The sequence below is a fragment of the Microtus oregoni genome, unplaced genomic scaffold (assembly GCF_018167655.1).
Source record: "Microtus oregoni isolate MIOR12 unplaced genomic scaffold, Mior012 000015F_ref0000493, whole genome shotgun sequence".
Classification (NCBI taxonomy): Eukaryota; Metazoa; Chordata; class Mammalia; order Rodentia; family Cricetidae; genus Microtus; species Microtus oregoni.
In genome coordinates, this window is record NW_024543074.1 from 8,982,928 (window position 1) to 9,271,285 (window position 288,358).

Consider the following 288,358-nt stretch of genomic DNA (forward strand, 5'->3'; position numbering starts at 1 on the left):
AAGAATGGATCTTTCATTACCAGTAGAGTTGAACAAGACAGTTGACGATTGACAGTTTTCCTGAGAGACAACTTACAAGATGACTGAGGTCTGGAAACAAATAATCATACACCAACCCTAAAAACACGGACATCAGAACCCAGTGGGCTCATGGGTACAGTCATCTTTTGCCTTGAGCTGTCTCACCAGAAGGAAAATCACACAGCTAAGGCAGGGCTTCTGACAGATGCCTGACGTAGTCTTGAAGGTAAAGGATCTGTGGAGTGTGACTTTCTCTTTAGAACTTTGGAAGGAACAGGCTCCATTTCGTCCAGCTAAAGCAGTGGGACCTTGACTAGGAACATTTTTAATAGAGCCCTGCATTTTTCTCCTTTAGTGAGCTGCTTCAATTAAACCCTTGTTGACATCCTTCCACGTTCTTTATACCATGCTAGTGAGAATGGGCAAAGCAAGGAAAGACTGACCTCTGACTTCAAGGAGCTTAAAAAAGTCTTATACAGGGAAATAAAAATTTCAATTCTAACATACTACACTTAGAGATAGAGATAAAAATTATGTAGCATCCATTTTCCTAACTATGATCCTGTCGTTTCCACTTGCCAAGCAGAAGGAAGTTGAATCCCACAGAGAGTGAGATAAAGGGGAGAATGGAAGAAAAAAATGTGCAAGCTGGGCACTAGCCCCCCCTTTTGTCTTTCCTTCTCTCTCTCTCCATGTGACCTTTTAAAGCTATATTCTTTAAATAAAATTGAAATAGGAACTGTCAACATTGAAATTTGGAATTTCATGTTCAGTGTTTTGACCCAGGAAATGTAGAGGCACAGGCTCCCTAGCATTTCTCCAAATGGCCATTTATTTTTATAGTTTGTAAATTGACAGCACAAAGGCAGCTCTTGACTTGACGGCCAGGAGTGGAATAGCACACCTGGCACCGATGCCCGTATGCTATTCTTGCCTCAGCATATTCTGTCCCTTTGCTCCCAGAGCAAATGCATTTGGAGACCTTTGCCGCAGCAACACTGAGGAAAAGATAGCATTGCACTGGCAAGAAAGGAGCAGGAATTCGGCTCTGTTTGGAGGCAACTATTGCCGTTCTTTAGAGCTGACATAACATGCTTGAACAAATATTCATATGACACTGTGTGGAAAATGACATAGTTAGAGTAAACCAACTTGTAAATTTAGACTACTCACCTATGTTTTCAGGGCCCCAGTTGCTGTCTCTATAAATTGAAAGGCAAAAGCACTGCTTTCCAAGGTTTCCTGCAGATTAGAATGACCAGAAGAGCTTTTAGACATCCTGGTGCCAGGTCGTGTGCCAGACCAATGAAATCACAGCATCTCATGGTGAGAGCCACATGTATGCTGCTTAAAAATCTCCTGGTGCATCTCATGTACCATACAGTCAGCAAACTACTACTAAAAACTTCAACAGGTGCACGTCTTTCTCGGCTCTAGTTCTCTAACCTCAGTGGCTCCCTGAGCTAACCCTTCTATAAGGCTCAAGTGATTGGCAATCAGCAGATAGCTTCAATCAAAACACACAAAAATTATTTTGTGTGTTAGCTTTGCTGGAATGGAGATGCCCACATGGATAGTAAAATCTGGTAGCTGTATGTGCCTGTGAGTGTGTTTCTAAGGAAATGAGCATTGGAATCAATAGATTCAACAGGAGCCATGCTCACCAGTGTGGGTGGTGGGTAAGAGGGCACCATCTAGTAAGCCTGTGGAGAGACCAGATGACAGGACCAAAAGCCAGAGGAAAAGCCAACTCACTATCTCCTTCAACTGGGATATCCATCTTCTTCTGCCTGTTGTCTGTTTGTTTGTTTTAGAATTTGTGTTTGTGCATGATGTGTGCGCAGGAGCATGTATGCGTAGAAGGTGCGTGCATGTACGTAGGCTGGTAAACAACTTCAGATGTCATCCTCAGGAACACCATCCCCCTCCCTTGGGACAGGGTCTCTCATAGTCCTTGAGCTTATTAATTGTACTATATTGACTGGCTGGTGAGCCCCGAGGATTCCCCTGCTACAGATTCCCCAAACATGTGCCCCTGTGCCCAGCATTTTTATATGTGTTCTGGACATTGAACTTGGGTCCTTAAACTTGCAAGGAAAGTACTTTACTGACCCAACTGTCCCTGGCTCCAAATTTCTGATTTCTCAGCCTTACATTTTGAGGAATTAGAGGAGCAAGCTTTCGTCCCCACCCTTTCCCCAGGTTTTAGGAATATCTCCAAACCCATGACTTTAGTCTCTAACTGCATGAGAATTGAGAAATCCCTGCTCTTCAGCGTGTGTGTGTGTGTGTGTGTGTGTATGTGTGTGTGTAAGAGAGAGAGACTTATACTTTGATATATATGAGAGAGAGACTTATACTTTGATATATATATATATATATATATATATATATGACAGAGACAGAGACTTATACTTTGATATATACAACACATGTAAACCTATAGGGTACAGCAGTGGACTTAAGTGTTCTCAATTCCATTCCTAAAATACTAAAAAGTATCATAAAATTTCCAATCATAACTCACCCATTTTAAGTTGTCTTTAAAAATATGAGTTTAAAAAAATCCCACAAAATTGTTCCACTGCCTTCTCTTTTCATAACACAGTCAACCTTCTTAGTCTAGACAGTAACTAACCAAGCCTAATGATTTCCAATTTACACTGATTGACTGCCTCCTGATCTAGCAGAATACCCTAGCATAAGAAAGCCCTGCTCAGAATAGAATGTGAGAGAAGCCACTCCAGTTCAAGCAGGGCTCCTTGGGGACAGTGGTTTCTTTGTGAAATTACGTGGGACACATGTCTGTTTACTGAGTCATTTTGTTAAACGTGTTTCTTAATATAAGTCAGAGTTGGTCAAGTAATCCTAAATGCCCTGCCGACATGATAACACAAGATGTCTACTCACTGACAGAGAGGAGAAAATCCCAATCCGACAGAAGATCAAGGGTCTGGGGGAGTTGATGTATATATCAGAAGGAAGTCCAAAAACAAATAGAAAATTCTTTGCCTGTCCTAGAGAGGCATCCTCAATCAAATCACCGAATGTGGGCTGAATGGAATGGGCAGGGAAGCTTCCTCAGTTGCCTAGAAAAGGAATGAATGCCACACTGGTCAGCACGAACCCAAATTACCTGGAAGGAACAATGCAGTATAAGAAACACAAGATTATTTTTGTGACTATAGAAACGCCACACTATGGTTTGATAGAAAGGAGTCTTTGAGGGCCTCAGCAAGTCCTCACATGAAGAACCCACAGCTACGATGGCATCATAATCTGTCCCTGTCGCAAAATTTTAGCTGGCCCACGCTGATGTCATTTAGGGAGACAGAGGGTTGTGTTTGGAGACTGTGTGTGATCTTCTCCTGGCTGACTAAGCTTCATTCTGTAAAAGTACAAAGAAAGGCCTGGGGAGGCTAGGAAGGCCTTTCCTGGATCTACTGGGCTGGAGGTGGAACTTTCTACTATTTGGACCTCTAATACCCCAACCCAGAGGTACCCCAAAACCGTATCCTCCCTTCTTCCAGACTGTACATAACCCTTTTTTAATTTAAAAGGTTTATTTTTATTTATGTGTACATGTGTGCATGTTTGTGTGAGTGTATGCCACATGTGGGTGAGTGCTGGTGGCAGCCAGAGAGGGCATTGCATCTCTTGGATCTAGAGTTCCCGGCAGGTGTTAGCCACCTGAGGTGTGTGCTGGGAATAGATCTTAGGTCATCCGATAGTACTGTTCCTCTCCGTTCCTTTGTTGTGGTCCATTAAACCCTCATCACTGGAGTTAACCTACTCTGTTGTGCCAGTCAATCCTAGTTTGCCCAGGATAGCCCCATATCAGCTGTGATCTCACAGTAACTGTTTTAGCAACAGCCCATCACCTTTAAGAAGAGTAAGAACCACCGCAGTGTAGAGAGACATGTTGTCTGAATGTCAGTATCAGCATCAGCATGCTCATCATCACTTTGACTTAGCAGCACTGGGATGGAATCCAGGTCTTACACACCCTCAGCAAGCACTGCACCCTGGAGCTACATCCTCTGCTACTCTTATCATCATCTTAAATGTTGAAATGGAAACTTTTTGCAGCAGGGTAACTCTTAGACAGAGCATGATGTAACTTTGGAGTCAGTAAGGCTGTTTTAATGTCCCTCCACATTGGATATCTACTATGGCACAAGGAAGCACCCCAAACTTAGTGAGCTAAAACAACGATAATCAGGAATTAACCTTCAGAGTCTCTGTTCTCCATAGCTTGTATCAGAGAGCCTGGGGACAAGTTGTCTCTAGTCCTTGATGTCTGGGGTCTTGTTACACCTGTTGCTTGGATTAATTTATGACCTCAGCCCTATTACTACACTGGGGGCTTCTTCATAACATTGTAGCAGGGTTTCTAGGGCAAATACCATGAGCCAGATTGGTGCTGCAGCCTCACTATGGTGAAGGCTTACATAGTGGTCAAGTCATACAACCTCATTCCTACTGTACTGCAAACTGAGGAAGCTGCAAGCCACCAACAAGATTCAAGTGAAGTATCTCTATCTCCTGGACATATATATAATATATGGGCTATAGTCGACCACCCCTTCCCATAGGCAAGTAGCACCATCTTTCTTGCTTCCTTCTGTCCAGCTTTTCTTAGGATATGTCCCTTGATATTGTGACACACATGGCATGTTCTCTGACTAGGACTGCTTCTGTAATCTCTCGTCACAAAGCCTGTTACAGTGCCAATGAATTTTGTCCTTGATCTTCAAGACTCTTTGAGGCACACAAGGGAAGTCTCTTCATTTCACTCAGAAGAAAGGAAGCACAGGCAGACAAGGAACGTAGAAATAGCCAGGTCAGAACAGCCAGTCCCAGGAGAGCCAGACTGCTTTCAACTACCAACTCCCCTGGCTAAGAAAAATGCAGCATGAGTTGGGGGCAGGGCAGGCACTGAGCAGGCAGGCTGAGGACAAGATGAGCCTAGCCTAGAGTCCTGCTTTGATAGTTCAATAGCTTTGGATAAAGGACCTAACTTTCCTGGGCTTCGTTTTCTTATCCTCAGAGTGACGGCAATACATTCCACTTCATGTGTGGAGTTCCTGCCATGGGATTAAGTGATAGTTGTACCAAGTAAATTTATGAGCACATCTTTGGCACTAAACAGTAAACAAGAAATCCGTTTTTAATATTGATATGCCGGTTACCGGCTCACATGATGTATTTAATAGGTTTCCTTAGGAAGCCCTGTGAGTGACTGGGAAGATGGCTCAGTCAATGAAGTACTTTGCTTGAGTACTAAGGAATTGAGTTTGGATCTCCAAAACCTATATGAAAAATCTGGGCAAGGCACTGTTCCCCTATAACCCCTACGCCAAGTAGGGAGAGACTGGAGAATTTCTGAAGATCATGGGCCAGGCAATCCAGCCCCGTTGGTGAGCTCCAACTTCAATACAAGAGCTGCTCTCAGAAATAAGGTGGAGAGCAATTGAGGAAGACTCCTGACTCTGACTCCTGCCTGCTGCATGGGCACACACATAGGCATACACGCACACATACATGCACACAGACATACACACTTAGGAAGTAGAAGCTGATCTAGCTGTACCAACCAGAAGGAAACATTTCACCTGCCTTGGGCTGAAGACCAGTCCTCAAATTACAGGCAGGCTGTCTTTTCTCATAGCAAAGTACCATTTCATTCTGTTGAGACTTGGACAATGAATTCTAAAATCCCTCTAAGTAAACACGGTCTGATGGGATACAGGCTCATAAGTCTGGCTGAGCTGGCTACACGGGCAATTCCTGGAGACAGGGAGGTTTGCTTTGTCACCCAGAGGACAGGTTGTACAAATGACCTTTCAGGTCATTTGTAATTGCCAAGCTTTCACCAAACTGCCCTTGAATGTCACTTAAATGTACCTATATTGTTTCTATTTCTGTGAGGAGAGATCTGAAAAGCCCCATGTCTTGTTCTCATTGCCTTTAAGGGAATGGTGTTCCATTGGCCATGACCGCTGGGTGTTTGTCCTGAAGGAAAAGCAAGTGAAGCATCTAAGATTGTTGAGAACCAAGTCACAAGAGAGTCTTGGGTTCAGAGTTCTAGAGGCCACCTTGTGGATCCTGAGGAAAAGCCATTTTGAAGATGTCACAAATAGTTATTCTATTTTATCTGTTATACCATTAGGACTAGCCTCTGTGCTACCCAATTCTACTTCAGGGGTCAACAGGATAGCAAAGCATCTCCACTTGTAAGGAAATCAAGAAAGGCTTAAGATATTAGGCATTCCAAGTCAATTCTTCCTCTGCTTGTCTGGTAGCAAATCCAGCTCATCCTGTGGCCGCTCCATGTGTTGATAGCTTGGCAGCCAGAGGCAGCGTGGCAAGTCCATCTCTGCTGGCACCTGAAGCCCAGCTCCAGGGCAGCTGGCCCTGCCTTCTCTTTTTCCCTTTGGATAGTTTTTCCCTTGTATGTTGGTGCATAAAGCTCGAATTGGCCCACAGTGGTATGTGTCTCTCTTCACTAAGCAGTGACAGAGTAAGTGACCCTTTGAGGTCTCCAAAGCCCAGATCCCTGGCATGAAGCAGCTGATCCTTTGGTAATCACAGCAGTGCTGCTGCTACTGAGTTGAACAGCATCCTCCTGCATCCCTCAGCCACTCATCCCTGTCTCCTGTAGTCTGTCAACCCCTGTGAAGCCTATAGGGTGAGCGAGGCTGACCCCACTCTGCAGATGAGAAGACAGACAGGGACAGCTTGATTACACCACTAATTAGCCATAGGATGGGGCCCAATCTCCTCTGTCCTCATACCTTCCTCTTGTGAAGCTGAGGTAGTATTGATTTTCTCTTTCCTCTTTCTGCCCTTGATTTCTGTTTCCCCCTTCCTTTCCATTACAGCCCATCTCTTCCTCTATCCCTCTTGCTTGCCCCCTGCCCCTCTTTTCCTCCCCTCCCAACCCCTTCCTCTTATTCTTTTCTTCCAACAAGACTACCAGGCAAGGTCAGGGGTGAACCTTCTAGAATTAGCACCAACTTCGCCATTCATCCAGCCATGTAAACAGGAGCTTAACCCATTCTCAAAGGAAATCCCTTCCCCATTCTGCAATCCATTATCTCTAGCTATTAAAAATAAAAAAGAGGGGGGGGGGTGCCGTGTTTAACATTCTGAGATAGCAGCTGAAAGAATTCCTTAAAGCCCAAGAAAACACAGGCCCAGCCACGGAAACCTGCTCCATAGCTACGTAGCCTAGCTCTTCAGAGAACGTACATGGGTCAAGTTTTACTTTCACTCTTTAGCGTTTGAGAGCACTAAACCGGCACACTGGAGTTGTGGCCAAACCCACAGCTTTCTCTTCACATTCCCTCCTCTCTAAACTAAATACTCCAAAGATCCAGAGAGACCCAGCAAGCACTGGCTCTGTCTGGCACTGTAAATATGGAGGCCTCGCTGATTCAAAGCAGTGGTATGACATTGGTATTCACAGGGCAGCTTAGGGAGATGGCAGCCGGCCTCATTAGTCACTCACCAGTGCTTCCTAATGACCCTTCTCGCCTCAATTTCTATCGATTTGCTGATGTGTCGATGAATAACTGATAGCAGAATTACTCTCGGAACGGTGTCGGGTCTCATTTCCTCCCCTCCTGTGAAAATTAATGATATGAAGGCAATCTTTCACAAGTGTCTGTCTCTAGGCCCAGACTGGGTGGGGCAACTCTCATGCTTGGAGAACATTAGCTTAATATGTGTGGCTTCAAATACCTCCAGATTTTTATTGACAGACTACAACTCCAACCCTGGCCTTTTGCTCATAGGCATCATTTCCACTGTGCAATAGGAGCCTGGATCCTTGCAGCTCCATAGAAGGTCATTGGATTATCTCAAGTATCTGAATGTCTTTGGTTTGCAGTCATGCCCCCCTCAGACGCTTCTCTAGACCCTCTTAACAAAGAAAGGTTCCTGGATGGTGAGAATAATTGATTGAACACAGGGAATGCTCTATTTTTATTATATATAGCCTTATACTATCAGAAGAAAGTCATATGATTGGTAAATGGTTGCCTAAAGTGACCAGTAATATCCAAGGAGGGCAGGTCAATGAAGGTCAAAGTAATTCATGACAATACATGTTCCCTATCCCCCCACGTACAGGACTCACATTCTGGTCCTCAGGTGTGTGGTCATCACATATTTAGATACTGAAGCATGTCATTCCTGATTCATCTATCTGAGCTGACCATGCGCCTTGCTCAGTGCCTGTCACAGTGACCTTGGGTAGCCTTTGCCTCTTACTCAGCTTGACCTAAAGTCCTTGGAACTAACTAGCAGAGCCAACAGATGGCCTGGCCACCCAGTATGTCACTGGCTCTTCCCAAAAGGCCATGCAGAACTCTTCAGGGGTCCTTCTGCAGCTCAGGAGGAAGACGACTGTTCATACTCTGTCCAGAGGCGCATCTTGAACCTTCTTAACTTGTTCATCCGTGCCTCTAAAGTGTCTTTTCATGGCCAAATACTTGCTTTGGAAATTAATTGGCCAAAGACCCCAGTGTAACAAAGAACCAAGAGCTAATTGACTTAAGAGAAGGGCATTTGATTCATTAGCCTCCAGATGCAAGTCTCCCTACCTTTGTAGAAATTCCTTGCAGTCCTTAGAGCCGCTGCCAGGCTTTGGTTCTCATTTCAGTTGAGTATGGGAACCAATCAGGTGGCATCTCAGAAGGGGTATGCTGGTGAAAACCCCAAAGTAATGGGCGTGGTTTGTGCCTCCCTGGTGTTCCATCTCATTGCTGGCATGGGGTTCTCAGTGCCTTCCAAAGCGACCCAGTCTGAGTCAGATTCCTGCTAGGACAAAGTCACATTTGGTTTCCTGGGGAATGCAGCCAAGCTGACTCAGAGGTTGAAGATTTAACAATAGCAAGAGAAAAAACAAACCAGACTTCAGCTCTCTTGATCCTGTACCATCTTAAGGCTGCCTCCCAGGGGCCAAGAGTGATGCAATCAGATGAGAAATGTGGTCTCGTCTTCCGAGTGTGGCTCCGAGATGCCCCAAGCCATGCCTGAGGCAAACAGACTTGTTCTGTTGAGCGTGTGCCAGACCCAAGAAGAAACTGCTCAGGAGAAATGGCTGTCCCCTCTGCCTGTGGGCATGATGGACTTCCAAGTGGTCTTCTGAGGACCAGCCTACCAGCGTCAGTATGTGTTGTTGATTTGTTCCAGAACTTTCTCTCTGTTACCAAGCCCGCTCTCCTGTTAGCATCTGCTACCATTTCTGGTTAACATCCATGTTCCCTGAAGCAACTGGAAATCAAACCAAACAAAGCACTGAGTTTGGTTTTATGAAGGAGACAACTCTGCCATCTCACCTAGCTAACCCGGGAGTGTTAGAAGAGACCACAGGATGAAGGCACACTGCCGGGCTGCTGAGTCAACAGTAGGAAAGAGCTACTCATGGACAGAGAGCAACCATACTCCCTCGCTTCCCGTAGTGATCACGAGGCCTCACTAGTTGAAGGGGGGAATAATTGAGTTCAGTGGAGCTTCTCTCCTTAGTTTGCCCAGGCATTCATTCACCTGCCTGTTCTCTCATTTGTTCATTCTCTTGCTCAGATAGCAAACGCTTACTTAGCACCCATTTACAGGACAATGGTCTTCACCTATCCATCTCTTCACTTAGAAATCACATAGTCCACAATTCCTATGTATGGGCCATGTGCTATCTTAAATGCATGGTACACAAAGTTATGAAAGGCAAAGCTCATTAAAACTTTAAACCCAGTCATTCATAGGAATTCATTCATTGAGTCATTCTTTTATTCCTGAAAGACCTTTTATATGGCAGGCATCCTTTAGGCAGAGGACAAACATTTTCATCCTAATCTTCTTTCCCATCTTCTTTTTAATTCATTGGGTCACCCCTGCCACACACACACACACACAAACATACACACACACACACACACACACACACACACACCACATATATAATCAGCACTGTCAAGCATAGGTACAAAGCCAATCCGTGTGTGTGTGTGTGTGTGTGTGTGTGTGTCTGTGTGTGTCTGTGTGTGTCTGTGTGTGTATATGTTTATGCTCAGAAGCACGGGTGTGAGAGCACATGCACAAATTTGGTATAAAGGTCATACGACAACCTCAGGTATGATTCTTCAGTACTATCCACTGTTTTTGTTGTTGCCATTTGTTTTGTTTTGCTTTGAGCTAGGGTCTTTCTTTGATCTAGAAATCACCAAATAGCCTAGGCCAGCTGCCAGTGAGCCCCAAGGATTCACCTGTTACTCTCTCTCCCCAGCACCAGAATAGCAGTACACGCCTGGTATTGTTTAAACACAAAACAAAACAAACCCTGGGTTCTAGGGCTCAAACTCGATCCTCAGAGGTGCACAGCCAGGGCTTTCCTTGCTGAGCTGGTTCCCCAAACAGCTTTCTGGACGTGTGGATGTGCAAGTGGGCATGTGCACAATCAATACAGAAAGAGACTCTGAGCAGCGCTCACTTTGGGGCAACTGGGTGACCGTCTCTGGGTTCTGAGCGGGAACGGAAGTCACCAAGGATAGCAAGCTCTACACAGGAGACTTGTGACCTATTGTTTTCTTTTGCTCTGGAAGCTGCTAACCAAAACAAACTCCCTGGCACATATAAAGAATTCAGTAAGTACTTACCGGTGAAATTGAAAGAAATATCAAATAATTTTTTGGCCTATGAGCTTCTCTGGAGTACAAAGCTAGGCCTTAGTCAATCTCACATAGTCTCACAGCTTCTAGGGGCCCGTCTGAAGGTTCCCCTCACCTTCTTACTATGACAGGCATGAAACCGCTTATCCACATGACACTTTCCTTCGACCCTCTCTAAGCATATTAGTTACCTTTTTATTCAATTCTAGGCTTTATTTTCTGCCCTGACTAACAAACTCTCAGGCACCTTCCCTACCACAAGGTCTTATATACTCAAGAAACAAACATTACTTTTGCTATAAGTTACAGGGACAAAATGGCTACAGAAGAAAACCAATCATGTCTTTCCCAACCCAAACACTGGCATGGCTTCTGGGTCAGCTCTCTTTGGTCCTACAATTCTCTAGAAGCAGATAATCAAGAAGAAAATTCATCATGGCCACAGGAAACCAAACATCAGGTCCCCAGTACTGTGTGCCAAACACCATAGCCTGAGTAAGATAGAGACAGGACAACCAGAAAGCAGCCCAGATTCCTGGGCCATGGGCCATTCCAGAATTCAGGTCATTGCACTCTGCCAAAAAAAGTTTATCAAAGCAGGGAACAGACATTTTCTGAGTCTGGTTCTCTCCTGGAATGTTAGTGTTGGGAATTCGGTTGGCTTCTGTCCTCCTGGGCAGAAATGATGGAAGTCTGGGAATGTGATGGTTTGGTGGTGGAGAGTGCGTGGCCCAAGCACGGCATTTTATATGTTGTTTCTCACTCAAGATGAGAAGTTGAAGCTGAAGTAGAGGCCTGATCTACTTATTTATGACTGTGTCATTTGGGGACAGCCCACGTCTGGCAGAAACACCACAATCTGTCTGCCACAGAATTCAGCCCGTTAAATTGGATGGAAATATTCCTGATTCCTAACTCCCAAGACCCTGATATTCTAAAGAACTTTCAGAAACTGTGTACAGACCTGAGGGACTCTTCAGGAACACTTTTATGGGCAAATGTGAGAAAATAGTGTCAGTGTAATAATAGGACAGCAGGATCTTCTGGAGCCAGGAAGAGAAACCTAGTCCATGATACTGCTACAGAAAATGGCTGGACTTTTGTCTGTGACCAAATCCAACATGACCTTAAAGAAGCCAATATCTTGTCCCAATGCTGATGAAGAGGAGACAGTGTCAAGAAAGCCTGTGGAAAAACACTGGTGCCTTCTGACTTTGATTTGTTAATGAATGCCCCCAGAAGCTGCAGGGCCACAGCCATGAGACTCTATGTTATGGTGGAGGAGACACAGTTGGAAGTGAGCTTGCGACACTTTTCCATGTTCACATTAATGAGTAAAGGCAGTGTGACATGGAAGAAAGAAATTTTTCTATAAAGCGTGGTGGCTAAGATTGCTTGTTCCGAGGGTCTCCTCTGGCCTGTCCATTCTCTATGCTGCCTTTTCTCAAAGTCAGACCAGCACTGTTGTGATGAGGCCACTTGCTGGTCCCCGGCTGCGCAACCCCAAAATAATCACACAGAAACTTGTTTTTACTCTATTTACCTTTACTCCTTTAATCTATGACTGTCTGTACTCTGCCTCTTTAAAGACTTTGTTTTATTTTTTAAAACAATTTATTTCTGTCTATATTTTTTTCTTTTCTCTCCCAAGCCTACACACATTTATCCAACACTGTGACCCGTTTAGAGGTCTATATGTATCTGAATCTGTCTTTATTGTGTATATGAAATTCTTTACTGTCCAGGAGCATTTCTTAAAATGCTAAGCACTCTGTTGCTAGGGGAAATATGGCACTTCCTGCTTGCCCACCCATGGTGGAGCTGCTTGCTGCCTCCAAGAGTCTTGTACATTGCCCCATCTCTAGGCACACAGCCAGTCCATGTTGCCACCAAACAAGCCATAGCACATTGCTCACAAACCCCATTCAAATGCTCCATAGCTAGACCTCCAGAAAGAGTGAGAGTTTGCATTGGCAGCACGGCCCAGAAAGCCAGCATTTCAAAACTTCAGCTTTTTTTCTACTACTGCTGAATCAGGAAAACCTCTCTTAAAGGAGCCATGGCTCTGCTTGCTTCTAGAACCAACCTGAGAAAATGTTTCTACCAAACCATGCTTAACTCTGTTCTTTTGTGTCTAGGATTCCTTTTTAAGCTTTTTCAGGTTTTACATGGATTTAGTCTACCACATTGTCATGCCAATCTGTTGTAATGAGGCCTCTGAAATAATCACACAGAAACTATATTAATTAAATCACTGTTTGGCCCATTAGCTCTAGCTTCTTATTGGCTAACTCTTACACATTAATTTAACCCATTTCTATTAATCTGTATATTGCCATGTGGCTGTGGCTTACTGGCTAAAGTTCTCCCATTGGGCTACATGGCTTCTCTCTGACTGCTTGTCTCCCAGCATTCAGTTCAGTCATCCTGTCTGTGTCCTGCCATGCCCCCCAGCTCTTTTCCCTGCACAGGCCCAAGACAGTTTCTTTATTAACCAATTGTATTCACAGCATACAGGGGGAATCCCACATCACATCACCATTAGCATAACCAAATACTCCCATAAATTCCATAGATTCTCTGAGACTCTCTGAGGCAGGCCTCATGATTTGTGTTTGAATTAAGTCTTCCAGATCATTCCACTACAAACCATGACTTTACTTTCCAATAAGAGAAAAGAAACCTGGGCCCCATCAACACCTGTGTATGTTTCCACAGTTCCAGAGGCTGGTGGAAACTATGGACTTGTTGCTATATGGCTCTGTGGCATCACATAGAGAAGGGGCAAAGGGGAGGGGAGGAGAGGGAGGAAGGATGGCAGTGAGGGATGAAAGGGGGAATGGGAAGCCATGAGACCTTCTTTTTTTTTTTTTTTTTTTGGTTTGTCGAGACAGGGTTTCTCTGTAGCTTTTGGTTCCTGTCCTGGAACTAGCTCTTGTAGACCCGGCTGGCCTCAAACTCCCAGAGATCTGCCTGCCTCTGCCTCCTGAGTGCTGGTATTAAAGGCGTGCACCACCACCGCCCGGTTTCCATAGGACCTTCTTATGATGAACCAAATCCCAAGTGAATGGCATTGCTTCCTTCATGAACATGTGTCCCCCACTTCTTAGCCACCTTTTAAAGGGCCCACCTCTTACTATTGCACTAAGTGTTACATTTCCAGCATGTTAACCATGGTGTGTGTGTGGGGGGGATGTTCATCCAAATCATAGTGGTGGGTGGGAGGGAGGGTGTGAAATTTTGTGATAAACCTGTTCTCTGTGGCATGAGTACCAATGTAGTGAGCTAGTAATCAGAAAATCGGGGTTTAAAATCTAATCATGCAGAACCTCCTCACTGAACATTTAAAAGAAGAAAAGAAAGTGTAATATTTGCCCTTTTTTGGCATTAAGGTGAGTCAGATAATAATATGAAAATTGCTAGCCTTTCCCCCCTCTTTGAGATAGCCTCTCAGGTAGCTCAAGTTACTCTCAAACTCGCTATATGGTCAAGGATGACCTTGAACTTTTGGTCCTACCGCTTGCACCCAGTGGTGGTATTGCACTCATTTGCCACTGCACATAGTCTGTCACCACCACAGTGATCAGATTCAAGGCTGTGTGCATGCTAGGCAAGCACCCTACCAACACGGCCTATCCCCAGCCTGCACCTAGATAGTCTTTTCAAAGAAGCTGATTTAGAGTGGCAGTGACAGGTCTGCTCTCTGAAGTTAGATGGTTGAAATTGTGTCCATTTCCATCACGTGTTAACCAAGTGCCTGAGCAGGTGGCTAGCCTCTCTGCCCCACCCTCAGCCCCGTTTCTTCCTTGGTAAATTAGAGTAGCTGCGCTGAGCTCTATGGCCTGAGGTAGGGTTGGACGTGGGCAATGCACACAGCAGGCTTATGGATGCTGCTGTCTAGGCAGGACTTGGGCTGGTTTTGCCCCTATTGAACTCAGTTGACTTGCAGTGAACAGTGCCCACATCCAGACATTCCTCTCTGTGAACTTCAACCTCCATGGGCATCTTTAGAATTGTTCTTTGTGTAAGAAGTGACCAAGAAACAGATCCCTAGAGCACAGGATAAGGTGAAGGTGGAAGGTATTTATCATCACTGGCCTTTGAAGCTCTGTAGTGCGTGTGGTAATCCTCATTCCTCATTCTTAGGGCGGTATCAGGCAAATGGTGCTTCCAGACAGACCTTTGAGACTGTATATGCTAAGTCTACAAGGCTGGCAGTCACTCAGGGAGGTGACTGTTATTTGGGAGCCCTTGACAGTTAACTGTTTCTGTTGCTCACTTCTGAACCTGACCAAAAGAGAGGCCTAGAACATCCTTCAGCTTCACTCTGCTTCTTAGGAGATTTATACTCTCCGTAACCATGAGCAGAATGGTCCAAACTGGTCACACGTTAGAAAAGCCATCTCCAGGACTCTGGTTTTCCTTGTGGGTTTTTAAATCATCCCCTGGTCTCTTAGAGGAGTCACTGTTATCAGGAGAGACTCTACCCCACCCCCAGGCTCATGAGGGCTCTGTTGCATACCTCCAGGATCACTTGTGACCCTTCCTACTGGGGGGGTGAGGGCTTTGGGGTTTTATACCTCAGACCGATGAGAGTCTCTGTTTCATTTCACATACCCAGTGTGCTTCACACAGGTATCATGTCCAGCTTTATATGGGTCTCGGCATTGGGTAAGGGGCCCTTTACATGCTGCACCAGCTCCCCAGCCCGAGCTTTCAAACTTCTAAGTTTAAAACTCGTTGACAGAGGAGCCGTGGAAGGACATGAAACACACAAGCAGGAGTAGTTCTGTGAGTGGCCAGATCGTGAGGGAATTCTGCGGCTTCTGTGGCGCGGGCTAACTCTTCTAAAATGGGCACGTTTTGTTTTCACACTGAAACGAGTTGAAGCATAGCTCTGTTTCTACCACACACTATTATGTCTCTCGACTATTTATACACCCTCAAAGATCTTCAATCTCCTTTTCCTGCTTCAATAGAAGACCTTTGATGAATCAGTCCTCTTAGCGCCTCCACTTAGCTACTGACTGTGCCACGCTCTTGTCGTCAGGACCCTGCTTTATTTATAAACAGTGCTTAAAAACTGCGGCAAGCCCATAGCTGGCTCTTTGTAAGGCACAGTATTTCCTTGTGTGTGCAGTTAGAGGTCAGCACATGTTCACACGTTAGGGACAGTTTTGGCATCTGCATATAGCTTCATGAACAGTTTACATCTTGTTTGGGTAGATTCTTGTTTTCTTTACTACATCCACTTGGAGTATTTTTAACAAGCTGACCCCTCTCCCTTCCGGGATTCATTTACAAAGTAAGCAGATGGAGTGGCTTTGCCTTTCGACAAGAAGTTAGCTTCTAAAATCGGGCAGCTATCACATGGAGCCCAAATTACTCCATCTCTGCAACAACAGCGGAGACCGTCGGTTCTCCAGCCCTGGGATGGACGTTACCAGAGAGATAGCTGTTGCACACAGAGAATGTGTTGGTTGGAAATTTACACCCTTCAAACTCCAGAATCTCTTGGCATTTCACGATGCTCATGGTGCAGGAGGCTCCCACTGGAAGCCCACGTGAGAACTGTGTGTGTGGCTGGCGGGGGAAGGCAGAGGTCAACTTCCTCATTCTACCTTATCTCTTTAGACAGGGTCTCTCACTAAACCCGAGGATGGCCAGTTGGTTAGACCAGCAGGTTTGAAGCGTCTGTCTTTCTCTATTTCTCCGAGGGTAGAGTTAGACTGTGAGTCTTACTCAGGGTTCTAGTGCTGGGATGAAACACCATGACCAAAAAGCAAGTTCAGGAGGGAAGGGTTTATTCGGCTTACACTTCCACAGCACTGTTCATCACTGAAGGAAGTTAGGACAGGAACTCAAACAAGGCAGAAATCTGGAGGCAGGAGCTGATGCAGAGGCCATGGAGAGAGCTGCTTACTAGTTTGCTCCTCTGCCTTGCTCAGTCTACTGTCTTATAGAACCTCCCACAGTGAACTGGACCCATCCCATTGATCACTCATTGTGTGCTGAACAGTTGGCACAGTATCTGACTCAGAGTGATAATGCACACACACACACACACACACACACACACACACACACACACACACAAACACACACACACACACACAGGCCACACACAAGCACCAGCTAGCTGCTCACACATGCCAGCTTACTCTCTCATCTCCTTTGTTGTGAATGAACAGAGCCTCTCCACAAGCATTTGCTTATTGAATGAGCAAGGGGATAAATACAGATCTCACAGAGGCCCTTGTGGACATACCGTGAGGAGCTGGCACCAACCGCCTACAAATTCATTACAAAACATAAACCAACGGGTTCAGTCATTCTCGCAGCAAGCATGGGATGCTTATCTGTCGATGTTTTCTGTCTTGAGAAAGCTTCCACGGACCCTCCCGGTTGGACAGCACCGCACACTGCCATGTTTTCACCTGTAACATTTGAATTCTGACACTGATCTGTGAATTTTTTTTTTTTTTTTTGCCTCACCACAAGAAAACCAAGGTGGATGGGGGCCTTTAGGGAGAGATTTTATAAATAGAAAATGTTTAAGGTAATTTAACAATCAGAGCAGGAGTTTTTAAGTTAGCGCATTTTAGTCACAGGGGTTCTAATTGCTTAGGACTCTAAATGTCACCTGAGGGGGGCACAGGGCAAACCCAGCTGCTTTTTTGGGTTTGTCAAGCATCTCAAGCTATTCCTCAGGAGTTGGGGTTTGGCAAAACCCAAAACCCACCTTGCCAAGTCCTTCTTCCCCCCCTGAATGTTTAAGCCCATGTGTATTTTAAGGAAATTTAACCCGTATGTTTCTGTATCCTTTGCGCTTAACTCATAAAAATGGTTTCTCGGAGCAATTTGATGTCCCCCAAGTCTTTGGAGCCTTTATAATGATATTTTTTAACCTTTCTCCCTTCCTGGAGACACAGGAAATTGCATTTTTTAAAAAAAGAAAATGAATCAAACTGAAAGTCTCGAGGTCAGTACGCATGGGTCAGACACACAGGTTCAAGGAGCAAAGCGTCTCAGAGAACGGCACGTTCCTCTCTGCAGCACAGAAGACAGAGTCCTCAAAACACCAGCAGCAGCAGCAGCAGCGGCAATGCTCCGCAATAAACCCCTCAGACGGTCGCTGCCCCTCCTTTTGTCCTTTCATATTGAGAAGCTGGCTCCAGGTGTCTTAGAATTTAGAGTCCCTTGCCCAGCTTCAGAAATCCACGCACATGGGTGATATAACATGACTGTGGCCACCAATTTCAAAGCATAGTCATTATTTTCTCTTTAAAAAATTGGGTATGTTCAGTGAGGGGGAGGTGCATGTGGTTTCCTCAGGAGGCATCCCCCTTGCCTTTTGAGACACAGTCTTCCTTTAGCCTGGCACTCTCCAGTTTGGCTCGGCTCCCTAGTCAGCAAGCCCTGGGCATCCCCCTGTCTCTACATGCCCAGGGCTAGGGTTAGAAGCATGTGCCACCATACCTAGGTATTGTAGCTTGGGTTCCCAGGATCGATCTCCACTTCTCATGGTTAGACAGCAAGCACCTTACCACCCTAGCTCCAGAGTTGCTGTCTTGTCTAGTTTTCTGTATCCTCCCAGGAACAAGACCACAAGAACTGGCACACCCATCTTGAAAGCCACAGGGAATGCTCTCATGGAGCTCTGTAAAGATACTGTTCTTCCAAAGGGAGTCTTGTTTCTAGACAGATTTACATAATACTCTGCATATCAACACTGCAGGGAGAACTGTCCCAAGAGATGGTGCGACCTCTCAGATATACAAGAGGATGTCTGGAGTTGTATGGCCTATGTCGGATCCATACTGTTAGCCTTGTCACCTTGCCTGGTTCCTCTGGGGTTCCACTCTGGTCCATTTCATTTCTGGCAGCTTGCTCACCAACAGACCGGGTACTATAGGTATCAGCTCTCACAGTGATGACATACAATAGCATAGTACCCGTCAGTCATAATGGCTAGATTTAATCCGAAATGCTCTAAAACCGTTTGACCGGCTCATCCCATCCCATATTAACTACACAGCATCAGCAAACTGTAACAGAATGAACGGCCTGAGCTGTGACTTTCTCCTCCACAGGGACCAAAAAATCCATTTGGATATTCATCTCTCAAAGTAAGCTTTAGATCAGAGATCTAACCAAAGGACACCCTAGTGCCCCTGCTATAATTGTTTTAAGCTGGGGTCCTTGGTCCATGAGGATGCAGGGCTCTGTAGGGCTTCTTTATCACTGAGGGCATCTCATAGCACAGATGAAACAGCAAAACTCAGCCCCGTGTAGTTTAATGTAGAATAAGAGGTGAGCCTGTCAACTCAACACAAACCCAAACCAGGGTCCCAGGGCTGCAAAGATCTTGGATGACTGTCACGAAGGAGTGAATCTGGAAAATTCAATGAGTCCACAGGGATATCACATTGATAAGTCACAGGTGGGCTGGTGGTATGGTTCAGAGTTACAGCATTTGCCTTTAGGATGTACGGGCCCTCAGCGTTAGTATTCAGGCATTTGTATTGGCCTGCCCTTGAGGTTCTGACGGGCTAAGTATGTCCTCAGCTGTAGCCACTAAGAACACCTCCTGTGCACATTTACTGTGTTGCCTTTTAAAAGGGCCCTGTCCATTTTCCATCTCTGTCTCTCTGTCTCTCTGTCTCTCTGTCTCTCTGTCTCTCTCTCTCTCTCTCTCTCCTTTTCTGCTGCTTCTTTCCCCAGAGGTCAGTCTCCCCCCCTCCCCTTCCCTCTTTTACATTCCCTTTTCCCTAATAAAACCCCTCCACATGAACTCTATTGCATAGCATCTTTATCTAGCACCCCACTTTTTTTTTTAAATTACAACACTCAGCACCACCAAAACAATCAATCCTTAAGACAGACAAATTGAATAGTTTAGTATCTGCCACTGTCTAGTGCTCTTGGTACTGCTATGTGGAGAATCACTATGTGGAGTCTGGCCCTGTATAATATGTTATCTAAACGAATTCCCGGAGATTTACTACACATCATCCCTTGCCACATCAGGAAACTGTCCCTAAAATTGTTTACTGAAATGATCCATATAGACATCTCTGAGTCGGGCAGTGGTGGCACATGCCTTTAATCCTGGCACTGGGGAGACAGACGTAGCTGGACCTCTGTGAGTTCGAGGCCAGCCTGGTATACAGAGTTAAGTTACAGAATAGCCAGTATTGTTACATAGAGAAACCCTGTCTCAGAAAACCAAAAACTAAATAAAAAAAAATCTCTACTTATTACAATAATGCAGTAGTAACTAAGACTGATAAGAACCTATTCAGACAGGCATAGAATTACAGTCCCACAAACTTACCCTCTCCCAAGGCAACCATGTTGTTAGCATAGAGACAGTATTTCTATGGTCTTGCCTATATTATCAAATCTTGAAACATCCAGACTTTTCTGACACAAACATGAGAACTGTCTTTGGAGCTGGTTTTTTGAACTTGCCTGGAGTATCCTTCTGTGTCAATCATGTGTAACCACCAGCCCCTCCTCCTTTCTTCTGAGGCAGGGCTTCTTCATGCAGCCCAGTCTGACCTCAGGCTCCAGATCTTTCTGCCACATAGACTGCCAAGTGCTGGGATTCCTGGCGTGTGCTATCAAACCTGGCACAGACAGGCCCCTTTTGTTTTCTCTTTTAAAACACACTAACATGCGTGAACTGTACAAAACAAGGTGTCTCATTATGGCGTTTTCATGCATGTATATAATATACTTTGAAACCATGTGGTGGTGGGATTAAAGGCGTGTGTGCACTCAGGAAGTAGAGGTGAATCTATGTGAGTTCAAGGCCAGCGTGGTCTACAGAATGAGTTCAGGACAGGCTCCAAAGCTACACAGAGAAACCCTGTCCCCAAAAAAGAACAAACAAAACAAATTAATATACTTTGATGACTTCTCTTTCCCCACCTGATGATCCACTGCTTCTCTCAGCTCACTCCCCCCTCTATTCATGTCATGCTCATGTAGATTAGACAGGCAGAGGGGTAGGTAGCATCCAAACATGAAAGAAAATCTGTTGTATTTGTCTGTCTTTGTCTGGCTCACTTCACCACGTGATGGTCTCCAGCTCTTTTAAATAGCTGCCTAGTATTTTATTATACAGGCTGTTGTTTATTTCAATCTAATAAGTAATTCAGTTGATTCCAACTTTCTATAACTGGGGATGCAATTACAATAAAGCATGTCTTGCTTATCCATAAGTTGCTACACACTTATTAACTTATTAACAAGTAACTATAATTTCCCAGCAATAGATTTATTAGGCTTTACTCACAAATAATAGTCATATGTAATCCATGCTGTGACACACACCCCCCCTCCCAGAGTCCCTTTCTTCCTGGCATCTTCTGCAGATTGTTGTTGATTTTAGAGTAAATCGCAGGCCAAATTTCCAGGCAAGTAATGCTATCTTCCCCATTGGACTTAATCACTAGAGAATCTCTGCGAGCCAATGATTCCATTAGTCTCGATGTTCAATCATTATTGTCCAACTCAGAAGCAGTTTTGTTGGCCAAGTTTTAAGAGTGAGCATGTATGCAATATTACGTTCAACAAACTCTGTGTGTGTGTGTGTGTGCGTGTGCGTGTGCATGTGCGTGTGCATGTGCGTGTGCGTGTGCGTGTGTGTGTGTATGTGTGTGGTTGCCCTGTTTACACAGCAGCAAACCCAGGAAGCTTTCCCACCAGTCAATGACTTGAATGGCTTATCTACCTGCCATGCAGCATGATGGTGACTATCTGGGTTGACATAGTCTTGCTGTCCCCAGAGTACTCTGTGATAAGCAACCTCTCGCTTTGTGTCCTTTGGTTACTTCTTACTGCGGTGTTTAGTTTTTCACTACTGCACATTCTACCCACTTGTTTTCAGTGAGACACAGGATTTAAAAATCTCCCCATATGCTGCAGTTGGCTCCCACCCCCCTCTTTAGGGAGTCTGTCGGCAAAGCAGAAGGCCATCTTTGCAAAGAAGTTCGTCAACATTCCTTATAGATGTGAAGTGACACTAAGTCCCTGAGCTCTGTCAACTGGGACATCCAGAGATCTGTTTGTTTCTATTTTGTGTGGTGTGTGTCTGTGTGTCTGTGTGTGTGTGCGCACAAGCACATATGCATGAAGATCAAAAGTCAGTATTAGGTATCTTCCTTTACCACTCTCCACCTTACTCTCTGAGACAGGGTCTCTCATTGAACTTGGAGCTCATGGATTTGGCTACACTTGCTGGCCAGCAAGCCCCTGGCAATCTACCCATTTCTGCCTTTCCAGTGCTGGCAGGATTATAAGCAAACACTGTCAAACACAGCTTTCACTCTGTTTTTGTTTTGTTGGGTTTTTATTTGTTTTTTTTGGGGGGGGGCGGTTGAGACAGGCTCTCTCTATATAGTTCAGGCTATCACTATGTAGACTAGGCTGGCCTTGAACTCACAGGTATCCTCCTGCTTCTGCCTTCCAAGTGCTGGGATTAAAGCCATACACCACCACGCCTGGCTATACCCAGCTTTCTCTGAGGGTTCTTGAGGTTGAATTCGGGGTTTCACGCTTATGGGGCAGACACCTTATCTTCCTGAGCTCTCTGCCCACTACTCCTTTTTTTTTTTTTTTTTGGCTTCTGGCTATCTACCCATAACCACACCACCTGAAATGCTGTCTTTCCTCCAGTACATAACTTTTCCACCCGTGACACAATTCAAGCACATTTGTGTGGATTAATTCCTGGATTCTCTATCCTGCTTCCTCAATCTCTGTGTCTATCTTTGTCAATACCACAGTCTTAATTGGTTAGAGGGGCAGGACCATTTCCTGGGTATAGGTCCTGGATATGTAAGGGTAGAAAAATCAAACTAAATGTTAAACATGCATGCATTTTTTGTTGGGGTTTCTGTCCTGCCTGGTTCCCACAATTGTTAAGTCCCAAAGAAATCACACAGAGGTCTACATTAGTTTTAAACTGATTGGCCCATTAGCTCAGGCTTCTTATTAACTCTTATAACTTATATTAGCCCATTATTCTTGTCTATGCTAGCCACGTGGCTCAGTTTCTTTTGTGGCTGGGTCATGACTATGGACTAGGACTTCCTTCTTCCCAGAATTCTCCTGTTCTCATTGATCCGCCTCTACTTCCTGCCTGGCTACTGGCCAATCAGCATATATTTAAAATATAATTGACAGAATATAGACCATTGTCCCACACCATACATTAATTCTCTCTTTGTTCTTGACTGTGTCCATGACTACCTGCTTCAAGATCCTGCCCTGGCTTCCCCACATTGATGAACTATAACCTGGAATTGCAAGCCTAATAAACCTTTTTTTTCCCCTTAAGATTGCTTTGTTGTAGTATTTTATCTCAGCAACAGAAACAAGACTAAAACATATGCTAACTCTTGAACTTGAGTAGCCTGATCCCTACCACTTTAGTTCCCTTCTTTGGAGTTGTCTAGCTATTTTGTTCGCCTTTTTGCATTATACAAAACTCTTCTATATTAAACAACAAAAACAAAACCTACTGGGATATTTATAGGAATTACAGCAAACCTATGTGCAAACTTGACTGGAATAGAATTTGATTGTGTTTCCTTGGGCTCCTTGGCTTAGCACCCTGGCACTCTGATGAATACCGTGAGGAGACACAACCCCTAAGAGATTCTTGACCATAGGGGAGTGCCTTCAGCCTTCTCACACTGGCAAGTCTGTCAGCTGGAAGCTTTGGTTCATGGGCTTTATCAGCCTGAAGGCCGGCCCTTTGCTAGCCTTCTCGGAACCATTCTTTTGAATGACGTAGTAAATGTTGAATTCATCCAACCGTTTCTAGGCATCAACTGATATGACCATGTGAATTTTTTCTTGCATCTGTTCACACAAATAATATTGCTTTTCAGCAACAAGCCAGCCTTGTATCCTTTAACTACCTACCATTGACTTGGTGTGGAATTCTTTCTATAAGTTGGTGAATTCCCTTTGCTAATCTTTTTAATAAATATTTAATATTCATAATGTAGAATATTTGCATTTGGATCCAAACAACCCTCATCCCCCCCCCCAGTTATTTTCATAGCCTCCCACCCGTGTTCCCACTCAACATCATGTTCTCTTTCTCTCTGTCTCTTTATCACTGTCTCTGTCTCCCTCTCTCAATTGAATGCCGATTGAGTCCACTTAGGGTTGCCTTAAGTGCATGGGAATGAGACCATCTATTGGAGCAAAGGTAGCCTTTCATGTTCAGAGTTTTATTTATAGGTGTGCAGTATTGTATGTGCGTGCATGTGTGCATGCAGACGCCCATGTTTCTGTGAACAAATGCAGAAGCCAGAGGTCAACGTTAAGCGTCTTCCTCTATTTTTCTCTGCCTTTCTTTTCTTTTTAGTTATTTACTTTTGAAACAAGGTTTCACTATGTAGCACTATATAATTCTAGGTGGCCTGTTAATAAGTATGTCATACTGGTCTTGAACTCACAGAGCTCTACCTGCCTCTGCTTCTGGAGCACTGTAATTAAAGGCAGGCACTAGCAAGCTTCACTTTATATTTCAAGAGAGGGTCTTTCACTGAAGTTGAGGCTCACCTAGTGGCTAGACTAGCTGGCCAGAGAGAACCCCCAGGATCTTCCCATTTCTACCTTCTCAGCATCGGGGTTACAGGTGTGTGCTGCCTTGTCGGGCTTTTACATGGGCTCTGGGACCTGAACTCAGGTCCTTATGTTTGTGCAGCAAACACTTCACCCACTGAATCATCTCCCCAGCCTGTCTTGGATGTGCACATACAAGACAAAAGGGAAGCCACTCCTAACACAACATATCCATCTCCTTGCCCAGTTGCTCTTTCTGTATCTGTTGTGCGCATTCAAGACCCACTTTCTTGGCAAATCAAGTAAGCAATGCAGTGTTGTTCACTGCCATCCCCATGCTTTGCAAAGCATGCAGGGAACCATTCACTCTTCATTACGTCATTACTGAAACCAGGACCATTTGGCTAGTAGCTCTCCACTCTCCCCCACCCCCAGGTCCCTCTTACCCAGTCTCCAACTCAGAGCTCTGCCTGCCTCTGCCTCTCTGCTTCCATAAGGTCATCATTTTCAGATTCCACTCTAAGATCACGCAGTGTTTGTCTTTTCATGCCTGGCTCACTTCACTCTGCATTATGTCCTGTAGGTTTATCTGTGTTGCCATAAATTATAGGCTTCCTTCCTCTTTAAGGCTAACTAATATTTGCTTGTGGACACTGTCTTCTTTATACGTTCATCTGTCAGCGGACATATATTCCCTATTGTGAAAAAATACTGAAATAAACATGAGAATGTAGACATCTCTTTACCGTATCAGTTTTGGCATCTTTGGATATACAGCAAATTTGTATGATTGTTCTAATTTTAATTTATCAAGGAGCCTCAATGTTGTTTTCAATAACTTATAATCTCACTAATACTGGACAGGGTTCCCTTGCTATAAGGTTCCAACCTTATAATTTGTCTTTTCATAATCGATGGACTATAAGGTAATTTTAATTTTATTTTGTGTGTATGGGTACTTTGCCTGCATGGAGGTCTGTATACCACTTACATACCTAATGCCTTCATAGGCCAGAAGGGGATTTTAGATTGGCTGAAACTGGAGCTACAGACAGCTATGAGCTGTCATGTGGGTGCTGGGAACCAAACCCGGGTCCTCTGAAGGAGCAGTCAGTGCTCTTAGCTGGGGAGCCTTCACTCCGGCCCCCAGTGGTGGTTTCCAAGACATTCCATTAGTATTGTAGGTGTGAGTGTACGTGACACACATGTGGCCATCAGAGGGCAACTCTCAGGAGGCAGATCTCTCCTGCTGTGGTCCCAGGGACTGAACTCTGGTTAGCAGGCTTGCCACGGCAAGCTCTTTTCCCACCCGAGTCATTGCTTCAGCCCCATATGGCAGCTTCTACTCACATTTCCCAATGACTGGGGATGTTGAACATTGCTTTCATAACCCTGATATCAATTTGAAGGTCTTATTATAAGAAATGTTTATTCAGGCCCTTTGCCAAATTTAAAATCTGGTTTGCTTGCTCTTGTGTGGCTGGGGTTCCTATTTTGGAGACTGACCTGTTTTCAGGAGTAGGGTTAGGAATGATTTCTTCCTACTCTGTAGATTGTCTGATTGTCTCCTCATACTCTTGGTTGTTTCTTCTACTGTACAAAAGATATTTTTTTAAGCTTACTATGACCCTTTTTGTCATTACTGTTGACTTGCTTTGGGGATCAGGTTTTAAAGTAAATTGTTAAATCCGTTTTTAGAAGGTTCTTCCTAAGTTTTATGGTCGTCATTTTACAAGGTACAGCCTTTTACTTAGAACACCTGTTATAATATGATACTTGAACTTAGGCACACGTTCACTTTCACTGTCCTGCCTGTGGGTGTGTGGATTTCCCAACAAGATGACTGAAGAGAAGCCACTACCTTGTGCTCTTGGCTCCATGGCTAAAGATCTATTGGCTGTGGATAGGTGGATTTATTTCTGGGCTCTGCATTCAGTTCCATTAACCTATATATCTGCTTTTTTTTTTAAATGTCGGTACCATATTGTTTTGATTACTATAGCTTTGAAGTATGTTTTGAAATCAGATGGTGTGATATCAGCAGCTTTGATCTTTCCTCACAAGATTGCTATGACTGTTGTGGTTTTATGTGACTCCATTTAAATTTTAGTGTTGTTTGTCCTATCTATAAAAATAGGTCATTGTTATTTTGGCAGAGATTGCACTGAACCGATAGACCCTTAGGCTAGAAAACATGCTTTAAGAATGTTAATACTTGAGCTGAGAAGATGGCTCTGTTGGTAAATACATTGAAAGCCTGAGGACCTGAGTTCAATTCCCAGAACCCACATAAAAATATAAAGTGTGAGTTGGGTAGTGGTGGTGCACACCTTTAATTCTAGCACTTGGGAAACAGAGGCAGGTTGATCTCTGTGAGTTCAAGGCCAGTTTAGTCTACAAGAGCTAGTTTCAGGATATGCTCCAAAGCTACAGAGAAACCCTGCCTTGAAAAACCAAAATAAATAAATAAATAATAAATTGTGGTGGTTTGTGGCTTGTAATCCCAGAACCACAGAAGCTTACTGGATATTCAGCCTAATCCAGTTGACTAACCCAAGGCCAATGAGAGGCCCCATCTCAAAACAATCATGGATAAACTGAGGAATGACATCTAAACTTGTTCCCTGGCTCCAAATGCACAGCCACAACTATGTGTACACAGACACACATTTGCACCCACAGGAACACCCCACACAAAAATATTAATTCCTCAAATCCATAAATATGGGGCTTCTTTCCACTTCTTCGTGTTGTTCCTTTTTGGTTAAATTTGTCCCTTAGAATTTTAACTTTTGTTGTTAATAAGTGTGGGTAGAGGCAAGGAACCTAACAGGGGCCAGGAAGTAGGAAAGAAGGTTTTGAGGGAGGGAATAATGGAGCAATAGAACACATGTGACTGAAAGTGTAAGGGGTACTGGGGTGAGAGAGTGCAATGGAAGAACAGGAAAACTAGGAAGAAAAGCAGGGGTGGAAACCAGCCAAAACTAAGTATATATGAAAGTGATACAAAAATTAATTTGTTTTAAATTAAGAAGGAAAAATATTTTTAACCTGCTTTCTAGTATCTTAACTTTTGCTTGGTTTTGCTTTTTTTCTTCTGTCTCTAAGTATATATTAAATTTAAAGATAATTGTACTCAAAAGGTAGAGACATTATTTTTATATGAACTTTAAAATGAATCAGCTATTAACAAGAAAAAAAATCTTTTTCAAGTTATTCTCTGTATAGTTAAAGATACAATGACAGACTATGGAAATGTTCTTTTTAGAAAATCATGGTGTGTGTATCTGTGTGTCCCTGTGTGTGCCTGTCTCCCTATGTAATGGGTGATGTGTGTATGTGTTCATGTGTGTGTGATGTGTGTACATGGTCAGGTGTATGCATGTTCAGATGTGTGGTGTGTGTGTGCACTTGTTCATACATGTTTATGATGTGTGTTCACATATGTGAGTGCAGGTATATTGAGTGCCATGGCATATATGTGGAGGTCAGAGAATAACCTTGAGTATTGAACCTCACCTCTTACCTTATTTTGTTGTAATTGGAGCAGCGGGGTTGCGTCCCCAGCACCCCGGCCATGTGGCTAGCTTATGCCCCGAAATAACAACACACAAATTGTATTCTTTTAAACACTGCTTGGCCCATTATATCTAGCCTCTTCTCGGCTAACTCTTGCACCGGGACTAGCCCATTTCTAATAAAGTGTGTAGCACTGAGGTGCGCTTACCGGGAACATTCTAGCCTACATCCATCCTGGGCCAGAGCTTGATCGCATCTGCCTCAGAGAGCAGAGCTATAGCGTCTGCCCGGGAGAGGGGAGCATGGCGTCTCTGAGCTCACTTACTCTTCCTCCCAGCATTCTGTTCTGTTTACTCCACCCACCTATGTTCTAACCTATCAGGGCAAGCAGTTTCTTTATTTAATTAACCAATGACCTTCCTCCATCATTATTTGAAACGAGCTCTTGCTTGTTGCTGTGTATACTGGCTGGTCTTTAATGTACTGGGAAGTCTCCTGTCTCCCTCCCATCAGTGTAGGAAGACTGGGATTGTAGATGTGCTACTCTGGACGGCTTTATAGGCAGGGGTTCACATTCAGGACCTTCTACTTGTCAGTACAGGCTTTACCACAGAGCCATTTCTTTAGCCCTATAACAGGCATCTTTAGGGATAAGCATATGTGGCTGTGCTCAGTTTCTTAAGCCTCTCCAGGTTCTAGAGAATATCAGAGGAAACACAGGCAGGACACTGTGCACATTTGTATGGAAGGCTAATTCAGATTCCACAAGATCCATTCATGTAGAATGAAATCTTTTGGAAAACTTTCTCTGTGAAAATCACCAGTGTGGATATATTACAATTTTTATTTCTAAGTGATTTATCCAAATATTATTGTGGATTATGAAATTCTCTCAACAGCTCCAGTTGTTCTGTGCCAGCAGAAAACCCTGGCAATTAAAAATTACCCAGAATTAATCACAATATTGCATTTGTCAAGATCAACTGAATAACTTATGCTGTTTTCAATTATATAAATTAAAAATCACGTTACTAAAATTATATGTTGAGAACATAAAACATGAATTTCCTGAAAATTCAAGTCAGAAAAAGATATTATGATCAATCAAGATCACATTAATAAAATCTTAATATTTATGACACTCGACTTGACACTCCCATACTCGGAGAGGCTGAGGTAGGACTGTGTGAGTTCTGGGCCAGCCTGGGCCACATAGTGAGCCTGAAGCCAGTCTGTGCTCAAAATGAGACCCTGTCCAAGTAAAATTAACACTAAGATATTATAACTTTTTAGAATTTTCCATTGTTACTCTTCTACCACACCCTATCACACTATAGAAGTGATGTCATATTTTTAAAGAATTTATCGTTTAGCAATGTTTTCTACTTTTTGAACAAGCTCCATAGCTCCATATGTTTGATTAACACTGACTTCCAAAAAAAGTGTATGGATAGCTAGTCCCTTAAGTGGTAGCCAAGGCTGATTCCCATTGGCCCGAGTCACATGATCATCCCTGAGCCAATTACTACAGTGATTGATGCTCTTCCTGGTCGAGGGTTAAACTCACTCAAGCCCCATTCAGGCTGTCCTATCTCACCATCCCTGGAATGTTTTGAAGGGCAGCAGCACTGGGAGAAATAGATCGTGAATGGAGCTGCTCCCATCCCCTCTGCTCTCATGTGAACGTATGTGAGCAAGAGGCTCAGTTGGTGCTGTGCTAGCAAGCTGTTTTATGGAATTTCAACATGGTTTTACTTTTACCCCAGGATCATTCTTCAGCATGCAGTCATGTCCAGTTAGCTAACGGGACTGGAAGCGGTCCTCTTAAGAGCCATCACTCACTGGTTGAGTGGAGGTGGTGGTGGTGGTGGTGTGTGCGTGCATGCATGTGTGCATGTGTGTATGTGCACATGGGAGTCCCACTACATGGACTCTGAGGCCAGAGGGCACCCTCAAGTCTTTGGACCTTCCTTTCACCTTGTTTGAAACAAGGTCGTTGGATTTGTTTGGGCTTTGTTTTGTTGGTTTGGTTTTGCTATGTACTCTGAGTGGTTAGGCCTATAATTTCCCAAGAATTTTCCTGTCTACCTCCCATCTCACCACAGGACGCAGAGATTAAAGACACTCTCTATCCCATCTCTGGATTTCCATAAATTCTAGGAATTTGAATTTAGATGATTGTGTTTTTCTGACAAACACGTTATCACTGAACCATCTACCCATCTGAGTCAATCCTACAAGCCGATTGCTATTAATTCCCTCTAAGAAATAAGAACATGGTGCATCAGATCAAGTAACTTGACAAAGATTTACATGTAGTAACAAGCAACCTAGAATCCTTACTCTCCCCAGTTTTAAATGATATTTCTATTCTGATAGCCTGCCCTTTCATAGAGAGATAGCCAGGTTAGGCAGCCCACCTCCTTAGTGTTCCCCAGCATCCTGAACCTGAAGGGCTCCTAACCATGCAATAGAGGGAACTATAGATTCATAGGAAAGAAGAAAGAGGTGATTTTAGGTTAACTAAAAGCCATAGGTTGTTTACTTTTTCACACAGACCCTGAAACTGTAACTCTGGGGTCCTTGTGTGATGTCTGATGCAGTCTGACTGAACTTCGAAATTTCCAGCACTCAGGGCTTCCAAGCTCAAAAATGAGCTCTTCTTATTCAAGTGCAAATGTGTTTCACTGGGAGACATGCAGCTCTCTTTGACCTATTTGAGTTTATTTCAGTTAGTTAAGACTGCTATGATTGGCTCTGCCCATATGCCATGTTGCAGTGAACTCCATAGTTGGCTGATGAGACAACACTGCTCCTGGATGCTTGATTATAGACAGAAGTTTCTCTCCTGCCAAGTCCCACAGCCATTCAATTTCAACAAAACACACGGATGCTTGTATTAATTATAAACTAGTTGGCCTATTAGCTCAGGCTTATTATTAACTAGCTCTTACAGTTTAAACTAACCCATAATTCTTATCTATATTAGCTATGTGGCTTGGTACCTTTTATCAGTGAGGCATTCTCATCTTGCTTCCTCTGCATCAGGTTGGTGACTGCAGACTAAGCCTTTCATCTTCCCAGAATTCTCCTAGTCTGGTTGTCCCACCTATACTTCCTGCATGACTACTTGCCAGTCAGCATTTTATTAAACCATTATGAGTAACAAATCTTTACAGTGTACAAGAGCAATATCCCACAGTACTTCCCCTTGTCTTCTTTTCAAAATAAGAATTCTGAATCTAATCTTATTTGTTTAGTTTTTTCCTGACCCCCATTATCCATACAGCTTGTAACCCACACTCTAGACAAAGACAAACATCCACAATCCATTTTGGGAGGTGGTTCAGTCTGATGACATGAAGCCTCTAAAAGCAAAGCAGCCAGCCACTGGCTCTTACCTTGATCTCATTCTGAAATGGAGATCTTGCCTCCAGGAATCTCTCAGAATGAGACTGTGTCTGAGAGCTGCCTCCTCCCTCTAGGGTTGGGATTAAAGTCATGCACCACCTGGTTCCTATGGCAACTAATGTGGCTACTGGGATTAAAAGTGTATGTCATTGCTGGTTGGTCTGTAAGACTAGCCAGTGGGGCTGTTTTACTTTCCTGATCCCCAGGCAAGCTTTATTTATTAAAATACAAGTGAAATGCCACCCTACTTGATCCTCTCACGCACATATCTAGAGAAATAGAGAACATGTCCTGGGGGTTTTGTTAACTGCTCTGAGAAGTAAATGTTCTCTGGACTTGCAAGGGGCATAGTCAAGTCCTAGTCTTCCTTGTCACTGCAGTGAATGAGCAATGGGAATGGGTGGCTCTGTTCATGTGGGACAGAGTGAGCACTGAGGACCCGAGGGCTAGGAGTGTCTGCAGTTGGGATGTCAGTGCAGGGGGAGGCCTTACCACCATCATCTCCAGCATCTATCAGTAAAATTGTGATGTTTCTCTCTGGACGATGAATGGAATGAAGACCACCAACCTCCAATTCTATCCACCATTTTGCTTTTGGGTAAAGAGCATCCTACAGGGCTGGAGATACTAAGGAAGGAATGCATCAAGTAGAGACGACACATAATACTCTGCTTCTTGCTGCAGAGTAGTCTAAGGCCAAAGATTACTCTTGTGTCCACCATTAGGGAAGTTCAGAGTCACATCAGTGTAGGAAGGGTCTTGGCAAGGGAACTTGAAAATGAGACCCAGACTTGTAGTCCAAGGGAAAACCCAGTGTCCTTGGGAACAAGCCATAAATAACAGAGAGGCCAAAATGACCTTCCTAAATGCATACTTACAACTTTTCCCCTTTGTTTTATTTGATTTTTCTCTCCCTTAAGTTCATCATATACCTCTTTGTCACTGTGTGATTTAAGCTGGTGTCCCTGATAATCGATGATCTACCTGGCATTCTTATAAAAATAGAGAAGTTTTTTTTTTTTATTTTCAGCTCAGAAGGATTATAACACGGACCATGGCATTTACAGAGGGTATTGACCATAAAGGGTGGACTGCCTTTATAATCATCAGGTTCCATCTAAGGCCAAGGACTCCACTCCTGTGTCTGTGAACACGCAACCATCTTCCTTGCTCCTCCTCCTTCACCTTAGTACACTGAATTCCCACTGTAATAAAGGTTTCATGGGATTCTGCCTCCAGTGCCAAGAACTGATGCAAAGTAGCCGTAAGGATCAGCCGAGGAGGTGTTCCCATTTGTCAAACAGATGAAACATTCCTCGTGACGGTTAGAAGGTGAGCGATTTGGCAGAAGGGGGTTCACAGACCAGTCACTCAAATATTAGCTCAGGAGCACCCAGGCTGTGCAGTGAATGAGAAGGGGGGGGGGGGGGCTGGGAAAGGGTGCGAAGGCTCTTTTGAAATGTATTTACTTAGCAGCTCACTGAGGGATGAAGGAGCCTTTCTCAGATTCCATCTTGGGACCCTGGACTCAAACACCAAACAGAACTATTCCTGGGAGACTGTAAAAGCTATTTTGATTGGCACGTTTTGGGTGGGCAGCTGAAGTAAGGCATCAGAGGAGGAAGAGTGTTCTTTACAAACAGACTGGCCATCACCACTACCCAGATTCCCCTCCCCAAAGGGGCTCAACAACATCACTACAGGCTGGGACACTCCAGTGTTAATAGGTACCAATCTCATCAACAGAAACATAAGCTTATCAAAGACAACATGAATAGAGATGGCATCCTAATAACATGTCAACAATCCTCGGTTTATTTATTTTTAAGCAAACATTAATGACCCAGATGAGGAACTATTGCAAGCATCTTTAAGTGCCCTCTAGGGGCTCACGTGGTCATTTAGATTGACTCAGAAGCCTCAGAGCTCAGCAATCCAAACCAGGAATACTTGGAGAAAAATACAGCATCTCGGCAAAGATGCCCTTCTCTTGTCCATGCTCCATCAGCCTCTGGGTTTCACAGTTGTCTGAGCACTGCAAATGGACCTTCAGGGAGCATTGCTTGGTCCCCTCTCTCAGTAGGGAAGAAGGCTGATCATGTGAAAAGAACAAGAGGCTCTTTCAGAAGACTTGTCACTGTCAAGAGATGCTGCAAGTTGACCTGCTAGATTCTTCTGCAGAATAGCTCTGCTGTCCTCTCCTTTGAGGTCTTGGTTGGCATGACTCCTACCGTGTTGTTCCAGTTTGCTTGGTTGTTTTGAGGTTAGGGAAGGCTGGGAAGCCTGTTGAGAAGTGCTTACATGGAGGATCAGAGCCTAGACTACCATTCCATATCATGGCCACTTTTTTGTTTGTTTGTTTGTTTGTTTTATTTTTATGTCAGATTGGAGTAGCAGGAGGAAAGAGACTACAGCAGGAGTTAGAGACCACCCAAAGAGGAAGCCCTTTTCTCGTGGTTTCTTGTTATAGTCATTGTCCTGGGGGGCTGATCACATCAGGTTTATCACCGTGGCTGTGGATGAAGCTGGAAGCAGGGTAAAAACAAGTAGGAATGGCCAGTCTATCCAACACCCCATTAGACCACCTGCAGTTGGGCCATTGATACTGAAAGCATCATTATGCCCATGACATCCAGCCCAAGTAACTCTTCTCCTGAGCACGCAGGTATCTTCTGATATGCCTAATGGGTAGGTTGTAGTTTGGTGAGCTTTTGAAGAAAGATGCTTCCTCTTGTGCTTTGCTTTGCCTTAATATGGCAAACAGTGATCACGGCCAGGAAGAAACAGCTCTGCCGTGTTGGGCTTTTGAGTTTGGATTGTGTCTGCAAACCACACAAGGCAGGAAATATCAGTGATTGGAATGATAGGCACCACAGGGTCATTGCATGTCCTTGGAGCAACCTTTGTGTCAGCAAACCTCTGCCTTTACCCTTTGCATGACTGGGACATTCTATAAATAACACTAAATTAGTTAATTATTGGTTCTAGTGGGTAGGGGTTGGGTGGGTTTAGACAAGAGAGGGCCAAGGTCACAAAGGCTACCCAAAGTGGAAAAATCACATGAAAAATCAGAACTATGACCCATGTGTTGTATCCAACAGCCAAGCTGCATTTTTTTTCCTTTGAAAAATAGACAAAGTAGAATATGTGCCTTGGAGTTCTCTTTAATTCCATTCAACGAAACACATATGTATTAAAAAATCATCTTCCTTGCACAATATAGTGGGGGGTGTCAAAAGTTAACAAGTGCTGAGTCTTGCCTTCAGGGAGGTTCTAATCTAGGATGTAAAGTAGGTAGACCCCAAGTATTTCTTATAGAAGTAGCCACAAACTGAGAATGCTATCAGAGGCACAGATACCTCAGCTAGAGAGTGAAAGTCACTTGGTCCATAAAAGAGAAATGAACTAGAGTCCCATGCCTAGTAGGTAGAACACCTTCCAGAGAACATCGGCCAATCAGAGGTCGTCTACGTGAGTGAGTCTGGTCTACTGAGACTCTGATTTGAGTCAAGGACTTGCTTCCACCAAAGAGGATCCCTCTGATGGCTGTTTCTTGATCATCATAGGACATGATCAGTTCCAAGCATCCCAGCTGAAAATGGAGAAGCCACTGCAGGGATGCACTAAGAATTTTTCACTCTTTTCTCCTACCCTTTCATCTGCCATGGCACCTGTGTTGGAGGAGGCTGCTTGTTCTTTCCGGCCGCCCAGCTAGCTTACACCTGAAATAATCACATGGATACTGTATTAATTAAATTACGGCTTGGCCCATTAGCTCTAACTTCTTATTGCCAACTCTTACATATTAATTTAACCCATTGCTATCAATCTGTATATCACCACGAGGTTGTGGCCTACCAACAAAATTTGGGCACATCTATCTCCTGCAGCGGTTCCATGGCATCTTGTCTCCGCCTTCTTCCAGCATTCAGTCCAGTTTTCCCCGCCTGCCTATGTTCTGCCCTATCAATAGGCCAAGGCAGTTTCTTTGTTCATTAATGGTGATTACAGCACACAGAGGGGACTCCCACTTCACACCTGTCCTCTTGACTTTGGAACACTACATTCTGCTTTGAGAAGGCTCCTGGTGCCAGTGAGAAGATAAAAATGGACTCAGGACTAACACTTTGAACTGCACCTATTTTAGGCATTAACATTTACTTTATTAAGAAAGTCGGGGGGCAGGGAGAACACAGAAAGAGGAGGAAGTCTGCCGAAAATTCAGCTAGGTTTCTTGTCTGTGTGCATCATGATGATTGCCCGCAACCATTTTTACCTGTGTGTTTGCATGCTTGCCTTTGGGCTGCTTTTCATGCCTGTTCACGCTCACGTGATTTGATGGGCATGTATGTGTATATACAAGGTTTTGGAGAAGTTAGAACCAGACAATCTGTTCATTGCTTTCCTATCTTCATCTGAGCAAGCACTCCCCCACCCCACCCTCCCCCCTGCTTATGAACCATCAGATCCTAGGGCATTCACCATTTTCTTCTTAATTTCTTTGAGAATCCTGTACAACATGTTTAAAGTAGGTAAAGACACAGAAATCATCTCTGGGCTTGAATTGCCAGTAAAAGCGAGTAGCCCAAAGGGAGAGGGATTCTCATACCTCTATAGGAACCACAGTACCCTACCATCACCCCACCAATGTCCCAATCTCATAGTGTAGTGGCATGCTTGAGACCCATTAGCACCAAGTTTGTTGCACACCGTATTCATTATGACCAAATCTGGTATAACAGAACATAGATGGCCTTGGGGATGGTGTTAGGCCAAGCAACCTGGGCAGACTCCTCTTGGAAAGATTTAGGTGAATACTGCCACCTATTGGCAGGTGACATATATGCTTCTGGTTCCAAATTTGCCCTTACCCTGTGCTCATGCTCATCAAAGCCAAACTCATTACTCAGCTGGCCAAAAGGCAGTAAGAGCCCGGCATCCACAATTCTTGATACATCTGGGATGAAGATGGAGTCAGCTTGCTCATAGAGTGTATCGGTGGTAGGAAGCCACGAAGTGAGGCAGCGATGCCAGGAGCCTTGCAGTGGGAGGCCTGGGTTTGAGTCTGAGCTCAGCCCTTACGTGCATATAAACAAGCTAGTCCATCTCTCTGCACCTTGGTTTCCCCATCAAGGAGTGGCTAATCCTATTTTGCAGAGTAGGAGACTCGGGCACTGTTTCTGGGTGGCACACAGAATGCAGGAGAGGGATAACACTGACTTCTTATGTTTGCGCCAAGCCAGAAATGGCAACTCTTTTGCCACGCAGTGATTGGTGCTACGACAAACCTAATGTCTTTTGGGGGCTCTGGTGAGCTCCTCCATGGGGGTCAGTTCTCCTTGGGCAATGCTCCTTGTCTACCAGACTATCTTTGACATCCAAAATTAAGACAGTGTGAACATAAATATCGGAATTTTAAGTGTGCCAATTGAGAAAATGAGGATAAATAGGCTTCATTACCAAACGTCTCTCGACTACCCTGGAGGATATATGGGGTTGAGTCGATAAAGAGTTATGATAAAAACTTAGGAGCTGCGTATAAATGGGGCTTTGTGACCTGCTGGATAAGGTTGTACTGAGAGCCAGACCTAGGAGGCTCGCATTCCTGCCTAAGCATGGTGTGGGGATCCTGGGCTCCTGCAGACAATAGGGGATTCATAGCTGGAGAATTCTAACGACGACTGAGAGGGTGGCAGGCAGAACAAGAAGACTTTTCAGGAGTTCAGGGGCTCTGATTATCACGTCGTCGGAGCTGCCGTGAGCCGGGAGGCTGCCGGAGAGGCGCACAGAGCCGTTCTTGGAATGCTGTCACTGAAGGGTTTGTAACCTCCCTAAGAGAATCGCGCTTCTCAAAATCCTCAGTCTGGAAAACCTCCCATGACCAGTCCAGATCAACACTGTGCAGTGGCTACACGGGGGTGGGGGGGGGGGGAGTATGCGGGCCACCTCTGCCTGAAGAATTTTTCTGAATGTCGTATGTCTAGGCTCCTAAGACCCAGGGACAAATTCCACAAGTGGGTTCCCCAGCATATAAGGAAGCTGTTGCTTTTGTTCTGAAGGGTTATCTGGGGCTTAAAACAAAATCATCAAGAAATAGCCTGCCTGTGAATAAGTCTGCACGTTCTGACAGGGTCTGCCTGGGACTGAATAGCCAGCGCCCTTTCTTTCTCCTTTTGGGCTTAGCAGTGTGTGTATGGGGGGGGGGGGGGATGAAGGGGAGGGGGAGCATGGCACTCATTACTGACAACTTCACACATAATAAGCATGTTCCAATCCTCCCTGGGTTGTTCATTTTCCTTTCTTTTTTTATGTCCCCTTTTTAGGTGTTTTTGATAAATGGTATGTTTTATTTGGGGGTAGAAAAAAAACACAGACCCCCTACTAACCAGCCGCACCCTAGGGCCCTAAGGAAGGTGAAGAGAGTACAGAACGGAAGTGGGCTGGGCAGCCTCGCTGCTGACCACAGGGAAGGACTGGGCACCTTCTTCTCATAATTTAATTTTGAGAGTCTGATGAAAAGGCACTCCTAACATTGAAAGAGGTGAACAGGGAAAAAAAGAGTGAAAATTATTCAAATGGTCATCAAAGAGTAATCAATTTAAATTTATGTCTTGCAAACAAACCGCATGTTACTAACCCCAGGGTAGACAGACGTTAGCAGCAATGATATATATGGGAAGGATTTTTCATAGGAACGGACATTACAGGCTTGTGATAAGGGTAGACTTGGGCCTAACTTCTCCAGCACTCCTAACTTCCAGATGATATGTAGCCAAGCAGATGACAGGACAAAGAAGAGTCTTTCGGTTGACCAGGCCCACCTTATTTATTTTATTAAGACAAGAGGGAAAAACTAAAGCCCAGTAATAAGAATTCCCTTGTCAGAGTCACAAGAGGAACAGGTCTGGGGTGCAAGCACAGACTCCCATTCCCAAACCCTAGTTCTTTTCCCGGAACTAAACGGTTGGGGAAGAGGGCAAGCTGTGGCAATGGATGAGGAAGTTCTGTTTCCAGGACAACCATTATCCCTAACAAAGGAGGAAAAACATCAGCAAAAGCACCAGGGTGCTGCTCCAAGTAGCTCACTGTCTTAATCAGATCTTTATTAGACCCGGATTCTTTATCAGACACTAACTGCTTTGCAAAATGGCCTAACTGAGTTGCTGTGGTTCTTTGGCCCTGTACTTTCTCTACCTTAAAACATGTACACAGGCTGAATCATGAATGCTATGGTTGTGCCCTGCAATAATTAATATTGTCATCATTTGCCAATACGTAGGTTAAACCTTGTATATTGTTCTCTTTTCATTATGGCAGATTACTCAGACATATGAAAAGGGTTCAGTGTGGTGTTTCCATGTATATAATAGGGTGTTTCCATATACACACACACACACACACACACACACACACACACACACTCCATTCACAGATCCGCAGATTCAAGGCAAATTTCATCAAATCCCAATGCCATTACCAAAGAACTATAAGGAAAAAAATCCAAAAAATATATATATAGAAGCATAGGAAACCCCTAAGACACATCACATTTGTCAAAAAGACAAATTGTGATGGAGGGCATCACAATTTTAAATCTCAAAGCGTGCTACAGAGCCATAGTAACCAAAACAGTATGATGGTGGCATAAGAACAGATCCATAAACCCATTGAACTGAATGCTTATCCCAGAAATGAACCTATGTAGATTAAAACTTTGAAAACCACCTTTGGCTTCTTTCTGTCAACAAAACCATTTCTGCCTCCAAAGTGCATCCCGCTCCCATCTCTTCATTTGCTTGTCTTGAGCCCTGAGCATCAGCATCTCCCTACTTCTGAGTTCTCACTGCTCTCCTTGATTATCTTCCCTGTCTAGGTCAGAGAGCTCTTGCTCAGCTACACCAATGTTTTGCAGGTATCCTTGTCACTACCAATAGGAAGTCCAGATTCAACACAGCATCAAGCCTTCCTCGGGCTACTCAGGTCTGCTTTGTGAGACAAGTCCTAATGAGCGCACCTGAGACTCTACTTCAGCCCATTCCCAGGGACTACTCATCTCTCCCACAGCCCAAGGGCTCCATGCCTTGACCTCCTCCCCTTGTTTCTTGCCAACCTGCAGGAGCCATTTTTCCTCCACAACCAATTACAGTACAACCTTCTCTAGCTCCTCCCTCCACATTCCAGAAGGAAGTGGCCAGGCACTCTCTGTGTACACGGCTCAGGTCCTCTGAAGGGTCCTTCTCCGTCCCCGCTTGTACTATTGTCAGTTGCATCTCTGTCACTGAGCACGTCTCTTTCATCTCTGAAAAGCTAGCCCACTCTCCTTCATGCCCTTCCAAGCACACAGCTTCACTAAAGTCTCTCTTTCTTAGAGTTCACTGAGCAGTTATTATCTGCAAGGCATTAGGCCAAGAACTGCTAGGACTGGAAGAGACAGAAAAAAAAGAGAACGCAACCCCTTTTTTCAAAGGACTTTTTAATAGAATCAGTGAGGCATGATGACAACCTAAGCACGGAAGATGGCTGTGGGGGTGGATCTGGGTGGAGGGACGTTCTGCGAGTGGAAGGAACATTCTCAGTGTTCCCAGTGAGGGCACTGGTGTTAGCCCAGGAGGGAGGGAGACGGGAAAGCACAGAAATCTGCTTTGAAATCCCCAGTCTGCGCTGTAGTCATTAGTAAACTCCCCCATCAGTCTGGCCCATCTAAGCCATCCATCCCCCACACACCTGAGTCATCTTCCGGCAAGAGTGATCGCGAAACTCCCCATTTGAGGGCCTGCTGTTCAGTGAATCAAGCGTCAGCTAATTGCAGGCTTATGCTAGGAGTTATGGAGAATACCGGCTTGTAGACATGACACAAACCCCAGGAAACATCTGGGGAACAAAACAGCAAGAACATGCTGTGAAAGTGCTAGGGAGAGGGAGACAGATGAGGGTGTGATCAGGATGGGCTGCGATTCACTGAAAAGGATTAGTCAGAGGAGGCCAGGAGAGTCTTCCGTGCACGCGCTCGGTGAAAAGGCAGACAGGACATACCAAGAGAACTTCAAGAGCTTCAAATCCTGAGGCCACTTCCCACTGGCCTTCAAGCTACCCATTCTCAGTTACCCATCCATTTACCCAATAGGCCCATGCTAAGCACTTTGAGAAAACACTATGTATTTCCTGAACGTTTTCTAGACACTGGAATCCACCATTGAACAAGACACCTTAAGTCACCCAAGCTCTACCATGCAATGGAGATGAGTGAAGCTGAGCGAGTGCCCCAAAGGGTGATGGGAGAGTCCTGGGTGCTACACCTCAGATCTCAAAGCAAGGATTGATGAGCCCAAAGCCTCAGAAAACACCACTAAGAGATGAAGTCTAAGCTAGAACTTCAAGGCTATCAAGGAGTTAACCAGTAAAAAGGGACTCACCCTCTAGCCAGAACATGGTGTGCAAAGGCCTGGTGTTAAAGAGAACATCCGGAATATCCAAGGAACCAAAACATATTCAAGATGACAGTGGCTGAGAGCAAGTAGGGAGGATGAAGAAATTAGGGAGCTAAGTAAGCCCGGAAAAGGAATTCTTTTCCCAGGAGCTCACACCTGTGGGTAACAGGCAAGTGTGTGACGCAATCTATTTAACTTGCTAAGGACATGACAAACAGCTGCTGAAGAATAGATTAGTGGGTGGTTAGAGGAGTCCTGAGCTAACTTTGCCAAGGACTTGGACCGTGTGAGTCCACACTGAGCATAGATTATGTGTCCTTTACTCCAAATGCTTACGACTGAATATCTGGCAGATTTGGGCTTTTAAAACAGTCCTATACATAGAATGAAGCATCTTAGGATTCCAAACCAAGTCTAAATACAAGTTCATTTGTTTCTCATATACCTTACCCTTGTAACCTAAAGGAGTTTTTATATAACATTTTTAATAATAATGTATTATATAATAATATATTATATAATAATTATTATTGTTAATAATTTTGGTCATGAAACATGGTTTCTTGGTATGGGCTTCTCCACTTGTTGGTGTTGCATAATGTTGCAGGTATCAGAGCATTTTGGACTTTGGGTTTTAGATTAGGATGTTCAACATGCTTCTGTTCCCAGATGTTGTGTTACTCTGACATAAGGTGTTATCCCCTCAGAGTTGCACTGAGGTGGAACTTTGGACCCACACTCCAATCCCACCCCCCACCCCTGCCCCCAGAAGTCTCTGATCTTGATAGACTTACTCAGAGTCACATGACTTTGCCTAACAAATGGAATAAAAGTAAATCTGCATTAAAGTCTGAGTCAAAGGTTCTCTAGGTGTCCTGGTAAACCTTTTTGCCTGGGAGTCACTGGGCTTAGGCTGCAAAAGAACAACCTGAATGTCTCTTAATCCCAGATGGAAAATAAACAGCCTTCTGATCCACGTGGACAGGCATATTCCCAAATTAAATTATTTATAACAAGGCTCCATTGATAGAGACAGCCTAGGAGAAAAAGGGAGGGGAAGACCTGCAAGGTAGCTCAGCCTCCAAGCTGAAGGTCTGTCCCCAAGTCTGAAGATCTGAGTTCAGTCCTCAGGACTCCTGTGCTGGAACAAGAGAATCAGTTCCTGAAAGTTGTCTGCATGCACTAGAGTGCAATGCACACATGCGCGCGCGCGCGCACACACACACACACACACACACACACACACCTTCACCTCTACCTCATCAACTAAACCTTTTTTAATAAGGCAAAAGTTCTGGAGAGAGAGAGCTCTAAATTCTCTATAAGTTCACTTTTTCTTTTTCTTTTCTTTCTTTCTTTTTTCCTTCCTTAAAGCTTGGTTTCCTTGTATAGCCCTGGCTCTCCTGGAACTCACTCTATAGACCAGTCTGGCTTTGGACTCAGAGACCCACCTGCCTCTGCCTCCAATGTGCCATCTGACTCAGTGGTTAAGAACACTGGCTGCTTTTCCATAGGACTGGGCTCAGTTCCTAGCACCGACATGGCAGCTCACAACTGTCTATAATTTCAGTTCCAGGGGATCCGACACCCTCACACAAATATACAGGCCAACGAAGTACAAAGGTACATAAAATAAGAATAAGTAAATCAATTTTAATTTTTTTTTAAAAAGAATAGAAAAGTAAGACAACTGTAGAAAACCATGCTGAGCTCTTCCTTCAGGCAGCCAGGTTGTCGGGTTTTCTGCATCACTTTTGCCCTTCTAGACAGCACCTTGTGTGTCCCAGGATGGCTTCTAACTCCGTACACAAACTTGAACTTCTGATCCTCTTGTCTTCACCTCCCAAGTGCTGGGATTACAGGCGTGTACTACCATGTCCAGCCGATGGGGTGCTGGAGACGGAGCTGCCTGTTAGGCGAGCCTCCCACCAATGGAGCTACCTCCCCAGCCCCTTCTGGGTCATTTTCTTACCTCAAAGGCCAGCTCCCCACCTCTGGAGCAGCCACCTGCCATTTGTCAGAGTGAGCCGGGGGGGGGGGGGGGGGGGCGCCAGGATGTCTCCAGAAAGGGGGCGAATGTTCAGGAACACAAGATGCTCTGCCCATTACCTCAGGACGTGACCAGCCCCCAGTGAACAATTTCCCTCCCTGGTTATGAAGAGACGATCTCCCGATTCCCTGCAGACTCACACTCAAGATTCCGAGGTCGGTTTGTCTCCAGGCATAAATGACAGAGCAGATACAGCGTCTAATCAAAGAGTTCAAAATTATATCTGAAGTCTTTATCGCAGCTACGCATTCATCTGGCAGACAGGGTATCTGAATAGAGCTTTACAGAGATCCTTAATGCTGTTGCTAGGTTAGGGCTCTGTGTGTGTGTGTGTGTGTGTGTGTGTGTGTGTGTGTGTGTGTGTATGCGCGCGCGTGCACAGGGGAATGTTTTATATATGTGCTCATCAGTGACAAATCCTCCCTAGCACAGCCAACATGTACAAAGGTCATTGTTTCAGAGGGAGACATAAGTGAAGCCTTCTTGTATGGCTTTCGAGGAAATCTGTTTCGTGTGTTGCGTTAGTGTTGTGAAGTACAGCACTGGGGAGAGAGCCAGGTATACCCATATGTGGCTGGCACAGAAACAGCATTAGAATCTTCTTCGTGAGGCTAAGCCTCATGGGGTCCTCAACCCGCTGTTCACGGACTGCTTTTTCACTCCTGAAAACCCATGCCTAGGCTAGGCAGCCCCGGGATTTGTAAGGGCCCCCCATCACGCCTACTAAAGATCTAGAGGAGGGAGGGGATGTAGCTGCCACCTGTGTGCTTCTGGATTCAGGCAGCTGTGGGAGCATGTCACTTGAAGGGGCTCTCGAGTCACAGGTGATAATTCTCCCGCTCCACTAATGTGGTGCAGAACTAACTGGCTGCTTTACGGTCCCTTTGTGGACCCTTGAGTGACAGTTGGTTCTGATTCAGTATTGTGTGCTGAGTGATCCCTGCAGATACAATAGGCTAAACACACACTGAAGTCATGACACCCTTTTACTACACACACACACACACACACACACACGCTTCAGAAAGCCAGCCTTCCCCCGCTGCAGTCCCGAGAATGTACCTCGATTCTAAGCCAAGCTGTTTCCCTCGTCCTCCTCGCCCCATGCATCATTCACGCTTTTATTTTGCATTAGGAGCAGCTTAGTGATCATGGACTTCGGCTCTTGCCTGGAGTGATCCTGTTCGCATTTTATTCTTTGCACAGAATAGGAAGGAGGTTTGCTTGCTTTGCGCAGAAGCTGAGCTACAGGAGAAAGCAGAGCCAATGTGATTTATTGAATGAAAGCACCGGACCCTTCCCAGCAACTTGTTCCTCTGCTGCCTCGAACAGCTTAAGCTGGTAAGTCAAATGTATTGTCGTCTTTCTCCGTGTATAAAGGTGGGTCTTTCTCAGTCGTGGGTGATTTTTTAAATGTGTCTGTGTTAGTGTGGTTTAAATGATATATTTAGAATATGTTTAAATTATATATAGATATTTAAATATATATATACATATTTTTAAATATCTGCATCTTCCAAAGTTTGCTGCAGGTGGTCCATGGGGAATACAACCAAGCGTGCACACAGTGGTCTGCTGTGGTACATACACTGCCGTGTGGAGCAGCAAGGATGGAGGTGGGGGTGGCCCATGTCTGACAACTGGGCAGTTTCTTTGCAGCCAGCTTAGTCACATGAATTGCTTGCATAACTGATTGCAATTAGCTATTAGAAAAGAATAAATGCCTGTCAGGTGGTAGAAAGCATTTTTCGCTCGGGCTCCTGGATACCTTAGAAAATACCTGTTGGATCAGGTAAAGGTGAGCCCTATCATACTGATGATCCAAACTCAGGCACGCTGTTGCCTTTGAGCTAGTTTGCAGGGTAGGTAGGCATGCAGAATGTGAGCGCAGAGATCTGTCCATCGTGGGTCAGCCTGTCCATCAATCACATGAAGACTGTGATAGTGAAGATCCCTGCCAGAGTAGCAGGGTGGACGTTCGAAGTCTTGCGTGACCCCCTGTGGCCTCCATATTCACTGCTATCCTGTAGGTAGGGAGGATTTGAAGTGCGGCATTGTAAGCGCCCTGTTGTCTATGCCGGATGTTGGTATGTCTGTGGTCACAAGTAGTTCCCTACCCTGCTGGCCTCTGAAAACCCTGGTATCCATTTGCCTTCTCTGTTTCCTAAGTAAGCTATAAGTGGACTTCTGCAGAAGGGAAAAGGGAATGGAGAAAGCTATCACTTTCCCTACTGTCTCTTAGCTGGTTTCCTCAGTCTTGTTTGCTTGGATACCCCAAGGCTTTATGGCAGCCTCAATCCATCTCTGGTGAGTTCAGAGTCCATATAAATGTCATACATGGGGAGTTTAATGCCTTCGGTGCGCTCCCTCTGCTGTAGATCACTGGCCACTCAGCTGAAGCTGTGGCCTCGGGTGCTGACAAAGATGGATGACGTTAGAACAGTAAGCAGCAGGATTCTCCAAATACAAACTGGAGTCGGGAGGTCTGAGAGATGGGTGAGGTTCCTCCTCATTGAAAAGATCCCCAAGCCACTCCATCGCGGAAAAAAAAAGTCATTCTCCCGTGTGACTGTCCCTGTGTCCCAGATGATATCACTGGAGATTGAAGACGACAGAATTGCCTACTGGTTAGACAGCTGGTAAGATGGCAAGAGAGTAGAATGTGTTTACTAGATCAAACACTTTAGGCAGTTCCCTTGGGATCCCTGGCTCTCCATATCTCCCCCATTCCCGGCTGTTTCATAGCAGCACAGTCATGAGACACTGCTTTCGGCTCTGTCCACAGTGCCCTTGTCCATACACTTCAACCATCAGAGACCCACAGAGCGTGCACAGGAGGACTAAGGGCTCTGTGTCCTTTCCCCCGGAGGGATAGAGAGAGTCTGATAAGAAGCATGACTGTGTTTGGTGTAAGAGGAGAGAGAGCCGAAAAGTTACATTTGAAGAATACAAATAAATAGAGCTTATCTTCAAAAACTATTTTTTTTTCAATTAGCAGCAACTGGTGTTCTGTACACATAATTCCCAAAATCTGAAGTCTAAAGTGTTTTAAAGGAAATATGCGGGTGTTGTAATGAGGGAGGGAAGGTGTGGATCGAACCATGCATAGAACTCAGAGCAACTTCCAGTTGTTTGGGTACCCAGAGTTAGCAGTGATACATATACCATAATGTGAGGAGTTCTAGAAAGCTATTTTGCCACCTCCCCTCCCCCCCCATAAACTGCCTCACCTCTCATATTAAGATATGTGAAGTTATTTCCTGGAGATTTGATATTTCTGGGTATTTCTGTCTTTTATATTCTCAGGAGTAACTCATGAGCCAATGATCCCTTCTCATGTATCATTTTAACCTCAAGGACACCCAGGTGATAGACGATTGTGCTATCAATTGTTCTGCTTCCTGTTTACCTCAGTCCAACCTCCGTGAAGCGCTTTTGTAGTTGCCCCACTCTTGATGAGAAAAGCAGGCAATCTTTCAATCGTGCTCTTGCCTTCTTTTTCTATGGAATACCTGACAATACCATCTAGAACAGTGGTCCTCCACCTTCCTAATGCTGCAACCCTTGTATACAGTTCCTCGCGTTATGGTGAGTCCCCAACCATGACGTTAGTTTTGTTGCTACTTCATAACTGTCATTTTGCTACTGTTCTGAATCGGAATGTAAATATCTGATATGCAGGATATCTGATACGCAACCCCCAAAGGGGTCACGACCCACAGATTGAGAACTGCTGATCTAGATTCTTTATAGAGATTTAAGAGTCAAACGGGGAAGACCAGAATACCATCCACTCTGTGAAACTCACATTTTTGGCATAGGTGGGGGATTAATGTTTAATAGGGACACACTGTGTTTATCAGAGCATTCTAAAGTCGGATGGTAGAGATGACTGTGCAACCCTGCAAAGCCACTTCATGTCGCAGAAATGGCTTACGTCAATTTTATGCCATTGTGGCAAATATATCTTGCCACAATAAAGGACTCATCACGAAATAGCCCACGGTGTTTTCTCTTAGATTTCTTGTGTGTACGTGTGTGTGCGCTCACATATTTATTCCTCATTATTTTCACGTATTTGTCTGTGGCCCCCTAAATTTAATTAGGGTTGCCTGGGTGTGCATGGGTGGAAGTTGTATTTAATTGAGCAACAGCAACTTACCTGTGTCTACACCACTGAGGAGTATGACTCCACTCCCCCCAAACAAGCATTAGCCAATATGAATCCTCGGGGAAAGGTGAGGGCTTAGAAACCTCTACTGTCTTCATGATGGGATGTTGATGAACCACCTAGGGTGGGTAGCCGCTGCTACTGTGAGTCCCTAAGCTCAACAGCAGGTCATGTACAGAATGCTTTTGCTACCACTCCTTCCAGTCCCCTGGATCTTATAGCGCTACTCATCCGTAATGCAGCCTGGGCCTTGGAGAAAGCAAATGTCCTGGGTAGGGCTGAGAACGTCACAGCTACTCATTCTCAGCACTTCCGTCAATTAAGAGTCTCTAGATTAATCACCACCCACATCAAGCAGGAGGTTTTCTGACCAAGTCTGAGAGCTAGACTCGTCCATGTGAATATACAAGCATTTAGAAGGCAGTTTGACACCGTGTCTGCATAGCAAAGGAGCATTAACAGGTTGCTTGCTATGTTTTGGGACCTCCATGGCTATGGGCTTTTGAACAGATTTACAGCCCCAGGCATGCATTCTTCCTGGGTAGTTGCTTTAAAAATTCAATCAGAAAGCAGTTGGTGATCCCTCCAGTCACCAGCTCTAGGATTTTTTCAAGACGTCCATATTTGGTTGTCTGTTCCTAACATTCTCACACTTCTTCCTTTTCAATTAACCCTCTGACCACTATCAAATTCTCCGAAAATGCAAATCTCAACTTTCTAAGAATGTGTGCTTTTACTAATTGTACGTGTGTATTGAATACAGTGTGAAATCCTTGTGTGCATGATCGGGATAATTGATACATCTATCACATAAGGGTTTCTGGTACTCCCTGCTGTATATAGCTTAATGTATTTGTTCCTTATCATGTGTGCAAGACCCTGGATGTCTTGGCCCTGCTGCCTATCCAGGCCTCTTTCCTAAGGTCCATGTACAGTATAGCTGATGGAGTGCACCATTGCATACAACAGAGCCCAGAGGCTTTCCATTCCTCGATTCCAGAATGTTCCACCAGCCCATTTCTATATCCTTTCCTGTCTTTACATCCTAACCTGGGCTCATAGACCTGGAGAACCATTTCTGTTCTTGCTAATTATTCTCATTCACCATTCAAAATCATTTTCATGAGTCACTTCGTCTGACCCTCTCTTTTCTCCCAGGGTCACTTCCCGTCACTCTCTTTCGCCATTCGGCTCGCTGTGATATTTCTCTGTCTCGGGCTTTTTCAGGGACACGTTTAGAGGTGAAGAGCTCAGATACAGATCCACATTGCTTGCATTTGAATTGTAGATCTGCCCTTAACAGAGCCTCGGTGTATTGCTACTTAAACAAGGATAACAGTTCTGCCTTCAAATGGCTATTAAGAGACCCAATAAGTTTGTATTGTGAAAGTACAGCAATGGGCTAAATGCTTATGTCCCTTTAAAATTCAGACAGTGAGATCCTAACCATCCAGCTAACAGTTGTCTTAGTTAGGGTTTCTATTGCTCTGAAGAGACGCCATGACTGTGGCAACTCTTAAAAAAGGAAGACATTTCATTGGTGCCAACTTACACTTTCAAATGTTTAGTCCATTATTATGGCAGGACATGGCAGTGTACAGGCAGACAGGTGATGGAGAAGGAGCTCAGAGCTCTACATCCACAGGGAGCAGGGGTCTGTCTTCCACACTGGTTGTAGCTTGAGCACAGACAACCTCAAAGCCTACCCTCCCAGTGGCACAGTTCCTCCAACAAGGCTATACCTACCCCAACAAAGCCACACCTCCTAATAGTGCCATTCCCTATGGGGGCCATTGTCTTTCAAACTACCAAGACAATAAGAAGACCAGGAAGGCAGAGCTCTCCTAGCTGGCATTAGTGTTTCTCAAAGAGACCCAAGAAAGCTGGCTAGACCCTGCCACTGCAAGGACACAGAAAGAAGGCTGTGTCTATGAACCAAGGAACAGGGACCCTGAATCTGCAGGCATCTTGATCTTGGCTTGCTTCCCCAGCCTCTAGAACTGTGGGAAATAAGTTCCTGTTGTTCATAAGTTACCCAGCCGGTTCATTTGTTATAGCAGCATGGATGAACTGAGACAAGCTTGATCCTAAATACGCCCAACTCGTGGAAACTTCCATTGAGTATATACTGCCATTCACACACCACGATATTTCCCAGCTGTGTGTTTGTCTCACTGTCTTTCCTTCTAACCTATGAGGACTCCAGGAACACCTAAAATGACTACTTTAACTTGCATAGGACTTTCCCTTTGTTTGCCCTGAAAGTCTTAGAAACTGGGCTCCTGCAATCCCAGGAAGGCTGACATTCATAACTGTGAGAGCTTGTATCTACTTTTTTATGAGGTCCTAGGATCACACACCAGATACCTAGATTACCAGTTAGGTCAGGAACAACAAGATGGGTCAGTGGGTGAGGGGACCTGCCACCAGTCATGACTATCTGAATTATACCCCCAGGTCCCACATAGTGGAAGGTGAGAACCAACATCCAAAAGTTTTCTTCTAACTTCCACATGTATGCTGTGGCATGCGCAAGTGTGCAGTTCACGTAGACACGCGCGTGCACAAACACACACACACAAGTTTAATTTTAAAAATATTTGTCAAAACTTTAAAAATCAGTGTTCCTCCTGAGTCACAGCTGAGATTTCAAATACACACACACACACACACACACACACACACACACACATATATATAATTTCAAAGGGCACAGAAACTAGAAAGGCAGCTTCCACTGTTACATGTCAGAACTGTAATAGAGTAGGCCACCCCTTAGCAATCAAAGACACACCTGTCATGTTAGCAGCGGGTGGAGAATGGATGGGGTCAAACTTTCTCTTCGTCTAGTGACAGGCAGGTTGAAGTCGGAAGGTCCCCAGTTCACATCACAGCCTAAAGAACACCATTTCCTGAGTCAAATATGTTCCCGTCGCTGAGTGTGTCTGTCCACCCAGCTGTCAGGAATGATGAGAGCTCCACTTTCTGATGTGCTGTGCCTTGAGACGCCTTGTCATCCAAATGGCTCAGACTGCTTCGAAAGTACAAGGACACTGGAAACTTTCCACAACCAAGCTCCGGTGAAATGTGGATTCATAACCAGGATGAGAAATCGTGACTTTGGAATCAAGGTCAAGCATGGAAAAGCTGCCAGGCAGCTAGACTAAGTCACCTTAGCAATAATAACAAGAGCAGAACTGTTGGAAGCATGGGGTTTTAGAGTTGGAGTTCACATCTCGCTACTCTGTTCCCTGGTTGTAAGTTCCTGGATACATTACCTAACCTCTCTGGGACTCAGTTTCCTTGTTTATAAAGTAAAGATAAATCACTGTGTTTCCGTCTTTTGACTAAGCTCAAGCATATAATGAAGATGACGTGGTGGTACTTGCATCTCTACAGGGTTGTTGCCACATTTTTCTTCAGTCTGTAAAATCACAGCTTGGTCACAATTGTTCCATTGTGTACTGGGAGATAAAAGTTCATGTCATCAAAGCCAAAGGCAAAAGGGAAACATACCAGAAATGAAAAAAATAAATAGAGCTGGGATTGTGCTTAACATACTCATAGCTTCATGGGAAGAAACCTCATTTGGGGACTTAGAAAGATTGCTCCGAGGTTAAGAGCACAGGCTTGCTCTTTTAGAGGGCTCATGTTCCATGTTCCATTCCCAGCACCCACTTGGTAGCTCATACTAGCTGTAATTTCAGTTTCAGGGTTTCTGATGCCCTCTTCTGGTCTCTGTGGGCATCAGGCATGCACGTGGTGCATATATGCAAGAAAAACACTCTTATTCAAACACAAGAACCTAGTGGGGGGCTGCCCTCCTTCCAACCAGCACATCATGGCCCACAGGAAGTCCCCAGGGCAGTTGGTGAAAGGAAAGAAAGATGAACTATCTATCTGCTGAGGAGTGCCTGTCTCATTTCTCATTGGTCTAATTTTCTCAGTTCTAGACAGTATCCATGAATCAGGACTGACGCAACAAAGAGCAAGCATGGTGAGCACCGCCACCTTAGGAAGGGTGTTAGGTAGAAGAGCCACAGATGTGTAAAGTAGTAGCAGACCAGGGGGCGGGGGGCAGGTAGCTTGGGAGTCTGAGGAGGCTCCTCTCTGCTACTCTCATTGTAAGATCTTCACTCTTGTTAGACTCCTCAGGTCTACGAGTACTCACTTCTCTTCCAGAGGTCTCCAAAATGGAGAAAGATGACGCTGTAGTACTAAAATCTTACAACGGCAGTTTTCGATGAGCCCAACTTGTGGATCATTTCGTGACATCCACTTTTAGTGTCTCCTCTAAGAAACAGTATTCTGTCCAAACTCACAAAATCATCTGGGTTTTCATCTAGAATACGTATGGTCTTAGCCACCTACATTGGGATCTCTGGTTTATCAGGGGCTGGGAAGCTGGATCAGCTGGTACAGCCCTTGCTCTAGAAGCATAAGGAACAAAGTTTAGCGGCCAAGAATCCATGTGAATATGAGGTGAGCTTGGTGACCCACCTGTAGTCCCAGCACAGGGAAAGCGGTAATGGGAAAACCCCTGGAGCCAACTGGTTAACTAGACTAGCCAGAACCTCAAGTTCTGGTTTCAAGTAGGAATTCCTGCTCTACCCAATAGTGATAGAGAAAAACTCCGCAATCGGCCTCAGGCCTGCACAAACACACATGAACCCACACACATGTAAACACACATACACACCAACCCCACACAGAGGCGCCTACAATCAAAAGATCTATGATTTATTTCCAGATAGCTTTTGTACATGGTGTGAAGTAGGGGTTGGAGTTCCTTTCGGTTCTTACGAATGGTTCTTTCGGGTTTATAGCCCTGGTAAGAGACTGGGTTCCCAACTAATTACTACAGTGCATTTTCCAAAAGCAATTAACCCTGTGTGTTCAGATCATTTGTGGGGCCTCAGTTCTACTTTATTCATGATGCTCTCCTTACTCTATTGTCGTTATCTACGTGGCTGTTCTAAAACTGACCCTGCATGCCTTCACCTCTGTGGTGTTATAGTGAGTGTAAAGACCAGGGTATAGAAGCCCTCCAGTTTTCCTTTGTCAGGATTGCTTTGGCCTCTTTAGAATCCTGGCTTCTCTCTAAAAGTGTGGCGAAATTGCCCTTCAGCTGGTATTTTGATCGGGCCTGCATTTGGTCACTAAGTGTGATGTTGAACCTAGTTTTGTATTCATTACTCTGACCACAGGACCTGACTGAACTGAGAAGCAGAATTGTAGGCTCATAGGTCCCGAGGGCCTCAGTCTGTCACTATGGGAAAGTCCATGGTAGCAGGAGTGTGTGGCAGAAGTTTTTTTCTCACAGCAGGCCTCACAACAGAGAGACAGGACAGGCTTGATGTAACCGTCACACTTCCACCGGCTAGGCCCCACAACCTTTCAAAATAGTCCCACTGACTGGGGAACACATGTCCAAAACATGCTCCTGTGCAGACATTTCAAAAGCAAAATTTAACCTAGTTTTTATTCATTCTCTCAGGTTGAAGAAATTCCCTTATATTCCTGCAAATTCTCTTCAACCTCCGATTGTTTCTGCATATTATTAAATCTGCGGTTTTCTTGCATTGATCAAGGTGACCATGTAGTGCCTCTTCTCCTTAAGCTGAGTTGATTTCTTTTGAAACATTGTTTCTGTTTCTGTCCAAACAATTATGCCGTTGGCCACTCCAGTGAGTTTTTATTTCGTTTGTTAGACTTTCCAATTGCAGAACTACTTCACAGTGTCTCTTTATTAATGTTCTTCCTTAGTGAGATCTCACTTTCAGTTGACTCTTTAGTCCTGATTTCCCTTAGCTCTTCAAACACACTTAGGACAGTTGAAGGTATTGTACAATGATGGCAACATTTGCCTGCCTCAAGGGCAATTTTGATTGACCCGTTTATTTTCTTGGCTGTGATCTGAGTTCTGTCTCGCAATTTTCTTTTGAAAGGCAGCTGTTTTGATAACAATATAACAACTAGGAAAACCAGATTTTCCCTTCTCCCCAGCGTTTGTTGTTATTTGGTGATGTTTTAGACCTTCAGTTTGTGATAGCGGTATTTCTGAACTATACAGCCACTGACATTCCTGCTTGACTCACCAAGTGACAATGGCTCAACAGAGGTATCTTTAAATGCCTAGAATTAGTGAGCCTCCATCCCGTGAAGGGGCTCTGGGTATGTTAGGGCACGCGACCAACATTCCACTAGGTAGTGGCAACTCAACCTTAGCCTTCATTTCCTTCTTGCACAGAGCCTCCCATTCCTAGGCATGAACATGATCTGCTAGACTCAGTATTATGTCAGAGCTTTTCAAGGCCCTTCATTTCCAAACCATCTCATTCCCGAAGTTCAGAGCAATTTAAAAGACTTGTTTGAAAATGCTGATGTCTGCTAAACAAGCACCACAAAAACAAATACTCTAGAGGAAGAGGCTGATTGCTCTTGGGGGGCTGCAGTCAAGCAAAAATGACAAACATTCCAAGAGGCTCTCCTAGGGAACTAGTAGGAAGATCAAATAATACTTTAAAGGGTAGAAATGGAATGGGAGAGAAGCACCAACCTTCTGGGCCCTCTCCAGTGGCTGGCGCTCTACATGCTCTTCTGTTTTAATGAGTGTTGATTCTCAAGGCTACCAGAAGCTAGGAAAGAGGAGATTGGGGAAAAAGAAATGAGAACAAAACTTGATATGTGTACTGAATTCAGCTGTCCATCTTAAATAAGCAATCCTGTTTTGCCAAATTTTTCAGCGCTTTTAGATTTATCTTTATTCTACCTTCCCTTCTAAGAGCTGAACATCCTACCTTCCATTTCTACTTTACCATAAGTTACTATGAAAATCCAAAATGAAATAGCTATATTTGCATTTTTCTATTAAAATAAAAAAACAAAGTACATAAAATTAGTCCATGTTTAAAGCCTGTAAGAAAGGTGAATGATGATGCTGTATCCTGGTGTCCAGTTTTGCATAAAGACTTAGGGTAACTTCATACTTGCTGCTATTTATTGCCAGGTTAGAGTAAACCAAAAGAGATGACAAGGGCCATTTCTTCATCAATTTAATCTTCATAACTTTTAACCCGATATTATATTGTCTATTTACATATGATAAATAAGATTATAGAATTTAAATAAGGCACCCAAAGCCACATACGCTTATAAATAGCAATATCAGGAGTCCAACATGAGTCTATCCAGTTCCAACGCTTGCCCCTTTCCATAAGAGTGAAATGCCAAGAGCATGGTGAGTTGGTGGAGATATTCATGTTTATACGGACAGACAACAGAAAATTGCCTTTCTCATTCTCTCTCATCTGAGCAAATTTAAAGCATGAGGGAAAAAGAAAACATAAAGATAGATGAACGCTAGAAGAGGGAAAGCACGGTGATGAATAGCCTGGAAGAGAGGGACAGCTGGGGAGCACGGGGAGGAAGTCAGAGAGGCAGAGAAAGTCAACCTCCTTTGACAGAAGGGGACAGATGGGAGATACGCAAGGACAAAGGGGGCCTTGCGGGTAGGTGTCATCAGTTAGAGGCCAAGTAGATGGAATTCGATCAAACGACAAGAATTTATTTACAGGACTCCTGGGCCTTGTGGGAGCTACAAAAGAATGTAGAGTTAATTTGGGGAAGGAGGATGGTGCAGTCAAGACAGATGGCTTGAACTGGGGTGTCAATGATGAAGGAAAAGTCTAGAGACAGAAGGCAGAAATAAAGAGGTTAGGGCAATCCCCAAGTGATAGCCTAGAATCTGGAACTTTGTGGAAAGAAGTGTTAAAGAAAACCCTGTAATTGCTATTGAGTCAAAGATAAAGAATCCGTAAATTTTGTTTGGTCTGGTCTGGTCTGGTTTGGTTTGGTTTTTAGAGACAGGGTTTCTCTGTATAACAGCCCTGACTGTCATAGTACTTACTCTATAGCCTAGTCTCAAACTCACAGAGATCTACCTGCCTCTGCCTCCTGCCTCCTGCCTGCTGGGCTTAAGGGCGTGCACCACCACTTCCTGCCACACTTATCCATTCAATAGAGGTCAGCATCTAGAAGGAGGGAAGTTAAAAAAATAGTCTCGATTATATATACCCAAGATTACACATATCCCCTAGATACAGCACTGAGATACTTTCCTAACTGAGTAAAAGTCCACGGTTTTTAAGTGTTCATGTGTAAACGGATATTTCATATAATAAATGGGACTGCCATTTCATTCCTGCCACCAGTCAGCTCTGGGGCCCTAGAGAAGCAGCTTCCTTCCCCTGGATTTTCATTTTTCTCCTCCACAGCAAGAAGAAGCTGGGGTTGGTGATCTCTGCGGGCCTTCCCAGCCAGAATATCACATTTGGATCTGAGATTTCCAGATGGTTCCTGGAGGTGATAGAATTCTTTGTTGTGTGTAATTGCATTGTGTGTAATCATCATGCATGCTGTTTTCCTCTGCTTAGGAACTGCCGCTCGAAAATGACCCAACAAATGCAGAGTTTACATCTTTCTCAGTCAAAGAAACACAGCGCTCCGTCATCTCCCAATGCTGCCAAGCGCCTGTACAGGAACCTCTCGGAGAAGCTGAAGGGCAGCCACTCATCCTTTGATGAGGCCTATTTTAAAACCAGAACGGATCGGCTGAGTCTCAGAAAGACCTCAGTGGTAATGGAACTCTTCCTATTCCCATGTCAATTCATCGTTCCACAATTTAATGAATGCTTCCGTTTTAACCTAAGTCCATCAAGACAGGAACTATATATACATATGTATGATGTTACATTAAGTTTGGATGAATGAAAGACATCCCCCCCCTTTTCCTTAATTTCTTTCCCTAATTATTCTTCACTACCAGATCAAAATAAGCAGCTTGAGGGGATAGAGGTGTGGACTTGGGGATAGATTGCTTGCCTAGAATGTATAAGGTCCTGGGTTCAATCCTCAGGCCCCCAGCAACACACACACACACACAGTTTGGCAAATACCAAATGTTTTAGATTAAATATACTTCCTGGAAGTACCAGTGCTCATTTAAATAATAGAATTAAAATCATTTATAGGTTTCTGATATACATTCATATGTATATATTATATATATATTTCACATACATTTCAAAGGCATTCAAAATAGAATCCAGGAATAGAATTCTATTTATTACATAATGGAAAGAAGACAGAAAAAGCCAGCAAAAGAAAATAGATGGATAAACAAACATATATACCAAAACTTTAGGCAAACATACTCCATGAAATATAGCATTACGTTCACCTTTGAGTCCCCAGGCAGTCAAAGCGGGAAAGACAATCGGGTGTGACCTCCCATTAGTTGATAACTAAAAGTGTATCAGTCCATCAGGAAAAATGAACATCTTCCTGTTGCTATACTGTGTGGCCTGTATAGCTGTCATGGCAATTAGGCTATAGCCAGCGGTAGACCGAGTATATTACAGATGTTCTCAGTAGTCTTCGGCACTGACTGTGGGTCAAACAGCAGCCACATATTCACATGATCAACGAGAGCACTTCTGCGGGGAGGTAAGAGCTCTATTTGAGATTAAGGCAGAAGTAAGTCCTGGCCTTCCCAGATAGAAGCAAAGTTAGAGTTCGAAGGAGGAAATAACTTAGATATTTATTAATCTAAATACTAAGAGATAGTAAATATGGTGGGTAAGAAACTAGAGACACTAATAATCATAAGCTAATGCACACTGGAGATAAGGCAAGGTTTTGGTTTTTAATTCATTTGTTTTCTAATACGGTTTCCTATTTCACACCCAGCTTCCGGGAGGGCTTAGCTGGGGTTAGGTTAAGACCTAAGCATCAGATGCCCTTCAGTTTGGCAGACTGCAGAACAGCCACTTCTCTATTCAGTACAGTGTCTTCCTGCAGGAGAGCGGCAAACCAAAATAGCCTTCTCCTCTGGGTCCCTATTGTCAAAACAAGCATTTACATAATCGCCTGCTATTGTCCCCAGGTTCCTATGCTGGGGTCTGCGCTCAGCCTAAGCTGACTGGCAAGCCTTGGAGAGGGAAAATCAGTTTTTGAGGAGACTAAAAATAAAATCTTCCTGCCTATACATTTGATCACCAAAGACCTTCTACAAATTAATCAGTTCCCAGCACTAGGTCAAGGCCAACAGCGTCCCACTACCTCTAAAATCAAAGCAATCCTTAGACAACATAGAGATAGGCTATGCCTTTATCTCTCCTGTCACAGTCTTTGTGAGAAGTCCTACATATGAAACTTTCCCCCAAAGAGTTATATTATCTATGCTATTTGTTTTCTAGAGATGATTTGCATTTTATAAATATTCAGCTGCTGGCCCTCTTAATTATCCGTTTAGCACTGTAGCCCTCCTGGGCAAACCACTTCAACCTCTCCCTTCAGCTCAAAAGTGCTACGTGTGTAATGGTTGGAGGGTCTGGGCTAAGAAACTGTGGGATCATAGTGGCCAGGATATTAGTAAGTTTTATTGTGCCTGTGACAAAACTCCTGCCAGCCTAAGGGAGTAAGGGTTTTTCCAGGGTTATGGATTAAAGTCCATGACCGCTTGGCCTCATGCACTTGGCAGAGCTTCAGGATAGGAATGTATGGAAGTTCTTCTTCAGTCTTTCCTGGACGGAAGTAGAAAGAAGAGGTGTACTGGAAGAGACCTAGGCAAGACAAATGCCCGGTGGCATGCCCCCAGTGACCTAACTCCTCCAACGTGGTCCCTTTTCCTTTTCACTGCCTCTCAGTAACGCTTCCACATTATGTATCCATCAATGACTGCATCACAATTCTTGAGATCAAACTGGAGCACATCCTCAACAACACACCGAGGTCTTGTCAAATAATCATCTGAGCATTTCTTAGCTCAGTGAGACCCATGGTAATAATTAACCTTAAATAAAGTAGACTGGAGGTTATGGGCATCAGCTATGGGAGGGGGTAGCGGCAGGGTAGCATCTGGGCTGGTGGCACCTAGACTAGCAGTCAAGAGGACGGGCAATAACACCTAAGAGTGGAGAAGGAAGGAAGGAGTCGAGAGAAATACAGAACATGCGCTATCTATACAGAGTAGTCATAATTAAAACCACTCGTCCCCACACTATCGATGCTAGCATTCACCTGGCTGCATTCTGCAGAACCTTACCCCAAAGGTAAACTGAAATACAATAATATTTTATTTTAAATCACATATTAACGCCATGAAAGGCCCTGAGAGGTGCCACAGAAAACGAAGGAGTACAGACTTAATCCAGCACTTAAGAACGTCTTTTAATAGCCTAGCAAACAGTATCCCTTCAGCAGCGGACTGGCTGCAGGGAGTTGATTTTTCTCACTGCCCTAGACGGGGTCACACAGCAGAGTACTGTATTATCCCATCCATCTAAATGTATCTGCTCAATACCTATTAGGAAACATGGAGGGACAGGCCAATAGAGCGCTGACTTTGAGGATCACATGATAAAGGATAGCTCTGTAATCACCCACTTGTAAGTGTTCCAGTGACCCCCTAGGACAATCTCTAAAGTTCTGAGATATTGGCATTGTACCAACCTGCTCTTCTTCTTCTCCAGAATTTCCAGGGCAATGAAGCTATGTTTGAGGCTGTGGAGCAGCAGGACCTAGATGCTGTGCAGCTCCTCCTCTACCAGTATACCCCGGAAGAACTAGATCTGAATACACCAAACAGCGAGGGACTGACACCCCTGGACATTGCCATCATGACCAACAACGTACCCATTGCTAAGATTCTTCTGCGGGCAGGGGCCCGAGAAAGTCCGCACTGTAAGTAAACCTAACCACAACGGCCCATGTCATCCATCAGACCTTTGCTCTATGTCACCAAAATAACCACACAGGAATGGTTGATCCTAAAATTCTTTGCGTGCTTCCAAAGACTTTCGTGCACAGATCAACTAGTGGTTATCAGTCTAAGCACTTGATTGCTCGCTCGTGAAAACACAATAGATGTTACTGAAAGAAAGCCTCTCCAAATGACTTTTCCTAAGAGTTTAATTCGGGCTTTCTGGCATATGACATCTTCAAACGATAGGATACAGATTTAGGGAGCATTTGTAGGAAATGGATAAGCAAGGGTTTGTGTCTCTTCATCCACTGTCAATGCGGGGACTTCACTCAGACACTTACAACACTCAAAAACACTGAGTGAAGACTGTCCCAGTCTAGGAAAGCAGTGACAAACTAGATAAACTCCTTGGTCTCACAGAGCACTTGCACCCTAGTGGAAGAGACTTCCCATGAGCAAATGAATTGGTAAACTACAACATAAATTCAAATAGTGGTAAATGCTATTAAAAATGAGTAGCAAGCCAGGCGGTGGTGGCGCACGCCTTTAATCCCAGCACTCCGGAGGCAGAGGCAGGCGGGATCTCTGTGAGTTTGAGACCAGCCTGGTCTACAGAGCTAGTTCCAGGACAGGCTCCAAAGCCACAGAGAAACCCTGTCTCGAAAAACCAAATATATATATATATATATATATATATATATATATATATATATGAGTAGCAAGTGGTTGACAAAGGAAGGGTCAATTTTAAATAGGGTTGGGCAAGAGAACTTTAGCTGATATGGTATGGAATAACTAAGTCCCCAATGATATAAAGCCACTACCATTAGGTGTGGGGTCTAATCTAGGAAGAATTAACAGTAAGCAGAAGTCTTGAGATGGTCTGAAAGGAAGCTGAAGTGTTGAAATAGAGCAAATGAAAAGTGGTGACTGTGATTGAAGCCACCAGGATCGAATGGCACAGGTCCTGGTAGTCAGGTGAAGATGTTTTCCTCCTAAGACTGAGTGTGATAGGGAGGCAATGGCATGGGCTTGGATTCCATGGTCTGTTTTACTTTGGAGGGTCACTACGATGCTCTGTGACTGATGAACGGAGGAGAAGCAGTTGTAGAGTTGGGTCAACCGGTCAAGGGACCACTTCAATGTATGGTCCATGGAACAGGTGCCAGTTGATGGACTAGCATGACAGTAATGGTGACCAGAGACAGATAGAAGACAGTTGATAGATAGTGTAGATAGACAGTAGATAGGTAAAGAAAGACAGACAGGATAGATGATTGACAGATAATAGATAATAGTCATGATATATGATTGATGAATAATAGAGATATGTTATAGAGATGATAGGTTATTGACAGATTGAAAGAGAAAAAAATAGAATAAACAGAGAATTCACACACCACAAAACTCACTCATTAAAAAAAGTGATGTTCTTTAGTAATGCAGAACCAGAAAACCATCACCATAATCATTTAAGTACTTTTTTATGCCCCTATAAAAATCCAACACCCTTCACTTCTTACTCTTTGATCTCCTCACCACCCCCAGCCCTAGGAGAAATCAATAGTCATTTTGTGTTGTTGCTGTTTTCACCTATTTGCCTCTTCCAGACTTTTCATACAATGGAATCATATGTAATATGATTAGTTAGGTGCCATTCTGAGTACTTTATAGATACTGACACCTTCAGTCCTCACAGCATCCTGAAGTCAGAGTTCACAACCGCCTTGGTCCAAACTCTCTGATCCAACGACGGCAGTGGCTCAGCGCCACCATTTTCTCTCCTCTCTAGAGATTCACCCAACTGCTGTTCCACTCACATTGACTGACGTATTTCCAAGTGGTGGCCCCAGAAGACTGAAAGATCAGAGGAAACTCGTACATGATTAGAAGTCACATCTCAGCTGCCAGATTTCATAAACCACTGCCACCCAAAGACTAGGGACAGAAACAGACATTCGGATCACAACACTACCTTTGGAAAATCTAAGCTTCCCAAGCCTGGGTCAAAGATCATGAGAAATAGTTGGGGGTAGGGGCTCTTCTGCCTGGTCAGAGGGGGCAGCTCCTTCTTAGCAAAATTTAAATATTCAGATGGAAAGTTTAAAAAAATGGAAGAATAAGCTGAGAGAGATCTCTACTACCTTCTGATTCATTTGCAATAATGTCTGTCCTCAAGATTCAGAAAGGAGGGGAGTGGAGAAAGAATTAGAGGGTTTGGACACAGTGTGCAGACTGAGCCCCATTCTGTAAGAACAAGGAGACTATTCATGCAGATGTTACCACTCCTTGTGCCCTGAATGGGACGAAACATTAGTCCTCCTCACTTGAGCCTTTGCAAAGCATGTGTTTCCTCTGTGAACTGTAAGACTCCCAATGTGCCCAAGCCCTTGTGTTTATAGTTAAGCCTCCGTAGAAGTGTTCAAGTACTGGGCTGGGGATATGGTTCAGTTAGCAGAGGACCTATGTAGCATGCGCGAAGACCTGGCTTCAATCCTCAGCACCCACTAGATCAACTGAGTGTGGTAGTATATGCCTGTAATCCCGGCACTTGAGAAGTGGGGCGGCAGGGATAAGAAGTGCAAGGTCATCCTTGGCAAAAAAGCAAGTTCAAGGTAACCTGAGCCTTAAGAGTCAGTACTCAACTACTATCTGGTAAACCAAAACCAAATATGTTCAGGATTCTGGAGTTTTCTTGCTTCTACTGGGGTGATGACCATATTGTTATCACAATGTTGCAAACAGAGGAACAATAAGTTAAAATGGCTAGGTCTCAGGCCCTAGGGAATAGGACACTTAAGTTACCTTGACCACGCAAGAAATCAAAGTGGCATCTACAGACTCAAACATATGCAAAACAACAAAGAAATATTGGCTGAGTATCCGTGAGGCTCCCGCATGCTATACTTCTGAGTTTTAACAATCTTTTTGCATGTTGTTAATTCAGTTTTCAAGATGGATTACTTATGATTATGAAAAGGTAAGTGATTGTCTTATTTAGGTTTTCTACTGCCGTGATAAAAAGCCATGGCCAAAAGCAACTTGGGGAAGAAAGAGTTTGTTTCAACTTACAGTTCCACTTCTTAGTCCATTGTTGAGGCAGAAACCTTGAGTTTCTTGAGCAGGAAGCTAGAGGCAGGAACTGGAGCAGAAGCCATGGAGGAGTGCTACTTCCTGGCTTGCTCCTCATGGCTTACTTAGCCTGCTTTCTTACATATAGCAGCCAGGACCACAAGCCCAGGCATGGTACCACCCACAGTGAGCTGGGTCCTCCCAAATCAACCATCAGTCAGGAAAACGTTCCACAGTCTTGCTCACAGGCCAGTCTGGTGGGAACATTTCTCAGTTGAGGTTCCCTCTTCCCAAATGACTCTAACCTGTATCGAGTTGACATCAAACTAATCAGCACATTGGCCTAAGATCACAGTTCGCAAACAGATATCAGTGACCCAAGCCCATGTCTATTGGATGCTAATCCTGAAGATCCTTCTATACGGTAGTCTTTCTGAATAACCAACATGGAGGGCTGTGGCCAGCAGCTCCTGTATCTTTCCTTCCCAGCTATTTGCTGAAATCCTGTCAACTCTTTGTTCTGTTCTGAGCACTAGGGAGCCATTTGTGTTGGATAAAGGCAGGATAGAAGAACACAGTGTTTGCAGAAATTTTAAATTCACTTTCTAAATCAAGTACAAAAGAAACAGGATTGCTTCTGTCCAGGAGCACGAGCTACCCCGGGAGAAAAGCGGCAGCCTGCTGTCTATATAACCCGAGGCAAACACCTGCTCCAAACTACTCCCAAGCTGAAAAGGCATGACTTAAGAGGAGAAAAATCCCAACAACGTCTTAAAATTCTTCGAATGCTTTGCATATACAAAAATGTTGTTGCTGGCTGAAGGGACAGCACATTCAGTAAAATGTATGGAGGCCTGAATTTAATTCCAAGAACCCACAAAACGAGGCCAGGAACAACACTGCAGCCATGTAGCCTCAGCAGTGGGAGGAGGTGCAGACAGACAGGTCCCTGGGGTTCACCGGCAACCAGGCTAGACTTACGTGATGAGCTCCAGGTCAATGAAACAGAATTTCTCAAAACATAAGGTACAAAACACTCAATGAAACCCAAAGTTGACCTCTGCCCCCCCTCCCACATGTACCAACTACACACTAACTTCACCCACATACACCCTCACACACACACGAACAGGCACTTATTCAAACACATGCACTCACATAGAATAAAATCATGCGTTTCTCGACATCACCTCACTTGATCCTTACAACTGATTTGTCAGGTAGGAGGTATTTTTCTCATTTTTTTCTGTGAAGAAACTAGAAAGGGGGAAAGTCAAACCATTTACCTAGCGTGCCCAAGCTAATGAGGGAGAGCCAGGATCTGAACCCAGGTGTAACGTTCACGGTCCCTCACCATCACACAGTAGATGCTCGACTCTTCCCCTCCCTCGCTCTACATCTGCCTCTCTAGTGACTGCCCATTACTTTACAGCAAACTGTACAGCCTCCAATAGAGCTCATTTCCTTCTTCCTCCCCCCCCCCCGGTCCTTTTCTGCTCAAAACTAGCCCCATGCTCTTTGAGCTTTGCCAACCAAGGAGCCCAACATGATTCAGAAGAAAGACTTGTATAAGTTGCCCTATTTCTTATCAGAAATTATAACTTGGTTGCCTTCGGTATGTATTTATTTCTAAAGCCGTGGACCCTGAGTTGCAGAGCTAAGAGCGTGTTTGTTATGAGCATGAGCAGGGACTGACACGCAACCATGTATTTTTCCCCAAGCACAGGGCATGTCCCAGAGGCTGCCAGTCAAAATGTCAGAGTCCCTGGCCTAATCAGGAGATGAATCCACTATCTATTCAGCAATACTTTTCTGTTCCTCCCGCTTTTCAGCAAGTGCCACAAGGTAGAAGAGTTCTATTACCTAATGTGTTTCAAGACCCCAGTGGATGCCAAGAGCGATGGCTAGAGTCGCTTACCTGTGTGTGGCTATCACTCTATTTAACTTTATGTATAATCACACACAATGTTTCCCCTGTACATATACAGTGAGAGATCAATGATGACACTAGTAATGAAATGTAACAAGTTAATATTATTACTCTTACACTTTGGGGAGCACTATTTAAGTAAAATAAATATTATTTTTGAACCCAAGGACTGCAATGTCATGAAAGTCACTCTGATTCTTGGAAATGATGACTTTGATGACTAACGGGCGGGTACCATGGGAAAAGGGATGGCCCACATTCCAGGTGGTACGGAGGAGGACAGTGCTAGATTTGACCGTGCTACCCAGAACAGAGTGCCATTGAAGCCTTAGGAAATGTTTGCTTTGGGGAATTTTCATTGACTATGTTTGGCCCACAGTTGGCTGTGAGTAACTGAAGCTATGGAAAGCGAAACTCAGTTATTCTCAGGGGAAGCTGCTGTAACATTCGCTCCTACTGAGGAAAACATTGGCTGTTGCTGAAGGGACATGGCACATGTTTCCCCGCAGCCTGGAAGAGGCTAAGATACAGGCGAGAGCCCGGAAGGACTGCCACTGGGGACCACCCTAAGCGCAGGAACCATAGGACTTTTGCTCTGGGCATTGATGGCTTTCCAATAGCTAAGACTCACACTCCATGGAGCAGCTGCTATCTGAGGAAGCCTTGCTATCCTTGTATATAAAATCCCCAGCCAAGCTCTCTACCTAAGTTACCATATCTCTACTAATCACATCCCAACAGTCATGGAGGCAGGGTTATTGAATCATCAGCGAGAGTCTACCCAATTGGAGGCTGCCATTAAGTTGGTACCATGAATGCCTGCCAACACCAGTCCTAAAAGCACCAGCTCCTTTGGAGTCCCGCCACGTTCAGATCTGGTTACACTCATGGATCTTTGCCTCATCTTTTAGTCCCAATATCATAATAGATAATCAGAAAGCTTCAGTAGAAACTTTAGTCTTCTGACACCTCCATCTATACGAGAAAAAGATATAAATTTCTCAGGAACTTATACTTTGGGGCATTTGGGGGTGGGAGGTACTTCCTGTGATTTTCTAGGCACAATTGCAAAGTTTGATCATCAGTGTACCTGGCTCCTGTTCATTTCTCACTGTCTAATGTTGTGGGCCAGCAAAACTGTGGGATGCTCCTCAGTGTGGATTTTTCTTCCCCTTCCCTTGCCTGGCATCTTCCTGTCTCTCTAGAACCCTCCCAACGGCTGCACAGCGAGCCCCTCCCACACCTCTCTGCCTGTGCCGAGCAGAATCTTTCTATTCAAAGACTTTGCACAATACCAGCACAGAGCCGCTGTCACTTGCAGACAGTCCAGCCCCCTGTGCTGCCACCCCGGCACACAGGCTGTGCCTCTCCTGTCTGCTGTAGTCAGGAGTCTGTGCTGAGAACGGGGCAGGCTGTGTCTGAGAGGTGTGACTATAAACTAATGAGGTCGGCTTTGTGTAAACAGCCGCAGCAGAAAGTCTGCAAGCCAAGCCAATGTTAGTCTTTACCAGGGCCCTCCTGGGAGACCCCGCGCTAACGCCAGCAGCACTGCCACCGCTCCAAACACTTTTGGGATTGTCCTCGGAGTCTGTGCATGAGAAAACCAGACTTGTTGATTAGTCACACCTGATTTGTGTTCCAAACCAGCGTTGCCCAGCGTCATCCTTCTCCACCATCCCCGGACTGGGCCACTCTCAAAGGACAAAGGTTTGCTGCCATAAAGAATATGGGGAAATGAGCCATGCACGGATCTCATGAGTGAGATACATACTCTTATCTGCCTCGTTAAAAGAGGGGTGTAAATCCTCACCCCGACTTACAAGTCTGCTCTTCAAAGCTTGCCTCCTCCAGTATGTCCCCTTCTGTCCCTTGTGCATGCCACACTATCTTGCCACAAGGACTTTGCTTTGTCCACTCTACTTGAGGTGCTTGAAGACTTTGAATCTTGATCACTACATGTTCAACATCTGAATATCCATATTTCCATATGAAGACAAAGATTTCTACCAAGTATGAAGTGGCTTGACCCTATTTTATGTTTCTAAATAATGACTATCAGGTGGCTTGGGTCTCAGTTTCAATCACCCACTCTTCAACAATGACTGCTTCTTTCTCTTAATTTCCAAATAGCTGATTGACAGGCAAAATGTGATTATCTTCAAAAGCAGAAGAGTTGGATATTTGTATGCACTGAGGAATAATTACCATAATCAAATTAATTATCACACTCAACATCTTCATGTTGTACGTGAGATCCCCAGAGCTTGTTAAGCTTCTAACTGAAAGTTAACAGCCTTCGATCCACCTCTCCCAGTCTCCGGTGCCTGGCGACCCACCTTCTATTCTCTGGTTCCATGATTTGGACATTCAAAGGCTCACATATACATGGAATCATGTACTTGGTCTTTCTGTGTTCTGGCTTCTCTAGGCTCATCCACATTATTGCAGATGGCAGGATTTCCTTCCCTTGAGAGTCAGCTTTTGTTTTGAGTTTTTGATGTACCCCACATAGAATAAGCTCTTTCTGGCAAAACCTAAAGCATTACAGATAACATTTAACAATGTCTTTGACTGCCGTTAACAATGCCTTTGTGTACATAGGCTCCTATCTGGAATTTCCAACATTCCCACCGCTATCACTCCAGAAGGAATTCATACTTCTCCCCCATTCCACACACACCATCACACAGTGAAAGATAACTACTGGAGATGGTACTTTTAAGTCAAATCTTCAGCACAAACTAAAAATCAAATTTGTGGACTAAAGGAGTCCCGGTTTCAAATTCCACATCTGAAACTTTGTAAGAAAAATCTTTAGCCTCTTTATGCCTCAGTTTCTTTATCTGTAAGATGGATATAATCTTGTGTTAGCTATTATCTATATCACTAGGTATTAAATCACCCCAAACTTAGCAAACAATGACATTTATCTAAGTATCTATGGGTTAGACATGTGGGGCTGGATTTATCTGAAATGGACGTTCAGGGCATCCCTCCAACGGCTATCACCTTGCAGTTGAATGGAGTTACATTCTCATTGCTCACTCAGGGCCACAGCTGGCACGAGCTCTGCATCCCTGGCTACATGGGCCTCTCCATGTGACAAGATGATGATGTTGCAGTAGATGTCCCTAAGTGATAAGGTTCTAGAAGGTGAGAGAAATCAAGCAAGGCAGAAACAAGTGTCCTTTGCCACCTAATCTCAGCTGCGACATGATATCGTGACCACCCCTGCATAGCATGTGTGTGGAGGGACGTCTGGAGAGGACAGAGGTAGACGGATGCTCCTGGAAGACTGGCTGCCATACTGTCAATCTAGGAAAGTGGCACAGTTATGAATGCGGTGGACTAGTACCTTTCAAGTCCTTCGCTTGTACCCTGGCATGCTATAAACACCCCCTGACCTCCCAATACTGTCATTCAATATAATTCTAAGAAAAAAAAATCCAGGAACTGTCATTCAATATAATTCTAAGAAAAAAATCCAGGAGCTTCTGGAAAAGAATTTAAATGTTTAGCATCCACTACATGGGTTCTGTGGTAAACTAGACAGAACCAGCACTGAAGATTGTGTGTGCTGGCACCCCTAATACCACACACTTTTTGAAGACTGTAGAACTGTGCTACGAACTACCCTGTGCAACACAGAAACTATTAGCCATGTGTCACTCACAGTCTCTTAAAATATGGACCAGAATGGAGATCTCCACAATGAGCCCACACTCTACAGCCTGCTGACTGCTAACAAGGATGCCAAGAATATATCTACAAGGGAAAAAGAGTGACCTCCCTAGCAGGTGGCGTTGGATACCCCCAAAGTGAAAATGAAATCAGGCCCCTACTCCACACCACATATAGATCAGCACAAAAATGCATTAAAGTCCTAAGTATGAGACTAAACTACAAAGTTGCAAATAAAAACAAAGGGAGAAAACTCCATGATGCTGGTCTGGACAATGACTTTTTGGATTTGACCCCAAAAGCACGAGTAAGAACAAAAATCAGTAACATCAAACTAAAAAGCCAATGGATACTAATGAAACTTGGAGAAGAAACAAGCAGAGATGGAAGATATCTATAAACATGCATCTAACGAGGGAGTCAATGCCCAAAATACAGAAGGAAATCAAATGAAAACTCAGCTAAGAAATGGGCAAGACTCCTGAGCAGACAGACTCAAAAGAAGATGCCCAATGACCAACAGCACTGTGGAGAAGTACTCAACACCACCAGCCTTAGAGAGATGCAAGTCAAAAGCAGCAGCAAGATATAATTTTACACTTGTCAGAACCGCTTTTCTGAAAAGACAAAACATAAGTGTCGGTGAAGATGTGAGAAGGGAACCTTTTATGCTGTTTGGTGCGGATGGAAACTGGTCAAAACAATTTGGAAAATATATGGCATTTCCTCTAACAACTATAAATAGGTCTAAGGATGTGGCCCACTGGCAGAGCACATGCTTAGCATATGTGATGTCCTGGGTTTGTTACTAAAGCACTAAAAATAGTATTATCATATGATCCAACAACCCCGCTTCTGGGTGTTTACCCCAAAGATCTGGAATGTTTGTCAAACAGACGTCCACGCTCCCATAGCCACTGTAGCGCCGTTTGCAGCAGCCAAATTATGGAAGGAACCTGGGTGTCCTTCAGCAGCTAGGCTGATGAGGGAAATGTGGGATGGACACACAACGAAATGACACTTTGCCTCGATGAGAAAGGAAATTCTGCCCTTTGTGACCACATGGAGGCAATTGGAGAGCCTTATCCTAAGTCAGGCACGGAAAAGACAAATCCCATCTGATCTGATTTGTGCAGGGAACCCCAAAACACAGACTCACAGAAACAGAGAAGAAAAATGGGGGTTGCAGAGGCTGGATGGAAGGGCATGGGGAGATAATAGCCAGAGGCCAGAAGATCTCAGTTCAAGAGAAGACTGTACTTTCAATCCATCTCCCATATAGTTAATGATACTGTGCACTTATATTTTCCTAAGCCAGTACATTTTAAATGTCATCATCACCGAAAGTAAAGCTCTCAAGTGAAGTGTATGCTTTAATGAGATTAATCTCATGATTTTACATTGTATTAATAAATTACAGACCCACCTCATACCCTATTCATGCAAACATTTAAAGTTTCCAGTTTACAATAAAACAAAATTTATTATTAAAAATATATGTATCCCAAAATCAAAAAGCATGAGAAAGGTGAAATCCATACTGGTTTTCAAAGGTCTAGTACAAAAACATTTAGTATAAAATGCCTAGTCTTCCACAGGTTGCGCGTAGGAACAATAACAGTTTAGACATGTTGAGTTAGCTACACTACATTTTTAAACTCCCCTCATTTGTTTTTAATGTTAATGAGAGGAGATTTTCCTGACATGGCTTGGACTCTACAGCTGTAGACAGAGTGAAGAGCATCCTCAGAAGATGTGGTCATCCCACTCAAACCTGATCTGAATTCCCTAAGCAAAGTGGCAAAAACGTGGAGCGTTTGCTTTCTCCCCTTGAATTGAGTGCGCTCTGGCCTCTCCCTCATGAAAGATGCCTCCTTAAGGCTTCACCAGCTACCTGGCTTGTGTAACAGGGGCTCTGTAGAGCCCCTGCCCAGGTGTGATGGCCCTAGGAGAAGAAAGCCCTGCCGCAGTTAAAACGAGACATCTCTGGGTCTCTGCAACCTTTGCAACTGGAGTCTTAGAGACGTCACAGCTGGAGACCCAAAAGAAGCCAAAGTGGACTTTGAGTTCTGGATTTCAACAAGCCAAGCAGATTGGACCTGAATGCCAAGTGTCTTGACGGTAAGGGTTTCTTTAATGTCATATGTTTAATCACTAAAATGCCTGTGCCTTACACCTCTTGGCATCACTACCTTAAACCAAGTTCACTGCAGAATTGTTGGATGGTTGTCACTTATGATCAACAGAGATAAATCTTATGAACTGCTTTTCTTCGTTGCCCAGAGGATATTGGCTCTCAGTGCAAGGTTTATATCAAAGTGACCCCGCTTTCTCCTCTGAAATCACAGATAGCATGCACTTTGACATCATTTATGAGTGTGTTATGTTTCTAAAAAGTAGCTGGAATAGACATTTTTTTTTAAAAAGATCTGGAACAAGAGATTATTTTTTTTTTTGGCGGAAAAAGACCAAGCTATTACATAAGACCAAATTTGGGTTTATTTTTTTTTGTGTGTGTGTGCTTCTAAAAATCAATAGGAGTAATATTAATAAAAACCTGTGTGGAGATTATCACTAACTTAGCATGGTTTGTGAGGTGAGCACCATTGTTGTTCCAGTTTTCAGGTAAGAGCCTGTGTTCAACATGGCGGAGTGACTGGCTAAAACTATGCACCTTTTTTTGAAAAAAAATAAAAAACAACTAAAAGTACATTTGACTTGATAAACAGTTTCAGGTATATACACAGTGAGACAAAATACAAAACTATTTCAGAAGACAATTTGTTTGATGTGCTAAGCACATCAGACAAATCAAAGAATTCAGAAGCCAAGATGTGTGTTGACCTTTTTTTCTACTGAGGGTGCAGCCCCCCAACATCTGGCTTCTGATCATCAGCCACAGCAGTAAGCACACAGCCAGAGCTAAGGCAGAGGAACCAAATTTACTGGCATTAACTAAGGCCACCATGTAGGTAAAAAAGGTGACCTGTGCATATTTGTGGTGGCTGAGATCTAGGAATGTAATTAGAAGATGTGGGACCGTGTCAGTTGCAAGAGAGGCAGTCAAATGTGGAATGGGGGAGCAGCAGTGATGTGTGGGCCAGTGCTCATGTGACTGTCCATCATGTTTTGTTTGAAAATGTGCAGTATGTCAAAATGTCCCACAACCAAAAAGAAAATGGACATCTAAACAGTGGAGTATTATTCAGCTGTTACAAAAAAAAAAAATGACTGGAACGAGGAAGAAAAAAATCATCCTGAGTGAGGTAACTCAGACCCAGGAAAACAAACATGGCATGGACTCACTTCTAGGTGGATATTAGCTGTAAAGTAAAGATAATCATGCTACAACCCTCAGGCTCAGAAAGGCTAAGAAACAAGGACACACGGATCTCTCTGGGACCGTACATCTTTTAAGGATACCGCATGATGTCTAGGTACCCCCAAGGTACCTTCGAAGGTTACCTCCATTCTTGGAAACAACCATTTACAAAGCATATTTCTGCCGAAGACAAGGGCACTGCTTCCAATTCCACTGCTTGAGGATAAATGAAGTTCTCTTTGCAAGCAATGGCTTTGCAAGGCAAAGATGGCTCAGAGTTTGGGGTGCAGACAAGCTGGGATAAGGATCCTTCCTATCACTGAGATGAAGTGATTGTCTGGAGCCTTATTTATCTCATCAATAAGAAAGAGGAAAATGGCAACAATAAAAAAAATGTGTTGTAAATTGCAAAAAAAATCCATTATCACCATTAAAAGCAAATGTACTCATTTTTCGCAAGAAAATGAAATAAATTATTCCCTCAAAACCTCAAGTAAATTAAAATGAGGGGCTTGCACGATGGCTCTATGGAGAAAAGTAAATGAGGCCCTAAGCTGAGTTCCTAGTGCCAACATTGAGTGCCTCACATCAGCCTTTATCTCCAACTCCAAGGCATCCTGCGCCTACAGAGACAACATGACTAAAAATAAAACTTTAAATATTTTTAAAAAAATTTCAAATTACCCTGCATGCTGCCCTCATTCATATTTTCAAACTTTTTTGCAACCAGGTCCCCTTCAGCAGTTGTGGTGGAAGAGTGAAAGAATGAAATGGCTAAGGATCTGCAGTTCCTAAGCTAGAATCCAGCACTAGACAAAGTCCATTCAGCCCCATCACTATTTATCTCAAGATTTAAACAGTAACCCTAATTGTGTTCTTTGAACACGAAGTTCCTGCCCCACCTCCCACCCCCCATCCCATAGTTAATTAGCTGGGCAGGTCTTGTAACAAATTCCCACTCTGAAGCACTGGGTGGTAGAAATACTGTTGATAATTAAACACCACAATAGCAGGAGCCTGTCTCAGGAGCCGTGAAGTGGTCTTGCCCCTGCCGGACGACTTGCCACACACCCACAGACCCTCTATTGTACTGCCTATGGCTGCTCAGAGGGACAGTCGCTGGGCTGCAGAAGGGACCAACTGCTAGGAAAAAGAAAAAGCTAATACTTGCAGAGGTCAGGACACAAGAAAACAGCCTGCAGGCAGAAATGAAAGTGGAATGGAGACCCAAGGCAGGGAGCAGAGGATGGCCAGGAAAAATCAACCAGAAAACAGGCATGACCCCTGCCCCCATTTCCGATCAAACAGCCAAAACAAGGGTGCCAATTATAAGCTGAATATAAACTGCAATATGTAAATCATAAGTTGATTTACATTCCCTTTGATTTGGAGAGGAGTTCTCTGAGTTCTTGAAGGTGTTTAAGAAGACTGACTAAATCATCCTGCTTGCCTGGATTCCCGCTTCTTCGTCTTTAAAATAGAGAGAGTAAAAAGGCTCCCACCCTCAAGTCAAACAACAAACAAAAGAAGGTCCCCAGAACAATTTTAAAGGTACCAAAACCTACCCCATCACACATCCACTCATGATCAAATTACCCAGCTTGATACAATCATCATATTCGCTTGCTTTTGCCTAAATAAATCTACCCAGTTAAGTCGATTATCTCATTGGACAGATGCTACTATTGGCAGTTAAATGGGTCATTAATAATAGGCAGAAACATGGCTGTTTTATAAGTCAGCTGGTTTGGTGGCAAAAAAAAAAACAGTCTTTCAAAGGGGTGTTTTATTAAGCTATTAAAAAAAATCCATAGGAAAAAAATATAAAGATTTGCCTGGTGAGATGGTTGGAGAACACAGGTTCAGCCTTTGAGATTGGTCCACACAATTGCCTGTAACAACAGAGGCCAGTGAGTACAGTCTCAGGGACACCTGGGGCTGAATCTGGAAAGAAAAAAGATTTCAAAATACTTTCTCTTTTTCAAAAATGTAAATCTTCAGGTTTTTAGGATTTTATTCGCCTCCAGAATCAACACATCTGTCATTTCTAAACAATATGTTCTCACTCAGTTCTGCAAGGAGAATCCAGTGTTCTAAAAGAACAGCGACACTGAAGGATAGTGGTTCCTGAGATGCCCTCCAGTCCCTGTCCCATCCACCAGCACCACTGCACCCTGCAGTGGCAGAACCATGCCATTTTGCACAGCACTGGGTTGTAGCCCCTTTGGACCGGGCACCTGACTGTAGAAGCTGAAGGTGCCCTCCTGGTAGACTCAGAGAGGGCGAATCTGCCTTATGGTGAGGAAAAGGACTGAAGCCCTGGAGGAGCAGAGCGGGCAGAAGTAAACCATGTTGTCAGGGAAAGCAGGAAAAAGTGTCAGGGGCAGGGAAGGGGAGCCACGCACAGACCTCGAGAGAGAAACTGTCCATCTGAAATGCCACCTGGAACGCCAACCCATAATAACTGTTGTGGATATAAAAATTAATAGGGGGGGATTTCGCAGTATTAGAAAAATTTATTTTTATAAATCATGTGCCTATCACCCAAGTGTTGACGCATGCGTGCAATTCAAACACCAGGTTTACAATAAAAGGCCCAGTGAGTAACTTAACAAGGGCAATTCCTCCATTTTCTCTCTAATTTAGAGTGGGAGGAGGAGGGGGCAGCGGGGAGAGGGTGCAGTTACTGGGTCAATTAATCAACCTGAAAAGTGTGACACAGCTCTGACGCCTAACCTATGTCTAAAAATACACAAATGTATACGAATTTGTTTTAAACTGTCAATGCCTATATTTAGGGCCTTCCCAGCAAGCCTATAATGAGACTGTGTTTGAGGGCTTCAGTCGGAGCAGACCCTACCATTAATCTGAAGTTAGTTAAATTAACAGCATTTAGTACTGCCTTGTCAGTCTTAACAGCTCCAGGAAATTGCACCTTGAGGCTACTAATATTGCCAATTTTTCCACTGGAGCGTGTGCGCATGGAGATGTGTGTGTGTGTGCGTGCATTTTTTCCTCCCGGACCTCCCTATTCATGGACCGTCATGGCCTCACTACATCCCCAGCACTTAGATTATCATTTATTCTGGCCTCTGTTAGCCTCCCTGGGGGATTCTGCACAGCGTAGCTGCTCAGTCAAAGAGTTTTTTTTTTTTAACTTTCTATTTATTTGTTTATTTTTCTGTCATGGCTCATGACTGAGGCTTTAAAACAAGAAGTGTGACAGCATTTCGAGTACATGATTGACTGCTGCGACAACATTCATTAGCCGTGCCAAACCTGCAGCAGAACACAGTCCCGGGTGTTCCGAGCAGCAGCTCGAAGAAGAAAGAAGAAAAGAAAAAGAAGAAGAAAAAAAAAAAGAGAGACTCAACTAATTTTTCATTGACCTCATCTGTAAATAAATTTAGACTGATGGTGCTCAGGGGCCATAATAAATTAGTATTCATTTCCTGTAATTAACGCAGACATGCTTATGAACACAGAGTATCTGAATAGACAACCACCTAATTTCCATTTCAAAATACGCCTAACACATTTTCACTTGAGTTATCTTCATCATATTTCCCATTAATTATAAAGAATGAAATGGGTGGGTTTTGCTTCCCACTCATCAGAAAGAAATATTGTTTTGGTCACAGGGAGCGTCAAACACATTCTCACAGGGGGTGGCGAGCACATTCCAATAACACATCTGCAGACCTTGCCGCTGGCTTATGTCCCTGTTCCTGTGGTCCTCAGCCACCTTTCCAGAGGGAGGCTGTCTCCTGTCTTGCCACCAGTTGGGAGGGGCTCCTCAGAAGTGACAGGTGACCACCTAAGCAGACCCTCCCATGCAGAAGACCACAGGATGCAGTCCACAGGCCAGCCCAAGAATGGACAATTTCTACCCCTGCTATACGTCTGACCACACAGGGAAGACTGAGTTAACAACATGATGGAAGCCAAGTGGAGCTTAAGATGCACTGGTACAATCCAAAGGCAAAGCTGTAGTAAGTCTGGCTCTCTGGGGCATGGATATTTCTGGAGAAGGTACATTCCTGGAGCCAGACCACAGTCGAAGATCAGTGTAGGGTCCAGCCATTGAAACTCCCTAGCTCAACTGTGGCACCAGCTTGAGATGCTTCATTAGCAATGTAGAAATTGGTAAATACTAAAAGAATCCTAAGACATGCATGCAAAGTTTTCTCTAGGCTGATAAGAATGTGACAAGGGCAGAAAATTTAAGCTAGATCCTACCAAATATTTTCTCTTTAAAAATCAACTTTGGTAGAATGTTATTTGTTCCATCTTGACCTGATGGGGCCTCTGCTCCCGTGTGTGTGTGTGTGTGTGTGTGTCCCTCCCTCCAAATGTTATCAACACAATCATAATTGGTTATGCCGAAGGAGTTCCCTGGGAAGCATGTGACAAAATGGCCGAAGAGCTTTGGGAATGTCTTCATTTGCTGAATTGACCACTAAACAGTGAATGTCAGTGTTAGGCCTTATCGTAAGATAGTTGATAAGAAACACAGAGCCCACGTTCTCCAGAGTTTTTCAAAGGCAGAGATACGCAGACAGCCTAAAGCAACCACGATTCCTAAGGACTGTCATATTGTCTCTTTCTTCCCAGTCGTCAGCCGAGAAAGCCGAGCCATGCACCTCAACACACTAGTCCAGGAGGCCCAGGACAGAGTGAGTGAGCTGTCTGCCCAGGTGGAGAATGAAGGCTTTACTCTGGACAACACCGAGAAGGAGAAGCAGCTGAAGGCTTGGGAGTGGAGGTCCCGGCTCTACCGACGCATGAAGACCGGCTTCGAGCACGCCAGTGAGTATGCGCGCAGAGGATGGAGGCACGTGACAAGGCTGAGCTTTGGTTAGAGACAGCCAGGCCTTTTACCCATTTCTCAACTCTCCAGTCGTAGATGGCTGCTGTCAGCCTCTTTGGGGCAAGAACTCTGGGAGGCTGTAAAAGGGCTTTTGTCTTGCTTAATTTTCTGGCTCCCAATTGGTTCCCTGGCCACAGCCCTGAGCCCTGGGTGCTTCTGGCCTCCCTCCACCACATCTCGGCTCATCTAGCACTTCCCACCAGCTACGCCCTAGTGCCTAATGGCCCGATGGTCTGATGTGGCTATATTTTGGGATATGGAGCTGGAAAAATATTTATTTGCCTATTTGTCCAGCTTCTGCTTCAACTTCAAGCTTAAAGTGTTTTCAACTCTCTACTGTATTTTTTTTTTTTAGAGAGAGCTATAAACTGAACTTAATACAACAGAGAAAGATGGTCAGCTGGCCCATGAATTATGCTTTTGTCTGCCTTTCCATTCTTTCTTCCAGTTCTTTTGGCTTGGTTAAGACAGTCCAGGTTAGTGCTTACTGGCAGTGCAAAATTTGCTGCTGAGTGAAGCCCCTGATGTGAGAACATATCCAGCCCAGATGTTTGTGAACCACTAAACTCTCATTCTATAAGAATTTTTTTTTTATTCTGGAAGATTTCATTAGGACGAAAATGTCCAACTCAAATACTTGCTAAGCCCTTCTCTCATTCTAAAGGATTTTATTTAAACAACTAAAAGAATCGGAGTTGAAATTCCAAATACAAAGAAAAAAGTCAGTTCTATCATTTAAAAGCCCCTGCCTCGGAGAATGTCCAAGCAAATGAGCCGACTCTGGAAGATGATTAAATGCCAAATACAGGGGTTGTGATGACGGCTCCATGGGTGAGAGCGTTCGTTGTGCAAGCAAAAAGACCTGAGTTTGAACCCCTGGCACTCATGAAATACTCCAGGCATGACCACACCACAAGTCCAGCACTGTGTTGAGAGTGGAGGGCAGGAGGATCACTGGGCTTGCTGGCTGCCAGTCTAGCTCCATATTCAATGACAGACCCTGTCTCAAGGGAATAAAGTGGAGGGTGCTCTAGCAAGATACACTACATCCTCCTCTGGGTCATGCCGATGCACACACACTTGCGCATGCATGCATGCATGCACGCACTGAGCCTTTTAAGGAAAATGTTCACAAGGAAAGGCAAGTGGGCTGTGCAAACCAGCATCTGCAAAGTGTCTGCTCCCACCGTCCCATGAAGAGGCAGGAGTGTGTTTGGAAAGGATCTGAGAAGCTAAGACTCTGATGATTTTCCTTCTCTGTCAGGAGCCCCTGAGGTGCCAGCCAATGTCTGTCTCCTGGTAACCAGCAGCACATCCCTCACCGTCAGCTTCCAGGAGCCCCTCAGTGTCAATGCAGCTGTAGTGACCAGGTACAAAGGTACTGCATTCCCTGTCTTCTCTCCCTGCGCCTTCCTGGAAAGGGATCTGGGGCGTGGGGATGGATGGTGCGCTTTGTGTGTCTGGTTCCGCACTAGTGAGGTTGTTTTTATCCCCTTTGCTTTTGAAGTCAACATAGAGCCCTGCACATCATTGTAAAGGTTCAGGGAGGTGACTGAGAATGAGTCACAGGTATATTGAACAGGACCGGGTGGCCATTCCCTCACTGAACGTCTCGTTCATGTCTGCAGCACACCTGTTCTACAGAGCATAGGGCGGTGATAATGGTCATAAGAAAAACAGCTGATCTGAGGAGCAAAAAGGCTGAACTGTGGGGGGTCAATAGCGGGGAGCAGGAAACATTGGAACGGACCTCTATGTCCCCACTGACATTCACGGGGACAAGAAAAGATGATGATGGGAGCATGGTCAGGAAAACCCCCAAGATGGAGGTAGCCTTCAGACCCAGCTTTGAAGGACAGATAGAGGCTGAAGGGAGATATTGGGCACAACCTAATTTCTACATGGAAAGAACAATGAATACAGCTGTCAGTGCAAAGGAGTACTGGAACAATTAGAGGAGGAAAACCACAGTGGGAGTAGCAAATAATAGCTTGGTTCCTCTGGAGCAGGAGAACGTGGAGAGGAATTGAAATAGAAGCAGAAGCCAGGGAGTTAAAACTCCATGTGATAAACTGTGGAGAACTATTGGATACAATAGGGACAAGCTCACAAGTCGATTCTGAAGTGCTGATCGTGTGTACGATGGGCTGGGGGAGACAGAGAGGGAGTCTGAATTTAAAAAAGAAAAATACAAGAGCTGTTCAAAGGCAAGGGCATGACAGCCTGAGCCAGCTCCAGCAGCAGCACTGGTGAAGGACAGGAGGGGACCAGGGAGGAGGATGTGACAGGATATCATGAAGCCAGTTAGCTCCACGCACAGCACCCGCTATGAGTTAAGTACTGTCGGAGCCTCTGTCTCGGCTTGCTCATCACAGCTGTGTCACGAAGCATATTTATCCTCACACACACCAGGAATGACAGATTATAGAGTTTTCTTAGGGGCTCACGAAAGAGCCTGAGTCACTGCATTCTGCCCACTCTAGACTGTAGGAAAGGAAAGGTAGTCAATCAATTTTCTGATTCACGTGAACATGGGGACCGGCCCTGATAAAGCTCTCTATACCTTCTCCAGGGTGCTGATTCACAGGAAATGGTGAGTCTCTACCATGCCCTCTACCTGTGAAACTGCTAACCTCGGTTACATGCCTCCCTTTCTTCTTCTCAAGAGCATTCTGTACAGCTCTGTAGACGTGGTAGCTTTCTGGGTGCTTGGAACTGTCCCGGGTCTGTTCACTCCATTTGTAATATCTGAGGTGAGAGATTACAATGGATGGACTTGGTGAACTGGGTTTTCTGTGTCAGAGAGAAGGCAATCTTAGACCACCAGAAACTGTGCATAGATGAAGCCCCTCGGGATGGCTTCCTGGTGCTACTCCTTTGAAATAGTCCATGCTTCTCTTTGCCTTCCCTTTCGTCATCTCACCTGCCCAGACTGACCTTCAGAGCCAGGGTTGGCAGACAGGGTTAGACATGGGCAACGCCTACTTCTTACCGCTACCTCTCTTGAGTATGGGATTTTGATGGAATGTTTCATCAATGCTGCCCAACTTGACATGTCCTTCTCAGGTACGATTAGTGAGCTATCAGGAGCTAATTTACCCAGCTCTTTCCTACTTCACCAAAACCCCACCAAATTCTGCCAGTGCTCACATCTTTAACTCTTCTCTTGGGAAGCCTTTGGGTGAGGAGGAAAAGAAAGTTTGCAAGTGAGTGCTCAGAGTAACTGGAACGGATTAATTAAGTATTATAAACAGAATTGTCTGCTGCATGGGGAAGCTGGCTTCCTTATGCTAATTTCTGGGGACACAAATGGAGCCCTTAACCCGACCGCTCTGAAGGGTTATTTAAAGCAGCTGGCAGTCCACTGTGTCCACAGAGACAGATGGGCATGTTTTAATGCAGGGGTTGAAGTAATTATTTAATTGTGGAAATAATAGGAAAATTACCCTGAGACAAAGATAATTATTTTGTTTGCTTTTAAAAAAAGAAGAAGAAGAAGGCGGCGGCAAGACAATTGAGAAATCCACAGAATGAAACGGCAATTATCTAATGGCTTATGGGGGAAAGCTTAACCCTGCAGTATTTGGGGTTTGGCAAAAAGGCCTCATTCACCCTACACTCTAGAAACCTCAGGCATATCTTGACAGCTAAACGTCCCCCCCCCCCATGCTTAAGCCAATGTATATTGGGGGTGGGGAGGCAGGCTCTGGCTCTTTCTGTTGCCCATCTGTTTACATTCATCAGCATGGTTTTGAGGAATCTTATGTCTATGCAGAAGTCTTCTGTAGAGCAATTCTTTGGGGGGTCTTTTTTTAAGACTGCAGAGTCATGCACCAGGCCAATTGCCATCTCAATGTGGGAGATTAAAGGTGTCCATTACAGCTTAGAAGGCAGGAAAATGGTTCTCAGGGAAAGCCTCTGGTTTCCACTGTCTGCATTCTCCCCAGCTACAGTTAACTGGGGCTGATTCTGGGTGTTTCTTCCTCCGATGCAGTCTTTGCATCTTTCTGTCTCATCTTAACAATCTCCGTGGTTTTACAAAGAGCAGCTAGAGTGGTCTCAGGTGCGCTGATGCGTTGGACCATTGCCAGAACACTGTTCCACATCTTCCTCCTCATATCCTTGGATAACCTGCCTGAAATCCTTGTCTGGAGATTGCATGTTGTTTTTCTGCAGGCCCAAACAGAATGCGTTTTCAAAATGATTTTGCTGCTCCTTGCCTGGCTGGGATGAGGGAACTGAGCCATATAGATGAGAGACTATATCATGTAACAGGTGCAGTACAACCTCTGTCCTCTGTCCTCCCTCCCTCCCTCCCTCCCTCCCTCCCTCCCTCTCTCTCTCTCTCTGATTCTTTCTCGACTAGAAGCAGTGAGTGACACCTTGTGGCTTGGTAATTACAAGATGCTGCATTAGGCTCTCCAATGTGTAAGCACCACTGTACTTCTAAAGCTATGTTCTTCCCTGCCCCTCTTCTCATCCTCTGTCCTGACAAACTCAAAACCACAGCCCTAGGCTGATACACTCCTGTAATCCTAGCACTCAGGGGATAAAGGCAGGAGCATCCAGCTTTCAAAACCAGCCTGGGCTGCACAGTGAGTTCAAGGCCAGTCTTCGGTGTACAGTGAGACCTTGTCTCAAAAAAAAAAAAAAAAAAAAAAAAAACAAGGGGCGTGGCTACAGCTCAGTGGAGCATGCTTGCCTGGGATGCACAAGGTTCTGAGTTCAGTCTTTAGCACAAGGGAAAAAAAATCCTAATGTCTGATTCTCATCATTGAATTGCTTGGCTGCTCTTCATTGAGTCACATTGCTTTGACAAAGCAAGTGTTTCCTCTCACCCCCTAAAGGGTCCATCCACTCCTAAATTTCCATCACCCTTTCCCCTGCAATGCTGCTTTCATCTCCTAGCGGCTCCACCACTTCCCACTAGCACCACGGGCTGGTGATCAGTTATTTAGAACATGAACCCTGGGGGGTCTTTAAGATCCAAACCATAACTCGCCATTTACCTGAGCCTACAACTAGATGCTTCATCCGACTTAGTGATAATCTTTCAGTTCTCACTGAAAATACTATATTTCTTCCTAGGCTGATGTAGTTGGGTCTTCTTCATTTGTGTAACAGTTGGATAGTACTTTTAGGCCATAGATAGGAGTGTAGCTTTTCTCCTACTGATGGACATAGGTTGTTGAGGTTTCTTTTAAACCTATATTTATTTTTTCCCAGGGGTCATACTTAGGTTGTGAGGCTCAGTAGCAAAAGTCTTTACATGCTGATACAGTCCCATGGGTTGTTTTTGTAAACTTTTTATAGTATGCCAGGTTACAGTCTTAGTATTCATATATGCCTCTATCTTACCTATCTCAGCTATTTTTTCTAGAATGGCTAACTAGAAGGAGACTCTGTCTATTTATAGACACTACCATTGGTCTGTTTTATCTACTACCACCACGTAACTTTATAGCTTATTTTAATAGGGAAAGTCCCCCCCCCCGGAAATAAATTTCAAAAAGCCTTTGTTGTTATATACATTTTCTCTTCCAAATGAATTTTAGAATTGGCTTGTCAAATTCAGTTTTTAAAACTCTTTCCGGGCTTACATTGTATTCCTAATATGGAGAGACGTCTTACCTATGAGCCTGTTCTCTTAATTAGGTTGGGTTAGCGTGTGTTCAGGATAGCATAGCCTTTTTCTTTCCATGGGTCTTCTATGCACCCTGCTGGATTCCATGCCCAGTATGTTTCAGAATGTTTGTGACTATTATGAGTCAACTTTATTTTTCAAGAGTTTCTTAGCCAAGTGGTGGCGCACGCCTTTAATCCCAGCACTCGGGAGGCAGAGGCAGGCAGATCTTGTGAGTTTGAGGCTTGCCTGGTCTACAGAGTAAGTTCCAGGCCAGGCACCAAAGCTACACAGAGAAACACTGTCTCAAAAATAAATAAATAAGTAAATAAGTTAGTAAGTAAATAAATAAATTAAACTAAATTAAAAGATTTTTCTCTAAGTGGTTATCAGTAATGCCAATGTTTAAAACTTTTATTGAGCAGCATTTCTAGAATCTCTATCAGCTTCTCTTTTTCAGTACCTTGCCTGACATCTCATAAGATTTTTCCCTATAAAAATCTTCCAGAATTATAATTTTGTCTCTTCCTTCCTAGTGTTTTCCTTTTTGGTTTTTAATCTCCCATGATTGAGGAGCATCAATTCTAGTTCCCTACATACTAGATAGGGAGCACTGATTATTTTTCTCTTGTCTCTGCTTTGGACAAATCATAGCTAATAGTTTACCATTCAGCATGCTACCAACTGAGAGGTTTCTGGTAGTCTCTCTTGATCAAATTAACAAAGTTTTAATTCACTTCCAGTTTGCATAAGAAAGAGATGCTAATTATGCTTTAGTTTTCCTATTCGTTTCCTAAATCACTGACTTCATCTGGAGTAAAAGCAGTGACACAGAGTTCCACAAATACAATTGTGTTATTTTAAGCTTCTGTTGTTTTAGACACTTTATTTTTCAAAGAGTATGTGTTTCCAGTGCCAGAGAGATGGCTTAGTGGTTAAGAGCACAAGCTGCTCTTCAAGAGGACACAGGTTCATTCCCAGCATCACGTGACGGCTCACAACCATCTGTAACTCCAGACCCAAGGTATCTGACACCCTCTTCTTGTCTATGCACACTGCACTCATGTGGCGCATAGATACACATGCAGGCAAAACATCCATGCACATAAAATAAACAATTTTTAAGTAGATGCACTCTTGCCTTTTCTCTTAGAAAAATTGAATTTGGCTGTTTTATTTGTTGTTTGTTGGTTGATTGGTTTCTTAAGCCATAACATTGAGGTTTTGTTATTTTCTATTTTATTAGCATATTTTTAAATTATAACTTTTATTAGAAAAGTTTTGATTATGAAAACTGATCAATGCTTGCTCTGGGCTACAATATGATCATGCTAATTTTCCTGATGCTTGCACAACCGAGAGACAATAGTCACTCCTGTTTGTGGAATATGTCTCTTCATCATAAATCAAGGCCCACAAGTTTTCATGTCATTGAGTTTTGTATGCTTTCTCTAGAGGGAGAGATGCCAAAGATGATGGCCACACTCCCAGGGTCAGATGCACTTGACTTGGAAATCCAAGAACTACTTACTAGTCAAGTTTGACCTTTGGCACAATACTTAAAACCTGTTTCTCATTTTTAAGACTGTATTTATTATTACATGCATATGTATGTGTGCGTGTTCATCCGTGTGTGCACCACACGTGTTGGGTTTCCTCAGAGACTAGAAGCGAGCATTGAGTCCCCATGCAGTGGAGTTACCCCCATGCAGTTGTGAACTACTGGGTGTGTGTGCCGAGAATTAAACCTGGGTCCTCAGCAAGAGTAGCAATTATTCTTCACTGCGGAGCCGTCTCTCTAGCCCGTTTTCTCATTTTATAGATGAGAAAATTTAATGTTCACATCTTCCTTCTTTTCTTGTATGTGTGTGTGATGTGCAAGTATATATGCGTGTCCACATGGATGTGTTGTGGAGGGACATGTGTAGGAGGCCAGAGGCTGAGTCAAGTGTTTTTCTTGATTGCTCGCCATTTTATTTTACTGCTCAGGGTCTCTTGCTGAGCCTGGAGCTCTGTAGTCAGCTAGTCCAGCAAGTCAGCTTGCCCTTGGAGTTCCCTAGCTCAACTTTCTAGGGCTGGGACCACATCAACCTGCCTTTAATGTGGGCTCTAGGAATCTCAACTCTGCTCCTCAGGGTTATGTAGCAAGTCCTTTATCCACTGAGCCATCTCTGCAGCCCTATTTTTCTGTTTTTAGTTTTATTATTAGATTAGTTTTTTTCTTAATTTGAAAACTTAATTTACTTGCTTTTGATTTTATTAAGATTTTTTTTAATGCCTGCATTATTGGGGTCTTGTTTAGAAAGTCCTTTCCTGTGCCAGTGAGTTCAAGCCTATTCCCCACTTTCTCTGCTATCAGATTCAGGGTATCTGGTCTTACGTTGAGGTCCTTGATCCATTTGGAGTTGAGTTTTTTACAGGGTAATAAATGTGGATCTATTTTCACTCTTCTACAATGCAGAGCTCCAATTTGATCAGCACCATTTGTTAAGAAAGCTGTGCTTTCTCCAGTGTGTACTTTTGGCTTTTTGTCACAACCCAGGTATCTGGAGAATTATGTCTGTATCTATTGATCAATGTGTGGTTTTGCACCAATGCCAATTGATCTCATTACTGTAGCTCTATAAGACAACTTAAAATCTGGGCTTGTGATACTTTTCCAAGAGTTCTTTGATATTCCAGATTATTTTAATTATTGTAAGATTTTGTGTTTCCATATGATATTAAAGAATTTTATTGTAATTTATAAAGAACTATGTTGGAATTCTAGAGGGGTTTGCACTGAATCTGTAGATTGCTTTTCATAAAATGGCCATTTTCACAATATTAATCCTATCAACCGAAAAGCATGAGTGATCTTTTCATCTTCTGATGTCTCTTCAATTTCTTTCTTCAGTCTCTTAAAGATTTTATTATACAAGTCTTTCACTTGCTCGGCTAGATTATTCTAAGCTACTTTTATTTTTCTTAAGTCTACTTTGCCAAGTGTTGTTTTCCTGGATTCTTTCTTAGTAAGTTTGTCATTTGTATGCAGGAAGGCTCGTGATTTCTGTGTGTTAATTTTAGCCTGATATTTTTTTCTGGAAGTATTTATCAACTGTGGAAGTTTTCTGATTGAGTCTTTGGGGTCTTTTATATATAAAGTCCTGTCACCTACAAATAAGGGTCCTCATGAAGCCGAAAAGCTTCTGTACAGCAAAGGACACCATCATCTGAGCAGAAAGGCAGCCTACAGAATGGGGGAATTGCTACCTATTATCCATAGGACAGAGGGTTAGTATCTAGAATATGCAAAGAACTCAAAAAAGCTGAACAACAAGAAAACAAATAACCCAATTAAAATTGGGGTGGAGAACTAAACACAGTCTCAAAAGACAAAATACAAATGACTGAGAAACACTTTAGAATATTCTACATCCTTAGCTATCAAGGATATGCAAATTAAAACTACTTTCAGATTTCACTTTACTCCAGTCAGAATGGCCAAGATGAATCAAATGATCCTGGAGAGGGGAGAAGGGAACATTTACTCAGTGCTGGTGGGAATGCAATCTGGTACAGACACTGTGGAAATCAGTTTAAAGGTACCCCCCCAAAAGGCTGAAAACAGATCTACCCTAAGATCCAGCTATACCACTCTTGGCGATACACCCAAAGGACTCTACATCCTACTACAGAGATACTTTGCTAGCCGCGTTCACTGCTATTCTATTCATAAGCGTCAGGAATTGGAAGCAACCTAGATGCCCATGGACTGAGAAATGGACAATGAAAACCCAGTATATTTACATAATGGAATATTATTCATCTATTAATAAATACTGAATTATGAAATCTTGAAGGTAAATGGATGAATCTAGCAACAATCATCCTGGGTGGGGTAACCCAAGCCAGAAAAATAAACATTGCATTTGCTTTTGCATGTGGCTGTTATCTTTCAAGCTTTAATATGTGAATTCCGTTTAAAATATCCACAGAGGTTAGATAGCCAGAACAGGACCGGGGTGAGGGATGGAAGTGGAGGAAGGGATCTTCTAAGGAAGGAGAAATAGACTATGGATAAAACGAAAGTCAGAATAGGATAATTGAGTGGAGAAGAAGAAGGGGGAACAGGGTAAAAGAGGGAATATGAAGAGGGATAACTAATACTGAAAAGCCTTTGAGAAGTCATATGAAAGCCTACTACATATAAAAAAGGGAATTTGAATGGAATTACCATATAATGGAGAAGACAATGCCTCAACTAGACATCTTATACTACAATCAAGGAAAACCCACGAATGGATTATACCTTGTTGAGCCACGGGTGAAAGGGGTCCCATAGACCACTCCCCCAAACATCATAGGCTACTGCCAATTCTATTATTACCCTCCATAGCCTGGCAATTAAGCTTCTATTGTTAAAGAAATCACATGCTTACGTCATAAAACATGAAGAAACTGAGCAGGTACTCAACTAGAAATTTCTTCCCTACTGACTAGCATTCATACTGCTGGAAGATCTTATCCTTACTACTAGAAAAGAAGTGTAAATAGCAATCTCACCCAGTTATGAACCTTGTGAGCTACCATTGCAACCTGCTCTCAAGCTATAGTCATTGGTGCAATCACAGCACAAATACTATGAGAGTGACAACCTTTTTTTAGCACTCAGAAAACACTGGCGTTGTTTTTATTTTTTATTTTTTTATTTATTCATTTATTTATTAAAGATTTCTGCCTCCACCGCCTCCCATAACCCTCCCCCTCCCCCAATCAAGTCTCCCTCCCTCATCAGCCCAAAGAGCAGACCAGGTTCCCTGCCCTGTGGGAAGTCCAAGGACCACCCACCTCCTTCCAGGTCTAGTAAGGTGAGCATCCAAACAGCCTAGGCTCCCACAAAGCCAGTACGTGCAGTAGGATCAAAACCCAGTGTCCTTGTTCTTGACTTCTCAGCAGTCCTCATTCATTGTCCACTATGTTCAGTGCGTCCGGTTTTATCCCATGCTTTTTCAGACCCAGGCCAGCTGGCCTTGGTGAATTCCTGATAGAACATCCCCAATGTCTCAGTATGTGGGTGCACCCCTCGCAGTTCTGAGTTCCTTGCTCGTGCTCTCTCTCCTTCTGCTCCTGATTTGGACCTTAGGATTTCAGTCTGGTGTTCCAATTTGGGTCTCTGTCTCTGTCTCCTTTCATCGCCCGATGAAGGTTAATATTCAGGAGGGTGCCTATATGTTTTTCTTTGGGTTCACCTTCTTATTTAGTTTCTCTAGGATCACGAATTATAGGCTCAATGTCCTTTATTTATGGCTAGAAACCAAATATGAGTGAGTACATCCCATGTTCCTCTTTTTGGGTCTGGCTTACCTCACTCAGGATAGTGTTTTCTATTTCCTCCATTTGCATGCAAAATTCAAGAAGTCATTGTTTTTTACTGCTGAGTAGTACTCTAATATGTATATGTTCCATACTTTCTTCATCCATTCTTCCACTGAAGGGCATCTAGGTTGTTTCCAGGTTCTGGCTATTACAAACAATGCTGCTATGAACATAGTTGAGCATATACTTTTGTTGTATGATAGGGCATCTCTTGGGTATATTCCCAAGAGTGGTATTGTTTTTAACTAGAGTTAAGCCTGCTTCATGAGATGGAATCCATATCTGATCCTGTTCATAGGCTAGGTTGTGGGCCTCAGGGAATAAAGTACTTATTATTCTGATAACTGAGCAGAGCAATAATATTATTCCTGAAGACATAGTGCTATACACATAGATTAATACATCACTTAAACCTCATGAGAAAACTTCTTACAGTAGGTAGTCATTAGCACAGAAGCCTACAACGGGACAATGCACAGAGAGTGAGGGACTTCGGAGCACTCAGCGTTAAACAGGATGTCTTTATCACACCCCTTGCCTTAAGACTCAGAGATCTATATTGGAAAGGAAGCAGAAAGACTTCTAAGAGCTAGAAAAGATAGACAGCTCTAAGGGGGGGGGAGCGGTTTTCAGACACAATGAGGCAGATGCACATACAAAGACTGTGGTCCCATGCACAAGACCCATACAAGTACAAGCCAGACCAAGCTCCAGCACAGAGAAGAGGACAAAGTCCCACCCCTAACCAAGAAGCTATTTGAAACTCCAGGTCAAACCTCATGCTCATGAGTAGTTGGCCAATGCAAAGCAGTCTCCATGTTTCTGAAGTGTTTTTTTTGTGTGTTTTAGTTCTTTTAAAGAGAGGAAAAAAATAAAGTTAGTGGGTAGAGAGTGGGAAAGGATCAAGGAGGAGTTGAGGTAGGGCAAAGAATATGATCAAAATATACAATATTAAATTTTTAAAAAATAAAAAAAGATGTTTAAATCGTAGACTGTTCTAACATTTGGGGAATCTTAAAATTCTCACAGGTGGCTAACAAGTTCTATGCATGTCATTCATGATGTCTGAAAACAGTGCACCAACTCAGCCGAGGATGAGGAAAGAACTTTCTCACCTCTGATCTCGGAAAGAAGTTACTCTGTCTCACTTCACACCATGGCCTCAGTTTCCACTTGGTAGTAAAGGGTGCTTTCTGCATCTCTTCTCAGCCACTTTCCCCTCCTCTCAGTGACAAGTGAACTACATTAGTCTCTTGCAAAACGTTCATTCTTAAGTCTGAGAGTCTCTTACTTTGTGTGTGTGAGGGGTGTTTGTGGGTGTGGGTGTTGGTGGGCATGCGCAAGAATGCTGTGCTGTGTGTGTACTGTGCTATGTATGTGGAGGGCAGAGAACAACTTGCAGGAGACAGTTCTCCCTGTCCACTGTGTGGTTACTGGGAATCATCAAACGTAGGTCATCAGGCTTGGCAGACTACCCCCAAAGCCATCCCATCAGCCCCTTTATCTCTTTCTATATATCCTTTCAAATTCCCTCCTTGGAGATGCTATGACAATGGAATTTCAATGTTTATCAAATGTATAGGATACTTTCCAGAAGAAGTTGTTTCATTTATCTTCCCCATCGTTTCCCCAGCAGCAGCTGCTCTTTAACTTGCACAGCTGTGGGAGTTACCTCTCTGGTCACGTGCTTCTACATCTGTTTCCGGATTCGTTATCTGCCCTTGTTTACCCAATTAGAACTGGGACAAAAGAATTGGACTCACCCATAAGAACCACACTCACCAGAATGCCCCTATTCTCCCAATCAGTTACATTTCTGTTTTTAATGGCAGCAAAGGCCTGCACCACTCTGGACACAGACATTGTTGACCTTGCAAAGTCACATGAAACTCTTTACTTTGCCTCTAAATTCTCTCCAAACCCCTGACCTTTCTGTTGCATTTCTTACGGTCCTCCCCATTGTATTCTCAATTCCTTTCAGATAATCCTTTTGGACTAGTGCCCCCTTTCCCACAAGCAGTATTTATTTCTCTCTCCCAGCATACTCTCTGCTTCTGTTGTAATATGTACCAAATGAAAACCACAGCAGATCAGCACACACCTATCACAGTGTTAAAAACCTCTGCAGTCATGATGCCAAATGCTTAAGAGGAAGAAATGCATTTGGAGAAAATGGCACCTTCAAACACTTCTAGTGGGGATGCAAAGTGGTAGTACCACTCTGGGAAGCAGCGAGATCACGTCTTTGAAAGTTAAACACGTAACTCCCAAAGAGCCTGGTGCTTGTACTACTGAACGCTTATTCCAGTAAAACAAGAGCTTCTACCCCTATAAAAATCCTTCCCAAAATGTTTATAGCAGTTTTATAAATGAGAGCCAAGACCTGGAAATAAACCAGTTGTACTTCAATAGTGATAGCTGAACAAACCGTGGCCCATTCTTGCCATGAGCATGACCTCGGGAAGGAAAGTCAAGGTATTTGTAAAAGCAACAAACTGGATGAGCCTTCAGAATGTCGTGCTGAGCAGAAAAGGCAACCCTAAAGGACCCGCACATGTCACCATTTCATCTATGTAACACTTGAGATAGAAAACACACTGCAGTTGCCAGGAGGTCATGTCATGAGGCGGGGGAGTGTGTGGCTCTGCTGCCTGTCTTCCAGCCAACAGAGTTGGTTTAAGGTGCCGTGTTTGCCTTTTAATGGATCTGGAGAGCAAAAGAGTAGTGAGGCATGGATGCGTGCACAGCGTCTTGATCCCAGTCTCCTGGTTGCTTGTATGTAACCCAGTCTCAATGCTCAGAAATCATGAGCTCATGCTAACCCAAGCCCAGCCAATCCTGGACAAAGCACATCTGCCACTTAAACTGGGTCACCTAGAGGCACACACGACACTGGGTCTTTTGTATCCGTTGGTGAAGGATTATTCCCAACACTAACTTCTTCTTCTTCCTGGTATATTTGGAAAATCATCGACTTAGAATGTAATAGGAAAATTCTGGACCATATGAGCTTTTCCTGAAGGTATGAGTTCCTGGAAGGCAGGAATCTTTTTCACTTTGTGGGGGAGGGAGTTATTTTGGTTTGGTTTGGTTTTTATCCTTACCTGCTGCATTTAAGCAACTCTTTCTGTTCTTTAGTCGGCTCCTCCTTCCACAGGACCTTTGCTCAAGATTCTCCCATACCTGAAGCGCCATCCCCTCCCACCCACTCACCTGCCATCTAATAGTTCAAGTTGCTATAAAAATGCTTTTCAGCAGAGACACATTCTTCCACATAACCACTTTAAATCAGATGCTATAGCTTATGATGTTCAAATTATAAACATTTTTCATAGATTATGATAAATTCACAGATTTACAAATAGTTCTATTATTCACCCCCTTCACCTTCCTCAAAATAATGTTTACAACTTGTAAACATCTATTTACTTTTGTTCAATACTTTTATGCTAAATATATTTCAATATTATAGACTTTCTTAGAGTGTTTCATATCTAATGTATATTTGGGCATTGCTGAACATTTCATGGAGAAAAGGTTTCATGAAACCCAGAGAATATTTAGGAAAGGAATTCCAAAATTAAGGGGTACATTATACAAACACACCCTGAGATCCATGCCATGCCAGAATATCTTTCAAATCCACCCACCCAGTAGAGTCTTTATTGATTATGGTTTTTGAGAGCAGTTAGATGGTTTTGACAGGCAAGGATGGCGAGAGTATATATGGTCATGTACTCACGATTACCCCTCCCACTGACTGTAAGCTTCATGTGAGCAGACTTTGTGCTCATAGATTTGTCATGGAGCCCAAAATATACAGTCATACTTAATTAACTTATTTCACACCAAAAAAAATGTAGCACTACCTATTATGTGATGGGCTGAGCTCTAGGCAGTGCACATAGCCGTAAATAAATTTTTAAAACAGTCTGCGTCTAAAAAACTTCCATTTCCTGAAGAAATAGTAACACAGACCAAGGGACTAGAGAAGATATTCTGTGCATTGACCCTCTTCCTCTGACCTCAAACTTACAGGTGACATTATCTCTCCGTTATGGTTGAGAAAACTGAAGTGCAGGAAGGTTAAGAAATTTGTTCCTGGTCACATGATACAGAGGTGGCTGGGATGGTCTCAACTTGATGGAATTTAGAATCACCTAGGAAGCTAACGTCTGGGGTGTCTGTGAGGGAGCTTCTGGAGAGGTTTTCCTGAGGCAGGAAGACTCATTCCTAACGAGTGGCATCAGCTCATGGCCAAGGGTCCTGGGACAGATACAGAGAAGGGAATGGACCACCCGTCCATCTCTCTCCTCCTTGACTGGGGGTGCAGTGTGACCATCTGCCTCTTGCCGGTGTCACATGCCTTTCCACTCATCAAACCCTTCTTTCTTAGGTGGCTTTTTCAATAACCTTGTCACAGCAGGAGAAAGGTAACTAAAACAGTGACAGACAGGGAACTGGTCTGGTCCTAGGGCAAATACTGTTTATAGACCCAGGCTCTCATCACTGTGGAATCCCAGCTTAGGAAATGATACTGGGTAAAGGGACAAGCCAGTCCCTAAATTCCCCCCCAGAACTTTGGGGAGCAGCCAGCACCCAAGGCAGGACTTTTATCTTCTACTCTACCTCCTCGCGTCCTCTAGAGGGTCTACCAGAGTCGGAACTGCTCTGTATACAGAGACACATTTCTCTGGAGGGCAGCCTTCTTCTTGTGTGTGTGTGGGGGGGGGGGGGGGACTTCTTATCCTTCTAGCTCATGTGATTCATTTAAAATCAGGCTGACCGAGTCGAGGGTAAAATAAACGCATTGTGGACACAGAGAACACATCATAAGACTCCTAGTCACCCCCAAGCATTCAATACAGGGTGGAAAAACTTAATAACCAAGCAAAGTAAACAAACAACTGTTCAGATGATTTACAGTCTGGCCATGAAACTGACTCGGGGTCTGTCCTGCTTTCTCCATCTTAAGACACTCTCCCAATTCTCCTGGGGCAGGGCATGAATCCAGGCTTCATGTCAGACGTCAAAGGAAGCATATTTCATGTTTTCTGATTGTCTGGTGTATGCCCAGAAATGTGTCTGGTCCTTTTCCATGTTAAAAACTTTCTTATTGCCTTTTTTTTCCTTGCAAGCGCCTAGATAGCAGTTCGTCAAATATCTGAAGAGTGCTAGCCCAGCCCTCCTTCCCCTTCCCTTTGATCATGTTGTTTGAGGTTGCATGTACTTCTGTGCCTTTCAAGTGTCTGAGATCAGCCCTCATCATGGACTGCCCTCACACGGCCCCTTTCTAGAGTATGCCTGTCCCCCAGGTGTGGGGCCCTCAGAGCTGAGGAAGCCAACAGGACAGGGTCATGGATGCTTCTCACAGCCCCTTCTGAGGAACACACTGGAGATCTTCCCTGACTGCCAGGAAGGGTCTCCCGGAAAACTCAGACATTAACCTAGACTGGCTCTCACAGAGCCCAAGCCTCCTTCACTGCCCAGCGGACCTGTAGACATCCTTAAAAGCTTCTCACAGGGAGCCACCTCTTCAGGAGGCGCCACCTCTGTGTCCATTTTCCTTGGTTACACTAGACGGCACTGCCTCCATCCACATTCCTGACGATGGAGGAGACCTGAGTGCCAAAGGAAATGGTGTCTTGGGTTGAGGAGATAGCTCAGTGGGTATAGAACTTGGCGTGCAAGTGTGAGGACTTGCGTTCAGAGACCCAGAACCCGCAGAAAGACAGGCAGGGTAGCATAGAACCCCAGCACTCCTACAGCAAGATGGGAGCCAGACAGAAAAATCCCTGGTTGTCTACAACCAGTCAGCCTGGAAGGCACAGCAGTGAAGAGCATGAGAATCTATTTCAAACAAGGTGCAAGGTAAGGACCAACCAACATCGGAGGAGACAGTAACAAGCTTGCACACGTACTCATGCATAAACACACACACACACACAGAAATGGTATCTGACAAACCTCTGTATCTTCATAACCTATGGCCTGGCTATTGAACTGGTCTATTGACTACAACCTGGCTACTGAACTGCTCTAAGCTCTAGAGGAGAAGGAACTGGGAAATCAGAAGCTCTGTAAAGGCAAGAGGAAGTTGTGAGATGACCATTATCGTGTTACTATTAATTAGATGGCCTTCAGCTAGATACTGGGGGCACAATGAAGATCCTTCTCACTGGTTGCCTCCTTGTGGAAGTCTATGGTTATTCAATCATTCATGCATCAGTCACCCACTTCATGCCACACCCTTTCCTTGTCACCATGGACACAGCAATAAATAAGACCAATGTAGTTCCTGCCCAAGGAAGCTTCTATCAGTGACTTACAACATATTCAACCTTTACCGTCCCTTCCTTCCCCAGGTGATAGAAGCACGCACTCTTTCAGGTGCTCGAAGTGTTGGGTCTGCGATAGTGAGGGACACACTATGTTTGTCTATGGAACTTTCAGTTTATGGAGAACCAGCTTCGCGGTAGAAGAGTTTGTTTTGCAACATAAAGAAAATGAAGCTTACAACTGATCCGATGCTGAAATGCAATTTCAAAGTGACGTTGTCAGAACTGGCTTTGAATGAGCCTTCTGTCATTCTGCCCCCTTTCTCCTGTAAGTCCCCCAAACCTCTTCCCAGATCCTCAGCCCTCATCTGCAGCTTCATCCTACCTGCCTCCAGCTCCCCCAAGTCCCCTGTTTCCAATGAAGTCTCTGCAAAAGTGGCCACCCCACCAACAGGCACAGCAGTTGAGACTCCTTCCCTCCTCTCCTCCCACACCCCTGAACAAATGCAGAGCCAAGAAGCTTCTTGGCACAGAGGGAGGCCCGCCAGACAGCTCTTCACTGTCATACAACCGTGAGAGTCCTCCCTACACTTCCTTGTAGGGCAAAGTCCTCCTGCCAATGGGGACTTAACTGGGCACGGTGATGTGCCAAGCCTCCCTACCCCCAACCAGTTCATCACCCCCTCTTACAGCATCCTCACCCCTAGACTGAGCAGACTTCAGTCCTTACCCCCAGGAGTCTGGCAGTTGCTGAGCCCAGACACCCGGGGGGTGGGGAGGACGACAGGCTGGTGAGTTTCCAGTGGCCACCGCCACAGGTCTCCACTCCAGGCAGACACTGGCTGAAGCCTGGCTCTGTCCATGACTGCTTGCCTGGACACCCAGCTGGTAATATAGACCCAGGGCCACCGTCTAGGCCTCCTTCTCCCGACAGACACTTTCCCCTTGAGTACTTTTTTTTGGCTAGATCCCTTTGCAGCATTATAGTTTGTCAATAGCCCGAAACTGCTTTCTAGAATTTCTCTCCAGGAGAAAAGTGTGTTTTTCTAAGAAATAGGTGTTCTAGCCTGAAGCCTAATTTCATATGAGGGTTCAAAATTGAAACAAAAATAATCGCTCTCAAGTCTAGGAGCCGAGGGGCCTCTCCACACCCTAAAGAGTGCTTCCTCTTGGGAGGTGGGAGGCCGAGGTGGTCCTTTGTGTTATTTTAATGAAAATTTTCCAATTATAAAAATAACGTAGGCTCCTTAGATCAGCCAGAGTCCAGGGAGAAAACAGAAACCACACTCAGCTTGAATTCTGAATAAATTTTAAGGAAAAAAAAAACCTCACAGGTTGTTGAGCAAGGTTTGTGAGTGGACAAGAGACACAGTGGCTCGTGGGACTGGCTCCACTCAGGAGCAGGAACTGTAGGGTCGTAAGGGGGTCCTGCTTGAGCTACCTCGATGTTTAGGATGTCTGAGGATGCAGTTACCCAGAGGTGGGGGTGTGACAGTTCTTCAGACTGGTCCAGTCTCCATGGTCAAAACAGAACTTCAGCTGGAGTCTGTCAGGTGCCCTGCGAGTTTCTCTCACTGTGCCCTTCCCAAGGGCATCTCACTACTATCCACACACGCAATCCGCACACGCTATCCACACATGCTATCTGCACACGCTATCTGCAGTTTTCCTCTCTAAATCTAGTCTCAGTAAAGACCAGGACTGTGCCTGTGTAGTTGATTATATTATTATTATTATTATTATTATTATTATTATTATTATTGAGTGGGAACTGGAGAGCTGGCTCAGCAGTTAAGAGTGGTTGCTGCTCTTGCAGAAGACCAGAATTCGGTTCCCAACACCCATGTGGGAGCAGTTCACAACCACCTGTAACACCAGTTCTGGGGGATCCAATGCCTACTTCTGTCTTCTGCTGGTACCCACACTCATGTGGATATACCCACACATATATATCTAAATTAAAATTAAATGTTTGAAAAACAACAAAACCAATATGCAGTAATAATACCTGCCACGTGATTATTTGTTGAATGAATGAACGAGCTTAATTTTTTTTTCTGTCTCTGGAGGTGTTTCTTAACATAGAAATGATTCAGTTCCGTAAAATATACCCAACATTTCCTTCTCTTCTTTACCAAACCACAGGGTAGGACCTGTATTTGAGTTTGGAGTCAGCCCTGCCATCCTAGTAGCTCAATAATCCTGGTGATGCAAGTCACAAGTTCTCTTAATTTTTGTTCCCTTCTCTGACAGGCAGAAAGTTTATCCTGTGGTCTCTTGGGTCTGCTGCCCTCTCTTTCTAGGATTCCATAGTTCAGGACCTTTCCCAAGCCTTTCTCAAACCAAAGCCAATGGTCTTGCAAGGGCTTAGACCTCTAGCATTAGTTCATCTCCGTGCTATAGCAATGAGCTCCCAGATAAAGAGAGGCATCTTGAGAAAACAAGGTAGTCTGATCAATCCAACCACAAACTGCCAAAGACCAGACACAGGCAAGCCATCACTCTGCCATCTTCTGGCCTTGCAGACTTGCTTAGCACCTCTGCATGCCTGAGCCTCAGTTTCTTTATCTATAAAGCAAGGACACCTGTTTCAGCCACCCTATATTCTAAAGATCAAAACACGTGAGATAAGGTATGCCAAATGGTTTACCCAGCACAGCGTACCATGTAAGTTGAAGATGATGCCATCATGGCTGTTAATCTAACACAAACTGACACATTATAAAGTCAAAACAAGTAAGCAATGCAACCCTAGTCTATAACAGACTAAGGCATTACCAGGGGAGTAGTTCCAGACACAGGACGGTAGAACAAGATAAAAGTGCTATCAGTTATGAGCAGAGAAAATGTGCAGGCTCAGTAAGAAAACTAGCGGAAAACCATCAAAAAGCAAAATGAAATTAGATTCGTGCCTTCAAGCTTGTTACATGGGAAATTAAAAGGAGACCAGATATTTAAATATATAAAAAATCATACACATTCTAGAAGAAAATATTAGCAAAATCCTTTATAACCAGAGTAGGCGGCTTCCATTTCTGAGCTGTTGTGAACAGAGCGGTGATAGGCATGACAGAGCAAGTATCTGTGGAGTAGGAGATCAAGTCCACTGGGCAGATGCCAGGAGCCATTCAGCTGGTTCATGGGCTACATCTATTTATAACTTTTTGGAAGTTCTCCACACTGACACCCAAAATGTCTGTGCCAGTCTGAAATCCCACCAACGGTGAAAGCAGGTTCTCTTTTCCCCAAATCCTCCTGAAAATTTGTAGACAGTTGTCTTGTTGATCTTAACTATTCGGACTGGGTAATAAGAAATTTTAAAGGTGTTTTGATTTTTCTTCCCCTAATTGTCAAGGACAAGCAAGATTTTTTTTTGTTTGTCTTAGGCCTTTTTATTTTTTTTCTATTGTGAATTTTCTGCTCAGATCTATAGACTATATTTTAAATGGGTCATATGTTTGTAGACTCTACTTTTTTTTTTAGTTCTTTATATATTCTGAATGGTAATCCTCTGTCAAATGCTGGGGAAAAGGTAGCTGACAAATCATTTTTGAAACAACAATTCAAAATATAAAATAAGTACCACTTGAATAAAAAACCTTCAGCAAAATAAGCTATATTTTTTTAATTTTATGCAATAGACAGAGGCTCATTTTTCTCAACTATATGTGTTTGTATAAATATGTATTGTGTGTATATAGACACAAGTGCACACACACTCACATCTCCTGAAATCTATATTTTAAAAACAATGAATGGGTAGCTCAATCACAGACAAGAATGGATATAAAAAGTTGCTGAAGCTTGGCATGTGGAGGGCATGATAGTCCCAGATACTGCAGAAGCTGAGACAGAAGCATTACTTGAACCCAATAGTTCAGGGCCAGCCTGGGAACAACTGGGAGAATTTATCTTAAAATAAAAACAAAACAAAAAAAAAAAAAGAAACGAGAAAAAGAGATGCAGTTTAAGCTCATCTAAGAAGCCACTTCTCACCACTCAAGATATCAAAGAACTGAAAAGTTTGGGCTGGGAAAATAATCCAGTCAGTAAACTGCTCGCCATGAAGGCATGAAGAGCTGGGCTCGATACCCAGAACCTACCTAATAAAACTCAGGTGTGGTCTAGAGTGTTTGTAGAGCACCCATATTGGGGAGGTGGCAGGGGGCTCCTGGGGCTTGCTTGCCAACCAGCCTAACCTTATTTAGCAAGTTCCAGGCCAGCGAGAGACCTTGTCTCAAAAACAAGATGGACTGCACCTAGGTAGTGACACCTGGAGTTGATCTCTGACCTCCATATGTCCACAAACATACATGCACATAAATGTACAAGTTGGCATACATACACACACTTCAAATGTTTAGTACATACTCCATGAATTAGCCTCTAAAAGGCAGCTAGTTCCATATAATGCTGGCAGAAGTGTGTAGTTTTATGACCTTACACATAGTACTTTGACAATATGTTTACAATTAAAAATGCAAAGTAATTTTGACATAATAATTCTAATTTGGGAATTTATTTTATAAACATACTTAACAATGTATAAAATGACAGATCCATGAGACTCGTTTGTAGAAATAAAAATTATCATGTGTGGTTTCTGAATAAAATGGAGAACATATTTTCACTTAGAACTATTTAGCCATTTCTATTGAGACATGGCAGCTATTTAAGAGGCCGTGGGATTGCATTGGGTACCAATTTGGAGGGCTCATCTTATTGTTCAGATCTTGACTGACCCCAAAGGCTCAGAGGCTAAAGGTTTGGTTTCCACCTACGGCACTACTGAGATGGCCATTTGGAGATAGACCTATTAAAACGGATTAAAGTTTAGGGGATGTGCCCTCAGGGAAATATCAGTACCCTGGCCTCTTCCCTCTTCCTTTCCTTTTCCAGCAACCATAAGATGGCCAGCCCAGTCCACCATATGCTTCCTACTAGGATATACCCACCACCATGGCCCCAAAGCAGCTGGTTCAAAAAAATCATGGACTGAAAATTCTGCAATCATGAATCCAAACCAGTTCTTTCTTTTTATAAGTCATTCACCTCAGGCATTCTGTCACTATAATGCCACGCTGACTAATAGGCCTCCAAGAAACATTGTTTAAAACAAACCAGAAAAGTTTCGAAGGGCTGGACATGGTAGGTAAGCCTAGAGTCTCGGCACTTGGGAGAAGAAGATCAGAAGAGCATACAGAAGGCAAGAAGATCAAGAGTTCAAGTTTATCTTTTGATAGGCATTGAATCTAAGGTCAGTCTGAGCTATGTGACACCATATCTAAAAAAAAAATAAAAAGAAAAGAAAAACGAAAAAAAGTTTTGTTTCTATATGCATTTATTTGTGCAGAATTGGGGAGGACAGGATCTATGCTCCCATCTTACTATTACCCTGAAAAAGCACATCGAATATTAGCAACAGTGAATGCTCATGGCGCTTGGGCAAGTGTGAAAACCGGGACAATGATCAACAGGAAGTCGAGGAAGACTGTCTAATTTTCACTTTTGGCTGCTAAAGCACATTCAAAACACTCCATTTAATTTTTTAAAAATCTAAATAGAAATCAGGTTCATCGGAACCAGAAGAAACCCAGTGAGGGCAGAAAGGGAAGGGCATCAGAGAAAGAAAGCCACAGCAGAAAGGGGTCAGCTGGAGAGGAACAGTCCGTAGGGATCTAGGGCAGCCCAGGAGGCGAGAGTTCTCGGCCAGTGCCTGGAAGGGGAGAGAAAGATAAGATCTCTGCAGTTGTGCAGTGTTGCTTCTGTTTAGACAAAACAGAAGAGAACAATAGCGAAGACCAGCTTGGACAAGTTAGTTCACAGCTTTGGGGAGAAAGAAAGAAAAATGTCTTTCTATCGTTTTTTCTTTGAGCGTAGGGGGCGAATTTCACGGGGCAGGATCCCATACTAGATGAAATAATAAATTTCTCCAAAGGAGTCTTTTCTAGTGCTTATTTAAGCTATCAGCGAAATAGAGCGTCTTAAATGACAAGAGTGTTTACGCATTTAATTTTTGTGAAACGTTAGAACCGTAAAGCCGCTCCCTTTAAGATGGGGGATACATGACACATGCAGTTAATTTCCACATTAAATTATTGAATGAAAAATACACACATTACCCATTGCGACTCCGGGATTAGGTCAGGTCAAATTTTATTGCTTTTGGCCAAGGGCTTTTGTAAGACTTACAAGGCTAAGAGCGGGTACAGTGTGATCTTTGCTGTAAGTTAGCGTTAGTGTGAGGTTCTGAGTGGGAAAATACTTAGCATTTCAGAGGTAATTTTGTGAAAGTCGTCATGAGACCAGCACAACACAGTGTTGATGTAACGGGAGCTTTATAAGATCGCTTTAGCTCTGGTCTCTGACACTGCCAAGGCTCCCACAGCCACCAAGACGTAATAAACCTTTTGCTGCATTGATCTGGAATGGATACTAATTTGAATTTGCCCCCAAGAAGTTACTGGCATGGAACCAGATTAATATTGCAAACAAAAGTAGAGATAAAAATGTGGGTGATTCTGTAACTTGGGGGGTCCCCCAAAGTAAATATTTCATGGGCTAAGGTGCCTTAGAGAATCTGTCTTCAACCCTGGACATAAACATGAAACCCAGAAAGGGTTTGGTTTTTCTAACAAAATAAATAAAAATCAATGTGCCTGGTAAAACCAGCCTGCAAACAGGATATTTGGAACACAGTGCTGTTTCGTAGATAGGTTTACGACAGAAATGAAGGTGCAGAGGAAATGATCACAGGAATTATCTGCTGGGCCCTTGCCACATACCAAGAGAAGTGTCTCAGCAGGATTAGCTAAGGTGGCCCTCTCAACAAGCTTACGCAGCATGATGATCGTGTCTCATCTTCATTTTTTTTCAGCTGAGGCAACTGAAGCTTGGGGAAATCCTGAAGTTTCCCAAGTCTAACAGCTGGTATGTGACGAGCATCAATTTCAGAGAGCAGGCTTGTGGTGTGACGTTACAGACCCATCAGTGAGACATAGCTCTTTTATATTGAATAGAGCTCACCAATCAGAATCCATCTTTAGTGGTTGATGATGGAATCTTGATCCTAGGCTAGGGGCTGGGAAGATAGTTCAACTCTTAGAGCTCTTGCTGCCCAAGCCTCTAGGAGAATTGGGGTTTGGATCCTCAGGGCCTACATAAATATTCAGCCGGCATGGTGGCCCACCTGGAATTCCCATCTCAGAGGGCTGAGACAAGGGTCCCCCCCCAAAGCCAGCTCGCCAGCAAGACTAGCTTCAGGTTCGGTTGAGAGACTCTTCCTCAGAGAACACGATAGAAGAGCAATGGAAAAATATTCCCATCATTAACGTTGGGCCCACACACACACACACACACACACACACACACACAATGTGCCTACACACGTGTAACATGAACACATGCATTTATAGACATTACACACTCATACACATGAAAAAAAAGGAAAAGGAAAAACAAAAGAAAAACTGAGGCTTGAAGAAGTCTGGAACATCCAATCACCCCCAATTGAGAATTTCAGAGTATCAGAATACTACAAATAAAACAGAAAATGGTCTTTATGTTTTCTTAGAATGAAGAATTTTCAGCTATATTAGCTATAGATTAGTCCATCTGGGCATATCTACATCAGAAACTGATGTAACTGAACTAATCTTAGAACCAGGTTTCTGCTGGCTATCAAGAAGTTTGCTTCATAGACTAAAATCACTGCAACTTTTCTCAGTATTAACTTTCTAGAAGAATCTTTTATGAAATACAAACAACTAAGTGTTGTAGTAGGGCCGCTTGTTTCATTCCCAACTGCTCAGCCTGAAAATAATCACACAGAAATTGTATTATTTAAAACACTGCTTGGCCCATTAGCTCTAGCTTCTTATTCGCTAACTCTTATATCTTAATTTAACCCATTTCTAGTAATCTGTGTATCGCCATGTGGCAGTGGTTTACCAAGTAAAGTTCCCAGCATCTGTCTCTGGCCGGGTTACATGGCTTCTCTTTGGCACCGCCTCCTTTCTCCCAGCATTCAGTTTGGTATTCCCTGCCTACCTCTATTCCTTGCACAGGCTTAAGACAGTTTCTTTCTTAACCAATGGTATTCACAGCATACAGAGGGGAATCCCATATCAACTAAGTATTTCATTGCTCTACCGGTTGGCCCATCATTTCCTGAGCATGTTCTTAGACCATTCAAGGTGTTCAAGGTCTTCCATCTGTTTCAGCACTTTATCACTTTTCTTTTAGACACCCTTCATTGATTAAACCCAGGATTCAGCTATATATCAATAGTTCTAAATTGTTCCTTGTGGGTGAGGTTAATGATACCTGTGAAAAGAGAAGCATCTTTTATGTGGAACCAACAAAGGTGTTACCCTCTGGTCTTAGCAATGGAGGAAGGAAGCAGCCAGCATCTTTATATTTTATAAGCTATATGTAGCTGAGAGAGAGAGAGAGAGAGAGAGAGAGAGAGAGAGAGAGAGAGAGAGAGAGACAGAGACAGAGAGAGAGACAGAGAGAGAGGAGGAGGAGAGGAGAGGAGAGGAGAGGAGAGGAGAGGAGAGAATGAGAATGAGAATGAGAATGAGAATGAGAATGAGAATGAGAATGAGAATGAGAATGAGAATGAGAATGAATCAGAGTGCCTGCACCTAGGCTATCCAACCCAAAGTTTTCACTCAGTTTCCTTCTTCAGAACCTTCCTGGAAGATACAGAACATAGATTGGTGTTGTGCTATGGGAAATCGGCATCCTTCCTGGTTACAAAGTAACCAGCTCCCAGAAAAACCAGTCAGCCTGTTCTATGCAGATGGAGAAATTGATACAAAAACACAAGTCTCTCCCTGCCAGTTAGACTAGGTTTGACTACAGGAATTAAAAATGACTAATAGCTGGGAGTTAGGCAGAAGTCATGAGATCATGTTACTTAGAAACACAAAATGCTTTTAAGATTTTTTTTAAAGCCTAAATCTTAGACTTTATTTCTCCATCTCATGAGATTCCAAGGAAGCAGCTGGACTGTAATAATCTTGAGATCTCCTGCAAGGACAATGTGCACTTACAGGAAGATGAGGTAGACGTACTCGTACTCTTCCCTATTCCTACTGCTAAATACAAATGAAAACAGGGGACATTTTATGTCTATGAAAAAATGAAAGACATTGAAAGACTCTGAAAGGTGAAAGGGGGCAGCTGAGCAGCAAGGGACGGCGGGACCTAAAAGCAAGAGAGATGAGACTTCCCAGCCTAGACACAGAAGAGGTTTCGTACTGCTCTTCACTGAGAAACCCATTGTGGTATAACTACATCAATGCTGTGTGCTTGTCAATGAGGAGACCGCTCTTACAGACATCAATCAACAGGGCTTGCAGTGAGATTCCTGTGGCCCTTGCTCCTCAGTAAGCCTCAGACAGCTAGATCATGATCAAAATGATCTCATTATGCCTAATTTTGTTTCTAAACCATGAGGTGAAGGAAACACAGGGGCTGTCTCTTTTCATGCAGACAATCCCAATTCCTTTCCTCGTCTATGTGGCTCACTTCCTAACTCCTCTACCCAGAAGCTGCAAGATTCTGAGCAGCCCGCTTACTCCCTGCAGCCTCAGTTTCCTTCTAACAATAAGAAGACAGTGTTTTTTGCTGTCTTCAAATTTAAAAATGTGCGTTCACGTTAATTTAACTAATATAGAATTCTTAAGAAATAGCTGAAAGTACCATAGCCACTACGTAGGAAAAAGGCTGATGATACAAAGAGCTGAAACTGCCACCACAGATTTTCCATTTTCTTTGCTGTCTCAAACTTGAGAGCTTACTGGAATTCTCCAGAGTCCGTGTTCTTTTCAGTCTTCAAAGAATTAGGTCTTAAGATAGATAGTGTTTGTGCACGTGGAAGGCAGAGCGCTTCCTGGAGGCTTCGTCTTTCCCACGTCACTGGTTCCTTCAATAGGAATCTCTTCTGCTTTTTTAGGCAAGGACACTGATTTCTTGCCAACTCTGTGTGAGCAATTTTCAATTGGTAAGTTCTGATCACGCAACAGAAATTGCCAGTTGTTTTTCCTGTGATTGCCAGCACACTTGTTTTTTCTCAATTATTCACTGATTTCTAGAGATTCCCTTTTAAATGATAGTCCGTCCCTCGGCTTTCTACTAGTATTAACCCTCCACCTTTAAACAGCCCAGCATACTTGACGGTGTGGTGGCGAATTCTTTGCTGTTTGCTGAGGAATTAACAACGGGAAGGAATGTGTTTGTGCTGGTTCGGTGTTCCTCTTCAGATCAGAAGGCAGAGGTTTGGCCTAGCCATGCTCTGCTCAGTGCGTCTGGGCTAATTCCGGAAAAGTCCAAACCCAGTAACAAAAGAATCAGAACAGCGAAGGTGATCTTAATAGATGAAACCTGGCATTTAATCAGCAAGACTTATCAGAGTAATAAAAGGAAAAAGGCCTAAGTGCAAACCAGCTTTTAGAAAGTGTTTGATTTAAGGTGTGATGAAATATTAAAGAGCATACATAAAAATCATAAAATACAGAGAGAGAGAGAGAGAGAGAGAGAGAGAGAGAGAGAAGAGAGGAGAGAGGAGAGAGACCGAGAGAGACCGAGAGAGACCGAGAGAGACCGAGAGAGACCGAGAGAGACCGAGAGAGACCGAGAGAGACCCTAGGCTCCTGGAACAGGAGAAATACAACTATGACCCAGCCTTCTCTATATCTTAGAAACTAAACTCAAAGTCACAACATTATTTGACAGAGCTGAGACAAAATCTTGAGACTGCAGACTACTAACTCACTGTTATTTTCCAAATAAAACTCAACAGAAACCATAAGGAATGAGGTCAGAGGTCAGGCACCAAAACTAGGAATTTGAGGGGCTACTGCACCTTGCCCATAATCTGAAAAGTTTATAGACTGAGGTGAGATTTCTTGAGTTTGCAGACCTTGAGAGTTTTCAACAAGAGAAGCTTGGCTCTACTCTGATCTCCAGGGGGTTAGAGTAACAAGCCCATGTGAAGAGTGTCTTAGGCCCTTGCTACCTCTACTGGTTTCAGAGGTTCACAGCTCAGCCCACAATTCCCTGCATTTTTCACTGGGTAGACCCTGGGAACCAACCCACCAGATCAAAATTTCCAGGCTGCTGGCCAGCCCCCAATCAGTGGAGGAGGGTCACCCACTGGCCCTCTGTTATAGCCACGGCCCTGGCCAGAATGCTAAGTAACGACGTTAAGAACCGGACTTTACACTTTGTAGAGATTATAACTCACTCCACGTGTAGAGATTATAACTCACTCCACATGTCAACCACTGGGTCTATGCGCCTCAGTACATAGGCAGTCCTTCAATACCCAGGCTATAACACAGCCTTCCAGTTTCATCTGCCACCACTAAGCATCCTCTGTTTTGTGCCTAAAACCCCAGAGCAGTTTGCCTAGCCTCGGTGACTTCATTGTATAATCTCATGCCTTTGTGTCCTTCTGTATGCTGTTTCCTCCACATGGAAAGTCTTTTCACCTCTCCCCTTCCCGCCCCCGACGCTCAGATTGAATAAATAAATGGCTGCACGGGTGGATGGATGGATGAAAAATGAATGAGGCAACGAATAAATAAAATTTGAGTAGCACTGGGAAAAACTGCTATCTTAAAGCAGTCTCAGGTCCCACTCGAAAAATAAAGCTAAAACACAGCTGTTTAGTTTTAGCATCCTTGTGGTCCACATCCATCTTGTGATTATCGGCTATGAGATGCATAGAAAATAGCTTGAATGATCGTTATGATTCTGAGACCGCAGAAATGAAGCAGACTATTTCCTTTGTGTTTGATATTATGAGAAAGTTAATGTAATTCGGACAACATTACTCTCATCCAGTTGCCTCCTTTGAGTGCAAAAGGGGTGACATTATACCCGGGGTGCAGGTGATTGTGTATAACTCTAAATACACTGATGGAATTCAGTAGATATAGGGACCAATGATTCACCAAGTAAGCAGCAGAGAGAACAGGTTTGGCTCGGGAAATGTTAGCAATATCATACTGCTGCGTCTGACTCCTTTATAATAGTACTCATTAAAAATACATCATCTCAGGGCATGTCTCTCTGCCATCATCATCACAGATATTTTGACATAACCTATCAATGGATTCTGTAACATTAGAAGTTTCTATATCCTTGTCATAACTAGACTCAACGTTGTGATAAAGGGAGAAGCCAGAGGTGCTTGGGGAAGAGACGACAATGCTGCAGTAGTCCAGGCTCTGAGGAATGGCATGCCTCTGGAAGAAATAAGTAGGTACTGTGTGAACTGTCTGTGGACGCTGGGTGAAGCCAGGTGGATTGAAGGAAAAGAAGGAAATGGAGATGGAGAGAGAGCTATTAACTGCTCCACAACATTCTGTCCTTCAATCCTTTGATACTCATTCAGTGAACATGGCACTGTCCCAAGAAGACAGCACTTAGCTTTCTTGGCTGATTTGAAACCACTTTGGTATCAGTTGCCCTTTGAGATGGTAATGGTCACAATGGCTCTGCCTGCCAAATAAAAATACAAAACAATACAAATTGTCTATTGGGTCTCCAATATTATGTCTGTAGTAGATACAACAATAACCACAACAACAATGATAATAATAAAATAGCTTTAGATTCTAGATTTTCGCCTTATAAGCACTCAGTTAAAGACTCTGTGTTGTTAAGACAGACCCTTCCTATGGATGTGAAGTCCTCTTTTTGTCTTTCTGTCCTTTAATATTCAATTGGGTACCGTCTTGCTTAATCCCAAAACCACATACCATCATCATCGAGATTTATCAGAAGACATCTCTCTTCTTCTGTACATGGAAAAGGAATCTAAAGAAAGTCAAACCAACATGATGTCTCTGGAAACCAGCAAAGTAGGTGCCTTTTATAGAGGCACCAATTGCTCCATGAATGACGTCATGTTTTCTTTAAGGAAAAGTATCTGATTTGCTAATTTCCTACCTGTATTTTCATCCCCCTCAGTTGGTGAAATGAGAAAAATAAATTCTTCCAAATGTCTTCCAACAATAAAACCTTCTTTTCTACAAACCCATTTATAATCCTAAAACCACTTCTCTAATATTAAAAAATTAATGGACAGACTGCTCGCTTTAGGAGTAAACTTTTTTTTCAGCAAGACCACAGCAAACTTTACTAATGCATAGCACTTGTATTTGGAATGTTCTATGTGGTCACTCATTGCAGATTGTTCTGCAATAGTTTTCCTGGGCCATAAAGTTTTATCTCAGATTTTTTGATATAGTACATACTCATACTAAAATAAACGTTCTCCTCTTCATTTTACAATTTCAGGCAGCACCCAGCCACACACCCCACCTCACATGTTAAACTATATCTTCTTTGTGTATGCCACTACAATTTTTAAAAAACTGAGTAATTGGTATCAAGTGTCTGAAATGCTTTTGGAAAAGCAAGACTAGCAGTCCGCTTATATTAATTTTTATTCCAAAGCTTAAAAAAATAAAAATGGCAAGAACATTCATAAAAAGGCAAGGAAGTGAACGTCTTTTTGCTTTGTTTCATGGAAGGTCTCATGGAGTCATAGGTGGCCTGGAACGCACACTCTTCCTGTCTCTATTTCTAAAATTCTGAGGACTTAACGGGTGTGTGCTAAGGATGATGATCATCTTGATACAACAATTTACCATTCCAAATTCTTTAAAATAATCTATTGAAGGGTAGTCATATAAGATACTTGAAATCTCAACTTCTGCCTTAACACATCAATGAATGGGCTTTTAGATTTCTGCTTCAAATAGGGTACTCTGTTGTTTTTTTTTTTTTTTTAAAGTGAATGACCAGAGCAGCACAGTCCCCTGCAACCTCTGTCTGGATTCTGGCTCTCACCTCACCTCCTACCGGAGCTCACTAGCAGGTGTGCCAAGGCCAAACTTCACATGGTGTCCTCCACCAGTTTACCAAAGGGAGGAGGCCATATGTTAGTCCTAGAACTGTAGTTGTTCTGTGCAGAGGATGTCTAGCGGTAGCTATCTGTTCAGCCGCAGGACAACCAGACCAAGGGTGGCACCACCCAGAATGAGCTGGGTCCTCCCACATCAATTACTAATTAAGAAAATGCACTACACACTTAATGGCAGGCCAGTCTTATGGAGGCATTTTCTCAACTGAGAACCCCTCTTCCCAAATGACTCTCTAGCCTGTGTCAAGTTGACATGTAAGGTATCATACCAACCATCAAAATAAAACATGAATTGGCCATGCCATTCATTTTTTCTGTTCACAAATTTTCTAGGGGTCCCATGACATAAGCACCAGTCCCCTCAGGATAGTAGGCAATCATCCAACCATCCCCACATCTTGCTTTTTTTTTCTGCACAACATCCCTCTCATAGCTGATCATGTTCATCTCTTTCAACAAGTTGCCCTGCCTAGAATGCCCTTCTGTGAGCTGAAATTTCCATTTTTGCTACCCTAATCCCACCCCAATCCCAACTTTGTTGGCCTTTGAACTTCAACAGTACTTTACCCACAAGACTAATATAGTCTGTGTCTCCTTCTTTTGTAGTTGTTGGTCTTTATCTGCTCTCAGGAGCTATGAGTCCTTCAAGGGTAAAGAGAACCACCTCTTTTGTGTTCACATCACTTGGCAAGGGGCCTTGAGTCTGCAGATACTTAGAAAGGTAGAGACGTGAATGTCTTCACCCTGGAAAGTATCATTGAGATGTGCTACACCCTCTCAGTGTCCACAGGGATTGGATTTTCCCCGAATCTGGATGCTCAGATTCAATCCATACAATAGTCAAGTACTTGAATATAACCCAAGCCCACTCTTTAGTAAGCTTTAAATCACTTCTAGAATACTTACAACACTCTCTTAGTTATGGTGTCTATTCCTACAAAGAGACACCATGACCACCACAAATCTTATAAAGGAAAACATTTAATTGGGGCTGGCTTACAGGTTCGGGGGTTTAGTCTATTATCATCGTGGTAGGAAGCGTGGCAGCACACGGGCAGACATGGTGCTGGAGAGGTAGCTGAGAGCTCTACATCTGGAGCACCAGAGAGAGAGAGAGAGAGAGAGAGAGAGAGAGAGAGAGAGAGAGAGAGAGAGAGAGAGATATTAGATCTAGCTTGAGCATTTGAAACTCCAAAGCCCACTCCCAGGGACACACTTCTTCCAACAGGGCCACATCTACTCCAACAAGGTCACACCTCCTAGCGCCACTCTCTAATGACCAAGTATTCAAATATATAAGCCTATGGGGGCCATTTCTATTCAAATCACAACAAATACTTAATGAAACAACAACACTAAAAAATCTGTGTAGTTCACTGTGAGATGGCGCTGTAGAGCTGTCCCTTCGGAGCTTCTCAATATCAATACTTTCAAACCCCTAGGCAATTGTTTTCTTCTCAATGTGAGTATTTACTGATTTCATTATTTTCTGAGTGAAAGAGGCATTGCATCTCAATTCTAGGCCCTTCCATTCCTTCCCACAGTGGGCATGGACAGTGTGCTCGGGCTAATGAAGTCAAGAGCTTCTCCTTTAAAAGAAGAAATAATATATAAAGGGTTGTTGTGAACTTGAATTAAAAAAAAAAAAAACGGAAGAAGGCAATGCAAACCAAATTTGCTGTAACACTGCTGGACGGACCTCTTGACGGGAGGGTTAGGTAGCCAGTTACCAGCCCCAGGCCTGCCTTCTTGGCCACATCCTCCCCTGTTTTCTCACCAGTAGACCACAGCTCCCCTGCAGGGAACTATGTCCATCTGCCTGGACTAGAGTGCACTTTGCCCTCGGGTGAGTCTGCTCTGATCCCCAGTAAGGGCGATCCAGTTTCTTCCCTGCAAGAGAAAAGTTCTAGAGGCAGGAGGGACAGCCAAAGCAGCCCCCATGGTGACTAAGTGTTTCTTTGATCTCCTGCCGCTATCTGAGTGTTGTTTTGAATGTTATTTATGGATGAAAGCATCCCCCCTCCCTGCAAAAGGACCTGCTGTCAGAAGGGATTTCAGCTCACCTCGTATCCAACCAACGCTGAGGTTTTGAGATGGCGACAGCTACATAAATATTAAATGGGCAATGGGATGCCAATATTTTTATTGCTGTTTGCCACTGGACTCTGGGCAGAATGGATACCAGTTACATCCACCTGGAGAGAGCTCATAGTTTTTGATACGACCATATTTGATTTGGAAAGTTTCATGTACACAGGGTTGCTAATGGTTCTTGGTTTTAAGGAGTGGGGATGGAGTTCAGCTTTTGCCATGCCCGTGAGAGACCATGGTGCCAAACATTTGGGTTTACACAAAAATTCCACTCGCAGGTGCCTGAGGAGAAAGCAACAGCTGACGTGGGTGTAAGAGGAAGTGGGGGCAGCTTGTTCCTCCTCCCACCACCAAGGTGCAACTCTCACAGCCCCTGTGTCCCAGCGGGAAAGCTGCGCTAGGCCTCCCAGCCTGGACAGCCTTGAGCCCTCTTCAGTTTGCATCCACACACTAGAACTGTGGGCTTCCTAAAAGAGCTTTTCAGTCACTCACAAACACCTTTAAGTAACATTGACCCATCTTAGCATGACACAGAACCTGCTCCCGGTTCCATCTCATCCGGTCCCAGCTCTCCCTTCTTATCCTACTTCTATTTCCAACAATCGCCTGGCGGTCTCTTGGCCAGTCCATGACTCTGTGCTTCTACTCACACTGCAGCCTTCCCTAATCTCCCTCAACAGACCTTCAGGGCCTCCAGGGTTCTGTCAGGAGCCAGCCCCATCCCCCTGGATCTCTACTTTGGCCCCAGCTTTTAAGATTGGCTCCACTGAGCCCACCTCTTTCATAAGAGTTTGGATTTGTTGCATTCTTTTGTCAGCCTCTCCCAGTGAACTTGAGTCTTGAGAGGGAAAGTCAGACATTTTCCAGTGTCTGGTCCCTAGTGGAGTCTCAGTGAAAGATCCTATAAATTAATCAGTCAGTCACCATTTGATTTAAAGTTAGATTTGATTTTCCCTCAGATGTGCCAACAATTAGCTTGGTGTGATATACAGAATTTAATAAATTCAGTTCTCTTTATTTATATACACCTATTATGGACACTCCTGCCAGGAGGGCCACAGAATTTTCTCTTCACCATGCATGGATCAGGCACCCTCCTCCCAAGACGTAATTATTGCCAATGACTTTCTCGTCTCACCTTGGCTGTCTTAGAACAATAAAAGACGAAAGACTTTATAAGACCTGAAGAGAACTTTTCTCCACTGTGCTAACAGTGGTGACCTCTCTTGAATATTTACAAAACACTAATTTTGTTCTTCCTTTTCAAGTGTAATCCTGACAGACTCCTTTACTAAATGCAGTCTCTCCTTTCAAAGAGCTTTCTTGGGCACCTAAGACACTGTAGTCATGGTCCAAGAAAAAGAGTGTGTATTGGTCAATCTACATCTAAAACAGATACACTTACAAAGGCTCAATATTGTATGGTTTAGTTAGGTCCAAAGCACCAGTTCCAATGAACTTTGTGAACAGTGTAAAAGACCCTACATATGAGTACAAATGCAGACACCAAAGGCAGAGAGATACAGGAGAGATAATGCCAGGAAGGTGACTGGGCTCTTCCCGATGACCCTGCTGTACCTTTTGATGCTTTGATGGCTCACCCTTTGGGGATCTGGGGGAAACACAGACCTATTGCTTTCAACGTGAAGTTTTCTTTGATGCCCTAAAGCCTATGTGAGACGCCCCAAGGCCAGAGCTCCTGTGTAGACATGTAGCTGGGTGCCTTAACATCACCCAGGCTGAACCTCCCCACAGAAGAGCAGAGCGGGCTGAGCCTGGGAATAGAAAATGTGCTGCTTTGTTTATCCAGGAAGCCGTGGTACACATTTTCTTGCCTTGATGGGAAAAATCTAAAGATTGGATTTTTTTCAGGATCAATAAGGTTCCTTGCCGAGTAATTTACAGTAGAATGTAAAAACAAACAGCACATTCCCCTGGGTGAGACAGAGAGGAGACCTCCGCCGGCAGCTCCTGCGGTGGCCCCTTTCTCCTCCTTATTTACTTACTACGTTTTGTTCTCTCTCAAATTCCTTTAGACCCTTAGTCACAGCTTGGGAATTCGTTTGTTCCCATGTCCGTCCTCCTATCGCATACTTAAGTTTGCCTGTCCCCAGCCAGGGAAGAGGGAAACAGGTGGAACACAAGAGAAGCTTTGTTGGGAACCGGGCATGCTCAGGAGGCTACTAAGAGGGCGGTGGGGAGGATGGCAGACGGCTGCAGAGTCTGAAACAGACTCAAATTGTGGGCCAGCAATTTCTCCAAGCCTTCGGTGACTGTTACATTGCTTCTTCCTGCTTGCCTCTCTCTCTCTCTCTCTCTCTCTCTCTCTCTCTCTCTCTCTCTGTCTCTCTAATCAGTACTTATCGTGGCTCCCATTCCTACATGTAGAATACAAAATATACATTCACAAGACTCACAGTCCCCTGTTCTGTTTGGGGCTCCTACCACCAGTCATGGCTCCCTCTTGATATCATAACAAGGCAATCACAGTATTGAAGACAGCCCTCTTGGCCATAGGAAAGGGGACAGAGTTATCACCCAGGAGTCCCTGCTTGGAGTGACAGAGCAGAAGTCCAATACTGCAAGCTGTTTGGCGGGACTTCCTTAAACACAAAAGACCCGAAAATGCCATATACAGGTAGATATCGCTGAGCACACGAAGACGGAGCTGTCTGGCTTGGAGAACAGTCCTGCTCACCACATATACACGAGACAGCTCATCTTTTGCTCTCTTTGGGTGCTATTCCTCAGAAATGGGAGATACCTTGCCATGGAGTTCTTCCTGAAACAGTAAGGGCTTCACCCTACTCAAAACAAAACACAAATCTCCTATTCAGGAGGTTGATCCAGAAGAAGGGCTCTCACTCACCCCAGGGAAGAGGTATACCTCGCCTGGCGATCTCTAACTGCCACAAATTCTGAGCCCCTGTGATTGCTCATTACAGTCTTCATAAAGCAATTGCTTCCTTAATGAACAAAAATTATCCCGTTTCTCTCTCAAAAAAAAAAAAGAATCTAAACAAGCGACAATCTAGTTGGACATCTTACAACTCCACACTATGGCGATGTTCCAAAGAAGAAGAAACAGTGGAGTTTATCTGGATTAGTGAACTATGAATCTATTTTCATAGCATCCTAAAACTGCCTGTTCAAGAAGCCCAGATAACCACGGAGTAAAATATAATAGCAATGTATGATAATGAAATATTCATATAAATAACAACAAGACATAATACTAATGATGAAGTCCAGACAGTACACTTAAGCATGGAACATTCTGGTGCCATTGGAAGACCTGGACTGGTAATTCTTGTCGTGCAAATACTCAGCATCCAGGTTTGCCTGTCAGCCCTGATGTCAGAACTGATGTGGCTAAGATGGATACTCTGCTGCCACTGCTCCAGCCTTTTAGGCAGCAAGTACTGGGTAACTGACCTTCTGACCCTTACCGTGTCACTCATACCTGGGGGGGGGAGGCAGTGGTTTCAAAATGTTACCTGATTTATGCCAGAAAACTCTCCACCCATCAGACACTATATCCAGGTGGTTAGTGACTCTACTGGAACAATCTCACAGCATTTATCCACTACACAACAGCAAACGCTTAACTTGTTCCTTGGGGGGTGGGGGTGGGGCGGGTATGGGGGAAATGTGTGTTGATGGGCACATGCATGCATTTACACAAATGAATCTAGTACAAATTTTACTGCCAAAAAGGACAGGATGTGGTTTATAATACCAATAAAATATGTAATCGTCTTTATTTTAAAGTCCTTATAATCCAATAACTTTCCCCCAGATGCATTTCCTTACTTATTTGAACCCCTGAATCTATAGCCAACAGTCATAATTAATATGTAAGTACAATTTGGATGTTAATATTGGCTATTTTCATTCACCTAACTATAGCAAGACAAAAAATAAAGCAATGACGTCCTCTTAGGAACCTGACTTGCTTACCAATGATGTAGGCACCAGCCTTATTAAATCAAATCACAGTTTTAAAATATTAGAGAAGTGTTTTCTCAATTCTCTGGGTGATTTACTACGCAACTGCCACAGAAAATTTTCACTTAAAGTTGTATATTTACTTATTTAAGTACGTGTGTGCATGCATGCACACACTTGTGCAAGCGCATGCTATGACTTGGGGGAAAGGTTTTGGGGAACAACCTGCAGCAGTCAGCTCCCTCCTTCTGTCAAGTGGGTTAGGGGAGTCAGACTCAGGTCCTCAAGTCTGGCAGCAAGTGCCTTTGCCTGATCTTACTGGTCCTGAATATTTTCGCTTTAACCTGCATTATTGGTATCTTCTCCATTACTTTCTTAAATCTAGACCATGGATCAGTAAACACCCTCTCCAAAGGACCAGAGAATAAATAAATTGATCTTTGTGAGCCACATATGGTCTCTGTCACATATCTTTATGTGTATGTTTTGTTTTTACAATCCTTTAAAAACACTCAAAAAAACTAAAACTAGCCTTTGCTTGCGAGCCACACAAAAGCAGTCTTGGGTCAGATCTGGAATGACAGTTTGCTGATACTTGGTCTAGACAGCTCACAAAACAATAAAACACACTGTGATTTCTAGCATCTGCTGATTCTATGGTGTAAATATCCCCTCCGTGGACAGTTCCAAGATCACGTGACTTCACTGGACAGGTGCTGAGAAGATGCGGCAGGGAAACATTACCCAGTGTGCAGCCGTAGACACAGGAGAGGGTAATCGCAAGAGCAAAACATGGAGGGCAGAGTCTGAGTATTTGCTGTTTCTTGATGTTATTTATTTAACTTTTCATTGATATATATATATATATATATATATATATATATATATATATATATATTTGGTAATACTTGTGTTGACCAAGTTTCTATCAATTTAGTGATTTCTGTAAGTTAACTGCAGCCCGGGACATCAAACGTCCTGTGTGGCTCCTGGAATCAGCTCTGACTCCCTCCATCTCCCTATCTAGGCCCCCTAAAAAGTCACACTGTTATACTGCATGGTCCCAAATGTAACATAAGTAGATTTTGACCCCTGTACCTTGTCATCTGCCTGAGACCTTCCCAACACTTCATTTAACAGCCTTAGAAAGCAAGTAGATAAATCAACTCAGGAGATTCTTAGGGTTTGAGGATTATTGGGTTCCCATTTCCTTGGCTGGGGCAAATTCCTTTGACTTTGTCATCCTGCCTGCAGAAACCACTGAAGTAAAATTCATTTAAAGGCACCCCGCCTCCATCCTTATGGGTCAGGACAGCATCTGAGAGGAAGAGGTCCTATGTATATTATGGGAGACATTTAGCTGGGGGCAGCTGAACTTCTGAAGAACTGAAGTATTCAAAACACATTTCATACTGAGCATGGCAAGAAGGTAGGTAGTAAGAACAATAAGAAATAATATCTCCCTTATAGACATGTAAAAGGATCAAGAAAAAGAATTAATTTATACGAAGCCACAGCGGTATAACTGTTAGGGAGTTCAGAAGACAAAGACAATGTAGCAGACCTTTTGGGGTGCCTTGTAGCGCTTGCTCACAACTTTAAAAAATCTGGACATTCACACATTTTTGCTCCCTGGCTGTATCTCAGAGTAGTGCTGGCAATAGGATGAGCCAAACCCAAGAGCACAGAGAATACATGCAGGTAAATTAGCTCAAGCTACTTTTGTGGGTTGCAAAATCTAACAATAAATAAATACAACTTCCCAATTCCAACTTTGCTTTTCATCTTCCAGAAGGCGTAGGTGCAAGAAGGCGTCCCTGATATTGGGGTGTGGGGGGGGGGAGACTTTTGCCCTTAATTTAAATCATTGTTTTTCTAGGGAAATTTAATTTGGGGAAAAATGTTTTTCTAATTAACTGGATGGCCGTGCTCTGCGCAAACAATAAAGATTCTTGTTTGAAAGTAACGCATGCCCCTGCTCCTGGGACTACCAAGGGAATTTAAAATGAAAAAAAAAAAATGCGAACAGCTCTGACCTCACATTTTATCAGAGCTGAAAAGACTCCCCGGCTGCACAGTTTTCACGTCAGTTCCCAATTTAAAAGCCACAAGTGTTGAACGGGTTCGCACTGTACCGAGACACCTTTTTCTCATCGCTAGAAATGGCTGCAATTGATTGCGATCTGGGTCTCTCGGTGGGTGCGTCCTTCCATCCCTCTCTGTTCTTCTTGTGCTGGGGTTGGCCTGCAAGGTTAGAAACTGCAGATTCAGATGGCTCCGAGGACAGTTTCATAATGCTGGTGCTGGGCAGGGCAGTCTAGCCAAATTCCATTCATTAGCTCAGGCGCCAGCCAGAGTGTGACCAGCAAGAATGCCGTTTTGGTTCCATAGAGAAGTTGATAGGAAATCGGAAATGCCTTTTTTTTTTTTATTTCCCCGTCTGTCTCTTTCTGTTTCGGTTCCTAGGAGGCAATATATGGACAAATGGAGAGTCCAGGATTCTAGACTATGGAAGAAAGGAGTTAGTCGCTAACTCAGCCCCTAATGCAACAGCTCAACCTACCGCCATTCCTTTTTGGACTGTATCTTTGATCTATTCTGACACCACTTCATATGCTAAAATTGGAATGATACTGAGAAGATTAGCATGGTCTCTGTGCAAGGATGACACATGGATTCATGAGTGTTCCATATCATTTTTAGCCAGGCAGTGGTGGTGCACACCTTTAATCTCCGCACTTGGGAGGCAGAGGCAGGTGGATCTCTGAGTTTGAGGTCAGCCTGATCTACAGAGTGAGTTCTAGGAAGGCAGGGCTACATAGGAAATCCCCTGTCTTCGGATATGGGGTGGGAGGGGGTAGGTGGATGATTATCTATGTATCGGCATCAGATGTGTGTAGTTAGGCTTAAAGCATCCCCAAATCAGAAATCAAATATCCAATCTACCTGATAGTTCCAGAGCTACCGACACTGCCGTGAGAACTAAGCTGGGGGCTTTGGAGAGCAACACTAAAATTGTGCACAGTTCCTGCCACAAAGGAGCATTAAATCTATGGAGGAGGCTCCTAGGACCACCACGGGAACTACAATTCTAAAATGTAAGCTGCGCTGACCTCCTAAATGTAAAAGGCAAAACAAAGAAACTTATTGGAGACTTATTGGAGAGCTTATTGGAGACTTCTGAAAGTTGCTGGGGGAGGGAGAGTTGGCAGGGATGCTTCCTGCCCCAGGGAAGTCAGGAACACTACAGCACCGGATCCTTTGAAGTAAGGGACAGGGAAGCGTTGAGGGGAGAGAACATACTAAGAGACAAAGCAATGTAAGCAATGAAAGGGGAGAGGGGGTGGGAGCAGGGACTATAACTTTCACAGCATACTCTTCCCAGGTACACTCTAAACAGACGGGCTGGGGCACCCGTGACCTGAGGCCCTGCAGGGTGGCAGGTCGTATATGTGTGGTGGCACTGCTATTCTGCTTTGGACTCTTTTTTTCATGCAATATTGTTTGTTGGCCCTCTTGCTTCTGTATCGTCTTTACCCTTCAAAACAAAGCAGCCGGAAACTTAGGAAAGTGTGCAAACCACAGCACTCTGTGGCTTATGATGAAGCTTTCTGTTTGTGCACACAACTCCTTCAGAGTTGTGAATCTTCCTCCGACTTCAAGTCTTTGACACTTTCCATCACATCAGCAGTTTTATGTGACAGGTCCGGACTGTCGGGAGCTCTTTTCTTCCTCAACTTCTGAACTGTATTTTATACGGTTGTCAAGTCACTGTCTATGAAGCCAGAACTTTCCAGCCCTGTCTTAGTTCATTTTCTGATGCTAGATCAAAATACCTGAGACGGGGTAACTTATAACAGAAAGAGGCTTGTATCTGGGGTCACAGCTCCAGAAGCTGGGAAGTCCGGGAGCATGATACCAACAAGAACATCACGCTTCTTCAACTCGTGCCTGAAAGCAGGAGTGTACAGAGGAAACAACCCACTTTTTTAAAAAATTTATTTATTTATTAAAGATTTCTGTCTCTTCCCCACCGCCGCCTCCCATTTCCCTCCCCCTCCCTCAATAAAGTCCCCCTCCCTCGTCAGCCCAAAGAGCGATCAGGCTGAGTGAGGTAAGCCAGAGTCAAAAAGAGGAACATGGGATGTATTCACTCATATTTGGTTTCTAGCCATAAATAAAGGACATTGAGCTTATAATTCGTGATCCTAGAGAAGCTAAATAAGGAGAACCCAAAGAAAAACATATAGGCATCCTCCTGAATATTAACCTTCATCAGGCAATCAAAGGAGACAGAGACAGAGATCCACATTGAAGCACCGGACAGAAATCTCAAGGTCCAAATCAAGAACAGAAGGAGAGAGCACGAGCAAGGAACTCAGGACCGTGAGGGGTGCACCCACACACTGAAACAACCCACTTTTATGGTAGCTAATCAGGTCCCATAAGAATCAACCACTCCTGTGAAAGTGGCATTAATTCCTCTCAACCAAACCATCTCTCAAGGACACTACTGCCTCCCACCACTAGAACCCTGGAGACCAAGTTCAGTGCTGTAGGAAATCCTACAGCCAATAGCCTTTAAGTTAACCACTGGGGCGTGGCCTCTTATACTGTTTGTGCCGATGTAAAGCATGCATCCGGCTCTCTTTTCCGGTGGGATTCAGTTGCTGTTCTCCGTTCCAGCAGAGGATATTGATTTGTGAGTCTACCCCTAAATAAATAGCCCTCTATTATTCTCAATTCTGAGCTAGTGTGGGATTTCTTTCAAGCATCCATCTTCAGTTTAGCATGGCCAGGACAAACCAACCTCAAACCATAGCTTCAGGCCAGAAAGAGCCCCCTACACACACACACACACACCCTACCCCATCCCACCCCCACCCAAAAAAGTAGATGGAGGAGAAACTGTTGGCAGCCCAGAAACAACTGGCTATCCCAAAAGGGAGGACTTTCCCCTCTGATATGAATTCTTTTTCCCAGACCCCTTTACCTCTGAAACGCCAGTGAGTCACGGAATCTACATAGACACTAAGTAGGATCCGGCGGTAACTCCAGAGCAGCACCCATGTCCTCACAAACCTGCCTTTGGTTTGCTTTTGTCTGTCAAGAAGCCAGGCCTCATGTTCTACTGAAACATGTTTTTGTAAGGCGAATTTCAATAGAGTAGAAGTACTTTTGATTCAGACAAAAATAGTGGTTTCTTCAGAAATGCTAAGCATTGTATCTTTGAGCAGAGTCTCATTAATCGCATGCCAAAAACTCTGTTACCATTCCAAACCCTTCCTCTGCCATTTCAATAGTTAGACAGGAGTCCCAGCCCTTCTCTGGAAAACTTCAGCTTGGAGTTCCACACTGGGGTCTTCTTCCTATGGAGTAGGATTTAGATAAAAGTGTCCCCTAGTACTTGGCATCTTGGATGGCAAGGGTTGATCCTAAAGTTTCTACACACTACTGTTGACTGAGGAGACAAGATGGCTCTCCAGCTGATGCTGTCTGCTGTTGGCTCAGGTATGTCTCAGTGTGGGCCCCATTTTACAATGAGACTCAGGAGGCCCTTGTCACACCAATGCATAATACATGCCAGTATGACCTGGGTTCTCGGATTGCTGTCTTTCATGCTCTGTGTCAGAGAAGAGAGAGGAGAAAGTCTGTCCTGGAATTAATTGGCTGTGCTGGCCAATGACTCTACAGGTCATAGGGGCATCAGGGTTCTATACTCCCTGAACAGCTTCTGGGGACTGCATGATTGTGATGCTTGGGATTTGGCCCCCAGAGACTCAGGAGAAACCCCAAGGAACAGAGAAGAAAGGGGCAGGGGGAGCCATCTGGTCACTGCCAGTGGTTCTCAACCTGTGGGTCATGACTCTCCAGCAGCGAGTGACCTTTTCACAGGGGTCACCCAAGACTGTTGGAAAACACAGATATTTATAATCCATAACAGTGGCAAAGTTATAATTATGAAGCAGGAATGAAAATAATTTTATGTTTGAGTACAGTCAGACATTCCAGCTCCCAAATAATGACACAGGACTTTTTTTTATTAATTATGAAAGCTTGGCCTTAGATTAGGCTTGTTCCCAAATAGCTCTTAAAACTTAAATTAACCTGTTTATGTTAATCTATACTCTGCCACATGGCTCATTACCTCTCCTCAGTACTGTAGGTCCAGCTTCCTCCATATCTGGCTGGCAAATCTCCTGCCTCTCAGATTCTTCCCTTGAGCTCCTCTCTCTTTCCGGAAGTGCCGCCAATCCTCTCCTGCCTAACTATTGTCTGTTCAGCTCTTTATTAAACCAATCAGATGGTGTTCTAGACAGGTGAAGTAAAAGAGAGACATCTTCACACAATTGATCAACTCTCCTATAGCAGTTAGGGGTGATCGCAACATGAGAAACTGTATTTAATTGTTGCAGCATTATATTATTATAGCAAGGGTATTTTTGTTTCTAGAGTGTTCCCTTCATGTTGTTCTTTCTTGATGTATCTGCTGCCTTTAAAAGATTTTTTTTTATTTTATTTCATGTGTATGTGTGAGTGCCTATATATATATATATATACATATACACACCCATATATATGTGTGTGTGTGTGTGTGTGTGTGTGTGTGTGTGTACACCACATGCATGTCTGGTAGACATCAGATCTCCTAGAATTGGAGTTATGCACAGTGATTAACTGCCATGTGGGTACTGGGAACCAAACTCAGGACCTCTGTAAAGGCAGCCGGTGTTCCTAAGTGAGCTCTCTCTCCAGCCTCTGCTACTCACTTTTGCTATGAATGGTGTCTCGTTGTTTTGTTATTCCTGCTGCTGTTTATCTTCAGGTCAGTGTGATAGCCCACTCTGAAAACAAAATTCTCTTAGTTTCACTTTAAGAGACTCTGCCTCTCTAAGAGTTAGTTGCTCACAAGAAGAATAAAACATTTTGAAAAACAAAATCTATGTATCTTCTTTAAAGTACATATGGGAACCAGACATGGTGGCTCACACCTACCATTTGAAGGTTGAGGTAGGGAGTTCAAGGCCTGTCTAGGCTACATAGGACATTCCAGGCTGGCTTGGGAAACAAAATGAGATGCTGCCTCAAACAAATAAAATAGATATTTATGGGTTTCAGGGTATATAATATAAGGCAGTGAAGGCATGGATTAGGAGTTGATATATAATCTTAATCATTTGATTCTAATTATATTATATAATATGTCTGAGTGCTTCAAAGGCAGGAGATGGGAAAAGGTTTACATTAAAGAAAAATACCAAAAAAAAAAAGAAAGAAAAATACCACTATTTTGTAGAAAGTATTATTTGGGGTTGGGAGCAGTATACGTACACAAACTACAAAATCTATACTTAGAACCAGGGAGAGAAATAATAAGGGCTGCTTCTCGGGTTTCTCGCAATCAACAAGAAAAAAGGCCACACGTCATAAAACAGAATGCAGTGTTAATGTTAACAAAGTATGCTGGGAACACAGTCAGGGTTGTGCAGTTATCTATGTCCGAGGGCTCTAGAGTTGACTTTGCTGAATCTCATTGGCTCATCAGCATTTCACCAAGCAAAGGTGGGGAGGACAAAAAGTCACAAAGAGTAAAGTACACAGAATGATCTGCTAAACAGAGGCTTACAGCAGAAAGCCCTTCCTGCACACGGCAAAGGACAGGGACAGTAGTCCTGGCTGGGGCCAGATGTATAGGTCTTTGGATGCCTTTTTAAGATTTCATTTTATTCCCAAATCAACTGGACACAATGAAGAGATTTTAGGAAGAAGAATGAATAACTACTTTAACCTGTAATTCAAGCTGTTGTATGGGGCTCACCTGTAAAGAGAAAGAGCCAAGCAGAAAACCCAACTAGGAAGATCCTGGATATTGATCCTTATAGTTACCAAGGTCATTTCCGGGATTATGATAATGGCAGGGGAAATGGGGATCTGGCAGGAGACATTTTGAAATTAGTAGTCAATCAGCTGTAAGGAAGCAGAAAAAGATGGGGCAAGGGTGTTGTGAGACCATTGTTTGGTAGTTGGGTAGATGGAAATGCCACTTGTTGACACTGAGAACACATTCTTGGCAGAAAGACATGCTTAGGGAGAATTCAGACCAAGCAAGGGCGCTCCTGGAGAGAGTTACAGGAGTATGTTAAAGCGCAAGAGAGAGGCCAGACCTAGAGTCACACTTCTAAGACTCACAGAGCCACAAAAGATAAGGCCAGCACCAAGTACTCGGAATGAAAGAAAAGGTCCAACCAGCCCCGCTGCCATCCTGCCCCAGGAGCACAGCTTCAGCTGGAAAGGAGAAGAGGAGGAACCAGGAAGAACCAAGACAGAGGCAGTCAAAAAGGTGGGAGAAACCTAGGAGAGGCATAACCCAGAAAAGGGAAGGCTACTGAAAACTCGGGGAAGCCAGCGGTGGCTGCACATCCCACATCTGGGCTGCTGTAATTATGGGAGCTCTAGGAAATGTAGGGCAGTGATGCCGAGAGAGTGAGGGAAGCAAGTGTGACTGGCAGGAGACAAGGAAATGGGGCCAGGGATAGAGACAGTGGCTCCAAAATTAGAGATGGGTGACCCACAGGGTGGCAAACTGAAAGCCACTTGGACTTAACTGCCGAAGATTAAGGTATCATAGAGGATGATAGACCTTCATGTCTCTGGCTTGTCATCAAGAGGCTGTTCATGTGACTTCGGCTCCTAAGGCTCCTGCTGGGGTGCAGCTTGCTCTTAGTCCCTCCTGTATATAAACAGTTATGTAAGATGCTCCCACGTGTGATATCCAATCATTTCCTGACCATGGCCTATGGACCCAGTGAAAGAGGCTGTAAAAGGATACAGTCACATAGTACAAAGGGAGGCTGGGATTTGGGTGATTTGAGTGTCGACGAACACCTACTTTGGGATGACAGAGACGACGAGCACTAGACAAGTTAGCCACAGACCCAGATCCAGCAAAAGCTCCTGAGAAAGGCTGGGAGACAGCTATAGGAGGAAAGCAGAAGAGGTTAGTGTATGAGACACTGCAGGAAGAGGGTGTTTGCAGGAGAGGGCACTGGATGATAAAGAGGAAATGAGCAGAGTGCCTTCATTTGAGATGAAAATGTAACCAGGACTTTGAAAAGTCATTTTCAGTAAAATGAGGCCAAGCAAGGTTTAGGAGGTAAGTGCCCCAATGGACCTTTTGCTCCTCGCATTCAGCAACTCATACATTGGACTGCTATATTCAATGACTGTGCCTGAGTGTGTGTTTGTGTGTGCACAGACACATGGTATCTTCATATAGCAATGGTCTCATGGACAAAAATCAGGGCCATTCACCCCACAAACACACAGTAGACATTTTTTATCAATAAAAAATAAGCTAAATGCCTGTAGCCTAGTGCATCACATTGGCTTAGGTTTGTATAAGTACAGTCCACAGTGTTCTTAGAAGAAAATTACCTAATAATGAATTTCTCAGAACACATCCCTGTCATTAACAAATGCATATTTAATATGTATTAGATCTCACATTAAGATCATAAAATGCATGCATACTACCATATAAATTGTATCTATCAAGATTTTAAAATTTATAAGGTATATATATGAGGATTATTTTTCTCTCAGAGAAGAGCTCATCTTTTTTAAAAAAAAATGACTTGGAAAATGATTTGACATCCAAGGAGAACAGTAAGCTATCTGAGGATGCAGGGCCAAGGGTGGGGGTGGAAGCTGTTTCTTGCAGCGTTGCTTGTCACGTGACTGAGTCTTGTTTTATCCCCCTCCCCGTAGTGGAATGGAGCATGTCTAAAGACTTTTCCCCTTTGGCTGGGGAGATCATCATGGACAACTTGCAGACCCTAAAGTGTACAATCACAGGCCTCACCACGGTAAGGGTCCCCTGATAGATGTGCTATCCCCTGCCTCTCACACAGGGATGCTGGTAGCAGATGCCTATTCTCTATGTGACGGCCAACACCCGGTCCTCTGGCAACAACTGCCATTCGTTAAGTGTGATATGTCTGGTATCTATAATCTGAGTCTCACAAAAGGCTAAGCAGACAGCATGAACCACTTTGTCGGCTGCCATGTTCGAAGAGATCAGAAAGAGACTGGCCTCATGCGAGCCTTGAAAGCTGCTGCCTTCTGGATCACAGTCTAATCTGCAGGGGATCAAAGGCTCTGAGGGATCCAATTTTGACTCCCAGTCTGATGGTAAAAATAACAGCCTCATCTAGCCCTCACCCCTACCGCCTCATTGAGATCAGTCATCAATGGGAGTCACACAATTTCCTGAGAGAAATCCTTTTCCCCTGATTAAAAGGAGAAAAAAAAAAAAAAAACCTGCTTAAATCTGCTACTACAGAAAAGAAACTATATATGGCAAAGGTACAAGCTCTATGTAGCTAGCGTAAACCAACTTCAATTGTGACTGAAAAGCTGGAACTAGCCAACTAGCCGTGTTTATTTATTTAACCAATCTAAAATCAAATATTAATTGCTAATTTTGAACCACAAATGAACATCCAAAACGCAAAAAAAATAAAAACACCTAGCAAATCTGTTCAGACAGAGGGACTGAATTTCCTCAAACAATTGCAATTCAGAAGATAAAAAATACGATGTTAAAGCAAGCTCTTTTAAGAGTAACCTTAAACTTTTAAAATAGAATTCAAATAATTAATATCCTAAGATTTTCATATGGGAGGAGCAGAAAGATATTTCTGTTGTTTTCTTAGAGGTTAGCCAATTAAAATAGTTATCTGTAGCATATAATCCTGAAACCCAGCATTAAAAAGCTGCCATCAACCAACGGCATCCAGTTTATTCTAAGAGAATTCTTGGTGGTTTGGTCACCACCAAGAATCCTGACTTTTAGTCCTAATCGCATGTCTATACCAGAGACCAGAACTGTGGATTACCAGAGCAAACAAAGCCCCCGGAGTGGGTGGCCCCAGAGATGCTATCAGCAGAAGGCTGGCTCCAACACCATGGCTCGCATGGTGGAAGGAGGCCAGGAGGGACCCCAGGGAATTTCCATTGCTTAAAAGAAAGAGTGATATCGTGATAAAAATGGAAAACTCTCCGCAGAGGAGTTCTCTGACATCTTAAACTAGCTTCTCTAGGGATGATGTTTTTTCCACTTTGCCATCCAATGAGAGTGATGCAGACATTATACTGAGCATATAAATGCCTAGAAGTGAATTTATAGAACTAGGCCATTCCTATAACCTTGAGATGCATAAAACCCAATTTTCAATGTTAGAGAAAAAGGTGTTAACGTCATCACATGGTAAGGCAATATCATTGAAATCCTAGCAACGTCTCCACAAAGGTTTTTTTTTTTTAATGCAAATGCCATTTTACATCTGCAGTAAGCAATCATTCATCCAACATTGACTTTTCTAACACCTCTTTGGTTTCCCAGAAAAAAATAAATAAAAGTAGGGGGAAAAAAACAGAAGAAAAGAAACCGCAAAGCAAACATTAAAACCATACAAAACATTTTAGAGAATGTTTTATCAGTAAGCAAAAATTAGCTTCTTAATTCTTAATCCCATAAAAAGATGCTAAAGATTACAGGCCGTTCTTTTAATAGTGGCTTTAAAATTAAGTCACATCAGAAAGTTGAGGGTTTTTTCTTACTTAAACAGCTGAGTAAAAGATATTCATAGACGCATTATTTATTGTAACACAAAATGGAAAGAATCTCAGAATCCACCAGTGAGGGACTGGTTGAGAGGATGAAGGCTTCTGCTCGTAGTGAAGTACTATGCTGTCACTAAGAGAATGAAGTCTGCCTTCATGCGTTGGTCTGCAAAGATATTTATTGTAGCTTGTTAATTTTCTACAGTAATTTGACCAGCTAAGGATATTGGTGCCTGTTGCCTCTAGGGAGGGGAAAATAAATAGAAAAAAGTGATGGTGGGAGGCTGCTGTTGTTAATAAGCCTTGCAGAACCATGTGGGTTGTGAGAATCTGTGGTTTTATGGGGTGTGTGCATGTGTGTGTGTGTGTGTGTGTTTCTTGGGATTTTTTTGTTTTGTTTTTCTATTTTTATTTTATTTTTTATTTTGACTTGTTTGTTGGTTTTCTAAAGAGAGAAAAAGAAAGAGCAAGCTGGGTGGGTGGCAAGGAGGATCTGGCAGGAGCTAGGGAGGGGAAACTGTGATCACAATATATTATATGAAAAAAAATTGATATATGTATATATAAAATCAATTTTTGCATGTATACTTTTATATAGATAGATAGATAGATAGATAGATAGATAGATAGATAGATAGACAGACAGATAGATGATAGAAGTAGTATATAATTTAGGGGTGTGGGGAGTCAGTACAAAAAAAACATGATATTTTAATTCTTCAATCAAAAAAGTAAGAATCCTTCAAATATGAACATGATGAATTATAATGCCTGATGCAGCTTCCTGTTTCAATTCTTTGCAGGGCCAGCAGTATTTTGTTCAAGTCTCAGCTTACAACATGAAAGGATGGGGACCAGCTCAGACCACAACGCCGGCGTGTGCCTCTCCCTCTAGTAGGTGGTAGCTACTTCCAGGATGGCACCATGCTCAACTACTCCATCCCTAAGGTGTCCCTGCCAGCTCCCCTCCCCCTCATCAGCTTCGCACAGCAGCAGCTGGGCAACAGAAGAACGATCTGCAGAAATGCTCACACAAAGGCAGCTGAGGGGAGAGGAGAAGGCCTTTGGAGTCACAACAGTTTCCCGACACTGGTGTCTTTCATTAGTAGTAGTAGCCTTCAAAGGTTACAGAAACGCTCAGCCTCAATCCAACATCTATAGAATGGGTCTAAATCACTTCATGTCACAGGGCTTTTCAGGGATGGAGCAGACGCCATGAGAGTGGCCAGCCCTGAGTATGCAGTCCATCTTAGGCCTTGTCTTCCTTTCCTGGCCTACACTTGACACATGACACTGATCTCCTATAAGAATGAAATCAAACATCTTGGCTTACCTGACATTCTGCTAAGAGAAAAAGCCTTTTCATTAACAGTCACCACCCAAAAAAACACAACACCCAACCTTTGTAGTGGAGGCCGAGAAACCCAGCAAAGACATCTTCCAACCACTTGAAGATTAAGAATGCATGCCTGGCATGTTTGGTATAACTCCCTGTTAACCAAAAAATATAATTACCAGCCGGGCAGTGGTGGTGCATGCCTTTAATCCCAGCACTCAGGAGGCAGAGGCAGGCGGATCTCTGTGAGTTCGAGACCAGCCTGGTCTACAGAGCTAGTTCCAGGACAGGCTCCAAAGTCACAGAGAAACCCTGTCTCGAAAATCCAAAAATAAAAAAATTAAAAAAATAATATATATATATATTATAATATATATATATATATATATATATATATATATATATATAATTACCCAGAACCAGTAACTACAGACATGCAAGAGAGTAGGCTATTCTTTACAACAAGCCCGATGCTCCGGGCTCTATTTTCATCTTTTTAAAAAGTCATTAATGTTATAGTTAAGAGTACTACCATGTGAGAGCAAGAACTGCTTAATCATTTATGGAATGTAATTTGTAATTATTATTCTTATTCAAATGTCTTACGGATAGCCTTTTCCGTTGCTTCAGCTAACATCTTGGGAGCTAGTTTAAGAAGAGAGAGATGCAGATAAACAGCGATGCACAAACTATGCACTGCTGTGATATATTAATAGTAGCTAAATGTCATTCATAACAAAGAAAACAAATACCCAATATTTGTGTAATAGTGAAGTGAGGCATATTCAACATCCATATTAAAGAACCAAACATGATCAATCACTAAAAATATGTGTTGAAAAACCCATTGTTTCTGAATGTACAAAAAATCCTACAGTATAGTTTTTATACAAAATAATAATAATAATACCAAATGTAGGGATTCCGTTCATTTAACCATTAGTTTACCTAAATTACGAGGATACATCTAGCTCACTCTCAGAATTGAACAGTGGCTGGAGAGATGGTTGACTTAGAAAAGTACTTACTACAGAAGTAAGAAGACCTAAGTTTGATCCCCCAAACCCACATTCAAAAAGCCAGGTGTGGTGGCACACACTTGTAATCCCAATGCTGGGGACAGGACAGAAACAGAAGGCGCTCAGGCTGTCTCGAAAACTCCAGGCTCAGTGAGAAACCCTATCTCTAAAACCAAGATGGGTAGCAACTAGGAAAGACACCTGAGTTTTATCTCTGGCCTCCACATGCGCACATACATGTGTGCACCTGCATGCACACACAGGTACACATACATTTAACAGTAGATACATGGGTTATGAGTTTATGTGTCTCCTGTTTATATTTTTCAAATGTTATAACAGCCTTTTACCCAAGACAACTAGGAATCGGGTGACAAATGGAGACTTCTGTGCAGGGTCTCTCCTTGCCCTCACCACAGTCCTTAATCTTCCCTGCTGCCTTGTGACTCAGCATCATGGTCATTCTCGTCTGTAGCACTATCACCATCTGAGATAACCTTTCTAAGACAGACTCATTCCTTTCACGGCATGAAGCTAAGAACTTTACACAGTGGGCTCGATCTCTTTGACTGATGGGGAAGCCATTAACATAGAGGCATATTTACATAGTCCACTCTTTTTTATTTTTTTATTTATTTATTTTTTTCGAGACAGGGTTTCTCTGTGGTTTTGGAGCCTGTCCTGGAACTAGCTCTTGTAGACCAGGCTGGTCTCGAACTCACAGAGATCCTCCTGCCTCTGCCTCCCGAGTGCTGGGATTAAAGGCGTGCGCCACCACCGCCCAGCATACATAGTCCACTCTTTGAACTGACATTCAGATGGAGGCTATTTGGAGGCCACATCACTGGTACCTAGCTAAACCATGTTTCAAACATTAATTGTCCAAGACTCGTCCATGTCTCCTTTGGTAACTAGAGCCCTTTTATCAGGCAGAAAAGTAGACAGAAGGCCAGTCAACCATGCCTACCACCTCTAGTAGAATCAGTGTTATGCAGGGTTTTACACAGCCTCGGACCACCAATGCGAATGCTCTCCACAGCCCCCAACTCCCTCTGCATTTAAGGCTTTCATCATTGGTTTTGTTTGGATATTTCCATTGCTGGAGGCTTATCAGAAACTTGTGCTGGGAATTGCAAGATTAAGGCACCAAGAGACCTATGTTATTGGTAAGGTAGAGGTATATGAATTATTAGAGATAGAGCATTAGAAAGCACAAAAAAAGACTAGTCTTGGTTAACCTGGAGGCACAGGAGGGAAAATGATCTCAAAGGTACACCCCACACAATTCCGGTCTGCATATGATACATTAACCTCTAAAGCTCAGATGTTTGGGCTCTATACGCTGCTTGTTCTAGGCACACATCCCACTCTATCAAGCCTGTGCATAGACCTCTCTTCAGTGATGAGAATGGTTGTTCTGGCCTTAGAGGAGTCTTTTATTTATTGGTAATTAGCACTGTGACTAGCAATGCCTTCGAAAACCGTGTGTTTGATTAGCCAGGGTAGCTGGCAACGAGTGGAAAGCCTAGCACATGGTTGGAGTTGCTGCAGATATGCCATAGCACTTGGAAAGAACAATATAAAAACACTCTCATTCTATTTATAAACACAGTATGACATTGTGATGTAACATGTATCAGTATTCAGATATTTACTAGAGGACAATGTACTCTAACATGACAGAGTAATTGGAAATTTGGTAATATGTTCCAGTACGCTATAAACCGTTTTTTTTTATATTTTTACAAAAGGCCTTAATGTGTTTTTATAGACTTATGTTATATGGTATGGTACATAATAAGAGAAAAGCGCCCAGACAGGCTTGTCTGAGTTACGATCAGGAAAACCCTGATATGGCCGGTGAATGTAAGCCCTGCATTGTGTTGCAATTGAAGTGTCTCATTTCCAGAACAGTGAGCTGTATTATGTAGCACGGCCTGCTCTTTTCCTACCATGCAAAGTTTACTCCTGTCAGGTTCCTGAGTTCTTAATATATTTTCAATTTTCCCCTGCATCCCTGCAGTCTCCTATTTTATGTAGCCATCAGAACTTTCCAAACATCTCTGAGAAAAAAAAAAAAAACTCATTCTTTCCAAAACGTTGGCGTTCTTCAACCCTCGCTTTGGGCCGCCATTGAGCATTGGCAATTTTTGTATGTATCGTAAAGTCATCAGATCCAGCTCAACTCCAGTGTAATAGGGCTATGCTGAGACGCTGAGACCCATTCCACCACCCCCTGCCTGGACTGATGACAGCATTAAGACTCATTAGAACGCATTAGCTCGCTCGGGTCCATGGACTAACTCAGTCACCCAGAATTGCTCCCGCTCAGTCTCCTGCTCATCCTCATTGTACCGTAGGCACTTGAAAGGCAACCCCGCAACTGAAGGAACAATGACCCGTGCGAGCCTGCAACGATGATGTTTACTCTGTGTCCAGATGTGAGCAGCGCTATAGTCTAAAGGTCTCTAGCAGTTATTTCTCTAAACTTCAGATGTCCCAGCCTTCCTGCACACCAGCATGCTTGTATTCCCGATGCCTCACCAACGGCATACTGAGCATTTCCTGTGTGCCCAGGATACTACTTGGCTCATACTCTTTCATTTCAGTCTCATCCCCCCGAAAAGATTAAAAACTGGCTTTGCAGAGGAGGCAAATGAGGCAGAGAGAAGTTCGGTCATGGCTCTTGCCCACAAAGATCAGAAGGCACCTGTGCCAATCTTCTGTCTCCAGACTTGACCACAACTCAGCCCAGACAGACAAACTCCAACTAAGATCTAACTCTCTTGCCCAAAAGAAAGAAAGAGATATGTACAGTATAATAAAATGAACATGAACACAACACACAAGGTCACTAGGCTGTCGTGGCTGATCGGGTCTCTGCGCTGAGTGAGGCTGGTCTGGAGTAGGAAAGGGGTATCTCTGCTTCATCTTCCTCAAGGTAAAAATGAACTATACATAGGAGAGAACGGGAAGGAAGAAGGGCTTGAAAAATCTATGAGGCCCTCTTCTTCCTAGATAATCATCAGATGGGAAAGAAACTAGTGTTTCCATATTGAATGGCTTTCAAGTCTTATTTACAGAATGCCTGTCATGGGCCAGGCATTGGGCCAGGTCCCTACTATCCTCCTCATTTCATTCTCATAAACCTCTCACGAGACAGACATCGTCCTCATTTTCAAATTAGGGAGTGAAGGTCCTGTTGATACAAAGGACTTTCCTGCAGTGAACTGGGGACAGGAGGAGCCAACACTCACACTGGAGTGTGGCGGACGCCACGACCTAACTTTACATTACCCTACCTGCTCTAAGGTGCGCCTTCTCTGGGCTTAGCTGACCCCCATGGTGTCCCTCCTAAATGTATACAATCCTGGACCTTGGATGGACCACTGTAAGATGCTCAGAATTCCCTGCTGTGAAATCCTTGAGTGTCTGAATGAAGATGACTCTACTTTCAGGGAGGGAATTTGAGACTGGCTGGCCTCTCTGACTAGCCCTCACAGAGATGGACTCAAAGTCGTTGTTTTTGAAACACTCAGAAAGAAAAAGTAGAGGAGGGAGAATAGGAGCGGGGATGGACAATGAAGTGGCTGACCTGCTTGGGGGAAATGTAGAGATGGAAACAGCAGAATTGCAATCTTGACATTAGTCCCATATGAGTTATTACTCTTGATATCATTATAGCCAAATGGAATGAAAATAGAAGGGGGAGAAAATCTCAGTGTGGACTGCAATTTAAATTTGCCATGTAAGCTAATACTGTATATTTAGAGACTGAGCAGACAGGGTGGTTGGTGGCTCGGAGTATGTGCAGGGGCGGCTGTGCCAGCTAACCAAAGCAGACATTCATTAGAGCAAAATGGAGATTTCTATTTCTTGGCATCTGACATGGGCTCTTTCCTTGGAAAGAAATGTCAATTTGGCCAAAAGTGTGAAACCTACAATAAAAGCATTGGAACTGTGGATTTCATCTAGTCTGCACATTCACACACACACACCCATCTTTCCTACTGTGAAATCCTGTTGAAATTTGGGGTGCTGGTGAAGAGGTAACAGGAGCACTGACCAGAACAGGGGATGCTGAAAAGGGGAGCGAGGGCTAGGAGAGCAGATATTGGACTTCCAAATTTCCTATTTCTTTTGGCTCTTGAGTACTATTTTCTCTTTGCCCAAAAACTGCCCAACACAAGAAGCCAACCACAATTACTGTTTTGCATAGGGTTCCGAACAATGGCAGCTCCCAAACCGTCGGCATCGCCTGCCAGTTCTGCGTGTGCTGGGTGCTCATCCACGGAGCCTGTGGGTAGTGAACACAAAACCCCGGCACCTCAGGCAAGGCAGGGCAGAGGCTGCGTCTGCTTTAAAATCTCCCTCTGTTTGTTTCTTTTGTTCAATAGACTGGAAAGACTATGACGACAGAGAGCCCAGACACAGGGGACAGAGCGAAGTTCTAGAGAGCCTGCTGCAGCAGGTCCGAGCCCTTCATCAGCATTACAGCTGCCGGGGTAAGGATAAAATCTGTACTGGGCCATCGACTGAGGTCTCGGTGGCGCCGGTAATTTTAGCAGTTTCCTAGCTGGGTCATACCTTCTCATTCATCAGGGAAAAAGAGATATTAATATTTGTACATCTGGAATCACTTTACAGCACTATCTTGCTTTAACCCTTCCATGGAGCCTTCCCTCTCCTTTCCTCCCCTTCCTCTCTCCTTCTCTACACACAAAAAGTTTGAAAATCGGCACAAGGAAAAAAAAAAAAAAAACAGCTTCCACTACTGTTGTCTTCTCTCTGAGTTGGCTTCACAATACTCTTCTGTGGGTCCTCTGAGACAAGCTTCCTCAGTATTTTACCCCCAAAGCATCATGGAGGGAGCTCCAACAAGGACATCCACAACAAGCCTTCACCTCTATAGATAGCCTAGCTTACAGTGCGTTTTCACATCCACCATGCCAACTTCATCCTCACTTTGGCCATTGCAAGGGAGGCTAAGTTGATTTGCCCGAGGTCATAATGCCAAGCTACAGCCTTGGATTTGTGGTGTCGTGTCCAGTCTTCCTGCCGTGCCTCATTTTTTGTCTTCCTGCACTTTAATCCCACCTTGAACTTTTTTGTCTTCCTCCATTCCACTGTTTGGGCAGCCGTAGGGCTCACCTCCTCTCGATTTTAGCCCCACTTCACCCAGTCTCCGAGATGCTTTTAAAAGCGTCTCTGTTTCTTGGGCTGCTCAGATGGGCCAGGGTCAGGTTTCTGATCTGTGTAATGATTCGTGGAAGAGGCACTTAGTTTTATTTGGAGAATTAAAGCCTCCATAAAGTTTTCATTTTCCATGCTCCCATCAGATCTCCAACTACTCTGGGCTCGCTAGATTTGGGGCCCTGCTGAGCCAGCTGAGTAAAAAACCCAGGGCTCAAACTAAGATGCTGTTCTTGCTGTTTAGACGAGGCATAAATCAAACTTAGCATTAGCAAAAAGTTTCCCAATTACTGTATAGCCCTGACAACAGGGCCCTTCAGAAACGTTGGCTCTCGCAGGAGAGGAGGACAAGTGTTTGCAAGAAAATGGTGTTTTTCTAATGAGAGGCTCGTTAGGAGATGTAAATATGTACAAGAGCAGCTGGAGAAAGAAAGCTAAGTGGGATTTTCATTCCTGGATCTCTAGGAAGGCTTGACACACACACACACACACACACACACACACACACACACACACACACACACACACACCAAAAGGAGACCTGTACCGTTCTACACTGACCAAAGTCCATTCAGTTCTGGGTTCCTGGGACTTCTTTCATCAAGTGCCGTGTTACCTGGGGGTCCTCTCTTTTCTGCCTCTCTATCACATCCCTGCCCACTGGCTCCTGTATGAAAGCAAAGGTGGTCCAGCGATTGGACAGAGGCTCTCTTGCAATCCGTAGCCACTTTGTGTTTCGTATTCTGGAGGATGGAAATTGAAACTGCCCGAGACCAGGAGGGTTGTCTTTTGATTTGTATGTTACTAAGGATTCAGATTCTCTCCCTATTACTATATGATTACTATCTCACAGCCAAGAAGTGATTTTCTGAATAACTCAGTTATTTCTATAGTTTCCATCTAACTCTTTTTTTAAAAAAATATTCATTTATTTATTTATTGTGTATACAATATTCTTTCTACATGTATGCCTGCAGGCCAGAAGAGGGCATCAGACCCCATTACAGATGGTTGTGAGCCACCATGTGGTTGCCGGGAATTGAACTCAGGACCTTTGGAAGAGCAGGCAATGCTCTTAACCGCTGAGCCATCTCTCCAGCTCCCTCCATCTAACTCTTGACATGCATGCACGTACCCCTTCCTGAACCATAGCTGTACACATAATATTAGGAATGAGGAAACTAAAGAATAAGGTAGGCCTTCCCCTAAAGGGACATTTTTTAAATTTGTTAAAGTGTATCCTTGGCACTGAAATAATACAATGTGAGAGATGCAGCCACCCTTAAGAGCTCAGGTTAGGGAAGATGAGAAGACACCAAATTCTTCAGCCCTCTCGTGGAAATGTAAAATAGACACCAGAAATTTAAAGGCTGCAGCAAAGAACTCAGCAAACACGGGTAAAGAAGCATCCTCTAGATTCTTCAGCCGTATGAAACCTTTGCCATAGAATTAGGATTCCATGGCATTAACTTTGGGAAAGGCTGACCTATGGCCCGTCAAGATAAAATAAATCAGTTCACTGAAAAGAGAACCCTTCTAAGACACATGGGCATTACTGTTTCAAAGGACATGCAATGGCTGCGTAAAGACTGCTTACAGAGAACTCTGAAGCTGTTGTTTTGAATATTCACTACACTGAGATACTGTGGTTTATTGGAGACATAAACCTTTATAAACTTTACAATTAGAAAAAAAAATAATCACCCAAGTCCTAGTTCTACCATTTAGAACATTGGGAAGAGCATTTAACCCAGCCCTGATCACATTGCCAGAAAATCAGGCTGTGTAACTTGCAGTGCTGTTAGGAGGTGGAAATGAGGCGACAGATTCGACCCAGCCAGCCCAGGGGAAGCCGCTGTGCTGAGCTGGGATCCTCACCAAGACAGAGTAGATTCCAGTGCAGCAGCAATGGGAAGCATCTCTACTCCTCCCCCAACCCTATCCAACCAGAGCCTTCCAAGCCCTCCCCTTATTTAAGTTTACATCCTTAATTGTGTGACTTTATTTTCTTGCATTTATTTCTTCCACCATCACGCCTTTGCCTCTCTTCTCTTTAACTAGAATTCTTGCTAGTTAGAGGCTGAAATCTTCTAAACTAGCCCTTTTGATGTCCTTCTTCACCCTTGCTTTTGTTTGTTTTTGATGTAAGGTCTCGGCATAAAGTCCTTGGAATTCCCTATACAGACTAGGCTGGCCTTAAACTAGCAGTGATCCTCCCTCCTCTACGTTCAGTGCTGGGATATCAGCTGGGTGCCACCACACCTAGCCCAATTCCTTTCCTCATCTTTAGTATTCCCCTCGAGTTTTTATCCTCACATTCTTTTGCTCATTTCTCGAAAAAAAAAAAAAAAAAACAATCATTTTCATTTTCTAAGCCTTCTGCTGGATTTTCAGGTTCCTGATGACATTTTTTAATTCCCAAGGTTCTACTATTAAAACTCCTAGTATAAGTTCAGCATTGTCTTGTCTCTCCGAATGTTAATGACAAGCTCTATTCTGTTCATTTTGCATTTGCTCAACACAGCCTCCCTTCAGACTTTCTCTTTTACCCCCAACTGACCTTTGTGCTTTCTGGTGGGTATGTCCTTTAACTGCCTAAAAGGCCTTCAGGGTTTGCTCAGATTCGAAAGAAGAGAGATCAGTAGGCCCTGGGGAGCTCTGAGGGCATGGAGCTTGATTCACAGGCTTCAGTGTCAGGTGAACGGGTGTCACGTGATCATTGGGAACTCACCAGTGTCTTCATGGGGTGTATTCTCTGGTGAAACTCTCCCAAAAACTTTCTTCCAAGCTCCTGCCTTGAAAGAACTCTCCGTATGTGTGTTCTGAAAACATAATGGGTAGATAGCCTATGTGAAAACTTTCACTTAGTTACCAGTTTTAGTATCTAGTACCATCCCTGTTGCCATCCCATTTTCTGTTGTCCTGGAATCTCCTTGTCTCCTACTCCAGGGGCTTTGGTTTTATAGTTCATTGACTTTTTTTCTTGTTTGTTTTACTTTGTAAAGGACAAGATTCTAACTTTCATCTAAGGTGGGAAAGGGGTCTTTGTCTACCTATGCAGTAGAGGAGGAAATCAAGAAGTCTGAATTTTGAACAGATTTCAGAAATTTCCAATTTTAGCTATATATGTGTTGGAAGGAGGCTGCTTGTTTGTTCCTGGCTGTCTGGCTAGCTTAGACTGGAAATAATCACACAGAAACTGTATTAATTAAATCACTGCTTGGCCCATTTGCTCTTGCTGCTGCTGCTGCTGCTGCTGCTGCTGCTGCTTCTTCTTCTTCTTCTTCTTCTTCTTCTTCTTCTTCTTCTTCTTCTTCTCCTTTTTGGATTTTTGAGACAGGGTTTCTCTGTAGCTTTTGGTTCCTGTCCTAGAACTAGCTCTTCTAGACCAGGTTGGCCTTGAACTGCCTGCCTCTGCCTCCCGAGTGCTGGGATTAAAGGCGTGTGCCACCACCACCCGGCTTGCTCTAGCTTCTTATTGGCTAATTCTTACATATTAATTTAACCCATTTCTATTAATCTGTTTATCACCATGAGGTCATGGCCTACCAGCAAAGTTTTAGCATGTCTATCTCCGGTGGCTCCATGGTGGCTCTCTGACTCCGCCCTTCTTTCTCCCAGCATTCATTCCAGTCCTCCCCACCTAGCTCTGTTCCTCCCCACCCTGCTCTGCTATAGACTCAAAGAAGTTCTTTATTCATTAACCAATCCAAGCAACACATAGACAGAAGGACTTCCCACACCACATATGTGTCCCCTCCCCCTGCTGGAAGCCATGGAGCCTACGAAGTGGACCAGGCTACTTCTCAGTGGTTCACTGGGGCATTTATCCCTCATCTTTCTTACTTTCTTACTGCTGTCTTCTGTCCCATTGATTTGCCCTTATAGAATCCATTTCCTTCACTGCTTATTCTAATTTTGGTAAGGTTTAGACAGAGTGGCAAGTGATGACTATGCTGACTCCCAGCCTTGAACAGCAGCACTGTTCTCTAGCATCCAAACTCATGTTCAAATCAGAAACAGAAATCATTTTACCTTTCTTTTCCAGGAACAATTATTACTAGTGTCATGTCTGAAGCTGATATAAATACACATGTATTTATACAATTATTCCTATAGGATCATAGGCAGAGCCATACTGGGTGGGCCTCTACCATGGCCCATCCTCCCAGTGTAAAGAGAGGTTTCTGTCCCACTTTGTCCGGCAGCCATTCAGTCCCAAAGAAACACACAGAGGCTATATTAATTATAGCATTGTTTAGTCGATGGCTCAGGTGTATTCCTAGATAGCTCTTACATGTTAAATTAACCCATTTCTATTAATCTATGTATAACCATGAGGGTGTGGCTTAATGGTAATGTTCTGGCATCTTTCTCCTTTGGCTGCTACCAAAGTCTCTTTGACTCCACCTACTCTCTCTATATATATCTCTGTTTGTATTTCCCTACTGGCTTTACTCTGCTAAGCCATTGGCCAAAACAGCTTTATTCATCAACCAATAAAAACAACACAAATAAAGAAGGGCATCCCATATCATCTCCCCTTTTCTGTCTAATTAAAAAGGAAGGTTTTAGCTTTAACTTAATAAAATTACATATATAAAACAGTTATCAAGCAAGAATTATAGTTGTGATATTTTTATTTGAGACAAAAAGGGGAAATGTAGTGGCATTTCATTTGTATTTTAATAAATGAGGCTTGCCTAAAGATCAGAAAAGCAAAGCAGGCTGGCTCTTACCTTGACCTCAGTCCAGAAATGGTGATCCTGCCTCCAGGAATCTCAAAATGAGACTGAGAGATGTCTGCTCCTGTCTTATAATCCTCACTAGTTCTGGGATTAAGGGCATGTAACACTACCACCTAGTTTCTATGGCAAGATAGACATGCTACTGAGATTAAACTTGTGTGTCATTGTTGCCTGGTCTGCAAAGCTGACCGGTGTGGTTGTTTGACTTTTCTGATCTTCAAGCGAGCCTTACTTATTAAGATATAAATGAAATGTCACTGCACCCCAGGCTTCTCTGTCTAACAGCAGTGCTGGGCCTTCTGTTCTCTTCCTGGAAACAAGCCCACCAAAACTCAGAAATGACACTAATAACCTCAGCTCCCCTTCACTACATACAACAGAATAAGGGACAGAGGTGAGCATCTTACCTAACTTCATGGAGCATTGCTTACAAACACTGTTTGCAGACATCTGGGGATTCTACTACAGCTATCAGGGAAAACTCTAGTTTATAAATGGGCAAGAAGATGTAGACAACATGCTCACACTCACATCTACAGAAGACACATACAGCCACTTTCCAAAAATGATTTATTTAGTCTCTTTGGGTACCGGGCTTTGCTATTTTAGACAATCCATCTGTTTCTCAGTTCCAGTCAATCCCTTTATCTATGCAATAAAGGTAATACTGAGACCTATCTTTACATACATACATTTTTTTTGTTTTTTTTCTTGTTTTTTAAATGAAATAGGCTTACATTACTTTCCTCCCCCTTTACTCCCTCTAGCTCCTCTCTGCTATCCTTCCTTGAATTCTTCCCATGCCCCTCCTCAAATTAAAAACATCTTCAATTAGTTACATATACACATGTATGTGTATATATATATGCATATGTATGTGCATATATAACTACAACCTGCCAAATCCATTTTGTTTTGGTGTGTATAAAATTCTAAGACTGACCACTCAGCACTGGACTATCAATAAGGGGTCTCCTCCCTGGGAGAGGCGAATTATACTTCTCCTAGAAATCACTAGTTTCCTGGAGATCTTTCTCTAGGGATGGGGCCTCGAGAAATTTCCCTCTTTCCATGTTAACATGTTCATTGATGTTGTCGTTGTTCCTGTTTTGTTTATGCAGTCATTTCTAAAATAGACTTCCTGGTATTGTGGCTCTTACAATCTTTCCATCCCCTCTTCTGTGATATTCCCTAAGCAGAGACTATGTTGTGGATTTATCTGTTGAGGATGGCCTCTCTACTACCTACAGATACTCTCATAAGTAAACACATATACTAGAGAAGACTGTCTTAGGATGTTAATTGTGGTTATATGAAGTGGTGGGTTGAGTTGGGTAAATTTGTTCTTTTGGTTTTCTTTTTATAGTCTCCAGATCTTTTGCAGTGTGATCATATTAGCTCTAAAAGGCAAAGATTTAATTGGATATATAAACTAACAAGGGGAACTTTGAAAGCTGTGAGAAATGGTGTCGATTAAAAAGCCAGGCGGTAAAGGGGGAAGAGGAAAAGGAACTGGTTGCCTTTCTTTTCATCTTACACGACAGGAAAGCGCTTACCCTGAGAGTATAAACTGAAGACCTGAAGTGGTTTCCCTGGGATAGCAATACTGCTCACCTCAACATTTGTGAAGAGCTGTTCATTAACTGAGTCACTTACTCGGGTATTAATTACCCTTACACGACTTTGACAAAAGGCCAGGCAGAAACCACTTAGAGGAGGAAGGCATGATCTTCGCCCGTTGGTGGCGAAGGCACTCATACATCATGGAAGCGGGGGTGCATAACAACAATTGTCAGTCACTCTTTGGGGCGGGGAAAAGTAAGAGAGAAAATAGACAATACACTCCCAAGGGCCTGGCCCCAGTAGCCTGCCTCCGACCAGTCAGGCCTCACCTCCCAAGCCTCCAAACCACCATTCCCCATAAACAGGCTCCACTAACTGGAGACCAAACATTCCAAACATGGGCCTATTAGGGGCGCTTCCATTTCAGGCCATAGCCAACTGATATCTCAATAAATACAAGTTTCTTGAAGAAACAACAAGCTGGAGATTGGTAAGTGACACACAGGGACACGGGAAGGCCAGGAGGTAGAGAGGAAGGCAAAGCAGAAATGTTGACCTGTCAGATGGACTTTGCACTGCAGCTTCTTTCTACATTCCAGAAAGTTCAAAACTGCAAACCACGGGCCGCAAGCAGTCGGTGTCGAGGAGTCTGAAGCACCTCTTCCATTCCTCAAACAAATTTGTGAAGACCTTGAAACGGTGGGTCCTAAACACTTCTTCTAGGAAGTTCTAGCATCTGAGGAATGAACTAGATGGGTTCTGAGTGGAAACCAAGTATAAATTCTGTATTTTTATTAAAAGAATGAATTCTCCTGAGAATTTGGGCAAGATACCAATCTTGAATTCTAGCCAGTAAATTTATGAGACAGAGCAAAAATATGTTCTTAGGTATATTTTCAATTCAGCTTGCAACATGTCTAAAATGAACTAATTATATATATACATATTTAATCATATATACATATATGTATATGTATATATGCATATGTAATTATGTATAATCTCATAAGACTTCTTTGGTAAAGCAAGCAGTTGAAGACTTGTTCTTTTCTCTCTTTTTCTTTGTAGAGGACTCTACATAGCCGTTATATTTTATTATAAAGACAATATGTTAGTCACCAATGAAGATCAAATACCAATTGTTGAGATAGATGACTCTCACGCCAGTTCTATTACACAAGACTTTCTGTGGTTCACGAAGGTACACTGAGTTCTTGTTTCATTTTTTCCCTATTTCGCACCAGGGTTACTGCACATAAATCTCTGAAACTTTAGTTGAGGGGGTCTCTCGCGATCAAAGTTTTGGGGTGGGAGTAAATTATCTCAAGATCCTTTATGGCCCCAGCGTGCCCTGTGTCATTTTTTCCCCCAAGTCTGAAGTAGTATCTCCACTCCATTTTCAAAGCAAAGACGCGTGTATCCTGTCAGATTGTGTCTCCGCTCTTCAGAGTTATGGGTTCATTTGGCAGAGACTAAAATGTAGATCTGACTGTTTCATTAGCATTCAGATCTTTTTCCAATTGGACAGAGATCAAAAAGTGGTTTCATCTGTATCTGAAAATGGACTGGAGTACAAATATCGGGGGGCGGGGGGGGTCAGGTTTCCTTCTCTTGCCTTGCTTTGATACCACGACCTAAATCATTCACTGGCTTGGATGGTGATATGACCTCGTGACTTCTTTTGCAGCTGTCTTGTATGTGGGAAGACATAAGGTGGCTAAGACAAAGCATGCCCATCTCCATGTCCTCATCCACAGTACTGCAAACAAGGCAGAAGATGCTTGCTGCGACCGCCCAGCTGCAGGTGAGGGACCAGACTTGAGCTCAGACCCCTTAAGGAAAGTGTCTTCAAATTTGAACTGAGTCACTAATCTTACCTGAAAAAAAGAGAAGGATGGACTTCCTCCTCTTTCAGATCTCTGGCCACAAGAAGGCTTCTTGGACACTTTGACAATGTGCCTGCTCATGTTGGTCTTTGATATGGAATCCTAAAGAGGGAGTGGGGAGATTGGAGTTCTCCATTTGATACTAATCGGCCAGCTCAGTTCTTCAAGGGCTCACATCTATCATCTGTAGAATAAGGGGAGCTTGAGCAGATGAAGGGAACAGAGAGTAATGGGGGTCAGAGCAGCTCCCTGGAGTGCTGCTTCTGAAAAGCCGAGGCTTGCATATGAAGCTGGGGTTCTTAAGAGAACCTCGAGCCTGTGCCAGCGATGTGTATCTCCTTACGAAGCTGTCTATCATAATCTCTAGAAATTTGCATAATGGGAAACTGCACTATATTTGGACAGCAGACCCATATCAACCATGGTATAAAAAAGGTTCGTAAAACGCCTCCAGCTGCATCTCCACCTACAATTCCAAGAATGTTACGTGAATACTAATTGGTCTTCATAATAAAAACCCAGAGTCAGATATTAGGGGGAGCAGCCAGCCACTAGTTCTCATCTCTAGGAAACCCTCAGACTGAATAGGGTATCCTGTCTCTACAAGTTCTCAGACTGAATGCCTTGAGCTCCTGACTCCTCCTGCCTTATATTCCTATCTCTGCCCGGCCATAACCCTTCCTGTGTCCACCTCCCTAGTGTTAGGATTAAAGGCATGTGACTCCCAAGTACTGGGATTAATGGTGTGAACCACCACCACCTGGTTCTGTTTCTCTTTGAGACTGGATCAATCTCAGGAAGCCCAGGGTGGCCTTGAACTCACAGAGACTCCTCTACCTCTGCCTCCTGAGGGCTGGGATTAAAGGTGTGTGCCACCACTGTCTGACCTCTATGACTAACACACTCTGATCCTCAGGCAAACCTTATTTGCCATTGCACAAGCAAAATATCACATAAAATGCATAACAATGACAGGTTGCTAGGAAAGGTTAAGTTTGCCCCTCTGTATTATACTCCACGGCATAGACCATCACCTGTCTTGTATCCTCAGTGGCTTCACATTTTAGTAGTGTTCTTCATTACAACTCACTCTTAATTGAGAATCTCCGCCTACAACTCCAAGAGGAGGTTTTGGAGCTGGGCCATGAGGCTGGAGCTAAATTCAGAGCACATCCTTCCATCACCAACCCACCCACTTGATTGGGCTATGCCATCTTCTTCCAGACTGTTTTTTCTTTAAGAGAAAGAAGTTCCCAAGAGGCTCGGCCCCTTTCCCTGCTCACCATCCAGCTGGGAAATGCCTGACCACAGACTGACCCACCTTGGAATTTCAAGCTAAACCCTTGGTTGTGTTTAGTTGGAATCTTCCTTGAGCACTTGCGTGTCCTTGGCAACCTGAGGACAGGCTGTTGCTAGCCATACAGTCAGATGCTGAGGGATACCTCAACAGCCAGTGTGGACCTGCCCAACCCCCACCACAACCCTCTTGGACTGCCTCACTTCCCACTCCAAACTTCTCATCCCACCATCCTTTGAGACTGTGTTTCCCTCCTTATCCAGCTGAGATTCCATGATTCATCACAATCGCTCCTTGAAAATATTCTAGATTTTTCTCTTAGAAAAAAAAAAACTAAGCCTAGCTCAATCCAACCTGTCTATGCTGAAGTAGTTTCACCTGGATTTATGGAAGGAAGCAACGCGGATACCTGAAAAGGCCTGGCAGTTTTTCTCCTCCACACACAGGTACCATTCTCACCCAGGATGCCGTCTAACAACCCTGCTGCATTTCTGTGGGAACTGCTCTCTCACACTATAAAGCAAGTATTTAAAAACCTTCTTCACTCGCCCACACCCTTCCCATTGCCCACACTCTCCATCCTGACGACAATGACGGTGACAGGGTCACTAATTTTCCAAGAGATGGAAATGGTTTTCCACCACCGAATTTCCAAGACTGGCCCAGACACTCACCTTCTCTTTTATGCCCCTGTTCCAACAGTTTAGACAGCCTCACCCTCCCAACTAAAGGCTTGCCCCTCTATGCATGCTCTGAACCTCATCTCTTCTACCTTCATTGATAACACACATCTCAGGCTGGAGAGGTGCCGCAGTGATTAAGAACACGTACTGCTTTTAATGCAGAGGACCTGAGTTTGTTCCCTAAGTCCACATCAGGTGGCTCACAACCACCTGTAACTCAAATTGCAGGCGGATCCATCACCTCTGCCTTCCATGGGCATTACATCCATGTATACAAACCCTCACAGGGACACATATGCATAATTCAAGGTAATAAAGAATAAAACCTTTAAAAAAACTCATCTTCAAGCTAACCCCATGCCTAAAGTTCCCTCACATAACCTTTCAGTGACCAAATAATCATTTTTCATTCCTCACACTAACTTTCTTGGAAGAATTACTTATATCCCCTTTTGCCACCAACCCTCTCATTATCCCATCACCTCTATACCATGCCTTTATACCAGCTCTATTCCATGCCTTTATACCAGCTCTATACCATGCCTATATACCAGCTCTATACCACGCCTATATACCAGCTCTATACCACGCCTATATACCAGCTCTATACCATGCCTATATACCAGCTCTATACCATGCCTATATACCAGCTCTATACCATGCCTATATACCAGCTCTATACTACACCTATATACCAGCTCTATACTACACCTATATACCAGCTCTATACCACGCCTCTCCAGTATTGGCAGAGGAACGAAGGGAAAGAGAGGATTTTTGTTTTTCATTCTAAATAAATATCCGCTTTTACACCTACTTTTGTAGTCTTTAAGAGAACCCCCAAATACTGTAGCATGCCTTGATGAAACTTTTCTCCATCCCGCCCATATCTTCAGTGTCACTAAATCCAATGAACACTCGTGAGCCCTCTTCGCTACCGACACCTAGCAGGATTTGCTGCAGCTGGTCCTGTTCTGCTTCTTGAAACTTACACAATCTTTGGCTGCCAAACTGCCGTCCTCTCCTGGTCTTCGCACAGCTTCCGATCTGTCTTTCTCAGTCTCCTCTGCTAACTTACATGCCACGTTCGGCTTAGCATCCTCTCTTCTTTCACTTCTTTGCCTTACTAATTCCTACACAGCCATTAGGTCTCAGCTTGGTGTCTGTACTTCCTCGAGGAGTCTCTCTCTGGACTCAGAGTTAGGTCAGTCTCTCCCACACGACCTTCACTTTTCATTCAGAGCAATGTTTGGCACTGCGTCACTTCCTTGTCTTTCTTCTCCCCTCTGGGCTTCCTTAACGTTTCATGCCATCTCAAACTAAATAAAGTCACTAAGAATGGTGCCTCCTGGCTACAGCTGACTGCAGCTCACTTAGGTCTTCTGTCTGTGCTAAACATCTCACAGGTCTCCTCCCACTTTACCACATAGGATCATTAGGGCCCAAGTTGCCTAACATAGCATGACAGGTATTACCACCATCTATTCCTCCTTTTGGGTCCAAAGGAACCCCTCCCCCAAAGCTAACTATCCAAATCATTTTTTTATCAAGGAAGAATACCAGGAAGGTTTTAGTGCTTTCTTATTCAACTTGTTAGAAAACCTATCCAGCTGGGTCTGGTAGCATGTACCTTTAATCAGAGCACTCCTGGAGGCAGAGGTAGGCCTGTGAGTTCAAGGCCAGCCTGGTCTACATAGCAAGTTCTAGGCCACCAAGGGCTATAAGAGGGGGGGAGGAAAGGAGGGAGAGAGGAGGAGGGAGGGAGAAGGAAACAAAGGGAGGAAGGAAGAAAGAAAGGAAAGAAAACATTTTTGAATCTGAGAGAAAGCCATCATAAGTTGACTTTACTCATAACTTTATTAAAATGGCCACTTCAGTATTATCAATTGTAAATTATGTGCTGTGTACTAAGGAATATGTTTGGTAATTCAGCTATTACTGAGCTCTTCCTGTGCACTATGAAAAGACCTAGAGACACAGAAAGAAAAGAGCCATGTCTCACAACAGGTATTTCAGTTGCACGGAGTACAGTCAGATGCATCCTAAGAATTTTGTGCACAAGACGAGAACAGAAAAGAAAGGATGGTGAATTCTACCTATGATTCTACTAGGTAGCTTTTCTGTCAGTCTGACCCACCCAAAATAAACACTCTACAGAGGGAAAGAACATTGTTTTGCCTCACAGTTTCAAAGGCCTCCGCCCAGTTTGACTAGTCCTGCTACTTGGTCTGACAATATCATGACAACATTTACATGTGCAGAGGGAGCTGCTACCTCATAGTGACCAAAAAGCACAAAAACCATGAAGAGCTGGGGATACACTATACCCTCCGAATGAATATTCTCAATTTACGTCCCCGCCCTGCCTCATTTCCTAGTTTTCATTACCTCCAAAAATGCCATCAAATTATGAATCTCTCAATGGAAGAGTACACTGATCAGATCCTCATGGTCTAGTCACCTCTCAATGAGCCTGTTGGGGGACTATCGAATATTCAGATCATAACAGAGTTAGAAATGTCTTCCCGGAGGATCTGGAACTGGGCTGGGTCTAGAAAATATAGGTGGAGACCAGGAGGGGATTTGAATTACAACAGATTTTTAAAATTCCATATTCAACAGGGAAGCAAGCTTGAGTGTCTGTAAAACGTGTTTTCATGCATTGCTTGATTTAATCCCCTGGATACTCTATGAGGTAAGCCTTAGCCCAAGTGGTGCCTCAACTGTAAGGGCCTTTCATTTAAGATGGTGAAGCTAGGGACCAGAGAAAGGAAACAGTCTAATAGTTAATGAATGGTAGCCAGTCCTGAGACTCAACACCTGTATGCAAGAGTCTTAATAGCTGTGGTGTGCTAGAACCAGCTCGTTACTGGCTCGGGAAACCAACTGTTAAATCTTCAACTTTGGAAGCGTATTGTCATATCCTAGGTGGCTTGGAATGGACTACATTATAAAGACTGTCACTCACTACAAACCAGCCACCCCAGTCCTTGCCCTCCTGTTTGTTTTGGTATGGCAGTTCACAGGCACAACTGCTCATATAATAAAGTGTTTATACAAAACCACAGCGCTACAGAGATGTAGACTAAAAATCTTACCAAAGAAGCGTTTATGATTTACGAGTAATTTGTTAGAAGAGAAAATTTTGAGTGATTAGGTCACTTAAAAATTAATCTTACCAAATGAATCTTGTCCATAATTACTTATAAAGTTCCTTACTCGTTCCATGTCTGGTTTTGGTAAGGAGAAAAAAAAAGGCTTAAGACACAGTCACCAATCAATGAGCAAACACTTCAGAGTTTGCGATTTGAATACTAACCAGCTGGCTTGTTTATTTTTAGGTCAACCTTGTCATTTTTACAAATTCCAGTTCTATACCAGCTCTCACACAAACACGTCATCACATAGTCATTCATGTGAGTTCACGCACACACATGCACACGCATACACATGCACACACATACGCGAACTCTGCAATGGTTTGTATGGGATTTGATTCTAATCATCTAACACTCTTGGCTCTAGAGATCTTCACCCCCTTTCCTATTTATACAATTCCTCTTTCTTTTAATGAGTCCTGCCTCCGCGCCTTCATATTTAAGGCCTCATCCATCTGAGTTTTCTAAAAGTATTGTCTGCCTCTGTTGACAGCGTGTCTAAGCAATTTCAACAAACCTTTCAGTAAACAGAGCTCCCTGAGATGCAGATAAGTCAAGCCAGGCCGACCTCCTGATTAAAGAACCTTGCAAGGAGTGCACAGTCATCAGGAGACCTCGTACAATGTGCTACATTGTCAATTCACTTCTTCATTTTAAACAACCCCGCCTCATACTAGCTTACTGTAGATCTCTTGAAAACTCCACAAGCAGCATACTTGAAAGGTCAGACATTTTTCTTTAAAACATCTGGGATTCTCTTCAAGTGCTGGTCACTGAGGTTTACGTGCTGGTGTGTCTATGTGGGCAAAAGATATTTACAGATATTGAATTTGCTTAAAAAAATATAACGTCTGTGCCTCTTGCTATAACCTCTGCAGGCTCACAGTGGAGACTTTTCTTTGAGCTTTTTGTTAAGCGCATTGCTGCAAGGCCACCTACGTTAGGTCTCAGTCTGCAAAGCGCGAAGAGCCCCTCAGAATTCCGGCAGTTTTCAGTGTCTTGTGTTGTGGTTTTGTTGTTCTGTTTTACAATTATCAATTAAGCTACCAGCAATCTGTTGGTTTCTAGAATTTACTTGGAACGCACAACTTGGGAAGACTTTACTATGAGCCCATTAAAGATCGCCATGGCAACATCCTCATAGTCACCATCAGAGAAGTGGAGATGCTTTATTCCTTTTTTAATGGCAAATGGATGCAGATCTCAAAGCTGCAGAGCCAGAGGAAGTCCCTATCTACTCCTGAGGAGCCAACCGCCTTAGATATTTTACTAATAACCATTCAGGTATGTAGGACTTTTTCAATTTTTGGATATTTGGGTTCTAAGATATTTATAGCAGCTCTAATACAATATGCCAAGAGCCATTCACATGTATGGTGATGCGGTCGAGTCCTGAGGTTCCACAGAGAGCAATGATGCTGTGGGTTACTTTCATTGATTTCCATCTATGCATGGAACTGATCAAGCAATCCGGAGAGTAGGTACTCTGAAAATACCCTGACAATTGTCTGAGTCACTTTCCCATGACTATGACCAAAATATCACCCAGAGAAACAACATGAGGGGAGAAGGTTTGTTCCGGTTCACAGTTTCAGAGTGTTACAGTCCATCACAACATGGCATGGAAACGCATGGCACAGTGACTCACAGGGTGCCAGAAGCCTGACACAACAGCTGCTCGTGTTGTCACAAACCAGGAAGCAGGGAGTGGCCAGAACCAGGGCCTCGGTGAGACCAATAACCTCCAAAGACTCTCACAGCCGGGTCCTATCTCCTGAAGGCCCCATAGCCCTGCAAGACTCTACCAGTCAGAGAAACAAGCAATCAAAATGCAAAATGTATGGAGTACAATTCAGATTCAGACTTTTGAACATTGATGAGTCAGTGAGAAGACCTGAGACAACCTGCAGAGGCTAAATTAACTCAGTACCAGGATGGAGAGTACAGTACCAGGGGTACGGCATCACACGCACATATTTATACTTGGTTGTTCTTCCTAATACCCACAAGACAGCGAGACACAATTAAGTCCATTTTAGGAATGGGTCTCAAAGAAGTTACGAGACACAGGGTGGCACACAGAGGCTGAATGAGTACAATTAATGAAGCTTTGGCCCCATTTTGTCCTTCACTTGGGCAATTCCTTTTCAAGGCACCCAGCAATTGATATTTAAAAGTTTATGTTCTTTCTCTGTAGTATCCCTTTATGAGGGAGAGGGAGTATGCCACAGTGCCCACGTGGAGGTCAGAGGACAATTGTAAGGATCGCCTCCCTCCTTCTACCTTGAAGGTCCCAGGATTGACCTCAGGCTTGGAGGCAAGCACCTTGCCCCGCTCAGCCATCGCACCGGCCCTATATTCTTTTTCTGAAAGAATGGACCAGACACTGCATTAGGCTCAGGGGATGAAGGCCACAGAATGTGGCCCTAGCCACATAGCGACAAAATGCCCAAACTGAGAGTTCAACTCAAGATCATCTGATGGGGCGGGGGGAGGTTCTTTCAGCTGTCAGTTACATTCCATGATACAAGGGAGAGACTTAGGAAATACTGACTTAGGATTTTCGTGAAGGTGGAAGACAAGAGCTCCCAGTAACCACCAAACTTCAAGCCAGAGCAACTTACATGCAGACCCGGGCTAGATAACAGCACTAGCCACAGGCCTGGCTACCCACATGGCACACAGACTCGCATGTGACATGAACTTCAAGCTGCTTCTTTTTCTTTCTTTCATTTTTTTTTTTAAATTCACTGAGTGTATAGAATCCATCAGATAGAATTGGGTAGAGAAGCTGGGGGCGGCATCTGTACTGAGCCACGATGGGATGTATAGCTACAAATTCATCCTGTCTGAGTAAGAGGGAAGGAGAGCCCTGCTTCACACAGACCCACATGGGGATGGATGCCTTACGGCCTCCAGACTTTGAAAGAGGAGACTGAGGCTCCTTATTGCTCCATGTCTAGCTATCTTAGGACCACCAAAGTCTACTTCAGCCTTCATGTTGAGTCGTCAAAGCCCGCTCCTGATAGAATTATGTCTCTGGTCTTCAGTGTTTGGCTACCAACCCTAAGAGTCTTACTCTCCATTTCCTGTCCAGCACAAGACCTGCTTGGGAGGTGGGAAAGAGACGGGGGGGGGGGGCGGGGGCGGGGAGAAGGGAGAGGGTTTGGTGGGAATGACATCAAGCAGGAATGCGCCAGTCAGCGGGGGTGAATTTTCCACTTGGATCTGTGTGGAAACCTGAGCCTGCCTCTATTTTTGGTCTCCTTCTCTAACAACCTTTCACCAGATTGGAATTTTTCTGCACCTGTAACACATTTTTTATGTAATAAGTCTAGGAGAAACCAGGTATTATATCCTGCTGGGGCCTGTGTTTCTAGGAGCAAAGGTAGCCCAGGCCCCAGTTTATCCCTATAGGGGATTAGTGTATTAGTCACCCTGTAAAAACTCAATTTCTTAAATGTTTCTTTTAGCACTTGCTTATAAAAGGTGAAGAGGGGAGCCATGAGTGTGTCTGCGTTCCCCGCCCCCACCCTCTTCACACATACTCCCACCCTCTGTCAGCTCTACCAAATCAAATCCAGAGCTATCGGCCTTGACCATTAAGGTTACCTTTGCCATGTGGGACTTTGTCCTGGTTTGGGCCAGGGAAAGTGGTGAGCAGACTCATTCTTGTATTAGGCACCCCTCGGGAGTGAAAGGAAGTTAGCTATTTAAGGTGCACACGAATAGCTAGTGTGGCTGAGGTTTGTATCCCTTTGAAACTACGGTGACTGGGTATTGTTGCGATTCCATTCCTTCAGTTTTGTGGCCAAAGGGAGTTATTTTCAGCCCTTTGTCTCCTCTTGTACAGGAAACCCCACCTCACAGGGTTCTGATGAAGAGGAGACAAACGAGCACATCAACATCAGAGAGTAAGGAACATAGCAAATGTTCACGATTCCTAGCACTTCTCCACTTAAGACAACCAAAGCAATACTAGGTTTCCCTCAGAGCACTTCCAATCCAGCTCCTCCACCTTCCTGTGGAGACCTCTGCTCCTGGCCAGTCATCCCTTGAGGTGCTCCATCACGCCATCTCCCTTCTCTTAAAAATAAGAAATGCTGTACAAAACCTATACAGTTCACAACTGGATATTCAAAACAGGCAAAGGCTTCAACAACATCTTAGCCCATAACTAATTTATTAATCCCTGGGGACCCGAGTGAGCTTCGAAACCCAACTCTTCAAACCCCCTACCTTCTTAAGGTCCAGGCCTTCCTAATTGGTCTTTCTCATGTATCTAGGAGAGAAAAATCCTGTTTGCTTGAGAAGTAAAAGAAGTATTATGGTCAATAGCATCCTGCTAAGCAAACTGAGTGGCAGTGAGGGTCCTTCCAACAAGAAGGCTGCCCGTGGATAATGCTTACTTTAACTATGACCTTCAGGAGTCCCTCCAGGGAGTGTGTTATCTAAGTGCATTAATCTCACACATGTTTATTATATTATTCAGACCTGCCACATCTAAGCTATCATTGGGTTCTCATGAAAGGCCATAAGGCTAAATAATTCTGTGTCCAGGCCATATATGAAGATACACATTTCAAGGAAATGGCCTGACAATGTCACATTACCCAAAAACAAGGAGAGACCCACACCCCAATACCTAGCCTGGAGCCCTTCCCATTCCACTGAGTGACTATCCATGCTCTCTGCCTCCTTTCTTCGCAGGCTGTCTTATGGAAACTTGACCACCTAGCTTTCTGCTTCCCCTCTTTAGGCATGGCTTCTCACCGTTAGATGCCCAGTACACATACCTCTTCTACCTTTTCTGCTCCCTTACCTATTTCCCACCTCTCACAATATCTAGCACAATTATCAAAAGGGAAGCACACTACCACTGGAAACAAACTAGCTGGGATAGAAGTAAGAAGAGGCTGAGTTCGCCCATATGGGTACACACTATAAGCACTATCCATAAACACCAAAGGATCTAAACAACCTCCAATCTTTACTAGCTACTAAGGAGGTGAACAAAACAGAATACAGCCATGTGGTGGAAAATTAGTCAGCCATATAAGTGAATGAAGAATGATCCATGTTACAGCCTCGATGAGCCCTGAGAACATCACACTAAGCAAAAGAAGCCACATAGAAAATATCACAGATTATGGGGCTCCATTCATATGCTCTATCTATAACAAGCAAGATTAATGAGACAGACTGCCTGGGGACACGGGGCAGAAAGACTGGGGACGATGGCTGTGCGTGCAAGACTGCTTTTCAGAGTGATTTAAAAGGCCTGGATGTTCGTACTCACTGTTACAAACCTTGTCGATATACTAAACACCACTGACCACTGAGTGCAAGACTGCTTTTCAGAGTGATTTAAAAGGCCTGGATGTTAGTACTCACTGTTACAAACCTTGTCGATATACTAAACACCACTGAGTTAAATGTTTTATGAAGAAGACATCTATGAGTTACCCTCAGTGTAAAAGAAATGGTGGAAGTCATAGAGACCACACTAATCTATAGACATCCTTCTATACAAAGAGGGTAACCTCAGCCAGCGCTAGCCCACCGTGGTGCACGAACACCATTATCAAAACATGTTCTCCTTTTAAAAAAAGAAGTTGGAAATGCAGAATTTAGAGTAAGGCTTCTCTATTTTTTAAAAAAAACATAAAACAATTCAGAAAATTGTGGTCTAATTAGTCCTGGACGCACAGTGACCACCAGTCACTCCTTTGTGACCCCTGCCCTCCATGCCTTGGCTTCCATGCCTTACTCCACAAAGTAAAAGTCCTGGACTTCCTGGAAAAGCAGCTGCCTTTTGGTCCTTTAGCAGGCCCTTAAGAGAACTGGCCAGTGAGGACAGACTGGGGAGAGGACTCTCAGACCCCATACCAGCAAGACCCAGGCCCAGACCTCCCTCCCCCACATCCATCCTTCACAGACATGTTTTTGCTACATCAACGAGGTGCCAGGCTCCCTTTGAGGTGCTATAGGAAAATCAACTGAGCAAGTCAAGGCCCTTGCTCTCAAGGAGTTCAGTCAAGGGAGGGAGACAGACTTGTAAACAAATCAAGGCACTACCAGGCAGAGTTACACCAGAGCCCGATAGCCACACAAACACTGCACTATGGGAGCGCGCACAAAGCAGCTACTAATTCTGCCTAGACATATCAGGGAAAACATTGCCGAAGAGGTGGCACTGCGCTGAGCCATGGGTGGGGGGAGGCTAAGTTTATCCGATGGAGAAAAAAAAAGCCAGAGAAAGGAGAGAGTCGGGGGGGGGGGGATTAAATGAGAGAACACAAAGCAAAGCAAGGAGGCAGCAGCTGGTAGGGCAGCTTCGGCCTCTCCTGAGCTCACACCAGGCCTAGCACAATCTTTATCAATCTTCATATGGACTTTCTTAGGCTGGTTAGACACCTGGCTCACAGCTTTCTCCCTCACACTGCCGTGTGTGTTCCACAAAGGAGAAGCTACATCTTACTCATCTCAATGCCACCAACAACCTCGCATGATCCCTGACACATCAGTAGGTGTCCCGTAAAAGAGCCAGACCCGGGGCTAGACCTGCAAGGCTACTGTGGCTGAGGCAGGAAGACTCCCAAGTTCAAGACGTATGTGGGTTACAGTGAGTTCAAAGCCAGCCTAAGCAAGTTACTGAGTACCTATCTAGAAACCAAAGTAAGAGAGGAGCCTGAGGATACGGTTCAGTGGTAGGGGGCTTCCTCTGCGTGCCCCAGACTGAGATGCCTTCCTCAGTACCACACGAACAGAAACCAGGAGACAGCAATCAGGGCAGTGCTGGGGAGGGAAAAACGATTAATCATGTCTAGAGACAGGGGACCCCAAAGGACAGTAATGATGGAAAGCTGAGCCTGGAAATGCAGGGTAGGGGTTAACTCGGGTGATAGGCGTTCACTTTGGTCTTAGAGGTCTGTCTAGTACTTTAGATTATGTGAATGAGACAGCTTTCTCTTCCAATTCATTTTTCAGGCTCCAAAAACATTCTGACTAATAACGGATAAATGACTATGTAAAGACACAAAAATACATAGCAAGTGCTCAGTAACATTCTTTTAAAAAAAAAATTGAACGAAAGAGTGAATGACTCCACCCCAGAGTGGTGCTGGTTTGCGTGTAACCACAGTTTGTTCCTAACTCGCATTCTGCTTGTGGTCACTTCTGACCTCCACATGTTTTTTTCTCCAACACCCTTCCTTACCCATCCTATATTTGTGCCGTTGGGTTTGAGTCTTTACAAGCACATTTTCTTATTACATTTCAACCCGAATTATGATAGGCTTATGTTTCCAATGTCCTGGGTCATTCATAACTTTTTTTGCTGTTTTCCAGAAAATCGAAACCACACCAAACTCTGGACCTACAAATTTGATAGGCACATTCTTGATTTGCTTTGTCCAGAATGTCAATAAATGAGCTGAAAGTGCTGGCCCTGGGGAGCAGTCCCTGCTGGGCTCTCAGTCAATCTCTCCATCATTCCCATCCCATCTTCATTAGCCACAAATATTCCACCCAGTTGTGTTCGGCTTGTCAAGGCAATGTGGTCAAGACTCTCCTCTTCCCCCCCCCGTTATCTAGTGAAAGAGATTACACTGGAGATTTCCCCCTGATCTGCGACCCCTATTTTGTTGCTATTAGAAACGAAATGTCTATAGGACTTTTCTCTTCGCAGAGCCACACTGACTGCTCTTCACGGCCTCGGGGTTCCCTGGCTAATTGATGGTGTGCTGGTGCTTCCTCATTGTCCCCCAAAGATCAATAATCTGAAGGTCTTTAATTACAAGAGACATCCGTGTTCTCCCGCTTCTGTTGCAAAGATGGGCATATTTGTCCTTTCCTAGTCTTTGGGGACTTTTTCAGTACTCCATGCGGTCTCAGAGATAATGACCTGTGGGGTCTACAGCCGCATCTTCGTGCACCCCTAGGGAACATAGCACTGAACTCAGCTGATCCAAATACTTCTGTTTTTCCTTCTCACATTAACCATTTATCACCCTTTGACATCGTTAATTTCCCAAAATACTAACTGTGGCCGGACTTACCTATGATCTGTTTGGAAGAGACATGGGAAAAACTACCAAGACCAGACTCACCCACCCTGTATTAATAAGTATCCTTCTTGATCATAAGATGTTGTTTCTATTTTGTTTTTTTTTTTTCGAATGCCTTTTGAAAGTTATTTAGACTTTGTCCTGCTGAACACCCTAAAGTGCTTGTCTCTCGTCTGTGATTCTGTCCTAGAGATCTGACCTCCACGTTGTATACTAATTTACACACAAATATTTCTGGCAGAAAGGAATTTTTTAAAAAATCAGCCTTATCGTTAATTTCATTGTCTAGTTCAAGAAGAAAACAAAGGAGCTGGGTGTAATTCAGTGGCAGAGCATGCTAGTATGTAGGAGGATCTGGGTTTAACTCCTGAAGGTGCAAAAAGAAAAACAGAGAAAAAAAAATATCTAAGACAAGTTCATCAAATACCTCGCTGCCCTGTTACCAAAACTGAAGCGGGCCCAGTGTGGTGATCTGTTAGCTCCCCTGTCTTTCTCACCATCCCTGGAGGAAGCATAGCAACGTGTTCACCTGAGGGCCAAGAGTTCCCTTTAGTGCCGAGCACCTCAAAGGTACTCAGTGCATGCGTGGACAGGAGAGAGCATGCAACACTACAGACAGAGGGTTCTACAGGGGGGAACCCATTCCTTCAGAGAGCATCTGTCCAGGGAGCCTCGTTCCTTCCTCTTCCACCATGATTTCTGTGCAGGTTCAGGTGTCTGCTTTGGTTTTAATTCTTGTCTTCCCTATGTTTAGTGGTAAAAATTGATTTCCTTTATTTTGCTCTCCTAAAAATTTTATTCATCTTTTTTAACATTGTTTTAATTGAAAAGTTATAATTATAACCATTCACTGAGTACGAGGTGATGTTTTTATATATGTATACAATGGGAAATAATGAAATCAGGCTAATTAGCATAACTGTCCTCTCATTTACTTAGCACTTTTTGTGGTCATACATCCTCTCTGAAAGCCAGGTTAAATGCAACCTACAGAAACCTTTCTCTATAATCAGTTATGTGACATAACTTTCTCTTTTTATCCCCAAAGGCAGTTCATAGATAAATCTACTGACAGAGGGAGTGGGGAAGGGGAGAATATCAGTTGTCAGCTAGCTGAGCGTCGGCAGCTACACGGAGAGACAAAAGTCAGAACCCACAAAATTCCCTGAGAACTGATTACAGTAAACAAAGTCCCATCCAACCATATAATTGTGCTTAACTTGGCACACCCAGCCATAGCAACAACTTCATTCAGCCTTCGAAGGTTGCGGGACGCTTGTTATGACAACATAATACAAAGTCGCTCAGACAATGTTTTAGTCTCGTGAAAGATGAGGTAGAATAAATTTTTGAAGCTGATTAGTAAGGAGACTCAATCAACTTCTTTGCAACGCCATTGAGCACTGAGAATCCAGACATGGTAGGACAGCGGATGACTGAAGGGCATACATCAACAAGAGCTCCTTAAGGACATGGCTTGCTTAGCAACATTTTAAAGGTCTTGGGAAAAGAATACAAAGACTTCAAATACCTTGTAAAACTTGCTCTTTTTTTTTCATAATGACACCAGGACAGTCAAATATGAGAAGTGTCATCAGCTACCATACAATGGGGTCTAAAATGTTCATTCAAAGGAACCAACACTTGACTCATTCTTTCTCCACTCTTGGAATTAGTGTGGAACTACAAATACAACCTAACTATTAATGGTTGAAAAAAAAATTAAATGAACCACTTGGAGCTAAGTTGTTTTCATTTTTGAGATAAAGAATCACACATTTTGTTTTCTACTTAGATTCTTTTCTCAATGGTTTTCTTTAGACTTTCCTACCTTAATTATCCTGAAATTACGAATAATGTGTTTTTGTCAGCGTTTACACAAACAAATGTTCATTTCTCCACAGCTAGGCTATAAGCCCTCTGAGGATAGATTCCACACGGGTAGAAAAAAATTCTCTTTATCATCTGCCTCGCCAGCAGCAACCTATTCACAAACTTAGCCTTGGCAAAGAAATCTGAGAAAAAGAAAACATTCAAAACATATATTAAAAATTGATTACCTGACTTAGAGAAGGCGTTTTCCTGAAGATAAAACTAGCTGTAACCTTAGCACCTCCCTGCTACTCATGGCGGTGCCTGGGGTTCCTTGAAGAACAGGTTGTGAGGCAGCCTTGTGAGATGACCATCTGGTTTCATTTTTTTCTCTCTTTGCCCTCCAGGACATACTCTCCTATCATAAAAGGAGTCATCAGCGTCTCTCCCCTGGGCTGTATCTGGGTTACCTAAAGCTATGTAGCTCTGTGGATCAGATCAAAGTGCTCGTAACCCAAAAGTTGCCCAACATTCTCTGCCACGTGAAGATCCGTGAAAACAATAACATCTCCAAGTAAGTGGTCCAAAGTTGGGATTTTCTTTGGTCTAATGTGTCCAAAGGAAAGTCGAGTGTTAGATAAACCAGTGGAGTATCTCTGGGGAGATGATCTGCAACACGATGGAGTCCTAGTATCTGGGATAAGGTCAACTGGGAAGAGCAGTCATTCAAGGGAGGCCCCGCACCTTCACGGTTCCCTTCTGCTTCACTCAGGGTGCAAGCAGTGATGCTCTACCGGTTTCCCAACAAAGACTTGTCTTTGCGCACTGTTCCCACCGTCGTTTTTCACCATTGGAAATAGTTGTGCTCTCCGTGCTTTTCGTGTTTGGCATCACCAAAGACAATGGCATTTAGTGGAGCTACGGCTCCTCCGTGATCTAAAGAAGCCCCACCCACTTTCACGCTACCCTCTCCCAAATCCCTAGCTTTCGGACTTTCTTATGTTTTTTACATGTCTGACAATTCTCTGGGAAAAGAAAGCAGTAACAAGGCCCAAACTTCCAGAAATTTCTCCTTTGGTTTGGCTGACTTTGGTGACTGACTTTGTTAGTTTTGGGAGAGCTGCCTATTTTGGTAATCGGGCTCAAGTTTATCGCTAACCATAATGGCAGGCCTCTCGTTCATCTGCTGTAATGAACTGAACTGTGCTCAACATAACAATGAAGGAAAAAAAGAAATACATAATAATAAAAGCAAAAGTCTCCAGATTTCTTTGGGTTTCACAGAATACAAACTAAACTCTCAAATTTTTTTTACAAGTGTGTATTTGCTTAACAAAAACAAACATGGCCCTTTGAAATTTGGTTTCTGCAATGGCAAGACTTTAGTAAGTACACTGTCTCACTGGGTTGCATAAGCACTACTGAAGGCAATGGAGAAGATGCTTGAGGAGCAAGGGATGTGGTGGTCTCGTTGAGAACTCTCTGACCACCATAGCCCCTTCTTTCGCTTAGCAATTGCACCCGGACTTTAAGTCTGCCCTCTGGCGGCCATTTCAACAATCAACATCTAGTATCTTCAGAGTCCTTTTCAGAAGACAGCAGGGCTCGTTTGTGAGTCGACTGGGCAACAGTCATTTCCATCTGTTTCTGGATTTGTGTCATAAAGTCTTAGTTGCCATCTTTTAGTAATTATATCAGCAGACTTTCTCTTCCCAAGGACCCAGACTCGCTTGTACCAAAGATTGCACCAGCCTTCACTCTGTAGTTTCTATCCACCCTCCCACCCCCCTTCAGAGCCCACACTGACTAGTTAGTGGCAGTGTGGTTCTTTACTGGTGATTTTCTAATTTGGTTCCAGACCCCATTTTAGTGTCCTTTGGAGTCTGTGTATATTGTGCTAATCATAAACCTCTCATCTAGTTATGTATCAGTGATGGGAAAGGGGAAATCATTCCCAAGTAGGCCCTCAAGGATTTCAATTGGTTGTGAAGCTAAAAGTATGTCCAAATTGCAATAGGACTTAAGTTTGATTTTTTTCTCTTTCTCTCTCTTATTGGAACAAATGATAGATTTTTCCATAGTCTTGTCCAGTATGAGGCTTGAAATGAAACAGATCTCTTAAAAACAGAAACTCTTCTAAGAGGGTGGTTAAAGAGAGAGCGCGTGGGCTTGGTGATTGACTTGTTTGTTTCTCTTGCTTTGCTGCTTTTTTTTTTCATTTTCTTTTTCTTTTTTTTAATGAACTTCCTCCAGCACAGTCAGCTTGGTTTCTGACCCAGAGACTGGAGCCCAGGCTGTACTGACCCTTTCACCAAGAAGAGGAAGGCTTTCCTTTGCTGCCTAGGCTGCTCTTGAGGGCCCATTACTGCTCCCTGCAGAGCTAGAAGGAGAACGTGCTTAGAGACTTGTGCAAAATACCTGTGGAAACAGTGTTGCCGGAGGCACTTACCTTGATCTTTTCAAGCCCTTTTAGAAGCGTGGCTTTTGGGGGACCAACCAGACGTTCTTTCCCCCCACCACCATTCTTTCTTCTTGCCTTCTGCTTGACAGTTGGAAATGTTCATTAGGAAGAACTATAGAGTATGCAGAATGAGGCCACAGATGACTGGCTTGGGAAGAGGAAGGAAGCAGTGATGTGTGTCCCCTGGTTCCTTTTATTGTAATTGTCTGCTGTTCCTGTTTGTGAGTCTCCTCGAGTTTTTGTAAAGGGAACGAAAGCAAAATAGCCAGCGGGATGACAACAGGCCAGGGCTGAAATGGGCCGTGTGGTTTGTTACCTGAGTGGGATGGGGGTCCTGTGGTTAGCCAACTGTGGAATTAACCAGCAGATACCCCTGTGGTAAAATGGAGACTCTCGGGGTTTACAGAGGCAGGAAAACAAAGGCAGTCAGGAACAGAACCAACACCTGAGAGCTTCAGTCGCAAAGGCTGATTCATGCAGGCCATTTTGATCTGCTGCTCAGAGGTGCAGGTGCTTTGATAGGTGAACTAAGCTGAAATCAGAAAGAGCCCCTGTGAACGCCGCTTAGGTAGCAAACGGTTCAAGTTTCATAAATAGCCTTGCATTTTAAGCACCAAGGACTGATCATTGGGGTTCTGGACACCAAGAAAGTTCTGAACTGTATTATGAACTTTTTCTTTTATTTCTAATTTGAACTTGACTCAACATACAGAGAGGAGTGGGAGTGGATCCAAAAGCTTTCTGGCTCGGAATCTATGGAAAGTGTGGATCATACCGCTGACTGCCCCATGCAATTGTTCTTCTCCGAGCTCCAGATGGCAGTGAAGGCTCTCCTGAAGCAGACCAATATACCTCTCCACCAGGTACAAGGCTTTCCCCTATTTATCTGCGTTTTATGGTTCATGGAAACTGAGTTATATCATAAAACCTACTCAAGAGGCATATATATTTACGTATGTTTATTGTCGTTTATTTAAATACCACTCTGCCTATACATGCATGTTTTGAATTTAATGCCTACAACTAGACCCAGGCTGTGCTCCAGCTCCTTTCCTCTTGTTCCTTCATATCGACCTCTTCCAAGGTTTCCAGACCCCAGTATGGTGTACTTTGACCAAGCAGCAAAACACCCTCTAACCTACCCTGAAAGATACCAAGATTCGGCTTCAGAACAGCATGGAACATGAGGATATATACATATACTCATGCCTAAATGAAAGTGGTATAGTTAGATACACAAACGATTTAAGAGCAAAAGGATAACCATGGGATTTAGAACAATGGCTGATTGGTTTCATGTCATCTGTTATTAACAAAATCGTTACCTAAATCAAATATGCAAATCTCTCCTCCACAAGTCAGAACTCCAAGGGAAACTGGGAGCATATGAGGAGTAGAAATGTGTTGTGCTCTGTCTAGTAGTTTAATACAAGCTAGCAGCATGCTGGGTTCACGGGTGGGGCTGTCTGCTGTGTGTTTGGTTATGCCTTTCTTCATCATCCCTGCGCCTGGCACCACGACACGAACACAGATCCCCAGAGAACCAAGCATATCCTGCCTCGGAGAGATCATTACCGCGTGGGCCTGTTCTCTTTTAATAAGAGAAAGGGCTACAAATTGGCCACACAAACGCAGGGGGATAAGTCAGAAATTCCAGAAGTGTCCTTCTACTAGGGTTCTGCCGATTTTAAGTCTATACTTCACAGCCAGTCCAAAGCAGCCAATGCTGACGGAGACCAAATTGCAAGAGATGCTAAAGGCACTAGGGGAGACACTGGGTTGTTGAGGGGGTGGCCCCGTGCTCACAGGGAGAAAAAGAACAAACACAGCAGCTCACCCTGTGACAGTAGGTTCTATTAAAGGGTTTCTTGGACCTAGCAGGTTTGAAGCAGCTCGTATTTCATTGGTGACTCGGGCTATACATACATGTTGGGAGAAGGCTGTTTAACTGCATAACAGTGCATACGACATTTTTTTTTTATACTTGTAAATTTTTCTCAGTCCTTGGCCAGAAACTACATTTTTCCCCCTTAACCAACTTAAATTGAAACTAGTGGATTTTTAATTCAATCCATTTTTGTTGCTTCGTGTAATTATATTCATCATTTTGAAAAGACCACAGAATGCAATCATTTTCTGCTTTTATAAGAAGCATAAATGTTGTTTTCAGAGTTTATGTGGAACATTACTGCCTTAAATCTTGATTTTATATAGCATTATTAAATGGGCTGAACCCTAATATTTATGTTGTATAAAAATTCCAAGCTTGAAGTTGTGTAATTTTGTTAGATGTTTTATGCTGGTTTGGTGTTGTTTATGTAAGTGCCATGTTGTAACTCTTCTACTTTTCCTCCGCGCGTGTCCCTCTGCAGGCAAGGAACTTCCGCCTCTACACACAGGAGGTGTTGGAAATGGGTCACAATGTGTCCTTTCTTCTCCTGCTCCCTGCCTCAGACGACGTCTGTACAGCCCCAGGACAGAATAATCCTTACACCCCACACTCAGGGTTTCTTAACCTCCCTCTTCAGATCTTTGAACTAGGTATAGTGGCTTGTTTCACCTAGAAATGCTAACCCAGCCTCCTTATAATAAAATCACAAAGTAGTATCTGTTCCCCCTTGTCCCAATGGAGGGTCAGTAAATCACATGATGGCTTTGGCAACAACCCCTCCTAGAACTGTGTACAAGTGTGAGCAAAAGCAAGGCTCCGGGACTAGCCTGAGCAGTGATTACTGAAACCTAGCGAAGGCCCAGTGGAGAGGAAGGAATTCCACAACTGAAAGTTCAGTTATCAGACTTACTTACTGCCTCCCTCCTGACTTCTTAGAATATTAATACGAGAATGATGTGTTCGTGAACATGTGTCCGTGCTATGCCCCCAGCCTCTCACAGCTAACTGGGAAAGAATAACAATGAAATTAATATGTAGAGTTTATATAACTTGGAGCAAAAAAAAATATCAACAAATAGCCTTGATTTATTAAATAAACAGATTGCTGTTAAATAGACTCGAAATAGCCTAGACAATTGGAGAAATGGACAAGCTCTCCCAGGATGCCTCAATGTAAGGAATCTGGATGGTGCCCGATCATGTCCTCGCTTTCAAACTGAACAGCCTGGCTGCAGTTTCTGCAGAGACCCCCGCTGCCCACTGAGAATGTGAACAGGGAGGCTTTGTCTCCTTTCCGGTGCTTCATCTTGTAACAGACCAATAAGAGGCAATTAGCAAGGGCTCCCTCAATTCAAATAAATTGCCCAATTTGGGGGTGGCTGAGCAAGTGGGTGGGTAGAATGGAGGCAGACCTGGTTTTTGACTGCTCCCAAACCACCAGATTTAGAAACACACAAGGTGATTGACTGAAACTTCATTCTGAGATCTGGGCATCTGAATCAGAACTTAAGTCTTTGGGATAGATTGTTTAGGCCTCTTGGTTGCCCTCGCTCGGAGCAGTTAAGACATCCAGAGGGTGATGAATGGCCACCGCTATACCCCAGAGGTAGGAGACGTCCTAAGAGAAGCTAGAAGCAGGCGCGCAGAGATTAGACAATTCTGGGTCCCCTACTGTACGACGCTGGCACTCATTTAGCCTTACCACACCTTTGCTATGTCACATGATTAACAACAGTGACCATACCGCTTCCCAAAGGCCTCAGTGTGACCATTTAGTTCACTCCCTAGCCAAAGACACCACTAGCGCGCAGCTCGCAGCACTAATAGGGTAAGATACAGTTTGGGACCCGCATAGATTTCTAGTCAATAAACAGCTCGCGGGGCACTGTGGAGCCTGAGAGGTAAGCACAGCACACACCCTACACTCGAGAGACTTAGTGTCATGAAGTAAACTGGGAGTGCAAATTATCACCAAATAAGCCATAACATGCCGGACATCATAGGGATTCTAGAACTGAAAGATAGCAAGGAGGTGCTTCATCTAGCCAGTTTTCCCAGAGAGTCACAGAAAACCTTCATACAGGAGGGCATATCTGATGCAATTGTTTAAGCATGGGCAAGTTAATAAACACAGATATAAAAAGGAAAGCTTTCTTGTCATGGTGAGAAGAACTAGCGAAGACATGATGATGTAGCAGGAAAAGGCAGGGAAAGAACAAGAGGCCCAGTCTGATTAGAGCAGAGAACTGTGCAGAATGGACAGGACGGCCAGCTGGACAGGGAGAAGGGACCGTGCTGACTTGCCAGAGTCAGGAGAGATGTGGAGAGTGGATGGAAAGCAAAGGCCAAAACCTTCAGAGCTGAGTTTAAGAGCCCAGTGGTAGAATGAGAGCTTGTGGTCTAAAGAGAAAAGCGTAGGGATGAGAAAGTGAGTGGAATCAAGGGCCAGCTAATGCTAACGGGGCAAAGGAAACATCCCGAGTGCCCTTATCAGAACTATCAGAGACCAAAAACATAGTTTGGGTGCTTTTAGCTTTAGATAATATTGAATTTGAGGGTACTAAATCAACATCAAAGTGAACATATCACATTGGCAGCAGAAATGCAAAGAGCAAGCCAGATCTAAACAGGGAAACTTCAGCAGAGTCTACAGTAGCTGCTAACGCCAAGAAAACACACATGATTCCCATAGGACAAATAAAGAGAAAAGATAGATGGAGAACACTTTATTGTGGAGCTAGCCAGTATTTCGTTCTGTGTACGATGATTGCAGGTGTGTGTGTGTGTGTGAATTTGTGTCTCCATGTCTCAGTGTCGACACTGGTAAAACAATCAATGACTTGGGATCATTTGTGATGGTATATGCCTGCTAGGACCCAGCGGGACACCAACATTTGAAGGAGTGCTACCAATCCTGGGAATGTCACACTCTCTTCTTGGCCAGCCACCCTCTGTCATGTTGCTCTCGGTTCCTCTCCACGATGCAACTGTTGAAGCCTACTGGCATGCATTTTCTTTTCATGGTTCGCTAGGTCACCCACCAACAAATAATACCATGCACCAGGCATTTCTAAAAGGCCCCGAAAAGCCTGCAGGTCCTCATAGAGTGCACATGGGGGTGGGGGGGGGGAGCAGGTACAAATAATAAACCAACGGACACAGAACACAAACGTAAGAGACACAAGGGCTAAGAAGAAAAACAAACCATGGAAAGGAACCAGAGTGTCGTGTCGGGGGTTGCAACTCTGTGTAGGGTGACCTGGGAAGGCCTCTGTGAAGAAGTTACTTCTGAGCAGAGACCTGACTCTTCCAGGCAACAGGAAGAGCAAGTGGAGAGGCTTTCAAGGAATAGTGGGTGTGGAGAAGAGAGCAGTGTCCATAGTGCAAGTTAAACAAGGACAGCAAAGATAAGACAGGAGGTCACAGTGGGAGAAGCCGGATCCTTCAACGCATACAAACACAGACAGGGATCTTAGATATCCTATGCATTTGGAAAGCATCTCAGTGGATAATTGTAAGCAGTATAGCGTTGAAAGCTCTACAAGAGACAGCCTCCCCCCAACCCACTCACCCACTCTCACCCCTTTCCCATCCCCACTCTAAAAAAGAAAGCTTGACTTTGTTTAATCCAGATTTTTCCAACTTCATCTGACCAGAACTGGAAACATTTTTGGCATGGCATCCAAAAAAAAAAAATCCACAAAACACACACTTAGGGATACAATGCCCTAGAATAATGTTCCTCGAGGTTTAATGTTCATAAGAATCACCTGGAGAGCTTGTTAAAATATGGATTCCTGGAGTCTAGCCTCTGTGATGCTGAGTCAGCAGACTGAAAAGGAGCTGGGGAAAAAAATGGGCATTTCCTAATAAGTTCTCAGGTAATAGTGACGCCACAAATCCATAGCTTAAGTGGTTCTGCCTAGGACCCAGAAATAAATACATAAATACAGACTTAGAAATGCAGGCAGCAGAGTAATATAGTAGAATCCAACTGTGTCTGCCTCTTTGATCTGTCTTACCTATCCTTATTGCGAAAAGCAACTGTGAGACCATATATGCAGCCTTCATCTATGAAAAACAGGCCATAGATCAAAGCCTGTGCCTCACAGATCCTGGTTTTAAAATATTTTTTTTTTTTTGCTCAAGTAAGACAAACTCTGGTACTCCTTTGGCCCTCCCTTATCGCTGTATCATAAGCTATCTAACTGATTAATGACCGCCATGTAAGTTTCCAGAAAAGTCCACTTGGTTGGGCTTGGTTCTGTTGACACTTCCAATTCTATTAGTGTTTTTTTTTTTTAAAGACCATGGATAAGTGTTGCCAATAAGTAGTAACTGATACATTCTCCAGTTCAATGTTTGTTGTACCAGAAATAAATTTTAACAGATTACATGTACTTAGTAAGAATCATGGCAAACTCCACCTTATCCTTCAACAATCAGCATTTTCCAAGAGGCAAACCTTCTTTCCCTCCACTAGACAGAGCCCACTAAAAAATTAATTACAGTTACTATAGGAACTCTTAACCCTTGCTATATTGGACCCATGTCCCTCTGAGGAAGATGCTAAGAAAAAAAATTAACTATGGCCATCTACTCTAGGACATTCCATAGTAAATGGTAGAGATACCCTAAGCATTTCTGAGAAAGAAAAGAATGTTTTTGGAAATTCAGTCCAAACTAGGAAAAACACAAGGGAATTCTAACGAAACTTGAAAAGGTGTGAATTATGGGAATATGTAAATTATAATAAAGAAGCGCATTATATTTCAATTTGACTTGTCTAAGTCATCAGCCTCTACCTCATGGAAGGTGAGATTTGGCAAACCCTGCCACGTTCCCACTAGTGACCTTAAGTGAATCATAAAAAACATGCTGACCAGCAACGGAAATCTGCATCTGTGCCCAGTCCAGCACCAAACAGATGTGGAGAGGGCAAAATGATAAAGAAGACTAGCCTCCTGTCTCCAGGAGCAAGGACCACTAGGTCCCACCCGCAGGATATTGTTTCAGGGAGCCGTTTGTGATGCCAAAGGAGACTGACTTGAAGATGTTGCCGAGCTCTGGACAAACAGGGTTGAGGAGTTTCACCAAAGACCCACCACTCCTCTTTCCCCACCTTCCAGCTAACCCTCCATCATCCCTTAGGCAAAAGCAGAATAGGACCCTTGGAAAGCCATAAAGCCTGTGTGTGGAAGCCCTTAAGAAATGTGTTCCCAGAAGAAAAAGAAAAGCAACGTCATAAGCTTAGACACACTACCCAATGACGTGGCCTTTGGAGGCTCTGCCTAGCCTGCACAGAAGAGGTCACCTTGCCCTGACCCTGTGGGTAGTCTCAATGAACAGCAAGCCTACAATGAGAAAGGTTGATTTTTATTGATTTCCTTGGCTCTGTAATTGGTGCTAATTGGACTAAAAGGACAGGGATACTGGAGAATTTTTTTTAAAAAATTGGACATACCCTTCTTCGTTCAACACACATTTGCTGAGTTTCCACTAGATGCCAGATACTGTGCTAGGTGGGTCTACAGACATTCACAGTGCACAGCTTAAACACCAGACCCTAGAGGAGATAGAGGCATTCCTACCAATGATCCTAATAGAATGAAAGCCCCACTGTTAGATAGAAAGGCGCTCAAATCTTCTTTGGGATAAATCAAAATTCAGAAGCTAAAAAGAGAAATGATTTTACACAGACGGGACAGGATGAACAAAGGCTAAGTTGATTAGATCTTGCCCTTAGTTGTGTGATGGACACTCAACATCTCCAGGGAAACTAGCCGGTTCAAATCATGGCAGTTGCTCCAAAGAGGTGAGACTACATCCTTTGGGCATGATGGATGGTGAAAAGGTATTAAGAAAAGGAATGATATGGGCTTATTGGGTCTCAGCAGTTCTGGGAGGACAGATTACAGAAATTAAGGTACTGAGGCTGAGATTAGAGGGGGCAAAACCACTAAGAAACTGTTTTGCTGATCTGGGTGAACAATGATGAGACTTTAGAACCAGGGCTGGCACCGGGTGGGGGAGGGCGTATAGAGGCAGAAGGAGAGGCAACGTGGATTCAGGAGTTAAAAATCAATGAAACGTTGTGATTGATTTGAGGCACCTGAGGGGCAAGATGAAGGAGCCTGAGGGTCTGAAGTGGGGTCTAAGGTGGACAGCATTGCCATCTACCAAGTCAGGAAATATGGGGAAAAGAAGAAGTTGGGGGAGAGGAGGATAGTGAGTTCAGTTTGACAAATGATGAGTTTTGAGACACCTGTGGGGTATCTAGGCAACGAGCTTCATCAGATCCAGACCCCAGGCTTGGAGGAAATGGGCCAGCACCAACCTTTCTTCCTGATCCCCATCTTTTCTAATTGAAGAGGCCACTCCAGTATTCCAAGTGTCAGCTCGTATCCCTACCAGGACTCTGTGCAGCACTCTGGGCCAAGGTGCTTTCTGGCAAAACCTCGTGGCACTAAATTTCTCCTGGGAGGTTATCTTGCTGATTCTTTGACTCTCAAAAGAGGCCACAATTCTCAGACAGACTCAGAGTTTGAAGAGATGGGGATTCTTAGAATATTCTAATCCCAGGGCGCTAACATTTGAACTATTACATGTTTCATTCTTCCTGGGAAGTTAAGGAGTAGGAGAAGGGAGTGAGAACAAACTGATTCCAGTGTTTCTCATATACATGTTGGGTATTGTATACGCACTGTGTTGGTTCCTCTTTAGGAGCCCTCATTTGCCCTGTTTTAGGGGACACGTCTGAGGTCTTTGAAGGTCATCTCCCTATCACGCACACTAGTCATAAGAGGCGCAGCTGCAATCAAAAATCAGACCTGCATGGTACTAGTGCATGCACCTTCTACTCTGCTGTGCTGTGAGTGCTCGGCCAGCTGTACTCTAGTCTGTCTCTATGTTGTAGTAGGGAAAATAGAAGAGAAACACCGCCACAGGGAGTTGGTTTCAGTTTGTGTGTTACTCACAAAGCATGTAGTCCCAATGATGCCATTATCATTGCCTGATACCAGTTTGTTCGCAAAATGCATGTGACTCACATTTTAAAAAAATTAGAAGCTTCCAGTCTATCCTCCCTTCCTAGGGGATGGCTACCAAATGTATCATTGCTAAACCACAAAAAGACTACGTTAAAGGGACATTTGTCAAAGTGACATTAAAGGCTCTGGATAGAAACCGCTAGAGCAGGGAAAGTGTTACAGCTGAAACATTCTCGTAACTCACTTGTGGTGCGTGGCACGGATGGCTTTGGATGGTGTGGGTATGGGAGACCACCCACTGATCCATAGCTCCTACCACAAAATGCAAGAGAAAACCCTGGCCTTTGAGAGAAAACGGGATACGCCAGCCTTTGAGAATTCACAGAGACTGATACTGTTACTCTCAAAGGGATCATTGGCTTTCTTTACACAGCTAACTTTCTTTCATATTTTAGAAAGAGGAAAAAAAAGACTACTGTTGTTGTTTCCAACTTTATGTGAGAAAGGAGGCTGTGAGGCTCTTCTTTCTCCAGCCGAAGGGGGGAATCTGTCACGTGCTACCAGGAGGTAGTCCCTCCTTGAAGGGCAGAAAGACGGAGAACTCTAAGGGTCAAAAGTAAGCTACAAGGAGTAGTGACTCCTGCCTCGGAGCCGCCAGTAACCAACATCACAGTACTGAAAAACACCTTTCCAAGTAGGAAAACCCAGCACACAGTAACAGAAGCACACTTAGGACAGGATATCTTCAGGGTCCGCTTTCATCACTCAACCAGTGTTAGTTATGAAGCTATGGTGTTTGGCGTTTTAAAGAAAGAAAAAGTATCCTAACACCAAAGCAGCTGAGACACATACACAACAGCAGAGCAGGGTAAGATCTTAGTAGACATTCGGAATCATATCCTCTCTGGACCCGGGGAGAAATGAGATCTGCCTGGAAGGGAGACGCCAGTGGAACCTTCACTGAGGAGCTGTTTCTACCCTGTCAATACCAAAGGGAGTCTGGAAAGGACTGGTCGAGACAGGTATCTAGGAATGGGGGAGGGCAATTATAAAAGCGTGAAAGGAGAAAAGAGAATGTGTTAAGTTGGCTTAGATCAAAGCCGAGTTAGCACAAAGCCAGCTGTACAATGAAAGATGTTCCTAAAGATTTGCACTCAAACCCTAGGCCATCAGTGTCTCCGTATGGTGAAAGGTGCTTGGGTTTTTATTCTAAAGAGGGAGTCATGTGAGAATTCTACTGTGTGGGAGAAGCATAAGAACTTGTCCTTTACTAGTAGGAACCTGGAACCAGCTCTTCTTTGACCAAGGCGAGGATGCTCTAAGCGTGCGGAAAGGCTAGGAAGGAAGGAACTGGTAACAGAAAAATCAAGTTCAGCCCTGAGGGTAGAGAGGTGCCTACTGAATAGGGCAAGCTGGAGGAAGTGGGCGGACACAGCTGGAGTAAGGCGGAGTCAGAGTGAGAACAGGACAAAGAAGAACAACTGAAGCCCTCATTCTAGTCTCTTCCCATTCCGTGTGAACAAGGACAGTGCAGACCACCCTCCCACTGGCCTAACATTTCTCATAAGAGGGTAACAAGCCAGACAGCAGATTAGGATGTAAGATGCCCAGAAATCCCTCCTATGCTAAGGAGCAAGATTTCATCACTAACTGGTAGAGGTGAACAGACACCCCATTCTGAAGCTGGGTGATTTAGCTTCCCCAAAAGGTTGGGTGTAGGGACTAGGTTCTACAGCAAAGAGGATCAGAAGTAGTAAACTGGACAGTATTATTAGAATGTCTCACCCAAGAAGACACGGCAAGAATAAAGTCTCCAGATCTGAGGATGGACCAGGAAGATACCAGAAAAGCCCTGCTCTGTACTGGGATGTTTTCTCACCACATCGGAACCAGAGAAGAGAGAAACCTGCCGTGTGCCTCTCCTGAAAAGAGACAAAAACGAGCATGCAGCTTAGACTCTTTCCTATAGCCTCTGTCCCACTGTGTTTTGAGAAAAGAAGGCCAAACCTACAGACAAAAAGGGTCTGGCCAATAATCGTAACCCACTATCCTTCCCAAGTTGCAAAGGGGGAACAGGCAGAAAAGGACTCAGAGCCCAAAGGTCCTGGGGAAAATGTCTAGTTAGGCAAAAGACAACCAAAGAAAAGCGTGTCTCACATCTTTTAGGAGTAAGCAAGATGCTTAAAATCAAATCTAGGTGCCAAGCTGCTACTTGTTTTTGCTTTCCCTTTAAAGTGATTTTCCCAGTTAATGCACACGTGTGTGTGTTTGTGTGCGTGTGTGTGTGTGTGTGCAGCCATACACACAATAATGTATACTATTTAGCAATATGAGAGCTTCTGAAACTTGTATCATTAGACCATTTTGTTATGTGAACCTCACATACTATATTTACACAAACGTAGGCAGCTATGATGTCACTGGGTGATATAGTCTTACTGGGCCACCACTGCATATGCAGACATCACTGATACATCATTACGTGGCGCATGACTGCTTATGAAAAAAGGTCCCAAATTTAGGAAAAAGGCCATCCAAACTGCAGCCTGAGCCAACCCGCTTCCCCATACCTTACGAGGAGTTGGTAAACCTAAAAGGGAATACTGTCTGACTAAAGCCAGACAACTGGCCCCTTAAGAGCACATTTATAATTTATTTATGGCTTAATATTTTCCACTGATAGGGTTAATAAATCATGTTTCCATTTGACTGGTTTTTCTCTGCTGTATGAATTTCTCTATTTTGATACGAGATCTTAACATGTTTTATTTTGCTTGTCCTTTTTCCAGTTCATTTTTGCAGCTACAGAGAGAAATTTATTAGTCTGTATTGCCGCCTTTCTGCTGTTGTGGAGCTTGACGCCCTGAATACCCAACAGTCCCTGAGGGAAGCGATCTCAGACAGCGAGGTTGCCGCTGCCAAACAAAGACACCAGCAAGTGTTAGACTTCATTCAGGTAACACGGCTGTTCCTGGGATAATGACGGGAGAGGCAGGGAGCACAGGGTGAGAGAGCAGCTACCAGAGGCCGACAAGGGAACATGCTATGCCAACAGCCTGTGGATCTGGCGGAAGGTGGGGTTGGGGAGCGCTGAGTTTTCAGACAAAGGCTTAACAGTGAATTGCAGGTAAATCGCAGCAGTCCGGAGGACTGTATCAACCACTGTGGTCAGCAGCAGAGAATGGTCCAAATACTGTGCTGCCCCACTAGTGCAATGATGGTTCCAAGAAGGAAAAAAAAAAAGCCAGCATAGAATGTTCTCAGTATCTCAGAGAACAAGAAAACAAGACAGTCTGCCAGTTTGTCCTAACCCGGATCCAGCTAGATCATTCATGGTCTGGACTGCTTTAATGTGTGGTTACTGAGGTGAGAAAATGTATTCCTTGCCTGGTGTGAGGGTGCACAGCTGAGATGCCAGCATTTGGGAAGGCTAGAAAGGAGGAGGATTAAAGTTCAAGGCTAGCCTCGGCACAAAGTGAGTCCCAGACCAGCTTTTGAGGCAAAGTGAAATCGTGTCTTTAAAATGTATGTATTTGCGTGTGTGTGTGTGTGTGTGTGTGTGTGTGTGTGTGTGTGTGTGTGTGTGAAAGAAAGGCAGAGAGGGAGAGAGAGATATTTAGAGAGAGGAAGGGAAGGAGGGAAGGAGGGAGGGAGGGAGAGAGGGAGAGAATATGAAAACTACGTTCCTTGTCCGTGGTGACACTTCAAGCTTGATGAAGATGGCACAAACCAGCAGTCTAGAAAATTGAACCTAGCCTGAAATTGTCTCTAAATGCCATATCCAAATCTTATCTATCAGCTACCCAACTCACAAAGTAAGTTCAATAGTAATGGTTCCATGATAAACATCAATATTATGTGCCTTCCTTCCATTTTTTAGAGATATTAACTATTCAGGTATCAAGCACTCTAATGAGAGATACAAAGTTGGAATAGCTGTGACCTTAAACTTTTTAAAATTCATTAAGGTAGACAGGAAATGCCTTAAGTATTATTCTTAAAGTATGTTAGGTAGCAAAAGAGAAATACCAGAAAAGAAAGGGGTTTCTATGTCAACACAAAGAAATAAGCCTTGACTTTCACTTGTGAGCAGTAGGAAAGATGCCATGAAAGGACCCGATGGCATCTGAGCTGGGGCTGTGGGACAGGCTAGACTGCACAGCACAGGAGCAGAATGAACGTTCTGCATCCAGAGAGAACATAATAAGTAGACAGGGCAGACAGGCAGGAAAATGGGCTTTGGAAAATAAAACGGTGTCAAGGTTGGTTGAGGCATGAGCTGAATGTTGGGTGACTGGACCAGACTGACAAATGGGATGAGAATGAAAAACACCAATAAGAACAGATCAGAGAACCATACCAAAGGCCACAGTGAGGAATTCGCACTTAATTTTGTACCTAAGCCTCAGCTTTGGAGAAAGAGCAAGCTTCTCATAGTTCTATGGGACGTATTGGAGCAAGGAAGCCATGCCATACTGGCTGTTCACTGTAAGAATGCCCTCTGCTTGGCCCTACTCGTTAAATAGTTGGCTGTCTCTCTGGAATTGAAGGAAAGAACTAAAGGTAAGGAACCAGATTAGACCAGAAGCTCCAGCAACTATCCAAACAAGAGTAAAAGGAACTCAATAGAAGGAAACACTGTGAGCTTGAGGCTTGAAAAATAAGTCCCCTAGGCTGGTGTAAAGTGCTTACCTGAGAGAATGAGGCCCTGGGAACCCACATAAGAAAGCCAGGGCATGCATAAGACACACTCTTGTAACCCCAATGCTGGGAAGGCATGGACAGGAAGACCTCTGGTGCTCAATGACCAGCCGAGGCTTCCTGGTGAGCTCTGAAACAATGAGAGACCCCTGTGTTGAAAAACAGAGTAGACTGAGTTCCTGAGGCACCCTGAAGGTTGTCCCCTGACCTCTGCACACACACCCATAAACACAAACACATGTGTGCACAGACACACACACTCCCCACTTCCTAATCATTTGTGAAAAGATAGTCATGATAAGATGAGCATGGAATTCTACACCTTCAATCCCAGGAGACAGAAGCAGAATAATCTCTGTAAAATCAAGGCCAGTTTGGTCTACAGAGAGAATTCTAAGCTACCCAGGGCTACATAGCAAGACTCTGTCTTCAAAAGGGGGGGTTGATAATAATAGTCATACATACTAACTACACAATAAATTGTATATTCATTCATTAAGAAAAGTAGTAAAGCATGGGATAAATCCGGACTAGCTGAACATAGCGGACAATGAGGAATACTGAGAATTCAAGAACAATTGCAGTGGGTTTTTGATCCTACTGCACGTACTGGCTTTGTGGGAGCCTAGGCAGTTTGGATGCTCACCTTACGAGACCTGGATAGAGGTGGGCAGTCCTTGGGCTTCCCACAGGTCAGGGAACCCCTGATTGCTCTTCGAGCAGATGAGGGAGGGGGACTTGATCGGGGGAGAGGGAGGGAAATGGGAAGCGGTTGTGGGGACGAAGCAGAAATCCTTAATAAATAAATAAATTTAAATAAAAAAAGAAAAGAAAAGAAAAGTAGTACAGGGCCAAGCAAGGCAAGGCATGCCTGTAATTCCAGTCCTTAGGAAGTAGACTTAGGGGGGATCCATAGTTCAAGGTCATCCTTAGCTACATAGTGAGTTCAAGGTCAGAGCTAGAGGAGACCAAGTCTTCAAAAATAAACAATAAAAAGCTAGAAGTAAAAGTCCTTTGAAATATAAAAATGAGAGGAATGAAGATTTGGTAGTATTTAGAAAAGAAACATTACTAAGCAGTAGAATTACCCTATTTTCCTCATTTATAAATGAAGGCGATTCTCAGACCAAAGAAGTAGCTTTTCAGGAAGTTGCTCAATCTCTCCACCTGAGATTTAGAATTTTAAAACATTTACCTCATTTATTTCATTTCCAGTAGAGAACAGATGCTGATGATGGAAAAAGAGCAGGAAAAAGAAGGGTACAAGATAAGAAAGACTCTCTCTCATTCTCTCTCTCTCTCTCTCTGTGTGTGTGTGTGTATGTAATATGTGCACAGGAGTATGTAGGCGTGCATACCTGTGTATACACAGAAGTCAGAAGGCTCGGGAGATGTCGAGTGCTTTGCTCGTCCCTCTGAGACAGGGTCTCTCACAGAACATGGAGCTAGCCATTTTTCAGCAAGGCTAGCAGCCGGAAAATCCCACCAATCTTTGTGTTTCTGAAAACCCCTCCCTCCGAGCCCTGCTCGGCACTGAAGTTGTCAGAGAGTGCACACGGCCACACCCAGCTCTTTATGTGGGACCTGGGATCCAAGCTCAGGTCTTTGTGCTTGCACAACAGGTGCTCGAGTCCAGTGCCATAATGAAGCCAGGCTTGTTAGTGCAGACATGTAAACCAGAACTAGAGAGGCTGAGACAGGAGGACACAGAGTTCAAGACTAGCCTGGGGTACACAAGAAGTTCAAGGCCAGTCTGGCTCACATAGAGAGGCGCTGTTTAGTAATAATAGGCCAGAAGTCAAGAGGCATGTCTCTTAGTTCTGAAGCATACAGCATTCTGTTTGATCTGGAGGTTGGAGGGAGGGCTCGTTTCTCTTATCTGCAATGGTAGGATTGAACTAGAGGAAGTCTCAGGCCCTAGTCACCTCTAACAGTTTTAGGACCTACAACCAGAAACATCTTAAACACTTTACTAACCATGCCTTGGGTTGTATCTCCTGCCTTTTTCAGCTTCAGCATCCCTAAATTGCATTCGTCCAATGAGGACACTACCTTTCTTTAGTCTGTGGCAGTCTTGAACCCTCCCAGAATTCCTGGCTCTATGCTTCTTTCTCACTTAGCTTTGAGTTCAACTGTCTCTTTTCTTGTTCCTTCTGATCACATCTTTAAGTGGTCTGAATAATGGCAGGCCAGGCCAAGAATTTTTCAAAGTTCTTGCCTGCTCCGGACTCCTATAAGCACACAGACTTGGATATGCCAACATGTTAAAAATTAACTTCTAGAGTAGGGTAATTCCAGACCATCTACCTGGATCCACAGCCTTCGGCATGCTACCCTTGATATGAGCAACCTCACAACAGACAACTCAGTGTCCTAGCTCCCCTTACCTGTGTTGACTGCTTAGACCCCCACCCCAAACTTGACAGCGAGCTGCAGCCACTCACCCATTGGTGTTCACAGCGCAGCCCACCCCACACCGGAACCAGAACCATCTACATCTAAGACAGCGTTACTACACAAACCAAACATTGTAAAGAGCAGGGGAGTCTGTGTAAATACAGCTAGGAAAAGAAGTCAAGGAGTGTAGCCAAAACGGGAAGGCCTGGGCTAGGGGAGGCACAGAAAACTCACAGATAAGGTATACAGGCTTTATAGACAGTGCATGCGGTAGAAATGGCAAAGTGTGTGAAGAAAGGAGAGAGAGAGGAGAGAGAGAGAGAGAACGAAGAAAAGTCAAAGCATGAAGACCTAAGGCTTAGCATACTTTAAGCTGTTAAAGCCAAAAGGGCAATTAGGCCATAATTTATATACTGTAATGCTTCAAATGTGCCTAAGCCGTAATAGAAACACAGCTCATTAAATATAGCCAATCCATCATCCCCTCGAGCACCTTGTGGCTGCGCTGTGAGAAAGCCAATCACCTTTACATTTTAATAAAAATATTATCTTGCCTGGGCACAGAGCAAGGGTGTAATTTATAGGATGAAAACCGAAGTTTGTAAAGAGCAGGGTGAGAAATGGATGCAGAACCTTTAATCAACAGACGCGGGCGGTTCACAGCCGCCCGTTTGAAAAGCATGTCAGCAAGTCTTCAGAAGCTGAATTTGGACCTTAAAATCAGGGGGATTATGTTGTCAGTTGCTTTTAGATCAACAGTAGAAGGGTGAAATAAGTGGAAATTGGGCTTCTTTGGGGGCTACTTAGCGAGGTTTCATTAAACTCAAGCCGCAGGCCTCCCTGAACCAAGGGCACGGTTAGTTTTCTCCAGTTGGGCCCTCTCCACCTCACTACCGAGAAGAACTAAGCAAGCACTGCTTCATTCTGCTCTATCCATGCTTAGCATAGAGTGGAACACCTTTATCTAAGAAGAACAAGTGGCTTGCCATGAAAAACTCACACCAGTTTAAAAGTTACCACCAAGTGGGTGGCTTAGAGTGCCAGCACCCTATTCTAGGTGTTGGAGAGCGGAAGTTCGAAATTCCCATGGGGAGAGTTTCACTCCTCAGCGACTCCAGGGAAGAGTCCACTCTTTGCCTCCCCCAGATTCGGGTGGGGGGTGTGCACATTCCTTAGCTCTCGTCCATCTCTACTTTTGTGGCTGCCTCTTCCCTTCTGCCAAGTCTTCCTTTGCGAGCAAGTCCTTAAGAGGACATTTGTCGCAGAACTTGGGGCTCCCACAGACGATGCAGGGCGAACCCTCCCTTCACAATCCTTAACAACCTCAGCTTTGCCATGGGAGGCAATCCTCCCTTTTTTATCATGTAAGGTAATAATCACAGGTGCCGAGGAGTAGGAGTTGGGGAATCTTTTAGGAATTTACGTTCCGCCCACTGAAATACTCCAGATTGGCATCATATAACTAAAAACGTTATGCTATTGACTGATTTGCAGAGTACACTTACCCACATGCCCTAAATCCTTCCAAAAACCCAAGAGTAGGGCTGTGTAACCACCCCATCCCTTCGTCCACTCTACTAGCATCCCCTGAGCAGCTACTTGAAGAAAAATACAAAAACACAGTTCCTGTCCTTGACAAGCGCTCTAAAAAAGTTATCCACAATCATGTGGTCCCTCTGAAATATCTTTGAGACCACTGTACACTGAAAATGAATGGCCAATAAAAGCCAGCTGAGAAAGTAACTGTGTTTCATCAGGAAAATACATGTGTATCTCACCTGAGAGTCCCGACTTGGCACTACCTCATGAACTTCCCAGTTTCCTCTCATCTCTCCCCTTATCGTGACTTAGAGCCCCTGCCTGGGCCTGGCTGCTGTGGAACTTCTTGCCCGGCTAAGGGAGTGAACAAACCCTGGGCCTCCATCTCCTGCTTTCAAGGCCAGCCCTGCATACTCTGCTAAGGCCAATCCAAGGGCCACAGGGAGCTAGAAGGCAAGGGGAAATGACCCCCAAACACACAGTTTTGCTCACTCACTCATGTTAGCCTGCTCTCTCAGTGAACACGACAGTGAATGCCAGAGCTCCAAAATCTATTCTGTGGTAGGCTTGTTGATACTTTTTTAAGTATATGGTTAAATGTAAAGATCTAAGAAGAAATTTTGAAAATAAACACTGAGTGACACCTAATCTTTAAAACCTCTGCAGTAAGGGACACTTAATATGCCATTATTCTTACAATGAACACCTTCTACCTAAAGGTAGTGGCACCAACTTCTGAGTGTTTTCCAAAAAGAATGCTAAAGTATTAGAGTTGGGCATTACCTTAGCTATTGCATAGTTAAATGTCCTCAATTTACAACTGGGAAATGAACACAAACAGATCAACACTTCGCCAAGGTATCCAGTGAAATCAGATGTAAAGCCAACCACAAGCTTCAGGTTCCCAAGAACCTGTGTTGTCTGTGGTCTCTTACTGGGATGTGGGACAGCCAGGAAGCTCATGGCCAGTGCCCATCGTGATCTGAAGAGCACCTGTCATCTACAGTGAAAGACAAAAATGAGGGACTTTTAAACCCCTAGCAACTACTATTGTATTTTATAATGAAAATGTCACTAAAACCACTACAGTAACCCTGACATCAAAGTGATGCTAATCTAGAATGTGTTGGCATGAGAGTGTTTACATTTTTTAACAAGAGCTTTTGAAAACTGCATTAGACTTTGCAAGCATTCGCTTTATATATACAATGGTAGTAAGTTTAGTATATAAAGTTACATCTTTCCCAGGACCCAGGTACAAGCATTCTGAAGTTCATAGATCATTGGCATCACATCACCTCTCTGATACTATGTGTTTCGTTACACAGGGAGAGAAAATAGGGCTTTATGCGTGTGAGCAAAGTACTCTACAGCGTTGTGGAGACTCTCAGACCGACATCCTACTCAGTCATCACAGCAGCCTCTTGGGTATTCATCTGTAGTTTACAAAGCGAGTAAGGCTCAAACCAATGCCGTAGAAACCAATAGTATGGAAAATGGTTCATCTTAGACTCTCTTGAAAATGTATTTCTTTTAAAGTCTTTCACCATTTTATTCCAAAGCAAACAGACGAAGTCTGGCGTGAAATGAGGTGGATCATGGATGCCCTACAGTACGCAAGATACAAGCAACCCGTCTTTGGCTTGCCCATCACTAAGCTGCTAGACTCCTCCCATGAGCAGAATCTAAAGAAGATCAGTTCTACATCATCACATATAGACTGTCTTCCATCAACATCCCCATCCCCAGAGACGCACAGAAGAAAGGCATTGAGCGGTAAGATCTAAAGCCCTTTGGCTTGGCCGCCAGATTCTCAGCCCTGTCTTCACTGATGATACTCGTTGTGGGGATGCATTGGCTCTAGCAAGTGGTAAAGATGTTGTTCAGGGGCATCAGAAAGCATAAAAGAAATAAAAGCAGAACCACAGATGGGTAGGGGACTAGGGCAATAACATGAGATTGCTTTAGTTGGGGGTAGGGAATATCAGATCAGTGCTGGTCCATACACCCAAGATATGGAAGGGCACAGAGCAAGAATGGAAGTCCAGAAATTTCGAAGGGGAACTGCAGCAGTTTCAGGTAAGGAAAACAGCCCAGCCTCTGGTTCCATATGAGGCAAGAGTTGAGGGTACACCCCCACACACATATCATGTTCTTGAGTGGAACGGGAGGAAGAGAAAAATCTTGGATAAACTAACTAGAATCCTGAAACTAAAGTCAAGTCAGATAGTCATGGGCATGATGGTCAAAGAAACAAGCTGAAAGAAATGCCACACAGAGCGCCTTAGGAATTAAGACTGTGATTATGTGGCCAATACTATTAGCATATACCATATTGGGATAACACAGATTTCTACAAAGTATCTTTGTGCTTATAGGCAGATTAAAAGGACATAAATATAAGCAATACTATATAATCCTCTTCCTTGGAGCAGGTTAAATCTAGTGTCATTTTTCTAGTCAATAAAAACAGTGGCCGTCCAAAGCGCCGTTATTAATTCTACATCTTAAAACCACTTCAATATTATAATCTCCATAATATTACTTTTAGTGAACAGTTCTGGTTTATAGGCTTGTCCCATAGGGGGCAGCATGGTGCAGCAGAAAGAGCCTGAGCTTAGAAACCAAAGCCCTGTATTCAAATTCCAATTTTGTTTTACGAGCTGCATGTGCTTGAACAGATTAGTACATCTCAGTGTTAGTTTCTGTATATGTGAAATTAGAATAGTGATGCCCACACCTTACAGAATCATTTGTGAGAGAAACAAACTATTGCAGACACATGAAATGGATAGGAAATATAAATGTCATATCTAACGTCATCGTCTTAACATCAAACCACTAATAGGGATGTGTGCCTTTTCTCCAAGCAGGTCTGCATGTGCCGCTGTTTTTAAAATCTCAATCTCTAAAAGTCAAAACCTGGCAAGTGGTAAACTTGAGAAGCAGCTAACTTTTATTACCAAAGAAGTCTATGATTTACCAACTAATTCAGCAAAGTAATTACTTCAATAGTTTCTAGGCTGTGTTGTTTGCTTGTTTGTTTGTTTACTAATTTGCCCTGGCCTTGGGGATACAAATCAACTAGCATCTCTGCCAGAAGCTGGGCTAATGGGAGGTTTAGATGCTGACATGAAAGAGCACTGTAACTGCCTATGGGGTACAGAGGAGACTGGGGCCATTAACCCACACGACCAAAGCCGGAGGTGACAGAAGCCAGTTCTGAGCAAGCAAATAAGTGGGAGAGGAAAGAGAGCTTCGTGTGCAAAAGAAGCTGACTACCCTGTGTTGTACATCATCACTGCAGCCGGCCTGGCTGATGGTCAGGAGTTCCAACCGCTTGTTCTTTTTATCCATTTGAAAAAAAAATAGACACTGTTGCCTACCATGTGGCAGACACTGTTTTGAGGAACCAGAAGATAATGAAAAGGCAATGTCTCTACTCCTATGTAACTCAGTCTAGAAGGAATGGCAAGGAAAATATAAATAAAGAAATGAATAGCAGACCCCTAAACCTTCAATGCAGAACACACAACAGTTACTGACGAGGCCACACAGGGGGGTGGTGAATTCTAGGACGAACAGCAGAGACCCGCTCGAGGAGGTGACATCTTAACTCACCACAGGACGTGACAAAACTCTGGAGTTAGAGTTTTCTAAACAGCAAAATAGCAAAGGGCCTTATGGTAGGTTGGAAGAAAAGCCAAGCACCTGGGCCACAGGAAGTGAGAGGAAGAATAGAAAGGGACAGGGAGCCACACCAGGCAGGGTCCTGTGGGTCTTGCTATCAAGGCTGGATTGTGACACCAGAAGGCCACCAGAAACCATAAGCAAGGATCAATACGATCTGAGCTACCCTTAAAATTAAATCGCACTATTGTATAAAAAAAATGAACAGAGGAAGTGTGAAAAGCAGGGAGATTGGGAAGCTAATAAACAAGGAAGAAACTGAATTTTCTGGATTGGACGTTTCAAGGTTTCACAATGCTATTTACAAAAAAAAGGAAAGAAATAAGAGGGAAAATAAGCTTGACTAGTTGGACATATTAAATAAATATTGCTTTAATATTTCCACAAAAATAACATTCAGGGAAAAAAATACAATGTAAAGATGTACAATATCTGCCACTCAGAAAAGATCACTGGGCTAATAAATACTAACACAGATTTAAGATACTGATAATACATAGATTATGTCTGAAGTGATAAAAATACATGAGATTCCCTAGAGAGTGTATGTAAAACAGGAAAAGAAACACTGTGGAAGGTACCCTATGATGTGGATCAGCAAGACATCTTAGATTAAGAAGGAACAACCAGAGACAGAACAATCAGACACACCACACACACAAACCAAAAAGAGAGAGAGAGAGAGAGAGAAGCATGTCAAATGATGGAGCAAAGCTAAATAAAACAACTGTACTGGTTTGCTTTTTCCAGCAAGAAAGTCATCAGTAACCTTGATGAGAGCAGTTTGTGGAGGAAGAGAGAGAAGTTGAACATCAGTAGATCAGGGATAAACGGGAGGTGACGAAGTAGGACACACTCTAAAGTCTTGGCCGTGAAAGAGAAGACAAAAAGGCAGCAAATAGAGAAGTGGAAGGTTGAAAGTCACTTTCAAAGCAAGAAAGGCATGCTCTCCAACCTTCCACTGTTTACATAATCCTACAAACAGCTTTCCCTTCTATTTCCACCTTCGCAGCTCATCTGCTCTCTCTGTTCACAGAATTTCCCCAGTGTTTAATCTTCTCATAAGCCACAGGGTCCCAAGTGGGCTCCTCCTAGACTGCATGAGGGTGGCCTCCTCTATGCCCTAGAAATGCCAGGCTCTCACATTGGCCTAAGGATGGATTACACACACTCTCCCTGCTGGGAGGAGCTGCCCAATGGCATTCGGATTTTATTATTAACTTAAAATGTGAGTGATCATCATTCTGTTTCTTAAAATATAATTCTCTCTTGGGTCCATTTATTTCTCTGACGCCAAAATTCCTTGGGCTGTGAAACACAAAGACATGGAAAGCAGAAAATGACAAATAGACCCTATGGACAGGAACTCACTGCTGAGCCTGAGGAAGAAATGGCACCCTGTCTCTCACAAAGGCAGAAGCACTTGAGTGCAGTGGGATCTGTCCCTGTAAACCCTGTCCTCTCCATAAGTGTAACCACTTTGAGTTGTTTGGAAATCACTTGTGAATGGGGAAAAAATCCAATTTAGACAAACATCCCCCCCACTGGGCTACTCCCAGAGCTAAGTTCACAGCACAGTTCCTTTCTATGTGGGAAGAGCTTACTCAACTTCTAAGGCGACTGCTGGAAATATAGAGCCGATCACAAATTTTCCTCCTGGTGCCAGCCCAAGATTCTGTCCTAGAGCTGTTGAGTATGTGGGATGTGTTTGTGCAAATCTGTTTAGCATGAGAAGAGGGAATAGAACTCTAATTTCCCAATTCTCTGCGGTTTTTTGAAACAGAAAGAACTCCTCTGAGTCCATTAAAGTTAAGCATCTCCCAAGGACCCAAGGGGGAAAGCTGGCTCCCAGAAAAGGCAGTCCAAGGCAGGGGGTAGGGAGATTTGGTCCGTCAGATGGGCATTTGTCTCCCCTCCTTTCCGAGGGCACAGTGTCTCAGGAAGCAACATCCCGTTCCCTCTCAACACTGATGCTTTTCCTGGTGACCCATGGGTGAGGCAAGAGGGAAGGCCGGGTGTTGTTTTCTTCAGAGCATCCCAATCTTCCAAATATAGAACTTCCTGACAACCTTTCCCCAAAAGAGGTCAGGAACAGTAAGGCATCAACCAAATAGTCCAGAAATTCAATAGGAATCTTGAAGTATTATTTCTCTTGGGAAATCAAAAAATGAGCTAAACTACCTAAGGCTTGATGTATCAATACATATTTTTCACTTAAAATTATTTTAAATTTTATTAAACACATGGAAATAGATCCAGTAAGGCATATATGCTTATATATGGATTGTGATATATTCCAAGTAGATATAGATTTTAGGGAAATATGATCTAATGTTCCTTTATTTCTGTATTGCCATTAACACCACTACCTCCCACCTTTTAAAAAAAAAAGCAATAACTTTATTCAACTATTCTTTCCAGAAATGTCATCTCCCCCATAACGCTAAGACCCACAGCAGCTTCACTGTGCTGTTGCTGGCCTGACCCAGAGACCAGGAGTCGCAACACCCATCACAATGGCAAGAAAACCAAGCTTCCTAAGCCAGCGCTAATAGTATAGGCAAACTTTCATCCAGCAGCTCCAGGTCAAGCAGAGAGAAAGTGCAGCTCCTACCAGTGCTGGCCTGCCCACTGCCCTCCGAGGGAAAGTGGGGAGCACGACCAGCTTGGCTAATTCAAGCTGGGCAAAGCGCCTACCATGATTAATGGAGCATATGGCCAGGATCTAGGGAGGGAAGCTGCACTCGGCATTCTTTTCCAAGAAGAGAGGAAGTTGTAGTGGCCTAAGTCCTTGGAAACTCTCCTGGGTGCCCTGGATGCATCCTGAAGACTCTCCCAGCCTATCCTGGGAGGGCTATACCACCCCAAGCAAGAAGTTCCACTAAGTCTTCTAGTAAATAACCCAACTGTTATGCCAGTCAAATATTAAGATCCAATTCTACTAGAATAGCATTTCCCATATACTTAACACTCCATTCTCTGGCTCTCTACACCTCCTTCCTAGGCTACTACAATTACTAACTAAATCTTCTCTTCATTTACCTCCTTACCTCCCATGCTGTAGAAGCCACACAGTAAGTTAGATTGTTTGCTAATACGGTATTTAATAGTTAGGTAAAGCAGTGCCAAGCACCATGCAGAAAAGCACTCCTGGTCGCCAGAAGAATTCTCATAGGCAAATCTTGAAGTACATTTTAATACTCATGTACAATCTTAATTAATATTCTACATACCTCGATAATATTGATACTTTCTGTCTATATAGCACTTTAAATATGTTTAACACATCTTTTTAATCTATGTAACACCTGTGGAAGATAAGCAACCTAACAACCTCCATGCTACAGACAAGGTTCAAACAAGCTAAGTAAATTGCTCAAAATTACATACGCAGTAAGAAACAAGGCAAGCGTCCAGCCAATGTTGGTCTCTTCTTTGTCGATTGTTCTTTCTGCTATATGTGGGTAGAGTCGTGGTTTAAGTATCACTGAAGATAAAGAAATGGTGTGAGTGGTTGTCTTCATGAAGTCTTAAGGCAGACCTGATAAATTAGGTCTTTTCAGGATGCTTTCAAAGGAGCTGCTTTTCTGAAACAATCAGTCTCCCTCAATCTCACTGCTCTTTCTGCCCCTAGATTTCAATACGCATCCCAGTTTCACTCCAACTCAATGTACTTCCCACGCAAGAGGCTAATATAAGGATTACTAAGACGCAGTCTACTGCAGTGGCTCTCAACCTTCCTAATGCTGCAGCCCTTTAATACAGTTCCTCATGTTGTGGGGACCCCCAACCATAAAATTATTTCCTTGCTACTCCAGAACTGTAATGTTGCTACTATTATGAGTCGTACTAAAATACCTGATAGGAAGGGTATCTGTGGGGGTCATGACCTACAGGTTGAGAACCACCTAACTAACGGAAAGGGCCTCATGCTCTGGTCAATGCCATGTTCAGATGAGATGACGTGGAAAACATAGAAGACTCTACATATCCTTCTGCTTACCTTGCTCCTTAAGTGGTTCCTTCACTGACCGAAGTAAAAATCTTACTGAGCAGAGATAAGTAAGACAGGGTGCATGCTCTCTTTAGGGTTTATAGCCCAAAGAATTGAGAGAAATATGAGAATGAGTTGCTTATCACAAAACTTTGTAAGTGTAGCAACACAGGTATAAATAAAATTCGCTGAAGGCTAAGAGAACTGAGCAACTAACGCCACTGGAGGGAGCTGGTATGGGCCCTCCCTAGAGACTAGATCTTTCAAAATGGCCCACAACTGGCCATTTAAAATGTCGGCTTCTCTGGGGTGCATTCTCCACCCCTTAGTGTTTCATCTGCACACTGAAAGCTGAAAGTACAGACCATGACCCTGGAGAGGTAGCTCAGTAGGACTTGGAGCTCTGGCAGAGAACCAGAACTCAGTTCCCAGTACTTGTGTAAGTTGGCTCACAAAAACCTAAACCTCTAGCTCCAGGGAGCCAGTGCCCTCTTTAGCCTCATCTGGCACCTGTGTACACATTCACGTATACATACACAAACATATAGAAAAGAGATAAATCTTTTTTGAGTACAAATTACTCTTGTCAAGTACTTGACTTACTACCTAGAAATAGAAAGACAATGTCAAGTTCCTCAGGGACCACTTCTTGTTATATTTATTTTATTATCTGTTTCTGGTAGATTAAATCGTGACACCCCCTCCCCCCCAAAAAAAGACATGTGTTAACCTTTGCATCCCAGTAGTGTGGCCATATTAAAAAAAAAATCTTGCAGATATAACTAACTATATTAAGATAAGATCATTCTGAATGATCTGGTCCCTTAACCTATAATAAGAGTCCTCATAAGAAACAGAAGACATGAGCATTGAGGAAAGGCTATGAGACAATAAAAGCATGAAAAATGTTACCAGAAGCCAGAAGAAGCAAGAAACCATCCTTCTCGCCTTTCAGATCCATCAGACGAAATGTGGTCCTACTAACATCCTGAGTTTGAGCTTGGGCTTCTAGAGCTATGAGAGATACATCTTGATTCTCTAAAGTCATCTAGTGCTGCAATTGCTATAGCAGCAACAGGAAAACCAATACAAGACTCCATTGCCAGGAACTTAACTAATACAATTCTGTATCAGTAACTTAGATGATGACTAGATCCCTGATATCAGGACACCTCCAAAGAAACCCATGAAAATTCTTAAGTGGAAAGCAGTCTCTGGGGAAGCATGAATCTGTATTTGGATAACTATTCTGTCATTGATCAGACATATAAGTTGTAAAACTTAATAAGCTTAAGCTTCAGTATTTTCATTGGCAAGATGAGAAAAACAAACATTATTAAAGATTTTATGTGACAAGGCATTATAGATGACTCACAGTAAAAACAAAGTAAATACCAGATAGTGTTATTACTAACAGGATATAAACAAATGCATCAAGACAGCTTCACTAACCATAGAGGAGGGGAAAGAAATTCAACTAAAGTCAACTACTAATTCTCAGCATGGATCTTATTTCAAACCCAGTTTCATGTAGTAATAAGGCTGTTAGTTTATTCCCGGCAGCTCAGACCAGAAATAATCACACAGAAACTATATTAATTACATCCCTGCTTGGCCGATTACTTAAGTATATTGCTAGCTAGCTCTTAAATATAGAATTAACCCATCTCCCTTATTTTATATTTTGCTACATGATCGTAGCCTGTCTCTGATGACTCCATGGCTTCTCTCTGACTCTGCCTCTTTTCTCCCAGCATTCAGTTTGGTTTTCCCTGCCTATCTAAGATCTGCCCTATCAACAGGCCAAGGCAGTTTCGATTAACCAGCAGTATTCACAGCAGATAAAGGGGAATCCCACATCACCTCCCCTTTTCTGTTTAAATGAAAAGGAAGGTTTTAGCTTTAACATAGTAAAATTACATATAACAAAAGAGGTATCAAGCAAGAATTACAGTTATAACATTTATATCTACTTTATCTTTTATCATAACTAAGGGAAACTATAATTTTAACTATTCTTCAACTCCATCAAAGACTCCAGAAGGATATAATATTACCTAAGGAAACAGGAAGCACATTGTAAGCAACTTCCAAAACTCTAGAATTGACAGAGACATCTCACTGCCTGGATAGCCACCCAAAGTTCTTCTGTACCATTGGAACATCCATTGTCAGCCTGCAGGCCCATAGTATCTGGCAGACTTTTCCATAAAGCAGGAAATTTCCAAGAAAGGTCCTATATCGGCAGTTTTTCAGTCACTCTCTTCTGCAGAATAACTAGCAGACTCTTCCATGAAGCAGGAACCCTGAAGGACCATTTAACCTTTAGGCAAGTTCAGCAGTCATTTCTCTGCAGGTCCTGCATGTCCAGTTCATCAATCCAGGCAAGAGCAGTTTCTTGCCCAAATGTCTAGTAAACTCTATAAGGAGCCTCTTCAGTGCCTATCTTCCTCTTGAAGTAGATTGGTACGGCCAGGAGCAGGTGTCTCACTGTCCTGGAAAGTCCTAAGTTCTTAAACATCTTAAATGCCATATTCTAAAGGTCTCTGAAGGATTTGAAGAATAACTAACTTTATATATCTATAGATCTAGAAAACCTAACTAACATGACTACAAGCTTGAGTATTATAGCTGATTATCTATTATCCTATTTTTCTTAATTATACATTACATTTTTAAATGAGATACATAAACACAATACCTTAATCAAGAGCAGAAATATACATATAACAAAATTGACCTTAAATTTGAATCAATAAATCAAGATCCATACCAATGCAAATCTCTATAGCATATCCCCCTTTAAATGTAAAGAAATATTTATAAACAATATTTGGGAATTTGGGCATAGTTCTCTAGACTACTTCCTGCTGATTTGGGGTACTGTTAATCAGATCTTTCATGATGTATCTCATGTGCTAGGGTCATCTCAGTCAGAAGTTGGACAAAGAAATTTTTGGGAGGGTGTTCACTACATTTCAGGGGCTCTTGGTTCATCAAACCATATTAGTCTAGAAGCAATCCACAGGTTCTCATCCTCTGTGGAAACAAAAGAACAACCTCTTTTCCAAAGCAATGTATCCTTAGATCCATATTTTGAAATCAAGATACCTTTAATGTGTGTGTGTGTGTGTGTGTGTGTGTGTGTTGGTTTAGCTTAGCAGTCCATACAATGAAATGTCCCTTTGTACTTAGCTCTTTCACAGTAAAAAAAAAATCAAAGAAAACACAATAATATACATAATCCAGACTATCTGTGAATTTTCTATCTCTTAGCACACTACCAGCAAACAGCAAGAAGCTGTGTTATACTCTGTATTTTGTGTCTAGAATTCCTTTTCAAGCTCTCTCAGGTTTTTAAGTGGATTTTAGTTGACCACATTGGCACCAATTTGTTGTTAAGGAGGCCACTTGTTGGTTTCTGGCCACCCAGCAGCTCAGACCCTAAATAACCACACAGATACTATATTAATTAAATCACTGCTTGGCTAATTAGCTCTAGCTTCTTATTGGCTAACGCTTACATCTTAACCCATTTCTATTAATCTGTATATCACCATGTGGGGGTGGCTTACCAGCTAATGTTCTGGCATCTGTCTCTGACAGGGCTACATGGCTTCTCTCCTGACTCTGCCTCCTTTCTCCCAGCATTCAGTTTAGTTTTCCCCACCTATCTAAGTTCTGCTCTATCAACAGGCCAAGATAGTTTCTTTATTCATCAATGGTATTCACAGCATACAGAGGGGAATACCACATCAGTTTCAGATCTTCAGTTAATTTCTCTTCCTAAGCCCTCGGTATCATCAGAAAGGAGAATAATTATAGGTTCCTGTTACCTCCAGTGCCTGATTTTCCCCCATTAAAAATCAGAAAAAGTACTGTCTAAACTTTTTTTTTTTTAACAGCATGGCTGGTGATACAACTCGGCAGTAGAGTACTTGCTTAATATATACAAGGCCCTGCATTCAATAACCAGCACCAAAAAAGGAAAGAAAAGAAAAAAGAAAAAAAGATGGAACTCACTCAGTCTAAGCCTTTATTCTTTTCTCTTTTAATGCACATGTACGTACACGTACACACACACACACACACACACACACACACACACACACACACCCCTCCTTATACTTACCCATTTTCTTTCCTAATCGTTTGTCTCTGAAAACAGCATAATTCTTCCACCTCTAAAAAACACTACACCAACAGTGATTCTCACAACCCTGATCTACTCTCCTCTTTATAATCATCAGTCTAACCAATCATATCTTCGACCATGCCCTCTCCAGCGGTGCTTTCTTCCACATACCCACAAGTACCATCCTTCAACCTCCCTACCTCACCAGGTTCCCACTTAGTCTCCTGGATACTCTGGTCATTATGCAAACTCAACTTGTCCCAAATCAAATTCACCATCCTCTCCATTGCCCAACCTAAGATGGAACTCACTCGATCTAGCAACATTGAGGCAGCATGAATGTCTTCTCCTAGTTATCTGGGACACTCTTCCCTGGGACTCCCCTGATCACTAAGATCTCATACATTTTCACAGATACATACAGAGATGCTGGCTCTGGCCATCCAGTCAAAAGAATCTCCCTCCCAAGTTACCCTTCAGCTAAAATCCAGTATCACTTTGTTCTTTGTATTCTCCAGAGTTCAAGTTTTCTTGACTTATTTGTTGTCTGAGTCACACACTGTTAGATGATTTAAAACAGTCCTAAACTGTCTGCCAGAAACTCACGCTCAAAAATCATATCACGAGCACCTTCCCTGCACCTCTTCTTCCTCCATACAACCACTGCTGCCCATCCACAGCCTGAGCAGAAAATTACCAAGGGATCATCAGCTCAACCTCGCTGTCCTCTGAGCTCCCCCTGCCTCTCTGTTGTTTCGTGCTTTACCTGATACATAACTACCCTGCATCACACTTCTGTCTTGTCCATTCTTCAAAACCCTTCAATAACTACCCTTTGGCTATAAAACGTGGAGCAAGCTTCTTATCTAAGCAGCCCATCTTCTCTGCCACCTGCCTCTTACATTAGATTCTCTTACAAATTTGTTTTGGAATAATTAGCCACACAGGATCACAGAAAGTTCCTGTATCTCCTCCCTCAACCCCCATATTAACAATTTACACAAGACTTGTACATTATCAAAAGAAGAAAACAGACATAACCCACTCAAGCAAGTCTAGATTTCACCAGTTACACAAATGTTCACTAAGGATATCTACGTATCCACACGTGACATGGCTTCACATGTACAGCTTGGCAGAGTTCTATCACAAATTTGGCGCTGGGTAACTACCACCATGATCATGATACTCAACTCTAACCTTACCACAAATTCTGTAGTCCTTTCATTTAGCCTTCTGCCTCCCATCCCTCCCCTTGGCAACCCACAATCTGTTCTTCATCTCTATGTTCTATCGTACTTATTATGCATATGGAATTCTTTCTTTTTATTAATGAAAAGTATTCCATATTATGGGTGTGCCACAATTTAGTCATTTATTCATTCATTCATTGAAGGACATACTGCCAGTTTACAGTGTTTACTACCAATAAATCTACTGTAAATATTTGTGTACAAACAAGCCTTAACTTTAAAAAACCCTTTTTGAAACCTTGTAAGTATGCAGTTGTTGGCCCATCCATTGTAGCCTCGGATCTCCCAATTCCATTCCTGCTCCCAATACTCTTGAATGAACTTATCTGTACTATTTTCATTTTTCCCTTTTATAATCCTGTTGTCATTCCAGGTATGTTTATTTTAAAAACCTGCCTTGAGTTGCTTTTAGAAAGTGGATAAAGAAATAAATTAATTTAGAAAAAGAATAGACAGTGAGAGAAGAAAAAAGTAAATAGAAGATGGTTTATTAACTTTGCCCCAATAAGATGTCAACTCTTTTCCCTTCGAACCCACGTGTTACTTACTACACTTCTCTAATAAAACTATTTCTGCCACAGTCCTCTGAAGGCATCCTTGCCTCCTGCTTCCACTAAACAGTGAACTCCCAGGAAACAGATGTACTGACTTCTTAGAAATTGTAGGTCCACTGTGTACCAAATACAAATGTCCCACAACTTCCCGTGGAGTTATGTTCCAGTAAGTCCATCATATGTTAAAAATAAAATAACTCAAATCAGCCTTTAATACACCTAACTTACTAAGAGATGTATTAAGTCGCCTATAGTCAGGGTAGGACTCAAAATATAGCCCACGCCCACTTAATACCATGGGATGATATAAACAAATGAAGGAGTAAGGGATGGGTAAATTCTAGCTGAAGAGTCTCTAATACCAAAAAATCATGACACTGACTTCCCAACAAAATAAACTCTACCCTTGTACTTTTCAATATCCTTGTAATAATCATGTCTAACTTTCTCCAGGAACAGACTAACTTTAACACGGTAACTTTGTGACTTTATTTTGTTGATGCCTGTTGTATCTTGTACTCAGAAAGGCATTCCTGAATATGGGCCCCCTGCAGAACTCAACAAGTGAACTATTTTCCTTTCCTTAGGTTTCCGTGGCTGTCGGTCTCCCTCCCACAGCATCCCCAACCACTGCCACCAATCACACTGCATTGAACAACTTGTAAAATGCCTGTATGTACACCCGGGGATATCCAAAAAATGACTTATGAGGACAAATGATATGCACAGTTTTTAACATACTCTGCCAAATTAAATCCCAAAGAGCCAAATCAATTTAGATTCCTCATCATTACATGAGAGTTCTTGAGTTTTCACAGATCAATAACATACAAGATTGTTGCTCTGATGTTTTTGAAAGTCTTATGGGTAAAAAATGCCTCTTTGTTCAACACTTCCTTTCCTAATTACGATCTGAATTGAAGATAGCATAGTAATGTGTTAGTTCACCTTTTTGTAGCAGTTATTCTTGCCAAGGTTGGTTCTTACCATCTACCCATTTTCATTGTCTTCTGGTTTACAGTTACAAAGCATTTCTGTCAAATTTATCAACCACTTCTCTAGCATTCTAGAGTGTGTCTTATTTAAAAACACCTTCCCACATAAAATTACAAATATATTATTTCCTAATATTCTGGGATTTTATTATTATAGTTAACCATGTAGAATTTATTTCTATATATGGAATGTGGTAGGGCTCATTATTATACTAAAGGGACAGTCAAGTGTTACGAAACTATATATAGAATGAGCTCTTTGAAATGTTATCTTTATCACTTTATCATAAAATTATAGCTACCTTCAGACTTTTTATATTCTACAGATCTATCCCTCCATTTCTATACTGATACTATGAACTATAAAAGACCAAAGCTCTAGAGTAGATTTTATATGTTAAGTCATCCTTCCCTATTATACCTTTTTTTTTTCTTTTGGTTTTTAAAGACAGGATTTCTCTGTGGCTTTGGAGCCTGTCCTGGAACTAGCTCTTGTAGACCAGGCTGGCCTCAAACTCACAGAGATCCGCCTGCCTCTGCCTCCTGAGTGCTGAGACTAAAGGTGTGTGCCGCCACCACCACCCAGCTCCCTGTTCCATCTTTTTAAAAGTTGAGTATTCTCATAAATCTCTTCTAGACAAATTTTCAAAACAATTTATTGAATTCTATTTTAAAATACTATGAAAACTTTTCTTAGAATTGCTTTAAATTCCCAGTGGTTTTTAAGAAATAGATTATTCAATATACATAAGTGCTGTCACAATTGGCTAGCCTTTTAGTAAAATAAATAAGAGTCCTACTTATTCCACATATAGAAATGAATTCCATATGGTTAACTATAATAAACAAGTCCCAGAATATTAGAAAACAATGTATTTGTGATTTTGTGTTGGAAGGCCTTTTTAAACAAGGCATACACCTAGCATTTTAAAGAAGTGGTTGATAAAATTTGACAGAAATACTTTGTAAAATGTTTTCAAAATTCACATGTACTTGATTCACCAAGTAACTACTATGGGCTTAGTAGTAATGGGAAATTCAAAGGATTTTAGACAGTGCTTTCCATCAAAAATGATTGACATCATCGGGGGAAAATATAAAAACAACTACATATAAAATGACAATATAGAACCAGTTTTTAGTTCACTCTAGACCACTACATAGACCTTGAGATTGATCTCTGCACCATTCTTTCTTGTTCCCTCTTTGGCTTATTTTTATTATTGCTGTTGTTTTATTATATTCTTTAGTAAATGTCCATGTACTGAATGCTTATATTTATAATCACTAGGTTTTAGTCTCCCCAAGTAAGTTCCAATATCATCAATTACTTATAGATAAAAAACTGAAGCTCAAAGAAGTCGTTTTTCCAAGACCACAGAGAGTACGGGCAGCTAGGATTTGAAACCAGATTTCTCATCTTCTGCTGCCAATGTCTCTTCCCTTCCCACCTTTAGACTGCTGCCATTTTGTCGAATGGAAAATTTATCTCTGAAATAAGAATAGAGAATAAATAACATGCAGCTTTGTTTCTTGTCCTTCCTCTCTACAAACAGATGCCAGAAAAATAAACATAAAATGCGTGTGTGGTGACATGAGGGAATGTCCTCACCACCACTGTCCAGACTCGACCTTTTTATCCTGGTGGTTCTCAACCTTCCTAATGGTGTGACCTTTAATACAGCTCCTCACGTTGTAGTGACTGCTCCCCCCCCCCCCACACACACACCATAAAATGGTTTTTGTTGCTATTTCATAACTGTAATTTTGCTGCTGTTGTGAATCATAATGTAAATATCTGTGGTTTTTAACGGTGTTAGGTGAGCCCTGTGAAAGGGTGGAGAACCGCTGTTTCACCCTTAAACTAAGACCAGAACCTACTATATAATCTGCAGGGTCCTGTGATCCACGGGAATGGTCCAAGTCTTAAGAATTACAAAACGTGACAGAACGAAGTTGGATGCCCTTCTAAGCAAGGGTGGCACCCTCTTAAGCCCAAGAGTCAGACCCTCGCTAAGGGTCTGTCTCCTTTCTAACATCTGTCCCTGGCTTTGCAGAGTCACAGCCCTGCTCCGATGAAGAAGGTTGCTCAGAAGTCTTCCTCCCCACTGACAGTGACTACGACTCCAGTGATGCCCTGAGCCCACGAGACCTGGACCTGGTTTACTTGTCATCGCATGATATCGCCCAACAGGCCCTCAGTGGCCTCAGTGGCAGCGCCCCAGATGTCCTACAGGTGCACGACATGAAGGCTTCCATGGGGCCTGGCCAGGACCCTCAGGGCCCAGTGCAGGGCCCAGACACCGACCACTCGTGTGCAGAGTTTCTCCACAGCCTGACCCTCACGGGCTTAGCACCCAAGAACCATGCCAAGATGGTGCCGGGTACTCGGCCGCCACTGGGCTTCCTGGGAAAGCGCAAGCCAGGCAAGCACCAGCACTATGGTGGCTTTAGCCGTCACCACCGCTGGCTGCGCATGCACAGCGAGACGCAGTCGCTGTCACTCTCAGAAGGCGTTTACACACAGCACCAGTCTCGGGCCTGTGGCCTGGCTCAAGATCCTGGGGAAGCAGAGGGTCCTGGACCTGTGGTGGATGGGCCCCGGGGCCTGCCTCTGACCCACGCAGCCAGCCTCCCCGAGGAGCGCAGGAGCTGCCTCCAGAACCACCCGAGGCGTTCAGTGCACAGAGTCTATGTGGAATCCTACCCAGACACACTCGTGGGCCAGGACACAAAACTGTGGACAGGTTTGAGGTCTACTGCCACAGGCCGTACCAGCCTGCAGAGCTCCACTAGTTCAGAGATGAGTCCGGACCCCTCATCCCCGGTTTCAGAAATACTAAGTAGTATGCTTTAGGATGGCCCATGTCGGCTATCTTTTGTCCCTCTCACCCCCACTATTCCTTGCATTTCCATCACCATATCCTGCCTCATTGTGTTCCCCCATCTTTTTCAAAAAATTTAAAAGAAGTTCAAAGGTGACATGTACAAGGCTCTTTCTTTTTTTCCAAAGTGGGGGGGACAGGATAGAGGAGTGGGGAGGAGAGAGTTGCCACTGCCGTTTCCTCCTCACCCTAGAAAATGTATATCTGAGACCCCTGATGCAAATATACAACTCTTTCGGTGGCACCTGTGGCTAAGAAGCTAGGCCAGCCCAAGGAGAACACTTAATTCTGCACCTGTCTCTGTAATCTCAACCCTGGGCTTAGAGTTCTTTTGTGAGTTTGTGGCTGACAAAGAAGTTCAGTCAGTGGAAATAAGAATGGCATAGTTCTTCCCACCAATCCAAACTTTCGGAAGAATTTGGTGAAAAGAAGCCCATGCCGTATCTCGAGAGGAAGGGGTTGAGTAGACTTGTGCAGGGTGTTTCCTCAGCTAAACAAGGACATTCCAAAGGGCAGGGTTCTCGGGCTGCCCAAGTCCAATTAATCCATGGGCACTCACCTGGTTAAGCGAACCTTGGATGGGCCTCTTCCTTACTTGGTGTTATGTGGAGAACCCCAGAAACCAAAGTGGAGGATGCTTTTTTTCTAGCCCTGTCTTGCGAGACAAAATTAGGCAGGAAGAAGCCCTTCCAGCACACTCAGATCCCATTCTGTCTTGACAATGAACAGTAGATTATTCCAGAGTGCAAGGCAATGACTCAGTTAAGTGAAGGTCTGGATTACAGCAACAAAAAGGGGAAAAGAAAAAAGAACTAAAATCCTTTCTTTACAATAAACCAAATGGGTCCATGGCGACTGTACAGTTTAGAATGGCAGTAGATATGTACCATGTTTTAAACTAATCAAATAGTTACTGAACAAGAATGTGTCCCCCAGATATGGTCAGGTAGTAATGGGGTTCCTCTAAGCACCAGAGGCACATCCTTCGCCCTCTCGTCACTGGTCAAGACTGTTCAGGGCTGGGGTGGTTACTCTCTATTTTCATCATGCTCCTCAGAACATGAGGTCCTCCCCCACCCCAGGTCATCTGGCCCATGGCCACATAGGAAACCTTGCTTTAGTAGCCTTGGCCAGGTGTTTGTGCCAAGCATGTACACACTAACAGCTGGAAAAGCTTCTGTAGTCATACTGTCTCCTACCTGAAATTCTCATAGGTGAGAAACTCAAACAGAAACCACACACTACTTACTCAAGAAAGGCACAGTTCTCTTAGAGCCAAGACCCGTTCAGTTCACTGATATTCTAAACAGTCCTTTTCTGCATAACAGGCTTTTTGGTTAACTACTGTTCTTTGTTGTCTTGTTCCTGTCCTCAGCCCTAACTCCTCCTGAAAGTTCATACAAACCCCTTGTTCACCGTGTTCTTCTGATTCCCTCTGCATAAAAAAAAATGATTTAAATATAACTAATTATCCCATTTAAAAGGCAGAGCTTTGGCCAGGGCCTGTGGCCATTAGAAAACTATAGCTATGATCCCAGTCTTTTATTTTTTTAACAGATTTTATGCTCAGTGAACCCTCAAAGAATCTTGATTAAAATGTCTGCCAAGTATAGTGGTGCCTGCCTTTAATTCCAACATTTGAGAGGCAGAAGCAGATGGATCTCAGTGAGTTCAAGGCCAGCCTAGTCTGCAAGTCCTAGGACAGCCAGGACTGTTACACAGAGAAACCTTGTCTCAGAAAACCAAAGTAAATAAATAAGAAAGTAAGTAAATAAGTAAATAAATAAAATGTCTAGACTTTCTCTGACCATATCTCAGTGGCTTATGTATATGGAAGGAGTGAGGGTGTGTATCTTAAGTCCTTGGCCTGACGAGGAGGCCAATTAAGGATAGAGGGGTTTAATGACTTCCTGAAGGTTACAAGAACTGACTTCATGTCATAAAACTCAAAAGTACTTCTTTTATAAAGATACCCCTAGAAACTGGTACAAACTTTGTCAACTAGTGATTGTCTATTCTACTTTATTTTCATAAAAGCATCTACTTCTTATTCCAAATCCAACCCAACAAGTTTCCAATATCACAAAGCTCTTTATTGCTGGAGAACACAAATCTTATCAATAGATATATAAATCAACTAATTAAAAACCAAGTTTAGCAGATATGCCCATTTAAAAATTTTAGCCCCTTGTGAATAATAGGAATGACAGTGTGCCTACATTGGATTTTTGCTTTTAATTAGAAGATAAACTGGACACCCTTGATGCATTTGGAAGATGAATTGCTAGAACTGCCAAGGATAGAGACATCAAGGGATGCTGATCCTGACTACCTAAGGGGTAGTTTGCCACTGAATTAGATGGAGGGTCTTCAACAAGAAGTCAGATCAGAGGCTCACCCACTCCGCTAATCTTCCACTCAGCAGGTTCTGGCTTACTAACCCCAACTGTATTAAATCAAAACCCACTAGTTTATATGACATTACTTGGTTATATTTTCGTTTTCCACGAGAAAAAGAGGCATGTCCTTGGGATGCGTAGTGTGCAGTAGACTTCAATGGACGTGCTTAACTCAGCTGCAAATGTATTTTGCTAACAACATTCTCACATTAAATAGTTAGGTGATAACCTCAATAATCACCTACTTATTCAAAGAACCAGGTTCATCCCGACCCCACTTGTGGATCCAGTTGAAGTTAATGCATTGTGGGAAAAATGACTTTGCTCTCTAATTCAGTTTTGTATTCATTCATGTTGATGATGCATACATCAGGAACTTAGACTATCTATGATATTTTGTTTTATTTAATTGTGTCTGTTTTATTTTGGATATGATAAATGTGCCCTTTATTCTCTTTGAATACAATTTAAGAGGCTCTTGAGGAAACTTCCCTACTTCAGGTCTCTTTTCCAGTTTTACCAACCTGCTTTACTCAGACCTGAATGTCCATCTCCTATCCTTTGTGACGATCCTTAAAAATCAAAACATGTGGCCCTCCCATGCCTTTTTATGTTCAAAGCTGGACAGAGAACCAAAGAATCAGCAGCAAAACAAATTCCCAGGCCACAGAGAGCTCACAGTCTAAAAATCTAGCCACACACAAACCATACATCATCTCATGAATCTATGGAAGAGGGAGCGGCCTATCGCAGACAGACAGACAGACAGCGCGTGCCTGGCTAGAGATCCCTAGCTGCACTCCTGCCGTCTATTCGTGAGAGAATACACCCTAGAAAATGAAAATGTCAATGCAACCACTCACAAAGCAAGGCTATCATGTCCTCTAGCTGGTGAGGTTACCTGGGGCACAGTAATTAAAACCATTAACTCCAGGGAAAGGGGTATTTTGAGAAGTGGGTACTTAAAGATGAGCTCCATTGGGCTTTCAGAGCATTCACTAACACTCAAAGCAATAATTATACTGAAGAAAATGGTTCCATTTGGTTCAAAACCTGAAGCCAGCTACAAATAATATCCTGCCAGCCCCCTTTTCCTGAAGGATCCCAAAGCACTTTATGAACAGCAGTGACTGAAGCCTTGTTGTGTTCCCCTAAAGAGACCTTGTCTGGGAGCCACCTGGCAAACACCTACCCCATCCTTGCCAGGAGATCATGCCAGACAAGTGGGAAAGGAGACTGACCTCTCATTCATTGTTATCCTGACATCCAAGCGTGTACCCTGAAGAAGGTTGAGCTCCCCCTCCCCCGGAAGACAACTTTAGGACAAGAAAATGTAGCAGAAAACACACCTCATTGGCACCTTCTTGCTCCTCACTCTCTCTCAACCCACGATGTACTTGTTGTCTCTGAGAACTGTCACTCCAGGCTGCCAAGCAGTCAGCAGTGCACTTCAGAACCATGATTATGACACTAGCACTCGGAAGTCACTAATTTCAGAGTGCGTCCCCAGTAGTGAGAGGACGCTGTTACCTACAGTTTCTTAGTTTGGTGAGTAAGAGCTACCCGCAACAGTGAACATCTTTGCATATCTGATCATTAAACTATAAAATACCAATTAGAGTGGATAGTTACGGATTAACGAGAGCACTCTTAGCAAACGTATCATTTCATAAAGTCTACATAGTTTTCCAGATGGTTCAATGAAGCAAATCGAAGCTTCCTCGTATGCCTTTAAGGAAACATTTAAAGAAACTGTTTGGGAAGCAATGATATCTCTTCAAAAGTAGTTTGACAGATATGGGAAAAAACTGTCTTTCTTTGCTGGTCGCTTCTCAAAAGTTGTCCAAACACATGGCTCATGACTGTTATGCTAAACTTCCACGCAGCCTTACAAACAACAAGGGTAGTGTATAAAGCGATGTTGTATAGCTTGGAAACTCATGCTAAGATCTTTATTCAGAGTTTTTCTGAGGTGTTGGACTTTGCCATTAGCAAAAAGTATTTTTAGAGAAAAATCCATTGACTGTTTATGAAGCACTGATTTTTGCCATATTTCAGGTCTCTGGTTTTTCCACCGCATCTGCACACAGTAGTTATATTTGTGTTTCAACTGTATCTTCTGCTCTTCCTGGTGATGAATTTGTCAAATTGTCCTTCATTGGGATAAGTGGATTTACCTAACAATTGGGAAAGCAGATTTAAAAAAAAAAAAGTTCTATTTTGATAAAGGAAGTAGAAGGCTTATTGCTGTTGCTCTTGTTGCTGTTGTTTTAAATATTGCCCTGAGGTCTTTCTTTCCCAATTGCAAACACTTTTACATTTCAACAAAAGCCAATATTTAACTTAGCGGCAAGTGTTATGAAGCTGTTAGTTACTGCTCTTTGCCTCTCTTCCTTCAATCCATAGGAAAGTCTGATAAATCCTCATAGTTGGCATTAACTAACAACTAACTTACAAAGCCAAGTCTGGCAACTTATTGTCATCTGAGTTTCTGTGTTGCTCCTTGCCTTGTTGCAAATCAGATGTATGGGGATAGTCCATGCATATGATCATAAGCATTGTATGATGTTTGTGATGGAAAAAGAATTAAAGTGTGTGTTTGTGTATGTATGCATATGTTATTACAATATGTGAGCTATTTCATAGAAATAGTAATTGACATTCTACTAGGCAGGGTTTGATTGCTTTCTGCCTGCTATGTACATACTAATCTGACTGATGATTGGTTGTTATTTGTCGTTGTCTCCTGTTCCTCTGTTTGGAGCGAAGTGAATGTTAAAATTTAGGTTTCAGTACATTATCTGCACAACTTACCGTGCTTTATACCTCTGTAAATATGCAAATGAATCCTGTGTGATGTGTTCAGTGTGACCTCCAATCTTGAAACAATAACATTTTGTAGTATGTACATTTGTAAACCTTTCAAATGGATATTGTTAATGGCCAGTACACTCAGTCAAACTCAGCACTGGCGAAATGCATGCCTCTCCAGAAAGAGGTCAGGAATTAACAAGAATTAAGATAATATTTTAATGGCAAGTATTTTTGATAGTTTCCTACCTGCTTCTCTGTATTTTCAAGAAAAAAAAGTCAACATAAGAAATCTTAGCTATCCAAGGGAATGACTTTGTTTCATAAGCATTAAATATACTTGATGACTTATCACAATATTGTTGGAGATCTATGTCAAGCATAAAGAATGCAAACGTATTTTTGACTCTTCACATGATTCTTTTTCATGTTCTAAGGGCAGTTTGTGAACACTTTGTCTTCAATGTAGAGAAATGTCCACTCAATGATAAATTAATAGAATTCTCAGTAACTGGCTTACCTAATGCTTTTTCCGTGTCTCATTGAAGACCAAACATTTAAAATAAAATAAAAATGCCTTCAACCTGATGTGTTAAAATCTCTCACTAAAAGTTTGAAGCTATTGTTTGGGACATTGTGCTGACAAATGTCAGCAAAGTCTACCCAATTGGCTCTAGATTAATTGGTGGCATCAGGACATTTCTCTTGCCTAATTTGTTATTGCCAAGTATTGAAAATACAGCATCAGATTATCAATGGTAAATACTCCCATGAGGACGCAACTTAGCTATTGGAACTCATAGCTTCCTCTTCTGTATGCATGTTTAAACACCCCCAGTGCATTCTGCATGACTGCTCTATCTCTGATACTCCATGCGTTCCTTCTGTTTCCATCCGTGTAAGGCTCCTCCTCCCCACATGCCTCCTGGCAGAGTTTAAACACTTTTACCATATCTAAAAGCCTACAGAGATTACTTTAATCCCAGGAAACTGCACAAAGATTCTCCTGAAACTCCAAGAGAAGAAAAACTTACTGCTTTGGATCATATTTGTTTTAGGCTGCTTTACAGTAAGTAATCTTTTCAACACAAATGTGCATGTGTGCATGCATGCACATACACACATACACACAACTTTTATTGGCATGTTTGTGGTAGGCTTCCCTAACAGCCTCAGAAGGATGGCTTTGTTGTTCTGGCCAAATACGCTGTTTTCTCTGTGTAAATTGTCATCTTTCTAAGTAAACCACTACTTTCTTTTCTTAATTCTGTCTTTAAATAAAAGTTTGCTTTCTTTTTCAATCCAAACAGATGACACTGCTCTTTAATGTGCCCTTTCTTCTGTGCCCCTCTGGAGGAGATACTGTGGGGAGGGATAGGCTAGAATAAAGGGTAAGGGAATGCCTTCCAAATTTTACTGGCTAAGTAAGAAACACGTTTCCATTGACTCTTTAGCCCTCTTGATAACATTGTGCCTATTTAGTATTTGCACCTGTCAACAAGAAATAATTCACTTTTCTCCATAACATAAATAAAAAACAACCTAAGCATTAGGCAAGTTAAAATGTTTGCTTTTCTCTGCTTAGGGGAACTGTCAAGGCAAAGAAGAAAACAACCTAAGTTATCTTGCTCACTGTGGTCGTATGAAAAAAATGACCCCCAAAGGAGTTACACTATTGGGAGGTATGGCTTTGTTGGAGTAGGTATTGACTTGTTGGAGGAAGGGTGTTACTGTGGAGGCAGGCTTTGAGGTTTCACATATGTTCAAGATAATACCCAGAGTCTCAGTTTACTTCCCCGCTGTCTGCAAGATGTAGCTCTCTCAGCTACCTCTTGAGCACCATGTCTGCCTGTATGCCATCATGTCCCACCATGATGATAATGGACTGAGCCTCTGAACTGTAAGCGAGCCACCACAATTAAATGTTTTCCTTTACAAGAATTGTGGTCATGCTGTCTCTTCACAGCAATAGAAACCCTAAATAGGACAGATGTTGGGATCAGAGACTGGAGTGTTGCTGTGATAGGCCTATCATGTTTTTTGTTTTAAAGAATATGAAACACCTTGGCACTGTAGATTAGAAAATCAATTGAATGCTTTAAGCACTGTTTAATGGGCCATACCAGTAGGAGCATGGAAGACAATGGTGCTGAGGGTGATTTGAACTCGGGGGACTGGCTCAAGGGGTTTTACAGGAGAATATTAATATGTGGCCTAGCGATCATTCTTGGAATATTTTGGTGAAGAATGTGACTGCCCTTTGCCCTCGTCAGAAGAGTCTGCCTGAGGCTAACGTGAAGAGTTTGAGATTAATTCCATTGGCAGAGGAAATCTCAACACAGCCTAGCATAGACTCTGTTGTGTGGTTGGTTGTTAGTGGTAACTTGAATGAAGATTTATAATGAAAAAGAGCAAGCTCAGCAGAATAAGAAAATGTAAAATTTGAGATGAAAAGGAAGACCAGGAAGTGTAATGGAGCTAAATCCTGTGTCCATGGACATAAACAGATTAAGAAATGGGATAAAGGGAGGGGTGACCTCAGGTCAAAGATCCCACCCAACTAAATCTCCAATTTGTGAAAAGGAATTAAAGGAAAGCTTAAAGTCAGGCGTGATGGTTCACACCTTTAATCCCAACACTCCAGAGGCTGACAGATCTCTCAGTTTGAAGCCAGCCTGGTCTACAGAGCAAGTTCAAGGACATCCAAGCTTAGGTCATGAAGAAAACCATCAAAAACAGAAAGTTGGTGAAGGTGTAATTGAACAAGGGGACCATGTTTCAACCCTCGTAAGCAGCAGAACTTGGCAGCTTTGGCCAACTGGTTCTGGAGATAAGGATAGAAGATTTTGCCCAGTTGGTTTCGGTCTTGCTTTGGTCCAGTATTTCTTCGCTATCAACAAAACAGAAAGGAGTTGGAGATCTGAAGAGCGTTTTGACATTAGACATGGATTTTGCCCAGTTGGTTTCGGTCTTGCTTTGGTCCAGTATTTCTTCACTATGCTCCCTTCCCTAGGCTTCGGAATGCTAATTATATATTCTGCCATTATATGTTGGAAGTGTGTGACCTGCTTTTTGTTTTTAATTTTACTGGATATTACAGCAAAGAGATTGCATGACTCTCAGAAGAGACTATGAACTTTAGACTTAAGTTACTTTGAGACTGTTATAGACTATGGGGACTTTTGAAGTTGGACTGAATGCATTTTTGCATTATGATATGGCTACAAGTCTCCTGCCCCCAAAAGGAGCAAAAGTACTGGTAGCATAGTGGAATGGAGTGATTTGAAAGAAAGCTGCCCACAAAGGGAGTGGCCCTAATAGAAGGTGTGGTCTTGTTGGAGGAAGTGTGTCACTGTGGGAATGGGCCTTGAGATCTCCTATGTTCAAGCTATACCCAGTGAGAGAGACCACTTCCTGTTGCCTGCGAGTCAAGATATAAGAACTCTCTTCTACTTTCCAGCATCATGTCTGCTTTCACACCACCATGCTGCCATGATGATAATGGACTAATCCTCTGAAACTGTTAGCCAACACAATTAAATGTTTTTCCTTTGTAAGAGTTGCTATGGTAATGGTATCTCTTCACAGCAATAGAAACCCTAAGACACCCACATTTACATGATGTCAAGGAAGTTAGAACTTTGCAATAATTTTGGTTTTGTTTTTTTTTTAATTTCAAAATTACATTGTGCATGACTCTTCATGTAAGGCATCCTCACCTTATAATGGCTTGTCTTGTTAGCCATTGCATTCAGTCATTTTTCCAGAGAAGATACTGGTATTAGGCAATGGCTAGAGGGATGGAGGTACCAAGCGGGTACTGCACTAGGTAGAGCCTCTTAGTCAAAAGTGAATGCCTGTTTGGCCAGTCATCACTCCCTCCCTAACCACACATCACAGCTCTTGCCATGAAAACCTACTAAATGGGAGACAGACTGATAACCACAAGAAGTCAGAAGAGAGTGCTTTAAAACCAGGTTAACTTCTCTGTAGAAAATGGATTCGGGGCCTTGCCAAATGCAGCCAGACTTGAGCTCACAAAAATGGCCCTGATGAAGTTCAGTTCTTCTTCTCGGGGCACTTTGAAATTATTTCTTTAGCATTACTTTAAAAACCCCCACAATGTGTCCTACACATATCCAGAGCAATGGGGTTGGGGTGGGCCTCCTGGGCAGAAGCAGAACTGTGCCTTGTGACAGAACATGTAGGCTCTTGCTCCTCAGAAAGTGTTCAAGCGTCACCATGATTTGAGACGGCATATCACCTACCCCAGCTAACGCTCTGAGAAGGCCTGAAAGCCTTTTCCTTACTCAGCTCTTGAGAACAACAATCTCTGATGCATTCAGAAAATACTCTGAAGTGACATCCTGTTTGAACTAGTCGTCCACCTCTGGGAGGTCACCAAGACAAGACAAATGTGTGAGTGTGTGTGTGTGTGGTGTGTGCATTATCTTGTGGAAACCAGAAGATAATCTCAGGAGTCATTTCTCTGACACCTTCTTTTAATTTTCAAAGTCAAGGTCTCCCATTAGCTGGGAACTTTGCCAAGTAGACTAGGCTAGCTACCCAACAAGCTCCGAAGATCTACCTGCCTCTACCTCCAACCTCACCATCACTGGGATCGCAAGTACTTGCCACCATGCCCGGCTTTTTTATCCGGTTTCTTAGAATCCACATTCAGGCCCCTGTACTGGAAAGACAAGTTATTTACCAACTGAGCCACCTTGCCAGCCCCAAGACAAGAACATTTGTCTCCATTTCATAAGTAAAAAGAGTAGGGCACAGACAGTGAACCCCATACCCTCCGGCTTTCCAATGTACCAATTATGTGCCAATGAATTGGATCCTTTGAAAAGCAAAATAAAAGGGTCATTGGCAGCTCCCTCCAGAACCGACACTCCACACGGACAGATACAGGCAACATCTATGCACAGGCATACGTACACACGCACCATGATCAGAGATAGCAGAACTGGAACAACACAGCATGTAGACACCTTCTTCTCTACAACCCCCAAGGAGCTCAGAAACCAGGCTATCTGGAACCACAGAAGACACCCCACTCTTCTCTGGACCCACAGTTGAAAATGCTTATAAGATATGCAAACTCTTTCTCAGCTCTGAAATTCCACGAAAGTAAAAATCTTATGTTGAGTAACCACCAAGGATGTGCAAAGGTTCTCAGGCTATTTCTATTTTGATTACACTCTTTGTGCTCTTGCTCTGGGTAGGGAAGCACATGTTTTAGAAGGTGAGGAAGTGACACCGGGTCTATCATAGATGGGGGAAAAAAAAGAACCCGTGGGAAACCCAGGCTGGGCATCCTGAGAGCCTCCTCCATTTCCATAAAATGTCCTTTGTTGTGGAAGGACTTAAGTCAGCGTTCTGCCACTGGCCCCAGTCTCGCTCAGAAGACAATTCCATTCCACCTGTTTCAATTTCCCGGGCCTTGGCTCTCCGGTCACTGTGCAATGGTAGTAGGAGTGGCCTGGAATATGGCTTGGACCTTCCCTGACATCTAACTTGGCACCAGCACTCCCCACCAGCTGTTCCCTTAGATCTTGCCTGATCATTGCTATAAGATCCCTTCCCTGGAGTGTCCCAGCAAGGGTCAAAGCATTGCCCAACTCCAGGGGGCACTATTATTAAGTGTGGAACGTGTTCCCGTTAGCCACTTCCCAGAAGCCAGTCATGAAGCAAGCAGGCCCCTTTGCCAGAAAACAAGGCTGGAGTAGGCATCTCCTCTGAGGTGGAAGGGAAGACAAGACACAGTCAAGGGACACAGCACAGGGTCTTCTCTGTGGGACATTTATCATCTCACACTAGGACTGCTTTGAGATACAATGTTGGCCATACATCTGACTCTTACGAGTTTGGACCAGCTTGAGTACCAACTTCAATCTTTCTTGAACTCTTCCGACTTGGCTGAAGCCCAATGCCAGGCATTGTTCTCTCTCTGACCCCAACAGAGGCTGTGAAGTCAGAACGGCATCATTTTCTGACAAACATTTAGCCCATTTCCTCGGCTCCCGGGAGGCCTGATATTGAAATGTTTCCTTCCCCGTGGTTATATTTTCCTTGGTTGAAAAAGTTTTGTTTTGGAAGTTGCTACCCTGTTGAGGTAGTGAGTCAGTATGGGAGGTCGGTACAGAGGGGAAAATGCACATCACTGGCAGAGGCCAGAAGGATGGGGGTGAGAGGAGATGGGAGATGCTGGGTGGGAGAGAAAGGACCACACCCTCTGCACCCTTCCACCCTTTCAGGAAGAACAAAGCCCTTCCAAACTAGCTAAGGGCTTCTTCACCAAGGCTAAAAGCCAGGTCTAGCTGCCTCCTGAGAGCCTGCTCATGGAAGCGGATAGGATAGGTAGGGTGGGAAAGAAGCCAACAACCTATGGGGCACCTACTGAGTGCCACTCAGTCTTCTGCTTTCTACTTTTGGGGGCAGTGGGTAGTATCACCCATGCTTTATAAATGGGAAACTGAGGCTTGCGCAGGGAAATCACCTACCTGACATCACACAAGGAAGGAGAGAGCAAGAGAAATTCAAGCTCCGTGCAGAAGTCTAGCGCCCACTCTTTTGTAAGGCCTCTCTATGGGATCCACTTGTCCCCAGAGAAACAGACTCAATAGGGCATGGCTTTGGAAGGATGTGAAGGGCTTCTGGTAGAGGCACACCTATGTGAGCAGGGGAAGAGGTTTATGGATGTGGGCACTCTTTTCCCTGTCTCACTCTCCCTGGCATTTTTACCATCCCATACATTTTCTTCACGAGAAGGAAAAACATGCCAGAAAGATACAAGCACACATAGAGAATCCCCTGCTCACACAAGCAACACACACACACATCCACACAAGCATAGAGGCACACACATCTGGAGGTAAATCTCAGGATTCAAGGGTTGGCCCCTTGCCAGCCTGGAGCCCCAAGTAGCCCACTGAGGAGCTCTGGTCTGCAACACTTTGGGAGGTCAAATCCATGAAAGAGCCCTGCTAGTTTAAAAAAAAAAAAATAGAGAGAGAGAAAGGGAGAAAGAAAGAACACCAGCACCTCTCATGATGGGAGGTCAGAAGGAATGAAACCAGGAGAGGGGTAGGGGGTGGGGGAAGAGTATGGGGGTGGGGAGCCTGGTGCTGGCAGCTGAATTCCTACCCTGGCCCAGCTCCAAAAGATTAAAATAGAGCTCTTAGAGTGTCCCCTCCACAGACCAGCCTGCCAGGGGCCAGACAATACATGGGTTTGTGCTCCAGCGCAGGCCTCTCGAGATGTGATGTTTTTACCCCGGACAGGACAGCGAACGGCACAGAGGCACAGCTAAGCCATTCCAGCGCTCCTTTGGCCCGCAGTCCCAGTACAGGCCACAGCTCAGGGAGAGCTGCCGGCTGCTAGGGCACATACAGATTGGCTCTTTTCTCTTCTCACCCCAGGGCAGACTCCTGGGCTCACACTTCATTTTATACACATACACATACACACACACACACACACACACACACACACACACCCCAAATGCCCAACCACAAGTCTTAGCAGATTCATTATACTTTAATTGGAGGGGGCGGGCTCAGCTGTTAAACAGACAGCCCTAGTGCAGACAAGGCTTTCACAGGACGTCCCCAAGAGCATCGAAATGCTCCAAAGAGTACAAACCCTTCATTTTCTCTACCCAAGGCACACAGCTTCTCCCAGAAGGAAGCCCCGCTGGCCCCTTGAGGTTACAGCTGCTTCCTTGGAATTCTTGAGGATTTCAGGCAGCTGGAGCTTGAGTCCGGCATCTCAAACCACTCACTAGGGCAAAAGGATGAAGACAAGAATATGGCAGCTAAGAGCAGAGCCTCTAGAGTGTGCCCAGCATGGGTTCTAATCTTGACACTGCCACTTAACATAGTCTTTTAATAAAGTCACTTTATCTCTCAGGGAATCCTGTCCCCTTATCATTAAAACAGAACCCACTCGTGGTCTTTAAGGTCCGAGGAAAAAAAAAATGCAAGGGATAGACCACCGCTGCTGTGTAAATAGCATGTTTTAGCTAAGCAAAAAAAAATTCCCTCTACTAGATCCTGCATAGTGTGTGCATGTGTGTACGCACATGCATGTGCATGGATACCTGTGTGTATGCCCATGTATGTATAGCCCAAAGCATAGAGCTCATTAGACGATTATAGCCTTCGATGGTATACCATGCTACTTTATAAAATTTTAACATATAATAACATTATTTTAGATTATAAATGAGTGCCTAGGGTGATGGGTGGAAAACAAAGGAAGTTCTTCCTGCCATTCTTCTTCCCCCTTTCTGTTCATTGGGGAAAGCAGTCGCTTATTTTTCATGTGAAAACCCTTTCTCCCGGCTCATAGTCCACTCATTTTCCAGAGAACCAAAGTGAAGAAAATGAGAATAGCCCCCAGGAGTTGATAGACGAAAAGCAGTTTTCATGACATAACATATTTTTGATAGTTTTAGCTACTCAGCTATGAAGATCAGGATCTATGATGACCCAAACCACTCACTGCTTAGTCTTAAAGACATTGAGTTTGTAGTTTTTGAAGCCAGGACCACAAACTAATGAATTACATGTCTTAGCAAAAAAAGAAAACAGGCCTGGAGGGATGACTTGGTGATTAAGAGTAATTATTGTTCCTGTAGCTGGCCCTCTTTTGGTGCTCGGCACCTACATGATGGTTCACAATGGTAACTCCAGTTCTAAGGGATCTGATGCCCTCTTCTGACTGCCATAGGCACAAAACACACGCATCCTTGCAGGTTAAATATTCATGAACATAAAATAAATCTAAAGAAGGAGGGGAATCGTCACACCAAGGTTCTTCAGCACAAGACTGCGACAAACAGCCCCAGTCCATCAAAAAGACCGATAAATCCATGACCAAGCCAAACAATGCCCACCAAAAACATGCTCCTAACTGGTAAGGGGATCTGGATCCTCAAGTGAAGAAATGGAAATGTGTGTGACAGTGGTCTCAGACCTTAACTTCCTTCCATTAGACCTGGCTTGCCCTTCTGTGGTGCCACTAGGGTTTGCCTCCCTGGGTGTTTAGAAGACCTCTCCAGTGTGGTAAATACCTCAGCAGCCTCTTTCTGACTTTGCTTTTGTTTTGCCTTGGTTGTTTTAGGGGCAGCACCTTCTTCTGAAGTGTCTTGCTTCCGTTCAACACATTTAAACCCCTTGTGAGGTCTGTGCAGTTTGCAGTGATCTCTTTTCTTATAATTCTCATGCCCATAAGGCCAGCACCACAAATGCACTGGCACCCTTACAAAGTTATCAGCTTTACAAGTTCATCCCAATAAGGAGAGAAATGGTGATTTCCGGGTCTTCCAACTTTAAATCTTATGTATTCTCTATTGTAGCACACCTCCCTACTAAAATCCATTTAGTTGATATGCTTTCCAATGACCTTTCCATATGGTTAGTCCTTACGTTTATTCCAGTTGAGTTAAAATACATAGACGTGAGCCGGGCGGTGGTGGCGCACGCATTTAATCCCAGCACTCAGGAGGTGGTGCTGGACAGATGGTTCAGTGGTTAAGGGCACTGAGTGTTCTTCCAGAGGACCAAGGTTTGATTCCATGTGAGCACCCACATGGTGGCTTACAAACATCTGTAACACCTTCTTCTGGCCTCTAAGGGCACCAGGCATGCATGTGGTACAATTACACAATTCAGGCAAAATTTCATAAATATAAGATAAAAAATAAATAAATCTCTTCTTTGCAAAACAAAAGAATATAAGACATGCATTTACATACTCAACAACACACATAACCAATCTCAACATGACCCGTATCTGTAAATCTACTCCAAAGCCAGTCCAAACAGCAAGCCGATACATTTTCCTGGGTTTTTCTTCAACCAAGTCAGCACTTTGGGAAAGTAGCTATGATAAGAACAAAACAGAACAATGGCTCAGAGGGTTGGAAAGAAGACATAATTTGCTGCAGCAGAAACTACTGTAAAATAATACAAAAACAGGCACCTAGGCACACCAGATTCTTGCCTTGGGAAACCTGTCACACAGAGGCAACATCCCAAAGAGCTAGGCGTGACCACGCTGCATGTCATTACAGCTGCTGATGGTGACAAAGCTAATGCAAACCACCCAAGAATTGGGAAGTTCTATTTCCTCCATGGCACAGTACTAAATGATGAACGACATCATTCCGTTTTGTTTTGGCCAACCAGAAGACTCAGAGGGCGAAAGTACCGGCTGGACAAGCATGACCACCTGACTCGATCCCTAAACCCACAGACATCGGCGAAAACCAACTCTAACAGGTGTCCTCTGACCACATCAGATCTATCTACATATATGTATTTGTGTTTATGGAAAGATCATACATCTCACACACATACTCATAGGCACACACAATAATAACAAATAAAAACATCTTTTTGAAAAGCCCTCTGTTTCTCTTGACCTGGAATGATACCTTGATGTATTAAGGAGACACAAGGAGGATGAAATGTATTTTATGGATCCTGTCTAGTTTTGCTCAGTTGTTTTAAATCCTATTGCAGCATAGGTGTGTTGTATGTCTACACCCAGAAGTAAACTCAGAAAGAAACATGAGCTGTTACATTCATAGTTTAGACTGAGAAGGAGAAGCTAGAATTAGCATTTTCACACAAGGCTGAATTATTTGACTTAAAGGAAACAATATTTCTGTAATTTAAAAACAACCATAAAGTAGCTCGAGATGAAAATAAACTAAAGCCCAGAATTTGGCCGTGTCTAATTTGAGCAAGGACATCAGAGTCTTCCCTTCAGATCTTTAAGTCCATCCAAAGAACCTCTCTTAATTGGCCCCAGATATCAACATTTGTGCAGGCTTGACCCCTGTCTACATTGATTTTCAGAGTGGTCACCTTTACTGGATCCAAAGACTGAGGTTGTGACCAACTTTCCTGACCCCACTCTTCCCACCACAAAGGGGGAAAAAAGGAATCTGGTTCCTGATTAAAAAAAAAAGTCAAGAATAAATTCTTTCCAACTCAGCTGTTCTGCCAGCCCATCATCTTTCTTACTCTTTTCTCTCAAAAATCCAGATGCTGAGCTCTAGGAACAGGTGGCTGTAGGAGGCAATAGAATCTTCTTTTCTAAAGGTCTTAATAAAGGGGAAGATGGGGGCAGAGGAAGATGGAGAAAAAGGGGAGAAAAGGGCAAAGGAGGGAGAGAGGGAAGCAAAAAGAAGGGAAAGGAGGGGACTCAAATTAGTAACTTAATGATGTACCTGAAAGCCTTGGAAAAAACAAGAGCAAGCAACACCGTCAACAGTAGATAAGAAGAGATAATCAAAATCAGGGCTGAAATTAGTGAAATAGAAACAAGCAAACAAAAATCACTACACAGAGTCAACAAAATGAAGATTTGATTCTTTAAAAAGATTAGCAAGATTGACAAATCTTTACCCAAATTAGTCAAGAGAGAGAGAAGATCCAAAAATTAATGAAACTAAAGGTTAAAAAGGAGACATTGCCACAGACACCAAGGAACTTCAGAAAACCATAAGGACATACTCTTAAAATTTATATTCTATTAAACTCAAATATCTAAAAGAAATATATGAATTTCTAGATGCATACGACCTACCAAAGTTAAATCCAGATGAAGTGAATACACAGATTCATAAATATAATAAAAAAGAAAACTACTAAACAATCTAACAGGATGGAGACTCTTAGTTGGACAAAGTATTTTGGGGGGTGGAGTGAGATCAATTTGGGGCATTTTGGGTAAAATATTCAAGCTAAGCAACAATATGAAAAGCTGCTCTTTAAAGCCCCAATGTAGAAGGAAGTCTATTCAAAAGATCTTTAATGAGTTCACTATTTCAATATTAAAGATTAATTGACCACCTACTAGATGCCAGACTCTGTGCTTAGTACGCATTAATAAGCTCTAGCAATTATGCCGAATTCTGTTTTTTCCATTGATCCAGCCTAGAAAATCATTTCATTGATTAATGATAGTTTCATTATCAGACTATAAACAGAAACCAAAGATATATGTGTGCGTGTGTGTGTGTGTGTACACCAAGTCAGGTACAGAATAACCCAGGGATTTGAAAAATATTGAGCCAGGGGTGTTGTGACAGCTATGTGAAATTTTAGAAAGGCTCCTTAGATGGTTGTTAAATGGATATCTATATTTAGTACCCTGAAGTAAGGCTATGACAGTGGTCACTAGAAAGTAAGTCCATAAATTCTTTGATACTCCTCCCTTCAAAAGATGGAGTTGGGACTGGGGATGTAACTCTATCATAGAACATTTGCCTTGAATGTGTGAGGTACCAGATTTAGTTATCAGCGCTGGAAAGGAAAACAAGAGAGTGATGGTTTAATTCTCCTCCCATTGTAAGTTGACTGAGCTTAATATCCATGTATTGACTAGAAGATAGCAGATGTGGCGAGGTCTTAAAGAGATTACGGATTCTGCCTTGCTCACTTGCTTGAATCCCTGGCTCAAGGGAAGATGGTCATCATGTCAAGAAGCTCAAGGAGGTATGGAGATGGCTGAGAGGGTGCTTACTCTAAAACATGAAGACCCAGGTTCAGATCCCCGGCACTCACATGATATCTGGACCCTGACCAGTATATTTATACCAGACTGGGAGGTGGAGGGGCACAGATAAGCAGATTACCAAGCTTGCTGGCCCCTTAGCCTGGACAAGTTTAGTTGATGTGGGATATCCTTCTATATATGTGTTGCTTTCATTGATTAATGAATAAAGCTGTTTCGGCCAACGGCTTGGTAGAGTAAAGTCAGGCTGGAAATCTGAGCAAAGATACAGAGAAAAAGAAGGCAGAGTCAAGTCAGTTGCCATCAGCCACCGAGGGAAGAAGACATGTAGAAGATGAGGTAATGCCACAGCCATGAGGCAATACATAGACCAACAGAAATGGGATAATTTAAGATACAAGAACTAGCTAGGAAGATGCTTGAGGCTTTGGCCGGTGTTGTAATTCATATAGTGTTTGTGTGATTATTCAGGTCTGGGTGGCCAGGAAATGAAAGTTCAGTCTCGGTCTACGTTTAGTGAAAGGCCCTGTATCAAAAATAAATAAATAAGGTAGAAAGTGATAGGGAAAGATATCACCCTCTGACTTCCATACTCAAAAATGCGCATGCAAACACATGTACACACACTCACAGGAGCTCAAGCAGTTCAATGGAGAAGCCCGTTTGGTGAGAAACTGAGGCCTCTGCCAAGAGCCAGCCATGAAGCAATCCCCAAAGCAGATCTCCCAAAAGCTCTTTGAAGTCTCAGTTACTTGCCACCCTTTACCAACATATTGATGGTACTTTCATGACGTATCTTAGACTAAAACTACCCAGATAAGCTGCCCCTGAGGTCTTCACAAACACACACTATCTTCACGCTGCTAGATCGGAAGTCATTCATTATGCAGCAGTGGACAAACCAAATAGTAACCTTGAGATGGATCTGATAGCAGGTCAATTAAACAGGAGGAAATGCACATGATCACCTTCATATGAGAGTGAAATGGAACCATTGTAAGGCTTAAGTACTGACTTCCCTGTGTTCAGCCAAAGACAGACCCACTGGCTTTCAGGGATCCTTATAAGACACCCTTTATTGGCCTAAATGAGCTTAGAATCTGTGTTCTTTGTTATCAACTCATTCTTCATGTTTCAAGAAGCCACCACCGACTTCGGAGTCTTCTCTCCTCTGGGTAGCTAAGTATGATTACTCTCATGTTTGGGCAAAGCCTGGCATGGTTTTCCTGTGGGTCTTCTTTGGATCCACATTGGCTTCCTCCCGCCCCCGCACCGGAGAGAAGCCACTACTTTGTTTTTGCAATCCTTTTCCTTCCATAATTTAGAAACCCAGCAAATGGAAATTGGATCTAAGGCATTGCACCAGGAACCCAGAAATCTCTTCAAAGCCTAACTTGTGGCAGTCAACATTCCCCCTGCTGCTATTGATAATTTGGACCACATTGACTAGGTTACTTAACATTTGCAAATAGGATTCCATAGCAGCTAAACGTCAAATACATGAAATAGTTCGTCATCCACCAAGAGTCTGAGCCCACCCTCCACCCACCCTTTAGCCACCAGAATGTCAGCAGCCCAGGCTGAACTTCCCACACACACACCCACCTCACAACCTTGTTCCTGCAAAGGGTAAAGGGCCTCAAGTTTACCATGCATGTAGCTTCTGAAGTCAGGAGAAGAAGGACTAGATAGAGATGCTGGGATCCCCCAGAACAAATCCATGGCAGGTGAGATATGTCCAGGACCTAAAGGATGCAATTAAACCCAACTGACAGAGATCCAGAGGTTTTCCTCTCAAATTGCATAATGTGTGACTTCTTTGGCAACACACATCTCCGTGTTGAGGACTGAGACAGGGACAATACGGTGGGAGACTCGGGCAAGAGGTACAGGTGCACAGAAATGAAAACAATGGACTAAAACACCAAGCTCCTGGCCTGTTGTTTCTGCTGGATTCCTTAGTTAGCGAGTGTGTGCATTTATGTGCGTCTTCCCGTGTGTGTGTGTGTACACGCACGTGCATGCACACATATGCATTAGCTGGGGCCGGGGGCAGGGAATGGAAGGCCTTCCAGGGAGGGAGCAGGAGCAGGTCTACACATTTTACATGGCAATCACAAAGAAAGCCATCAGATGTGTGTTTTCATGCCTACCCTTTGGCCAGCTCTGACAATAACGTTTGCGTCTCCACCCTCCTCATTTCATAAACATTTTATATACATTTTTAAGTTGGAATATTTCTGCTCATTTGGGGAGAGTGCGCCTTTATGGATCTGGGTCTGCCTAATTGGAGCCTGACACGTTTCTTTGGAGGGTGGGAAACAGGAGTGACAGATGCTGAACTGGGGGGTGGGGGAGGGGTGATTAGAGGAAAGGAAGAATTTGGGGGGGGGGAGAGCGATAAGAGGATGATTCCCCGTGAAAAAGAAAGTGTCTTTATTGTCCTGTTTTCGTCCTGTTCCACGCCTTTCCGCTATAAAACCTGCTGGACCTGCTTTTTAAAGTTATGAGTAAAGGCTGTGTTGCTTTCCTGCTGGACCTCTAACAATTCAATCTCTCTTTCCCCGTCTACCTGTGGCATGTGGGGCCGGCTTAGCCTGAACAGACGGCTGTTTATGGATGGTAGCATCTGCTGCCGCCTTGGTGAGGTCACTGTGTTATGTTAAATATTTCTGCCTCCTAGTAGAGGAACCAGAGCTCTCAGTTCTGGAGACCACCTCTGCCCCGCTGCCCAGCACAGACAGCACAGCCCCCAAGGTAGCAGCTGCCCCTTGGAGAAGCCACTTAGGCTCCCCATGAACCTGCTGACTCCTTCAGAGACCCTGGCCTACAGATGTCAATAGTCCCGCTCTCTCTAGACAGCTTTGTCATGCGGTGCTCCTAAGAACACATCTGGTTTATTCCCATCACCACCCCAGTCATCCTGTTGTTGCTTTGATCTCCATTCTAAAGATGCATAAACTGAGGCTTAGAGAAACCAAAGGAAATAGAAGGCAGTGAATTGAATCCAAGTTCTTCTGGCTCCATAATTTTAAATGGTTCCAACTATGGCTTCTGAGGGGAAAAAAATAGCCTGGAGGATGGAAAGCATTAGGAATGTTGTGCAGTCTATGATCTCGTACAACAGTGCCTCAGTTCACCCTACTCTAAAAGAAGAATAGTGGAGCTAAGTATGTAACTTGGCCAATAGAGGGCTTGTCTAGCGCACACAAAGACCTGGATTTGATCCCCACCAACCCCATAAACCAGGTATTGTGGTGCACACCTGTAATCCCAGCACTTGGAATGTGGCAATGGGAGGAACAAGAATCCAAGGCCATCTTCACCTCCATAGCAAGTTCCTGGGCTGCCTGGAATACAAGAGACCCTAGCTAAGGGGAGAGCGAAGGGAAGCCGTCTTGTGGCTCAGAATCCAGAAGATTCCGGGGTTGTCTTCCAGAAGGGTGGCAGGAATTATCCCTCAACTATATGGTAAGTGTGATGCTCCCACCAGCAGACTTTACTGAGATGAAGAAACAGCATCAGGAGGCCAGATGGCCACCGCCTTCTCAGAATTGCTATGGGTCAACAGAGACTTCTTTCGGGTTTGAGTGACCAGTTTGTTGACCCAAAGAACGAAGCAACATTCATGGGCGAACTGCCTTTCCCAGTATGTGCATCCCTCTAGCATTTCTCAGAGAAAGAACTCCAAATGTCCCACAACTTGCTACCCCCACTCCTCCATCCCTGCCATGGTTCTGGAACAGAAATGAAGCTGGGAGCTTTAAGTTCTCAGAAGTTCTGGCATGGGGTAAAAAACAAAATCCTACAAGGCCCCTATTTCTCTGAAGCAGTGGACCAACCTAACCCCCCAAAGACATATTTTTCCAATGTTCTTTCAGTGGCTATCCTGGGATGTGGAGGAGCATGTGACCAAAACAAACGGATTCGTTTTTTAATCAGGTCTGAAAGGCACACCAAATATTTCGCTTCCCCAAGGTGTCTCCATCCCTCCAGCTGTGCCGGCTTCTCAGCTGGGTCTCACAACCCAAGTTCCGGACACCCAGACAAGTAATTCTAACCAGCAGTGCCAGGAAAATATTAACGTTTTAAAAAAAATAATACAGCAGAGATTGGTTTATTTTTAAATATGTGTCTATCTTTCTAGAACGTCTTTCATACCAAAGAACACTGGGCAGCTCCTCTCTTGCCTGACCTGAATTAGACATTTCTAAGTCAAATTGAATTGAGGTCTTACTTCACTCAACCTTAGAAGGTTGCCCCAACCTTTGAGGCAGATTTTCAAACATTCAGTCCCCTGGGGAATATGAACTGGTTCTATTTCGAAGATGGTGGGGGCGTTGCACTGGGATGACGCTGTTGTGGCGAGCAAAGCCTGCAGAGTTGGTGGGCCTGAATGGCTTTCCTCCCTGGACAGCCAGCTCTCCAGATGGGGCAGCCAAGGCCTACTGCCTCCTGCCCAGGGGTCACAGAAGGAGACTCCAGAGAGCTGTAGGGTTAACCAACCACCCATAAATGTTGACTCCGCCTTAGGCCTTCAAAGACCTGGGGGAAGCAAACAAACCACATAAATCTTTATCTGGGCTCCTACAACTGTGCTGGGAGGTGGCTCCAAAAAGAACCCCGTGGTGACTCGGTACGGCACGGAGGATTAAAAGTGATTTCAGCAGCACCAAGAGACAAGGATGGATGCCTTTTATTTTTCTCCTCCTCCCCCCCCCCCCACGCCCCGGTCCTTGCTTTCCCTTCACCACCCCAACTCCATAAGAATGAATGTTTGTTTTGGGCCACCCAACGGCTCCATGGTGAGAACCTTTGGTTCTTCAATTGGCTTCATCCTTTCCACTGCAAAGAACTCCCTGACCATCCAAAGAAGCATGAAACAAGAGCTGGCTGTTTGGACCAAGTCATCCTCCCTTTTCAAATGCCAACTCTTGTCTAGGTTGAGGGTGAAGAGGCAAGTGCCAAAGCCAGGAAGCCCAGGAAGGAGGTGGCCCATTGTAGATGCTGTGACCTGTACGGGGTGAGTCATGCGAGATGGCCACCCAGCCTGGCTGAGAATCCCTCAGTAGTATACCTTGGCCCCACAGACTTGCTGCACTTCCAAGAAGATAGGCAAGGTCACAGAGCTCCGGCTCCAAAGCCTACTGGAAGTTCCTTCCTTATGCCACCCACCCTCCTGTGTCTCATGTCCTCCAAAGCAGCAGCATTCCAGAGCCACCCAGAACACCCAACCTCGCATGACACAAACACAAAGCACCCTGTATATATTTTAACCACAGTGCCCTCATCATACTCCTCTGAGGTCTCAAGTGCATTTCACAGATGAGGAAACCAAGACATGGAGAGGTGATGTCACATCGCAGGGATAAAAGCGCGGTCCTCAGAGGGAGGGTGAATGAGATAATGTCTGCAGCATCCTCAGCTCTCACTGACAGGGTTCGCCACCTCTGGAAGCTGTCCCTGACACCTGCCCCTCACCCTGCTGTACACTCAGACGCCTCCTGAGCAACCAAACCCCGCCCAGAAGCTCCCCAAGGGCAAGGGTATGCCTTGTCTCAATGGATCCAGGAAGAGAGAAGGTGAGTGTCAAAACAATAAAACAAACCAGGCAAGCGAATGTCTAGTAGACAGCGTGTTAGAAAAAAAAGGGGGGGGGAGCAAAAGAAAAGGGAGAAAGGCGATAGAAAAATAAACACTAACACCAAAATGACTTGTACTAAAGATGATTAAAACTCCAAAATTTCCTGGAGGAGCCTGTAAGCCAGTAGAAAACTGAGCAGAAGGGAATGAGAGTCATCTTCCTTAAAGTCCCAGCTCTCGCTGCAGTGCACAGGCTTCGCAGATAGCTCCAGAATACTCTGGAATCATAGGAGGGGACCAAGAGTCCTGAGGAGCAGCGATTCTGTATAACAGCGGTGAGCATTCTCCAGCCACATGGGCTACAGAAGCCATAACCAGCCAAGTCCATCTACCCCCCCCCCCCACACACACACACATGCATGCACTCACACTCACTCTATACCTGAAAATTCATTTCTCCACACCAACAAAGCACCCACCCCATACAATTTTTCTTAAGAAACTCAGAAGAAAGATATAAATTTTTTTTTGTTCAGTTTTGAGATTGAATCTCACTATGTAGCCCTAGCTGACCTGAAACTTTCTGTGTAGACCAGGCTGGCCTCAAACTCACAGAGTTCCTCTTGCCTCTGCCTCCCAAATGCTGGGATTAAAGGACTATGATACCACATGCTGGAGAATATAAAAGATCTTAAAGATCAGCTCGCTGTTGAGGCAGGGCTGCAAGACACAAGCTTGAAGAAGTAAGGTCGATTATCACCAATTTCAGGATGTGTGTCTGAAACCCAGCAGGAAGATGTGTGTCATTGGAAGAAAGACAATGAGTCTCTGCCATGTGCCTGGCACTGTTCTAGAAGAAGAACTGAAACAGACAACGAGATGAAGGAGTGCCTTGCCCTCACGTAGCTGACCTGCTGGCAGCCCTAGAACTTGAAAAACTCAACACTATGAACTTGGTAGTGGCAGCAAAATATAAAACTAAAGAATGTCCAGGTTGAGCCAAAGCTGTTCGGCCAATGGAAGGCATTGATGGAGAGCCTGTAGAAGGGAAGGAGTGAGGGTCTAGAATCTCTAGGGGAATAGGAGCAATGAAGCTTGTGTGTTTCTGAGAAGCAGGAAGGAAAAGATACTTCCAAAAGGTTTGGGCACTAACCTAATGCCCCCAAATTTGCAGCCTAGAATCACTTTCACTACTAAAATTTCTTCTGCCATCACATACTGAACCACAGCAGTGAGAGAAGTGGAAAAGCCTGCCATCCCAGGAACCAACAGGCATGTATGAAACAAAGCAGTCTCTCAGTCCTGTGCATCCTCCCTGGGTCATAACGGGATGAGAAACAGGAGCCTATGGTAAATGTCCTCTTTAGTTATTGTTGGGACTGTCCCATGATTGCCATCAAACCTGCCTCCTGCTCAGGCTCTCTTGTCTCCAGCTCATCCTCCGACTCAGAGTTGCAGATGAACCAATGGCTATTGACCCACTTAGTAGGGAGCAGCGTTAGGCCCCACCCACACGTTATCTCATTTAATCCTCCCAGTCCTGTGAGAGGTGTGTTTGCCTTGGGAGTGCTCAAGAGTCTACAATCCAAGAATGGAGGAGATTTGACCCCAAAACTCTACGAATTTAGCCGTTGCTCATACAAGGACCACTCCCTGCCAAGATCTTGAAAATGGCTTTCTTTATGTCCTTCCACACTAAGCAGTGACCAGATAGCTACTCCTAGTTTATGCGCTCACTGACCCCAGCTATTTTTCTTCTACCCTAGGTCTACCACAGTTCTCAAGGTCACCCTCTCCACTCGTTTCTTCCCACGCCTTTCTCCAGCCTCTCTTCCTTGCCCATCTCCATCTGCTCTGGAGTATTGAGTTTGTATTCACTATCAGCACCCCCTGGATTAGCACCTACCTGTTTCACTCAAGCACTCGCTAAGCCCCTGTGACTGTCATATATGTGTGTGTATACATATACATACATATGTGTATATATATATATATATATATTTATTTATTTATTTCAGGCTGGTAGGAACATTTGAAATAGAATGATCCTCCAAGGTCCCCAATCTCTTAGGGGGTGACAAGATCAACAGTAGATAACTGAGTGTTACCCCAGACCCAGAAATCCCAGCTTACAGGCCAGGTTCTCTGTGTCTCTTCCATGCCTGGTCATACATACCTACAACGGATGCAAACTCATTTGCTGCTCACATGAGGCCAAACAAGGAGGGGCTGGATCACTGGATTCTGGTGTCAGAATACTCAGGCCCAAAGCACCAACTGCGTGGCTTTGGGTAAGTAAATGAGCCCTATGCCTCAGTCTCCCTGTTTGGAGAAATGAGAATAAAAGTAATGCCTTCCTCTTGAAGGGATTCTGAGAATTAAGTTTATAGATCAAATTTTCCACCATCCACTATGCTCAGAGCCTGGAAGATAAAATGTACCCAATAAATGTCAACTTTTATCAATAGCAATATCATTATTAGACAGAAAAAAGGGAAGTTCCTTGGCTCCACTAACTGGGGTGTGTGTGTGTGTGTGTGTGTGTGTGTGTGTGTGTGTGTGTCTGAAGTCATAGACATATATCAATTTGAGCCATTACCACCTGACTAGTCTGCCGTCAATAGAACTCTAGCTCATAGCTGAATGGAGCTCTTACTGATTTCAGTATATGGTTGTTGTTGCTTTCCTGCTCCCAACCTTTGAACACATTGCTGTCATTTTTCCTGCACGTGGAGGGGAAAAAGAGAAGCATATTTGTCCAAGATGAATGCTAACAGTAAGGAGCCCGGCTCTTCCTTCAATGGACACAGTCTGCCAGACACTATGTGCCCCTCCTTCACACAGCCAGCACCCCCCCCCCCATCCAGTTTATGCTTCCCAGTGGGACAGTAATTTTAACTTCAAGCCAAAAGGCTTTGTTTGAATGTGATGCCTATGTGGTAATAGAGTGGATGGCAGGGGGTGCTTGGTCAAAGGGTCAACACTGAATTTACTTTCAAAATAAACAGCACTGTGTTCGTCTATCTTCCTAAAGCTGTGTGTGGGACTGAGAAAGATGCAAGACACTAGAATTGGAGGAAGAAAGGCCAAGAGGCCAAAAAGAGTTGGGGTACTGAAAGGAGGGGGAGACTGGGACCCAGTGACCTCCATGGGCAAATCAAACCTGGGTCTTAGCTTTCAGGATAGCATCAGAAACAACCATGGAGAAAGTCTGCTGCACACCAGCCAGTGTGCTGTGTTCCCCATGTGTCTCATTACCAGAGAGCTGCAACAGTGCCCATCTTGCAGTGAGGACCAGACAAGTGCAGGGTTGTCCTGTGGGATAAGGCCAAGGTAAGGGACCGTTAGACTGGCAGGTAGGGAGTGCCATTCAGAATGGAGCTGGGAAGCTGGATCTACTTTAGAGTCCTGGGGATAGATGAAGGTGATGATGACCCTATAGCTAGGAGTCTGGAATTCCAGATCACCATCAAAGAGATCAAAGAAAGCCTTGGGCCTTGTTACATGCTGGACAGAGGCAGCAGTGAGTCACAGGAGCCGTAGGGTCATAGGTTATCATAGCCACTGCCTATGTCCATGAGCAGTAGGATTGGAGTTCTGTACATGAAGTCAATGCCCCCTTAAAAAAATTCAAAGAGTTTATGCTTTTTTCCAGACACCTAGATCAAAACCACAGACTGCTTGTCTGTGACTATTCATCCTGCTTTATGATGGAAGCATTCCCATCTGAAGGAAGTCAGGAGCAGCCCTGGGGTCTCTCTTCAGAGAGAACAGAAGAATGACGGAGATGTGGAAACTCCAGGCCTACTCCAGTGGTGTGGGTACCATGCTTCTGGCATTGGAATTGTCTAAGGACTTTAAAGCCAGTCTTTTGTCACATCGAACCATTGACGTAGCTTGGGGATTCTTGATTATTCATGACCTCATGCACCCCGTGAAAATAGTGAATGAGGAGTAAATATCCATTCACAAGGAGAGTAACGACTGCTGATTGTGTTTGAGCAGCCAAGAGACCCTGATGCGCAGCCCAAGGAATCTGAAGTCAGCTCTTATTAAAGCATCATAGTCCATATTAATATGACAGTACAGAATTACTCTGAGGGAGCCATTAGGGTCCATTATGAAAATCACATTCATCTACAAAATGAGGAACATACCAAAATGCATGTTGCTGTAGCTCTTCCAGCTAAATTGCACATTGAGCATGCAGACTTCCTCTCCTAACATTCAGAAATGGTTTAATATGCACTCAGGCTGGCCAGAGCGTGGATATCCTAAGACCACCCCCCAGGTGAAGGCAGGAAAATTGAGGACCAATTTTCAAGGCGACATTCAGCCCTGCAGGAGGCGTGATGAGTAGCACATGACTGTACTTTGGGACTTCTGGGAGGACAGAGCTTGACACCAAGAAGCCAATCTGAGCCCCAGGTGGCTGCCTCCAAGAAGACCTTTCTGCCTGCTTCCCTCCAGAGACTAGGCGGGGAGAATTTGGGGATGAAGTACAGATGATGAAACTTTATATTGACCTTTTGAGCATTCATTTATACCCTTTACTGGTAATAGGTTGCCTGAGTTTCTCTGTAACCATCCCTACCCTGTTCTTCATCAGGCAACACCAGCTAAGCTAGTTCATGTATACTGAGCTTTTGCCAGACATTGCTCTAAGCACTTCACACACAGGAACTCATGTAATCCTTACAGAGGCTCTGTGACATGGGTGCTACCAAAATACCCTCTTGAGGGATGTCTTGGCTAGACTACATACATTGTCTTCAATGAAAGACACAAGATTCCAACCTGCAACCATGGTCCTAACCACTAGCAGCTGCAGTCACCCTGCCCTTGGCCCCAGCTCCAGGAATAAGCCAAGAACTAGGCTCAGCCTATCCAAAGATCACAGATACCATTCTGCGTCCATACTTGCTTCAGAGAGACATACCACTCAAGCTAGAACAAACTCGTACAAGCGATGCAAACCCAGGGATGTGTGCCGAACAGCCAGAAATAGCCTCTTGTCGGACTCTTCTGAGCTTGCCTCTCAGACAAGGAAGTCTTCAGCTTTGAGAAGCAGCAATTATAGAGAATTTAAGAGTAGAACCACTACAGATAAGATCAAAGCTGAAGGGGTCTTGACAACACTCGAACCCCTGAAGTTCACTCTTATGAACTAACCATTTCTCTGTCTCTGTAAACCAATTAGACTTGGGTTTTCCTTATCTGTCTTATAAATGGTCTAAATGCAGAAACTAAGTGTTCATGCAAGAGCGATACTTTCCATTTAGGTGGCACTCCACAGTGGACAAAGTCTTCCATACAGTTGCTTCAACATCGTATCCATTCAATCAAGAAATAAGCATTTGCTCTTCATCTAAACACAGGCTCGGTTGATCCCGAATTTCCTGAGAAACCGCCACACTGCTTTCCAAAGTGGTTGCACGAATTTGCATTCCCACCAGCAATGGATGAGTGTAGCCCTTTCTCCACAACCTCTCCAGCAAAGGCTATCATTGGTGTTTTTGATTTTAGCCATTCTGACAGGTGTAAGATGGTATCTTAAAGTTGTCTTGATTTGCATTTCCCTGATCGCTAAGGAAGTTGAGCATGACCTTAAGTGTCTTTTGGCCATTTGAACTTCTTCTGTTGAGAATTCTCTGTTCAGCTCAGTGCCCCATTTTATAGTTGGGTTGATTAGCCTTTTACGGTCTAGTTTCTTGAGTTCTTTATATATTTTGGAGATCAGACCTTTGTCAGTTGCGGGGTTGGTGAATATCTTCTCCCAGTCAGTGGGTTGCCTTTGTGTCTTAGTGACAGTGTCCTTTGCTTTACAGAAGCTTCTCAGCCTCAGGAGGTCCCATTTATTCAATGAGGCCCTTAATGACTGTGCTGCTGGGGTTATACATAGGAAGTGGTCTCCTGTGCCCATGTGTTGTAGAGTACTTCCCACTTTCTCTTCTATCAGGTTCAGTGTGTTCGGACTGATATTGAGGTCTTTAATCCATTTGGACTTGAGGGAAAAATAGGATCAACCTACCCCTGGACCCAGCAATACCACTCTTGGGAATATACCCAAGAGAGGCCTTATCATACAACAAAAGTATATGCTCTACTATGTTCATAGCAGCATTGTTTGTAATAGCCAGAACCTGGAAGCAACCTAGATGCCCTTCAATGGAAGAATGGATGAAGAAAGTATGGAACATATACATATTAGAGTACTACTCAGCAGTAAAAAACAAGGACTTCTTGAATTTTGCATGCAAATGGATGGAAATAGAAAACACTATCCTGAGTGAGGTAAGCCAGACCCAAAAAGAGGAACATGGGATGTACTCACTCATATTTGGTTTCTAGACATAAATAAAGGACATTGAGCCTATAATTAGTGATCCTAGAGAAACTAAATAAGAAGGAGAACCCAAAGAAAAACATATAGACATCCTCCTGAATATTAACCTTCATCAGGTGATGAAAGGAGACAGAGACCCACATTGGAGCACTGGACAGAAATCTCAAGGTCCAAATCAGGAGCAGAAGGAGAGAGAGCACAAGCAAGGAACTCAGGACCGCGAGGGGTGCACCCACACACTGAGACAATGGGGATGTTCCTCACCAAGGCCAGCTGGCCTGGGTCTGAAAAAGCCTGGGATAAAAGCGGACTCACTGAACATAGCGGACAATGAGGACTACTGAGAACTCAAGAACAATGGCAATGGGTTTTTGATCCTACTGCACGTACTGGCTTTGTGGGAGCCTAGGCAGTTTGGATGCTCACCTTACTAGACCTGGATGGAGGTGGGTGGTCCTTGGACTTCCCACAGAGCAGGGAACCCTGATTGCTCTTTGGGCTGAAGAGGGAGAGGGACTTGATTGGGGGAGGGGGAGGGAAATGGGAGGCGGTGGTGGGGAAGAGACAGAAACCTTTAATAAATAAATAAATTAATTAAAAATAAATAAATAAACACAGGCTCGGACATAAACCAAGGGCATCACTCTCCTCCTACCCCTTTTCTGAGCCTAGTTCCCTAATCTCATTTCTAACAGCCTTGTAGTGTACGTGTAATGGTGGCATTTGCTTATATATAACAGCAGACCATGGGCTCCTCTGAATTAGAGATTTATTTACCTCCAAATCCGATATCTATGTATATGATGATGATTAATCTTTAGAGTTAACTGGGAAGGATTTAAATTACCAAGGAGAATACTTCCGGGCATGTCTGTGAGTATGTTTCCTGAGTTATTAAAGAAAGACCCACCTTGAAGGTGGGTGGTGTCATCCCTTAGCCTGGGGTTTCAGGCTGAAGAAACAGAAGACAGTGAGCTTGGCATGAGCATCATCTCTCATCTTCCTGACTGCAAAAAGACTGGCTGTCTTGTGCATCTGATGTAGCCAGTCTTGGCACCATCCTTTCACTAACATGATGCCAAGAGTCCATCAGACTCAAACAGGGGCCTGCACTGGCTGAGCTTAGTGCCCTGAATATCAGGAAGCAAACAATCGTTTGACTTCCTAGACAAAGTGCTGAGAGGAGGTGTGTGTGTGTGTGTGTTTGTGTGTGTATATATATATATACACACGCACGCGCATGCGCGTAGTCAGGATATATATGCCATGACTCTCCTAAAATTCATCCTGTTGTGGAGTCACTGAACATTTCTTAATATTCATGAAGTGACAATTGTCAACATTGAAAAACAAATGTTAAAATAAATTAAATTAAAGGGGGAAAAATATGATCAACATAGTCTTTCCCCTTACAAAGCTACGGGCTGGGAAAGGAGCATTATTTACTGGATAACCAAGGAAGAACTACCTATCCCATAGCAGTAAGGGACACAGTGAAGAAGGTAGCATGTTCTTAGCACTCTAAAATAGTGTGGCTTTCAGTCTCCAGAGCTGTGTAACAAACAGTCCCTGGTGGTTGCAACAGACAACATGGCTCTGATTCTGACTTGGGTGACCAGTAGAGGCAGAACCACCAACTACCACTGTCAGCTAAGGCCAGCTGTCATCCAGGCCTCTAGCTGGAGCTCCTAAACTAGAGAAGACTTCTCAATTGATCTGAGACGATTAGTCCCCACGAGTAACCATGTCAAGAGACTCAGGTGGAAGACAAGACTTCTAACCTAGTCTCAGAAGCCGCTCAGTTTTCACTTTGCCATCTTCCGGGGGTTATGATTTCAATACAGGGAGAATAGAATGGAGGCTCCTCCACTGGGAGAAGCTTTGGGATTGAGCTATCGCAAAGGGGAAACTGCTCCTCTGTGATGGCCCAAGGAAGAAAGATTTCCAGGGTAAAAAAAAAAAATCATTGGTCTAAGGCCTGAGAGAGGAGAAGGAGTTAATAAAGAAGCCTGTTCCAGACTGTTCTGTGGGAGGTGTGTGCCTGTATGCATGTTTGTGTATGCAGTTAGAAGTCAGAGGTCAATACATGTGCAAAGGCCCCAGAAGAGCAAGGAGCATGCTATATCCAAATACGGAAATGGAGTGCAGATCTCAGATGTGCAGAAACCAAGGAAAGCGTGAATAAAGAAACGAGAACCTGGCTAGGTACCATCTGAAAAATGGGCTATCGGCTAGTTTTCTTTTATCTTAATAGAAATACTTTAAAGTGGAAATATTTGAAGATTAAAGGACTGAGTGACTATGTTCAGTCATTCTAAAATACTGTTTGGATACTGACATGCACCAGAAGTCCCAGAGTACTATGATTCAAATCAGTGTGATGGGAGAGCCTGGAGCTGGGTGGTAAGATGGCCCCGAATGTAGCAACTTCGAGGGAAAGAGAAATCTCCAGAAAGGACCACACTGAATGCAAAGGCCCTGTGTGTGCTCTGGGAAGAGGGAAAAGGGAAGTTGGAACACCCAGAGCACCACTGTCTTTGTAGGGAAGTCTTTGGAAGCAGCTTTTTATAAACAGCAGGCATGCCAGCAAGACTTTGCTATCAGGACAGCACATCTCCAGGGCCGCAGCTCCTACGACTCCGGAATGTCTCTCCTCAGGAGAATGCCCGGAATGCTCTCTCTCTCTGGCCTGGCTCTGCCTGTCCTCAGCAATGAGACTCGCCTGTCATCATGTACTTCCCAAAGCTCAACAAACCCCGAGGAAGCGATTTGGCAGAACGTTCAAAGAACCTTCAAGATGCCCGGGCCCTTTGATTTGGTGAATCCCTGTCGAGGGGTCCAGCCCAAGGTACTGATCACAGATATGGAAGAAGCTTTATCACATGACAGAGCTCGTACCAGCATGATCCATGAGGACAAGAAACAGCTAATAAATTCAATATTCAGCCATACAGGCAAGATGCAATAAGTTAGAATGTGTCTCCTGGACATGGCACTAAAACCCAGTTCCTAGGGACGGAAATAGCATCAGGAAATGCTTGCCTTATTGTGGTAAGATTAAAGGCCGACGCTGCACAATAGTGTAGATGTGACTTCTGCAACCATTTTACAAGATGACATGCGGGGGAAACACAGGAATCATTTTTAGAAAGAAATTGCAAGAGGCTTCTTTTCCCTTTTCCTCACGATCCTTCAACTTCCTATAACTAGCATTGTTACTTCTAAGATGGAAAGTATGTGGGTTGTTTTTTTTTCCCCCAAAACTGTCTGACTATGTAGCCCTAGCTGTCCTGGAACTTGCTCTGTAGACCAACCTGGCCTGGAACTCATACGGATCCACCTGCTTTCCGCTCCCTGAGACTAAAGGCATGTGCCACCATACCTAGCTGTGAAGAGTTTAGTCACTTGGGGCATCTTACTCTTTTCAAAGAAAAATTAAAATGTATCAGCAACACAGGTTGCCTGCTTCTGTAGGACAGACAGACAGACATCTAGGCAGACACTCAAGATCTCCACAATCTGGCCACAGTATTTTCTACTTAACTTTCTTCGTGTGTGTGTGTGTGTGTGTGTGTGTGTGTGTGTGTATGCATGTATGTGAGTGCGTGTGCATGCACACAACTGTGCACATGTTTCTATGTGCATGCACATGTGTGTGCAGGGGCATCTGCACACGTGTGTGTGCCTATGGAGATCAAAGGTTAACATCTGTGTCTTCCCCTCCCTATCTTTCAGACAAGCTCTCTCACTGAGCCTGATGCCTGCACATTAAAGTAGACTGTCTGCCTGGTGAGCCTAAGGATTCCCTGTCTCTGTCTACTCCGTTCCCTGAAGCCACTGTACTGGCTTCTTCACATGACTGCTGGGATCAAACCCAGGTCCTCCCATTTGCATGGCAAGTGCTCTATTGACTAAGACCCTCTCGGTTTTCCTTTTCTTCACTCTCAACAGCATTTTAAAGAGAATCCAATATCCCAGAGAACCCAGGACTCACAACCCTCCCCCAGTGACAACCTCACTCAACAGCAGATATTTGAGCATGCTCTCCTCTCTGTTCTTCTTGTCTGGGATGAAATCAGTTCTAGAGAAGGAAGATGACCAGCCTCCCTCTGTCATCCCAGTCCTACCCATCTTACCCTATCCACCTCTGGTCACCCACAGATTGTGCTGGTCCCCACTTCTCCTTCCCTCTCCATTCGAAGCAGCATCATGTCTATCTGCATAACACACATGGTGTGCCAAGCACATCTGCCTGACAGTGCTCTGAGGAGTCAAGGTATGTGCCACCTCCCCAATGGGACAGTTAGCTCCGAACGGAGTTTCTGTTTTTCCCAGACCATCACTCTTTGACCCCAGCCCCGCATCATCACAGTGATGTCATGCAGCAAACTAGTGTGCCATGAATGAATGGATGGACACACGGGTTGTGGATAGATAAATGGATGGATTGATGGATGAATATTTGGACAAGCTCAGAGGCAAAGCAGCAGCTGAGAGATGTATCTGTGTCTAGTTCTGCCCAGCTCTCCCTGGAAGGGCCTTTGCTCTAAGGGAGCACTTCCTCTCTTGGCTCCTCCCTTCCATCCCACCTACCCATGTCAACCTTACCATCTCAGTAAAGGTTCCAAGTCAGACCAGGGCCATTCACTAAGGAACCCTGCACACACAACAGCCTACTCAAAAAGGATGCTTTTGTCTCCTTCTCATGAGGATCCCATAAATTACGAGCTCAGTCTGAGACTGAGGTTGTAGAAGCAGAGGTTGGCCCTGAGTTGAGTGTACACATGCCATGAGGTAGGTGGCTGTTTTAGAAAATGACTGTGCCCCTGTCCAGAGACGAGGGCATGCCCCTCTGCACTCCCCAGCACCTGCCTCCGGGGCTTCTTCTCTTTCTGATGGGTAACTCCCTCCTGGAGACAAAGCTGGTCCTTCTTTTATCTGTTCAACACCAAGAACAGGATGGGCCCTGAACTCTATGCTTACTTAGATGCTGAATAACCGCCAAGACAGAAACACCTTCCCACATCCTTGTCCTGCTAGCTTCCATGGTCAATTTCCAGACAATTCTGCCTTATACCAGCTTCCAATGGCTAATACAACAAATTGCCACAAACTCAGTGGCCTAAAACAATAGCCTTGCAGTTCTAGATGCTAGGAGCTTAAAATGACAAAGATCTCCTACTTCTTCCAACTTGGGGGGTTTACAGGCATACCTTGGTTTGCGGCTACATCCCCCGCCCTGTCTTCACATGGCATGTTCCTCTTCTCTGCATGCCTGTTACGAGGATGCTTACCATTGGATTTAGAACTCCCCAGAATAATCCAGTCATCTTGAGATTCTTAGCTTGATTATATTTGCAAAAAAAAACAAAAAACAAAAAACCTTATTTTTCAAACAAAACAAACAGCTCCTATTCCCAGGTGCTGGGGATCAGAATGTATTTGGGGAAAGATGGCTGCGTTACAGTGTGTCCTAATTTGCTTTCTATTGGTGTAATTAGAGACACCATGACCAAAAGCAACACAGGGAGGAAATGGCTTATTTCTTCTTATACTTCTAGGTTACAGTTCATCACTGAGGGAAGTCAAGGCAGAAATTCAAGGCAGGAACCCGGCAGCAAGAACAGAAGCAGAAACCATGGAGGAATGTTCCTTAGTGGTTTGTGATTCGTGGATCAATCGGTTTCTTTATTAGACAACTCTGGACCACCTGCCCAGGGGTGGCATCCCACATCAATCACTAAGAAACTACCCCACGGGCTAGCCAACAGGCTAATAAGATGGGGTCAGTTTTTCAGGTGAAGTTTCTTTTTCCCAGATGAGCCCTAGCTTGTGTCAAGCTGGTTCTTAAGAAGATTAGCCAGTGTACAATGAAACACAGTAAGTACCCTTTGTATTATAGAAAGCACATCAGCCCATCAGATTGTCTTGTAACCTAGCATCTAACATGGAGCCCTTGTTATCTACAGGATGAGTGGATGGAGAGCTGTCATGAGTTGGTCACTGGCCATCATCCTCAGCACAGTACCTGCTAATAAAATGCCAGAGAACTATTTCATTGTTGCTTTATTTTATACTCAGGAGTGGTTTTTTTTTTTTTTTTTTTTTTTTTGGCCTTGTGTATCTGTGTACCACATGTATGCCTGCTACCCTCAGAAGTCAACAGTGGGCAGCAGAGACCCTGAAACTGGAGCTATAGATGGCTAAAGAGTATCCTGTGCATGTTGAGAATCTGGGCCCTCTGTAAGAACAAGTGCTATGACCCCTGAGCTGCCTCCCCAGCTCAGGGAACTACTTTTCATTGCTGCCATCTCCGTCATAGTCTCCCATTTCCTAAGACCGCTATCCCCAGAATCACATTTAGTACCTCCATCATTTTCCCGCTAGCTGTCTCTATCCCCAGGAAGCTGTCTGAAAGGAGGACAGATTATTTTGTACAGCTACCTGGCTACGTCAAATGCTTTAAGAGGTTTAATCAGTGTGAGTTGAATGCAATCAAATCAGTTTAACTCAGTGTCAAAAAAACCTCGATTTTACACTTAAATCTCATCTACATTTCCCTGAATAAAATGTCCCCCCTCTTAAACTGGACCTGATGGATTTGCCCTGTAATTTGAGCTGTTTTTGAGGCTGAGAAAGGATGATCACAAGTTCAAAGCTAACCTTAGCAACTTACTGAGACCCTGTCATTGGAGAAATGTGAAGAACTTAAGGGCTGTGTCCAGCCATACTGACATACCACAAGCGTGTCTGCCATCTACCATCCAGAAAGGTAAAGCTAGAGAATCCGGAGTTCAAGGCCAGCCTTGGATACATAGCAAATTTGTGGCCAGCCTGGATTAGATAACACCCTGACTCACAAAAAGCTGGGAGTGGTGATGAGGGCTAGAATTACAGCTCAGTCATATAACTCAGAGCGCTTGTCTGCCATGGGCTAGCTCACTATGCCAGGACATAAATATAGATTCCTTCTCCTGGGCAAAGAGCCTCCAGTCAGAAGCCCTGTGCTGTAGTCTGTTACATCCTCAAGGGTTTGTAAAGCCAGCTGACAGCATAGTAATGTCTCCATGTCTGGCTTCCTAATTGTGACTGTCCCCCCCTCCCCAGGTGAACAGGTGACATTCCTGGAAGACATTGAAAGCCAGACATTCACTGGCGCCAAAGCACGGGAGGCGGTTTCAGAGGCTACAGAGAAGGGCAGAGGTGCACTGCAATGTGGCTGTTTTGGAGCAGGCTCTCGGGTAAAGAGCTCTGTGCTGAGCCCTAGGACTCAGATGCGCACAAAGCACCTGCGTTATCGGCAAACAAGTAGGCAGTGAACACGGGCATCAGGCTGGTATGCCTCACAAATGCATCTCTTTTGGCTGCTGGGATCCCAGTGGCCATGGACGACAGAACAAACTCAGGTCAACCCTGGTGGCTTCTTCAGGAAGAAGGCAGGCAGGCAGCTGCTGCTGCAAATCCCTCTCCCTGGGAACAATACACTTTATTTTTGGAACGAGGGTAAGACAAAGGAGGAGAAAGCAATGCCGACAAATCTGCATTTGCTTTTTTTCTATTTATGCAAACCCTCTACCCCTTCATCACCTCAGTTACCAATTGTTGCTGGCAACCAAAGAACACATTTCTAAGTCCTCACCGGCCTGCATCTCCATAGAGAGCGGCGCAGGTCAGCCTCCAGTACTTCTTATACTGTAAAGAGCTACACAAATCAAAGCATGGGAGGCTGATAGCCCACATGGCCATACTTAATACTCCTGCGGAGTAGATAGGCTCTCAAGATCCTCCCCATGTGTGTGGGGTGGGGGGGGGACATGGCCCAGAAATATAACCTCCCTATTATTTTTGGTTCTCTGTTGGCTCCTCCCGATGTGATTTCAAATGTCCCTTTAATCAGGCTATCTGAAGCTGGAGCTCGGTGGAAAGTCCACTAGCAGGGCAGGGAAAGAAGGGGAGGAGAGCAGAGGGGAGGGGAGGGGCAAGGAAGGAAGGGGACAGGAGGGGAGGAGCTGGAACAGGAGGGGCAAGGGGGGGAAGCTAAGGGAATCAATCAAAGACATAGAAAAAATGAAAACAGCATTAAAGGGCAACAATTCTGCCCTGTCTCCCTCATAATCTTCCTGACCTAGCTGACCTAGTGATCCCGCATACAGTTATTTAATGAGTAACTGGGCTGAATCTAAATGACCCAATGGTAATTTAGGAACAGACGACTCAGCTGAAATGTCCAAGCATCGCCTTCTTCACCCTTTGCGCCGTCTGTGTAGCTACTCACTGATTTTGCTATTTTCACTCAGGGAAAGGACTGAAAATCCATCTCAATGTGTGGCTACCATGTGCCAACTGTTCCAACTCGTTTTCTCACCCAAGGTTTCATGATGAGCTTGTTTGATGATATATATGAACTGTGTCTATATATATGCAATGCATATGTATTAAACACACACACAAATGCATATACATACATATATACATATACACATATATGTGCTGAGAGAGGCTGAATATTAAACACACACGCACACAAATGCATATACATACATATATACATATACACATATATGTGCTTCTGGAGCAAGCATACATATATACATATACACATATATGTGTTGAAGTGGTCATTCAAACACAGGCTGGCCTGACTCCCAAGAAACAAATATCATCGCTCTGCCCTGCTGATTCTCAGGAGGCTCCAGGAGAGGCCAGGCCCCTAAAGGGAAACTATGACCCTCCAGATTTACTCGAACTGGATTTTACTATGACAAAACCGGAGGAATCATTGGGGGGATTATTCACAGTGACATCTTACGTGGAATACATAACACCAAGGGGCAGTTTTGTACAAAGAGGCCAGCACGGTGTAACTTGATCCTTTGAGTTTTCTGAGGGAAACCTGGCCATTTTAACACTGGTGGCTTAGTTTTCCTCTCGTTTAGAGTGTGGGCAGTCTGGAGGAAGTGGTTATATTTGTTTTGCTCACAGTTGTTATTCTAGTATCAAATCGGCATATGGGTAGGGTATGGTGGTGCCCATCTGTAATCCCAACACACAAAAGGTGGAGGCAGGAAGAACGAGAGTTCAAAGTCATCCTTGGATACATAGCAAGTTTGAGGCCAGACTGGCGACATGAACCCTGTTCCCACTGAAAAACACCAGGGTTCTGGGTATGTAGTTCAATCAGAAGAGTTTCTTGACATGCATGAAACTCTGGGTTGGACCCCAGCATTGTATAAACCAGGTGAGCTGTGATCCCAACACTTAGAAAGTAGAGGAAGGAAAATCAGAAGTTCAGGGTCATCCTTAACTACATAGCGAGCCCAAGGTGCAGCCTGGGCTATACTAAGACCTGGTCTTCAAAACAAAACTATATCAAGTACTCAATGTCAAAGAATGAAAGTGATGGCAAAGGGGTCAGCACATCAGGCTCTGCATTGACAGGCAGACTGGGACACGAGGCCAGGGAGGAGGATGTGTGTGGTGACCAAGAGCCTTAGTGAATCAAAACCATGGTCTGGGGAAGAGCTGGAGAAAATGAATTCAGACATGGAGAATCGTCCTCTCCCACTCAGCTAGAGTTCACATTCTTCCCACGTGAAAGGCCCTGAATCAGATGGAAAGTAGCCCTCACTCGGCATCCACGCCCTTTGTGGCATCTGGTGGCTCCACCAGTCAGCAGTAGGCTGCAAGAGAACCCTCATTGACCTTCAAGGGCTTTAATCTTCAAAATCTCAAAACTCTGAACCACAGACAAGGAGTTTAGAGAAATGGAGGTAAACAGAGAAACTATCCTTCCATCGGGACATAGCTTAGCCAGATTCAAGGAAGCTTGAAATCCCTTCTCGGTTGTCACTGGACAACTGGCCTACTGTCACCCTGCTCATTGGTAACGGAGACAGGATTCAGTGTTAGGTCTTCTGACATCGCCTAGCCTACCTCAGAGTAAGGTATCTAACACAGTATACAGAAGGGAGCATGTGGCACTTGGTCACCATTCCCAAGAATAGATAGTCACTGGGGTGCTGAAATAAGGAAGGGACAAGGGAAGAACAGATACATGCTCACTGGATCCTGAGGGACTTCTGTCTAGCCTCACCGGTCAAGGAGGATGGAGAGAGGTATGCACTGAATACATTCATGGGTGACTTTTCTTGAATGACTTGGAGGATGAGATGTCAAAGAAGACATGCTACAGGCATGAGAAAAAAGCTGGAAAGTGGCTGCATGGCATGGTACAGTCCTTCCTTTGTATCGGCAATGTCCAGAGGGGAGAAAAGGGAAAATGCACAGATTTGGAAGCTTAGATTCCGGGCTAGGCACCGGCTAGTTCTATGAGATGTAGTAAGACCCGCTCGGGGTCTCAGCTTCATCATCTATAAAATGTGGACACCATGTCCCTCACAAGGCTATTGCCATCATCAGACAAAATTGTATATACAGAATGCCAACAGAATTCTCACACAGTGTGTGGGTTTTATAAACCTTGTATTGGCATCCTCACACGTCCATCAGTCTGAGAAACAGAAAGAATGGATTCACTCATATGAGAAACCCCAGGAGACAAGAGGCATGTAAGAACTGTATTTCATTCAGCATGATGTGGTAGAGAGCCAAATAAGGCTTTTAAAATGTTGTCTTCAGCAACAAATTCGTCTTTCTGCCCTAAGGGAAACCTTAGACCCCAGGAGGAGGGGAAATCTTGGGTACCATAGGAGACGCTCTCTCCTTTTCCTTCCAGATGATTGGGTCTCAACTGGAGCCTAAATAAGAGACTCCAACCAGCCCTGAACCGATTATATATTTTCTCTTGCAAGTTTGAGCCATGAAGTATTAGGGGAGCAGAGCATAAAGCAATAGTAAATGAAAAATCTTGGTACAGAACAAAGCCAGAGGGACCGTCAGAACAAGCTGAGTTGGAAGGGTCAGAAATGATAAGGTCCAAAAAAACAGAGACTAAGAAACTAACAAAAGCCATCAGTAGGAAGATTTGGAAAATAGTGTAGACCATGGAGACATGGTGAGTCAGAAATTACAGAACTCTAGAACCAAGATCTCTACACTCCTAAGGCCATCATTCCCAGCCACTCAGAATTCCATCTGATGTGACGCTACAATTCCACTCTAGTCTCTGTGTGGCCCCACTCTTTCCAAGGCCAGCTGCATGGCTTTTCCCAAGTTCCCACGCATGTAACCTTATGACGCACCTATGAATAACACAGATGAATCTTTCACATCCAGATAAGGCTGATTAAGTCAATTTTTACTATATTTAGTCTGGATTTCCTGGGATCAACCAATTCTATGATTTTCCCCTAGTTCTTCAAAGAGATTCAAACTCCAAAAGAGAAATATTTAGCTTTCACACTTCCCATGATTTTTTAATAGCAGTAGGAATGGCTTGGTTTATAGTTTGGGAATGGGATTATTGCAATGGTGCTTACAACCCTTGTTTAGGTTCTCTGAAATAAAAACGATGGGATGGGAGGACATGGACCTAGACGGTCCATTTCTTCCATTCATAAAAGCCCTGATTGACATCATGCAGCAGAAAACTACAAAAAATAATCAAGTGTAATGAATATGAATTCCATGAGGAGAGACAGTGTCCCATAGGTCATTTATCACCAGTACCTGCCACCAAGAATGGGACCTAAACTACTGTCCCAAAATAATAATGGTCCGGGTGTGGTACATACCTATAATCCCAGCCCACAGGGGGTTAGACAGAAGGATCCTAAGCTCATAATGACACTCTGTTTAGCAACAAACCAGAGAGAAAGGGTAAGAGGAAGAAAGAGATGGGAGGGAGGGAGACAGGGAAGGAGGGAAGGAGGGAAGGAGGGAGGGAGGGATGGAGGGAGGGAGGGAGGGAGGATGGAGAAGAATGAAAGCCTATCGAATCTCCAGCCATTATGTGACTAATGGTTGCCGCTGCCTAGTTCCAGGTATACCACCGAGACCCACATCCCTTGCCAAAGCAGCACACATTTCCTGCAAAGGGTGTTGTTCATCTAGTGTGGACTTTGGTACAAGAACTTCCTGATAACCTGACGTAAAGATTTTAGAATCGTACTGCAGTCTGAGTCTCTGCCTGCCCAACCTTCCTTCCTCTCTAACTGGTGTCCAACCTGCATCCATAGCTCTCTCAGTCACCCTCCTCTATCCTCCTCTATCCTCCCCCACCTTTTCTTTTTCCCTTGACAGTTATTTCTCACAAAGCTGTCTTCATGAGGCTCGAGAGCTAGTTAAGTGGTTAAAACAACATGTTGCTCTTTCAGAAGACCTGGGTTCAATCCCACAGCACCCACAAGTTTACAAACATCTACAGTAGCAGTTCCAGGGGATCTGGTGTCCTCTTCTGACCTTCAAGGGCACCAAGAATGCACATGGCACACACACATACATATGCAGGCAAAAGCACTCACATATAAAATAAAATGAACACATGTTATTTTAAAATTAAATTTAAAAATTAAAGTCGTCTTCCTATCCATGTTTTGGAGAACTTAGCTACTACGAGGGAAGAAGATTCAAGCGATGGAGGGGACAGCCTGCCTTCAAGTCCTTAGGTTTAGGGAGTTGGAGGGCTCTTCAGTTCTGTCCCAGCACTGTGACTACAGCCAGGATCATACACGCACGCGCACTTACACACACACACTGACGAATGCTCCTCCCTCCTCTGTCCTGCTATAGACTGTATCATCCGGCTCTGTCTGGTTTCAGGAAGGGATTTAGAAATAATAAGACAGCATCTAAAGGCTGGAGACCAAGGGGTGACGACCAGCAAGTCACTTCTTTATCTCTTCTCCCTTTGTTAGCACTGTGTCTCCCAATGGTTGTGCTCTTCCATGTATAACTCCTACCAGATGGCTGCCTGTCTACTATTCCAACTGAGATTCTTGTAACCATCTCACAGAAGAGAACATCAGTATGGAGAATAAATTATGGATGCCATCCATAAATGGGACATCTCTATTACTTGGCCCAGGAACATCATGGAAGATAAGGAGAAAGAGTGTAGGAGCTGAAGGAAGGCGGGAGGGAGACCAGTGTGGAACCGTTTCTGCACAGGGCTCAGCTATTGTAGTCCTGAACTCACAGCAGCTGCACAAGATCTATACAAGATTGGTCCCTTCAGTACCCGTCATGAAAGGGAGAGAGAGAGGCTCATGGGGTCCATCCTTCTTGAGAATTTCTATTCAGCTAACGATTCATGGGAGAAGGTGGCACTTATTTTTTCAGTAGTACAGCCACGGCAAGGTGCCCATGCTCTTGTAAACAAAGCCTCACTCACGCTCTTAAAGGCAACCCTATTCAAGCTCACTGGGTCACCAAAAACTAAAATAAAAATACATGAAAGTAGAAGCGACCTGGTTGGGAATAGAAGAGGTGTTAGTGGAAGTAGAAGGGGGACAGTAGGGACAGGGTTGAGTGGGAGATGAATGTAATTGAAATAAGTTATGATTATGTAAATATGTGAATGTCTCATAATAAAACTCATGTTTAATATGTGAAAATAAAAATATTTACTAAAAAGAGCGAGCTGAGCTTATTGTTTGGATAGTGTTAGTGCCCCCCCCCCCTTAGTCACCTTTCTCTTGTACCTTCACAGTCCCCTGTCACTCGGATTCTGGCCTTATTATTGGATTTTCTTCAGCCAATGGGAAAATTGGGAATGATGAGCCACAGGAAAGGAGACAACTTGAAGAAAAAACAAGCAAAACCCCCGAAAATTCTTCTACCCAGCCATGATATGGTAAGACCCACACAACTCGACCAGGACAGTCTTTTGGAAGGTTGTAAGGGGACTCTAGTCTCCCAACCAAGGCATCTTGCACCAGTTACCAGCCAACCAACTCATGGCAATCCTCAATCAAAACCAGCGGAGCCACCTACCAGAACTTCACCAGGCTACGGAGTACAAGCGAGCTGGCCGAGGCCATAAAAGCTATCTGGTAAAGCCTTGATTTGCGAGCTGCACAAAGATTTGTTAGTTCACTGAGTTTGGAGGGGAGGGGCTTGTTGCTAACGACAGTGGCTGTGCCCATTTTCATCTCAGGGAAGAAGTAAATTCACAGGCTGGCACTGTAGTAAAGACGATGGTCCCTGAGGGACGAGGTAAAGACAAGGACTCCCACTGCATTGAGAGACTGAGGGACCAATGCCACTCCTTGTGAAGACCTAGCAATCCAAAGACTTTATGCTGCCTGAGTTTCCGTGGCCCAACCTAGGCCTAAGTCAGCATTAGGAGCCTGAAATGGTCACCCTCAAGGGAAAAAGATAAGTTCTAGGTTGCTGGGCCAAAGATAGACGGAAGGTCAAATTGCAGTATGCTTGTACTGAGAATCCCAGTGATACAAGATCAAGCTCCAGAGAGAGAGAGAGAGAGAGTACCTCACATCCCGTCACAGAGAGCATCTCAAACCTTCCCATATGCTTAGCAAGCAATAACTGGGCTTCTCTAGGCAGACTGGATCCAGAGAAAAGGCTACAACTTAAATCCAACCTTAGACATGGAAAAGACAGAAATGACCATGTCTCTCTAGGGAGCAGAGAAGATCTGTGGGGTTTGCAGAGCATGCTGTCACATACCTGTAATCCCAGTGTACCAGGCTTTTTTTGAGAGGAGACCACCAACCAGCTCCCAAATCATGACATGTAGACTTCTTATTAGTTACAAACGCTCGGCCTAGCTTAGGCTCCTTTCTGGCCAGCTCTTTTTAACTTAAATTAACCAGTTTCACTTTATCTACTTTTTGCCTTGGGGCATTTTACCTTTCTGTACGTTCTGGCTTCTTCCATGTCTGGCTGGCTGGTGGCTGCCTGGACGGACCCAGAGGTCCTCCTCTTTTTTCTCTGTTCATTTTTGAGCCTAGATTTCTCCTCCGTTTTAGTCTCTTTGCCCTCCAGCCCCACCTATCCCTCTCCTGCCTAGCTATTGGCTGGCTATTCAGCTTTTTATTAGACCAATCACGTGCTTTGGGAAAGCAAGTTGAAACAGCAACACATCTTTTCATTATTAAACTAATGCAGCGTAAACAAATGTAACGCATATTTATATCATTAACAAAGGCAGCAGAAACAAGTGTAACACACCTTTCCACAGTTAAAGTAATACCCCACAGTATAAACAAATGTAACACACCTTTCCACAGTTAAAGTAATACCCCACAGTATAAACAAATGTAACACATCTTTACACAGTTAAAGTAATACCCTACAGTATAAACAAATGTAACACACCTTTACACAGTTAAAATACTATTCTACAACACCCTAGCACTTAGAAGGTAGAGAAGGCCAGGAGTTCAAGATCATCCTTGGTAACATAGCAAGTTTGAGGTTAGCCTGGGCTATATGAAACACTGTCTCAAAAAAAAAGAATGAGATCAAAGAAACACAAAACTCTGGGTTTTTCTGGGGATGCTTTCCCTCTGAAAGATGGCAGTCACAGACTATAACATCACTGAAATGCATATGCCAAGATAAACACCAGGCCAGAAAGGAAATCCCCACAAAAAGTCAAGAGAAAATACGTGGATATCTTAGCTGGAAGGTAACCACATATCAAATTCTCTTGTTTTGCAACAAACCTCAAAATATAGCGTCCTCCACGACAGCGTGACATTACATTTCAGGCATGCATGCATGGGTCAGCACTTAGGCAGGCACAGCTGGGTGGTTACTCTGCTCCCCAGCACAGCTGGCTGATCATTCCACTCCACATAGGATCAACAAAGGTCATTTGATACAAAGGACACGAGTCAGCTACTCCAACGCGAATCCTGGGCAGAGACCACAAAAAGGCAAGGCTCAGGGCTGATGTACAGATAACCAAACTTCTCACACGGTAGCTTGGGGATCCCAGATGGCTGTCCTAAGAAGCCCGTCCCAAAGCTCCAAGACTTTATATGATACTGCTTTTGAAACCCAGAAATGTCATCGCCACCACCAACCTTCATACAAAACAAGTCGTCTAGATTAACTCAGATTCAGAGGGTGGGCAAAGGATCGCCACTGCTTCATGGGAGGAAATACAAAGAAGGCTAACTCACTTCACTGTGACCTAAATAATCTCCAAGGTGTTACATCCCCTAAGTAACCCCCTTGGCATAGTCTAATGATGGGAGAATGGAATAATGGAGACTTAGTTGATCTGGTACTTCCCTCCCTTCATCTTGGACTACCCCATCTCATCCTTTCCATAGTTCAAGATTTCCATTAGACCTCACTAGGACAAAGGGGACCTCTGATTAGTATACCTGGTCTCAGGATATTTCAAAATTCTTGTTTCAAGACTATGGGGTATGTAAAGTTATCAGCATGACCTAAATATGTCACTTACCAAGCACAGACATTACCCAATAAAGTTTTCACTGAGCCAGTGTCAAGATGCTTACTCTAACACAAGGCCTAAATTTTAGGACACTCAATTCCTAAAGAAAAAAAAATGGCAGCACATTTAAAGTATCAAGCAGGAGGGACTGGAGAGGTGGCTCAGCAGTTAGGAGTATGTACTGCTCTTGTAGAAGACCTTAGTTTGGTTCCCAGCAACTACGTTAGGTTTCTTATGACTATCTATAAATCACAACTGTGTGTAACTCTAGCTTCCACACCCTGCACTCCTATGCACACATTCACACACACACACACACAAACACACACACAAACACACACACACACACAATCTTTTGAGATAAAAAATAAAATTAAGTATCAAGTAATTGATATAATTCTTAGTGAAGCAACTTAGTGCAGTGATCTGAAGGCGGAAAACACTTTCCCTATTAGTCCTGTTTAGGTAACCCCTCCATCCAACTTCTCTCCATCTCTCTAGAAATGTCTCTAAGAGCAAGAAGCCCTCCCTTGCTTTCCCAGTCTACCTATGTCCCTCGGACTGTCCTTCAGGGGAGGAAGAGGCAGATGTGTGTAAGTCCGCCTTTACTCAAACCAACCTTACGCTTAAGCCATGTCCACTGTGTATTTAGCTAGTCAGTTACTGGACCATTTAAAACATTTTACCTTTATCTCATCCATTTACAGAGTTTTGCTTTTGAAATATTTGACATGCACAATGCATTTTACAGCAGTTGTTGCATACATAATTTATAAATACATAAATAAGCATTACAATGCCTCATTGGAATTACATTGCCAATAAGAGACATGTTTTAAAAAATATATTTGAAAACTACTTTTAAAAACTCAGACACATAGCCGGGCGGTGGTGGTGCGTGCCTTTAATCCCAGCTCTCGGGAGGCAGAGGCAGACGGATCTCTGTGAGTTCGAGACCAGCCTGGTCTACAAGAGCTAGTTCCAGAACAGGCTCCAGAGTTACAGAGAAACCCTGTCTCGAAAAAAAAAAAAATCCCAGACACATAACAAAGATAGCGGCCAAAAGAAATGGAGAGAACACAGAGGGAAAAGAGGGGAGCAGCCCAGACAATGATGGCAGCCTGGGGGAACTATCTTCTTACTGGAGTATGTAAGTGTCCACAGCTCCTAGTGGGTCGATCATTTATGGCCCCAATGCCTCATCACCTAGCTGTGTGTTAGCATGACTCTTTGCTGGTCTCCCTTCTTTAGTTACATTTCTCATCGCTAGGACCAAATAAATGCCTTCCCAGAAGCGACTTACAGGGGGAAGGGTTTATTTTGGCTCACAGTGCAAGAGGGCAATGTCCAGCACATAAGGAAGGTATACCCGGGTTCATGTCAGTGGGTACATGTCGCTGAGGTTCCTCGTGAATCGGTAAACAAAGCAGAGAAGTCGGAATGCATGAACTCTGTTGCTCTTCTTTGTTTCCCCTTTTCCAGTCAGTACAGGAGTCTAACTCATGGGATGCTGCAACCAGCATTCAGATCAGGTCTCCACCCCTGGAAATGCCCTCGCAAACATATCTAAAAGTGGTACCTCAGTAAGCCCAGAGGTGTTTCTAAATCCAGTCGTAATATGTCCTTAATCCCTTCTAGCTCCAGGTTCAGAATAAGAGGCTCAACCAGGGACTGGCCGCTGTTCGCTTCTGTGTCCTCAGCGCCATGGATAGAGCCCTTTCCAGCAAAGATACTTGAGCCCTTACCCAGTTCAAGAGATTCTTCTCAAACACAAGATTTCTAAAATAAAGTTTTAAATGCTAAATCCATCAATCAATCGGTATCCCAATTTGAGACTCCAGTTTTGTGTCTCTGAAATTGCAAATTGCTGCGACATTGATGCCATCTTCCTGGAGGGTGTCAGGCAGTAACGTCAAGTGTGGAAATAATCCAGACTGTTGGTTCTTCTAAGAATTTGTTCCCGGGAAACGAGAATGATACACAGGAGGTAACACAGATTCTGTCTTGCAAGCATTTAAGCTATAGTCATTTAGTGGCCTCTGATTGAAACAAGCATCATTTTAAGCAGTGTGCGTGACTTCTAAACACTTCTACCCTGTGAGCCTGAGCCAGAGCAAGCTGGTTGTGAAGGTGTCAATCTTCTGGCCTCTCAAAGTGACCTCAGATCAAGGGTACTCCCTGAAGTGGGGTACTTCCACTCAAGAAAACATTAAATGGCAACTAAAACATATGATTTCTTAAAATGTAAAGAGTAACACAAAATATCATAAAGTGATTTTTACAAAACCAGACTCAATTGGCGTGCACTTAGAATGGTCTCATTGTTCTGATACTACAGTCATGTAGCTACAAATATACATATATATATATACATAATTTTGAAAAGATACATATCCCACACAAACATAGCCTTTAAAAATACCTAAAATATTGAAGTTCACAAAAATATTATTAGTAGAAGACCATGGGTAACAATACCTAGAATAATTTGGAGTCTGTGTCCCACCCACCACTTAAAATAAGTACTTTAAAGACACAGTTAACTATTTCTAAAACTCAGTCTGTGTCATTTCAACTCTATGTGTTGGGGTAACGTAAGCATGTATGCACATGTGTATGTTCATCCTTGCAGAGGCCAGAGGTTGACATCAGGGTGAAGCGTTAATAACAAGCCTGAGCTATTGGTCAAACATTTGTAATTAGTATAAACCTCTGTGTGTTTATTGGGACCAGGCTGTCAGGACAAAAAAACTTGGCCTATGTCAGGATGTCTTCCTCAATCATTTCTCCACCTTGTTGTTTGAGACAGGTCTCTCAATGAGCCTGAGGCTCCTTACTTTGCCTAAACTGGTTGGCCAGAGAGACCTTGGAAGATGCTGTCTTCTCTGCCCCGTTCTGGGGTGGTCACAGAAGCACACCACCGCATTTCGCTTTTACACAGATGCTGGGGATCTAAACTCAAGTGCTCCTGTTGCCCAGCAAGCACACTGCTCACTAAGCCATCTCCCCGGACACTGACTTCTACTCTTAAAGAAGCATGAGGCTCCCTGCCTTCACGCCCAATGACCCTTGGTTAATCGCTGCCCCTAAGTCTTGTCATTCAGCCACTTGAGAACACACCAGAGATGGTCTAAAAAGATGATCAAAAAAAAAAAAAACCCACAATGCATGTTAGGTGAGTTTAACACTAGACCTATAGGCTCATTTGTTTTACCTCTTTTCTAAGTCTGCCTGCTGGAGAATTTTCCCTTTGAGAGGGACTAAAATTCTTCCTCCTTTATCTTGTGCATCTCAGTACAGCATCCATCAGCTCCTCTCTGGTGCTCCATATGATACTCCCGTATTTGCTTGTAGTGGAGAGTTGTCAAACACAGCTCCATCTACACCTTACCTCAGGGACCATCGCCCCTTAGGACCCAGCTAAGCTCCTGCCTCTTCTCAGAAGTCTTGACTTTTTCATTGCTCCTGAGTGAGCTGGCTTTGTCATGTTTCCAGGGTGCCAGTCCTGTCATAGAATTGCATCTAATCCTAATCTTCAATTATAATATTATGTATCATCATTGTCCCCCACTCTGTGTGTGTGTATGTGTGTGTGTGTACAGTAAGACAGAGGGCAATCTTAAATGTTGTCTCTCAACCTTTTGCTTGAGGCATACTTTCTTGTTTACCTAGGATTTCAACAAGCTGGCTAGATTAGCTAGCTGTCCAGTGAACTCCAGGAATCTACCTGTCTCTGCCTCCAATCTCTAGTCTCCAGAATTGCAAGCACAAAGCACTCTGCCTGCCTTTTAAAGTGAGTTCTGGGGCTCCAAATTCAGGTCCTCACGCTTGCAAGGCCAGGCCTTACGGGCCAAGCTGTCTCGCCAAGCCTCCATTTGTCTATTTTTCAAACTAGACTTAGAACTTGCTGGGGCAGAGATTTCACCTTATTCATTTTCATGGCTTTAGCCTGCTATAGAATAGACATTTAACACACACACACACACACACACACACACACACACACAACAGCACTGTATAAAGGTGGGACCACAGAAGGCTTCATGTCTTCCTATACTGACTTCCATAATCCCCTTCCCAAAGCCTCCTTTCTCCCCTCATTATCATGTTTTCTATGATTTGGCCAAGGCTCAGCCACACCAGTATAGCAAATCCTTTCTGTCTGCATTGTCTACATCCACAGATTGAACCAAGCAACCAAAGAAAATATTTGGAAAAACAAATGCGTATGTTCTGAACACACTCTGACTTTTCCCTCTGCCATTATTCCCTAACAACACAGCACAGCAAATATTTGCATGGCATTTGCATTGTATTGCGTGACACATGTCATATAGAGCTAACTTAAAGTGCATGACAGGACTGTGTAGGTTAAAAGCAGATGCTAGGCCATTTTGCAAAAGGGACTTGAGCATTCTTAGATCCAGGAATCTGGAGAGATCATGAAAACTGAGGAACTACCTTTGTTCTAGACAGGACTCTTTCAGTGACTAGCTCAAACTAGTCAAACTAGGGTTAAGAAAGAAAAGAAGAGAGGAGGCCTGGTGTAGTGGCACACACCTTTAATTCAAGCACTCAGGAGGCAGAGGCAGGTGGATCTCTGGAGTTCGAGGCCAGCCTGGTCTACATAGTGGGTTCTAGGATGATCAGAGCTATCTCAGGGGAGGATATGAGCAGCGAGGTCCATCCACCCAGAAGACCTAAGGATAAAGCATGCCCTTCCATGCTTCAAGCTTGATCCTGTGGCCTTTTCTCACTTTTCCCCAACATTTCCTGTTAGCTTCCTTCTTTCCTGTCTTGCAAATAAACCTGTCCCTAAACAATAAAAAAGACAGAAGCTGTCTGTGGTCCCACATCCCTACAGTGGTGTGTGTGTGGGTGTGTGTGTGTGTGTTACCTGTTAACTCCCAATTATAGTCTTTGAGCCCTTTAACCTACTTTCTCCTCTAAATCCAAAGTTTCAAGGCAGGTGGGGGAGGGGTAAAAGTCTCAGGGCAGAGTTCTGCTAGATCCACCTGGGAATCAAAAGCAGACTGCACTACTGTGATTGGTAGATCAAGAGCAAGTCCCACCTTCTGCTGCCAGCGTCCTAAGAGAGCAAGACTAGGTATATCAGAAGTCACATGATTGGAGAAGAAGCCAATATTTTTATTGTATTATTTTTCTACTTTTTAGGATTATAATACAGTTCCATCATTTCCCCCTCCCTTTCCTTCCTCCAACTCCTCCCATGTACCCCCTTGACCTCCCTCAAATTCTTGGCCCCTTTTCTTTAATAGTTGTGATATACATATATGTGTACATATATATATACATATATGTGCTGTTATATGTGTGTGTGTATAACAACATTATGCATCCCGCTTATGTGTACAGGTTCCTGTTCTCAGCATTCCTTAGTTGGTAAGCCAATATTTTAAAACAGAAGTTGTGGGTTACTATTAATAACAGTAATAATAACTAATAATAATAACTGTCTTATTCAAAACACTGGAAAGGTAGCCCACACTGGCATCTGTGTGCTGATTGGAAAAAGTCAGGTCTGGTACTTAAGGCGAAGGAATAAGGAGCACCTTGTGACAAACCAGCGTCCTCCTTCATCTCCTTCTGGCTCCTTCTACTTCAAAGGATATTTTAGTGAAGGACGATGGTCCAAGCCTGTAATGCCAGAGCTTGGGACCTGGAAAAACTGTGAGTTCAAGAACAACCTGAGCTAGAAAACAAAAACCCTGTCTAAATAATTTTTTTAATTTTAAATAAATAATTTCTAATTTAAAAATAAAGTGTTTTCTCGCATTCACGTCCCTAGCGACAGGACGCTGGGTAGTCAGACTCAAGCCCCTCAGAGCCTACAGACAGGTTCTTTGAGAAGCCAGCTGGACCCCACCCCTCCCTGAAGCCTCATTCCATTGGGCTTTCTCTGGTTCATGCCAGCCTCAATTAAACCGGGGCCTGAGGGCTGGTCCTGAGGCCAGCAGCGTGCTGTTCCAGGGCTACCTCTTGCCAAAGTGTTATCGTCAGGCCTCAGCGCCCAGACGCTTCGCTCTGGGAAGACTGTTGAGTCTTGTCTTAGGCTGGCTCTGACACCCCGGGCCCCTGGCCTGCCTGGGGGCTTCTGATCAACGGCACTTTGTCAGCTCCCGCACACCTTTAAGAAGCCTGAATGGAGATGTCTGCAGAAATCCTGGCCTGGGCAGGCCCTCTGCGTGTTTGGGTACAGAAATATGCAGGCTGAGCTGCGGTCATGGCCGCCTGAGCCTCTGAGCTGCAATCAACATCAACCCCACAAGGACACAATATTTTCTCCCGATTTACAACACGTTCATTTATTTTGGAATTTCTGTGCCAGCTGAGGCTACAGGGCGGTGACAGTGGAAAAGTTGTCCTGAGGCCAAGCAAAAGAGTGTTGCAACTGTGCCCCTGTTCTGCAAAGGGAGTTCGAAAGCAGTAAAGCCCCAGCAGGGCTAAGAGGATGGCCGGCCACACTCAGCAGCCTGCGGGCCATTAGGGGCCCGGCGGGGGAAACAACTCATTTGGAGGTCCTCTCTTGCTTCTGTAACCATCTGCAGGTAGGCCACTGGAACCCTGGCCTCGGAGAAGTTTCCCTGTTGCTAGAAGATCTGTTTTGCTTCTCAAAATTCCCTGGGGAGTCAGAGCACATGAGACACACACACACACCCTTCCACCACCCAAAAGCAACTTTTATTCAAAATTACTGCGGAGAAGTAAAAATGATGCATTACAGAATGAGAAAATCTCAAAATTTTCACTTAACTGTTGACTTGCAGAGTGACCATTGGCAAAAAGTCTTACCTCTGTCTATGTCCTTTTATTTTATTTTATTTTATTTTACTTTTTTAAGTGGTGTGTGTGTGCATGAACGTATGTGTATGCATGTGTGTGCATGCACGGGTGTGTGTGTGTGTGTGTGTGTGTGTGTGTGTGTGTGTGTGTGTGTAGCTGTGCATCTGTAGTGAGACCAGAAGACTCCGGAGTAGTGTCCTGCTCTGTCATTCTTGGCGTGATTCCCTTGAGGTGGGGTTCCTCACTGAACGTGGTGGGAGGGGCAGGATGCTGGGAATGGGAACGCAGGTCCTCATGTTTGGACAGCAGTGTTCTTGCCCAGTGAGCCATCTCCCATACCTTGCTTTCCATATCATGTATCATCATTGTTGTGGCTTGGTTTGGAAATTTTAAGAAAATCTCTCATGTAGCCTGGCTGGCCTTTGTTGAGATCCTTGATCCTCCTGTTTCAACCTCCAGGTGCTGAAATTTCAAGTGTGCATTAACTACGCCCTGCTCCACAATTGCTCTTCAGCAGAGACAGTAGCTAACTGGCAAAGCCGGCAACAGAAATGGGTAATTGATCGAAGTGCATAGTACAGCGCCCAACTCTCTTTGGCACTTAGTTTGGGAGAGCCCCAATTCCTCTGTCTTCCTGGTTTTCTTATTGGTGCATGTATTTCCCGTGAGGGTGTCAGGTATGCCTGTAAAACAGCGCTAGGCATTTCCCCCGGGTGGTAATGCTTCCAGAGAAGGACTCGGTGTGCCCCTGGAACACAATGTCTGGATTCTTTGTGTCTGAGCAAGAACCAGAACAACAGCAATGACATTGTGGCTTTGCTAGCTGTGGAAAGAAAACCATGGGCTACCCTCTCTGGGCGGAAATGGGCTCCAGCAAAAGACAGGGCTCAAAAGCCATCCTGCCCCCCTGCTCCTGGGACTTCTCTTTATAAAAAGAAAGGAAGGATTCCTGAAAGGGTGAGTATATCATTGCCCGTTGTAAGTGATTGATTTCATTTACTGGAAGGAGGCAGAACAATTGGTGGTGGAGGAGTAGTCCAAGTGACAATCTTTCTAAATTGCTGGGGCCAAGAGTTCATCAGGTTCACTGGTGTTTGACCCTCTCTTCTTCCTCGGGAGGTCTAGTCATTGGGTTCCTCAAAGCTGAGAACTTCTCCAGCTGGAAGGGTGCTCCATGAAGGAAAACAAGGAGTAAAGAGGGGAGGAAGGTCACCATCCAGAAGATCACAGGCAGACCCATAGAGAAGCCAGCCCAGTCCAGACACAGGAAGGCACCTGTAAGTACGATCCATGGTTGGTCTCCACTGCCACCTAGAGCTTACTCCCCCAAGAAGGACACCTCAACTTGGGCAAATGAGGAGGAACCCCAGTTGTATCCTTCCCATCCTGTTAAACAGAGGACAGGTGGCTTCTCGGGAGGGGAGGGGAGGGGAGGGGAGGGGAGGGGTAACTCAAGGCTACAGCTGCTGAGAAGCAAAGGACGTTAAGAACCAAGTCTGGCTGACTGCTGTCTGGTTGCCTTATAGAACGGTGGATTTTAGCAAGAGGGGGCTAATCAGTAAATTCTCATTTTACATCCCATAAAGCTGCCCACATATGCAGATATTAAGCCATCTGATCTACAGGAAGTACAGTGTCTGGTTTGGTCACATTTCCATTATCCTATCCAACCACAATGTACCTGATGTTTCTGTTTAAAGAAACCAATATGGGTGAATTCATAAGTCGATCTGACTAAGCCAGAAAATGCCCATATATATAGCTTGGTAGATCACTTTTTCTTGCTAGAACTGTACAGCTTTTTCTGGAAAAGATTAGCATTTGAATTAGTAGACTAAGTAACAAGCTCTGCTTTAAATATTGTGGGTGGGAATCGTTTAATCCATTAAGGATATAAACCTAAGTCCCATCCATAAAAGTAAGGCAGAGAAACGTCAGATTTGTTCTCTTTGCTTGAACTGAGATGTCCATCTTCTCTGGCCTTGGTCACCAGCAAATCTGACTCACAAACTTTCAGACTGAGACTTATGTCGTCATGCACTCCCTAGTTCTCAAGCCTTTGGACTTGGGATGAAGAGCACCATCATATTTCTAGGTTCTGCATCTTGCAGATGATAAATTTTAGGACTTCTTGGTCTCCATAACTACACAAGCCAAGTCATATTACATATAAATACATAATCCCTATTGATTCTGCTTTTCGGGTATACCTTGACTAATATAAGATTTAGTATGCAGAACAGTGATGTGGGAGTGTCATATATCAATCTGTTGATTTCATTGGCTAAGTAATAAACAAACTGCTTGGGCTCATAGCTTAGAACATAGGTGGGTGGAGTAAACAGAACAGAATGCTGGGAGGAAGAGGAAGTGAGCTCAGAGACTCGACAGCTCTCCTCTCGGGGGCAGAATCCTCAGAGAGACGCCATGCCCCACTCCTGGGCAGACACATGCAATGAAGCTCCGACCCAGGATGGACATAGGCTAGAATCTTCCTGGTAAGACCGATGCTCACAGATTATTAGAGATGGGTTGATCGGGATATCAGAATTAGCCAGTAAGGGCTAGAGCTAAAGGGCCAAGCAGTGTTTAAATGAATACAGTTTGTGTGTTGTTATTTCGGGCATAAGCTAGCAGGCGGCTGGGGTGCTAGGGACTCAGCCCCGCCGCCCTTATTACTACAGAACAGCACATTTACACTTTCTGAATTAGTTCTGGGTTCCTGGAATTGCCTCTCCACTATGGTCATAGTTAAAGATGTTAATGCCGTATTGCCAATAGTGAAGTGGCCAGTGATGATCCTTGGGCAGAACTACTTGTAGGTACAAAGAATTATGACCCCAGATGTTCCTAGTAGTCCCCACCAGCCGTTTATAAGAAGCAAGGCTCTAAATCGGTGGTTCTCAACCTTCCTAACACTGCAACTCTTTAATACAGTTTGCTATGTTATGGGAACCCCTCAAACTGCAAAATAATTTTTGTTGCTACTGCATAACTGTAATTTTGCTCCCGTTAGAAATCACAATGTAAATATTTTTGGAGATATAGGTTTACCAAAGGGGTCATGACCTACAGTTTGAGAACCACTGCTCTAAATGATTCTATATTACAACCATTTTGACTTGTTTCAGACAACTCAGAAATACAACATACCAACTGGGCTCTTAATGTTATTGGGAAAAGCAGTAAAAGAAAAACATGAACTTGGAGATTCGGATTCCAAGCATTTGTAAGACCGTACAAATGACTTAAAGGTGGTAGGTATGCCCTAAGAGAAAGCCTTATCTTTGATAAGTCAATGCCTGGGCAGTTGCATTGCACCTGAACACCCAGCATTGGGACAGTGTCTGTTGTTAAGGGCCCTGAGGGCATTGACTGGGGAAGATGGCTCTCTTCAGTTTGGAAAGACCCTGAAGAGGGAGGATGAGGGCACCTGGCTCATAAATTCTAATGGGTCTTTTTGGTCTGTATGTATAGTTCCCTGTGCTCCCAGGGTCATCCACATTTCCATCCAGAGTGGGCCTTTCCCACTTCTATCTGAGGAATTAACTCTGCTTTCCTACCACCTACCAGGCAAGACAATGCTGACCCTCTTCAGACCCCCAGCCAGACCTCTTTCTTCTGGACCTATACTTTCACCCAAGTCTCACAAATGGTAGCCCATAAGGGATAAGAACTATTTGAGTTTTCTAAACTTTTCTTTCTGAAACAAGATCTCTTACTATTTCCCAGACTGGTCTCCAATCTAATACATAGCCAAGCACGTACTTGAATTTCTGATCCTTCTGCCTTCATGTCCCAAGAGCTGGGATTCTAGGCATATACCGCCATACCTAGTTTTCATGGTAGTAGGGATGTTACCCAGGGTCTCAAACATGCTAGGAAAGCATTTTACCAACTGAGCTACATCCCTGGTCCCGAGTTTTCTGATTTACAAAGTAGAAACTTTGGGAGAATGTTCAAGAGTGTGTCTTGATTACCATTCGATTGCTGTGAAGAGACACCATGACAAGGCAACTTATAAAAGAACGCATTTAATTGGGAGCTTGCTTACAGTTTCAGAGGGCCCGTGATCATCATGACAGAAAGCATGGTGGCAGACAGGCAGGCATGGAGCTGGAGTAGTAGCTGAGAGCTTCCCTCTGAGACACAAGCACACGGCAGAGAAAGAGCAAGACTGGGCCAGGCATTGGCTTTTGAATACTCAAAGTCCATCCCCAGGGACACACCTCCTCCAACAAGACCACACCTCCTAATCCTTCCTAAACTGTCCGCCAACTGGGAACCATTCAAATGTCTGAGCCTATGTGGGGCACTTTCATTCAAAGCAGCACAGAGTAATTAACACATGTGACAATTGTAAAGGAAATATAAAGCTGGGTGAGTTGAATTTATTAATTTATTGCTATGGATATACTAAGCAAGAGTTAGAGAGGGTTCTAATGATTTGATTGTCTGACAAGTCAAAATCTAAATCGAAAGATGGGCCACTGCCATAACTAAACATGAGATGTTTAGCTCTCACCCCCTTTGCTTAATGAAGAAGGAAAGAGTTGAAGGTTTGGGGAAGTAAGACTCAGAGCAGATTTGTCATTTAAGACCTACTTACGCACACTAGGAGGGTCCAGAAGATCTTTCACCAATACTTTGAGAGGTACATTGTGAAAGGAAAGACAGCATCCTTCAAGAAAGAGCTCTGGGATGGTTCTTCTCTGCCAGAGGACCCTACAATGGGAATTGTTGCCACTCAGTTGAAAAATCTAACTACATTGGCAGATCCCAGTGTGGCAGAGGCCAAGTGTAACCCCTCTGCTGAAGGCAAGATATTACTTTAAGAGACAACAGAATCCAAGTGGCAATCCAAAGAGGATGGTTCATGCAGACCATCTGTGTGACCTGGTAAATCCCAATACTTTTAGAACCCCCATTAAATTCCCACTAGTTTGGTGCACAGAGACTTCTAAGTCAAGCCTAACTCATCCCATAAAATAGAAATTCAAGCTAGGTGTGGTCACACACACACACACACACACACACACACACACACACCTGTGTTCCCAGCATTTTTGGAGGTAGAGGCAGAAATGATTCAAGGCTAGCTTCTGCTACATGGTGAGTTTGAGTCTGGCTAGGGCTACATGAGACCCTGTCTTAAACAACAACAAAAACAAAAACAAAAAATTCAGAACATCATCACCTCTCGATTTCCAAACTTGAGCCAGTTCATACCCTTAGAATTCCTTGAATAAAGGAGAGACCAGAACTCCTCAAAAGAGGACCCTGGTATACTGTTGAAATTTGATTTCCTTAATTTTCCTCCCAGTCCTTAACAAAGGTACCTGTGTCCTCTCATCAAGGTAATCATGCATTGAGATCAGGAAAATAAGCAGATCTATGAGAGAACTACTAGACACGGGCTCTAAACTGACCCGGGGTCAGAAGGTTGAAAACATCCCTGTAACCTTCCAGTCAGAGCTGAATCTTATGGAATTAAAGGGGCTAGTGGAGATTTTAAAATTCGTGTTGTGTGGACTCAGGAAGTACCCAAGCCCTCCCTGTAGTTTCTTTTCCAGGTTCTAAAAAGCATACTTGAAATAGTCACACTTGAGCTAGAGCGATTGCTTGGTGGTTAAGAGGACCTCTTCCAGAGGACCCTGGTTCCATCCCCAGCACCCACATGGCAGCTCACAACTGTCTGTAACTCCCGTTCCAGAGGATTTGGCACCCTCACACATGCATCCATGCCGGCAAAACATCGATGCACATAAAAAAAAATAAATCTTTTTTAAAAAAAACGAAAAAGAAATAGTCACACTTAGCTGCCAACACAATCTCTAAATTCATTCCCTGACCTGTGATGGATGAGGATTATTAAGGTAGGAATGGCCAATGGAAGCCATTAAAACTGCTTCTGCTTAAGAAAATAGTTCATCAAAAGCAATTGTACCTTCCAGAAGGATGGCAGGTGTTAGTGCCATTACCAAGGGCTTGGAAGAGTCCAGCTGATGATTTCCATTGCATTCTCATCCAATGCTTACACAGCTCATGACGAAGACAGATGGGTCATTAGAAAATGGCAGGGGATTGTTGTAAACATAGTCATGTGGCAACCCGATTGCTTCTGGTGTTTCAGATGTGGTATTATAAGTTGAGCAAATTAACACATCGCATAGGACCTCAAACGGAGCTGGGAGTCTGGCAAGTACATGTTAATCCATCCCTGTTCAAAAGCCTGCTGATTGAGTTTAGTTGGCAAGCGAAACAGTACACCTTCACGGTGCTAGTCTCAGAGCAAATCAGTCTGCCAGACCTGTGCTATGAGTTTGTTCTCAGAGATTTTGATATCCTTTCCCTAATACAAGACATTACACTGGTCCTTTGCATTGATGACACCCTACTGACTAGACCTGGTGAACAAGAAGTAGAAACTATTCTAGACTTATTGCTAAAACCCTTGTGCATTAGGAAATGGAAAATAAAAGCTGGGGAGAGAGTTCAGTGTCTGAGTTTGGATTCTTCAGAACCGACATAAAAGCCACATATGCTGATATATACCTGTAAACCTAGCACTGGGGGAATATGGAGACAGGAAGATTCTTGGGGCTGGCTTGCCAACCTGTTTAACCAAAATAGAAAGATCTGGGCTCATTTTCTTGTCTCAGAAAAGTAAGATGGAGATCAATAAAGAAAGTCAACTAGTGCCAGTCTCAGGCTTCATACATGCAGGCACAGGTATGTACACGTGGGTATACATGCACACACACACACACACACACACACACACACACACTCACACAGGCATACATGAGGCCCTGTCTCCTAAAAGTTTCAATCCTGGCCAATGGTGTCACAGGCGGACAACCAAGCTTTTAATACACAGCCTTCAGGACATACTTCAGATCAAAACTCTAACACATGAGTCCAGTCACTAAGAGGTGAGATTGAAGACAGCTCCACACATGACTGCACCTAGTAACCCAATGTCAAAGTCATGGCTTTGTGCTCTGACATCACATGGCCTCCAGAGATTAGCCCCAGAGAGAGGAATGTTACACAATAGAAATTCTGTTGAACTAGAAGTTAAGACTGCCACCATCCAGACATTTTGGGTTCCTCATACCTGCCAGTCAACAGGAAAACAAAAAAAGAGGGGGGCAAGGAGTGGTTATGGTGTTTTGCCTAGGGTTGCTGACCAGGATTAATGAGAAGAAAACGCACTATTATTACACAATAGAGTTAAAAAATATTTGTGGAATATACAAGAACCCTTTCAGCTGGATATCTGTACCAGGGTGCCCTATGGGGGAAAATCAATGGGAAACAACAGCCCGTCTACACTTTTTAGAAACAAAGATCTGGGTTACCCTTGTGAATTAATACTATGTCCACCTGAGGTGTTTTGCTATTCATACATTTTTGTGTATATATCCGTATACAAACATATCTGTTTGCTTTTATTTCTTATCCTTCTACCACAAAACATAGCATGGGATGGCTTTCTCCCATCTGCCAAGTAATGTATTTGACCATTATTAATCTCATAGCATATTGTGTACATTATAGGCTATCAGAATAGAAGCAAATGTTATTCAAGGACTACACTCCCTTCTGGGGAAGGGATTGGTACATTTTTTGAGGTATGAGAATGGATGTCAAATGGGAATATGACCCTGTTGTCTGTAATGAGAGATGACGGGTTAAGGATCTGTGTCTTAGTGGCGTATTGACAGAGAGCAATCTGTTCATATTTAACTATGTGTGTCAACGTCACTAAGCTGAGAAACACCCAGGTTTCCAGTCAAACATCAGTGGCAGGTGTGTTAGAGGGGATTTCCAGGACAGATTAGTGCTTTGTTGCTTGTTTGTTTCTACCTTTTTTTTTCCCCAGTTTTACTGATGTATAACTAACAAACAGAAAACATATGACTTATTGACAGTGTGCAGGGTGTTACTTTCATCTCTGTAGACAGCCTGAGATGATCCCCACAATTGACAGGAGTGACTGAATTGAAAGCCTAGGTGATAAACACAAATCGCTTTGCAGGCTGGGATCATCCAATCCATTGGAAGCCAGAAGAGGACACAGCCTTGAGGAAAGGTGAACTTGATTGCTTTCTTGAACTAACATCCAACATTCCTTGGTCTAGGTCACCAACCCTATTGGCCTTGGCCTTTGTAATTCATACCTGGGTTTACTCTGACTCTTAGCATTCTCAGGCCTTCAAATTCATTGAATCCTAATACTGGCTTTTTTTTTTCAGTCTCCTTCTTGTAGACATCCGATCACAGGACTTCTTGACCTCCACAAGTGCATGAGCAAGCTCCCATAATAAATCTGTCACTAGTGTTATGTATTTTTAAGTGATACATAATAACTGTGGTACATTATGGGGTACATTGTGATATTTTAATACATGTAGATGGCATCTTATTCGCTATGCTGTTAACTCATGACTTTATTATTGTCACACTCAATCAAAGCACAGACCATGAAAAGGAAGCCTGTTTACAGTACAAGAGCTGAGAGAAGAAAGCAGAGTCCCCAGGCTTGACTTCTGCTGAAATGTACCTGATGAGCAAGTGACAGCCACACTTCGAATGACCAGGAGAGTTCACTGGGGCTTACATATGAGCTTAGCAACAGCAAGCTCATAAACAGGGAATCTGTAAATAATGAAAATGAATGTATTATCCATACCAACAGTCTTTCTCTCTGTCTATCATCAATCGATCTATCTATCTATCCTATCTATCTATCTATCTATCTATCTCTTCTCTCCGTCATCCCTGTGAGACGAGGTCTCAAGTAGCCCAAGTGGCCTTGAATTCTTTGTGTATCTAAGAATTACTTTGAACTTCTGGATCCTCCTGCCTTATCTTTCAAGTTCTAGAACTTCAGACATGGATCACTATACCAGGCTATATGGTTCTAGGGCTCAAACCCAGAACTTTGTGAATGCTAGGCAAGCATTCTGTTAACTGAGCCACATCACCAGTCCCACACCAGGATTCTTTAAAAAGTATTACGTGTGTGTGTGCGTGTGTGTGTGTGTGTGTGTGTGCATGTGTGCACGCGTGTGGGCATGGATATGCAAATAGCATAACATAGATGTGCAGGTCAGAGGACAGCTTACAGGAACTGCTTTTCTGACAGGAGATGGAGGCCCCAGGGATCAAACTCTGGCCATCAGTCTGAGAGGCAATGGCCTTTAGCCGCTGAGTCACCTCACCAGCCCCCAAGACTTTTATGAGTAAAAAAGAGTTGCTATTGGCAATACCAAGGCAACTGGCGGTGCAAATTGGAACTGTCTCACCTCCACCCAGATACGTGATCACTCAAATTTTAGCCTTTGAGATCCTTTTGATGAAAACCATGGCACGCACATTTTTCACAGACAATCTCAAGGAATTCATAGACCCTAGGGTTCCTCAGATTACACGTCAGCCTGAAAGAGCAATTAAAAAGAATAATATACAAACTACAGCTTGATAAAAGTATGTCTAAAACCCGAGGCCAACGCAGCGACGGGCTGAGTTTACACAGAGAATCCTCCAGTGGGACCCGTGGCATTCCCAGCAAGGTCACTAGCAGCCCACATTTGTCTACTGCAGCTACTATGACTTTGTCTTCGATACAAATTCATGCTAAAATTAAATTCATGCACTAAGAAGCTGGCCAGAAACGGGGGTGAAAACAGACCGTGGAGGGGGATCTTGAAAGCTTGGCATGGGTGTATTTAAAGCCAACTCTCCTGACCTCTGCCGGATGCCCTGTCTCCATACGCCTGTTACAAGTCAGCCATGAAGAGCATCTGCAACAGAAGAGGGGCTAGACAGAAACTCATCTGACCTCAGTAGAGAGTACAAGACTACTCCCCACAGCCTGAAACCAAGTACTAAAGCTCCCTGGAAGGTTAACTGTCTTGGGGGCTGATGAGATGACTCAGTGGGTAAAGACACTTGCCTTAAAGACTAATTGCCAGAGTTTGATCCCTGGCACCCACATGGTGGCAGTACCCCTACCTTCACCCCCAAAGAGGAAAATGAAAGACCCTACAGTCGTTCAAGGAAGCCACAGATAGCTCTGAGTACTCACTCTCAGTTTGAGAGTTTGAGTCCGAGGATGGGACCCTGAGAACATTTATCTGTAATCTCTCGTCACACTTCTGGCCCTCCCTACTGCTCACCTTCTCACTTGGAAGAGCACAGCTGCCCAGATGTGTGTTTTCCATTAACTCTACTGGCTCTAGTCTAAGTTAAAAAAGACATTTTCATGCCAAATTAAAAAACGACTTGGAAATGTGCATTGTGTTGGGAGAATTGGCCTTTTGAAAGGGGTATAAAAACTCTGATTCCATCCCCTGCCTGCCCACCGGCCATCAAAGCAGCATCCTGCCCCTGGGAAGCAGGCAGGCCACCTCAGCTCCTTCCCCTTTACAGACTGTGTTAGCATCTCCATTATTTACCCCCAGGGTGGGATAAAGGCACAGTGCAAAGGCTAAGATCTTTAAACTGCCTTGAGTGCCCATTAAGCACATTAATAACATCCACAGTGAGACTTACCAATATAATTTCCGACTTCAAGCCGGGCGTGAAAAATAAAGGGGGGGAAGTTAGCTGAGTTTATCAACCGAGGAGACTACCTTAAATTAGAGGAGATTACGTGGTGATGGGGGAGAGGAGAGAATTAGCCTGAAAGACTTCAGAAGACCCTCGAGCCATTATTTGGTTAGTATTGCCACCCTCCCCTCCCCCCCCACATCCCTTGAAGGAGTGGGCCGAGCCCGTGTGACCTCAGGAGCCTGTCCTCCGTGATGCTGAGGCTGCAGTTTGCTCCGGGAGGGCGGGGTCCTCACACTCCAAGCCTTCACAGAGGGATCAATTTTAACAGAATGGGAGTGAACTGGAAAATGTGTCTTGGGTTTGTGTGGTTATTGTTGCCCACTCCGTTAAGTGTGTGTGTGTGTGTGTGTGTGTGTGTGTGTGTGTGTTGGATGGCAGGGGTGGAGTTAGAGGAAGGAGGTTGTTTGAAATAATAAAAGCTACCACTTCCTGAAGGGCTTGGTTCCAGGCAATTCACATGTCTTGGAGGAGGATCCTTTTTTTTTTTTTTTTTTTTTTTTTTTTTTTTTTTTTTTTTTTTTTTTTTTAGACAGACTTTCACTCTGTAGCCACAGCTGACCTGAAACTCATTAGGTGGTTTAGGACAGCCTGGAACTCATGGTGCTTCTCCAGTCTCGGTCCTTGGAATGCTGAGATTATAGACATGAGCCACTGTGGCCAGCTAAATATGCGTTTTTCAAGCGTTTTGTTTGTTTGTTTATTTGTCTTAGGTTTTGGAGACAAGTAGCCCAGGCTGGCCCCAGATTCCCTACAGTAGCCAAGGATGGCCTTGAACTCCTGATCCTCCTGTTTCCACTTCTCAAGTGCTGGGATTTCAGGTGTGTACCACCCCACCATACAGGTCTGCGATTTCCACTTCGGACCTCAGTGTCTCTTCGCCGCTCTTTCAAACCTTAGCGACCAGTTTTCAAAGATGAGAGAACTGAAGCTTAGGGAGGCTGAGAGGCTTGCCCTCAGGCCCAGAGCTCATTAGAGTGGAGAGTTAAGAACTTCTGGCTGCTAAGACATGTGCTCTGGAGCTCTGTCCCAGCCAACCAGTGTTGCCTGAGCATGCGTGGGAAAGTGTGTGCAAGGGAAGGAGGAGAAGGAGGTGGGGAGGGGGGTTGGAGCAAGAACTGTTTTTTTACTGGTTTGGAACAGAAGACAAGTTAGAAAAACCGATCTGAGGCTTAGACCCGGGGCCTCGGAGCTGTGTGGGGTCAGAGGAGGGCCTAGCTGGCTGCCTCCTCCCCTCCTCTGGCAGCCCAAAGCCACAGGACCCAGCCTGCCAGTCTCCTCTCTTGCCTTCCTCATTAGCTGGGATTGGGACCAATTTGTGGATGCCTTTGGTGCCCTGAGGCTGTGTTTGAGTCATCTTCCCTGATGCTAAAGAGAAAAGAAAGGAGGAGACTGTCATCCACAGGAGACTGGAGACACTGGGGGAGAGAGGGGTGATGGATGGAGGTCAGGAGGGAGAGGCCAGGGTGGCGAGGTCATTCCCAGTCTGGCTTTCTTTAACCTCCCTCTTCTCCGGAGACCTGCTCCCCCATGAGATCACGGCCTACCACAGACTTCAAAAAGAGAGGCTCACTCTGGGACCAGCTCTCGCTCTTTCGAGAATGGTTGATGTAAGGGACCCACATTTCTAGCCACCCCCCCTCCCCCGGGGCTTCCTCACTCCAAGGAAGGACACAGGTGGAATGCAGCAGGATGGAGACCAGCAAGGTATTGGGTCTTCTGTACCACCTCAGGTGATATGTTTCAGCTCCTCCAGAAATTAACAAGTATTCACGGGCCTCTGGAGCAGGAACAGGAACCGAGGCTGGAAAGAAAGTTGACTTAGACTTGAAGACTCAACCTGGTACAGAGATGTAGCTCATCCCCTTGAGTGACAGGGTGTTGGGGAAGCCACTTCACCTTTCAGAGACACAATTACATTATGTCTTCTAAGAATGGAACTAGAGAAAGTAGTTGCCAGGGCCTATAAGCCATCCCATACCAAATTGATGTTTGTTGATGCCATCAACTTGATGGGGACTGGAGAGAGGGCTTAATGGTTAGGAGCACTGGCTGTTCTTCCAGAGGACCCGGGTTTGGCTCCCAACAGCACATAGAAACTCCCAACCACCTGTAACTCCAGTCCCAAGAGATTAGGCTCTCTTTTGATCCTCCATGGACACCAAGTGTACATACACGTGGTATACATATATATTTGGAGGCAAACTACTCATGTATATAAAATAATAAAAATAAAGCAAATAAATAAAAACTCATTGTGTTGGGACATCAACACAGGAGTAGCATCCTGCACTGTTGTTTCATTTAAACCTCAAGAGAAATCCAAGACAGGTAGGCGGGGGCTATGCTAATTTTTTAAGACCATGAAACAAAGCAAATAAAAGGTTGAAATTAGAACACCGTCTGCACAACTATTCCCTAAGCCAAGAAAAAAGAAAAGAAAGAAAATCAGTGAGGGTGGGGATAGGAAGCCGTTATGAAGTGTGCTGTGAGGAGGTCACCCTCAGCTACATAGCCAGTCTGATGCCATCTCCATAGTCTATAGGAGACCCTGTCTCAATAACAATAGCAGACAGGTTCTGTGGGGGATGAAGGAAGAAAGGGTTTCCTGTAGCCCAAGCCGACCTTCAGCTCAATGACTTGATGTGTAGCCGAAGATAAGCCTTGAACTCTTGCTCCTTCTGCCCCCACCTCCAGTGTGCTAAGGATTACAGGCATGAACCAAAATACCCAGCTTAAGTCGTGGCTTTCACAAAAACCCTTTCTTAGCCTCATGGGACAGAGAAGTGTTTTACTTTCATAGCAAGCCCAGAATGTCTGAAGATTATATTACGCAAGCCTGTTCCGCAGGTAAGAAACCTGGGGTTCTTGGACTTGTACATGGTGGCCCACTGAGGGTGGCCCAGCAGAGAATGGCCATGCTTGGGGGACAGCTATTCTTCTAATCCACCCTCCTTGGTACAGACCCTTTGCCCTTAAGCAGGTTACAAATTAAAGGCCAATACATCACTTTTAAAGCGCGTCTTTTTAAAAATACATTGTGTTTATTGTATGTTTGCGCACTTGCCCCAGCACGTGTATGGGGGTCAGAGGACAAGTTACCAGAGTTGGTTCTCTCTTTCCATTCCACCCTGTGGATCCCAGGAATCAAACTCAGGTAGCCGTACTTGGTGGCAAGCACCCTTACCTACTGTACCTCATTGACCCTTGAAGCACCTCTTTAAGGGTTAAAAATTGTTCTGAGCAACCTTTTTGTGGCAGCCCTGCTTCTACTGGACATGACTATGAAAAAGGAAGCTGAATGGAATTGGCGTTCTCAGAGAGGCCCATGATTGGCAGATCTATCACTGACCAGACACTGCTGATCTACTGGAGTGAGCTTAAAGAGTACAAACTTCCCATTCTAGTATTAGTGAACAAAACCCTTGCTTATGATTGGTATGCAATTTGGAACACCTTAGAAAGAGAATCGGTAGCAGGAAAACTATCAATGCACAGTCTCTTGGATTCAACAATACTTCTGAGGTTCTGTTTTCAATAAATAAATAGTAAACAGAAGACACATGTCAAAGTTGGCCCACTGCAACTTTATTAGGAGGAAAATAGAAAGAGATAAAGTGGGGGCTGGAAAGATCACTCAGGGGTTACACGCACTTTACTGCACTGCAGACAGGAGTTCAGTTCCCAACCCCCCTCCCCCCATTTCGGGGCTGACTGGAACAGCAGTTCTAGGGGATCTGGTCTTTTCTGGTTTCCATGGATACTGCACACTCACACACATGCAGTCAAATGTAGTAAAACTTTCTTGTTGGACTATCTTTGCATCGCCAGCCCACAAATAATGACCCAGAAACTTATTATTAATTACAAAAATTTGGTCTTAGCTTCGGCTTTTTTTCCCAACCAGCTCTTATAACTTAATTAACCTGTTTCTTTTAATCCATATTCTATCACATGGCTCAGTTATTCCTTTTCAGTATGGCACATCTGACTGCTCTGAGTCTGTTGGTAAAACCATGAGCCTAGGTTCCTCTTCCCAGTTTCTCTCTCTCTCTCTCTCTACCCAGAAGCCCCACCTATATCTCCTGCCTAGCTCTTGACTGTTCAGCTTATTACACAATCCCAACAATACATCTTGACATAGTGTAAAAATATCTCACAACAGGCAAACACTCACATACCCAAAATAAATAAATCTTTAAAAAGTCAAAGAATCAAAAATGTTTGTTATCAATAAAACTACGTTTTAAAAAAAAATGGTGAGACTGCCATGATATGGAAGAGTTTGCAGCCAACAAAGATGAGTGCCATCCTTGAATCTCCTTCTGGGGAAATACTAAAATTCTATTTTGAAATCTCTGTGATGACCCCAAGAGGCATATGAAAAATGTCACTGACACAGACCCAGAAGGAACTTGATTATCCTGGTGGCCATACCAACCAAGCAACCCAACCCTGTGCCCTCAAGACAGAGCCCTGCCCTATATACTTGTTAATATGTTAGATGTTATATGACAACTACATAGACATACCACAGGGAAAGAAACATATAACATCTAACCATGAACCCTGGCTAGGGAGGGTAAACATCCTGGCTTTCATATTTCTTTATTGCTTTCTGTTTTAATGCTGTACTGTGTTATTCTTTTTAAGTTAGCAAACTTTAAAAAGTAAGAAATATGCATTTATGCATAATAGAAGAGACTAATTTTTTAAAACCAACAAGAAGTTGTAAAGGCAAACTAGGCCTCTTTCTTCCTAATCCTCAAAATCAAACCAAACCCCTATTCTATGCTATTATACATAATAATAGAATGTCATATCTGGATTGGTCAGATGACTCAGTTATTAAAGAGTACTGGCTATTCTTTCAGAGGATCTAGGTTTGATTCCCAGCACCCATATGGCAGCTTACTGCCACCTGTAACTCCAGTTCCAGGGGACCCAATAGGCTCATCTGGCCTCAGCCAACATGAGGAACACACGTGGCTGACATACATGTAAGTAAAACACTAATACACATGACATGAAAATAAACACTAAACACTAAAAACCATTTTTTAAGGATAGCATTTTTATAGGTTATCAAGCAGAGCTGTGGAGAGAGAAGTCGACTGTTCACCTGCTGTGTTTAGAACCAGGAACAGAGGTTTAGTTACTTTCCTGGTCTCAGACAGAAGCAATTGAAGGGATGAAGGACTTTGTGGGCTCATGATTTGAGAGTGAACAGTCCTTGGTTGTAGGACAGGCACATTAACTCACAGTTTGAAAGTGAACAGCCTATGGTTGTAGGACAGGTACGTTGGCTCACAGTTTGAGGGTGAACAGTTCATGGTTGCAGGGCAAGCACATTGGCTCACAGTTTGAGGGTTAACAGTCCATGGTTGTAGAACAGGCATGGCAGGGTTCACAGCACTCAGATGGAACTCTTCACATATCCACAGACCAGAAAACAGAAAAGATGTGGACTGAAAACAGAGCAGGGTTAAACCCGCAAGGGGTCTGCCCCCATCCCCAACACCCCACCTCCACAGGCCCCTCCTTCTAGTGTTTCCACAGCTGCCACACACAGCATGGATAGTCAGGAACCAAGCACTCCAACGTGTGAGTCAGGGGGTACATTTTATATCCAAGCCATAGCACCATGCCTGGCCTCTATCAAGATCTCTGTCTGACATAACAGGTTGTGTATGTGTGGAAAGAGCCTCTGATATACAAAGCAATGTCCGTTTGCTTGATTTAGAGCAGCTGAGATTAGGAGAGCGGCTGCACTGTGGTTGAAGAGCAACATCCCTTAGAGGAAGTAACCCTGCTCAGTCATTAGCGCCTGGAAGCATTTCCTGTTTCTGGCACTCCTAGATTGCTTTTATACATACCCTTAACTACATAACTGCTACAGCCCCTAGAATCAACCCTTGCCCTTAAACAAGACGCTGCCGTCAAATCAAGCAAGCAGACCTATAGGCCACTCTTTGCAGAAACAGTCCCAGGCGGACTTCATCTGCTTAACTGACTTTGTGACCTTTGACCTCTCACCTTGCTGAACTGTCAAAATGGCAGGTTGAGCCAGATTGTCTAAAATAGCTAAACTCATTATGCTCCTACGAATAGGTTCTCAGATGTTGGCTTAAGGGCGGCGGGGCTGCGTCCCCAGCACCCCGCCGCCCGCACTGCTAGCTTTACCAGAAATAATTACACGGAAAATGTATTCTTTTAAACACTGCTTGGCCCATTTCTATCTAGTCTCTTCTAGGCTAGCTCTTGCACCTGGACTAGCCCATTTCTAATAATTGGCTGTAGCCCACAAGCTGGCTTACCAGAAATGATCTTAACCTGCGTCTGTCTGGATTGGGAGAATCATGGCGACTCTCTGACTCAGCTTCTTTCTCCCAGCCTTTCATTCTGTTTACTCCACCCACCTAAGGGTGGGCCTATCAAATGGGCCTAGCAGTTTCTTTATTGCTTAACCAATGAAATCAACAGATTGATATATGACACTCCCCCATCACTTCCCCTTTTTCTGTTTAAACAAAAAAGAAAGGCTTTAACTTTAACATAGTAAAATTACATATAGCAAAACAGGTATTAAGCAAGAATCACAGTTACAATATTTATATCTATTTTATCTTTTATCATAACAATGGAAAACTATAACTACCTTTCCATTCTTCAACTCCATCAAAGACTCCAGAAGGATATAATATTACCTAAGTAAACAAGAAATCCAAAGCTCTAGAAATGACAGAGACATCTCGCTGCCTGTACAGTCACCCAAAGTTCCTCTGTACTGTTGGGGCATCCATCTTCAGCCTTCAGGCCCATAGTATCCAGCAGACATTTCCATGAAGCAGGCAATTTCAAAGACAGTTCAGTCGCTATCTGCTGTGTCCTGCAGAATGTCTCGCAGACTCTTTCATGAGTCAGGAACCCCAAAAGACCATCTCACCTTTAGGCAAGTTCAGTAGTCCTCTCTCTGCGGGTTCTTTGTGTCCAGTTTATGCAACAGTCCAGGCAAGAGCAGTTTCTTGCCCAAATGGCTATCAAACTCTATAAGGATCCTCTTTGATGCCCATCTTCTTCTTGAAGTAGATTGGTGCTGCCAGGAGCAGCGTGTTTCATTGTCATGAAAAGCCCTAAATTATTAAAACATTTAAAATGCCATATTCTATAATCTTTGAAAAATATGAAGAATGCCTATCTAAAATATATCTATGTACATCTAGAAAATCTTAACTAACATGACTACAAACTTGACTATTATGATTATCTATTAACAATCTATATTTCTAATTATACATTACATTTTTAAATGAACTACACAATCACAGTATCTTAATCAAGATCAGAAACACATATACATATAACAAAATTGACCTTAAATTTAAATCACTAAAACAAAATCCATATCAATGTAAATTATTCATATCTCTATCATATCCCACTTTAAATGTAAAAGAACGTTTATAAACCATATTTGGGAACATGGGCACAGTTTTTTCTCTCCAAACTGCTTCCTGCTGAATGGGGGCGTTGTTAATTAGGTCTTTCATGGTATAACCTGTGTGCTAGTTTCATCTCAGTTGGCAGTTGAGCGAAGCAATTTTCTGAAGATGTTCACAACAACCTTTCAGGAGGTTGTGGTCTATCATACCAAATTGGAATAGAAGAAATCCACAGGGTCTGGTCCTCTGTGAAAACAAAAGAAGACCCTCTCCAAAGCATCATATTCTTAGACCCAAATTTTGAAATCATAATACCCTTATATCCATTCTGGTTTAGCTTGGCAGCCCATGTAATGAAATGTCTCTCTGTACTTAGCTCCTTTACAGTCAAAAATTTTAAAGAAAGCACAATGTACATAATCCAGACTCTCTGTGAATTTTCCATTTTTACGTGGCTTATTTTTTTATTTCTTTTAATCTCTTAACTATCTGTACTCTGTCTCTTTAAAGACTTTACCTTTTTTTATTAAAGCATTAACTTTATTCTCTATATTCTTTTTCTTCTCTATCTCAAGACTACGTACATTTATCCAAAAGTGTGACTCATTTAGTGGTCTGAATCTGTCCTATTGTGAATCTGCAATTTTTTACTATCCAGGAGCACTTTTGATTTGCACCTTTAAATCAGTAGGCGCTTAAGAATCTAAGCTGTGACATTCCTAGGTCAAAAACAGGTACTGCCTGCTGGTCCCGCCCAGTCCAACATGGCGGAGCCGCTCGTGCCTCTGATCCTTGCATATTGCACCACTAGCATGGTGGAGCTACTTGTGCCTCTGAGCTGTGGCTGAGCCATTGGCATGGTCTCAGAGCACTCTCCTTTTGATCCCAAGCGGGAACACAAACATCGAGTCCCATAAAAGCAGTTGAAATGCTTTAAAGCCAGAGTTTGCAGTGGCGGCACAGTCCCAAGAAACAGCACTTTAAAATGACGCAGCTTTTTTTCTGCTGCTGTTGCCGAATCAGGAAATCTCTCTACAGCACACCACCAACAAACAGCAAAAATCTGTGTTAAACTCTCTCTCTCTTATTTTTAAGCCTTCTCAGGTTTTTAAGTGGATTTAGTCCATCACGTCTGGGCACCATGTGTTGAAATAGGGGCAGTGGGGCTGCGTCCCTGGCACCCAGCTGCCCATGCAGGGCTGTGTCCCGCCACCCAGCTAGCTTTACCCGAAATCGCCAAATGTATCGGCGTAAATAAATGCAATGCAGATATTAAAGAATATTTACCACTTTAATGATAAACTTACAGAACCTAGGTTCCCGGGTTGCCTAGGAGGTAGGAAAGAAAAAAAGGGCGGAGCCGCCTCCCGAGCACGCCCGCGTGTGCGTGCGTGCCCATTTATCGGTGTGCATTCGCCCGAGGCAAACCCGCCTCCTCAAGGGGCTGGCTTAACCCTACATCCAGAAACCTGGACTCTCTAAGGCCTACCAGAGAAACTCTCCACTGAGCATTGCTGGAAGGGTCCTTCAACTCAGAAGGGCTGGCTCTCAGCATGGTGAACTTTGTCCTGATGATAGTTAACAGTATCTGAGGACTATCAAGTCCCCTTCACTGAGGGCTTCAAGGCTCAGCCGCATCCAAGTGAACACTGATCCCAAACTGAGGTTTTCCTGGGGTTCGCATCCTCCCTAGGAGGAGTATAGTACAAGCATCAAGACCCCAGACTTTACACTTAGACCTAACTCCAGGCCTAGCCCCACCACTCATCAGACAGATCGCCCTGAGAAGAGACTGAAACCATCTCAGCCTCAGTTTCTACTTACTTGGCATAGACATGGTAACAGTGCCTACTGTATACCCTTGCCTCGAACCCCAAGACAGGGTCAGTACCCTAGGTGTTGCCAGGGGGATAAAAGACAAGAGCTGCAGTCACAGGGTGGGAATCTGAAAACTGAGATCACAAGGAAGCATCCTCAGCCTTCCTCCTTGGTCTGGGAAGGGTTGGGATGGCATGCTGGGAAGTAAGGATGCTATGGCCTCCCCATCTTTGTCTCTCCCTCCGTTAATGTTCCATTCCTCTCCTGTCTCCTGCTCAGCACTGGGCTTGCTTGCTTTTGTCTGTTTGTTTGTTTGTTTTCAAGATAGGGTTTCTCTGTATAGCCCTGGCTGTCCTGGAACTCTTTCTGTAGACTAGGTCGGCCTAGGAGATCTGCCTGTCTCTACCTTCTGAGTGCTGGGATTAAAAGCATGCCTGGTAGCACTGGGCTCTCTTAAATCTACTCCTCCAGACTGAGATGTTACAAGCAACCAAAATTCAGCAGGAGCTAAGCAGGTGCAGTGACAACACCTGTAATCTCAGTGCTCAGAAGGTTGAAGCAGGAGAATTACAAACTCCTGCTAGCCTCGGCTATTTGGCTAGATCCTGTCTCAAACAAACAAATAAAATCAGAGGAAGGGGGAGGGGAGAACAGAGGACAATAATAAGAGTTTGTACTACCAATTCCAGCAGAAGAGTCTCAGACCTTCCTAGTCCCAACACAAAGCCTGTCAATAAAGGAGGTCACCTAAGATACATTCCCCAAACTTTGTTTTCCAAGGCTTTGATAACCTGACTTGAGGGCCTGCCTGGCCTAAGCACAGAACCAAGAGATGTGAAAAGACCAAGTGGTCATCCCCAAGCTCTGGGAGCCTCACACTTGATCTCTGGCTGTCACAGTCCTACTCCTGTCCCCTGCACACCTACCCTCATGTCCCTGCTCTGCACCTAACTTCTCAGACATAGAAATGGGCAGAGCAGAAGGCAGCCAGTCCAGACTGTCCGTGAAGACGGCAGCCTTGTGCTCTAGGGTTGTTTGAATTTTCCCAGGCCGCTCAGATCTAACGTGAAAAGTGTAAAAAAGCGAGAGTATCAGTGTTCACTGGAAACAGAACTTCAGACGGGAAAAAGAAATCCACACAGCCAGTTGTAGAGACTGGCCCTCCTCAAAAATGCAGCTGTCACCAAAAATACATTTGAAATCTCTCTCTCTCTCTCTCTCTCTCTCTCTCTCTCTCTTTCTCTCTTCTCCCCCCTCCCTCCTTCCTTCTTCCAGTTCTCCTCAGTCTTGCCATTTTACTTTAATTGCCCCGTCAGCTCTAAAGGCTGCTAATTGACGCCTTTTATTCCGGGTTAAAACTCCTCAGGAAGACAGGAGCTCCCTGGGCCCCCAGAGCTGCCGGCTCTGCTGATTTGGCACGGTTGTCTCCCTGAGAATTGAAGCTGGGTGCTGCTAGTGCTGGGGGCAGGCATGGGGGAGTCTTGGAGGCGGGGAGGGGGGCTGGGCAGGGGTTGGGGCATCTATTTTTAGTGAGGGTTTTATAGAGTGGATCCCTGTGGCTTGGCTCCACACTGAAATATTGTCCTCGTCTCAATGACATAAACACAGGGCAACTTGGAGATCTTGGCGCCAGCCCTGTCCGGAGCCTGTGAATGGGCAGAAGGCAGGAGATGGGAGCAAGGACTCTACTGTAATTACAAATAAATCCACCACCGGGGCCCAGCCCCACCCCCACCTCCCCGGCTCCCCTGGCTCACTGAACATGTCAAAAAGCCACTGCTTTTGTGAAACTACGATGAACTCAAGTTATCAAGAAGGATCTACCAACAGGCAGCTAATGGAGTCACCATTTCGGTAGGCTCTCAAGAAGTAATTAGAAGAGGAGGCATTCAAGAAGTAATTAAAAGCCACCGTCCTTGGTGACAGGGCGGCATGTAGGTAAAGCTGTGGCATCTCTGACTCCTGGAATAAAATTTGGCCTGTAGCTTAGCTCAGAAATCGTGGAGCCCTCAGCCTGGCCCTGGTACAGGCGAAATTGGAACTGATAAATTGAAACCAATTAACGCGACGTCTCAATATGATTCTTAGGAATGTCACAGGCCCGGCTGGATGAAGCTGTCTCCCTGGCTTCAGACATGCAGCCACACTTTCCAAAGCATATTTAAATATAGCCTTGCTTCCCTAGAAATGTAATCCCAACCTTCATTTTTATCCTGGGGAGCTGGGGGCCCAGGCATGATGAGAGGAGGAGGAGGAGGGGGGATTTTCATCACCCTCATCCCCGACTCCACAAACCTGTAAATAAATAGAAGATTGCACCAAATTCCAACTGAAGCTGTCAGTCCCGGAATGGAACTTCTATCCCATTATGAATGTCATGGGTGAGACCAGGGAGACATTGAGTGTGGCTAACACCTCCATTGAAAGGCCCTAATTGCAGTCATAGGCCTGGCTGTTTGCAGACACCACACTGTACACAGGGTTGCATTCCTGTGAAGAAAGAGCACCCTATGAGGACCAACCCGAGGCCTTCCCTCAAGTCAGGATGACTGTCAAGGTGTCACTGAAGCTTTAAACCAAAGTTGCCCTATCGAAGGGCCAGAGACTAATTTAGGATCCTGAGGTCCGGCCCAATTTGCCTTGGCTGACAGGGCTGTTACTATACCCAGGGGGCTGGCGGGAGTCACCCTCCAGCTACCAGGAAGGGAGGTGCTCCATCCTAACTGGATCCTTGAAGGACTGCTTTTATTTTCAGATGAACTTCCTCCCACCCTGAGAGTGTCCGGCACTTGGTCCAACCATGACAGGCAGAACAGAGAAACTCAATTTGACTCGGCTGCCAGGGCCACCTGAGACAGGGAAGCTGCCTACTGAGAGTCCCAAGGGCAAGCTATGTCTGCCCTGGCTCTAAGTCTAATATCTCCAGATAGGATGGGGATGGGGAGGGACCGTGGACAATGCGGCTCTGGCGCTCCCTCGCTGGCCAGCACAGTTCTGTGTTTTCACGGTAGTAAGATACGTGTAGCATAAGCCATTTTGGTCATCTGCAAGGGTGTGGGCCAGCGGCATTGCACACATTCCCATTGGGCAACAGTCATGCCATCCGTCTACTGAATTTCCCAGCATCCCACACTGAAACCACACCCGTGGGACTCCCCACTCTCTCGTCCCTCCGGCCCCTGGCATTCTCTCTCTGCACCTCGTATGAGTGAACCCTCCTTATTTTGGTTTGTACAGTTAAGTACCTTCAATGTTTACCATACTGGAGACGATGGAAGAATTTTTTTCCTTTTTTTTTTCAAGTATGTATATGTTGTATGTGTGTGATATGTGTTTGCAAGTTTATGAGTATGTGTGTGTGTGATATGTGTTTGCAGGTTTATGAGTATGTGTGTGTGTGATATGTGTTTGCAGGTTTATGAGTGTGTATATGTGTGTGTATGCGCACGCATGTCGTGTGTGTGTGTGTGTGTGTGTGTGTGTGTGTGTTCTTTGCAAGTGTGGAGGCTAGAGGACCATCTCTAAATTCGCAAAATGATGCTATGGGCCTTCCATCTTGCCTTGGGCATGTTATTACATCCTCTGAGGATCCAAACTCTGGCCCTCAGGCCTGTGCAGTAAGCCCTTCGTCTGCTGTGCCTTCTCGTCAGCCCCTCTTCTTTTTCTAAGGATGAATAATTCTACTGTGCGTCTGAACCACTTCTTCATCAGCTCCTCTCTCAGATAACAAGTGAGTTACCTCTACCTTTGGGCAACAGTGATAAACAAAGCTGTGCAAATCTGTTTGACTGTGTTTGGGGCGCTTGCGCAGAAGCACAGCATCTACCTAAGATGCTAATTCTAGTTTTAATGTGGGGGGAGGTGTTCCATCCAGTAGTGACTGGGTTGGTTTCTATCCCCACCGCAATGTGTACATCTTCCCGTTTCTCCACATCCTCCATGTGACACCTTCTCGTTGTCCTTTGTTCTTCCTTTTTTGTTTTGTTTTGTTTTAAGATGACAACCACTCTAATCATTCTGGTATCTCACCGTGAACTCCAAAGATTTTAATGTGTCTGCTTCTCCTGGCCCACTGTGTCAAAAATAGCCAAGGACCACAGTTCAGACATATAATTCCAGCCCTTGAGAGGTTAAAGCAGGGAAATGCAAGAGTTCAAGGTTAACCTGGGCTCTACAAGACAAGATCTTGTTTCAATAAGAAGAAAGGAAGGGAGAGAAAGAAGGGAAGGGAGGAGGAAGGGAGGGAGATCAGGAGTGAAGAAGGAAAGAAAGCAAAGGAAAGAATACACAACTATGTCTCCCAAGAGTTTTATCTTTCTCCTTTCCCCAACAGCACCGTCCCCAAGTTGATATAATTCCCACTTCTGCATAGAAACATTTGTTCATGGGCTAGAGAGATGGCTCTGGCTGCTGCTGTCCCAGAAGTCCTGGGTTTGATTCCCTGCACCCACATGGCAACTATAACTGTCTGTAACTTCTGTTCCGGGGATCTGACACCCTCATCTGGCCTCTGTAGGCACCAGGCATGCACATGGTACACAGACATACATGCAGACTAAACATCCATATCCATTAAGTAAATCATTTTAAAAGGAGACTTCCATGTGCTAAGCTACTATTTTGTGGGTCACATTGGAGTCCACTTGCATGCCCTCCCCTACTCCTACCCCCACCCTCGCCCCACCTCCCCAGGTGAGAGAAGGAGCAAAAGGAAGCTGCATGGAATGGACCCTGGCTTCGAAGTTAGGCAGAGTTAAACGGCTGTTGTACCCTTCCTAGTTAGGTGACCTTCGTCAGGTCACACCTTCTCGGAGTTTCTGTGTCCTCACGTAGAAACTGGAAGATGAGATGAAATAAATAGAATGCCTTGCGCTACGGACACAGTAAGAACTCAGCGACGTGGAAACGAAGGAAGAAGGAAGAGGGTTTGTCGTCCCTGTACTGGCTGGGCTAACGCAGTTTACGCATGCGCTCTCCAACCATTCTGGTCTGCATCTCCACTTGGCTCTGACACAAGACGATGGGCGCAAGTACAAGAGCAGCTGTCCCACTTGCCTTTTATCGAAATGTGCATACGTCCTAGGGAGCGACCGTCCCCTCTTTCCTCAGACTGAGAAGACAAGTAGAAGAGTGAGCGAAGCCTGAGCCACTCTGCCAAGTCACCCTTCTTGGGGAAGGACATTCAGCTCGGGCTAGAGCCTGGCCACAGAGACTGTAACTCAATACCTTAATCTATTTCTTCTTCAAAGCATTGCCCTTTGTGCCAGGTGGACAGGGCCCGAGTGACAGGGAGCTGCCCTGAGAAGCTCTTGCATTGGGCTGTGTCATTCAGGCTGAGAAAAAAAAAATACGCCAAAGGGGCACCTTTGACCTGGTTATCTGGACAATTGTGATGGAGAACTGACAGCTTAGAGTACCTGAGGGATGTTTAAAGAATAGCACCTAGTCGGTGTTGACAGTGAACCCAGCCATTGATCCAGCCACCCTAGAGCATGCTGCTGGTGCCAGATGGTGCACAAGGCTCTTTGGCCATACAAAGAGGAATCGGACACCAAACAGAGCAGTCTTGGAGATTAGTATTGCCTGTCCTTTTGGAAGTAGCTTCTGTGGCCACCTCCCCAAGAAGGCAGGAGAGACTATGGACAGGGGAGCAATGCGAAGGAAAACAGCCCCCAGAGAGTTCCAGCTCCTGAGGTTTCAGGAGTGGGGGAGGGGACAGGACTAGCTCCATTCTGAGGGCACGGGATGAATTTACCCTCCCCTGTCAGAGCAGGACACTGCTTCTTCAGAATGAGCTAGGATTAGTCAACTACTCCCGGCCCCACCTCCTTCGACCCCGTGCTACAGTCTCCTGGGAAAGAGCCAACCATCCCTGGTTCTGCCCTACCCTGACTCTGCCACCAAAGTCAGCTGCCCTCAAATAGCTGCTAATTCCTGAGGACTCAGGTTGTCAGGGGTTAGAACAGCCATCAAGTCTTCTCAGCCCAGCACAGGCAAGACGTTGGTGTGTATTAGCCGAAGAATTAAACACCTATTTGAGGCAGATTGATCTTTTTCTTTTGTAGATACCTGTGAGGAATCTGGTTTATGAGAGAGCAGACATCAGTAAGCAATCCGCTACATTCATTAAGAAATAAGGACAGTTTTTTGTTTTGTTTTGTTTTTAACATTACTTCTTCCCAGGACGCACTCTGGTCACCAACACCAAGTACACAAGTTCAGAGACTCATTCAAATACAAGATGGCTACAGAATAGCAAACCCGTGCAAGGCCCCGAGAATATGGATAGAATTTTGTTCTTCTGAGGAACTTGTCCAGAAGTCAAGATTGATAGCAGCTTGTAGTGTGGTCCGTAAGCGATGAGCAGCGGTAAGGAGCCGGTGGCAGAGGAGGGGGTGATTAACTTCACCCAGAGCGGATCAAGGAGGAAGCAGGCCATGTTTAAGCAAGACCTAGAGGTTGCAAATGATTTTGCCAAAGGGAGACAGTGAATAGATGGAATGTATAACACTGAGGAAGAGCAGGCAGCGGGTACAGACCTCCCAGGAGGGCTGCGGGGCTCCCCAGAGCTCAAGTGGAGTGGTGCAAAGAGGTGAGAGGGGAAGGCAGGCTGTGGTCAAATTAGGAAAGTCACGGGACACCGTAACTTTATCTTCAGAGTAAACAAGGAAAGCTTTAGACACTTTTGAACTATCATAAGCCATTCATTTTTCCATAAATTGGTTTATTTTTAGCCCATTTCTCCTTCAGAAACAGTAAAACCTTTCAAGAAATAGGAGGATTCTCAGGGACAGGCCCCGATTATATACGAACCTTACTTCCCGTTGGCTGTGAACTTTGGAGAGAGCTGTGAACCTCACCTTACACCTCATACCTGTGAGATGAAGGCCAGCAAACAGGAACCCTCGGAGATCTCACCAGACACCCGCCAGACCTGAAGTCCCTAAAAAGGGACAAGAGCCCCACAACTTGCTTTGCTGTCAAAATATTTAGAAGAAGCATATTTAAATCACAGACGGAACAATGGGACTAGCTCAGAAGTAAACGATCAGGCTGCCGAAAAAGGCCAAACCATAAACATTTAGTCTAAACTGTAGCTGCCTCTCCTTTGGGGCCAAGAGGGCTTGAAAGAAAAGCAGAGTTCTATAAAATGCGATACGCCTGGATTTTCTTACACCCGTGGCATGGTAATTAAGATACCAATTATTAGACTTTTTAAAAGCCCATCCCTGGAAGAGGCTAGGGGAGGCTCTTGGCGTTTTTCTCAATGCACTTTGCCGCTAAAAGTAGTACATGATTTCTGAAACAAGGAAGGAAAAGGAGGTGGAGCCCCTCGCTCTTGCCTCATCACTGGGTAGACCCCCTCCCCGCTTCCTCCAGGCACTTCAAGGGCCCTTTGCTTAGCTTTTTGGGGATTATCTGTGTGGGTTTAATCAAGCTTTACTTAACTAGTTAACATGGTTAAGCCTTCAAGGGAAGAAAGGAATCAAGGTGTTCCTGATCGAGCTTGTAGGGAGAGGACAAAAAAGGCCTAGGCTCTTCAATTATTTCTGAAAAGTAAGAAGGATTTGATTTCTAACTTATAAGTGCATGCTGATCAGAAACTTCCTCTGAATATAAAAAAAAATGATTCCTAATTTTTTTCTGAAATTCCAATGACTAAAGTTGAGCCTTTCCTTAGAAAATACCATTGAAATGAGCACATGACCACTAACCATGATAGTGAAGGGGTAAACAATAATTTATTTATATTTATTTATAAGTGCTGGTAAATTAATTAATAAATGTGTCTGTGGCTTAGATTTTTCTTATTATCAGTGAGGGTACGTGGGTGGGCAGGTGTGTAGTGAGAGTATGGGCTTGCTCATGCAATAGTGCAAGGGTAGAAGTCTTGTGACCCTTCCATATCACTTCTCTCCTTCCACAGAGGGATCTGGGACTCGACGCAGGTCACCAAGTTTGGGCAGCAAGCGTTTCTACATATGGAGCCATCTCGGTGGCCCTGTTTATGATACCTCTGTGATGCCAAAGAACCAACTGGATGATCTTTACCTGAACGGGCTAGAGAGAAGGCAGGAAGATGCTCTGTAAGAACTTGAGAACGCTTCCATTTTCAACAGGTGTAGTTCATAAATTCAAATAAAGAAACCCAGTACTTTTTTTTTCATTGCAGATGTTTTTAATAAAGTTGGGTTAAAACAGAAGGGGACAAAAAGCTATATTTTTTTTTAAAAAAAAAAAGGTAAAGGTTTTAGAGATGCAATGTCTTAAGCAGGATGAAGGATCAAAAGTTTCATCGTATTGTACTTTAATTCAATACAATTCAGGAGATGGGATGTTGTTTGGGGAGATGACATGAGCCCTCCGTTATACTAACCAACTGCTACATGTTACTTATCCATAAGGAAACCTCTGGGCTTGCAGAGGACTGAGGACCCCTAAAGCCAATGTCACTCGATGTCAGAAAGCAGAGACAGAATGCCCCTGAGTCCCTGCACAGGTTACATAGCTCTGAGCTAAAAGTCTCTACTCCCACCGCACTCTTCCCACACAGTCCCAGAATCTTGACTATGTCTTTAAGAAGCCCTCTTTACCTCTTGGGTCCTCAACATCTCCGCCTATAAAATAGGGAGGTGATTGTACCCCCTTCCTTCTCCTCCAGAAGACCCCAGGAAGACCCTGTCTGCAAGGCAGGTGGTAAAGTTCAATCTGAATGCACCCTGGATCTAGTTTGAGACCTGAAACCCTTGACAGTCCTGTCCTTCAGACCATCCACGTTGGTCACTTATTTCCAGTCCCCAACCTTCATCTCAAACTCATTCCAGACCGAAGAGTTGTGACCAAGCATGAGATTGGTTCCGGCTGCCTCTACATTTTGTTTTGCTTTGTTGCTCAAGCCAGTGGTGGGTTTTGACGTGGGTATCATTTTATGTTGAAAGCCATCTCACTGCTCCATAGACGCCTGAGACAGGAGATTAAAGCCTCGTGAAACAGCGTTTGTCACATATTCATACACACGCACACACGCACACACCCCCTGCACTCAGGGGCTCGTCAAATGTGCATGTCCCTCACGTTTCCACCGTGCTTGAGCAATGAACCATTTAACCAAACCGGAAACAAAGCCCGCTGGCTGGCTTCAGAAATCTTTTCAACACCATCGCCAGCTTTATTAATGCTCTGTAGTTACTTTGGGGAAAGTTATTTCTTCAGAATTCACTGATGTAAATCTTGTATTGATTTTCTCCTGGAGTACAAAAGCATCGATTGCTCTCTCTTTTAGTTTTAGAGGAGACTTACATAAAGAAAACACAAAGCTACAAAGTGAGACTCAATTCTTTCCTTGCCCCCATGTGCTAATCCTATTCTTTAAGAATAACCATCACTGCAAATGACTTCTCATTGTGGTCGGAGGAATTACCCAGAACTTCTTCCTTGCTCACGAAATGATCCTTACATAGAGACATAAAGCAGGGGCTTTGGGTCTGATAGCCTAGACCTCCATCTTGATGTAACCTAGAGTCAAGCTCTGATTTCGCCACCCTGGAGTCTTTCTTCTCTGATGTGTGGTGTGTGCAGTATGGGGGTGGTGGTGTGTGTGTAGTGTGTGATACGTGTATGTGTGGTGTGTGTGTATGGTGTGTGTGTGTATGTGGTGTGTGTATTGTGGTGTGTGTGGTATTGTGTGTGTTGTGTGTGTATGGTATGTGTGTGGTATGTGTGTATGATGTGTGTGTATGGTATGTGGTGTGTGTGTGTGTATGGTATGTGTGTGGTATGTGTGTGGTGTGTGTGTGTGTGGTGTGTGTGTGTGGTGTGTGTGTGGTGTGTGTGTGCACGCAATATGGTATGTGTGTGGTATGTGCAGTGTGGTGTGTGTGGTGTGTGTGTGCAGTATGTGGTGTGTGCAGTATTGTGTATATGTGTGTGTGGTATGGTATATATATATATATGTGTATGCAGTGTGTGTATGGGGTGGGGACTGTCTGTGTGTGGGTGTGTGCATACATGCATGTGACCATGCCTGTGGAGACCAAATTGACATCAAGAGGCTTTCTCAGTGGTTTTCTACACATTTTTGAGACAAGCGAATCTCACTGAACTTGGTATTTGATGATTCCGTTTAACTGACCGGCTGGTAAGCTCCAGGGATCCCCTTCCACCAATCCCCAGGGCTAAAGTTATCCATGCACGACACTGCACATGGCTTTTTCAAGGATGCTAAGGATCCTACCCCAGGTCTCCACATTGATACACCAAGCACTTTGCTGATGGAACCATCTCCCCAGCCTCCTGCTAGTCTTGAGAACCTGAAGTCACCATGCTGTAGAGCTTTCAAGATCTGCTTGTTTTGTTTGTTTGCTGTTTTGTCTTTCAATGTATTTAGAATCTTCTAGCATCTAGTCCTCAAATGCCAACTCACTTCCGGTCTTTCGGGCATGTTCTTCCATTCCTTCCACAGTCCAAAATGTCACCAAGCCGGGGAGCAGTCCTCACTCCCCTGGTTTGTGACCTCCTAATGACCTTTCGGCTCTTTCATCTCAAGCACTGAATCTTCTGGGGAGCTCTTTTGGATCCCCATACCAATATACATCATCACGGCGTTGACACATGAATTATAGTCTTCCGTTTACTTTTCCATTTTCTCCTACGGGTCTCCTCAGAAGGGATTCAGTCTTATTCTTCATCAGGCAATGTATCCGCCAGCAGGTCACCTGCCAGGTGGACAGAAGGGTGAGTGACAATGAGTGGTCACAGAGTTCCTTCTCAAAGTTGACCTGGGGCTTTGCATGGTCACGAGCCCAAATGAGGGGAAAACTCAGAGAGATAAAAAAAAAAAAAGTGCAGGGTTGGATGGATTCGGTAGCTGGAACCCGTGAATCACTACGCCCACCTGAAATGGGGTCAGTTTCCAGCTGATGTCTCACTGCTGAGCTCCCGTCTCCTTGTTATCTTGAGCTCTGGGAGGATAAGAAAGACTAGACATTATCACAATAAACATCCATCCAAGGCAACAGGAGGACAGTGCTGCTGGGGTGGCTTGTGGGGTGGGGGGCGGAATGAGCCCAGGTTGAGGTAAGGTATCTGTGTGCCTGTTTCAAGAAGAAGATGCGTGGGACCTCCTGGGGCAGCTCACACCAGGAGCTGTTTTTCGAAGCCTGAAGAGCCCGGGTTGGGAAGGAGGGCAGAAGGACAGCTGTGTGCATTCATGCATGTATGCTTGGAGAGAGGTTTTCTACACAGTGTGTGCTTGTGTCTATACACACGATCCAGGTGTTTACTCTAACGTGCTCACACTTATTGTCACATGCATTGGGACGTCCCATTGCCCTGCAGTGTTTGTGCATCTCCGGGAGTATGTACCGTGGAAATCCGCAGGGGTCTTCAGCGGGGAGTGAAATGTAAGTCCTAAAGCATTTGGAGTTTAAATCTATATTAATTTGATAACAGCTGTCTTTCACAGACGACTTGCTGGCCTAGCAATAAGGGCCGTAGCATTACATCCATTTTCCTTTTAAAATACTAAGTCACATATGATAAAAAAAAAAAAAAAAAATCCAGAGCTTAGAACCAAATACTGCTTGGTTTTAAAAGTATATGACGGGTTGCTGGGTTTCCTTCCCACAGAAAAACTTCGAATTTCTCCTGACTTCAGACATCAGCCTAAGAAACTTAAGGCCAAGCCTGCCCACCCAGGAGAGCTAGCGCATAGCTCCAAGGCAGCAAAGCGAAGGGCAGAGACATGCCTGCCGGCATCACCCCCACCCACCAACCCCCAGGCCCCCCACATCAGGGCAGGCTAAACATGCAGAGGCTCCTGTCTCCAGGGTGGAGAGAGGCGCCCTCGTTAAAACTCAGATAAACAGTTTATCAGGAGATGAATGAGCCACCGGGCTCCAGAGACGTCTCCCCTTCACCAGCGTGGAGCCAGATGAGGAGGGGGGCCAGTGACTGAGGGAGCCAAGGGGCTGTCGGGCTGGAGCGAGCCAGTCAATGCTCCTCTCCTCCTTTGGTCTTAAACATTTTCTCTATTTTGGGAAGTGTATCTCAAACGTATGTGCCTGCTGTCTCAGCCCAGCCCACATCTCGAAGTCATCCCCTCCTCTGGCTCCTCTTTCTCTCCCACTTTCTCCTGCTTTGCAACTTCGCTCCTCTAACCAGACCCATCTGCAGTCGGACACACATGATTATAATGTCCCGAGAAGTTAAGTGGCATCCCTCAGCTTTCACTGGGGGTGGGGAGCTGACACACATGTAGCCAGGACTGGCCCAGCGCCCAGAAGACCACAGGAACACACTGCTCTATCTGCGTGGGAAGAAGAAGGTGGGTTATGATATCTGTACCTTCATCTCCTCCTGTCAATCAAGAGAAGAAAAAGACAAGCATCTTAGCCCTCTAACCCCCTCTCTCTGTGAAAATGGGTCAGATGCTACACTTAGTGGGGTAGAATCCAAAGGTGACAATTGTCATAGACCTGGGATGGTGCTGGACATAAAAGGTGGCTGTCCCCCTGCCTTCTCCTCTATAGTCTCCTGGTCCTCTCATTTTTTGATGTCATAGATTGCTGCAGAGAAGTTAAGTGATTCACCAAAGGTCACGTAGCAGATTTTCAGACATCAAATCCTATGTCCTTAGTGCATCTTCCCCAGCTGCCTCAGGCCTTCTCTTTCAGGACCAAATGGAAATAAGAAAGTAAGCATACAATTCCCCCAGCCTCCTCTTTCTGTGACATGGACCTGTCTAAGCAATGGTTTGAAAGAATCCTTCAGTCCTTTGCCAGGACATACACCTGTCCTGGGGACTGCCAAGGCAGACCCATACTGTAGTTGTTGACTGGACTTCCTATAAAAGCTACGGAGGGTTCGAGACCAGCCTGGTCTACAAGAGCTAGTTCCAGGACAGGCTCCAAAACCACAGAGAAACCCTGTCTCGAAAAACCAAAAAATAAATAAATAAATAAATAAATAAATAAAAGCTACGGAGGCCCACAGCCCCAGCCAGTGCTGAGGATCGAGCGCAATGACAGCCTGGCCAGGAGCTCAGCTGACAGCCCTCCTCCCTGAGTACACACCCCACACCATAGCTTCCTTTCAGAGAAATACCTCTCCCTTTCTACGGGCTGGTCAAGCTCCATCTTCAAGCACCAATGGATCAACTATGGGGCGCCCCAAGAAATTCTATTGCCTTTACTCCTGAAGGTTGGCAGCCATGAAGGGACAGCTCAGCCATACACAGTCAGAGCATCGGTGTTGGCATTGGCTTCCAGCAGCCTTCTTACCCCTTCAGCCCTCTCTTGTTCCAAACAGAGGTTCATTGAGGGCAGCAGGACTCTCAAATGAACATTCATTGAAACACTACTCAGTATACACCCAGCCCTAAGCACCATGTTTATTGAGAGATTTTTTACCTGCTTTAGACAGTACCATTCTGACAGAGGTGTGGTATACTCACCCCACAGATGAGAAAGAAGCTGGCCGGTGTAAAGGTCACGCTGCTGATGAGTGGCAGGGCCAGGACTCCAACCGTACTCCACTCACTGCAGATGTTATCTTTGTGTTGAATCTCCATAAACCAGAGCTGCGGTTCTTCCTCTACTCAGCATGTCCCAAGACCCTTCAGCTGTCCCTCATCTAGTGTGGTTCCTTTTTCTTTCAGACTCATGTCCTATGTCTGAAGTATCCTCTTCTCCTTCGTCTGATGAATACATCGCTATCTTTCATCAAGACAAGCTAAAGTTCACATCTACCATTAAGATATTTGGTCATACTAGTCTCTGAGAGCAATGACCCTGAGTTAGTTGGTACCTGAGTATATATATGGCTGCTCCCTGGTATAGTTCAAAGCAAGGCTGCAGCCTCCCCAAATGTGGCATTTCCCAACTCCGCAAGTGTAGTTTGGGAACCCAATAGCTCATATGATAATTGCTCTGATACTTTTTTAGTCCATCATAATGCATTGTGAAATTCCAGACAACACTTAAAAAGGGTCAGGAATTGTTACAGGTATCCAAAGGAATTGTTACACGTATCCAAAGGAATTGTTACAGGTATCCAAAGAAAGCACAGGCCAAAGAAACAGATGTACAATCCTAGTTGGCCATTTCATAGTGATCTGTCGATCTTTTCAATGTTCTTTCTTCCTGTGTTTGTCATCTCTCCCTTCTGGGAACTGCAGAAGTCCCCAGAGTCTTGGCTGCAGGGTGGAGTCACTTCTGAATTATCCCACATTTGCCTCTCCTTCTGATCTTCATGCCATGTGCTCTCCACTATATCAGCAAGTATGTTTGGGTTCCCAGTCCTTTCTCTACTGTTCTGTCAAATCGATGCAGCCCAAATTAAAGGACAGAAGGCCCCGGGTTGATTTTTAAACTAAAACAGGGGATTTGTGGGTGCAGAGATGGGTGAGTGGTTAAGAGTATTGGCTGTTCTTCCGGGGGACCTGGGTTCAATTCTCAGCATCCACCTGCTGGCTCACAACTGTCTCTACTTCAAATTCCAGGGGACCCAATGCCCTTTTCTGGCTTCTGTGGGCACGCATGGTATACAGACATGCATGTAGGCAAAACTTCCATACATGCAAAATAGAATAATAATAAATTTAAAAACACAGGTGATTTAACATTTAAAAAAAAACACAGGTAATTTGAAGGAGAAAACAGCACAGTAAGTTGTCGCTAGTGGGAACTTAGCCTGTCTCAGGAGGGCTGGACTGGAGTTGATCGTCTCAAGTCTTTACTGGAAAATTATTTTCTTAGTTAATTCACAGTAGTGGCAAAATTGCTCTGGAACATTTAATCTTCATCAGACAGCAAACTAATGCCAAACCACCAGAAAACATATCAAAAAGTAAAGTCTGGGAGACAGCCACATAATATTTGCAAACTGGACCGTTCTTTTTAATGTTTCAAAATTAGATTTATTCACTTAATTTTATGAGTATTTTCCTTGCATATACGTCTGTGCACCACATGCATGTTTGGTGGCCACAGAGGTCAAAAAGGGGGTGTCAAATGCCCTGGAACTAGAGTTAGGGATGTCTGTGAGCCACCTTGTGGGTGCTGGGAACAGAACTGGGGTCCTCTGCAAAACTAGTCAGTGCTCTTAGCCACTGAGCCATCTCTCCAACCCTAAGAACTGGACCACTTTTGGGAAACCAATGACTGTCCATCAGTACTGTTGGTTTTAGAGATAGGTTGGCCCAGAACTCACCGTGTAGCCCTGGCTGGACTCAAACTCATGATCCTCTTTCTTCATACCTGACTCCCCCCACCACACACACACACACACAAGTGCTGGGATCACACCCATCCCAATAGGTCATTTTTGTTTCCAGCCGTTATCAAAGCAAGACCTCATTGTAGACACAACCCAGGGAGTCTGGGTCCACTAGGCCAGACTTCACAATTGAGGGAAGTGTTTGCACCTGGAGCTGGCCTTTCTACTGCTGACGCCTGGCACAAAGGTCATACAACAAAGGGCTCCTCTCCTGAGAGGACTTAAAGGAAAACTGTATCTTTGGGGTGTTTGAGGCGTGACGCTGAGACCTCCTAACCCCCACTCCTGCTGAATTTCGGAGCCATTTACTCCACGTCTCCCTCCTCCACTTTCTTCCAGGCTCCAGCCACACCACCCTACAGGAATTGAGTTGGGTCTTGAACCAGTTCTTCATCCAAAGGAAAATGTGTTGGAGAGGTGTCACTTCAGCTCCCATTTCTCATCAAAGAGAGAGTACCTTCTTTTCGATAGGCAGTGTCCCTTTGATGGGAAAGAGGAGGTGAATTTGGAGTAGTAACCTAACTCAGTGTCTTAGAACTGCACGAGGGTAAAGCTCAAAAAGACAAGCTCCCGGGTCACTAACCGAAAACTAGGGTCTACAGTCCGTCCACACAAGTCAGCATAAACGGACCAGGGTAGACGGCATCCAGAACTGGGGTCCCTTACTTCTAGGACACCCTGCTTTTCTAGTCACCTCTCTTTGCCCAATGAGGCCATTGACCCCAGCCAGATGATGCAAACCTACGTTCTTGTGAAACCTGAGTACCTTGGAGAAAAATCTCAGGACGTCTGCTTACACTAAAGGCCTGGAGATTTTTAAGAAAACACCAAGAAGCATAAAGTACCGGCCCATACACACAAAAATGGCACAGATGCAGAATTTGAAATTGAGGCAGGCAGAGTGGGCAGCCTACAAACCCACCCAACCTACACACTACCCCCATACCAGCCCCAGGTGCAGAATCACAAATGACCAGCAGAGGGCGCGCCGCCCCCAGGGAGGCGAGAACTAGTTTTACCCAACCGTGAGGGGTAGGGGAGTAGCATGCTAGGAGGATGCACCCCTATCTCTCTGCCACTCGCCGTGAGGATCGGGCCAAGGAGAAGGGGAAGGGCGAGAAGACCACCGCCTCCCCCCCACGTGGGCCTGAGGGGCAGAGGAGCAGGAATGCTGCCTAGAAATTGCATCACATTGAGGCGCTGTGTGTGTGTGTGTGTGTGTGTGTGTGTGTGTGTGTGTGTGTGTGTGTGTGTGTTGGGGGAGGGGATTTGAACCAAGCCCGAGAGAGGGGAAAAAAGAGACGCACCAAGGAAAATGTTCCATGCACATGGAGAAATTTCTTGCTCGGAACTGCATTGAGAAACGGAACCCCCCCCACCCACCCTCCTAGACATCTTTCCGCTGCTTCCCTCCCAGTGCAAAGCTCCTGAAAGTACCCCCAGCCCCACCTCGACAACCCTACAACTCCAGCCCTGCACCCTCCAGCCTGGCTCCAGCGCCACCGAGAGCTTTCCCCAGGACTGGCCCTGGCGGGGCGCCTAGAGCCCCATTGCATTGCTCCTGGAGAAAGGAGGGGGGCGGTGCATTTTGCAGTAGGAGGAGAACCGGGGTGGGGGGGGAGAGAAAATTGCGCGGAGACCTGCCAAGCGCCACCGCCGCCGCCGCCACCGCCGCTGCCGCGCCGCCGCCGCCTGTGAGCTCCGGCGGGCAGCCTGACTGTCGGCTTCCCGGGGCATCTGGGTCCGGCGGGGCACAGCCCTGGGCGCTGCCGGAGCCGCCACCGCCACCGCCGCCGCCTTCGCGGCCAGTTTAGTCGCTTTCCCCCCCGAGCCCGTGCGGCTCCGGCTCCTCGCGGGTGGAGGAGTGGGGGGTGGGGTTGTTGTTTGGGGGGAAGAAGGGGGAGGGGGCAACGCGGAGAGAGTCAGTGGTTTCCATGGTGATGGAGCTGAAAGTGCAGGAAATTTAAAGGCTTGGACCCTGCGAGACAGACAAACCGGTGCCAACGTGCGCGGACGCCGCCGCCGCCGCCGCCACCGCCGCCGCTGGAGTCCGCCGGGCAGAGCCGGCTGCGCAGCCCGGAGCAGGCGGAGGGAAGTAGCCCAGGACCCGCTCGACCCGCGGCGCCGCACAGTGAGGCAGGACGCCGAGCGGCCGGAGAAGGAGGAGGGAACAGGCTCGTCCACGCGCCCTGCGCCGCCAGTCGCCCGGGAAAGCAGCGAGGAGCCGGCGCCCCCAGCGCCCCACGGTCGCGCTGGAGTAATCTCGGATGCCCGGCCGCCGCCGCCTTCCCAAGTAGAGCGGCGGAGGGGAGTTGCGGCCAACTCGTGCGCTTCTTCTGCGCCACGGCGGGAGCCGGCGCTGCGCGAAACGCTCTCCTCGCGGCTCATGCTGCCCGCCCTGCGCCTGCCCAGCCTTGGGTGAGCCGCCTCCGGAGGGACCGGGGAGCGCGGCAGCGCCGCGGGCTCGGCGTGTTCTCCTCCGGGGACGCGGGACGAAGAGGCAGCCCCGGGGCGCGCACGGGAGGCATGGAGCGCTGCCCCAGTCTGGGGGTCACCCTCTACGCCCTGGTGGTGGTCCTGGGACTGCGGGCAGCACCGGCCGGCGGCCAGCACTATCTGCACATCCGCCCGGCGCCCAGCGACAACCTGCCCCTGGTGGACCTCATCGAACACCCAGACCCTATCTTTGACCCTAAGGAGAAGGATCTGAACGAGACGCTGCTGCGCTCGCTGCTCGGGGGCCACTACGACCCGGGCTTCATGGCCACTTCGCCCCCCGAGGACCGGCCCGGAGGGGGCGGGGGACAGGCTGGGGGTGCCGAGGACCTGGCGGAGCTGGACCAGCTGCTGCGGCAGAGGCCGTCGGGGGCCATGCCGAGCGAGATCAAAGGGCTGGAGTTCTCCGAGGGCTTGGCCCAAGGCAAGAAGCAACGCCTGAGCAAGAAGCTGAGGAGGAAGTTACAGATGTGGCTGTGGTCACAGACCTTCTGCCCGGTGCTGTACGCGTGGAACGACCTGGGTAGCCGCTTTTGGCCGCGCTACGTGAAGGTGGGCAGCTGCTTCAGCAAGCGCTCGTGCTCTGTGCCCGAGGGCATGGTGTGTAAGCCGTCCAAGTCTGTGCACCTCACGGTGCTGCGGTGGCGCTGTCAGCGGCGCGGGGGTCAGCGCTGCGGCTGGATTCCCATCCAGTACCCCATCATTTCCGAGTGTAAGTGTTCCTGCTAGAACTCGGGGGCCCCCTGCCCCGCCCAGACACTTGATGGATCCCCACCAACGCCTCCACACCGCCTCCAACCAGTTCCACCACCCTCTAGCGAGGGTTTTCATTGAACTTTTTTTTTTCTTCTTGGCTACAGAGACCCGGCTTTCTGGTTCATGTAATGCACTGTTTAACTGTGTAGGAATGTATATGTGTGTGTATATACGGTCCCAGTTTTAATTTACTTATTAAAAGGTCAGTATTATACGTCAAAAGTTACCGGCTTCTACTGTATTTAAAAAAGAAAAGCAAGCAAAAGGAAAAAAAAAAGAGCAGAGAAAAGACAGACTTATTCTGGCTGTCGGTAATAATGTTAACCTGCTATTTATATCCCAGTGCCCTTCGCATGGCGAAGCAGGGGGGGAAAGTTATTTTTTCTTAAAAGTACAAAGAGATGGGGAACTTTTGTAGAAGGACTTTTTAAAATGCTATTTTCCATTCTTCGGAAAGTGTTTTGATTTTCCTTAGACCTCGAAGAAGCTATAGAGTTCAATGTTATTTTACAGTTATTGTAAATATAGAGGACAAATGGAATGACTAATCATTGTAAATTAAGAGTATCTGCTATTTATTCTTTATAATATCCCGTGTAGTAAATAAGAAAGAAGTGCAGAAAAGGATTAAAGAAAACCACTAAAACCGACTGGGCTCGACACTGATTCACTATGTTGGTGATTGATGGGGGCGGGCGGTGGGGGGGGGGAGATACCGCCGCGCTTACTATTCCTATTGGGAGACAAGCTCATCGCTCGGAACTCCCCTCCTGTGGGGTGATGAAGGTGACTGTAAAATTTTCAGTGTGGGTGGGTGTTCTTCTCAAACCCCATCTTTTAAGTATCATGTGGCCTCCACCGAGTCTCCCTGGGTACCCTCCCCCGTGACACCAAAGCTCAGGCCTGTAGTGACCTCGACACCCAGCCGGCCCCCTGGAGCTGACCCCGAGCTGGGCCGATGAGGGAGGGAGGAAGGGGGGCGGCTGCTTTGTCCAAGCTGACAGGCCCTTCACAATGGGGACACGTGTCTTTCACACCTTCCCTGGGGGCGGAGTGCCGCTGAAACTTGACCCCCGAGGAATGGGGGGGGGGATCAGAGCGCGCCCACCCAGATCCCGCCACCCCTCCCTCCTTGCACCCCCACCACAATATCCAGCCCTTGTTAACCCTTTGCATGCCCGGAAACTGAGGTGGTTAGTGCTAAAGCGACCCCTTGAATTCAACTACATACAACCTCAGGGATCCTGCTGGTCTGGGGCCTCCACGTCCCAGGCCCACAGCTGACTTGGGAAAGATGATTTGGATAATTGACACTCACCTGGGCCTTCTCCAGGACCTAAGGAAGACTGGGGTCCCGAATTTCAGAGGGGTATGAATTTGGGTACACTACCTCTGTGACCTGCAGTTGAAGAGGGGAACACGACCCTTCCCTGGACACTTAACTCCACTTGGGGGTTGAGAAGGGAGAAAAATTCAGAATGGGATTTTTGCGCTTTAGGATTAGATAGACGCAAAGTAACCTCTCAAAGATTCGGGCAATATCACTGCACCCCAACCCTGAAAACTCCAACTTCTTGGGACTAACTCTAGACTCTCTCGCGTGCATCCCTCCGCCTCAATCCCCAGGGGCGCCCATCCACACAGCTCCACGTGGGCCGGCTTCCTGACACCGCTCCCCGCTCCTTTTATTTATCTTGGACTCCACAGTCCGCTCTCCTTTGCTCCCTTCCCCACCCCCTTGCCACCTCGTCGCGCCTCCCTCCGGGCCTCGGGTCCTCCGCCCCCCACCCCACCCCACCCCCCAGTCCAGAGTCGCTGCGAATCTATGCTAATTATTTCAAACCTGCGCCCGAGTCCCCAGCTCAGTCTCAAAGCCCCGGGCCCCGCCCTCCCTGTCCCTCCAGCCCGGCGCTTTCTTCCCTCCCGACGCAGCCTCGGTGGCTCCTCATTTCAATAGCCTGGCCCGGCAGCCGGAGCCCCCTCCCCGGCGCTGCCTCCGTCAGTCGTGGGACAGACGTTAGGGTATTCATTAACTGGGAGCCGAGGAATAACGGCATTATTCCCCCCAGAGAGGGCACCCTGCCCCCGCGACTATCTGAGGCTTCATTGTAAAAGGATTAAAAGTTAAAGACCTCCATCTTATGATTCTTTCATTTAATCTTTCTGGCGCCTGGGAGACATGCTCGATGGATGATGGCTTTTAAAATATTCCTAATGTCGGCTACCTTAAGACTCCAAGCCGGGCAAACAAACGTAATTTATTTCCAGAAGAAAGAGGATATTGAGATGTTTAAGTTTATGAACCGCCTTCCCCATGTATATTTGTTAAGTTCTGACAAATACCCAAATAACGTTAAAAATCAGCCATTCATCACTTATGAATTTATGCAAAACTTTCTGTGCCCCGGGCCAATATTTTTGTAGACAGAGTTTCACTTGCGAGGGGCGGAGGACGTGGGGAGGAGGGACGAGGAGGGGGCTTGGGTGTGTGGGGGGGGGGGGCAAAGCAAGAATTTTCATGCCTGGTAAACACGCGAATTATGCGAAGAGAGTTATTCCCAGCTGGGCGGGCAGCCAAAACTCGGAGAGCGCGCGGAGGCCAGCGCCCCCACCCCCACGTTGGTAATGTCATTGGATTACAATGCGAGGTCTTCCCTCCGCAAAGCCCCCTCCTCCTGCCGCGGGCCCGCCCGCCCGCCCGCACCCCTCCTCCCCACCCCTGCCCACTTGGAAAACCCGCTCGCAGCCGGCGAGCTTCTCGGCTTTCAGAGCCAGGAGCCAGGGTGAGCTGGGAGGACCCTTGCTGCAGACGTGACGGACCACAGACCACCGCACTGACAGACCCGAAGGGCTGGCTCAGGGAGGCTCCGCGCTCACACAGAGAACCCTACAGGCTGCTGGCGGTCCCAGAAGAAGAAGGCAGGAGGCGCTGGTCCTGGAAAGAACATGTGTGCCTGATGATGCGCGGCCCTGGCCACTCTCTCTTCCTGTTACGATTAGTATGGATACTAAAATACTAAGCAAAGAGGCAATGTCCCTGCAGTCACCTACTGCCTGTCTCCTAGGAGGAGGAAAACTGATCTAGGAGTCCTCTCTGAACTGATGCAGACAGTGCATCCCCCATGGAGGGACAGTGTCTTCCCCCGTGCAGATTTATGACTATTACAGACACATCGTCTGTGACAAACCCAGCACCCACAAAAGTGCAGAGGGTGGTCTGGATAACCCGGCACTCCCATCAGTAGTGTGAGGGTTCCCTCTCTTTTTCAATTTCTTCCCTTAGTTCCTGCCACTCTTTCAACACCTAGCCACCATTTACACTCAAGGAAACTGAGGTCAAATGTCCACGGAAGGCCCCACGGCCCCCAGAGTCTGGGAACGGGATCTGGCTCCCTGTGGAGACAGAGAAGCCAGAGGGCCATTATCAGTCTCGCTTGAGACTCCTGGGAAAGGGGGTTGAAGCTTGGTGGCAGCTGCAGGAGGAAGCTGGCTGTGTATTAAGAGCTCTTAGCCATCCTAGAAGGGGACAGCAGGGGGAGGGCCTAGCCCATATTGGGATTTTGAAGGGGGTGATTCATCCTTTTTCTTTAATGCTCTTGGAATGTTAGGGCTGGAGGGGAGCTTAGATTCCAGGGCCCACCGTTCAATTTGCTGATGTGCAGCCGCTCTCCTCAGCAGCCGCATGCTGACATCGCATAGAGTAATACCCTTGGCTTTGACAGCCTCCTCTCTCTCTCTCTCTCTCTCTCTCTCTCTCTCTCTATTTCTCTCTCTCTCTCTCTCTCTCTCTCTCTCCTTTCTTTTTCCTTGTTCTTTAAGAAAAGGTATTTGTGGGAAAGAGTTCCCAGCTGACACCATCCCAGAGGCTCCTCAAGCTGACAGGATGATCTGTTGGACCCATTCAGCAGCCATACACTAAGAGCTTGTCTTGTACCAAACAACGGAGCTAGACCCTTTGGGCCTGTTCTCACCTGAACCCAGTCATTTCCAAATAAGGAACGTGAAGCTCAGAGAAGTTTAAACATCTTGCCCAAAGCCACCCAGTGATACATTTATAGTTCAAAACCCAAACCACTGCCAAAGTCCATGCCTCTCCTCGAGAGTTCTTTCTTCCAAGGACCTGAACACCTGTCTTGGGACACAGTGTGTGCCATTCCACATACAGGTCAGCCTCAGTGCAGGCAGTTTGTGTATCCTTTTACACATCAGTTCCTCCCCCATTTTCCCATCCCACACAGGGAGATGACCAGGCAATCGGGGATGAGAAATGAGTGAGATTCAATGGAGAGAGGATTTAGACCGTCAAGTGGAAAGACCAGAGAAAGGAAGGTTCACAGCTGCCTGGACAGCCAGGGAAGGTGTTTGGCTAAAGTCTCAGGAAGCAAGTGGAAAGTCAACCCTCTGCACAGGGTTGGGAGAGAAAAGGGCATTTGGACTGAGAGAAAAGAATAACGTAAGTAAAGGAATAGTGTTGGAGAAGTAGTTGTGTGTTTGGGAAACAGCTCAAACTTTAGCA

General features: G+C 44.3%; 2 protein-coding genes and 1 non-coding gene across 3 annotated transcripts; all 3 read left to right on the forward strand.

Annotated features, from left to right (window-relative positions):
• The first annotated feature begins 43,905 nt into the window (after positions 1–43,905).
• Ankfn1 (ankyrin repeat and fibronectin type III domain containing 1) lies at positions 43,906–192,593 on the forward strand. Its single transcript, XM_041665598.1, has 18 exons — positions 43,906–44,033; positions 55,299–55,500; positions 58,398–58,608; positions 75,250–75,444; positions 76,770–76,883; positions 122,517–122,614; positions 125,177–125,267; positions 131,126–131,233; positions 138,832–138,931; positions 139,301–139,433; positions 139,920–140,036; positions 146,325–146,540; positions 155,545–155,711; positions 158,311–158,461; positions 159,971–160,139; positions 169,268–169,434; positions 176,678–176,891; positions 191,794–192,593. The coding sequence occupies exons 2-18, from the start codon at positions 55,315–55,317 to the stop codon at positions 192,591–192,593; spliced, it is 3,237 nt and encodes a 1,078-aa protein (XP_041521532.1). The 5' UTR covers positions 43,906–44,033; positions 55,299–55,314.
• On the forward strand, positions 115,339–115,447 carry LOC121457250. Its single transcript, XR_005975742.1, has one exon. It is a non-coding gene; the product is annotated as a U6 spliceosomal RNA (small nuclear RNA).
• Positions 192,594–283,109: 90,516 nt separating the features above from the next.
• Nog (noggin) lies at positions 283,110–284,483 on the forward strand. Its single transcript, XM_041665017.1, has one exon. The coding sequence runs from the start codon at positions 283,117–283,119 to the stop codon at positions 283,813–283,815; it is 699 nt and encodes a 232-aa protein (XP_041520951.1). The 5' UTR covers positions 283,110–283,116; the 3' UTR covers positions 283,816–284,483.
• Positions 284,484–288,358: the final 3,875 nt, after the last annotated feature.

Coding starts and splice junctions, on each gene's coding strand:
- Ankfn1 (XM_041665598.1), top strand. CDS start 55,315: ATGACCCAACAAATGCAGAGTTTACATCTTTCTCAGTCAAAGAAACAC. Junction 75,445..76,769: donor GACCGGCTTCGAGCACGCCA/GTGAGTATGCGC, acceptor CTTCTCTGTCAG/GAGCCCCTGAGGTGCCAGCC. Junction 138,932..139,300: donor TTTGTGAAGACCTTGAAACG/GTGGGTCCTAAA, acceptor TTTTCTTTGTAG/AGGACTCTACATAGCCGTTA.
- Nog (XM_041665017.1), top strand. CDS start 283,117: ATGGAGCGCTGCCCCAGTCTGGGGGTCACCCTCTACGCCCTGGTGGTG.